This window comes from Mugil cephalus, chromosome 16, assembly GCF_022458985.1.
Source record: "Mugil cephalus isolate CIBA_MC_2020 chromosome 16, CIBA_Mcephalus_1.1, whole genome shotgun sequence".
Classification (NCBI taxonomy): Eukaryota; Metazoa; Chordata; class Actinopteri; order Mugiliformes; family Mugilidae; genus Mugil; species Mugil cephalus.
The window spans coordinates 6640779-6896381 of NC_061785.1; the positions used below are offsets into that span (position 1 = coordinate 6640779).

Genomic DNA, 255603 nt, shown 5'->3' on the forward strand with positions numbered 1-255603 from the left:
TACGTTATGTCATTGAATATGTATTGAAAAAAAGTGGGGAAAGGGCCACATCCAAAGCCCAAATGTATGAATCTTTATTCAAAGCGATGGAAAAACTCTGCAGGCTAATAAGTCATGTTGTCACGTCATGAGTTTACATTAGTCCACAAACACATGTTAGTAATAGCATGGCCATGCATCAAGGATGGCATTAGAAACCACACTGTAGATCACAAAAAAGCAACAACAACAGTTAAAATGGAAAACATTGGGGGAAAAAATAACATTTAAATCATACAAATGAAGGATAAAAAAGAAACTTGAGGACAAGGTAGTATTCTAAATAAGTGCGGCATACAATTTTGACTGCTTTAAAGGGAAAAATCTGAGGCTCTGGAGTTGGTTAAAATAAACTGAACGCCCTCCAAAGTATCAACGCCCCATCTTTAAGTTAATAACTGCAACCTGTATGTAATAAAGCGCATGTTCCACACTAAAAATGTGTTTATGTGCACATATTTGAATATAAATCCGAAAGGCATGTGCAAGGGCAACGAGAGCCCTTTAAAATGCAGAAAGCTCTCCCTGGCTATAAGAATTGATTTGACATTACTACATATGTTCCATATCTGAACCCAGTATCAACAAAGTACACATATCTGATGTAATGGCTTCATGCGGTCTGCGTCTAATGTTTCATAATATTGGCTAATCCTGCAGATGTCACTGTGAGCATAAGTTCCATTTCCAGAAAGGGAACAAATCCAGCGCGTTCATTAGAGGCTTAGCATGTGTGAAAAATGGTACAGTAGATTTCATCAGTGGAATGACAGCCTGTTAAAACTCAGGCAACCCAGACTTTTTTTTTTTTTTTTTTTTTTTTTTTTTTTGGCCAAGGCTCGACCTGCTGGAGTCCAGACTTAGTCAGACATGACCAGGCTGAGACTGAACCAACAACTCTGGAATCCTTCTCAAAGGAAGGGAAGGGGGTTGGGCAGAAATGAGTTTTCACTTTCAGGTACTTTTTAAAAAAAAAAAAAAAAAAAAAGTGTCTAGTCTGGACATTCTTTTCCCTCAGCAATTCCTCGACTGTGTCTGGGCCTAGGTGGTCTCGCACAAGTGGTTGGTTGCTCTCATTCTGTGGCTAATTAGCTCATTGCTCCCAGGATGGTCAACATGGAGCAGGTGTGGGTTTGGAGCAGTCTTCCCCCCCAGGGCAGCAATGAGAGGATTGGATGGTGATCCAGAGTTGTGCATTAATAAGCAATGGAAACTAACCGCAGCATTAAGAGATGGAAACCATTAACTGCCTTGTGCGGAGTTTTATGCAGTTTTTCCATCCATACTGTTTGGAGTTGTTGTTTTTTTTCTCATGTGTGTCCAAAAGCCAGGATGATATTCCACAATATACCATAGTATTCAATTAGAAGCCTTGTTTTTTCCCTTCTGAAATGAATAGCTCCACTCACAGTCTGTGGTTAAGTCCACACACCAGAACAATTTTCTACTACAGAACACTCTGTCCTTCAGGAGTGTAGGAGCAAAAATTGAGCACACTCTGAAAAATGCAAATGTCCTTGTTCCCTTTCATACCAAAAATGTTTTCTAAAAAGTTGAACCAGACACATTTAATCTGCTGTGAAGTGGCCGGGTTCAAGTTTGTGCAGGAGTTGCAAAGAATCAAAGTTCTTCCACTGTGTTTCCAGCCGTGGGGAGAGAGAGAGAGAGAGGTTACAGTACAGAGTCTGGAACTGTGAATGCCTCAGCGTGTGCTGTAATGTGGTCTAGCCATACCAGCGTGCTGAGAAAATATGTGACTTTTCATCTGTGAGATGCAGGGAGATGCAAAGCAGCTGCTGGTCTGCCCGGCAGCTTGAGGGAAGAGGAGCGTCTGCAGCGAGTGGACAGAGGGATCTGGGGCTGAGAGGCTGAGAGTGAGCACATAAAACAGATGAGGTTCCCTTGACTTTCCTTAAGATAATCCAATTAGTGTGGGAGACTTTACTCCAACAATGTGCCTAGGTGTGTCCTTGAATTTGTGTTGTCGAGTTTAACTGAGTTAAACTGAAGTCTGCTGAGAGTTACATCTCAAACCATACCACCAAACCATAACCACCAGAGTTGAAAAAACATGCAGCCGAAGTTTAGGTAACGACTTTGTTTAGTTTCATAGTGATGACAACACAACACTTGGTTAGGTTTAAAGAGCAACCATGGTTATTTGAACAAAAGAAACAATGTTTTTAACCATAGACTGTATATAAACATGCACGATGTGTCCACACTTCCTTGGATTGACCAAACTGATGCAATTTTCCCGGGGATATGGGCGACAGCATGTTAAGATTTTGGAGCCAGAGTCTCAGCAGCATAACTGAAAAATTAGACTTTGGTGTTTTAATATGACCCATGCACTGGAGGGGGTGGAGCTTATGACCTATACTGCAGCATCCATACACCAGGGGGAGCTCTACTTGCTTTGGCTTCACTTTTGAGCATGTTTTCCGCCTCCATCCTTGTACTGTCTGTGGTTTGAATGGGAAATAACGTTAAAGTTAAAGTCAGACGTTTTGTTGACCTATTCATTCGCCCCGACCTCTTCCCTGGTGTGACATTTCTGCTCCATAATGTCATTTTGTCATTGTCTGAACAACTTGCAAGAGGTCATTTGATTGTTATTTTTGCGGAGACAGTTGATTCTCCATTCTCCTGACGGTGTGTGCGGTACTGAGTTTGCCAGGCAACCTGCTGGAAAGTATCCACAGCTGATTGCTGTTCTCCCGCTCTTTATATTAAACTCAGACATGAGAGTGATACAGATCTTGTCTCGTGAAACTCCCAGCTGGGAAACACATTAGCTTATAGGACAAAATGTATTATTCCTGCAACTCCTGGATTTTCAACCTAACAGTGGAGCCCCGTCACACATGCTGCTTCTTTGAATGAGAGACAGTTTAAATCTCAATGCTGCTGATTGGCATAAATAAGAGACAACAAGTGACTAAAAATCAAGTCATAATGATTTCATTCTCTTCGTGTCAAGGTCTGTCGTGTTTTACCTGTCTTTGTATTCCTCTTAAGTTTAATTTAGACTCATTTTGACCAAATAAAACTATCGCCTGACTGAAGGGGTTAGTCCTGAACCCCTCTACATTAAAAAGGCTCATAGACAACAAACACACACCATGAAGACAACAACCAACAGCCTGCTAGCACATATGTTGTGGCAGTAGTCTATATTGCCTATTCAAAAATGCGTTTTGCATTTTTAAGCTCTTCACCTGCGAACTGTCTTCAAAATATTTGGATTCTTCTAGAGGAAAGTGATTTCCTGAAGGGCAGAACAGAGCATTATGTCATGCAATAAATGGTGCAATACTAATACTTTTTCACTGACTGTTGTTTTTGGTATAATAGTTGGTTAGTTAGTTTAAACCTGATACTATATGTAAATATTTTTTGTACATTTAACATATTTACTTTTAAATAGTTTCTCTTGCTCTTACTTTTTTTGCACTGTTGTTCCCTTCCTCTGTAACACATTAACTTCCCCATGGGTATTAATAAAGTCTTATCTTGTCTGAGCAATGTGTCGTGGCACTTTTGGACACATGATAGTCAGACAGTAAATTAAAGCATCTATCTGGAATGTTGGTCAACATAGAGTAGTTCAGTCAGGATCATCATTATTTATTTGCACAATTTATATATTTGCACATTTTATTTATTAATTGCCAGTATTGCTCTGTTCTCTTGATCTCCCACGTGCTTATGTGGAAAGCCAGGAAGAGCACACCTTCAGACCACCAGAGATTCAACTATATTTATACAGACCCAGTAATACATTTTTTTTTATTCAAAAACAGCCTGAAAACTCCAGAGCAAGCCTGCAGGTGACGGTGTTAAGGAAAAATTCCCTTTTAACAGGAAGAAACCTGGAGCAGAACCCGACTCATGTGCAGGAACCCAAAAGCCAGCCGGGTAGAACTGAGAACAGAGAGGAGAGAACAGCAGGAGAAACTAGATATGCATACGTATGTCTGACTAAAGCAAACACATGGAATCAAAAGTTAATGATAATACAATGGCGTGCTACTGGACAGATGTAGAACAACCAAGAGGCAACCTCCAGATCTGAGCGATGAAGCCCATGCATAAGTGCAAAAATTGCAGTTCATCGAGTGGCCACTTGAGGCTCCAAAAGGGAGCAAATCACCACTGACCCTCATGTTAAAAAGCCGAAATTCACAGCATTATGAAACATGTTTACAAAAAACTATTTTGGGGGATTTTTTTTCTAACTCATTTGTTTATTTATTCACCTCATCCAACGCATTGACCGCTGACTCCGCCCACTTCGGGCTTCATTTTCGAGGTTCAGAACCCAATGGGTGACGTCACAATGAGTTGGTCCATAGTATATACACAGTCAATGAGCGTAACGGAAGAGCTGGTGAGGAGGTGGGTTGCTGAAAGGCTAGCAGAGGAAGACGCCAAGGTGGGGCGTTTTTAAATAGGGCGTGCTGAAAGTAATTGTCCTGTAGGAGGCATTAGGAGGTCAGCTGAGTCATCAGCTGATTGAAGCAGCTTCTTGTTGTCAACCATTAATTTAGGCCTGATTACCTGACCTGCCAGAACTAGCCATGCTTAATTTTTTGAAAAACTAGTGCCAAGGTCCTAACCTCTTACACTAAAAAAAAATCCCTGTGATTGGACTGTGATTGTATGACAGCCTTGTATAAATCTGAATGTTTTAGGTATAGTCCATGTGGCATTTAACGCAACTCACACACAAATGAGCCCTCAGGTGCAGATCTGAGGTTCCTAGTAAAATCCTGTAATGCATGTGGGTCCTTGATGGAGCTGCTTTTATTTACTATATTACAACGGCAGCATTTAGTGAGTATCGTGTTTTGTAAGTGAAGATACGGCAAGACTAAAAAAACCTTCCATGCTTTCTACAAGGGCCCTTCAATAAGAAATCCTAAATCAATGGGATATATTCCAACAGATTGAATGAGGCTAGAAATGAGCGTTTAAAACCTCTCTATCAACTCAATCAGTACTTTTTTATCCTGCCAGCTGAGACTTTTCATTACCTTGCTCAGTGGGGTGTGTAATGCCCATCCTATCAGGGATTGTGTATTATTGCTCGCAGTAAATGAGGGTCTGGACCCGCACGTATAAGAGCATCCCTTCAAAGATCTTAACCGTCTTCTTACTATTGATCAAATCCCAGGGAGGGCCGAGAGCCCAGCTGAGTTTCTGAGATGTTTGTAACGCCGCCTTCCGCGCACACGCACAAGAGCAATCAAAGAAGAGGATGGCGACGCACCCGTGCACCCCTCGCACCGGCACCGCGCCTCCTTTCCTGAGCAGCTCTCTCATCTGCAGCGGGGAAGCTTTTCACATGAAGTTCATTACATCCCCTCTCGCTGCTCACCTCTCAATGCCGCTCTTTGTCCGCCGTAATCTCTCAATCCTCCAGAACCACTAGCTTGAGTTTCACATTGGGGAGTATCTCAATGAGTTTGGAAGGGATTTCAAAGGCGAGGGGGGCCGCTATATCATCCAAGCACGGTCCTCGTGTCCTGGGCTTATCTTGACCCGGAGTCAAGCTGGCCACATGCCGCAACCGAATAGGCCTTCTCCATATCCGCGTGTTGTTTTAACCGATTTGTCTCTTGTTTGTGAGGAAGAGATTCACGGCGCACGCTGTAAAAAGCGAACTCTGCCTGAGCCCTCCCCCCTCGCAAACCCTCTAACAACAAGGGGATAAATAAAGAGTTCATAAAGTCACAAAAGGGAAACCAAACTATGAAGGACGCGTTTCAATCTGGACCGCTCGGTTTCCATTTACAATAATCCGGGATAGGCTGTGGTGTGATAAAATCCCAACAACTTCCGTACTCCCACAGATAAGCCTGCTATGCACTTACAAGACGGGAAGCGATCTGGGATATCAGCCTTTCAAAGAAGGCCAGCGAAGCCAAGTGAGCTTCACTGATGTGCCGGCCGGCGGCTTTTAATCCTCACACAGTCCTCCATTCTTGAGAGAATGACCATATTTCTTTCTTCTTCTTCTTTTTTTTTTTTTTTTTTTAATTAAGACCTTACCTGTCCACATCAAAAGGCAACCCAGATTAGTCTTTTGATCTTCCTATAAGCTCTTTATTACCGTGTTTGGAATATGTTAAGATTTCAGCCCAACAATGAATCATCTGTTTTGTGTAAATGTATGCTGCTCGTTGCTCATAATAACCGGCTCTGCTCCCTGCGGCTGGCACCGACACAAGGCAAAGAGAAGAGAGGCCGCGCGGATATACGAGAGGGTTCTTAGCGGTGCGTATCTGGCGCAAAAGATGATGCTGTGATAAGGGGTGGTGGGACGGTGGGAGGGGGAGGAAGCCGAGGAGGGAAGAGACAATCGCTTGGCTCCATCGCAGAATCGGAAACTTCAATAAAACAAAGGAGAGCGGCGGTCAGAAAATGTCCCCCCCCCCACACCAAGTCCAAATCCAGATGGATCAGTTTTATTTTTCTCCTCGTGATAACAATAAAAAAATAAATAAAAATAATATCAAAAGCAGACGAGGTGGTTTATTTATTTGAATTATTTATTTCATCCTCCAAAACAAAACGATGGCACGTACAGTGAATAAAAGATAATACATGTCCTCTAAAAGGAGTGGCTGTTAAAAAAAAAACAACAAAAAACATTAAATTAAGAGCATAGCCAAGACATAAGGGTGTTATTAAAACCTGCACATGTACATGTACACATTTTTTGGAGCACAGAGACAAAGGAACAGATAGAAACGAAGGACGTCTGGAGGATTTGTTCATTTTTTAAAAAATTTTGTCTGGCTTATTTTACTGGTTTTAAGGCAGGATTTATCGTTAAAGAACACTTTTGAGTCGCAGCTAAACAAATATTAGCAAATGAGAGAGAAACTCCGAAACAATAATAATAATAAAAAAAAAGAAATACTATACAGCAAAAGTTATTCTGCAAAGTAACTTTCAGGCATTCAGCGGAAACAGTGAACTAACCATTGTCCCGTTTGGATGACGATAAAATTATCACTTATTGTTTTTATTGTTGTTTCTTCACGCTGATGCCACCAACTTTGTCAGGGTGTATTTAATCCTCCTCTTTGTCTTTACACCAAGTGTGTGCAGGCCTGACTGTTTCCAACCATAAATTTAACAGCCTGCAATTCTGCACTGATAATAAAAAAAAAGGGAAACCACCCCGATCCAACACATCAAGGTCTGTTTACTTGAGACGGACGACTTCCTCATATCTGCTTGAGGTCCGTAGCTCGAGGCTAAATCTGACACTTGTGGTGATACGCGCGTGTATTTCTGCAGAAGTGGAAGAGTTGCAAGACATTGCAGCTTCGCCACACGTTACCTTTTTCATGCAAAGACACAAACAGCTCCAAACTAAAGACTAACATACAAATTCCTGACATGTTAGTACCTGTATCATGACACATGTAATTAAATGTTAAAAAAAACAAACAAAAAAAAAACGAACAACAGGTACAACAGAGAGGACACGTTACTGGTGTTTTACTTTAAGCGAAAAAAAGAAACATCTCGTGCAAAACGCCCCTCTGGTGAGTTCAATTAAATAAAAACAGCTTTCGTATGTACAAAAAAAAAAAAAAAGAAAAGAAAACGTCCCAACGTATGAAGCAAATAAAAGGTCAGGACTGAAAGCAAAACATCAGGTCACAAACGGTCACAGCGCGCAGCCAAAACCTTTTAGCCGACCGCGGAGGTTAAAGTGGAGTCCGATTCTCTCCTCCACAACAATTATCTCGCATCTTCTTCCACGTTTTAAAAGGCAAGTGAGAAAATTAGAAAAAAGTCAGACGTAATGTGCACAAATGAGAAAATCCTATGTCCAACGTTAATGAAAAATGCAAATGCCTCATACGGGAGCAACATTTTGAGGAAACTAAATTTAAACAGCTACAAAATGTTAACAATGCCAGAAAAAAAACACAACAGACGAAGGAGAAGGTGATATACATGATACAGGGGTAAAATATAGAAGGCGTTACAAGGTGTTACTGTGGCTGTCTTTTATTGGGAAAAGCACAGTACTGTTGTGGTGCATTCACAGCGATCCTCTCTCAGATGAACTCCCCCCGGAAAGGAAGTGACTGAATGTTCTGCCGTTGCCAGCGGCAGCGCAGTCTGGCCAGTGGCGTGTCCCTCGGGTTCTCAAACTCGGAGAAGCCCAGCTGGTTGAGGATGTCATAAACTCCAGCTCTGGCAGCCACCTACCACAGAAACACACAAAATTGTTAATGAACAGGCAACGTAGCCAGACAGGCCACACAAACGCTCCGACGGGCACTTTTTGCAGAGCAGCGCCGAGCTATCGCACGGTTTCCCGACATGTGCAGCTGTCGGGAACAATAGTCATCTACTGCGGGTTTGGAAACAACAGGAAGTGGCAGAAGTAGAATTCGGATCCTTCACTTCAGTAAAAAGTGTCGACACCGCAATGTAAAAATGGCCCGTGAGTGAACCGTCACTGAAATAAAAAGTTCACTTACAAGCTGCAACTTTGCGGCGAGATGCAGTTTGCACCCATGTTTGGCCGAGCTCATATATGCAGTGGAGGCTTTGAAGAGTTCTGTGATAACAACGGTTCTGCAGGACATTATGTCACAGTGAAGTGGGCCCTTGAGCCTCCTCCATGTGAAAATTTAGAGTATGGATTCTTGACTTGTGGCCAGAAACAAGCTCCGTGAGGTCAGTGACCAAATTATAACCCGTTCACCATCGAGTCCAACTGAATGTTTGTGTTGCTGAATGTGAAGACATTTTCTCAAGACATTCCTCAGCAACACATCATCGGCACAGTTGTCGGCAGCTCAGAAGCATGAAAAGTGGTATTTAGTTTGTGCAAACAACTGAATCACATCCAAACTTTGGAGGCAGATGAACTGATGGTAACTGATTATGTTCTAGGGATGTCATCGGATCTTCTCGTCTTCAGAGCCGAGACTTTAGGTACATGACTTAGAGGTTTGCCTGAAGTTTGAAAGACAGGACCTTCATTGGGCAGCAAGGGTGTAATGAAAGCTGCTGTGAAAGGAGCTGCATTGTGGGAAATGTAGGAAGCAGCGCTCAGGATGCTGGACATGAAAGATAAGAGGAGGAATCAGGTTCCGATTTTCATTTACAATCCTTTAAATAATCAATGCGACTTTTTAAAAGTACAAAACTCAAGGTTTAGTGCACCTTTCAAAGAACAATATTATCATGATTATTAAAGGGGACACACCAATCAGGCATAACATTATGACCACCTTCCTAAGTTCATTGCTATGGGGTGGGGGGTGCCTGGTCTGGTCTAGGTCTAAGTTACATCCACACGAATGTCAGGTCCAAAATTTTTCCAGCAGAATATTGTATTGTCACAAGATGTTGAATATTATTTAAGGATTTTAACGTTGTGGCTGCAGACACTGAAATACATGAAAAGGCCATTCACTTATTTCTTTCCATAACCTCAACCTCAATCATGGGTGTTGGCAAGGACTTCACGATACAATACGTATCACGATACATTATTGCGATATTATGATATTGTAATATTCTACATAGTTCACTGAGAAATCTTAAATGCAACTTAAAATACATGTTGCAGATGACAGTGATAATACACTGGACAAATTGAGTCAAAACTACAATATTAATCCAAATGATTCAGTTCCAGTTTATTGCACTTAGCAGAAAACATGGTGGTGGAGGTGCAGAAGTCGTTCGCGGTCGGCGCAAAACATGATTTTTTCTTTTAAAATTGCTATTATATCAGAGGAAAAAATATACAGTAGCAATATATTTCCATATCGATATTTTTCCCACCCCTGAGTCAACCAATCAGGTGAATTCTGCTCATCTTCGACTAGCTTATATATAAACGGTTTAACTCCCGCCATTTGGTTACAAGCTGTATTTGTTCTCCTGTCTCATTTTTCTCAAATGTTTTCAACAGAAAAGGCATTGTCCTTGACTGGAAAGAAACTCGAGCAGCAGAAGAAGCTCGTTTGCATTCACAACTACAGGCGCCAAAACAGCCTGTTTAGCACAGGACTGTAACAAATGTTATAAAAGCCGTGGTAGAATGAACTATTCGTGGGGTATTTTGAGCTGGAATTTGATGAACATGTTAAAAAGGGGGTTCATATGGGACCTTTAAATTCTTGTATTATTAGTCCACACAAAATTGCAACGTGGTTCATCGTGATTCCTCAGATTAGAGGCATTTAAGAACTGCGTACTTGTTTAGGTAAAGCGAAGAGAAAAATATTTCCGAATGATGTAGAAAAGCTTATAGCACGTCTGCTTGTTAGCTTCCTGCCGCGGTAGTGAGTGATCCGGCGAATTAACACGTAGAAGAGCATTGGATCCGGGCAAGACATTAATGAATCATTGTTTAGTGGACTCCAAGTACCAACTAGCTCACAGTTATACTTAGGTACAGTGATGGAACAGCCTTGGAACAACACCATGGAAACAGTGTGTTCTTCTGTCTCTCGGCCTCTGAGTCATTACTCTACGGATGAGGACACAAAGGAAGATGGAGAGACTTCCCTCCGGAGGGTTTAGCGTAAAGCGGTGGGGTCACGCTGACTCACGGTCCACTGTGGCTGTCAAACAGCGGAGGATTGATGGGAAACACCACGGACAACCAGAAACATCTGGCCATAAAGGCAAACAACACAAACACGTACAAACAAACCTGGCGGACTTTAAGAAAAAAAAAAAAAACTTTTAAAGATTGAATACCCCATTAGAAGTGCCACAGCTTGCCAAGTTTACACTGCAGGAGAAGCTTCAACGCAATGTGTATCTTTTGAAAAGAACTTGCCAAACGACCCAAATCCCGTTAAAAAGATTGCATCAGATTTACTTATTACTATTGATCCATGATTTTTCCGTCAGCCCCTTTGGAAACAAGAGCCATTTCTTGCATTTTATATACCCTCAGCTTGGAATCGAGACAGGCCTGTAAGACCCTCAAAGACGTTCAGGGAATGAGTCAGTGGCGGTAATGTCTAAAACTGTTTGCCAATTCAAGCTTTCCCTCTTCTCCTCATGCGGTCAAGGAGCCTGTAAATTTTTGGAGAGAAGAGCGAAGAACAGCTTAAACATCGGGGGTAAATCAGGGCACGATTCGTGGGAGGATACTCTGAAGCCGAAGAACATGACTGTGGTTTTATTCTGAGGCAATCCTGTAAGTGGCGCTTGAGATACTTGCTGTCAGGTTAAATGCTGAGCAATACATACTGGAACAATGAGCAGGAATAATAGTATCGGGATTCACTCGCAATGATTATAGCCCTGCTGGCCAGCTTTGGGCAGAAGTAAACACAGGCGCCGCAGAGTGTGGTCTGGATTATCTACTCGCTGACCATGCAAAATCAAACCTTACAATGGGTTTCATGTAACGGTAAACTCTGGTTTTGTACAGTCGACGCAGGCTCAAACTTAAAAACCTTTTACTTGGTTCTAAAGCTTCTTTTGCTGCACGGAAGTCGTCTATTGTCATGTCTTTCAGTGCATCCTTTTTCATCTTTTATGTGTCTCTGTTAGTCTCCCTTGCTGTACAAGATTTGCGATGGGAACAAATGACTTGGTGCAGCGGAACCATTAGTCAGCGGATATGAGTCCCACAAGAAACTGGATATTTTCTTAAGCACATTAACCTGACTCATCCACTCCTCAGTGCCTCGGCTGTCTAATTAAAATACGTGTGAAAAATTAGGCACTCAGACAAGTCACGTCAAAGAGGCTCGAAAGAGGATGTTGAGCGACCAAGATGGAAAGTGGCTGCGTGCAACCACTGCAGAGTCAGAGCTAAGGCATCCTCTCCAAAAAATCTGCCCGGTGTCAGACTGGATTCACAGCTGTTACATCACAATGGATTTCGGAAACATGGTCAAATTTTTTTCCCACCACTAAAAAAAAAAGAAAAGAAAAAAAAAAAAGTCTCTTTTCCTTAGCCCATTTATATGTTTACTATATTCCAAACACAGTTGTTATTCCAGTGAGGTAAATACATTACATCCTACATATTTCCACAGTGATTATGGTGCAGAAAATGATTTTCGGATTCGTTCTGACAACTGATTTCCAGTTAGTTATCCATTTCAAGTGGAGCACTTTATCATACAGCAACCACTAAAAAAAAAAAAAAAACATACTTCGACAAAGATTACTTGAGCTGATAGGTTAGTAAAGTGTGGGAAAGTTAGCTTACCGTCTCACAAGACAAAAAAGGAACACAGCTGTTTTTGTTTCTTGCAACAATTAAGCTACTATGAACCAAGCAGGTTCCCTTGTGGATCATTAAAGTCTGTCTAAGTTTAAGTATAAGATCGGGATCACAAATTAGCACTCGCATTTGTTTACGACAAAATGGACTAGTTTCTTCACGGTAACACAAGAAGAGAAGAAGAGTTGGAGAATGAACCACCAGCAGTTACACTTGAGGAACAAATGGTGGCTTTGACGTCTAGTAACATTTAAAATAAGACAAAGATGATCATTTAATTTATCCCACATTTGGGACCATTTTGCAGTGTTAAAGCAGCACCCCTTTGTGTCATTTCTGCATAAAACGCATAAAAAAAGGCATAACCAAAGTAAATTTAAAGCTGTTCTTGAGGTTTTGGTCTCTTTTTAAAGTTTAACACTTTGAATTTTTCTCACCAACACTCAGAATCTGTTTAAGTGCTACTGGCACTGAATAATAAGAATAAAAAGAAGGATTTTATGTCCGCCTATTTTCTTTTTCCCCAATAATATTTGCCTTCAAAATGACTGTAGTTTTGTTGGCGGTGTGGATTGGAAAACACAATCGGACCACAGCAAAGTCTTACCTAGTCCAATTTTCAAATGTGGCATGTAATACTATAGACAATTAAAAAGGATAGCACCAGGTGCCATTTGGAGCCGCTTGGTAACCAATCAGCCATGATCCTGGGCTCCAATAAAAGGTTAAGCTTGCACGCCTAGTGTTTTCGTGGCATAAATATAAAACAATACAGACACACCGGCGCACAAGCATAAATGGATTTCGACGGATTTGTGACGTTAGTTGTGTTAAACGTGCCCAACGCATGCGTCTGGGGGGGGTGCAGCCGTGAGCATTAAGGTGACTGAGCACATGCTAACAGAACGAGGATGCTTGGTCGTCAATAAGATAAGCAACGGATTATTGAAGTTCAGGCAGCTCTAGGGATGACTGCACGTGTGATGGACTTAATTTGTCAAACTGGTTCAGACTGCATCACACACACACACTGGTGTGTCAATATTTCTACCAGGTCTGTTTAATATAACATCTTTTCCTCATCAATTCGATATTAAACTCTGTGCACCCGTGTATGCCTGGGAGCAACAAGCCATCAAGTCGACAGTCCTAAAGCTTCTCAGGCTGCTTCTGTGTTGAAATAATAGCTAAATACTGTACAAATGTACATGGAAATCAATGCAACTGCAGACCAAAGTCAAAAGCAATTTAAAACATATCTGTTTTAGGGGTAAATGCCCACATCGTGTTCTCTCCGTCGCATTCCGTTTATGAGGTATCCTTGAAGTCGTCGTCATGCCGCGACAAGCCCTGCGAGTGACAGAACTGCCGGGGAGATGTCTTTCATGCTGTATTGAAGAGATCAAAAACGCCAATACTCATTAGGTGGCTGAAGCAGCGGGGGCGTCAAGGGGGGGGGGGCAGGCAGCGAGGAGACGCAGGTTTTTCCCACAGTCGGCTATCTCAAAGGCTGCACATACCAGGCCGGTGCAGATGGTGGGGTGGGGGGGGACAGGCAGGCCTCTGTGCCACACATCAAAACAGCTGGAGTGACTGATAGGGTACCTCTCCTGCAGGCATCTGTGGTATGCACTGTACACAAGTCCCGCCATTGTGTAAAGGCCCGCGTTCTTGGATTAGCAAACACGGATTTCAGTTCCAATAACCCCTCTGATGTTTCTGCTCTGATCTCGAACACGGCCACCGCAGCCTAATGACACTAGGGACAATATTTTTCCAGCGTGCAACACGATGTGGCACCATTTAGTTGCAACCTTTTGAATATATGCGGCACCATGAAATATTTTAGTCACGTTAAGGCGTTTGATGAAGAATTTGATCTCTAAATTCATTCTGGAGCATGAAAACAATCTCACACGTAAAGCCTGCAACAGATAGGATGGCTCCCATAACACTCTGGGAGCAACATGACATGACTTTTGTAAGTTATTTGCACAAAACAACCTGCATTGAAAGCATGCACATGCTAAAAAGTGTGGTATTGATTCATGCGGTGTAGTATGGAATGCTTAATTCACAACAGAAGAATATGGAGCCAGGCACAGAGAAGCAGGGAGGTGAGGAGGTCAAGAAGTTCCTGCTCCATCGCAACAAACCATGCATGAAGAGGCAGGTGGACACACTAGCTCATCTTAAGGCTACACAGGCATGGGCCAGCTCATAACTGATGCCCCCTTAAGGGGAAAGGCAACTAAAGAAGACAGTAAACAAGGGAAAAAGATAGAAAACTGTCCAATAAATGTTAAAAAAAAAAATAAATAAATAAATAATAAGAGGCCTAAATTAAGCTGAGCTGAGGTCTTCTCTGATTGTGTTATCTTGTTTTACTCAACACAAAAACACATCTAGAAGTTAAACCACACACGCAGAATAAATGTGGCCAGTTCCAACCCTCTTGCTAAAGGCTATTCTCGCAGCTTGGTCTCGACATGTCAACCGGGCACAACTTTTTTCTTGTGTCGTGTCCAGCATAGACAGATATACGTAGATGCCGCACTGACTGTGCTTTTCTCACATTTTTAAGATTTAAGAAGTAAACCATGCAGGAGTGATCAGAACTGAACCAAGATGGCCGCCCTCTAGGCACATCGCTCCAATAGGTGGCAGCAGTCAACGCGTCCATGCATATATGAAGTGGGCGTGGCTAATGCGGAAAAGTGCAAATGCTAGCGGCCACACTGTGAGCTCCCAGATGCTAATATTCAGAGTTCTTACGGAGAATGCCTTTACCATCTGTGAAAATTTATGTCATTCATATTGATTATTTTTTAAAGCATCCTCACTTGACTTTTAAAGCCCCAAATCTGAGCTGCTGCATTGTTACCAATCCATCAGCATTTTTAAAGCCCACCGAGCAACAACGCAGAGCTCCTCTCTGCAGGCATTCAATTCAGTTTGAAGCAAAAAAGGGCCAAACACATCAGCCTGTCCAAGCTTCTGCCCTGCATGACTGGGAACACTGTGCTCCTGCTTTCTCGTGGCTGTAGACATCAAATTAGTCCACGCACACAAACATACGTAGAGCCAATGTAGGATGCAGGACAGACTGTACTCCGCTCCGCTGAGCTGACGGGTTGTGTAACCGCGGCTTCAAAAGCACGACAAGTGACGGCGGTGACCCCCCAACAGCCGCCTCGGGCGCTGCGGTTTGTCATTAACGATCGGGCCACGGTCACTGGTGATCGGCTGTTGATTGCGCCTCGGGGTTAGCGAGGTCACATTGGTTGGGCTACCGCCAGATTCAGCTGCAACTGGGCCAGTAAACAGATCGCGGTGGTGGCGATACTGTCACTTCTCCCCAAACGGTGTTTGTTCCAGTACGGTTTTCTAGAGACAGGATAAAACCAGATTCCAAGACGTCTGAATGTCCACGTGACTACTGGCTGTCATGAGTGCGGCTAACATCTCTCATGGGCTCAGAAATCCATCACAATGAGGATCTCTTTAAGACGACGCCTAATCCTGACCCCAACGCCGAGGGGAATGGTTGCCGCGGCAACCGCCTCCCCTCACGTAGCCGGACTCCTTCAAATAAATATGAAATCTTACGCACACTTGCAGCACGCCTGTAAGAAGCGATTTGATTTGCTGTAATGCCGACATCTTTGGACCTCCAAGGGATCGAGTGTCAATCACACAGGGTCGGATTCCAGACTAATAAACTTTTAATCTTTATATTAAACTTAAACAAATCCCACGTGCAGCTGGAAGCAGGTGAATTTTGCATGCATTTGACATCATAGCAGAGTGTAATGTTCTCAGCGTGTTTCTGCTTGAAGATTCATGCCATATACCCACATACTGTTCTCATCTCCCCTCATGTCAAATACATACGGCGAATTTATGAGGGGTGAAAATGTAAGTAGCAGAGAGAAAGGGGCCAAGGCTAAAGAAAGTAATTATTGATGAAGTGCTAGGACCTTCTGAGGTGTCATCAGTTACAGTATGGGGTCAAGAAATCACCTCAGTGCCAGCCAAACTCTGCAACCGTTCGCTCCTTCTCACAAAAATCCTCATGTGAAAACAGCAGGAATGATGTTCCACTGCCTTTTTTTATGAATGTTAAACTTCCACATGAATTTTCACATTAAAAGACCAGAAGTGATGTTTTTATGTGAAAAAAACCCGATGTTTTTGTAAAGAAAAGAGAAAACTGAGTGGTGCGCATAATATGGCTCTGTAGCGACAATGATGGAATTAGTGTAATACTACAATACTACACGATCAGCCGCAACATTAAGACCACTGACGGGAGAATAACGTTGATCATCTCGTGATAATTCAGTGTTCTGCTCGGAAACTTTTGGACCTGGCATTCATTCATGTGGATGTTACTTAGACATGTAGCACCCACCTAGACCAGACCAGACACCAACACCCAATAGCAATGATGCTCCTTGATGATAGAAGCCATCGCCGGCAGGATGCAGCCTGACATAGACACACACGAATGGTTTAGGAGCAACTCAAAAAAAAAAACACGAAGGACCGGACAAGGTGTTGACCTGGCCTCCTAATATATTCCACAGTATTGGTTAGTTTCAGTAAAGTTTTTATAACATCTATTAAGGCCCTGTAGTTAAATACAACTAACAAAAAGTTGAACAAACTGTGGCTACACAAACTGAACTACTTTTTCCAGATGTAAAACTCAGTGATAAGGCGGTGGGGATGTTCAGCTGCTACTCTAAATCAAAACACAGCAGAAGTGGCTGACTCATGATTTAAAGGGTAGAATAAGCACACGTCCAAGGAGTATACAAAACTGTTTACCTGTTAAAAAGCAGGTTTAATGGAAACAGTGACGCATGTACTTTGGATAAAAGGTAGAAATGGTTGAAGTGCAGAGGCACACGAGACGAATGAGTTATTCCACTGACCAAAGACGCAAATTAGCAACAAAAAACAACAAAAAAAAAAAAAAAAACAGATGTCCTACCACACACAACGACCTTAAGACAGCGAAGCATAGCATATAACATTATGTATAATATCCACCAAATTAATTATTCAGGTTTAACAGAATTAGTAGCGGACCCCTTTGGGTCCTACGGGTTTTCAGTTCCCACTCAGAACCATTGCAATTGTGTGCATCTAAACAATGCTCCTGTTCTTAGCGTGACAGTTTTTTTCATGTTTTTGCGTTGCACAACATGATGCCACATTCTGAGACCGTGGGGCGCTTTAACGGTTAAGAAATGTAGAAGAAAGGTAGGCAGATGGCCATCAGGAAGCAGTGTTTCCCATTGATTGCCTCAAATATGGCGGCGCGGCTTCACATGTCTCGTTTAAACAACCACCTTGCAGTGGTGCTATAATGGAAGTGAGACGTATTAAGTAGAAATGTTACCTTGATGCATTTTTAGTTGCGTCGGACGTGTTTGCACCAATGGGACAAATGGTCCTGACCTCTAACCACTAAAACCTAATCCTCTCTTATCTTTAACTCTAACCCCCTTCTGCCTTCAGAGCTGCCTTAATTCTTTGTGGTGAATCTCCCGTTCCATTGGATTGAGATCTGTTGACTGTGGAGGCCATTGGAGTACAGTGAACTCACTGTCATGTTCCAAGAAACCAGTTTGAGATGATATGAGCTTTGTGACTTGGTGCATTATCCTGCTGGAAGTAGCCGTCAGAAGATGGTCCACTGTGGTCATAAAGGGATGGACATGGTCAGCAACAATACTCAGGAAGGCTGTGGCATTTAAACCATGCTCAGTTTGTAGTAAGGAGCCCAAAGTGTGCCAAGAAAATATCCCCCACACCATAACACCACTTTTGGGACCATTCTCTGTAAACCCCAGAGATGGTTGTGCGTGAAAATCCCAGTAGATCAGCAGTTTCTGAAATACTCAGACCAACAACCATACCACGTTCAGAGTCACTTAAATTCCCTTTCTTCCCCATTCTTGAACTTCAGTCAGTTGTCTTGATCACCTGTACGTGCCTTGAATTGCAGCCACGTGATTGGCTGATCGGCTATTTGTGTTAACAAACAACTGAACAGGTGTACCTAATAAAGTGGCAAGTGACTTTAAGTTCCAATGCACAACATGAGAAGCTGACACCTTGAATCGCATGCAGTTCAGTATTCCCAGAAAAGCTGTTGCACAAATCTATACTATAATCTTTTTTTTCTCCACACTTTAAGAAAAACTTGCCAGACTCGGATTAAACCAGACAGCTGTGCTAAAATCATTGGTGCATTTGTTCACATGGAAGCAGTTCAGAGAATAGAAAGTAAGGAACAAAGCAAAAAAAATAAATAAATAAATAAAATGAAAGGAATCTGAGCAGAAGGTTACCATATGACCAAAAACATATGTAACGTTTTGTTGCCCGCCTTACAGAAGAACGTCGCTGTCCTTTTGTGTGCATGCCTGTATTTTCTCACGGCATAACTGGGCCATTAGAGTCACCCTGATGCACCACATATATTTGCTATTCATAACAGGAAGAATATGTCCCGATTGACCGCGCATATTTCTCTGACAATTGTTTTCACAGCAATTGTTCGAGTCTATTTTGGAATTCTGCGTTTCTGTTTTTTTTTCTTCTTTGAGTCTAATCCGCCATCTCAATAAGGACAAAGACGGAGGGAGATTTTCATTCTGCGATTTTAAAACATTCCAGGCCACTTGGGTGCGTTTCTCCAGACCGTCGGCTCGAGAGCAGGAAGAGGAAAAAAAAAAAAAGTCGCTGAAGTCCCAAATGTGACTAAAGCTCGTTAAATTGCCTTTATTTGAAGTTGAAAAGGCGAGAAAACAAAAATAAAAATTGAGCTACGTTGCAGACAGAGGAGAAACCGTCGTAATGTCGCTGAGAGATTTCGTGCAAGGATAATAAAAACAGGACAGCTAACGAGTTTAATTCAAACCAAATGCACAAAAATGTAACTGAAACACTGTTATTAATTACATTTAAACCCCCCCCTGAGGACTGCTGCATTAGATGATCAAAGTTTAATGTGTTTTTGTCAACGAGCCAAACTACTTACCTTTTTTCTTTTTACCGCTATGGGATTTTAACATATTGCAACATACATTTTAATTGCGGTGTGTGTGTGTGTGCGCGTGTGTGTGTGCATGTGTGTGTATTGGGTGCCACTTACAGACTACTCATTTGTTTGGAATGCACATAAATTCTCGGCTTTACTGTAGGGGCACAGCTGGCCAAACGATTAAGGTACCAACAAAAACACAGAGCCGAGACGATGTGAAGTTCAGTGTGTGAGACAGCCAGGCCTCAATAGAACCAGAACCGGCTTGTAAATTAAATTCCTGGAGGTAAACCCACATGAAACTCCAGTAACGAGCTCACGGTGTGCACAAACTGTCCTTCGGGCTTTTATGTACATAAATGTAAGGAAGTGGGATAGAACGAGAGTGCGAGCAGTGGAGGTCTCGTACCTGCTCCATCCAGAGAGTGAAGGAGCGCTGCCAGGAGTCCTTCTTCTCCAGATGCAGGTATGTGTTGAAGAGGATGAGGTAAATGTAGCGCTCCAGGTACTGCAGGCTCCTCAGAAGCAGCTGCTGACACTCCTTCTCCGTCTTACCGCTTTTGATCTGAGAAAAGAGGAGAAAACTGGGTAAACAGCGCTCCGTGGCGTGGGCATACAGACGCAAGACTTTCTTGTACTGGTGTTAATTTAGAGTGGACATATTTTAATTGCCTTAATAGAAACGCAGAGTCTGTTTACACACGTCTGTCAGTGATTTGAAGTTGAGAGCTATCAACTTCTTATTATAATCAACTTGATTATTATTAAATTATTATTTGTTACAGAAATATCACTTCATCTGGGTTTATATTTTGTAGGAGAGGGTTGAAACAGCACCACTTGGGTACACAAGGAGTTTCACGACTTTTTTTAAACTGTTTTGACTGTTATATGTGATGGAAGTCGAGTCGACGCTGAGTCTCTGACGACGTCTGATGCTTTGCAACAATGAAATCTGTATTCTTGACCTGAATACATATGCTGAGAATGGACAGCTCATGAGCTACATACTGTGAGATGCAGACATGTATAGACTGTATACGAACAGGCAGCAACTCAGCACCATCAGTAGAATTTTTTTAATAGAACAGAATTTCTCTGAAGTCTTCTCCGTGCACTGCAGCTAAAGGTCTAATAACTTTATCAAACAGTTGATGTGCAGCCTCCTTCTCTCTGTTACCACAGGATGTTTGGTAAACTTGTTAACTGACGGGGATTTGAACCATTCCTCTGCTAGCTTTAGTGTTAATGCCTGACATTAGGGCCGGGTGGTAATCATAGCAGTTTAAATATGTTGAATAGATGTGTGAATGTATGAATAGATAAGTCGTAATACAATGAAACGGTAATTGTCCCTGTTTCTTCATTTCATCTTGACAACATTTAATTTTTTATCTCTCTCCGAGTTGTAAATGTCCCCAGATTTCCACATCAACAGGCAGCACTGACACGTGACCATGCAAACCCGTTTTACTACTAGTGTGGGATTATTCTACAATATTTACTCATCATCAGAGTAAATTAGTCCATCTTTAGTCAATCTATTGCATTAATTCCCCTATCAACCAGTAGAAAATACCGTGATATACATTTTTGGTCATATTGCCCTAACTAGCAACATTAGCTCAAGCTTAAATTCTTTCCAGTCACTTGTGTCTCAACAACTTCATGCTGTGTGTGTGTGTCACACTGATAAATTGAAGAGTTCCCGGCATTTCACTTATCCAAGCTGTCACCAAACATACAATATCACCCACGACGCCACCTATGATTCACAGTAAGTGTTTGTTTAGCTTCACCAGACCCTTAAACTCCAGAGTTTTTCAAATGAACGCCGTAGTTATGTGGTTATTCTTGAGGTAATTGCTAACTAATTCTAATTTTCTCTGCAAAACCCTGTGGTCAGCAGCAGCAGAAGGGTGCAATTATCTTAAGTATGAGACGCTCCTGTAATTCTCTTGAGTGTTATTATTCATGAGACAAGATAATTCCACGGGACTAACTCAGTGTCTACGGGAGGGAGAGATGTTTTCAAGCCTTAAAGCATCAAACACAAGATTAAAAGATCAATCCACCTAAAAATGACATGCAGAACTTCGCTCACGTAACTACTGCATCTAATCCCTTTTAAATCCAGAAGCAATAGTCAGACAAATTAGCAGTGAAATAAACTAAACATCACGGTGGAGAGGCAGACGTGAAACAAAGTGAGGGCTCCACAGCAGACCTGAGCGGTGGAGCAGACAGCACCATTACATGCCACTTCTCTCAAAAAAGGCCAGTAATTGGGTTGCTCTTCAATTACAGGCTGCGAGCCGCATCGAGGTAAATGCAGACATGCTTTCATCAGTGCGTCGGGTCAGTGTCAAGATCTTTTTTTTTTTTTTTTTCCACCCTGATTGCTTATAGAGCCTCGAGCACTTCCAGCCAAGTGACAGGGTCTGGCATCCAGCTGTATGTCTGTACGGCGGACGACATGTCAGTCGGGTTAAGAGAAATTAACTGCGAGGATGAGGCGCAGCGCAGCTCAATGGCCTGTCAGCAGAGGACAGTTCTGCATCACGATGAGGATTTTTTTTTTTTTTACTGCGTGCGGTCTTTGTTTTTGATAAATGAGATGAAAAGACATTTAGTTAGGCATTTTGGGAGCCGCACCAAGAATAATGAAAAGTTTACAAAGTAGGTGGGCTAGAACTAATTTGAAATGTGCACAACACGCCATAATACAATCATTCCAGAGCTGAATGACGCTGCAGAGTGAGGAGGGGAGAGGTTGGGGGGGTTGGGGGTGACTGGGGTTTCCTGTCCATTCCCAAACAGCTGCGGTCGGATCTTAGTTTTCCAAGATCTGCAGCAGAGCAGAGGAGAAACTACACCTAGGCAAACAATGGATGTGCTGTCTGTTGTCCATCAACTCTCCCAGAGCGCAGAGCAAGACAGATAATATACACACACCTCACTTTTTTCTGATCTCACCACGTAAACACTGACTACAATGGTAGGGCTGATGAACCCGATTACCCTGTGCACCCTGCACCCCCGAGGGGGCCTTCTGATTTTTTACCTCTTAGCTTGAAAAACCCGCCGTGCCAAAGTCGGGCAGCTATCGCAAGCCACCAGGCTCGTGCACACACACACACACACACACACACACACACAGTAGCACACATGAGAGGGATCAGTTTTCAAAGATTACATAATCCACACCTCTACAATCTGTTGAGCTCTAATTCCACGGCTCTCATCCGTCTACACTGAGTGAGCCACATGTGCAGTTGAGGAGTCTCCTGTGCCCTCAGAAATTCCTTGTTGGGGAAGATGTGGTGAAGGAAGAGTACATTTCTTCCACTCGCTACAAGGCGGTAATCATTTGTTTCGTTTTTACTGAGATAGGCGTTAGGGTTCATCCAATTCGCCTGCTTAGACAAAGAAGAGAAAGTCGGTGAAAAAAAAGAAGAAAGGGGGGGGATAAAGCAAGAACTGCAGCATCCTCTCATTTCGCCTGGCCTTTAAGAACAAAGGAGGTGACTGGTCAGTCTTTGTTCGCCATCAAGGGTGAAAGCTATAATCCGACCAGCTGCTGAGGTGCCAAAATGAGCTCTCCTCAGTCCTGAGTGAGAAGGGAGGCTGCCCAAACACATACCATTGTTGAGAGAGTCCAGGAATGCTAGTTGGCCGGGCCGACCTCCGAGCGAGGACAATGTGAAAGTGAGGGAAGTAGTTAAGAAACGTTACTGCTGCACGGGCACTCTTAAGGAAAATGACAGCTTTCAGCAACAACAAAAAAACCCAACCTATCGACTCTTTCCCGACAGGAGCAGTGCCGATTAGAAACGTTTCACCAGTGTATGTGGAAGAACATGTACAAAACATTCTGTACGAGCACAGCAAATGAGAGTCATTAAAATCAACCCAGTGACCAAGGGAACTAAGTCATTACAGTAAGAGTCTCTTAAAGAACTGCACATAATGTATGTACTGGGACTGATGCTAGAAAACGAGCCTTCATCGACCTTTATGGTGCACAAAAAAGTGTCTAAAGAACATTTCTGCCAGAGCAGCGGAGATGCTGCATGAAATTTGAATGTAAAAGAAAAGAATACTTTGTTAAAAAAAGATTGTATTTGTCCCATGTGGAGCAGGAGCCGAGTACGTGATGGTTAGCAACACAGAAAATACAAAGCAACAGTGAGTCTAGATGTGTTAGGGAGATGGACGGCCACTTTTGCCGATGTTTGGCCCATTGGGAGAAGCGTCCATTGGCCTTGTGAGTGCCGTGCAAAGGGTACACAGACTGTAGAAGGCTCTATTGTCTAGAATGAATAAACTGTAGACCAACCGATCAGCATGATTTAGGAGAGGCCAGCTCTGTACGGCAGTTTCCTGGCTTCCTAGTAGTGATGTCCGATACCACCGATTTCGCCGATACCGCTCCGATAGCGATACTTTGACTAAATACACCCTAATGTGTCTGGTAAACCTAAAAAAAAGTAGTGTATTTCAAATTATAGCTTCATAAAGAACACATCAGAGTAATTTATTTATTTATTTCAAACTGAAGTATACTGAGGCAGCGGCCTCATTTACTTTATAGCTGAGGTAATACCATAAAAGAAAAAAACAATCTCACTGTGTTCCTACATTACCTCGACCGAGTGAAGTATCGAAAATTTTAATTTGAGAATCGATTTTAGAGCATAAAGACCTGGTATCGGACCACATACTTTACATCACATCTTTCTAGCCAATGTAAGCAAAAAGCAGCAACACTACTACGCAGAGCAGTGCTGCTGCGATATACTGGTACTGACAATAATCATGGTGTTAAAAAATGAAATTTCAATATTGTGGTAAAAATGCACATACGATAATATCCTGTAAATCCTCCCTGCCCAGTTATATTTGGCCCACGCCTTGCCCAATGTATGATTTTTTTCCCCACTGTCAGCAATAAATTGAACATTATTTATTGGTGCACTTCCACTCATGACCAGAGAATACCATTGTGATACATAGATAGGTAGGGTGGCGCTGTCGAGCTTCTGCCAGCTCAAATCCAGTGAGGTGAAGAATTTTATATTATTATTATTATTTTTATTATTAGACAATTGTCTTTTGGCAATTTTTTTTTCCATTTTCATTCTGCAACACAGTTGGAGTTACATTAATGTTACAATGCTGCTATGAAACACCAGTTCCATATCAATGTCACTTTAATTCACCACAGTTATTCATTTTTGCATTACTGTGTGTTTTTACTCATATATACACTATACATTTTCTTGTGTGTGTTGCTTCAACTTGTATATTTATTTCTGCTAAACTGTATTTTGACAATAAAATCTCTATACACTTCCTGCCGTCATCGTTTTTTCCATAAACTGTCGAGATCTCCTGTCGCCGGCACTCTGGAAGGCCTTCCTTGTTCCTGTCACTGATGCATAATTCACCTTACACGAGTTTTGTTTGCGACAAGAGGACGCTGCGCATTCACAGACAAGGATTCACTTTCAGCTGAAAACAAAACTTTTAAGTAACGTGAAAAGTGACGCATTGTTTTTCTGTGACCATGAATAAAAGAGAAAATGTGGAACCCATAAAGATGAGTAATATGGCACCAGAGTTAAATCCCTGGTAGGTGGCAGACAAGTGTTGAGGGCCTGACCTTTCTGTGGGCTCATGTGGGTGAGACGGGCCGAACTGAGAGGCGCACATTATGGAGAGGTGCGTCTGTTTGACATATGGTGCCAATTACCAGCTGATGCCGAGGTAAAAAGGCCAATCCATATTGGCCCTTCCCACACAGGTTTGCACAAACAGCCATTCATCAGATCCTACGAGAACACCTCCCACCCAAATCCTAAACCAAACTCCGACTTGTCTAGAGTGGACAGGCGGCCTACACATGGCTCCTAGACTCAATGTACAGACTTTTCATAGTCAAGTATACATGCTGATTTTTCAACTAGGTTCATTAAGTGGAGCCGAACCAGAGCTTGACGGCAATTTAACTAAACATCCAGGTTTTTGGTTGCCTGCGCTAAAAGATTCCAACTCAAAACTGGCGCAGTGCGCTGGATATTTAACCTAAACAGGAATAAAGAATCATGAGATGTCACATATTTTCACTGCTTTGCCGTTTATGGTGTCGTTTAATAACAGAAGTAGAAATGTGACAACAAAGAGGAGACATGAAAACACAAACTATGTTAAAAACAATCAGCAAAGCAAATAGCAACTTTAAATGATGCGTTATTGTAATATATCCACATTAACGTGTGCCCACAGAGTCCACATTAACAAAACGTCTTTTAGATGTAAGTGCTGAACATAAAAAAAAAAGAATAAGTATTTCTTCCACACTAATCTGAACCCATGCAATGGACTCGCATCTGGCTAATGACATTCATTAGGACCGACCTCTGTTACCAGCAGGCACTCTGCAAACAGCCCAAAAGACATCAAATAAGTTATCCTGAAACTTTTACAGCAAGTAATGGGAACAACTTCCTCATCCATCAGGTTGATTATTATTTGCTCTTTTAAAAAGGTGCTACTTTACTCTATATTAGTCATCACCTAACCGTGCCGTTATTTTGTGTGGTACAGGCTGATACAACCCAGAGAAAACTTCTGGCTTATAAATAATGGAGGATTATCTCCCAGAGACTCACTAAGAGCCTCCTCGCACATGAAGTGCATGTACAAAGTTGTCTTTGTTATCGCAGATGTTGCTCGTGTTTATATTTGAACAAATATAGATTTATGTATGGACGATCAGGCATGAGTGTCATTGCCGTGGTGCTGCATGTCTAACAGGAGGTTTAGGCTTCTGCATCCCAGGACCTACGCAGACACTAGCGCCTTAGTTGACGTGCACCTCATCAAATGAAAACTACGAGCTGCAGCGACGCAGACTGCAAGAGCTGCGATTGGTCCACTATCGTTTTGGATCAATAAAGAACATCGAGGAACGTTTACCTAAGTTAGAGGTTCAGAGATACAAACATTTGTTTGACTTCGGCAAAAGTGAAGCAGGAAGTAGAAACAAAACTTAACCAGAGGTTAGGACACATTCTCCTAGCTTCATAAATTTACTCTCAACAGAGCAACTTTGATGGAAAAAATACAGACTTAGATAAATCTAAAATTCTATATTCCAACTTTGAAATTTCAGACTTCCGATATCGTAGCCTTCACGTTAGAGGTTAACTTGGAGAAGAGTTTGGTATATTGTCACAGTTTGCTGTTAAAATATGTGCAGCAGCTATTTTTTATTTTGGAAGCACAAATTTCTGAGTTTGACAACTCAGAGCTAATTTTTCCCAAGTTGCACTGGATGCATCATCAGCTACAGATGGATCTCAACCAAAGTTTTCCAAGACCCACTCCCACCCTACTTCTGATTGGCTGCGTTACTCTTATTCTATTGGTAGATGGACTCAATTCACTGCTCGAACCTGACCCGGATCAACATATTTATTTATTTATTTATTTTAATCGCGATAAAACACCACACACTGGAGATCCAACATGGTGCTGGAATACTAAGCCCCGCATATTTTACATCTAGGGAGACAATACGCAATACTAGTTAAAGACAAGTTTTGGCACACACCCTATGACCTCTGGGGGCGTGGTTAGTTGGGAACTTAAATGAGCCTTAAGACACATCAACATGAATGCAAGCTTATTTACTTACTTCTCTAGTCAGTGGTTTTAATGTTGTGGCTGATCGGCGTATGTGTACGCATCGGAGAATGGATATTTTTTTCAAAACCAGCATCCTTATACTTATATATCCTATATACAGACCTTATTTTGTTTGTCTCTCTGATTTTCGCCCCGATCAATAAAGCTCATGTTGTTTCATCAGATATTATCTTATCGTGCTTTATTTTTATATTTTTCACAGGCGAAAGCAACCTCCAACACTCACTTGTTTTATTATTTTCTATAAAGCTAGATGCTATATTTCATTTTGAATAGAAATGGAAAACCCTTCACTTCGTGGTGTTGTTTATCTCTCTCACATGACGTAAGAATAACAACATATGTCTTACATATTCCTCCGGGTTGCATGAACCCAGCCAGCATACGTATGCCTGCAGTTTTCCTTATAACCCGACCATCCGCCCACCCTGTCTGCCGCCTGCCAGGTTGGCCGGCAGCAAAGCGATCAAAGTTATATATCATCTGGCTCAGAGTTGCAGGGTTGATCTTTATGGATCAAAATGGTGCCCAATTTTTTTTTTATTTTTTTTATTTTTTTCAAAGAAGCAGAGAAACCATGCAGCAGCCAGAGAGAATAGGAGCCGAAGATGCCTTTATGTTAATGGTTTCTACAGATTCCAATCCTCTGTCTTTTTCCAGTCGCTCAGCCACACGACACTGATTAAATCATGAAGTCGAGGTTGAGGTGGATTTTAGGGGCAAGCTGTGTTAATCCACATAGTGTATATACAGATCTGGGTATAATCTGCCCATTTAGCCAAAAGGCTTGAATATTACTCATATGTTATGGATTTAATCCTCCTCTTCCAATTCAAACTCATGTATATGTAACAGTTTAACATAAAAATATGCCTCAGAAATAATCAGCCGCCTCGAGGGAAAAGAAAATAATAATTAGCCGAGAGGAGTTTGATTAAAAGGGGACAAAAGACGAGGCAGAAAAAAATAGGGTACATGACATGTCTGGTGAGCAGAGATTTCAAAAGCCACAGGGGGAGACGGGGCTCATCAACTTAGCCTACACAGAGACTGGAATATCTGCCCACATTAACCACACGCATTATGGTACATTCTGTACGTGCACATGCCTGGCAACATAGCACGTGGAGGCTCCCACTGCTAATCAATCATTTACTGAACTATCAAAATATCTTGCGCATGCAGAACCCAACAGTGAGGCTTTAAAAAGGGTACGCCAGTGAGTTACAGCTAATCAGGCATTCGATACTTCAAAAACCCACTGCAGTTCTTCTAATCAAATTTGTACTCTTGGCCACAAATGGCTACATTCTAAACTCATCAGGCATAACATTATGACCGCCCTCCTAGTATTGCGTAGATCTCCAAAACAGTTGTGGCTCATCAGAGAATGGACAGAGAGAATGGGTGTCCTATGGTGTCTGGAAACAGGATATTGTTAATGGGGGGCCTTTGGGTCTGTGGATCATTCCACAGATACTTGATCAGTTTGGGATCTAGTAAATTTGGAGGCCAGGTCAACACCTTGTGCTGTTCTTCATGTTTTTTGAGTTGTTTCCAAAGCATTTTTGTGTTGTGTTGTGTCACCAAGGAGGGTCATTGCTATGAGGTGGGGGTGTCTGGTCTGGTCTAGGTGGGTGCTACATGTCTAAGTAACATCCACACAGATGAATACCAGGTCCAAACGTTTCCCAGCAGAACGTTGAATTGTCACAAGAGGGCCAACGCTATTTACTTCCTCTGCCAGTGGTTTTAATGATTTGGCTGATTGGTGTATATGTCCACCTCAACCATCTTTGTGACACTCATTTTTTCTGTTCTTCACACTAACTTAGGGATTTGCGACAGCTTCAACTCATACTGCAGTTGGATCAGAAATCCGTAACCAGGCTACTCTTGGTGTGTCTGGTTTGGGCACGGGAAGTTTCCGAATACCCCGAAGAAAATCTCAAGTTGGGCAGAAAATTTGGAAAGTCGCGTAAACCTCACCAGCCCTGATCTCAAAAACTCCCAGATACAGTAGATGCTCCATACATCATGAACTGATTGAGTCGGAGTAATGTGCTGTTTATTGGCACGTCTTTGTATCGCATAATGCCAAGGTCTAATTTTGTCCCCCCGACATTTAGAAATCATTATATTCTCATGGCGTGGCTATATACTTTCACTTTTTTTTTCTCTACATTCAGTCTGAATTCAGAAAAGGACAGTTTAACAGTGAGTCATAACGACTTCACCACTACAGAAGACTGTAAATCTATGGGAGGAGTTTATGCATTTTCATCAGAGCCGAAAAGCCATCATATAGAGAATGATAACTTCCAAGAAAGAAACAAAAAAAACAAAGGTCATGCTATGCTTAATTGTGAAGTATCCTCTGTGGGAAAGAATAATCAATTCAACCAAGGTTGGACTGAATGTTGCTTGCTTGCAGTGTGAGTTGTTGGCTCTATGGGAGCAGTTAAGGTGTCGTTAACGCGGGATTCATCTGTTGCGCGACTGTCCTCACCGCATGAAACACGGCTGGCTTCCCCGCCGGGGCATTGTGAAAGTGCAATTCCTGGAGCAACGCGGCCCAGTCACGACGTCTGCATACCCCACATGGTTGGCATTTAAGTTGCTCCAACACTGGGGTTGTGTTCCCGATTTGTTCAGTGCCAGTAGCTAGGCTAGCCTGAAAGCTTAGACAAAGAGGTGGACCTTTTCCTGGTGAAATGATTTGGGGCTTAGCAGGATCTGACAGATACCATGACCACAGCTACCGGGAGCATGCTTAAACACTCTTGCATGGCTTTGGAGGCAGTTATTCCTGGTCTGCTAGCCCGGGGGTATGACAGGTTTAGTGTGTGCAGGGGGAGGAAATGGAAACTCTTTTGTGGAGCGCCCAAGCCGGGTCTGTAGCCGTGTCCTGGGGCCGGTGGTTAAGAAGGGGGTGGAGGGCACGTCGCAGGGTCAGGGCAAAGGGCAGGCCAGGGCAGTTCAGTTATTCGGGGTAAAAAGGGATTGGAGGCGAAACACAATGATTACCAAAGTGGTGTGTAGTGTGGAGAGAGACTGATAGCTCGCAGAAAGAGAAGGAAATTAACAAACAGCATTATGGCAAATATGGCCATCGCTAGCCCAGACCGGGCAAACTCCAAGTTCACTAGATACTATATGCTGGCTTTGTATATGTGAAAACACTGAACAACAGAATGGTGAAGAGTTGCTATGCAAAAAAGCAACTTTAGTAGCAATGGTTGGAATAATGGGAAGTCTGAAAATGATTATGATTAGGGGGTTTTGGAACGTTGGCTGAGAATACTGACATTATTTGTGTATACCTTGCTCCCACGGTGCCGGGTACCAAGTGATTTCACTGATTAGTTGGTTGAAGATGTGCTAATCAGAGAAATCACTCCTTTGCACAGCACCTGACTCGAACAAACAAAACCAAAAAAAAAAAAAAAAAAACTGCACACGCTCCGCCTGACACCACGTACAGTGCATTGGTAGAAACGTGCTCGAGCCATTATTCCAGTTTAGCGCGATAGGCGCACTGAAAGAGAGAGGGGGGGAAAACCTGCGTCACGAGGATCGGGTTGCATGTAAGTTTTTCTTTCCTCTTTCCCGTCTGCTGCAAATGTGCGGCCCGGCCTGCTCTTTTACGGTTTATAAACATGGCACATAAATCACGAGTGACAGAAACGTATGAGGTTAGCGTCGATGCTGCAGGTAAACGCAGCTCTCTGGTAATGGATTGTGTCACATCAGACATTAGTGGACACGTTAAATGCTCGCTGGACGTAAAGCATCACTGGAAGTGCAGCTGTGGCAGCTCCCTTAAAATAAATGAGTTTCTGAATAGCAACAGACTCACAGCAGCTGCGAATAACCCTTCCCGAACTCACTAAACACCTCCAGAAGCTCCACAGAGAAGCTTTATTTACCTCCACATCTACCGCCACACACACACACACACACACATGCATATATACATACACGTATATACAGTTTATCACAACTCCCTGCTCTCTGGGCTAACAACCTGCACAGAGACATTTTGCACCCGGCCAGCTGGTTGCACCTGCTCAGACAGAAATGAGCTGTAGCAAATACTCCTATTGGCTGGAAATTATGAATCAAAACAACAACCTCCATCTCCCTCCGGTTTCCCCTCTCCCTCTGGGAACCGACTCTAAAATAAGACCCTCTTTTTTTAGGCAAAGAATTATAATAACCTGTCTGAGATAGGCTAATTTTCCTGCCAATGTTTCCGCAAACACTTATGTAAAGTGGTCTTTCCAACTGAGAAGGAAACTATTCACACAAAGAAACATGAGTCAAAAAACCGCTAGAGGTTGGTGAATATTTTTTTAGTTTGTTCACCTTACAGCAGGACTGGGGCTAAAGTACAGTTTATACCGCGTTGCTACAGCATCGCCCCGGACCCTTGGCAGACCCCTAACGCTGTAGCCTGATGTGCACCTCAACAAAAATGTAATTGCGGGTGTCGCTGACACAGAAGCTTGGTAGTAGGGAATTTCACCATTTGTGTTTCCAACTGCTTCTCCGTGTCTTCAAATGACTGTTTTTGGGTAGATAAAGATGAAACATCAAGGAAAGTTCCACTGAGGAGGTTCGGAGGAAATTTTTATGGCTCATCTTGACCACTGACTGTTCATACTATGGACAAACCGATCGTGACGTCACCGATTGGATTCTGAACCTTGAAAATGAAGCCCGAGGTGGGCAGAGGCTGCGGTCGCCATGTTGGATGAGCTTCACTCATCCCACACTCGGAAATTCCAAATATGGACATGGGGGCACGTGTGGGATGTTGAGACCTGCCCACCCAACTCACTGCTACCTGTTAGCTCAGGCTAACACCTGTCAATCAAAGCGAGAACGCCCTTAATTATGCAGAATTTTAAACCTTAATAAAAAGTATTAAGTGCTAATTTCATTAGTTAGAAAAAAAATTCACCTCCTGTTACAGTTGTCATGAATAGTGAAATAAACTATTGAGACCAAATACTTTTTTGTACCAGGCTCTAAACATGTTTTTACATGTTTTAATAAGTTGGTCTTTTTAACATGGATTTGCTCCCTTTGGAGCCTCAAGTGGCCACTCGATGAACTGCAGCTTTTTGCACTTCTGCATGGGCTTCATTGCTCAGACCTGGAGGTTGCCGCTTGGTCTTAAAGTTTCAATCACCATTGTTGAAATTAAAGCAGGAAGTAGAAACAAAAATGAATCCAACTGGCAAAAATGACACAGCGCCAACTAGTGTCTGGGTGGTGGTGTTGTTGAGAGCGACTGAATGGCTCGCACCGGGGTTGGATACACATGTACGATACAGCAACTATGTCCCGCAGAGGCATAAACCACGCTTAATGTTGTAACCTGACGTGCGGCGCTCTGGAAATGCAACCACATGCAACAGCGTTACGGACTGTAACGGCTGTGATTGGTCGGAAATGCATTTATTTGTTCATGTGACTCCTCCACCAGACAAGCACAGAAAGTTCTCCATTGTTCAGGCTCATACACACCATCAACTCAGAGGTCTTATGTTTATGTTTTGTCACATTTATTTACTTCAACACCATTGTGTGAAGCGCAGAGTGCAACTCTGCACACCAGGCGTGTTGCCACCTAGTGTTTCGGTGGCGTAACTACAGAACAATATGGACATGGATTCACGTTGAGCACCGTGGAACTTTAAATGACGCTTTAGTTTCCAACCTAATAACTCCCCTGTTCTTCTGTCCACTTTGGTCGTCTCCACAAACTCTGCAAATTTGGACGCCTTGGTTCCTCTCCCCCCTCCTACTTCTTCTTCTTCTTCTTTCCTATAGAAGTCCGCTACCTTTTCTCAAGAAAACCTGCTCACAGCATTCTCCCCACTCTGAAAATATTTTTCCACTGCCCCGTCCAAACCATGAGGTCCTTTCTTTGGACACACACATACACACACACACACACGATGATTTGCTGCTCATTCAGTGCTCAGTTTTCTCACCACCTGCGTGAAAGAGCTTGACATTTTTGATGAAAGGTGAAACAGCTAAAACACACCCAACATGGAGGGACAAGGGATTAGGAGTTGGGCTTCTGAGATTGCCTGATCTGACAGCCCCTGCTCTCTTTGCTTTTAATTCCCCTCTTGACGGACTCGGTGGAAACCAATGATCTTTAGTGAGGCCTGTGCAAGCAGCACGGACGTGACAAATCGGACATGGCCGTACTCATGTTGGTGGTCTGAAAGCTAATTCTAGGACTAACCAGTGCGCTGGAAAGACACAGAAACATAACCGTTTGTTGAAATGTAGCATCAAGATAAGAGAAGCAGAGAATGCAGGATGGTGACAGGAAAGGAAGATATGAGATTGAAATAAATAAACAAAGGCAGAGGGCAAAGAGATGAACAGATAATGAATCCCCATTTCTAATTGTGGTGCCAAATACAGGCGAACACGGCAAAGTGCCAAAAGAGAAAACGCAATATCGAAGTAAACGCTGAGGCACGCGTGTAGCTGGAGGCAAATTTTAACCTCAAATCAAGCCTGGTAATGGAAAGAAAGACGGCTGCAGCTGATTCTTGTGTAGGACGAGGTGAGATGAGAGCCTCTCTGCTACGTTAGCCCTCATGTCGGAGGATGTGGGGGTCACGCCTGGTCAGCTGCAGGGATTTACAGGCCCGGTCCATGCTACCCTAAAAAACCCACCCACCTTCCAACCCCCCCAACCTCTTCACAGGCCCCTCTGGGAGCTGGTGGACGGTTTGCGTCCAAGTGTAAATATATTATTTTCTCTATCAAAGAGACATTTTCCAACCACCGTCAAATGGGCGAAGAGGACGCAGGAAGAGAGAATGAGTGGGGGGAGAAACCCTCATCCACCCCCCCACACCCATCTCTAGTCTGCTGCTGCTGCCTGCCGGTTCCAGCAACATCTGGCACTGTTTATCACCTGGCCAGCTGGTTCAGACACGAGGGGAGGGGAGGGGTGGGGGTGGGAGGGTGGGAGGGGCTGGAACGGGAATAGAGTGCCAACCTGAAATTGCAGGTCTCAGATTATTCTGATCTATGGCAATTTGTGTCGCATCTCAGTTGGAAATCCATGCCTATTGATTATGATAAGACTGAATGGAGGCAGGAGAAAGCTTTAGCTCAACTAGCGGGTCAGCCACGTTTATCAGAGTTTTGAAAAAAGGTCGACACTGAACCAGACAAGCCAGTCTATAGTCATTAGTGGGTGATAACGGCAGAAGGTTTGGGACGTTGTGTTTGTTTTCACTCCCGAACAAGTTTGGCTAAAGTGGAAATTCTTGGACGGAGAATTGTCTTTTAAGCAGTTAAAGGTGGAGAGTCGTCTCATAAACCGGTGAGACTTTAATCCATGCCGTGTTTTTCACATGTGCGTCCTTGAGGTTTATCAAATATGCAGAAATGTTTTAAATTCTTCAGTGTTTACGTTCGCCTGCTATGAGTCTGCTCCTTCGCCAACTACTTTGTTTGTCAAGCCCACCAACAGAGCTTTAAAAGCTTAGCATGAAACTGATTACACATTAGGCCATATACACCGACCAGGCATAACATTATGACCACCTTCCTAATATTCTAATATTGTGTAAGTCTCCCTTGTGCCTCTTTCTGACTGATCAGAGAATTGACACTGGACTTCTGAGGGTGTCACTTGGTTGAATGAATGCACAATGAATACACAATACAATCCCAGAGACAGTAGATAAGCTGCTGTGCAGTCTTGGATATGGAACCGTTTGGGTCCTATGGGTTGAGGGGAGGATCATCCCACAGATATTTGATCAGTTTGGGATCTAGTGATTTTTTTCTGCTGCCAACAAGGAGTGTCTTTGCTATGGGGTGGGGTTGTCTGGTCTGGTCTAGGTGGATGCTGTCTAAGTAACACACAAATGAATTCCAGGTCCAAAAGTTTCCCAGCAGAACATTAAATCATCACAAGATGGTCAATGTTATTTACTCCTACAGGTGGTTTTAATGCTGTGGCTGATCGGTGTATTATCCAACCCAAAAAAGAAAACTTGCTCCACAGCGCCACTACTGGTCAAAAATTCAACAACGTGCCTTTAATAGGAACAATGTAGTTAAACCAGAGCCTGTGATTTTGAAACACAGGAAAAAAAAGCTTTCATACCTTAGATTTTCTTTAATTAAATCATCTTTTGTTAAGTTCATAATAGAATCATATAAATTACCAAACGGGCTAGAAAGTAAGTTGATATGGAACCTTTTTTTTTTTTTTCCACGGGCCTGACATTAGGAAAGTGACAGGCAGAGAGGGAGAGAGAGAGAGAGAGAGAGAGAATATAAGCAAAAGACAGAGTTCATGGGACAATGAGGCACATTGATACGGCGGAGACAGGACCGGGTACCTCCAGCTGGCTGAGAACGGCTGACGGTGCACAGAGGCACAGTGATTAGTCTGCATTACAAATGACTAAAACAGAGCTGTGGGCCTGCAGAGGCCACGCCATCAGGGGAGACCTTGAGACTTACACATTCAACTTTTGTTCTATTCATGCCTTGTTAACAAAGTCCAAATTGCTAGGAGGTACAACTGCTTTTCACCCATCGTGGATCAAAAAATACTTCTCTGGACTGTTTTTCCTCCTTGCGTTTTAGGCATATTTCTCAAAGGAAACAATAAATTCTTTACGTTAAACTACATGCACGTAGCCAAGAAAGTAGCTGACACTTGCACAAGCTCCAAGAGGCCCAGGCTCAAAGTCCCACAAGCAATCATTTCTTTTCCTCCACTTTTTCCCTGACCCCAGAAGGAATTCAGCCGAGTTCCACAGATAAGTTGAATTGCTCCACAATCTTTACTTCTGTTCTGCACTTACTGGCTACGGAGAAGTGAATCCCTATCATCTGTGTCTCTGGGACCTAAAACTGTGGCTATAAAAACTAGTTTGTGTCGCCATCTATGGGGCTTCATGTGTAATAGCACCTTAAACCATGTCTTGGCATGAAGAACTCAAATCATTGTTTTTTTGTTTTGTTTTTAACTTTTTAAGTAACTGATTTAATGCATTTGAATTTAAATTCCTGCAATAATCCAAAACTTATTGTACCTGATCTCATCTTTACTGTTGTTGAACTTTCACCCGTTCCAGATACATTTCCTGCAAAATGGACCGAAAGGGATACGTGGCGTACCTGTCTGTACGTGCAGATGATGATCTCCCTCAGATGGTAGTGCATGGGGGTCATGGTCTCGCTGACGGAGTCCAGGGCCATGTCCACCTCCCTCTTCATCCTGTGGCCGTCGGGGAGCAGACGGACCAGCTGCATCACGACCTGGACGGCGGAAACAACAGGAGCTCATTAAGCCACGGAAAAAGTTCTTGAACGTGACGAGACTTTGCAGAATTTGTACATGTGACACCCATATAAGATGGCTTTTTTGCTATTTGTTTGTCTTTTATTTTTGCAGGACACATTCTCCTTACTTCATAAATTTACTCTCCATCTTTCCGACAAATGACTTCAAAAAAATAAATAAATGTAAATCTCTGCAATTCTATATTCCAAGTGGGAAATTTCAAACTTCCGATATCATAGCGTTCACATCACATGTTAACACGGAGGAGAAAAAAAAAAGTTTGTTATATTTTCACCGTTTGCTGAACATTAAAATACGTTCATTACTGAGTTTGACAACTCAGAGCTCATTTTTTCCCAACATGTCTTGAACGTAGCATCAGATTATTTATTTCTCCCTTTCAATTTGGTTCAGTAGAAGTTTAAATATATTTTTTTTCCTGAGCTGTCAAGGACACCCTGACACATTTTTCTTCCATTCAGTTTTTTATCTTATTATGGTAAGTAGCGATTGGCTATTTGCTAAGAATAAACTTACTTACTTTTTTTTTTTTTAAAAAAAAAGGTTTCTTTGTTCTTACTCTTTGTGTGAGTTTTGTGTGTGGAACGTGATATGTAGATAAATCGTCCACTGGCTCGGAGCGACGGCAGCATCTGGCCTCATTACTTCACCGTGCCGAAATGCATGCTGTTGCACCATCGGAATCCAAACAAATACTCAGATAGCTGATTAAAACTGGCAAATATTTCTTTGTGCAACACTCGGCTTGGCTGCTAAGAGCGCTGCCTGTCGGTCCTGATATACTGTAACCGAAATATTGCTGCGAAAACATGTTCATCTGTTGACCAAGCAGAAATAAGGAATGTTTCCGTCAGCTAGTGTGCGTGATGTAAGACCGTGTAGCCGGCTTCCAGCTGCAAGGCAATTTACTAAACCTCGTTGGTGGCCCCCGTGGGGCCGGATTACTTCAGATACAAATGATAACACTTAGAAGAAGAAGAAGAAGGAAAGGGAGAAAGAAAAGAAGACAGAAAGGGGGGAAAGCCAAACAGCTGGATCAGGGATCACAACAAGCCTCCGGGCAGAACACGATTTTCTCATTCAGTGCGCGTCTGTACTTGAGACAGAAAAACATAAAACTTCTGCACGTCTCTTTTTCTAGATGTCTGTGTTGTCTGATGAGTGTTCTGCTAAAATTACATCATCCACAACATGACAGTGTTGCTTGGTGTCATCCTCAAACTAACCGACCTCAGAATTAAAGTTACCTTCCTGGATCCCCTGCATTTAGTGCATTTACGTTGCTAATATTAAAACAGACGAAGCAGAAGAAAGCCGAGATTTAAATAACGATTTTCCTCAGCCACTCTGTAAACACAAGCTCTGTTTATGCCTTCAAAGAACTATTAAACTGATTGACTAATTTTCTTGCCAACAGCCACAAACTCCCGAACATGTCACGTATTCTCGCTTTTTAAATCGAAACAGAGCATTTGCATTTAGACGTCCAAGAGTTACAAAACGTTTGGGACCAGTTCAGTCAAATGTTCATTCTCTTTCAGCTCTGGGAACATTGGGGCTGCAGCTCCTTTCACGACCACATAAATGAAGTTCTTCATGAATGTTAGCAAACAACAAATATATAAGAAGAAGAAGAAATGATGGCGACTGGGGCCTTTTTGTTCTGTGAAGAGTTTGCATGTTCTCACGGGTACTCTGGCTTCCTCCCACCATGCAAAGATAAAGACTTGTCTTGTTAATTGACAAGAGAACAAGCTGTTATAGAAACTGGAAGATGGATAATAATATTATTAAAGACAGTGATAATTATATAAAGTTTGCACACATGAGAAATAAATGTTTTCTGTTCATTATTTCTAGACACTGTAATGTACATGTAATGATCCCCACAAAGCTCTTCAACAGGGGGTGTGTGACCCCTAGAGGGCCCACGGAGGTACTGCAGAGGGGTCGAGGTTTGATTGATTAGACACTTTTTATATATTTTTTTTTAATTTTCCCCCATGATTTTAAATTTATTTAAATACAAATGAACTTCAATCCAACATATAAATTTAAAAAAAAAATTACGTATTATTTGAATAACTTGCAAAATAATAATAATACTGTATATTTAGCACTGGGCTGAGTTTAATATAGAACACATATAGTAGGTAGGTGGTCCCTACTTAATCTCCCCATCAGTTTGGGGGCCTGAAAAACGTGCTTCATATAGAATTACAGGTACTATTAGATAACATTATACCACATATATATATTTACATATAAAACAATCTAACGCTCATAAGCTTGTTCATCGAGTAATAACAGCTCACGGCCGTAGATAAGGGAATAACAACATCCTTCAGAGGATGAATTGGAGGCAGGCAGGGTTTCTGTGGCGACCACTCTGTGTTTCCCAGAGACACCAGCGGACGCTCGGGGTTTGATTGGCATGCGCCATTGTGCGCCTACCGAGCGGCGGCCTCTTTCTGTGCGCTCGTGTTTACAGTGCTGAGGACACAGCCAGCGGGTTCAGACCGAGAGACTCGCTGTCAGAGCTCCAAGTCACGAAAGGGGGTAGAAAAGCTCTGGCTTCTGGCTGCGTTTGGACGAAGCTTTCAGTCGCAGGTGGGGAGTTTGGAAAGATTAAAAGGGGACTTTTTAATTTACAATACCGCCGACTGAATAGGACTAGCTGGTGATGTGGTTCACTTAAGTAGCTGCGTAAATGTGTAGATGAAAAAGTTGTGGTTCAAAGCGCTCAGGATAAAATTAGAGGTTATTTTTTTTTTTTTTTTCAGCAGCAGCTTATGTATTAGAATAACAAGTGCTACCTACAGAGGCCAAGGCCTCATCAACAGAGAGCTGAAGTGTGCGAACGCTGCAGCGCTGGTGGTGCTCCTGATTGTGACGTCTACTGTGAAGTGGCACTGCATGCTCTCTGACTTACTGTTCACATACTGGAAATGACGGCAATTGGAGAAAATATGGTTGGCTTGATTGGTTTCCTCTCAAACGACGCGTCGTTAGCTCATTAGCGTCCGATCCATTTTTAGATTCCTCTCTATCAGAATCCTGCTTTTATCTGGAATGACTAAATTCAAACGATCACCCCCGTATATTTATAAAATGTCTACAGAACTGGAGCAGCCACCAATTGTGTCTCAGTACTGGAACTGATATGAAAATAGCTCCTATTTTCAAAAACACTGTATGCTATTTAGCAGAAATGTACAGGTTAAAACAAAGTCTACATTGATGAAAAATAGTTGTTCAGCTTCTTGTTAAACATGATCAGCCACAACATTAAAACCACTGACAGGAGAAGCAAATAACATCGACCATCTTTTGACAATCCAGTGTCCTGCTGGGAAACGTTTAAACCTGGTATTCATTCATGTGGATGCTACTTAGATGTGTAGCACCCACCTACACCTACGCCTAGACCAGATGATCCACAGAGGCCCCTCCCCTCAAACCACAGGGCCCAAAGGACACGCTCAGAAGGCCCATGTCCATTCTCTGATGAGTCACAACTATTTTGGAGGCTGATCTTTATCGGTACAGAGTTTACATGTGTACATACCTCGAATTCTCCTTTTGTGTACTTGGCATCAGGAACGCTCACAATCTCGTCATCGGCAAACTCTGGAAAGCCCTGAAAACACAATTCACGTTTGAAATGAAACGCCGTGGGCCACGTGCAACCTAGGTGCAACCTACAGAAAGCTCAAGGACGGCCTCTTACGTTAAAGTGCCACAGAGTCAGAACGGAGATGACCATGGCGGTTGTGGTCCTGCCTTTGCCGTTGGAGCAGTTGAACACAAAGGCCGAGTGGGAGTCCTCAGCCAGGGTGCCCTTCATGGCCTCCAGCAGCTTATCGAAGTCCTGATGAGAGTTTCAAAATGAATTAACAAATCCAATTTAACCACATGCTCATTGCTTTTGACTGACTTCAATATTTGTAGCTACACATAATTTAATATAAAATGAAAGAATAATAATGGTAATACAATATAAGCCTTTCTTATTGTTATATGGTAGCAATCTCCTTATTACAGTAACATTTGTAACCACTAGATGGAGCACGAGGCTGAATCATTCTCAGCTCTCTTCTCTGCAAACGAAGGAAACCAGCAGCTGTTTCTTCACCTCATGTCTGCATGTCTGTAAGGACCCGTGGGCTTCATGCAGCCCCTCGCATCCTTACCTCCTCCCTGGGCGCGCTGCAGTCGGGCACAGGGATGCGTTTGTACACGAGGCCCTGGTGGGAGCTTTTGTGCTGGTTGAACATCTCCTGAACCGTCTGGCAGCTTTTAAACATCTTCATCTGTTTCTCCTGCTCCAGCGTCACCTCCAGCCACTTCTGGGCTCGCAGGATCTCCTCCGTCAGAGACGTCTCCAGTCCCTACAGGCAAAGGGAGGTGGAAAGGGAAACACTCTGACCGTGTTAATTTCAAATCATATACTGTAACAACCCTGAGAAGAATCAAAAAGACCTGATATTTACTCCTACCTCTAGCAGCTGTGGGTCAGACGACGGGACAGGGATGTGCTGGTCCAGGCATGAAGGTTCCCTCTGTGTAAATATTTGCCCATTTCCTTCGAACACCAACTCCTCCTGCAGGTTGACCCACAGCACGTGGCTGTGCTTTCGCTTTTCGTCCGTCAGATGGGCCAAAACGGCTCCGGTGGCCTGCGCACAGAGCAAACTGACGATTAGGGCAAGGAGCTGGAAGTCCAGCTTGAGGAGCAGCCTGAGGTGGGCGTCTCCACAAAATAACCATGAGTCATTCCTCCGAGTCCGTTTGCGCTCATGAATATTCCCAACTGATGCATGAATGCATACTGATGAGACAAGACAGTCAGTTTAATGTGTAAATGAAATGCAAAGTGAGTGTTTTAGACACTAAACAGACGATCTAAAAAGTCAAATACAAGCCCTAATAAGCCCAATTACTGACTTGGCTTTGTTGAATTCCCTCTAGATGAAGAGTCAGTGGAAATCTTTAATCCTCTTTTCAATCCCTGAAGATTACGCTTTGCATATATGTGATTATGTATCTCGTTGGCAGATAAACAGGAGCGTGTGTGTTCATGCATTGAAAACGAGAAGCAAACCTCTGACGTCGGCTGAGCCATTCCGTAAACGGGCATCTTGGGCACTCGTCGGAAGTTGGCCGCCTTCATCTCCTTCACCGTGCTGAGAACGTCAGGAGCCAAGTACTCATCAGCAACCTGCACACACACACACACACAGTTATTTATTTCTCATAGCTTGCAGCATATAGGACGCATTTTAATACCAGAGATGCGTGCAGATGCTGAGAGAGGCGTGGGTGATGGTCGTACAGGACCTCGCAGTAGCGGGCTTGTGAGTGCATATCTGTGTGATGGAAATTGTTAAGAGGGTTGATAAGAGCACTACATGAATGCAAACCTGAATATGTGAGGAGATCATGATGCATGTGAGATAGGGCTGAGCGGAATACCGGTATCTTCTTCCGTTGTGATATGAACTTTTCTCAGGCCGGATCATTTTCAAAGTAGGGCTTCTAAACACGCACAGTTTGACCGCGTCGCTGTGAGGCGCGGTGAAGACGGAAAGGTCCGAAAAATGTGCCAAATAAAAATCCCCGTGTTGATTTTTTTTAAGGACCAGACGTCCTGAATTTCTGGGGACAGTCCGCTTTTTGGAAGACCTGTCCCCGAAAGAGTCCTCAGTTTTATTTTTTTATGAATGAGAAAAAAAATGTTGCGTGCAGACTACAGTTATTACAGCTGCAGGTTGCGCTGCTATTGAGACATAGCAGTTTAAATATGTTTAAATATGAATAAATGTGTCAAAATAAATGAAACCGTAACTGTCCCCTTCATTTCATCTTGATAGCATATAATTTTTTTTTGTATTTTATCCGAGCTGTAAATGTCCTCAGATTTCCACATCAGCAGTTAGTGCTAACACGGGGCCATGCAAAACTGTTTCACTACTAGTGTGGAACTATTCCACAGTATTTACTGATCATCACAGTTAAATAATCCATCCTTAGTCAAACTACTGCATTAATTCCTCTTGCAACCAGCAGCAACACGTGATTATGCATGAAAAAATAAATATACTGTGATACCATCAGAATTTTAAAAAATACTGTGATATGTACTTTTGGTCGCCCGGCCCTGATGTAAGATAAGAACAGATATGCATCAAATTGTTTGCATGCATGAAGATGCAACACGCTAATGATTTTTATTCTGCATTAAATCCAAATACATAGTTAAAATTCTAGCAATCATAGAAATAATAATAATAATAATAATAATAATAATAATACAGAGATGTGTGTGTGCGCTTAATTTCCTCACCAGGACGCGGGCTCCTCTGGTGACCAGCTCGGCCGGGGCTGACTGTTCTGATACGTCCATGCAGGCCAGTAACCTGTACAGCCAAGAGTGGCTGCACATCCACTGGCTGAAGTTCGAAACAAAGGCAAGCGGGTACTGCAAGACACAACACCGAGTCACGTCTTACATTACTTCCACAGCAACAGTGAAGACATTTACAAAGTAAAATAACAAAATAAAAACGGCTTTACCTGTTCGTGAAGGTATGCATTAAATACAATCAAGTAGAAGTAGCGCTCCAAGCTCAGCATAGTTCTGCTGAGAAAGTAGTCTTTGGTACTGCTTCCCTAAGACACAAACCAAACATTCATTATCCGTTCATAGCAGCGGCCTTCGGCAAGTGTTTATTTCTCACTTATGCACTTCAACCAGACCAGACTTTAACAAGACAAACTCACACAGACACACACATTGAAATCCACCAGTATTATCTAGTCCTCCATCAGCTTGAGTGCCCTCCATAATAAAGGCGTTTTACATCCTTTGATTGCGCTCTCGCTTGCACTTCACGCAGAACAAAAAATAGCTTTGAAAAAGGCGTCGGCTCAGAAAAGCGTCACAACTAACCTGAATTTGATAATCCTCCCCGATTCCTTCCAGCTTACTCTTGTTCTCGTATATTGCTTCTTTTATATTGTGCATCTCTGAACACAGGTTGATGGCCTGGTCGACCTGTCAGGTGGGGAACAAGAAATAAAGTGTTAAGACCGACCTGAACAAGATTTAAAAAGATAACAAGGTCAAAATGTGCTCAACAAAATAAAATAGTCGTTTTTCTTTTTTTATTTCATTTCAAATCAACATGATCTGCTTTACCTCCTCCATGACCTGCTGCCCGTTTGACAGCTTGTTGATCAGGGACTGAATGACCTGGAACAGTGGTCTGGGCTCTGAAGCAGCTGCCTCCTCGACACTGCAAAACAAATCATAGATCACATCTCACGTCCAAAAACAAGGTTTAACAAAGCTACACCGATCAGCCACAACATTATGACAGGAGAAGTGAATGCAGGCCTGACAGGTTCAGACTGTACAACGGCACTGTTTAAATGCTAAAATGCTCCCTTGTCAAACTGTAAATTGTACATAGTTTTACATGTTAATACATGTTAAAAGTCTTATAGATACATATTTCCAGTCTTTCCTTCTCCTGTTGCACTGTTGATTTTGTTGGTGTGTTATGTTGATGTCTGTGTGTGTTTGTGCACAAGAAACTGGACACTCACATTTCCCCCCAAGGAAAAAATAAAGTATTTTTCTATTCTATTCTATTCTATTCTATTCTATTCTATTCTATTCTAACCACTATTGTATGATAAAAAATACTATGTTACTGTACGTCATCATTTCAGTACTTTACCTCACTATTTCTATTTCTGTCGACTTCCACTTTTACTTAACCACATTTTCAAAAGACCATAGATACTTTTAGTCCGATACATTTCTCACAAGCATTTTCTTACTCGTTTTTTTGTTTTGTTTTGTTTTGTTTTGTTTCGGTTGCCAACAATAATGGATCACAGACAGCATTTGACTTTTTTAAAAAGTTAAAATTGACTGCTCTCTAACAGCAATTTCACACATACTTTTTACTTGTACTTAAGTACATTATACTTCATTGTACTTTTGATACTTAAGTACAGTAAATACCAGCTACTTTAAGACTTTTACTCCACTTTTTTCAGGACAAGGACTCCCCAGCTGATGGAGAGATAGAATAGGAACCCCCTACCTACTATATACTATATGAAACTTGGCATATTTATAAAAACATGTGATTATTATCATTTTGCATTCAGTATTAAGCTATCCCTTATCCGTTTACTGAAACATGTCGAATTCATGTTCGTTTTCTAGTAAGATATCTTTACTTTTACTTAAGTATGGCTTTTGAATACTTTATACAAAACTGTGAATAACATTGACCATCCAACATTGACAATACAATGTTCTGTTGAAAACTTCAAAACTTTTGCACCTGGCATTCGTGTGGTTGTTACTTAGACATGTAGCACCCACCTATACCAGACCAGACTCCCCCATCCCATAGCAATGACACTCATGGAAAACAACACAAGCACCTTCAACAACCCGGACTCCAAATTCACTAGATCCCAAACTGATCAAGTATCTGTGGGATGATCCACAGAGGCCCCTTCCCTCAACGAATAGGACCCAAAGGCCCCCCCACTAAAAACATTGTGTTCCCTCAGAAGGCCCATGTCCATTCTCTGATGAGTCACAGCTGTTTTGAAGGCACAAGGGAGACCTAAACAGTATTAGGAAGGTGGTCATAATCTTACGCCTGATCGGTGTCACGTGCACTTAAGATAAATAAACTGAAATTTCAGTTAATTTTAGAACAACATTGAATGCGGCATTCTTACTGTGGTTCCTGCTGTGAGTCACCGCTGAGCCGGTTCATGACCAGCGTGCCCAGGATCATAGCCAAGTTGGTGCGGCCAACGCCCACCTGGCAGCTGAAGAGCAGAGCGGGCAGCTGCTGCCGGGACGCACCGTGGCCCATAGACAAGCTGGGGCTCTCCTGGAAGGCGACGCACATAATAGAGTTTAAATTATGACAGGCTGTAAAACACCTAAAACCAAAATGCTATCCTATCACCGAGCCAAGAATGACATGACGCAACAGCGAGGACTGAAATAACCCCCAGTAATCATGGTTTTGGTGACATGCACATATTAAAAACGATGGGACAAATCAAGCATCATCTGCCTTTATGGTTGAAAACTGTCTAAATCAATGCGCTCAATTGCTGAGATTTACAAAAAGGCAAAAATAAAAAGTGAAAAGAATGAATATGGCAGTAAGATCCAACACTGATCCACAAAAAAAAAAGAAGCCACTTTCCAACCACAGGGAACTGGACCGCCTGCTGCAAGGCAGTCCAAAAAAGGGCAAAACGAGATGAAAAGAACATCCTGTGTGAGTGAAGGGCAGGACGCAAACCAGACAGAGCAGACGACCAAAGGGCGGATATAAAGTGGAAAAACTAAAAATCACACTTATTAGTGATTAATTGCGGATAAGACAGATTCATGTAGATATATGTAATAATAATAAAAAGAGAAGCTTGTGTAACCTTCACACTACCTTCGATGAGAAAGTCCAGATGCTGTCTAATATTCCAGCCATGAATAACTTTATTGGCACATCAAAATGACATCTCAAAAAAAAAAAAAAAAAAAGGGAGGGAGAGGGAGCTGTTTAATTGGTGACTTGTGTCGCGATTGACATTTTTATACAAGCTCACCCTGAGAATGTTAACAAATGCGTCGAAGTCTTCCTCCATCGGCGCTCCCTCCATCGGTAGTGGTAATCTGTAGTACCTGCAAAACAACGAGCCGTCACCTGGAGTTGAACCTGTGCCTACATATGTTGTGTCAATATCGCCTCTATGTAGGTCACAACAAGCTGCACATAAACAGCCGCGTTTATGTGTTCGCTAATCTCCTCAGGCGGAAACTCTCCGGCGGGACGACGGGAGAGGCCGTCCCTTAAGAGCAAACCACCTGCAGCTGGAAACTGTGAGACATCCTGCCGCTTTCACTTGGGATAAAACGCTCTCTTGCCCTTCAAGTGCTGTCATGACATCTCAATAAAGCAGCCTGCGCTGATCTGATTGCAGACAGGATGCTGCAATCACTTCTTCCAAAAAAAGCAGGGCAACCAGGCTTTGCACAAACAAGCGCCACTATTTATAACCTCCCAGCCTGTGGTGCAGCAGGCAGCCACAAGCTGTGTCGCCTGAGCTGCAGCCTGAGCCGAGGAGCTAAGGGCTAATAAAGGAACAATGTAAACAACCTGTACGCCGGCATCGTGAACATCGGCCTCTTGTAGACCTCCTCGGTCACGTGGATGTCCTCCTCGCACGTGATGGAGATCTTCTGCGGCTCGTCTTTAAAGTACTCGATGTCGTTGTAGATGTAGAAGACGTTTTCGTTGAGCTTGGCAAAGTCATGGAGCTGCGGAGGAGGGAGGGAAGAAAAAAGAGGGTTTTAATAATAATCACCTAAAAACTTGCTTTGTACCGTGCAGAGTAATTGTTCCCGTGTCACCTCCTTTCTGATGGTGAGCTCCAGGCCCTCAACCATCTCCTCCTTCTGCAGGCCGTGGAGGTTTTCGTGGAGGTTTTCCTTCCTCCTGGGAGTGTACGGCACAAAGTCGTCGTCCTTGTGCAGGAAAACCACCGGCTCCTCTCTTACACAGAAGAATATAACCTCCTGCTTGCAGGAGCAAATAATAGATTATTGAAAAGTAAACGGTTGTTGCCTTTTTATCAACTGCACCACTTCCAAGAGCAACTGGAAACAATCTGTCGTCATTTGACATGCAGCACATGAGTAAGGAGTTTTAAAGAGGCCCCACGTATAATTTTGTCAAATTCATTTCAATTACGGTCAGTTTCTAGCTGCTGTAAGCAGAGAGATTCATTTTCCACTGGTACACACAACCGCAACTTTCTGTTTGCTCAGTTCTACAATCCAGCCGCAGCCTCCGCCGAGCACTTGACTCCTCAAATATTTACTGACAACACCGGGAGAAGGAGGCCAGGAAGAGCTGCGCGGGCACCGACGCAGGAAAAATTAGACCAGGGAAGCATTTATGTCGGCTTAAGAGTGGCGGCGGCAGATTCTGCCGGGACGAAATGGGTATATTAATGTAAAACAGCGGTGACCTCGTGTCCTTGCGCCTGGAGCCTCTGGAGGACGTGTTTGAAGCCGTTCAGGCTCGGCTGGCCCATCCCGTATAGAGGGTAGGATCCTTTCACTTGGCGGAAGTTGGGCGCCCCGTAGCTCGCCGTGGTGTTGAGGACGTCCGCCTTGCTGTATACGTCCTGGACCATGAAGAACTCCCCCTGGAAACATTTACACAACATGAACCTCCTGGTGCATCTATTAGCGGCTGTAAATTCCATCAAGATTAAGGAGGTTTAATAAATCATCCCTATGATTTTTAACTGAGTCACTTTTAAGCAGATTTTTAGATCTCTTTCCATCCCCTTTCTGTTTGCAAACAGCAAAGTCTGGTTAAACTAATGTCTCAACCTGTTAAATCTCTACATCTTCAGCCTTTTACTTCCTATGGTGACACCGAGAGCTTAATGCTCTGTTACTGAAGGAAGCATAATGCAAAAGAAAATACAACCAGGGCCACCGCAGTTTACACTTTACACTGTCATTCGTACACATGCTGCAATTTATCAGTGAAATAACCATCGTCAAAGTTCTCTTTAATGTTACCACATAAAACCAACAGCTACGCATGGGTTTCTGGCAACACTTTTGATCTAGTTGGAAGCTGGTGAAGTACAGAGACCTGCGAAGCTTTGCAGCCTGTATACCCCCTTTTAATTTCTGGATCTCTTTTAGAAAATTCCTTTTTGTTTCTTACAGGAACCCTAAAAGACCAAAGCCTTTGCTTTAACCTCCTGAAAGCCTGTGTCCTCATATGAGGACATCAGGTTTTAGGTTTGTAGCAGCTTATTCTGCTTCATTTAGACCCGTATTTCAGTGGCTAATGAGCAAGTACCCGTTTGAGGACGTTGGGATTACACGTCCTGCTCAAAGATTAGTTTTTATAGGTTCTTTTTAGGTTCTTGGAGAAATTAACGACAAACAAAAGCTCGGGTCTCAGGAGATTAATCGTTTATCGACTCTATATGGTCGTGACCTGTCAGGTTCTGTGATCGGCAGCTTTGCAACAATCAATATCTTTACATGCAAAGAAATATTCTTCTATTATTCCAAATATAACCAAGGTCCCAAATTTGCATTTTCCAAACAAGACATCTGCACTATGACAATTATATGTATGCAGCAAATTCCTAATATACGTCTCAGTTGGGGGTTTTTACAGCCATTTTTCGTAACGTGTGGCCTCTTGCTTGTTTACTTTAAATTCCATATTGTACACAAATCTACCAAGTAAAACTTGGCTCAGATCAGACACTGTTTAAACTTGACTTTTTTTTTAAAACTTTGTGTTTAAGCCAAGCTTTTTCCAGAATGTAATGTGATTTATTAGCCATTAAAAACAATCTGGATTAAATGGATTAAATGCTTTATACAATCAAAAAGTAGTGACCAAATTAAATAGGATTCAGATTTAAACCTAAAGACAGGCTTGCTAACCTGAGGCACCTGCTTACAGAACGTCAAAACACAGCTGAAAAGAAGACTTCTGGCAGAACTACTGACCCGTGTATGTAAACACAGGCTGTGGGTTAACACTGGAACACGCTGCATGCCTGAACTACCACAGCGGAGGTGACAGAGCAGATCAAAGCCTCGATGGGAGGGTGACAACATTCCCGTTTCAATGGCAGCCTCTGATCATAAAACGGCGCATGACAATGTTCCTACGCCACGCTGCAATTTGGACACGTGAATGTGAAAAGAGCAGCCGCGGAGACAGGTGAGACCACTCTCGCCGCCCCTGCCTACCTGCACCAGGAAGTGCTCGGGCATCGCGTCCGATATCCGGCCGACTTTGTAGTTGGTCTTGAGGATGTCATCGTGAATCTGGAATTCCTGCCTGCAGTTGTATCTGCAACACAACACGAGCGGGTGGACGTTGAAGCGAGGGCATTTCAATTACCAGCCACTGTTTGCTCGGCCCGGGGTTGACAAAAGAGATGATAACGGGGGCAAACACTTGGGACTGAGGGTAAAGGGGAGGGGGGGAGGTTGAGGTGGTGAGTGGGGTGGGGGGGTTGTGGGGGTGATCAAAAAGGATTAACAGCCAATTGTGAGAACGCAGATTCGGGGACGGACTTACGTGATGACGACAGGTGCGACTTTGTTGGTGATAATGGACTTGGCCTTGTTGCTGTGGATGTTGACCGTCTGGAAGGGGCTCATGCTAAGAGACTGCCTGCTGTCGGCCATCCCGTTGCCATGGACACTCTCAAGCGGCGACGTAACAGAAACAGGCTGTGGTGCGGCGCTGGCAGTTGTACCCATGCTCCACAAGCTGCTGTGAAAGGCATCGCAGCAGAGAGAGAGTTCAGAAACAGGAAGCGAGCGGGCGCTCACACGCGAATACGGCAACCCACATACAGTAGCCCGTATCTGAGGGGATGACAACATCTACACACATATTTAAAAGGTGTGAAAAACTATTCAATAAGCTTCTCACACTTCAACAGCGATGCGACCGAAAATAATCAATGTGTTCGGCACTGATATTTACAAATCAGACATGGATACATTTTTGGAGAATACACAATTTAGATTAGATTAGATTAGATTTGATTAGATTAGATCAGATTCAACTTTATTGTCATTACACATGTACAGGTACAGAGCAACAAAATGCAGTTTAGCATCTAACAAGAAGTGTATGTAGCATAAATAGTCTATAAGTATATCAAAGGTACAGTACAGGTTGTTTATAGCATATGGACAAATTATACAGGTGAGTGAGCAACATATACCCAATGACTGACGTATGAAGATATTATACAGATGGATTAATGCGTTAAATGTAAGTAGGCCGTACACAGGAACTCTGACAACATTTACACGTTGGAGGAAATGAGCAGATAAAAAATAAGCTGATATAAAATACAGATAAGTGATAATTAAACAGTGCATAAACAATAAGCAGTAGCTACCTAATGATACTAAACTAGGGCCACATTGACTGACTTTTCTGTCTAGCGTGACCCTGCTAATTAATTAATTAATCAACTAGTTTAATTTTCCGAACAACTACCAGATGATTTGCTCGGGAATTTAATAAAGACATTCACCACGAGAGACATTACTGACCCTCAGATATTTGATAAAGGCACAAACTGTTCCCAGAGGATTAGCAGTAGCGCTCTGAACATTAAGCTAAACGCCAGCAGCTGTTGCACATACTTGGAAATAAAAATGATGATATAATGCCTTTTACTACAACTACAAAGATTAAATCAGATGCAACTCTATTGTCGTTGCACACAGTACAGCTACACACACAACAAAATGTAATTTGGCATTTAACAAGAATGGCAAAAAGTGCAAAATTTCCCCAATGTTAGGAAACAAGCTATGACAATTGTATAAAGTAAGTTAGTATTGTATATACCGCAGTGCTTGTCCAACTATTTGTACTCCAAGCGGTCTCACAGCTACAGCTACACATCCACACATTCGTTCACACAAACGCAAGTGACATTCACACACCAGTGCCAAGAGTAGGGGGCAAAACTTGAGGTTCAGCAGTCAGTGCGTTTACATGGACGTGAAAAAAACAAAACAAATTATTGTCTTAATCCGACTTTAACTGGACGACCGAGGCGCATGTAAACATGTTGCCCGGACTAAATTCAGAGTTCTCCTCATCCGAATTGAACTAGACAACTTGTGTGCACATGCTCCACAACCGCTGCGCTGGCGTGTGACCCCGGAACAAAAACATGTAAGAAATCCGGTCGCAGAAGAAGAAGAAGTGATAGCGTCATCTTATCTGCACCATAAGTAGCACGCACACGAACGTATGAGGTTAAAAAGCTGTACTATTACCCATCTCATTGTTGTTAAAAATGCTGGTGAACAACTTGTCAACCGGAAAGGGGGTCGTATCAACCCTCTGAAAAGACACATATCGCCACCTAGTGTGGAGGAGGAGGAGGACATGTTCCCGTCAGTTATTTGATTTTCTCTGTTGCATGTAAACTGGGTCAAAGGCCACATTCGGGAAGTCGAATTCTGAGCATATTCAAGGAACACTGTGCATGTAAACACAGTGTTGCTTAGGTTTAAAAAAACTGAAACCGTATAGAAGAACAGAAGCTTTTACTTTGAGCGGCCACTGAATCCAAAAGCTGTAAATTTATTCTCTCTAAACTAAACAAACTAATTCCCATATTATTTCCCTTTCATTACATAAAAAGACAAAAAGATCCCTCTGCACTTGATTAAGAGTCAGTTTAAGCCGCTCAAGTCATAAATACTAATAATGTATTATAATAAGTATTAACAGAAGCAATTTTGAGCACATTTTGAGAGAAATAAAGATTCATGCAACCCTCCTGCGATCGCAATCAACGTCTTTACATTTTCATCGCGGCGGGATTAGAGTCAAGTGTGACCAGATTTATATTTTAATCATCCACCTCACATCCCACCTACCGCTCCTCTCAGGAGGCAGCCACAGGTTTGCAGCAAAGCCTCCTCCCCTCTGAATAAACAGTGAGCCTTCCAGGGAGCTCTGCAGATAAACAAACGATCCTTCTGACAACCTAACACTCAGGAGCGACATCTTAAATATCACTTCCAACGCGGAGACGCGGAATAGCCGGGAGTCAACAACGGAAAGATGCGCGGAAATACCTACGAAAACGAATCTATCGCACAGGCACTATGTCACCAAACACAAACTCACAGATATGGACACAAAGTGTGAACCCGAGAGCACGGGATCCATCCAACTTGAGAAATCTACTTGCTGTCACACGGCTCGGGTGAACTGCGGGGTTGTCTTTTGCCGTCTGAGCTCAAAGCACCTCTGTGTGATCTCCAGCTCTGAATAGAGTGGACTCACATTGGAGGGAGAAGTGCCGGGTGAGTCACAGCCACTCTCCTCTTTGTTGCATCGGGAGGTGAGTGGGTAGGTCAACCTTGTACTCAGAGACCTTTTGAATGAGCAGAGGGAGCGAGAGTCGCTTCTTCTCTCCGAGCACAGCGGGGTAAGACAACACATTGATTTGTCATTTCGTCCGAAAAACGCAGACGTTTCTGCAGAGCGAATAAACCGACCGCTTTAAAATCAGGGGGAAGCCGACGAGAGGCTAGAAAAGAGGCAGAATCTCTACTCAAGTTCCATAAAAGGAATCATGAATACTGTGCTCCAGCTGCCCAGATCTATTTGAGTCCTCGCCACATACCAAAAGCATCCCTGCTGCCATATTTTTTGTGGCCACCACAAAAAAAAAACAAAAAAAAAACACACAACGAAAAAACCCTCCAAGGAGTAACAACACTCGGCGGCTAAAAAATCTGAAATCTTACGAGTGAGACGAGGAGCCAGACCCTTTTCTTTGCTGCTTCTTTTCCATCATGGTCCAAAGGAGTGTGAGAACTTGGCATCACATCCGAAAAAGAAATCTTCCTCTTTTGAATCCCGTCGCCCACCCCCGGCCGGTCGGTGGGAAACACCCCTCGCAGGAGCTCAAAGTGGAGCTTGGCATTCAGTAAAAAAAAGAAAAAAAAAAAGTTTCGTCTCGTCTGTGCCCCTATCTCCTGTCTAATGTTGGGAAGTGGAGTCAGGCGAGAGACTCGCGTCTCTACGGAGGGGAACAGAGGAAGTAGTGGTACATCTGGCTGCCAGATGGTTTAAGTTTAGCAGGCGTTCGCAGGGACACACAAAAAAAAACGACACACGACAGAACGACTCTGGTACTGTACAAAGGAACGAGCAGAAATGATGAGTTCATCCGCAGCGATTTATGAAAGTCAAATAACATTATGTCAATGCTCCTCCATCCATATTATTATACATTATTTATCTTTCTACATTATTTTTTATTTATTTATATTTTTTTATTTATTTATTTTTTATTCATTTTATTAATTCGTATTTCATTATGTATTTTAATTTCATTTTCATACTAAAATCTTTTTTAGAAGTTTATTATTATAATTTTTATAATTATTTTAAAAAAATTTTTTTTTTATGTGACCAATATATTATATTATATATTATTTTTTTTTATGTGACCAATCAACCTTCTAAGTCTTATTGACCAAGACCTGTATTATAGCATGCATTTTCAATACATTTCCCCCAAATATGCAGGCAGCAATGTAAGTTTCTGCCCTTAAAATAGTGTTTTAGAGAGCTTTATTATTTTCAGAATGTCTAATAATTACTTGTGGGAGCTGTAAAGCCATCTTAGGTTTATACATAGACTTACACTTAAGACTTTACTGTCCCGCAAGTGAAACTGCATGGTCACGGCAGCTTAGTTGCACATTAAAAAAACACTTGAAAAACGCTAGTAAAACAGAAAAATGGTTTAAGATAAAAAGCAAATAAATAAAATAAAATACGATAAACATAAATATATATGATTTGCACATAGAAATTGAAGTAAATAAAGAGGCATATCCAAGTATAATACAAGACAATCTCTCCTCAACTTCCTATTTAAAGCCGAAAACAGCCTCGTCTTGCACGTACCCTCACACACCCCTCGGGAGGCTGTTTTCGAACTCTGTCACTTTAAGGACATTTAATCAGTAGGTTTCTTTTACCCACTGCCACCACAGTCATGCATGATAATATGCATGCTCCTATGAAGGGCTCCGACAATAGATTCTGCCCGTTTCTCCCCGTCTGCACGCTGGGGTTTCCTACGTCTCATCCCGCGTGGCGCTGCTGTTATTTGTGTTAAAACGACGCAGCCGCCTGGTGCCTCAGAGGAAATGTGACATTGCTGATGCTGCAGCCCATGCAGTCTGACTGAAACCGTCGCGTCAGAAGCTCTCCTCCGTCTTACCTTACAGCCTCTGCTGCAAGACCACGGTGCACGGGCACTTTGGTGCAGAGGTTCCTGGCTTACGTAAAAGAGCAGAACTTAAGGATTTCAGCACACGCAGGCCTGGTGTTAGCGGGCCTGGTGTAGCGGGCGGGCAGCTGGGGCGGAGGCCTGAGTAGAAATAGCCCTCAGTCATAAACATCCTCCTGGAGAGCCAATCAAGGCAACTCATCAGAGAGGCTGTTTATCCCACATGTCAAGCTGAGTTGTGTCGCACTGCTCGCGAGGCCAATAAAATAACAACAGAAAATGTCTGACGGCGTAAAATAACACTGTAGAAATGATCCTGAATTCACCTTTTTTTTTTTAACGTTTGGGTACGATGCCGCCAGTCTGCCAGTCAGCCAGACAGGCAGGCAGTGAACAGCTGGTCAAAGTTTGCCAGTGGCACTAATATTTAACTTCACTGGTGGCCCGGTCAGAATAAGGCCCTGGAAACTGGAACCTCCTGCCAGCCTAGCAGCCACCGCTCCATTCAGACAGGGCCCATTTAAATTCAGACGGCGTCCCGACTTTGCTGTAGCAACGTCTTCAGACAAAAGGGCCCCGAGCGCCGGGCAGGAAGGAGCTCGCAGCTGCAGGATGCATCTGTCGGTGGCCCCCCGAGGAAGGATGCGGAGCACTCTTCATTCAGAAGAATCGCAGCGGGTTCAAGAGAGATGGGTATCGCCGCGGAGCACATAGTGGATCTTTCAACGCGACTTCCCATATTGGGCTTTAAAAGGGAGCCGGGCGGCCGCGGCGGCAACTGATAAAATGCGATTTGCTTATTCGGCAACATCGCTACATTTGAGGCAAGGACGTTTCTGGTCTGCGGGGAGATGTGGAAAATGTCAAGCCTTAAACAAGTCTGCACAAAACAAGATCATTTCCAACATGGCACCACAAATGTTACATCTCACCGAGCCGATATATATGTTCTTGTATGTGGTTATTCTGCTCTCTCTGTCCTATTTAATTTCTCTTTGGTCACTGGTCTTCTTGACTTATATGTGACTTATTATATGCTGTAGCATTTGAATTTTCCCACTGGGCATCACTGAAGTACCTTAATTTATATGAATTTATATCAATGGCAAAGAGTTTCTCACTCATCAGCGGATACGAGACCAACAAAGCCATTCAAAACAACGCAGTCACACCCCCGAGGCAGAGGAAGCGTAAGCACACCTTGACAGGAAATGGTTGGTTATACTCTCTGAAACTTCCTCCCTGCAGCTGTACGCATATTTCACCAATGAGGTTAAGGGTTACATGCAGGCGTGAGTCCACAGGACATTGCTAGTTCCTGAGCTAAATATCAGTTCTGCACGGAAATGAGCTCAACGCTTCCTCTATAGAAAATCCTCTTTTTTTTTTTTCGACTGCTCACATTGTGAATTTCTCTCGTGTTTGTTTTTCATCCAGAATAAATCGCCCAGCGATTTTGCGCTGACCGCGGCAAAAGGGAAACGGCGGGGCGCATTGTTGCAAGGATTTCCAAATCTGATCAAACCTTGTGCAATAGCTTTTGAACTGCAACACAGATACTGGGCGGAAAAGAAGCAACTGAAGTTGGTTTCTAGTAGAAGCCTTTCAAACCCACTGGGACTTCTCGAATGAGACACGAACTATTCTATGCAGCGACGTGACATAAATCAAACGAATAACCTTTAGCCGTGCGCATTCTTGCTTTCATCGTAGCTCGGCTGCTAAAAAGAGTGTGCAAGCCTATTTTTAAAAACAAACCCTGCCTGTAATTTATTTCAAGGCAGCAATTTTTCATCCCACTATGATTTAAAGGCTTGCAGTAATCCGGCTTTTATTTTTTTCTATTTATTTATTTATTTTTTTTATTTCGAAACCCCAGCGTCCGACCGCAATATTTTGTCAGCAATGCCGGGCTAACTGACAGCAGTTTTGTTTGTCACACCCTTCGAAAAATCTACCCGCCGCACACACACACTGATTTGTTAACATGCTTCCCTCTCGCACTGACACTCCGTAGCGTAAGTGTTAAGTTGTCCGAGTGCAAACAACTCCTGGCTCAGCAGCGGCGGCAGCAGTGTTTTCTGAGTTGGCGTGGGGAGCTAGAGTCCTGTCAAACATGCGCCGGTCCTCCGGTGAAGGAATGAAGAGCTGATAAACACTTCAGAGGGGAGCCAAGGCATCGCATGCCGCGAAGAATGCGAGCCATGTAAGCGGCGTGAACATCAGACGCGACGCTGCCTTATCAAAAAAGGACGCGTTAAGGGAACAGGAATTTCTCCCTGGAAAGTCTGAAGTCTGAAATCACGCCACGCATCTACAGCGATATTTACACAACAGCGTAAGGAGTCATTTCCCTTTCTGTCCTTCAGAGACATGTCTAGCAACAACAAGCACCACAACACAGAGACGCGCCTGTGACAACTGTACCTGAGGCTCGGCTGCTCGGTTCACCATCCGAGAGGTGGGCTGGTTTCGGTGGGAGATCACAAAACAAAACAAAAAAAGAAAAAGAAAAAGACAGTGAGGTAAAAATAAACCAAAATGACAGCTCTCCGGCAGGCGACCGGTCTCAGTCAAGACATCCACGCTGGCATCTCCCCCGTCTGATCTCGTGTGAGGCAATCTGTCTCTGCCCGCCGATCAAACTACAGCGGGGCGGCAGTTTCGCATCATTAACGTGTCCTTATAAAGCGAGTCAATGAACGTGTCCTTCAGCGAGGACGGACCCCGGACGGGAGGAGAGGCGAACGGAGGGGTTGCTGAGCTCCTCCGTCTGAGGCTCTTAGATAAGTGAAGGCACGCACCCGTGTTGGTTATCTGCTACTACTTTTTTTTGTATGCATCCCCTGTGCATGAGGTGCGAGGCAGCATGCCGAGATTTGTGTGTGTGTGTGTTTGTATGGAGGGGAGGGTGGGGGTAAAGAGGATGTGGAGGCGGACCCAGAGAGGCTTACTCATCATCCAGTTCAGTATCCAACCACTACCGGAGCGGCACAACACCTTTCACCACTTTCAGCAACTGCAAGCACACACAATTCATTTATTTTGTTTTTTAAACATGTCACAATCAGCTGCCGCAACATTGGCCCCCCAATGCCACGAGGCCGACGACGGCTAACAACAGATGACATCACGTAAGCCTAATTCACCGCACCGCTCTAATTACTCCATTCATTAGCGGTTAACACGAGCCATGTCGAAGGTAAACAGTCCTACAGCTGGGCAAATACCGAGGCTTAAGCCTGATGTAAACGCTCCTACGTCCCTGCGGCCGTAAACCCAGAGGTCAGACCAGAACGAGCCTGAACGCAGCCCCCTCCAAAATAATAATAATAAAAAAAAAATAGATAAATTCTCCCAAATACTTTTCGTACCTGACAGCGCAACAACCGCCCTGGCTCCGGATACCTCAACAAACCCTTATCTACCGCCTGTGAGAATATTTTCTTACAAAAGTATGTGCAGCCAACAGTCACAAGATAATAACCACATTAAGCTCATTTTTGCACAAGTGGCGAGGGATTTTCGAGATATGGATGTAAAATCTACTGCTGCCACACCTGTTCCTTCCTTCCTGCAGCAGCAGCAGCAGTGGTGGTGGCGGCAGCAGCAGCAGCAGCAGCAGCAGCAACAGGCCAAAAACTCTGAAGTTCTTGCAACACCGAAACGAAACCCCTCCCCGCGGCCTCGCAAAAACCTCAACATGAAGGAATCAATCCGGGGGAGCGAGAAGTCATAAATATTATTCGGCTCAGGGGACACTACCAAAATAGAAGAATAGATGTCACTGAAAATGCGGAATAAAGTGCCAAGGTTCAAGCACCACAGTTTGGAATAAGAGGATGTTCTCTGACGGATTAAGAGAAAACATCCTCTCGGCTAAATTGTCCGGAAAAAATGAGCACACGGCTAATATCACATGTCTGCTCTGGGTCCTCTTCTCGGAGGTCTGGTGTCTGTCTCATAACCCCCCCGCCCCGAAGGGCTAATTCGTTAAAAGCCCTGTCAAAGCCAAGAGGAAAGGAGATAATATTAGGAAAACATTTCACCTGAGCCAAAAAAAAGAAAAAAAACTGTGTAATAAGAAATACAGAATCCTATTTCTGTTTCTCTCACACTGTTAAAAATACAACTTGAGGTTCATGGGAAGATGAAATCATTGTGCAAGTAATCACAAACCAAAATTGACACATGTTTTGGGGGGGTATGCTCTTGAGTCCAGTGATCAAATATGACACCTTGTGGTAAAATGCATCTATTACACTTAGGCACATGGCCTCTGCTTTCTGGGACACATGTTTTAACCGTGTCAAGTTGACTGTTTTAGCCCGTAACTCCAACCTAGGCTGCAAATCTGGATCAGAACAGTCACTTTCAACAAACATCTCTCGCTTTCAAAGCTTCACACATGCCTCAAATATGAAATGAGCCACCGTTTTGTTTTAGTAACTCAGTCCCAATCAATATCTTTACTACGCGTCAATAGTTAAAGCCACAGAAAATATGCACCGGAGGAGGAGGAGGAGGAGGAGGAGGAGGAGGGAAGTTTCCGTGTCTCTTATCAAGATTAAAATCAATCATTTATGCTCCGGGCGTTCATTAGTCGAGGAGTTTCGTGCTCTTGATTAATTGTGATATTCACGGTTTGATCTGGGCTCTCGGCTGTCAAGAGCCGGTTTCTGTTTTCCCAAACCCCCTGCCCCCCCTTGCCCCCCCTTGCCCACCCTCCCCACCCAAAAGATGTAGGAGGTAAAGTGATATCCAGAGAGGAGGCCGGTCCCAGCTGGACGGGCCAAATTAAACAAAAGCCGGGGGACACAATACAATACATCAAAGGGCATCGTGTGCTTTGTCTCAACTTTTTATACTTTACCTTACACCTTATAAATCTGGGCATTTACGACCGCGATCAAACCCTTTTACGCTCACGCGGCACGTGTCTAGAGGCACACTTCAACGGTTCCAACAGCCAAAATACCGATGCGTTTTAGTTTTTTTTCTACCTATACGCAGATGATGACATAGTTAAAGATGCACTTTGAGGCAAAATATTCCTTCCTTTGCAACCTAGTATTTTGCGATACATCATAGATTCATTGTGGGGTACAATGAACAATGTGTCCTACAATGAACAATATCCTATTTTCTTCATAACAATGTGCAATACATTTTTTCATATCCCATATCTGTCCTAACAATGTGCAATATGAGCGACTCCGAGCTGTGAACTGACCCCAAGACCAAGTCTGATGCTGCTTTGGTACTTATATAAAGCACATTTTGTCTACTATATTCTGTGCCTACAAGTGCACTTTCTAACTTTAGTACTTTTTGTGTTTTTATCCTTTTAAATTTTAGTAAACCTGACTCAGGGAAACGCATAAGTACCTGTGCTGCAATGTACAAATGGCAAATAAACTCTATTCTATTGTATAAAAGCATATTAGGGGAACTGGGTCAGGTTTTGGATTTAAATTGGTATTTGTTTTGGGCCACATATGCTTCCCTTTTTGTCTCCTACTTATTCTGATTGCTCTTTGTAATACTGTTACACTTTGGGTTGGAGCTGTAACAAAAAGTAATTTCCCCCTGGGATCAATAAAGTAATTCTGATTCTGAAAAAAGATGACACTTATTTGTGCAATACTTGCAGAAAGGGTTTTGTTGATGTACTGACGTTTACAGGCAGTCAAGTATTTGTGGCATCCATTCACAACAGGCTGCACTTCACACTCAATGTTTTGGTTTATAAAAGTAAATTACGCATCCATCTGCTGGTTTTGCACCCTTATAACTTAGGGATCGGCCAGCTTCTGTTATTTTGCATCACTGCCTGACTGCGGCCAAGTCTCTATCGTGCACAAAGCAGTGCACAAACCAGTGCACAAAGCAATGCACAAGCATGGAGAGCGGGGGTGCCAAGCACATGTATGCCCCATCAACCACATAAGCTTTTCGCATCATGAAAAATCCCCGACTCTCTGCTAAAGTCTGCTTTAAGTGCACATCCGACGAGGGGATGTGGACGCTATCGATAATCTTGTGAAGCATTAGCATCCAAAAAAAAAACAATAAAAAAAAAACACGACATCAATCCCAACTTTTTTTTTCTTTCTTATGCTGCTCCTGCAGCGAGAGCCGTAAACTTTAAAGCCACTCACCATTTCAGCACACGGTTGTTGAAAAACGCGTCCGGCCTTTAAGGAAACATGTTTACGGAGTTCGGTTTGTGCGTAGTGGTAGTGGAGGCTGTGGCCGACGTGCGCCGCTTTCTGTTTGTATCAGTGACTCAAGAAAACACCCATTGATTTTTTTTTTTTTTTCCTTTCTCGGGAAATTTACGAGCGAAGGGATTTCGCTGTGTGGATAAAGAACGAAGCGCATGCGCAGTCTGAGGTCATCAACAAACGCTCTGCAAGTATTTTAACATTTGTGTAAAATAGGTGGTTTTATGTTGTTGTTTGTCGTAAATTAACAAAGCTCCCACTTACTTTTGTGTTATTATGTCGTCACTTAAATCGCACATGGAAACATTTTATGGCTATTATTAAAACCGAAAACACCAAAAAAGCACTGTTCATGTAAAAAAAAAAAAAAGAAAAAAGAAAAAGTAGTTTTATGATAAGTTAGCCATATGAAAGAGAGATAAGATGGCTGCATCCTGTTTATTTATAAGCCTGCTCGGCTGGAAGTCAATATTAAGTTGATTTTTATCTTATTTTCAGGAAGTTCTCTCTTACTTTTATCTTCTTATATTTGTCACAGAAGGAAAACAGCTGTGCAATTATGAACTACACGCACGTTATTTGTATAACAGACGTGTAAAGTCAAAAGATTAATCGCACCAGCGTTAAATAACAAAAAAAAAAAAAAGAAAAATGTTATTTAAAATGTATGTTAATTTTTTAATGGCTTTACATTCGCCCAGTTGTTCTCCTCATAGTCCAGTTTAGATGGCATTTAATAGACTGTATTACACTATGGGAAAGCCTAACAATTAGTGGAAGCCAAATAGCTGAAACAATTAGTCCGAGGATGGGGACTCGGGCCGGAGAAGCCCAAAGAAACACGGAGCAAACAAAACGCTGCGCTCCTTGTAAACACGCACCCGGGCGCCTCATTACCAACTGAATGGATGATGAGCTGTCAGGTAACAAGTCTTGAGGACGCATGTCAATTTCCTTTAATGTTCTCAGCTACTTGTTAAACATGAAAGGGGGTGGCTGAGGGTATATAAGACACCCCTAATCTCCCACTGGAGCAATTTGTCATTAAACATGCGTTCAGTTGGAGCTCTGGGCGTCGCGCTGCACGCATCTCTGCTGGTGCTGCTGGCTCAAGGGATTCATAAATCCAGGGATGGGTTTTACACGCGGCCGCTGCACCGTTTCTCCGTCACGGACCGATCCACGGGTTATCACCTGCCAACCTACATGATGCACCTCTACAGGAATTTCAAGGCGAACTTTTCCAGGCCTTTGGATGCTATGGAGCAAGACGCGGCGAGGCAAGCTGACACCGTGAAGAGTGTGATGGCTAAAAGTAAGACGGGGCTCATTGATGATTTACAGAAATACCCACATATGGGAGGGATCGGAGATGGTGGGGAATGTATAACCTACAGACTTTATTTATGCATTGGGGTTTTGTGGATCTACGCTCTCTTTGGTGCTTTTGGATCAAGTGTTGCCCTGTCAACGCTGCGCGCCAGACGACCTCAGAGGGCTTCAATCCACATCCAGCTCAGGGGGGTGAATAACCATGCAGGGATCAGCGTGTGAAAAGGCCGGTTTTCTGTCTAATTCTCAAAGCAAACCTCCTTTTTCTTAAATAGGTGATGTTGATTAGATACCTCGCCAGACAGCCCCCTATACAAATCCCTTGTCAGGTCAAATCAACAACTTCCCTTAGTTCTTTTTTCACACTTGTTCTGATTAGATTAGAGCTCGGGATTTAATGGTGGCACAAGCAGCCAACACCAGGCAAACCCTCCCCGCTGCTGCCGCTGCTGAAGCCAGTTCCACGTCGCTGCTAGGTGTCAGAGTTATTACCTATTTGTTTGACCGAGGATATGCAGAAGCCAGGGGCGAGCGGAGCGGAGTGTTAAACGATTGGTTTCGGCTCCGTGTTTGACTTTGAGTGGATTAATAGCGAGGACGGTTTGCACTTTTGATCAGGGGCCAAACTCGATGGGCCGACGCGCTGGACAATGCAGAAGTCAAATGTTTCAAAATGCTTTTAATCCTTTAGATTAATTCGAGGCCACACCTGTTCGTTGAATCACAATGAACTTGCACATTACGCATGCACGTCGCGCTAAACTGGAACAATGACTGGATTATAATTTGTGAAGCCTTTTTAGGCCTTGATTTGCTGAAGTGCCGGTCAATACACACATTGATCATTAGGAAAACTATCAAAGGAGATTTTATTTTGCGCACTTATTTACTCGGTTTGTTATGTTAAGGCATTAAGATATAAATGCATTTGAATGCAAAATATTTTTCTGTACCTTATACTATATATATGTGTTATCTATGTAAGAAAACACATGGTGTAGCAGCACTGTTTCATTTGGTTTAATTGAGAGTGTGAGATGCCATTTAGAAGAACGTCTTTTGGACAAATGTCCCATGTCTGGTTACTTTAGTTGATATGTGCCACAGGGGTGAGTGCAAAACGTTTGGGTACGTTTGGGTATATGTATTCTGGTAATGTGGAATAGGGCTGTGTGTAATAATAGGCTACGTACAGTCTGGATCTTGGGCTCCTTTCCTGTCTCGGTCACTAAGGAGTCGCTTTTTGCTCTCCTTGTTTGTCCCACTAAAATTGTTTGCGTATATGTATTTATTGCTAAATCCATTGCTCCCATGGCATTTTCTACATTTATCTTCTATGTATCATGTGTTTATGTCATGTTTTTATGAAATACAACCTGCCTCGGCTACAATCTGGCACATTTACGTTATTTATAGTGTTCATTAATATGCTCTACCACTAATTTAAATAAAGAAAAGCTAAACAAAAACATGTGAAACCCTTTGGTATTTACACTATCATGCAGGATATATGTCAACCTCTCAGTTTTTTTGCAGGATATGTATCAAGATAAATTTTGTTTAGCACAAATCTTGTGCTTATTATTCAGTTTTATGTTTTTTCACTGGAATTGTCTTGGCCTATATGTCTTTATTATGTCTGAACTCACGGTCATGCACGGTCGCCCTTGCTTTCCCTTTTCAGACACCTCAAAGTCTGCGGTGAAATGTGCAGTAATAATAAACTGTGTGTGATACAATAACACTAATTCTCCTGTTTTTTTTTTTTTGTTGTTTTTTGCTGCATCAGGTTTGACGTACAGACACAAGCGCTGGGTGGCCATCTTTGACCTCCACGCCCTGCTGGCCGACAAGCAGATCCAAGCAGCAGAACTGAGGATCAGGCTTCCTCGGACGCACGGTGCGGCCAACGCCACTGTGGAGGTGTACCACCAGCGCGGCCAGGTGCAGCAGCGGGTGGGGCTGCTCGCCGAAACCTCCCTGGTCACCTCGTCCCAGAGCTGGAAAGTGTTCAACGTGACCGCTCCTCTCCTGGGCTGGCTGAGGCGAAAATCCGCAGCGAGGATCCCAGAAAGAAGAGTGTCGAGGAGGAGGAAAGCGACGAAGGAAACGAGAGGCTCGTCTCTCCCCGATCAGCCCGTTTACGCGGCGGGCCCGAGGAAAGAGCAGGACATGAGCGACCGGGCCCTGTTGGTCGTCTTCTCTCACACGGGGTCCGACGAGGACTCAAAGGCTAAAGCGAGTTTGCTCCACACAGCTGAACAATCCAAGTTCTTGTCCCCCGCTGAAATCAAAAAGGCCCACTGGCAGAAGAGGCGCAGGAGCAAGCGGGGCCAAAGAGAACAAACAGCGAGAAGCCCACAGGTGTCCAAAAGAGGGAGTGAAAAATCCCTCTGCCGCAGAGTGGACCTGCATGTGGACTTCAATCAAATAGGCTGGGGATCCTGGATCATCTTTCCTAAAAGATACAACGCCTACCGCTGCGAAGGATCTTGTCCAGGTCCTCTGGGAGAAGACCTGAATCCAACCAATCATGCTTACATGCAGGTGAGTAGTGCATTAAGGAGGAAGGTTTCCGTCAGCTGTCAGGGACCTGTATTTAACTTGTTAAAACATGTACAGTTCAAAATGATCAATTCGGTGCACTCACATATCAGAGCCCTTCTTGTGTCAACACGGTTTCTGTTCCAGCAAGACACAAAATACGCAATAGTGTCTTTCACCTCCAGTGTTGGATAGATTAAAGTGAGCTGGTTTCCTTTTTTAGAGATTAGCCTTTAAAAAATCTGACAGGATCTGAATGCATCACATTATGCAATTTTTTATCTATTGCAATAGCAACGCAAAGAAAAAGATAATTTAATATTTTTGAAAAAACATGTCAAAGTTCAACTACTGCAATGTTTCACCTCTTGACGACAGTTTATGTAATAAACTATTAGTTTAATATTATTTGCCGGTCTCAAGAAACATCCACACACATAAACGTGATCTAACTGAACTGCTCCCTCGACCTCTAATAGCGTCATTCGCCTAAATCCTTCATTCTGTCTTGTCTCTCCAGAGTCTGCTGAAGCATTTCCACCCGGACAGAGTGGCGTCCCCCTGCTGCGCCCCGACCAAAATGAGCCCGCTGAGCATGCTGTACTACGAGAACGGGGAAATGCTCCTCCGACACCATGAAGACATGATTGTGGACGAGTGCGGCTGCCAGTGACGGCGGCTCCCGGCGTGAACTGCGTTGTAGCGCAGCTAAAAGAAAGAAAAAAAAAAAAGAAGAAGAACACTTAGCCAGATTTTTTTTCTTCTTTTTCAAAAAGCTCTTTGATATTTGTCACTCTGAACTGTAAGATTGTGTCTCTCGATCTGCGTGCAGAGACTTTTAATTCGTGACGCGGGCTCCGGTTTGTAAGGAGAACATTGTTATTTGAATCAAACTAGAAACTGTCACAATCTGATGTACAAGTTTATTCCCCATAAGTTATCAGCTACATCAGTATAAACTTGAAATGGCAATGTTGTTGAATATTCCAGCACTGTTTTTATCGTACAATACCATTTGTGTTATTGTAAACTAATGTATATTTATTGTAAATAATAAAAACATGTATTTATGTACATCTTATCAGAATATATGTCCTGATTTAAATAATTTAGGGCAAACACTGACCAGGCATAACATTATAACCACCTTCCTGATATTGTGTAGGTCTCTAAAACAGTTGTGACTCAACATAGTGGCGTTAGTGGGGGTCTTTGGGGCCTGTGGGTTGACAGGAGGGACCTCTGTGGATCATCCCACAAATATTTGACCTGTTTGGGATCTAGTGTATTTGCGGCTGATCAGTGTACACTACGTTTCTCTGAGCTGTCAGGTTCACTTTGTGTGAAACTACTGCGCCTATGCGCCACAAAACGTCTGACACACAAATAGACATTTCTAGTTTTGCAATGATTCAGTGAGTCATAGCTTCAAAATAAAGCATTGAATAGCAGAGGTACATCTAGCAAATACCGTAAACTGGCATTTAGTTGGAACAATGCTAAACCATTCTCCTGAAGCCAGAGGGCTCATTGTATTGAAACCTTTTGAAAATACACTGACTAACCAGGAATTTACCAGAACCCTGGCCATGGCATAACATGTCAGACTAGGAATAGCTGATCAGGACTTGGAGGTAAGACGACATTTAACTTCCTAATGTCAGTAGCTCAAAATATGGATAAAATGATTGTAGTTATAATTAAAACTGTATCAGACCTGCAACGATTAGTGCAAGAGATTTATCAGATCAATCATTTTATAAAGCAGAAAGGCCTGTTTCTATGGTTTATGTTTCTCATATGTGGCAGTTCACTGTTTTTACTTATAATCTCACAAAATATATTTTGACGAAACAAAACATAGCCTTGAAATTTGACAAATAATGACGGATTGCAGTGTTTTTGTGTTCATTAATAGTTTGTTTTCAGTTGTAAGATGTTAAAATACAAAACAGTCAAAACGCATCGCTACCCAATATAACTTATAGTTTATGTAGCACTTAATATGTGAAGTTACTTCCTTTACTGTGCTTTTTTTTTTTTTTTTAGTTTAATTAAGCAACGTTGTTTGCAACACCGAAGCGCAACAGTGAGGCTCTTGAATGTCTCTTAGCTACCGGGCTAACGTTAGCTCAGGCTAACTGTCGCTAAGCAACAACGTGTTTTTAATTCACCGAGTTTGTTTAAATATAGGCGAGTTGTTGCTCATACGTCCCGTTTTTTCCTAGCGAATGGCACAATAAGTATGTAAACCGAACTGGTCCCCGGCTAAAAATACACACTCACCAAATTTGACTGTGGGGCCGAGCTGTGCCGTAGCTAACGTTAGTTAACACACCGGCAGCTAGCCTGTGGTTTGGGTAAGTGGCCTCTTGCTTGGCTTCAATGAAAACACTGATCAGATAATGGCGACCTTTGTGTGGTATGTTGTAAGTACTGATTGTATATCAGTCGGGAAAGTGGAGGTTTCAGTAGGTCTGAAGCTTTTTCGGCTCGTTTAAATAACCAGCCACTGGTGCAGTAACCTAAAGTTTCACGTTGCTTTTAACCCTGTGCCGAACCAGAAGTAGAAATCAAGAGTTCGTGCGTATAGTAAAGTGCACTTTAGTACTGAAAGCATTAAAATCCCCCACACTTGAGGGTCTGTCTATACTATTACTTTACCACAGATACCAATTACTGCAACATTTGATATAATCATGTCCACTCTTAGGTAATTTGACTACAAAAATGACAATTATTTCCAGTGCACCACACCACAACACCGGAATTAACATGATTGTAGACATAATACCACACAGTCAATGCATAATACTCAGTAAATTTCACTTCAGTGTCCCCTCCCTTGCTTGTCAGTGGGATCATGGGATTGCTGGACACAAGTGTGAATAATGTTACCGAAAGGACACAGAACATGTTGGCTTAATATTGACTCAAACATTTAGTAATGCATCTAGCTTCATGCAGCCAACAACACTAGTGTAATAATATATATATATATATTACACACACTAATATAACAGTCCTGCATTGCTTCTTCACTTGATAAAGGTTAGGGTGTGGAAAGTGTGTTCAAATTTTGATTCGACTGTGTTTTGGAGGCCCTGATACACGTTTCATTTGTTTTACGACCCCATTTTTTACTCAGTGCATTAGGCTAAATAACAGAAACACTTTAACTGCACCACAATGACCATGCAGTTAGATAATCCTCCACCAATATATAATTCAAAATTGAGCGTGTCTTTGCTCAGATGAGGTTTTAAAGAGTGCTATTTTTTGCATTTGGCTGAAAACGTGCAGTGACTGTGTTATACAGACCTCATTAACCAGCACAGTGAAGAGCCTCCGGTTATCTACTATAATTATTATTCAACTGTCTTGCAGCTTCTGTGAAAAGTATGTCTGAGCGTAATGTTGCGTTACCTCTCTTAGGAACAATTACAGCAGAGAAATGGCGGAGGCGGTTGCAAATGTTGCCAGAAGGGTTAATGCCACTGTAGAGGACGGGAAAGATAGTTTGGGTAAGAGACACTTGTTATTCATATTTCTCTGTCTTGCCTCATTTGCCCCTTTTTTCTGAATGAACTCTGATTTGTTTGTAATCTCAGAGTTTACCAGCAGGGGGTGACAGAGGCTTAAATTTGATTGCTCCAGTGAACATAACCCCAGATTTGTCCACTATTGGTATTTTTCTGTTGTATTTTTCTTTGCAGACCTGTCAAACTGCAAGCTGATATCTTTCCCGGACGGTGTGTTCAAGGTCTTAAGGAGCGTCTCAGACAACATCCGCGTTATCACATTGGCCGACAATGAGATGAAGACCATCTCTAGCAAGCTCTTTACAACTTTCACTCAGCTCAGAGGTAGTGGATGTGAATGAACCAAAGGGCTTTTTCGCTTGTGAATTCAGTCTTCAGCGTGTTTGTCTTTAATTTTGATGAACCACCCCCCTAGATTTATTTGTGTCTTGAAATAACTTTCAGAGCTGGACCTGCGAGGAAATGTTCTCACTAAGCTGCCCGACACCGTGGGAGAAATGGAGCATTTGATCAGCATCAATCTGGCTAACAACAGCTTCTCCACCTTCCCTGATAAGCTCACAGAAATAGCCACCCTGGAGAGGATTGACCTGGAGGGGAACAGCATTACCGGTAATAATAATATTTTATTACCTCCAGTCTGTATGAGAAAATGGGTTGTACATGCTTACTTTCTTTCATTTCAAATTTTGCACCACAGAAATCCCGTTGGAGAAGCTGTCTGCCATGCCGGCGCTCAAGTGGTTAAATGTGAAGTCAAACCCTTTGGACTCAAACACCCAGTCTGCTTTACAGTCCCCACACCAGTTTGACGTTTTGTCAACAGCTGAGTCCTAAAATATGCCACAATGCAGTATCTAACTCATCATGCATGCTGTGTGCCTGAAGTTACACGCCTTCATGTGCCTGAGAAATGAGAAGAAGATACTTGAAGACACGTGAGGCTGTACAACAATCAAAAAGAAAAAAAATGGTTTACGCACTCTGTGGCCTCTATTTTATCTCTGATTGTGTATTATTGATGGCTTATTTATTACTATTGATAGTATAATAAATAAAAGCTTTGAAAATCATGCAATACTGTGTCAGTATTTTTCAGTAGTAGTGGCTGGGTCTACAGTAGATGAACATGTGCCAGATGGTGCCAGTCAAATATCAGATATACTTCAGTGCTCAGCATTGGATTGTTTTATGTTTTCAATTAAACACAAAAACTACTTTTTAATATTACGGAACTATTGTCTTCCCTGTTCTTTGATTTTTCTCTTGTCTAACTAGGATAGAGCATGTAGTGTACTGCAAAGACTGTAAATCCTGAGGCAAATATTGGATATTAAACAAAATTTGGCAATAAGATTTGACTCTAAAATATCTTAGAAGCAGAAGTGAGTTTTGATAATGTGATTATTAAATAGTTGCTGATTCATTTACTGATTTTTTTTCTGAACCACTTCAGCATTTTACAAAACTACCAAAAATTTGGAGGAATTTAACTCTTTAAATGCCAGTTTGAAAACAGAAAACATGAAAAATGATTTTAGTGTTGAACAATAAGGACAAATTTGACCATTTGTTTTTACAAATGAAATCATAATTTTGCAGAATGGATGATTTTATTGTGTCATGACTTACAGATTAAGAACTGCAGTTATAATGGAAGTCAATGGGACTTCTTTATGTGCTACGGTCATAAGAGGGTAGTACATTTTAAATCTGATGCTACATAAAAACTAATAATGCAATCAAGTCAATATTTTAGATAATGTTGGTCGACGCCCAAGACTTATTTCAAAAATGTCCCAGCCACCCAACATTAGTTTCATGAAAAAATAGCTTATTCTTCATGATTTTTTTGTTATTGTGGTTTTGTAAAGTGTTGTGGACATTTTTGTCCACTAAGGTTGCTAGAGGGATGTCTTTTTTTTTCACAGTGTTCTATCATTATTATTATTATTATTATTTAATTTCCAATTTTGTGTAGAGCTAGATTTTGTTACAAAACATTGTGCCTTATGCACAAACATAGCCAAAATGGCAGCCAACTCAAGAGGAAAAAAATGTGCCCAAATGGACAAAAATGTCCCTAGGGTTGCCTGAGGGTTAAAGGGGATTTAAAAGTTCTTTTTCGTGTGGGCTGTTTAAGTTGTCAGCCAACGTCCTCTGGCCAAGAGAAATATTTAGCAAAGCTCACAGCATCATGTGACTCCTCTGCTGCCCAGACAGTGACCTTGCTATGTGCATCATTGTTTAGCCTTCTGAAACACAGTGCTTTAATTATCCAGCTTTAAAACCTGCAGTCATTTTTTTTTAAATGCTAACACTAGTTTGCAGCAATACATTTAGCTCAGACAATTTAATCACATTTGCAGAAATGTGAGTTTTTATCTAAATTTCTTGCTGATGCCATCAATTAGCACAAGCTAATGAACATCTGTTCACCACGTCAAACCTAATTGCGCCATAAATGGTATTAACACATGTTTAATAATAATAATAATAATAATAATAATAATAATAATACATTTTATTTGAAGCTTTGATGCTTCTTATTTGTAGCATGCAAAAAGTCAAGGAAATAGTTGTTTTTTTGAACGTATTAAAGGTTACCAAAAAAATTGGCGCGGAAATGAAACGTGCCAGGCACACAGTTCCGACGATGCACAAATCTTTCAGTAAGCGCCATAAAACGTTGTCCAAGAAAACCAAACGCACGCTAAATACCGAGAATGCGTCTAAAAACAGGTGCATAAGAACATTATCAAACAGCTACTGTGAATCTTGAGAGGCAACAAGTCACAACGCGGGCACGCCACCTAATCCCCCGCTCCTTAATTGGTTTACAGCTAACACCAGCCAGCTCCATCTGTTTCGCTCTGAAATGAGCTCCCGAGGGCCTCGGCTTTACAAGGGAGGAAACAGAAAACAAATCACTTCACACGTAGACAAGGTGGGAAACTTCACATCCACGCCATCCGAACGCATGTGGCAGCCGTGGAGGAGTCGCACCGTGGAAGGATTAGCTGCCGATCACTGTTCTGAGCAACGCTGAGGTTTGTTTACCCTCGTTAGATACGGATGCCAAGATTGGATGTGAACCGGATGCAGCAACATCTCTCTTATCTCTTCGTTCGGCGCAACCTGTTGTCAGGTGCAGGTGCTTGCCAGCTCTCAAACCCTCGGCTTAGCTAGTACGCATGTCTGCTCCTCTGCTTCAGGGACTGTGTGCCAGCCTAGAGCTTCTTAGCTTTGGTGAATCAGTGCGCGGACCGCAGGGGGAGAAACCAACAACAGACATGAGCTTCAGCATCGAAGAGAGGGGGAGGCCCAACACCCTGGAGTACAGAGTGTTTTTCAGTAAGAGCAGCAAGTTTGTGTTTTGGTGCAAAGTAATACATTGATGGTAGCAGTAGTAGTAGTAGTAGAACTGGCAAGTAGACGTGGAGATTCATGAACAGACGTCACACTAAAAACTGCAAACTAAAATGCATCACTTTTATTTCTTGTAGAAAACTCTGAGGGAAAATACATCTCCCCCTTTCATGATATACCCATCTATGCAAACGAAGCAGAGGTGAGCATTCCAGGCTTTTGCTTTAAAAAACAAAATATTGGGTCATACGTATCTTGTAGCCTTCTTGTCAGATTTGTGAAATTGTGTTCAAGGGGTAGTGCTGGATTATGCATTTAGTTTGAAAATTAGATTCTATCTTTCTTTTCTGGTTTCATTTTCTGTTTATATAGACGAGCCAGTGTTTGTCGGTGGTGGTGCGTCGATTCATTTTTCTCTTTACCTTGTTTAACCTGTATGTCAGGCTACAACTTGTTAAGCCACTACATCAAGCTGGCGTTGGCGGAGGGGGAAGGTTAAAGCAAACCACTGTACACCTGTTATCCCTCTATTTTCAGAGCGCTATAATAAATTAATGCATTATTATTAATTATCTTTGGAACTCTTACTTGTGCAGCCTCTCTTTCCAAGTAGATGTCTGTTTTCTTAAGATGTGTAAAGTTTACAGTGCACACTTGCACGTTAAGGGTTTGTGGAGTACTAGTGCAAAGATTGTGCTTGTCTTTCACTTTATAGCAGAGGTCTTCAAAGTTTTTCAGGCCAAAGACTCCCAAACTGATGGAGAGATTAATTAGGGACCCTCTGCCTATTATACGTGTTCTACATTAAACTCAGCCTAGAGCTATTTATAAATATACTATAATAATTATTATTATTATCTCTTATCCCTTTACTAAAATATGTTGGATTCATGTTAATGTGTATTGAAAGAAATTTAAATTTGTGGGGGAAAATAAAAAAAAAAAAAAATATATATATATATATATATAAAAAATGTCTAATCAACCAAAGATTTTGCGCCCACCCCCCCCCCCCCCCCCCCCGCAGTACCTCCACGGATCCTCTAGGGGTCACGGACCCCCTGTTGAAGACCTATACTATAAAATAACTGTTAACAATGGTCAGATCTGATATAGAATTTATTAAAACAAAAACATACAGGAATAATCAGGGTAGTAAAAATGCATGTTATTATAAATCTGCAGAACATCTTTCACGCTGTTGTGGAAGTTCCAAGATGGACGAATGCAAAGATGGAGGTAAGTTTTTACTCATAAAACCATATGTTTTGTATTTTATTTAATTTTTTTAGTCCAGCATGAGTCAGTGCTTCCTTTTCTCTTTAACTTTGCGTTTGCGCTTCTCAGATTGCCACCACGGAGCCTCTCAATCCACTCAAACAAGACGTGAAGAAGGGGAATCTTCGTTATGTGGCGAATGTGTTTCCCCACAAAGGCTACATCTGGAATTATGGAGCTATTCCACAGGCAGGTCCTGCTCAGACTACCCTACTTCTACCCTAAAAATATCATGCATCTGTTGGATTAAACGTGCGTGCTGCCTTTTGACAGACATGGGAAGACCCCAACCATAAGGACAGCGACACGGGATGCTGTGGAGACAATGACCCGATTGATATATGTGACATAGGAAATAAGGTACAGACTCTTTTTCTTTAAGATGCTTCTTAAAAAAAAAACAAAAAACGGCAGCCTTTTCCAGGATTGTACGTTTAATTCTCAGGTGTGCTCCCGGGGAGAAATAATAAAAGTGAAGGTATTGGGAACTCTGGCTTTGATCGATGAGGGTGAAACAGACTGGAAGGTCATCGTGATCAATACTGAGGATCCAGAAGCTGCCGACTTTAACGGTAGGGAGCCTGGAAGGGGGTGGGGGGAAACCAGGAATAGAAGCTGGAAGACATGCCAAGGATACACAAGTTATTTTTGAACTTTTCCATGTTGTTTGCCGGTTGGTTGCAGATATTGAGGATGTGAGGCGACTTAAGCCCGGATATCTGGAGGCGACTGTCGACTGGTTCCGAAGATACAAAGTCCCAGATGGAAAGCCGGAAAACCAGTTTGCTTTCAATGGAGAGTTCAAGGACAGGGTGCTGGTTTTATTCTGAGATGTTTTCTCATGCAAATCTTATATACCTTGTGATATTAATATTTATATTTTATTACTGTAATAAAGCGTTGCCTCAAACTCCGCCTACACACATTTCTATTCTTTCCCTGTTATATTGACTCTTGCATGAAGAAGGGGAATGTGAAACGTGCTGTGTGTTTCAGGACTTTGCCGTGAAGACTGTGAAGAGCACTCATGAGTTTTGGAAGGCCCTGATATCTAAAAACACCAACGCCGGAGAGTTAAACTGGTTAGTAGGATTTAAATAATGCTCATTTAAGGACATAGAACATATTGTGTCTAAATCTAAAATGCATTTCCCGCTCTTTTTTTAAAAACATTTTTTTTTATCTCCAACCAGCATGAACACCAGTGTCTCGGACAGTCCTTTCTGCTGCTCTGCTGGGGATGCAGAGGCCGTGGTTGCGTCTGTAAGTCAGTTTTACCTTCACATTCATACGAGCAGCTTCACCCTCTGTGATTTAGTCCTCGCTTAATGACAGCAGAGACGATAACCTGGCAACACAAGAGCCTCGATACAAAAGGAGAGCCAGCCAAGTGGCTGGAGACGCAGAAATCCTAAAGGTGGTTTCTCTCATTTCCAGCTCCAGCGTGTTGGTTTTTAGATCAAACAGAAGGAAGCGAATCGAGAAAAGTATTTAAATAGTCAAGAAGCAATAGTGGCATGATTTAATCATTTCACTATCGCTTACAGGCATGTGAGTTTGGAGCTGAAGATCCCATTCCAAGTGCAGGTGGGTGTTTGTACATTCATTTCTATTATTGCAGTGGCTTTGCATGTTGTCACTCCTTGGAAATCACATATTCTTCTTTGCAGTTGACAAATGGTTCTACTATGAGAAGTAAGAAGATAAGGAAAAATGAAGACGTCCATTCCCCTTCTATCCTTGTTTCATCTGATTTCCGCTGCTTGTGAACAGATTGGGTGTATATTTTATACTTATATTCACACTTGCATGGTCGGTACTGTTGTTGTCAAAGTAACAGACCCTGAATCTGAAAGCTGTCTCACTCTGTTTTGTTATTTATCTTACTGGACAATAGACCTTAATCTCAAGCTTGACAGAACTCTAAATAAATCACATTGAATCCCAGTGTGTTGTCTATTGTACTTCACTGCCATTATTATAAGCATCACCAACAGAATATGCATCTGAAGTGGAGAATGACGTCCTCATTTCAGAAGTTCATATCATTCATTTGGGTACATAACAAATTGCATGATTGCCAGCAATTCCAGTAAATGATGTATTTTGTGTTCCTGGAATGCAATAGCTAGTGAACAGTACAAATGACTCATTCTCATTAAATTTTTTAGTACCACAGGAAGCTTCTGCAGACTGAACGGTCAGTACCAATAAAACCTGTAGAGCTTTCAGCATTGTCAGGAACTATAAAAACAACTGAAATGGTTTTTCTTATTCAGAAAATGGGATAATTGCTGAAAGTTCTCTGAAATGTAAGATTTTTACAATGAACTGAAGACCACAATTGATCAGAAAGGAGGTAAATAATGGTATGTAAAGTCATTGTTCCATAACTTCGATGTATGTGGACTGCTACATACACTTTGATGCAATCATTTCTTATTTGGAAATAAAAATAATAGTAATATTACCCTGACTGAATTACAAGGGCAACATTACTTTGGTTAAATTGGTGGGAGTTCCTACACTAAAACTTTATAAGTCAAGTAAAAGCACCAAATAACAATAATATTCATGCAGAGATTATCTTAAAAACAAGGATATCTAAAAGTGTTAATGCTCATTAGTTGCACTGCACCAGTGTCTTGTCGTTAACAGTTTTCGCAGTTTTCTCAACTTCCCACCATTCCAGTTGCCTTTTTTTTTTTTTACACTTTACCATCACCTGGATGTCTGAGAACTGAAAATTAAAAAAACAAGAAGCTACAATAAGTGTCGGAAAGGATTTATATGGTGGTAAAAATAAATAAATATATAAATAGATGAATAAAGTACAATACTTGTTAATTTATTTTTCTTTTATAAAACCTTTATTTGTCAATGGATAAATTGCAGCCACTCGTCTAGTATATGTATGAAATAGGACAACATGGAAATAAAAACGTTTAAAAATACGTTTTTACCACGCTAGTTGTGGTTTGTCACTGACCACCGGTGATCGAGAGGGGGCGATAAAGCGACACACTGCGCGGTTCTGAAGCAAGAAGAAGAAAGGGACTGTTTCCAAGGAGACCACTGATACTACCAAGACCTGGGCTGCGAGTCAATGCAGTAGGTAAGAGAGAGAAACCCGGAGGATAATTTCTACGCAGCAGTTAAATACACCGACATTTTCCGAAATTAACACGTATTAATAATAAGTTTCCTCATATTCAGTTGCTATTCTCTAGTATTGACACGAAATCCTGACTCTAAAACGAGCTAGACGGGTTGACGCTGCCTTCCATGTTAATGCTAGCTAGCCAGCCGGAGTAACGTTAATGTAGCTTCCGTTGTGTCGCTTTAAATTAGACCCACAACAGTACCCGTCGAAATAAGATAAATATCAGCAGATACCTGGTCACAAATGCTGCTGTCATCCCTGTGATGGCTTTTTTTTTTCTCCGCAGTAAACCAAATAGATGATATAGTAGCCGAAGGTTGCAGACACTTGCTACACATGTGAGTGGAAGTTAATAGTCTGAGATATCTACACTTATATGAGATCGTGCGATGTGCAGATGTGACCTCTTTTCACGGAAGACATTTTAAGTGTCACAACTGGTGCAGCAATAGACCTGTGCAATAAACCAAAGTCCTTCTAATGTCATCAATTACACCTGTGCTCTTTCTGCCATGATGAGCCAAAATGGCCTCTGTTAAGAAGACTACTAATCTACAAATAATATACACAGCAATAAATATGTAACGTTGGTTTAAAATAGCAACATACCTCTTGTGTTGTTCTGCATGCATCTATGGGTTTCTCTAAATATTTAGTATCTTACATGTAAATAGATGCGAAATAGTTGAAATAACTCACAATAAACTGGGGTCTAATGCTAAACTATATCCAAACTCTACAATGTAAAGGTATAGACGTGTCTCAGTTTCTGGTCACTCATTGCAGTATTATTAATATTATTGTAATTAAAACTCGTTTTAATTCGGGGGTCACACTCGGGCCAATTTGATCTCAAGGGGTCGAACCCGTAACATAACAGAATGATGATCTATGAGTAAGAACACCGTTTATTTTAGTGCAAAAACGAACAAGTAAATCAGGAGAAAATCCTTTCGTCTTTTTTTTTTTTTTTAAAGAAAAATAAGTGCAATTGAGGCACAATGCTGCCTGTTGTTTAGCCCTGGGTCTCATTTGCTGCGTTTACATTACCCCAAGAAATGTGCAAAACCAAAATGTTGCAATAAAAAATTGGCAACTGGTATGTAACTTTGCAAATTCATGCTGCAGGCCTGATTAAACCCTCTGGCGGGCTTTTGCTTTTGGCCCATAGGCTGTGTGTTTCACACGTGTGTTGTAACCAATCTTTTATCTTGTTTCAGACAGACACAGTCAACATGTCCTTTATATTCGACTGGATCTACAGGGGGTTTAGTAGTGTTTTACAATTCTTAGGTGAGTACTGCCTGCTGTTCTGCAAGGATTTAATCAGCGACACAAAAGTCCGGGTGCACGCTATTACATTTTTATATTTGTTAGTTGTATTCAAATGTTGTGGTCCATGCGTTGCAAGGTCAAAATAAAGTCATAGTTGGTGGCACCGTAAAAATATTCCTCAACTTGTGGAATAATAAACCCAACAGTCCTGCCGCTTGTGATTCCTTCCAGGTTTGTACAAAAAGTCTGGGAAGCTGGTTTTCCTTGGTCTGGACAATGCTGGGAAAACAACGCTCCTACACATGCTGAAAGATGACAGGCTCGGCCAACATGTGCCAACACTGCATCCAAGTAAGGAGAGATTCTGAGAAAGGTAGATAGGATTGTGTAGTTAATCTTACGTAGGATAATATTTATCTCTCTTTTGGAGATGTCATATAATCTATTAAGATTAAGATTTTTTCTTCCTGGGACTCAACCCCTTTGGATTTTAAGCTTTTCAACAGTTTGATAACAGAGTTTGAAACAGTGTTTGTGTTGGTTATCACATTTACTGAAGCTGCGTTATGCAGTATATAAGTAAAAGATGGCAAAGCTTTACTGAACAAATGTATTTTACTGAAATTTATAGATATATAATTATATCACAGGTCAGACTTAAGTGGTGGTTCCTTGTTCTCACTGTGCAGGTCAAACAATCACAGGTATAAAAGCAAGTTTGTTTTCTTTCACCCAAAGCTTCTGAGGAGCTGACAATCGGTGGAATGACATTTACTACATTTGATCTGGGAGGACACGTACAAGGTGAGATCCTTCTCCATTTCTTCTAGCAATAAAACACCAGAGAAGTAATACTGACTGGTTTGTTTTCTGCTGCCCCACTAAAAATAAATTTGCATTTATCAATTTAAAAAACAGAAATTCCTCTCAGAAGGTTATTCACCAGGATTCAAACTAATGTCTCCGAACTACCTTAACCTTAACATTATGTGAATGTTTCTTACGTCCTTCAAGGACAGTTGCTAGTCACAGTCTTGAAATTCTTGAAATAATTTTGTGCAATGTTTTGAGGGAGGAAAGGGATGCTAGTTTGTCAGAGGAAGAGATTAGATAATCAACTGACTGTAGGCTGTTTTATATTAAAATAAAATAAGTTGAAGATGGAAGAATATATATTATATACATTGGAATGATAATAAGGTGCAATACTGTGCATTAACATTAATAACATGGAGTTATCTGTTGCAGAAAGTTGAGTTAGCAACACAGCTAGTTAGAGTGGGGTATGACAGACGTCCTGTAGCTTAACTGTGGGAGATGAGCTGGATCAGACTGTTGGAGAATGAGCTCTGCTGTAGCTCTGTAGTCTGGTGTAGTGGATGAGATGGGTTGTTCACGATGTAGAGTATGTCACAAACATGTATGAGAAAACAGATGAGTTGAGAAATTACAATTCTCATGGCTTCCACATGGTGTCAGTGTAGGCCCCACTTTGCCATCCGTTATTGTTTTTATGTGTAATTTTTAATTTAAAAGGGAGCAAATCCTTTCAGATGGTTTCTCAGATTGAGTCTCGGAGACTCATGTGTTGTAGACGTTTGACCATGAGATGGAAGGGCAGCATGTGGGGCTAAAGAAAGAATTAATCCAATAAAATGTTGTTTTCAAAATCTCTTTGTGCAAACTCAAGTTAGTGCCACTATCTGCTAATTTTTCCAGAATAGAGGTTGAGATTACAGCACGAGTTTGATAACATCCCAGTGTTTCTCCAAACTAAATTAAACCTGATTAGAGGTCTAAGTGAAACACAGTTAATTAGTATCGTTGTGTATTAATTAAAACTCTGACTCAGAGTAAGACATGAGGACCCGTAAACCACAGATATTAAAGACTAATGATGACTGTACACACAGATGGTAAAGACACAATTAAAATCTTACCAGTCCACCGTTAAAGAGCTGCATTACAACCTGAAAGAGAATTTCAAATCACGTCGAACTGCTGCAGGGACTGTTTATTCACAAACTGCTTTTCCTTTGTTCACAGCTCGAAGAGTTTGGAAGAACTACCTGCCGGCTGTGAATGGAGTTGTCTTTCTCGTAGACTGCGCAGATCACGACAGACTCACAGAATCCAAGACTGAACTTGATGTGAGAGTTGTTTTGATTGCACTTGTCAACCACTGTCTTCTGTGCATTGACAATGATCCAGCGGTTCTTGTCATGTTTTTAGGCTCTTTTATCAGACGAGACCATAGTCAACATACCGGTGTTGGTGTTGGGTAATAAAATTGACCGTCCAGAGGCGATCAGCGAAGGAGGACTGAGAGGAGCTTTTGCTCTTGATGGTCAAGTTACGGGAAAGGTAGGCTCGTTATGAGAAATGCCTTTTAATGAAGTGAAGTCATATCCGCCTGCAAGTTTCTTGTCTTTCATCATTGTTATTGTCTCCAACAGGGAAACGTCTCTTTGAAGGAGCTGAACGTTCGCCCTCTGGAGATTTTCATGTGCAGCGTGTTGAAAAAGCAAGGGTACGGGGAAGGTTTCAGATGGTTATCGCAGTACATCGACTGACAAGAAACATGACAAAGAGTTTAACCACGTCAGTGTCAACCAGCCCGAATCACGTCCCGTTTAATTCTAACATTTTTCTATGCAAACTTTTAAAAGAGGTGACTAATGAAATGTCCTAAGTGTGTCATTAATCTAGGAGTCGGACAGCATGGCATGTTGTTTTTAGGCTACCCCATACCTGATGCGACACATGAGCAGCCATACTTTATATAATAACATAGACATGTGTGCTTCAGTGTTACGTTATTTATCATTTAACAGACCGTCTGCTTTGGAATGTATTAGTAAGTGAGTGATGAGGATTGTGTGTAGCTTAACGCTTGTCTCAAATTAAAACGGTACAGTTTAGATTTTAAAGCGATTAACAAGACGAATAACTAAGTAGAGAGGATTAATTTTAGTCGATCTGACGAGACGCAGCATCTGCCTTTTAAAACGTAAAGCCAAAAATGTATGCTAATGACTTCACGGGTTTAGCCTAGAGAGAGAATCTCCAACAAAAGACATCTTGTGTGTTGAGCACTGAGCCAAAATAACAAAAAAAAAGAAAAAGAAAAAGAGAGAAGTCAAACAGAAGCAAAGATGATGGATTGAATTGAGTCAAATTAAACAGCTCATTGATGAGTGTGCTGTGATTAATGCGCTGCTCACGTTCGCAATCTTGATGAAATTGGCTTGTTTATTTTCGGTTCAAGAATTACATCATAGCCCATCACAGCTGGCGTCGAAGGCAGCTACTTGGAAGTGTGTTAGTCGGACTGAAAGACGTCTTTATTATCTTCGACTTTGAGGATAAATACCATGAAGTGTTCACACAGAACTTTCTATGGCTTCCGTCGCTTTAGTGTTTCATGAAGGCAGTAAAGATGAATTGCCCTATGACTTCATCGCGTTTGAGTTAAAAGGAGTATATGTAGTTCTAAGTCTGTTTGCAGAGATCTATATTCCAGTGTCTCGTCTCTCTGTTCAGTATCGGTGAAACTGAAGTTCATTTTGAAGTGGCATTTTAAACACTAAAATAAAAGTTTCTTTTGAGTTATTTCTCAGTTTAGAACAGAATCTGAGCCATATATTGATATGATGTCAGCGTGTACACTTTATAGTCCTAGCAAGGTTTAAGTGCTGCAAGGGATGTACTTTTTGACTGTCTGAAAAGATAGGAGAGTGCACTTGCAAAGATTAATATGCCGAAATGAACATTTTATTCCGCTCCATGCATGCAAACATGCTTAGGTTTTTTAATTTGAAGATTTTTAAAGAAGCTCAAAAGCATGCGCTCATTCTACCTTGTTGACTGTTTCCTGTATCGTTTATTTACAGGGTAACGTTTGGGTTATTGCAGGGATGTCTGTGACCAAGATAAAAAGATGTATATGTGAAAACAGATTTTATACTGCAAGGCTAGAGTTTGTTTGAATATAGTTTGCATATAAACAAGCTGCTTTTCCTTTAAAATGTTCTGTACCAGTTTCCTGAACTCCTGTAAATTATGTATAATACAGATGTAAATGCTTGTACAGCAATTGCCCTGGAGTTGACACTAAAAAGGAGTTATTTATAACTGTGAATTACTTGAATTCATATTTTCAGCAATTATCCGTGCAACTTCTCTGACAACATCCAGAATCATAATAGAACCAGCCTTTCGTAGACGCAAATGGGCTATCTTTTTTTAGTCTTCTTATTATAGAGCATTCTAGTTTCAACTCCCCCCGTGGGTTTATAGAAACTGTGCTAAGGTGGTATATATTTATATTATGTATTATTTTTATATGCGATCACAGGTGGAAAGTGACCTGGTTTTAATTACTTCCTTCATTATTGTGGTAGGAGGAGAATTTCTGTTTAGCAACCGAATCTTTAGTGGTGTCCCTCAAGGCTCTGTTTTGGGTCTCTTATTAGTCTGTTTTAAACAATATTTATGCACAGAATTATGCAGTACATGCACAGTATTCATGACCAAGGCTATGAAGAATATTCATCCCTGTAGCCCTTTATCATTTTCCTTGTTTACTTATTGTAATACACTGAATCGCAGGGTATTCAATTTTACATTTTTAGTTTTTAGTGTAATTTAGTGCAATCAAAAACACAAGAAAATTAACAAGGATAAAACTAAAAATAACACAATTGAACTTGTAAACCAACTTGTTTTTAACATTAAAAGTAGAAATATCCAAATTACATCAAAATGATTAATGTTACACCTAATGAGCATATTCACTGTCCGTATCCTCTTTTTTTTTATGTGGAGTCCTACCAGGTTATCAACCAACGAGAAGCGAGAAGTATATTATAGTAATTTTGGATTCAGTTTGTTTGGCTGAATCTTTCATTTCATTTGACCACGAAAAGTAACTCTTGCTCCCGTTACCTGTTGCCTTTTCAGGGACATATTGAAATGTGTTTAACCTGTATTAGTTTAATCAAGAGTGTCATCTAGGACTATAACTTGTGCATAAATAGTAAATATATGAAAGAAAACACATATAAATCCATGCATTGCCGGTCATCTACATGACCTCTGACAGTGTTGTCTTTCAATTCATACAATGAGTGATATGCCATCTGGTAGCCAAATGTTGCAATTTGTTCTTCAAGCATGAGGTGGCAGCTGAGCACCAAAATACCCCCGCAAACATCCCCATCTGCCAGTGAGATGCAACTTGGAGGTGACTCTGCAGCTTTCAGACCTAATCATGATTTTGTTTTTGTTAAAAGATGTCTCCTCAAACTGTACTTGTGGTGACGTGTGCGGGTCTGCTATATACTGTACACAGATCAGGCGCAACAGGATATTTTTAGTGGCGGTTGTTTGGGTGCTATGGGTTGAGGTGAGAGTCATTGCTATGGACTGGGGGTGCCTGGTCTGGTCTAAGTGGGTGCTACATATCTAAGTAACATCCACACGAATGAATAATGATACAGTGGATGTTATCCCATATAAATAGTGCCAATACTCGGTGCCACAGTAGATTTAACATATTTGGAAAACAGTCAACACACGGCTTGGCTCCAGTGCCTTTATTAGTAAAGTGCTCAGCCTAGAAGTACATTCTTATTTACGAACATGCAATACTAAAAACAAAAGAAGAAACAAACGCCTGGCCTATCAATAGCATGAATGAAGATATGGCAACGATAGTCTCATAGAAAAAAATTACAATGGGGATTCAAGTATACACACAGAACTTCAAGTAATGCACATACTTTTTTTTTATAAACACAAAATACAGTATTTCAAGTTGCAAACTCAGGGAAAAAAAAAAAAAAAAAACGTATTTGTGGCACATTCTTGGACATGATTTCCGAGTTAGCGGAGGATAGCGACTAGTGGGTGCGCTCTGTGGCCGTTAAATTACATTCTACAGGTTGTCCATAAAAGTAAGTTCATTTAAACATGTACAATTTAAAAACTGCTAAGAGCTGTGGTGGACCTTTATCATAAATGTGGCTTTAAAACCATAGTAACCGGAAATCCTCTAAGTTTGCTCAGCAGGTCATTTACAGTGTATTTATATACATGATCACTTTTGAAATACATTTAACTAATCTGTTTTTAAAGGAGTAGCTCGACATTTTGGCAAATATGCTACATTTGCTTTAAGTTGGACATCATCACCATGAAAATACTTTTTTTTTATGGCTAGTTGCCACGGACACTAGGTGTGAGTGAACAACAGTTCCATTGTCATTCATATTTACGCTCTTTTAGCTAAGATTTGGTCTCCACCAACTCTACCACTAGCTAGATGCTAACAGTCTGTCTGCTGCTAGGTGCTACACTGAGGTAAAATCGGTATCAAGCAGCCGTAAAGCCCAAGGAAGTGATGTTATTAACAAAACGTCCCTGTTTAAGGACTGAAAGAAAGCGGACTGAGCTAGCTTAGACAATTGCAATGGTAACAAAATCCAGTTAACGTAAAATTTAAGTAATTATTTTTACAGGTGTTACATGGAGACTGTTGATTTCGCTCAGGACGTGATTTCCTCAATAGCCTGGAGGATGACTCTTTCCAAAAATGCAATGTGATATTTGCTTCAGACCCCGTGCAGGCAACAGGAATTATATTTTTGAGTTGTAGTATGGTTTTGAAGCTCAACCTGTCGCCATCTTGATTAAATTAACTCTTGAGACCAAGACATTTTTTCGTACTTTTGGATTCAGCCTCAAGTGGCTATTTGAGGATTTCTCCATCCCGTACGTATGCTACGCTATCTCAAGAACGCTACAATAGACTTTCTTCAGACTCACAGATGATGTGATAAGAATTTGGTGGTGTTTGTTGACAAACTATCTCAGGAACGCCTGAAGACATAGGTCTTCAACGGGAGGTCCGTGACCCCTATGGGGTCTGCGGAGGTACTGCAGCGGGGTCGCAAAATCTTTGGTTGATTAGACATTTTTAATATATTTTTTTTATTTCCCCCCACAAATTTAAATGTCTTTAAATAGACATTAACATGAATCCAACATATTTTAGTAAAAGGATAGGGGATAGCTTAATATTGAATGCAAAATGATAATAATAATAATGTAAATTTTATAAATAACACTGGGTCGAATTTAATATAGAACACATATAATACGTAGGGGGTCCCCACTTAGTCTCTCCATCAGTTTGGGGATCCTTGGCCTGACACCTGCCTTAAGGGACCTTGGCACAAGCTAGAATCTGGTGGGTCACACAACACGTCTGAACAGATAAAAATGAAAGTTGTCGCCTAGTTGTTGGAGGCATACGGTGAAAATTCAGGTTTTTTTTTGAAGATAGTGAGCGTTTGAGGTTTTGCGATGCAACTGTTTTCTAATTCTCAATGGAGCTAAGCTAACCATTCCCCGGCTTTCTCTGTAAGAAAGCAAATAAACCTATTTGCCAAAATGTCGGACATTTTGTTTAAACTCAGATTTCTTGTTATTTCCAGTGGGAGGGAAGCTCTAATACTCAAGCAACTGTTCACACAAATACAAAATTACTGGTAATCTCTATATGCATAGATGGCGGTCGTACAAGATAGGAACTCTGATGGACTTTAGCTACCTATGGCGCAGTAATCAGTGGGTCCCACTTTTCAGGACAGCAAATCAAAAAGCTCTGTTGCTCAAAAAACAGAGAGTAGAATGAAGCAATTACACATATCTAAGACAAAAATAAAAATAAACTGGTCATCACCTCAACACTGGACCTGCCCAGCACTACATATCCCACCAGGACAACTCCCATGCCTCCCCGGTCCGATCCCAAAATCCTTTGCCTTAAGAAGAGAGCCATCCCTGTAGATTAGCAGGTCAGCAGCTGTGCTCTCTGCGTGGGGTCAGACAGTTCTACCAGATGTATCCTCCATCGTCTGCCTCAGCCTCCTCCTCTTCCTCCTCTTCCGCCTCCTCCCCATTGTCCTCCGCCTCCTTCTCCTCCTCCTCGTCTTCCCACCCGACTCCGCTCCCAAAATCTCCAGAGTAGCCGGCAACTTCATCTGGAAATGGATAAAATTTATACAGAAAATTCGCAGGTTTCATCTTTTCAAAAACAGTTACTTTTCTTTGGGTTTTGACGTTTGATCAGACAAAATACTGAGCACGGATTCTAGTGAGGATGTTTCGCTGGGCAATTTCCACTCATTTCTGACATCTTATGGACATAATTTATAAAGAATTTCTATCAATAGACCCCTTCACAGTTTGTAAACAATGTGACGTTTTTTGAGGGGCGTGGCTTAGCTGGAGGCAAAACAACGGTTATACAACGGTTAGCATATTTCAACGGACTGTTTTGGCAAGAATGGACGAGGAAAACGCAGAGACCGTGAGTGTTATTTTAAAAAGTTGACTCTGACTAATGGGAATACATTCACGATGTGACCAAAGGAGGACATGGAGGGGACGAAGTCTGGTCTGTTTATCAAGTGAAGCCTCTCCAACAAAAACATTACAAAAAGTAAGTGGAACCACTGTGGAGGGTAACGTAGCAAATGCAACTTCTGCTTGGACACCCCTAAAACATGCTGTCATAGCTAGCGGTTAGTATTAGCATTAACATGTAACAAGAATTCCCCAAATGATGATTAACTTAACGTAATTTCAGTCACAATTTAGTCTAACACATAACGTTATCCAACGTTACACATTAATCTTATCTGATATGAAGTGCGCACATTGTTCTTGATTGTCTCACTCCAGTCCTTTCTTTTAATCACCAAAGCCAAAACAAAGTTGTCTGCGATTGGCAGTAGTTGGTATGCAAGACGACAATTTAACGATTGAAAGTGACAGTGTTCGCCTCCAGCTTCCCTCTGTTTTGCCTCCAGCTGACGTTGTGACATCACAGTGACGCAGGCCATGAAGGAGTCTATTTTTTTCTTTTTTTTTAAATATTAAAAGAAATTTGAAAATGTAGACAAAATACAACTGTCAAACTTTCCATAAAACCATAAAATACTTGAAACATTAGCAGATTTGATTAAAAAAATCTGTTGATACAATTCTAACAGATGATTGTAGAATTGAAAAAAAAAAAAAAAAACTCCAAGGATTGAACCACAGACAAAAAATAATACTTTCCAAGTGTCCTTTGGCATCCAGTGTGAGTAATATCCTTCTGCCCAGTGCTCTTACCGCAGTCCGGGTTGCCATGGATTCTGGTGCCCATCATCTCTCCACCATGCTGGTCGACGCACCAGCACTCTCCTCGGCTCTGGTCACACTGCACTTTCCTGTAGTAGCCGTCCTCATCGCAGCTGGGAATGTACATCCCTGCAAAAAAGTAGTGCACATGCCCATTTCCTGAACTGAACGTTCGTACCCACAGCACACGCAGCTTGTCTCATGCTCCAGATGAGCGGGGCTAATGAAAATGCCTGCAAACCTCAGCGACCATCAGTATTTATTTTTTTTTTTTTTTGGCAGAAAATGCCACAGAGACAGAAACATCTTCCCCTGTTTGTTTTACACGAGCGTGCATATGCTGGGGGGATGTGATTTTACACGGCGCGTTGGCACGGTGTGCTTCGTTGTGTCACGAGAGTGGCAAGTAAAAATGTAGTGACAGCCTCGGTGACAGAACTCCGCCGCTTCAGCCTCCCTCAGGACGCTCTTGTCAAACCCGAAAGCGAAGTTCTCTAACGAGCGCAAACCATCCCCACTCCACCCCACCCCCCCCGAGAAAACAACAGAAAACAACAAGAAAGGAGATGAGCGGAGTTTCAAGGAAGGAAGAACAGATCTCTGCGTTTGGAGCTGGAGACAGAAAAGCAGCTGTGCAGCAGTATGCCGAGCATGCTGGGTAGATGCTAAGCGTGCGGTTTCTCGGGGGGCCGAGCGTCTCCGTTAGCCTTGTTCTTTCCAAGAGCCAGCGCTGCCCCTTAATCCCCCACCAGCCTGATTAGGGCCTAATCCCGGCCTTGTGCTTGTGATCTCTTTAATGAGCCTCCTCCAGCTTCTCGCCTGCTGCTCCAGGCGCTTTGTTACATAAGTTCGCCCCGAGGCCCGCAAGCGAGAGCGAGGGCAAACGCCAGTTAGACGGATCGGCCCACGGGGCAATTGTTAAAGGCGTGGTGGTGTAGCTTTGAAAAGATCTGAGATGAGCGACTGGTTAGTTCTTGTCCAGAGGCTGCTAAATAAAGTATTAAAAAATCTTTAAATGCATGCGTGAACTTTGGTGCATTGTGATGAAAAATGCATTTACCGGGCTTCTTCTTGGCCGCCTCCTGCACTTGGATCCGTTCCAGCTCGGCGAGGCACGGCGGCTCTGCGAGGATCAAAGAAGAAAAGTGATGACAGGCCATACCTAAAACAGCCCTGCTCAAACTTTATCTCAATCAATGCTCTTTGTAATTACACTTTTTGTCCGTATCGACTTCTTTAAGGCGTCTTATATTTCATCCCCTGCAGCGTGATCGATTGCGAACAGCTTAGGTGAAAGAACATATGGATGTGTTCGGAGAGTGACAACAAAATGAGCTGAACCTCTAGAGTGGATAGAAACAGAAACAAAGAAGACACTTTGTATCAGCCCCCCCTCCCAGGGCAATAAACTTTCTCTTTGTGGATCTTTTCTGTGTGCTATTAAGATCTGACGATGAATTCAAGCCTTTTAAAATGAGAATTTATGATAAAATAACAGCTAAATGGATGTAAAACCATTATTAACTAATGGCTTAGTGTGTAGCAGTTCTCTAAATATTAATATCTAGAGATCAAAAATCAATTATGGAGCTTGTGTAATCTCTTGCATGCAGGTTTATTGCTCGATCAATGGGATAATCAGCGCGCAAATCAGGTTACTCCCAGAATGTCCTGCATTTATTTAACAAAGGTCAAATGGTGCAGATGTGGCACAGCTGAAATTTGAGATTAAGTACTCTCCACAGAGGAGCTGGATCGTTTTATATTTTACAACATGATAAATATTGAGGAAAATTACTCCACATATAAGCTCGCGGGGTATTTTTAGATTAAGTCCATGATCATTTTGGCTGGCGTCTCTCTCTCGTCAACGGTAATCAGCTTGCGACTACTGTTGCAGCTGGAAACTGAACGGAAAATCAAGCCAGAAATAATCACACTGCGGTGACGGCTGCAGCATTCGAGCCTTGTTCCTCGGAGAACGGGAGAAGATTTGCGAACTTGTCCTACATCCCAGTACAGACAAAGAATTGGTGTTGTTCAAAGCCTCCATTCTAAGAGAAAGCTGTTTACAGTGGTTCCTGTCGCAGTGGAAACTCAAGGAAATCTGTGGTGAAAGAAAGACGCTGTCAGGCTGAAAGCGGAGGCTTTTGGGTTGCATTTTCTGCAGCACGGTGGGAACAGAAAGCTCAGTAGCGAGCAGAGTTCAGGGAGGCCATTAAGACGGGACTGCCGATTGACCGGAGAGAGGGATTCTCAGATAACAGAGGCCAAGAACTGATTGAACAGAAGGATGACGGATAATCATGCTGGGAATACTGTCAGACCTGTATAAAATGATGAATGGGTGGTTGAACACCAAAAGTTTTAGGAAGAAAGGAGCATCTGAAGATATAGATTATAAACCCAAGTGTCAAACATACGGCCCGTGGCCCAAAAGCGGCCCACCAGAGGGACTAATCTGGCCCACGGCATGAATTTGCAAAGAAAAATTTGCAAAAATTACATATAAGACAAGTCCTCTGTTTTAGTCAGAGAAGTAGATAGAACACAACTAAACTAAAGAGTGGACAGCAACGAGTCCAAATATACTTATCATTCCTATTTTATTAAAGGTAATCATTCTCCTAATTTACCTGATATTCTTTGCACTAAAACAAATCTGTTACCTATTGACAATCTGCACGTGACGTCACGTTCCACTCGAGTGATATTGCATCATGTTACGGTAGCAGCGGCTAGCTAATACATAGCTGTAATGCTAACATAATTGGTATGTCTTACCTTTGTCATTATGATTATGATTAGGACATTTACAGGTCGGTTATCAAGATGAAATAAAGAAACAGTTATAATTAGTTCAATTTATTTTGACCCATTTATTCATATATTTAAACTGCTATGTCTCTAATGTCAATAGCAGCGCGTCAGGCTACCGTTACATTTTTTGTCTCATTCATAATAATAATGTTTTTGGGGACAGCTTTAGCCGGAGGACAGGTCATCCCCAGAAATCGTGGATGTCAGGTCACTCTACATTATGAGGTACATATCTCCCTGCTGTTAGATATCGGTAACCCAATCACCTGTACCTTACCTATTGGTAACCATCACTTAATTTCAGAAGAATAGCTACTCATCCGTTGCATCATTTCATTTGTTTTTGTTGTTGGGTTTAGAAGTTCCTAGTCTATCTATCACTTTCTGCCGTTCATCATGGCAACATCTCCCACGTCAAGTGATAACTGTGACGTGTCTGCGAAGAGTCAATAGTTTATTATTCTGTTATGTTACTGGTTGGGTCCGCTTGAGATAAAACTGGGCTGTATGTGGCTCCCGAAACTAAATTAAACTGTAAAAATGTGTTTTTTAGGAGGCATTCATTTTGACTTGCTATTAGAAGTGTATTTTCTTTTAACTTCAGTTAGGGTTAGCGAGTTGTTTCCACCTTTATCCCAAGCTAATTTCCTCTTGACTCTGGCTGCGCTCTGTGTTATTTACCTTCCTTTCCACCAAATCTGACTGTTAGTCATGTAAAACTGATCATTTCACCTTCTTCAGTTTTTACAAATGCTCATTTTATGCCATTTCTTAGCGATCACAACCCGTCTGTTCTGCCACTCTGCGCTGAAGGGAAGAGGAGGTGGAATCAACTGGTGTCAGTGCAAACCTGCGTTTCCCCTCTGATCAAACCTTGCCTTTCTTTCACCCATTTAGAGATTTGACTTAAAAATAGACTCGGCAGCTCCCTCCCTCCCTGCCTTCTCACTCACTTTCTCTCCAGAAGCAGAGGCACCACTCCGCCGTGGAGACCTTTCCATCCTTGTAGCTGTCGCAGGAGTTGAAGAAGGGTCGGATGCAGACCTCGTACTTGTCCAGGTTGATGGCAGCCAGCTCGGCCTGGTCCAAATACAGATCGTTGTTGGTGTCCAGCTTCGAGAACATCCACCCGATGGAGTCCTTGCAGCTAGCGACCAGGCTCTTGTCCAAAACTGTCAGTGATAACAGCATAGTCTGGTTTAAGTTATTGCATAAAGTGAGTGAGCTGTAAGGCTGCGGGGAATGAATCTGCTTTTGTGGAGTTTCTAACCCGAAGCGGTGCCAGCTCCAGGCTTGCCAGAGTTATTCTGCTTCGCGTTTCCATGAAGGAGTTGGAACCAGTCTCTCAGGCGGTCTCCCAGGTCTGCCAGGTCCTGGCCGGTGCAGCTCTCTAAAGGGGCAAAAAAAAAAATAGGGAATCCCACCATTCAAAGCTCTGGTAGATGCTCGACAGCAACCTGACATTTTACTTAAAGACCAGGCTCAGTGCTGCTTTACGCCGCTCTTCCTGACGTAAACGGAGCTCATGACATCCGGGCTGCTGCACACTCATGGTTTACTTAAGAGAATGATCTCCTAATCACAGAAAACATCATTTCACAATTAAGTCTGTGGCAGCAAATTGCAGCAATTCAACAGATATCGACTTTCGGCTCCAGGCTAAGCACTAATTCCAGGCCCCCGGATGAAAAACAGGAGTAACATTTCATCTGTTTGATCAATTGGCATTTTCACATGGCCGAGAGCCTGGACAATCAATACTGTTTGGCTGCAATGATAGATAGTGTACACTCTAAATAATTAATTACTACATGATTGAAAGAGCAGCTTGACCACATGGGGGATATTTGGCTAACAGTAATCTCTGAAATTGGCGAGTATTGATCCTGAAGCGAGCGCTGGTTTCGATTGGTTTCGCGAGGATATTAGAGCGTCCGTGCTGTGTGTGTGTGTGTGTTCGCCGGTGCGTCATAGCTTTCTGTTTTTGAAAGGTTGACTCATGAAAAGTGATGACAGGCAGGCAGATTTGAATCCTCCCAAAAAAAAAAAAAAAAACAAGCGAGACGCATAAACAGGAAGGAGGGCGAAAGAAAAACAGTCACTCGCCACGTTTCGTGTCGGTGTTCGTGACGCTGACGGAGGCTGTGGCGCAGGGGCAGAATCCAGAACACATGATGCTCAACTCTTTGCCCGTGAGGCAACCCTGCTGCTCCAGCTTACACTGTAAGAAGAGGGAGAGAGAAAGGAAAGGATGCAGTTAAAATATTTATGAGGGTGACCGCAGGAAAAAGAGATTGCTCATTCAGATGAGACACTGCACTTAGAGGAAGCCGGCGAGAGTGAGCTGTCATTTTCCCTCCGCCGTCTGAAGCAAGGTCAAAATTAAAAACCGTACATAAATCAATAAGGAGCCCTGGCAGCGGCCGGTCTACGGCGACGCCGCTCAAAACCACGTCAGTCGTTAATCACACGGCCACGTCGAGCCTTTTGCACTTGTCCTCCCGCGAGCTGTGATGAACTGCGGTGCCCTGCTGCGCCCACGTATATATCAGCGCGGCAGGAAACAGCACTTGACTGGACTCCTCTCATTATTTAACGTGGTGACACGGGCAGTCTCTGTTTCTTTTTCTTTATTTTTTTTTTTTTTTTGTTGTTGTCAGTAATACAGCAAAGTGAGCGATTTCAAAGAGAGATGCTGGTTCAGATTATTCTCTTTTTGTTACCTGGGAAGCGTAGTTGTGTCCATCGGAGCCGCACACAGGTGAGGAGGCGGCCACGGGACAAGGCTTGCAGGTGTTTTCGTGGGCGTCCGGCTGCCCCGACTGTTTGACTCTGAATGCGGGAGAAGAAATAAAGTTAATAATTATCACAGATTTTTATCAATGATTTCTGTCTCTGAGATGCTGCTCCAACGACAGTGGACGGGTTTCGTTTTGTGGTGTTTGCAGCACAGATAACACTTTTTTTAGTTTTAATGTTTGCAATGTTAGCAATGGAAAGTTGTCAACAGAAATGTCATTAGTTCTTAATCAGGCACCACTGAAGTGATTGCAGTTCATCCAGAGGGAAATATGAAGGTCTTTATAAATGTGGACGGTGGAACAGCTCCTCAAAAGGGAAGCAAAAGCAAGTAGAGCTCCCCCTGGTGACTGGCTGCGGTACAGGTCATACGCTCCACCCCCCTCCATGTTAGTGGATGGAAAATTACTTTTTTCTTTCAAGGATATTTCTGTCGTTTTAGGTAGTTAATATAACGCTGATTCATGTTCAAGTGTCAGTTTTTGCTGGATAAGTTTTAGTTAGTTATTTGACGCTATGGAAACAGGACGTGACATAATAGCGGACCACCAGTTGCCATGCCAACTGCTCCTTAAGGTGGACGAGAGCTGTAAAAAAAATAAATGAACCAATTCAATTTTAAAGAAGTGATAGATGACATGAGGACTAGATGGTGTGTGCACCACTTTTCATGCCAAAACCATACGAAATGTACATGTCCACTCTCGGTTGAACTCAACATGCTCTTAGGTATTTAGGTATTTACCTAAGAGAAATGGCACTTCCAGATTTTTTACACCACTACTACCCGGTTCCCGTCAAAGCTTGAAAGCACTTAATGTTAAGTTGCTTGGGACAAAGAGATCTAGTAAATAAGTGTAACAGAGCGGGACATTATTTGGGAAACATACGCACCTCTTGAATTTTTTAATCTGTAAAAGCTGCAAGCGACACAAACTAAATCCCATCCCACAGGCGTCGGAGGCGGATATCTAACACCCTGATAAATGAAAAACAATATGCTCTACACGGTTAGACTCCCTCATCTTTGGAGGGGGAAAATATGTTTGGGAATTTGTGTGGAACAACCCTTTAATATTCACCAGCTCTGAGACCAGACTTACAAAATCTCCTTCAACAGTCTGATTTCAAACCCAAACTGGACTTTTTAATGATAAATGTGAGGAAATCATAACCCTCACGAGTTGACTGACTTCATGTTCAGAGGAGCACGAGCATCAGGCTCTGCCACGCGACCACTTAGCGATGCTAGGACGGTTTAGCGTGCTGCCGTTTGTGCTTATTACCCATTATTCGACACCGCTACTCTCGTCTCCGTGGAGTGACTCTGTAAATGAAGCACTTTATTGAAAAAAAGATAAATGCCTGTCACCGCAGATAGACTTTGCAGGTAGTAATAATTCACTCCATTAATTCTTTTCAGCCCGGAGCCCCTGCTCATTTGTTTTTCAGTCGCAGTGGAATGAAAGGGTGAGGAGACAGATAAACGCCTTTTCGCCGAGATTTACCACGGGCTTCTGGAGCTATTCTCCGTCTGAAATAAAAATTCTGAGCATAAACGCAAGTGGCTCATGATTAACCGGCCCGAAATGTAAAAGATTTTTCTATACACTTTGCCATACAGTTGCCATGGTTTCCACTTCCACACTCGTTTATGTAGCGTGTTTTGTAAAACTGCTCATTTGCCAACATACGGCGTTGAGTAGATTACACAGTATGCCCTGCACTGTAGTGGTCTGAGATGTAAGAGCACTGTTGCTAAGTGATGAACAACAAAATGGATGTTTGTTTCCATTATTTAAGAGCACAGATTGCTTCCTCTGCACTTCAGAGTTGTAGGGGCATGAAAAGGGACTCAGCCTCTGAATAAGTGATGCGGATCGATACTGAGATATCAATACTTCCGATACCAGGTCTTTATGCTCTAAAATCGATTCTCAAATCAAAATATCGATACTTTTCGATACTTCAGTCATTGGAGGTGATGTAGGAACACAGTGGAAAGTAACTAAGCTATTGAGTAAACACCTCAGGTTAAACCACAACACAGAATATGAGGCATTTACGATGAGGAGGACAGAAGAGGAGAGAACAGAGTCACAAGTTTTCATTTTGTTTTAGTTCTTAATAGTTAAACAATAATTTATTTGAATGTTGTTATTATTTTGTTTTTTATTTTGTGTTTAAAACACCATTTTCACATATTTTGTATGCTTGCGTCTCTGTTTTTACTGTTGCTGTATTCTCGGCTATAAAGTAAATGAGGCCAATATCACAATATACTTCAGAGTTTAAGATAAACGATTAATTACTCTGATGTCTTGTATTCTTCTTTAGTATCAGATCAGAAAGTAAATCGGTGGTATCGAACATCACTACTCTTTTCTTATTCATTAACCCAATCTACTTACATACTACTACTTACAAGTCATTAAAAATGAAAGCGAATGTTTTGACACAATGCTCCAGTTGTACTTTAGCAAGCTGCTTGTGCACCATTGCTTTGTAACCCTCTTGTATACTCGCCAACCCAGATGCTTCCGAGTGGAACAAGCAGAACATAAAAGTAAAGCCAGCGACAGGACGAGAGATCACTCTTCTTGCTGGTATCTAAAAAGTCAACGACCGCCGCTCCAACTGGGTTCACCTCAAAGCCAGCCACCAGGATCATCAGGATGGTGAATTCAGTTTCAGGAAGCTGTGCACTGGGTTTTCTTGGGACAGACATCACAGAGACCTCAAAACTGAGATTAGCTGGCGTGCACACTTCTCATTTGGAAATGTTCATCCACATAACTCACTGAATTCCTTCAACACTGCATGGTCACTTGTTGCCTGTATGCACAGGTGGATTATTAGCATGGTTGCTGATGTAATGCTGAGATTCGTTGAGCGATTTCACCCAGAACTAAATTGTAATTTACTATATTTAATATACTTTGTCTCTCACCTCTGACTATCGCACCAATTTCTTCCAGAATGAGTGGCCCACCTCGTACATACGTAGCAACATTTAGTTTAGAGTTGACGAATATTCGTCGTCCTTTAATTTCTGCTTCCAGTCCACAGAATCCTTTTGGGAATATTAGCTGCTAAATGTTCCACTGTGTTCACCAGATGCCTGATATTTCTGTTTATTTATTTATTGCTGAAAACAGCTGCCCACATCTACACATTTACACCATATTATACCAAATCAGTGACAGTGAAGCTAAAAAGTAAACAAATTAAAGAGCTCAAAGACACTAACAGAGCTGAGGGTAGGTCATAATCTACATACTTGCACATAGAAATCATTTGATCTACTGGTTATTATACTACGGTTTATATATTTAGTCACTTGTTAAGATCCGTTTACATTATGACCACCTTCCTAACATTGAAGATCAACACTAAAACACACAGAAGGTCCCACCCAGAGATGAACCATTGACCTGGAATCATGGCCGGTGCTTACCAATTAACCGATGGGCCTCTGTGCTTCATCACACAGATATTTGATTAGTTTGGGATCTGGTGAATTTGGAGGCCAGGTCAACACCTTGTGCTGTACTGACGTTCGGTACCACTGATTTTCTTTCCGATCCGATATTGAGTAAAATTCAGGCAGAGAATACAGTAACACAAATAATTAAACACAAACGTCATGTCCAAAAGTTTCCCCAACTGTCAGTGGTTTTAATGTTGTGGCTGATCGGTGTACACTCTATACAATATGACATGGACACAGTGAAAGCCTCAATTTGTCCCAGAGCTTTGATGATGGTTGACCAAACTTTAAATGTGTGAACAGTGAAGTACATTTTTGTACATTCAATACGTCTGTTTTAACTTAAAAACACTGTACATGTACGAGTTCACACACTTGAGGATAAAAAAATACAACAACTAAGTAATAGTGGCCTCATCATTTATTGATACTGAGCCACAGGAGTTCGTTAATACATCATGCATTAGCTCATCGTGAGTCACGAATTAGCCGGGAATTTATTAATCATGAGGTACGCACCCCTGACATTAAGTGTTACCCATTAAAATAACGCCCCTAACATACGTCTGACACGAGCACAATCGTTCTAATAAGAACGAGTGAATCCTTCGAGCAACTGCGCACTAAATTCTGAATTAAGATCCCTCGACTTTATACGAGGGGAATATTTTAACAGGCTCTGAATTTATGCAACAATCAAAGAACTTAATAATTTAAAATCTTCTGCAGAGCAGAATTGTAATTTACACAGCTTAATGCCGTCTAAAAATTTAAGTCAAATAAAGTGCTTAGTGGTATTTTAACATTAAGTGGCTCTAAACGACTCCTCTAATTAATCTTTGCACCATTTCGGCTGCACTCACGGCTCCCTCCGGCCCCATCCCTGATCTTAATCAATAGCTCTCCGACAGCCCATCGCGGGGAATATTAACCACAAACTTGTCCATCCTTGTCTGCGTGCAAAAGAAAAAAACAGCAGGGCTGAAGCTCCTCCTACCTGTGCTCCAGTTTCTTGCGATTGACACACATGGCCCTCTGGTAGCCCTGAGCGACGCACACCTTATGGCGGCTGCACTTCACATTCTGGCACGGGTCCTTGGTGGTGTCGACTGCTGCAAAACAAAAACAGCAGAAAAAAAAAACGAGAACGCGGCGCCGTCAATCACACCTGAGGTATTTTCGGTCTCTGTTTTTTTGTACACGTCGCTGCACAAACAAGTCTGAATTATCTCCCATGCGCAAAAATAATCAATCTCTCACGCGGGCTTGAAAATCATGAAATGTGCACAAATGAGTGTATTGATTATAAAGTCAGCACTGCTGAAAACAAGGAGGCCTAACTGTCATCGTGGAGGCAGCCCATCGTCGATAGCGCTGCCCTGGAGTCTCCCAACGTCTGTCTCTGATTTCAAGAAATCCTGACAGCACTGATTGAGCATCTCTTTCTCCGGGCTTGTCACATCTCACTTCCCTCCCCACTCCCCACATCAACTTATCACCGTCTCCCCTCCCAGCTTTCCTTTTCTGTCTCTCACAGAAAAAAGAAAAAAAACACACTCCATCTTTGTGTCACATGCGCCCTTTCTTTCTAACCTCTCTTCCCAGCCGTCTCCCGCCCTCCCCCCCGTGTTGCCTCTCCATCTCCAGAGTTGAACGGTTCAATGCTAGCCTCTTTTCCCCCACTGATGGACTTGAGATGGAAATAGCACCGCGTCCTCCGCCTCCCCTCGGCCGATGGTCAATGCCATCCGGAAAGGGACGGTGTCACACCGTCCCAGTCCATTTACCACCTTGACGGGGGGACACCTCGGGGTAAAAACCCACGGGATGCGTTTAAAAAGTGAGCTGCGAGCGACAGTCGCTGAAAGAAGTCTTTTAAGCTGTGACATCCTGAGTCAGCTCTGAGCGGCTGCTCTGTAGTCAACGCGGTCAACAGACGAGGCGGCTGCCACCCGGATCCCCGCAAATCCGACGACTAGGTGATACTTTCCTGCTGCAGGGAGGAGGCATGGGGGGAGCAGTGGACCGTTAAGGAATCAGAAAAATGACAAAGCAACTCTGAGGGAGTTGAGAAATACTGTGAGCTTGTGGTGCCTTTGTACTAAAAGACCATATATCAGCCCAAGCTGGCGGCGACTGGAGGTCATAAAGAGCCAGAGTCTTCTACAGAGTACTGTTTACTACGCTGGATCTGCGGTTGGTTCTGCTGGCTCGTCTGTTTGCGCATCTGACGGGACAGCAGGGTATCTCTTGGACCCGTTTAAATGGAAAGTCTAATTTCCTGAGTTGGGGAAACAGTTTACTTCAGACTTTGGCGAGTTTATACAGAGACGACATGGAGGCTACAAGCAAGACGTGTTGCATGACAACGATGAGATCAAAGAAAACAGATCAGAGGAAGCCGTGACATATGATTAATTAACAGTTTTAGCGCGTGAGAAGTGCGCATGCAACTAGCAAACGAGAATCATGTTTGACGCTAATGGTATAACCCGAGGGTCTTCAATGCTTCTTAGATCAAGGAGCCCCAAACTGATGGAGCTCCAACCTACTATATGTGTTCTATATGAAACTCGGCCTAGTGCTATATATAAATATACATTATTGTTATAATTTTGCATTCAGTATTAAGCTATTCAAATAAAACACAGGTTCAAATATTCGTTTTGTATTTCAAACATGTGCAACAGTTGTGTGGCCGTGCAACTGTCGTAAACATACCTGACATAAACATATCTACCTGGTGTATGTATAACTAACAGACAATAGTCAAAGTAACTAATTGACAGATTCAAGTTTTAACTTTAAACTTAGCTAAATGTAGTCAGGACAGTGAATCGCTAAGACAAGAGTCAGTGTGTAATATGCGGCCTTGTGATTGGCTCAGCAGCGATAGGGGCGGGGCCTACTGTGTACAGGAGGCTTAGATTGACAGGTCTGGTGTGGCGCTCTATGTGAAACGGTCATGTATCACCGAATGAGTGAAGTGCTGACTGATAAATAACTTCTTCTGACTCCATTTATCCCTTTACTAAAATATGTTGGATTAATGTTAATGTGTATTTAAAGATATTTAAATGAGAGGGAGAAAACTAAAAAATATATATAAAAAATGTCGAATCAACCAACAATTATGCGACCCCCCCCCTGCAGTACCATCGCAGACCCTCTGTTGAAGACCTATGGTTTAACATACAAGGTCTCAAATGGGGCTGGGTTTCTTAACAAAAGTTATCTGAGTTTAGTTCAATATGACCAAAAGTTTAATCCAAGGAACTAGTGATTTGTTGTAAGAGCAGATCTTGTAGATTTTATAACAGTAAATCTACATGCTGGGATAGATTAAAGATTCAAGAAACATAAAGAACTTTTGCCCGGCTTAATGGCACACATGAATACGTGGACATTTAAACAAGACTGGGATGCAATAGAAAAAACACTCTTAAGTAAAAAAACAAAAAATATGTACAAGAAAATGTACACATTAGATAGATGAAAAAACAGTTGGGTTATGTCACAGAAGGTTTATCGAACTTTGTATAGAGTCAAAGGTTTACAGCTTTCAGCTCTTGATTACATTCAGTCATTTACAGTATCTTTTTTTTTGGATGAGCTACTACTCTTTGTTTATTCAATTTGTTATTAACCTTCTGAGGGTGTCCTGTGGTGTCTGGCAACAGGATGTTGATGTCCTTTGGGTCCTGTGAGTTGAGGGGAGGGGCCTCTGTGGATCATCCCACAGATACTTGATCAGTTTGGGATCTAGTGAATTAGGAGGCCAGGTCAACACCACCATCACCATCAAGGAGTGTCATTGCTATGGGGTGGGGGTGTCTGGTCTGACCTAGGTGAATGCTACATGTCTATTCCAGGTCCAAAAGTTTCCCAGCAGAACACTTAATTGTCACAAGATGGTGACATCTCCTGTCAGTGGTCATAATGTTGTGGCTGATAGGAGTACATGCAGATGTTATTTTTATAATCTGGATTCAGCTTTTGAGATCTTCGTGGCTTCATCAAGGGTTTGTTAGATGTTAGTTTGACTTAACATGCTTCAAAAAAAAAAAAAAATGCACAACGTGCAATTGCAAATTCAACAGTAGCAACAATGAGTCGACTGAAGCACAGATTAAATAAACTCTCTGGTTTATACAATGAGCTCGAGCAACAGTGGTTCATAAAACAGAAGCTAACTTCAAAGTAGAACATCTACGTTAGTTAAGTCACAAAGAAAAAGAGATTAGTATCGGTGACGTCTATGTTAATTCAATTACAAACCAGTCTATCACACATGTCCTCCTGACTCAACAAGTAGCTCAAAGGCGGACCGGCCTGGCTCTGACGGATCGTAAACTCTCCATATAAAAGATTTTGTGACTACTTGACTTTTAGGCATTTTGTCATGATTTAACTCCGGCGGCTGAAATATAGACTCAGATAGTGCATGTGTCTCCTACTTCTCTTTTGATTTAAAACATAAAACCTCAGAGAAAATCGTCCTTCCACATATCACTTTGACTATTTCTTGCCAGTAATGAAAGTGCAGTCGTCTAATATTTTCAGTGTGCCTCGACGTTTGCAGCCAGCTCTCTTTAGTGGAAATCATCCTTCAGGTTTTTCCTCTGGTTTATCTTTTCACAGACTGTATATTTCATTCTCGGTTCCAACCAGAATACGAGGTTTAACATTTCATTTTGTTAACACAGTCTCCAGTCGTGGATCATAAACCTTCATGGAGACCGGGGTTATTTCAGGGAGGTGATACACCCTAAACTATCTGCGCTATCTTGTGTAGCACTTGATTTATTAATTTATTTATTTCGGCCACAGAGTAGTCATACCTTCAGTCCGCTCACACACACAAACCACAGCTAGGGGCTTGTGCAGCGAGCCATGAACTGAACCAGCTGAATGTGCTGTACGAGGAGGCGTCAAATAAAACCAGAAAAGCACTCGGAGAGCGAGCCCTCACCTCACAAGTCTCTGTAATAAACCTCTTTATATTTTATTTTTCATAATAAAAGATTTCTAACCTGCACGTGAACCCCCGATCTGCAATAAAAACCACACGGCGACATCCAATCATTGCTAGACTGTTTTCACAGAACAGGTAATAATTTACATAAAGAGAAGAGAAAGACTCACGATCTCCAAATTATACTTTTTTTTTTTAATTTCCCATCTGGAATTAAAATTATTTGTAGCTAAATTTATTTGAATTTGAACCAATTAACAATATTTACAAAAATTAGCTTGTAGTGGATATTTTGGGCCTTCGGACCTTCGGACCTTTGGATGGAAATGGGACTTCTGGGGGTTTCTGTGTCCTGTGAATGTTTTGGGGTCTTTGGGTCCTATGGAAAGACTTTCACTTCCACGCTGCAAGAAGTAACGCTACCGCAGGTCCTTCATCTCAACTGCCATCTGTATAACACTAACAAGTTAACAATAACTGTGAGACAATGTGCACAATAATCTACTTTTTTTTGCATTGCACTGCCTTTTCTTGCAAAAACTATCTCACCGTCTACATTTTAAATATTCCAATATTTAGCATTTTTAATTCCCATTCCACATTGTATTCATTATCAACATGTTACAATCCCTTGTGCCAAGATCCCAGGCAAAACACATTTAGAAGCCCAGTCCAACTGAAACCCAACCAGCAGGCTAGCAGTCAGCTAGCAGCTAGCAACCAACAAGAAGACACCAGCTAACTAGCCTAGCCAACATGTCTAAGTTACCTCCACACTAATGAATGTCATGTCCTATAGAAGACTGTACTGTTAAGAGACGGTCAGTATCATTTACTTCTAAACTGTGGTATTATGAACTAGAGGTATGTGGGGATTGACTCTTTGAAGACAGCCTAAAGTGGCCATTTGAGGAACTGCAGTATTTGGCTTAGTTTTCCAGCCCTGGATGTTTCTGATTTCTGCTGTATATATGTACATTACCCACACATTTATGTTCATATTTCATATTTACTCTTCTTTAAGGTCTGTTTTGTTCTCCACCAACTTGTGAGGGATATATCTGACTTTTCATCTGGCTGCTATGACGTTAGTCAGCTCTTTGCTAACATCAACCTCCCATCGGTAAAGTAAAGAGGGATTATTAGAGCTTTCTATCAGGAAAACAATGCTAGTACGACTTTCACATTATAGCCTATATACAGTCATTAGGTTCATTGTTGCTATGAAACTGTCAATTTTCCAAAAACATAAATCACCAACCTTGAACAATTACATTAATTGACCCTTGGTCTGACCTTTTACTAAATATGAAGTCGTTGTGTTCCCATAGAAACACAGTTGCGTGTTTTCAGTACAGTTTCAGATGGGAACGAGAAACCTCGCTGCTTCCTTGTACGGTATTTATAAGCACCTTCAAGTCTTCCTCCAAGCAGCAGCAGCAGCTTAACATCAAACACGTCCCTCATACAGCATTCTTATACACCCACTACATGCTAAAAATGTAATCCAAACACAGGATTTAATTTGCATTAAAGATCAAGTGTGGGTTCCCCCCTCACCTGCTCCTCTGGTTGTGTTTACATTGTGCCGCGGTGCGAATTCAGTGCAGGGCTCATGTGTGTGGGTGGAAGAGCAATTATAGGTTTTAAATCATCCTGTAATCAAGACAATAAAAGTGATGCAACTGAACTAAGCCTGTGTTCAATCTCTACGATTCTTCTTCTTCTGATTATTATTATTATTATCATTACACAGTGATTAGAACGCAGCTGCCTTTTCATCCAGCCCTGGCCTGTCGAGTTTGGACCATAAACAGTGTAAAGATCATTGGAACTGCTCCTCAAAAGTGAAGCCAAAGCAAGTAGAGCTCCCCCTAGTGACTGGCTGCAGTATAGGTCATAAGCTCCACCTCCTCCACGTTAGTGGGTGGGAATTAAAACACTAAAATACATGTCAATTTTTTTTTCAAGGATAGTTTTTGTGATTTTAGGCAGTTAAGTGTCATTTTTTTGGATATGTTTTAGTTAGTTATATGGCGCTATAGAAACAGGATGTGACATAATGACAACTACCAGTTGCCATGCCAACTGCTTCATAAAACGGTCTGTGGGGCTGTGAGAGTTGGATTGTTTTTTTTTAAAACAAGTATAGAGTATAACCCAACATGTCCGTGAAACCGGTGGAGGTAGAGCAGAGCATAGTATTAATTAAGCGGCTGTGGTCGGCTCATCGATATCGTGTCTCCACTCTGCAACCTTACTGATCAGACTCTGACACAAAACTCCCAAGATGGAGACGCCCACATCCCTCGGATAATAGCATCAGTTTGGCCAATGCAAGGAAGTGGAGACTCATATTTTTATACAATCTATGGTTAGGACGGGATCATCAATTTAAAGTCACATTGAATACATTTTTTAAGTAAAAGGTGGTTCTGGGCAAAATAATAGAAGAAGAAGCCTTAACACCCACTGGGCATATATTAAAGCATGTGTTAGACAGAACCATTTTACAAAACTGACATTCGCTGTCAAGACCCTTTATGTGCTTAGATTTAATTGAGGGTTGTTGAATTAAAGCAGTCTGCAGCGGTTACTCAACTCCAGTGGGGCGCTAAGATTATTTACTTGTCTAGCAACACACAAGTTAACTTCACATTCTTTTTAAAATCCGTTATGATTTCATTTATGGAGATCAATCACTAAGTGTAATTTTCTCTAGTTTCAGATAAAGTTTGCACAGTGCTGTCAATATAACTGTATATTCAAGTCATATATCTATATTTTGTTCTTATTTGTACACATATTTATATTAAATTCCTTTCTCCTCTTTTATTTTTTTTAAACTACTGTTTATGCTGAGCGTCTTGCAGAGCTGAAAACAAAATCTTGTTGCACTCTACCACCTGTTTTTCTGCGACAACAATATAGGATATTCTATTATATATTCTACTCTACACTATAAAGGAAGTCAAGGTCAAATATGGCCGCTCTAGTGTGAAGTCAGAGCAGAGACTTTATTGTTTTTGCTCTGAGCGGAGTGTGTAAAGTCAGCTTGATGTCTCAATCTGCTCACTTAATAAGCCACCGGAGGGTCTGAAGTCTCCTGTTAGGTCTTTTGTTCTATCCGGGGCCTTTCAGAGCCAACTTGCTTCGAGTCTCTGCTGTCTTGTCGAATTGCCAATGAAGAGGGCTCTGATCAATTAGGTCTGCAGAGATACTCCCAGAGGGAGCCGTGATGGGGATGAAATCAATGGTATTCAAATGAACGTCGCCCACATTACAGCAAGCCAGGCATTTTCTTAAGATTACATTAGTTATTCCCCCTGTTGTAAGAACAGATGACTGGGATAACGTCTAAAGCTGCCTCTTCTCACATCTTCTTCCTTTGAGGCAGTGTGGGCGTGGCATTACACCCGACCTCCCACACATCCTGCAGCAGAAAACAGGGGAACACACGGGTCTGCTAATTGGCCACAACGTGTACGAATTGTACATGTATAGCCTAGTATGCAAATTGTTTCACGCTGTACTTCCTTGTCCTGACCTTTCAAGGGTTAGCTCACAGCTGCATGCTAAGATGAGGGGGATTTCGCGGTTGAAATAAGCTCAGGAACAACTTAATGGCAGCTAAACCAAATGCACACTGGGATGAAATTGACGAACACAGTGGTAACTGTTATATTCGTTCATGTTGAATTGAGAGGAGCAGGAAACTTAATAATGAACACTCTTGGACAAAAGGCACTGCAGGGAGGGCAGGGTAGTCAAAAACACAAATACAAAATAGAAAAAGAAGAAGTTAGGAGCTGAACCGAAATACAAGGAACCCCTCTGCAAAGCAAAGGATAGGACGGACTGTACGGTATATGGCTTTAGAGGGGGTGATGAAGGTGAATCTAATGAGGTCGGAGCACACAAGGAGAAAAAAATCAAACAATCAAAGGAGGTAAAACTAAGATAAGAAACACCAAGGAAGAAGTTTACAAGATAAACAAGAAACAAAGGGCAAAAAACTCAGTAAGGGTTTTACAGAAAAAGTCCACACCACGACAACAACATAATGGGGGTCAACTTTGATATTGAACTCGTTAAACAGTCTCTCGCTAAATGAAAAGTGGCTGTGATGTTCTTCCTCTTTAAGACGTTGAGCTAATGTCTTGGGAAATAATTAATAGAATTTTTAAGGAGCTTTACGATTAATTATTATTATAACTAATTATATTACTCTGTAAGTCAAATTGTCATTTGTCCAATAAAATTCAACAAGGAGACTGAAAATGATGTACTTATACCAGTTAGCCAACATTAAAACCATTAACCAGGTTCGAGAACAAGACCACGAACCTGGTTAATGGTCGCTCTATTGCTCTATTTCCCCTGAGATGTGTCTCCACTCTGAGTCTGACTCCCTGGGTCCCTCATACCATCAATTGTCGACAAATTCCACCTCCTTCGTGTCTTTCCCTCAGCCCTTCTTATCCCATCCCTCCACACATGTCATCCCATTCCTTGACCCTTTCCAACCCATTTCCTCAACCTTCTTGTCATGGAAATTTTCCTCTCTGCTGGTGAGTAAGGAAATAGAGACTTCTGCCGGCCAACAAGGGTTTTATTTCTTTAAAGAAAGGTCAGTCGACACATTCTCCATCCCATCTTCTCAACCTTTTCCATTCCATCTTCTCAACCTTTTCCATTCCATCTCCTTCAACCCTTTCCATCCAATCCACTTGACTCTTTCCATCCCATCCCCCTCAATCCCTTATCATTCATCCCCTTCAACCTATCTTATTCCATCCCCTCTTATCCCTCCATACATTTCCCTCCTGTCCTCTCTACCAACATCTTTGCATCAATTAAAATGTCTTGACAATGTTCTGCTGGGAAAAGTTGGGTCCTGTCATTGATGCTACTTTCACGCATACCCCACCTCAAAACTTTGAGACACATGGAACAGCTAAAGGAACATGACAAAGAACCCCAGGTGCTGACCCACCGTAAAACAACTCCCTGGATCCCAATCCGATCAGCCAAGGAGCCGGAACAAGTGATCCATGGAAGTCCCACGCTGAAACCCACTGCACCCAGAGGACTCGCTGCCAATGTCCTTAATCCAGACACCACAGGACCATCCCAGAGGTTCCAGGTCTACGCCTCAATGGGTCAGACAGGTTTAGCAATACAAGAAAGCTCTCAATGTTACTAGGTTTTTTAAAAAATGTGGCTTGCAGGTATTCTTATAGTTGCACTTCCTCCCATGGCCCATTAGTGACAAGAGACAGAACCAGGACATGTAACTTAAAACTAAGGTTGTGTATGAAATGTGTGCAGAGATATGCACTTTCTCTTTTTTTATTATTTACATTGAATACAAAAAGAGCGTTTGACTGAAATATTGAAGAAGTAAACATGGTGTTCACATAGTCTCGTCCCTCCTCCACAACAGTTTCTAAAAGAGAGGTTGTTTTTTTCTCAGCTAGGAACGGACCCCGTGGAGAAAAATGAAGCCTGGTGGGAGTTCTGTGCTGAGCCCTCAGCAACAAAAGCAATTACTGTAGACTTTTCCAACTAATGGATCCGACTGAAGACTCAGCCTCTCCTTTCCTGAGTCACAACCATGTTGTCACCCACCACGAGCAATGACACCCGCACCCGGCGCTCGCCACAAGCTGCATGACCTCAGACAATGGCTGCCGCTAAAAGAAGTCAGCATTGTGATAATGTGTGTCACGTCATTTCATTGTCTAGAGCTGATGTACAAGGGAGACCATATAGCTTTTAATTATTCTAATGTAAATGATTGAGCAATGGAAACCATGGCTGCCAACCATCGCTGATCAGCCACAACATTATGACCACTAACAGGAGACCTGAATAACACTGAGCATCTTGTGACAATTCAATGTTTTGCTGGGAAACTTTCTTTTTATTCATGTGGATGTTACTTAGACATGTAGCACCGACCCAGACCAGATCAGAACCGGCACCCCCACCCCATAGCAATGACACTCTTTGATGACCCCAGCAAGATGGAGCCTGACACAGACACATAAACAGTTTAGGAATAGAAAGTGTTGACCTGGCATCTAAAAAAGAGAGACTGTGTTACCAGACACCAACTCAGAAAGCCCATGTCCATTCTCTGATAAGTCACTATTTTGGGGGCTCAAGGGAGACCTGTATCAGGAAGGTGGTCATAATGTTATGACTGATCAGTTTAATTATACCAGAAATTTGGGATCTGACTTACTTTCATCAGACCCGGTGTTCTCCTCCGTGTTTTTGATGTAATCATCCTGGAAAGAAAACATATTTGCATTAATGGATTTAGCAATTCACATTATGCAACTCGTGCTTGATTAAAATGCAGAAGAGGGCAAATAATCAGGGAAGATAAGAGAAAAGCAAAATGAAAGGCATGAATGGCACTTCAAAAACTGAGTGTGAGTTTAGAAATTCTAATTTACACAGCTCTTACACTGAATAGATTGTCTCTCAAGCGACAGAAGCAAATTATCATAACACACCTTTAGGATTGTCCTCAGTTCAAGGTTTAATTAAAATGAAATGTTCTGTGATATATTCTGCATGTTAGACTGACTGAGGTATCTTTATTCATCACACTAGATGCCAGAAAAATGAAATGGAACCAAGTTCTTCCACAAAAATAACGTGGAATTGTGCAAATGATTAATTGCTACAGAATGTCACTTCTTTTGCTGATGACACTGCATGTTATAAATAAAATTATTATAAGGTAAACAGATAAAAAAGTCCAGGATACTCAGTGATTAGGATACTAATATAAAGTTTAATTTTGCTTTTCATTGTTAAACCAAACCAATGGATGGATTTCTTTTTTTGTGTTCCTTTTGTGTTAAACAATACTCTACTAAAAATGCCTTCATTTTTCGCACAGCAATTGAATATTTCTTTTGGTTTATTTTGTTTCAATGACAGTTAATCACTCTTCCTGATCCTAATAACACTCACATACCTAAACTGCTACACATTTAAGCGCACTGCTAGGTCTGATTTAGGCACTGAGGGTCCCCACACTTAATGGAAATCACGGTGGCTGGGTGCCTTCTCAAGCTGTTTAAAACAAAACTAGCTATATTTTACACCTATGTTGTTGTTCAAAGTTTGGATATTTGTCTATACACATTAGATCTGATATTACAATTCATTTCTGTGTCATACATGCTGTGTGGTGGGAGGAGGGGACAATTTAGTTGAGTAACCAGATGATAAGATACATCTAAATCACCATCTGTGCAAACTTTTGTACATAAAAAGGAAAAATTATAATTCAGATTCAGATAAGTAAAACAGATTCTCAAAACATAAAACCTATAGGTTTGTTCTTTGTTTATTGTATTTGGTCTGTAATCCTTCCTTTAAAAGCAGAATTCCCCGTTTTTATGTGAGCACCATCAAGATTTTCCTTGATACTATTTTGCTGCTTAATTGTTCTCATCACTGAAGAAACCCAAAATTTACAGGTCCTTGGTTATATTTGTAACTCCAATTTTTCTGTCATACTCCAACTTCATGTAGTATCTCCTTCACCTGTAGCAAACAATCATTTGCTAGTTTATCTGGATTAGCGTAATTAGCTCAATGTCCATTTGGCGAGGGCTTGAATGTAGAAAATTTTGAATTGGGGACAAAGTATTAGGAAAAATGTCAGTCCGCGTTGCTGTCCAGCGATTTAAAAATTAGTTTGGAAAACTGAGGGACTACTTCCAAGGACAATAAGTCATAAGGATGATAAAAAGTGTTCTGTTGGGATGCCATTATAAGAAGCTTTCACATATATCCCAAACTCTCCATGGACGGGCCGAATCATATGAATCATTGGCTGTTTTAGCTTCTAACACAAAGTAAACAGCACAAAGCAAAAGTCAGAGAGCTTAAATGTATCTCGTAAAAGGAAACTTAACTATCCGAGCTCCTGTACTGCTGCAGAGGGAATATTTGCGAGCTAACTCTGTTTTTTAGAGTGTGTCCCTTGCGGCATCCGCGCTGGAATGATAATAAAAATCCTGCGCCCCTCCACCCCCACTCCTCACCCCCCACCCTCCCCTCCTTTCCTTGCTGTATCCATTCTGACCCATTTCTCTCTATGTCAGGACAGAGAGGATCAACTATAAAGTGGTTACTACTCGGCACGAGGCCCAGAGAGGACCCCGAGGATCGGGTCTGTTCAGTTTAGCTCGGCCTTATTCTGCTCAGGGGACACAAAGACTGAGCTCTCAAGTCAAGCTGAACAAGTATAGCCGAAGGCAGCTTAAACACTGTGCACAGGCCGAGGAGTTAAAGGCATAGTTTTTATGTTTATTTTTTCCTGTACGGAAATACACAAGTTAAAAAGAAGAAAAAAGAAAAAGAAAGAAATTCTATTTATGCTGCGGATATTATTAGTGATACTAAAGATAATCTCATCCAAGGCAGCAGTTTGTATTTGTCAGGTGATTTTATGTTACGTTATTGTATTGTTTTTTTTTTTTTTCGTGCTCTAACCACAATGAGCTCTTAATCCTGGAGCAGGTGACACCAATGGCCTAAAAGAAACGTCATGGGCAAAAACAGACAGTGCATTGTGCAAATTCACAAAAGAGACACTAACCTCGACTTCCTGTTGCAATGACAAGCGGCAGCGAGGGAGAAAGAAAAGAGAGAGCCATTGTTAGAGATTAATAAAGGGAGGAAAAAAAACACTTTACAGTTTTCATTTGTGCCTTCATTCAGCCTTGCAAAGAGTGGGTTGGTTTATTACATTTACGGCAGCAGTTAAACTGTCAGCCCTTAATGCACGCTGATTGCAAATACATGCCTTAGTCTCGCTCCTCTCGGGGGACAACACAAGACATTCACAGAGGATTATGAGCGCCTATTAAGCGAGGATGATCAGCTGCCACTTCTGTGAGCTGGCAGGGGTCCCGATCACTAAGGGGCGCCCATTCTCTGGCTGTGTTTACAAGCCGGTGCCAAACGCCAGCTTCCTGCCAGCTCAGAAGTTGCGGATAAGCCATGACATACCGCATCAGCCTTGAAAAAATAAAAAATTAAAACACAGGCAAATTGTTGGGAATCGTCAAAGTCAACAGATGTGATTTAGATGTCGGGGGCTTTTTATAGCTGCGGCTCGCACATAGGCACACATTTACTAAGCGTGGCACTGACAACACAGACAGATATAGCGTCTGTAAAGTACAACCTTGAGTTAACAGGGGGGGTTGACTGCTTTCCTTTCATTCCATTTCACCGCCTTGGCTTTGGTCCAAGGGCATTACACATCAATACCCACCGCAACCTCTCCCTGTGTGCTTTATCATTCAGCCAGAGAAATATAGCACTGCATGGTTTATTTTGGCAACTCAACTCAGCAAATACACCTAATTCTCTCACGCGCACCTACACGCACCTGTATACTTAACGGCGCCGTGACAGAATCCTAATATATCACTACGGATGATTTACAGGCCTCACAGGGACAAGACGCAAAGCGAGAGAAAGGCTTTGAAAGGGCGAGAATTCATCACCGAGGCCGCAGCAGAACTTCACCTCGGAGACAGTTTCTTAGAGGTAAATATTTTTTTCACTTTCGGGTGCAGCATATATATATATATATATATATGTATATATATATATATATGGGAGGATTTCTGCAATGCGTCATACACGGAAAGACTTTTAACATATTAAAATGTCTCCTTTTTTTTTCGCATCTGTGTCTCCTCGTGGCATTTTAAAGGGTTATGGCTGAATCACAGAGAGAGACTTCAAGTTCAGCTTAAAGAGAGCAAAAATAATTGCTAAGCCTTTAAATCAAAGTGGAATGTCACAAACGCCCCTCCTCATCAAAGACTGTGAGAGCACGCCGTGCATCAGATGTACTGTAACGACCACTTATTTAATTATTTGCAGAGCTTCTGCAATTACCCAGCCTCACAGTGCAGCCAGGACCATGTCCTACAGGCTGGAGTGCTTATCTTCTCCTAGCAGCAGTGTGACAGCAAGGACACCAAGCTGAGGCTGCACTTAGTCCTTCACCAAGGTTGGGAGCTAATGCTGCCCCGCTGAATCCTGGCCAGACCGCTGCTACACTTCACAGCAAGCCCAGACACGGAGGAGGGAAGGAGGGAGGGAGATCGGGGAGCAGGGAGGGGTATGATATTCATGGTGGCGGCCCCCTGAGATATGTGATTCATATCACACACACCACCCCTGTGCCATTTGTCAACAAGGCCGTAATGCAGCCAGTGTAAAACAGAGCCAGGAGGCTAATGGAGCTTGACTATCCAGATGCAGCGACTGCTCCTCCCGGGCTGCTCGCTGGTATTAGGCTGACAGCGTTCGGCGGCAAGCCTGACTGCGCTTTTCTACAGTTAACGTCTACCTCACCTCACCTAAGCCCCGTGTGCTTAGGCAGGGGGGGGCGGCAGAAATACCAGAAAAAACCCTGAACTGCCCGATCCCAACGTCGCTTAATGTCCAGAGCACGAGGCGCTGATACAGGAAGCATCCCGAGCCTTTATGACAATGGCACGTACTAAGCTGAAATTTGGATTTTTACACCAATTAACTGCATGAGGAGGTGCATAATGCTCCAGCACTAAATTCGCTATTGACAAGCAGTGATTTATTTAGACTGTGCTATAATTTAACGCAGCCATTCTCAAATATGCTACAATTTCCTTGAAGGCTTATTAAAGTATTCTGATATTACGAGCAATGATGGGGCTTTAGAGTACGAGCCTGCAACAATATCGACAGTACGGATGATGTTAGAAAGACTATAAAAGTATGATTGGGTTGAAGTGAGCATCGATTACCTCCCTCGTTACACACAATACAAACGTAATGCAACAGCCCATCTCCTCCTACGTCAAGAGCGCACTACTTTCTGTATGAAAACTTAACTTTCTTTCTCTATTTATTGTTTATTAGGATTTCCATTAGCACCAAGTGGTCACTAGTCTTCCAGGGGTCCACACAACAAGTTCAGCAATGAAAACAAACAAAAGTTGAAATTATATTACATTACAAAAACTCAGAAAACTCATAACACATTCAACAAATAAGTAAAGTCACAGTATAATCAAACAACAATAACCAACATAGTCTTTGTCTTGGCACCACCACATTTTTTCTGTAATATGTTATGTGTATTTTTTAATTGTGCAAAAATAAAAACTAACTAACTAAGCCTGTGGTCACTTGTCGAGTGTTATGTCCATGGCAAAAACCTGAAAATCATCAAAAGACAATAATTTATCCTCTACATTTAGTCATGATAACTATGCACGTAGGAGCAATGGAGAACTATTCTGGCTGCTCTATTCTGTGCAATTTGAAGACTTTTAAGATGTTTCTGAGCTGCACTTGACCAAATAATTGGGCGACATAAGAGGGCAATAATCCAAATGTGACAAGTGATTGAATAATTGTTCATAGCGGAACCACTGAACTGTTGTCGAAACACATGATGAGAAAGGTCAAAATACGACTAAAAATGTCCATCATCACATTGACATTTTGAAGGCTAAAGAGCAAAAACAGCTTACATAAAACACGTGCGAGCTATAATTGCTGCAAGAAAAGTTTGAGCTGAAAGGTGTGAATATGGTGGAAACTCACAACAAAAGCAACAAAATAAACGCTAAACAGCTGTGAGAATCATAGGATCTTTTGCTAGAACATCAACATTTATCTGCCTTAAAACTGTACAAATGACGTCCTTTTTGCATTGAAAGTACTAGTTCAGAGTCGTGCTATGAGCCTTCACTTATAGGATTTGTATATTTTGGGACTTTCAGTGACCATCTTTGGCAAAGTATTAGTTTTAGTATTAGCAGATTGACCCTTTGCACGTGACGTTATGTTCCACCCCCAAAACAAGCAGGCGTACTATAGTTCAGGAGATTTTATGTGGGAGCAGACGTCTCCGATGCTTTACATGTACAGTGGCCTCACACAACGGTTACATTCTTCTTCAAAGAAACCCATGGTTTCACTTGGGTCTCAGACAGAGCCCAACTATGATGGACCTGAAATTACGGGTCGTACAGGCACTGTTTTACTCGATAGCTGTAGCACCACCAAATGCTAGGTAGATGGCAAGACTGTGTAGTCGATTTGAGTTTGATGGCATCCCAAGGAAACAGGTTAAAGCACATACAGCTAGCTAGCCCTTCACAGGACTGGTTATGCATAACACATTATGTTATGCCAGCAGCGGCTAGCTAATGCATAGCTATAATGCTGACATTATAGCTATGTCTTCACTTTGCCATTATGCTAAGGTGACTAGATTTCTGAAATTAAATCCAGGGATATTTACAACTCGATTATCAAGATGAAATGTCTGTAATGTCAACAGCAGCGCAACTGGCTACCGTAATGGTTCTAGTTTGTGCGCAACATTTATTTTCTCATTCATAAAACCCTAATATCGGGGACATTTTAGCTGGGGGACAGGTCAACCAAAATGGGAACTGTCCCCAGAAATTGTGGACATCTGGTCATTTTACATTATGAGGTATATCCCTCTGCTGTTAGCATTCGTTAACCCAACTAGCTAAAAAGAACTGATCAGTATCCAGACTTTTATATGGTATTAGACCAGCACCTGTATGGGGACAGTCTGCTTGTGGCATAGCAGTACAGATCATGAGAACTGAACTTCATTCGTTGGAAGAAGGTATGGGTCAGTAGCTAACCCTGCTATCGCTATCTTATGCTAATACTGCGGTTTGTGGCATCCTACCAGCTGACTCACTTCACACAACTCCACGATATTATTCTGACTATTGGTAGGCATTTTAAATTTAAAACAGAATAGCTACGCATCCATATCTCATCATCCAATACTCAGTGTTTGGTGACACTTGTCTTGAAAGGCGATTATGAGCCATTTGTAATGTTTACATGAGTGTATTCACTGCTCCTGTATTAGAGGTCAAGAGCTAGTTACAGGCGATGCCCTGCAGCACTGACACTTTTACACAAAATCCGTCTCCAAAGAGAAAATGAAACGAGAAACTCTGAGGCACTCGGAGCGCGACCTGACTACGGCTCGGCAGAGAAGCGCTCACAGAGTGAAAAGAAATGTCACAGTGGAAATTTGCATCTCCTCGCCCTGCTGCAGCGATCCATCACGTGCATGCCGCCTGCTTGCTCCGTCCCTGCAGCTCATCCGTCCCCGTAATGTGACACGGCTGGTACAGTTTAGTTGTACAAGATGAACTGAATCCTGACATTAGAACCACATGTTACACCTCCATCAAGAGAATTACATCTGGTGAACAGACATGAGAGCTGTATGCATTTTCTGTAATTGCAACAAAATGCCACACTGCTCCTTTAAATATACTTCTTAGCAAAATCTATTACCTCCTCTAAAGTCCACTAATTCAAACATCAGAAGGTGCCTTAAAATGCAGATTTTACTGAAATCTGGACAAATATCATGTTTGAGTGAAGACCAAAATCTGAAAGCTGCAGCATGTGTTCTCTGATGACAAATTTGTTTGTTGAAGCGCCCAAATATGGAGCTACAGGAGCGACTTTAAAAAATAAATAAAAAATTGCTTCAAAGTGCTTCAAATTTCTACTTTGTCTCCTGAAGACTTCAACCACTTCTTACTCAACTTGGACTGGCCAACTGAAACAGCAACGCCATCCAGACGTTTATGGCCTATTTGACAAAGTAACCTGGCAACCTGCGGCTAAATGCTGATGACAAGTGCCAGACCCAGTTCATCCCGAACGTTTTAATGGCATTTAGCTTTTATGTAGTGTAACATGATTAGCTCAAATATCCATAACCCAGTGATCATATTCAAAGGCATAAGAAGCTTAGATCAAATGTGTTCTCTAAAAGCCATGGCTGCAATCTACCAATTAGCGTGCTTGTCCACACCAATCAGGCGTAACATTATGACCACCTTCCTAATATTGTGTAGGTCTCCCTTGTGCCTCTAAAACAGTCAGTGTGTTTACATGCAGAGCTTAATCGAGCTATGCTCAAAATTCGACTTTCTCACTACAGCCCTTGTCCCAGTTTACATGCAGCGCAAGAAAATCGAATAACTGTTCTCCTCTTCCACACTAGGTGGCGATACGTGTATTGGCGCACACGCATTATCCGATGAAAACTCTGATTCATCGCATTATCTGGGTGTCTCAATCGGACAATGAGAATGAGAATGATTTTAATCGGAGTAACGTGTTTACACGCACTTAAGTTCTCCTGTTACAGTCCCATTAAGGCAATAATTCGTTTTTTTTCACGTGCATGTAAACGCACTGAGAGAACAGACATGGGTTTTCTGAGGGTGTCCTGTGGTGTCTGAGTAGGGGTCTTTGGGCCCTATGGGTGGAGGGGAAGGTACTTGATCAGTTTGGGATTTACTGAGTTTCGAGGCCAAGTCAACACCCTGTGCTGTTTTTCATGTTTTTTTTAGTTGTTACTACAAGGTTTTTGTGTCTGTGTCAGTGCATCCTGCTGGGGACTGGTGTTGCCATCAAGGAGTGTGATTGCTATGAGGTGGAGGGTGCCTGGTCTGGTCTAGGTGGGTGGTACATGCTTAAGTAACATCCACACGAATGAACGCCAGGTCCAAAAGTTTCCCAGCAGAACATCATCGTCATTTACTTCTCCTGTCAGTGGTCATATTGTTATGCCTGATCGGTGTATTTTGATTTTAAGAAATATTTCTAAAGTTTACCCATGTTGCTGAAGTCCAACTCACACGCCATCATCATTCACACACACGCATTAAGAAGTTCAGTTAAGGAACTCTACTCTTCAGATAAAATCTCAAACTCTCAGGGCAATAACTGCGTGCTTCATCCCCTGCAATATTCCTTATTGATATTCTGAAGACGGTATTTGCAGTGAAGACATCACTTAAGCGTCGGGATATGAGATAGAGGTTAAATGATGATCTGGACATTTTGCATTTCCCCCAGTTGTCATTTATCCAGCTTCACGGAGTCATTTACTCTGCCGCTGACTGGATAAACACAGGCTGATGGATGGACTGGTGGTCCGGGTCATGTCTGTAATGAAAGGAGACCATCAAAGAGGTTTTCCTCTGCTGATTGCTCCACTGCGAGCTGAGGCTGTGTCATCCTATCAGATCACTGAGGTGTGTCTGCCTGTCTGACTGGTGGGACATTGTCAGCTCATCATTCCTCCAGCCGTCATTTGCACAGTAATGTGCTTTTCCTGATTAATGCGGCCGAATTAGGTTCGTCTCCCTGCCTCCTTTGAATCCCTGCGAAAGGGCACACGGGCAGAGGCTGTCGTGAATCCGCATTCCACCCTCCGTCTCTCTGTAGTTACCGGGGAGCAGCGGGAGAGCATCTTGTCTTTGCCGTGTCATTATGGCGCCTCAATTCAGCACGCTGGGGCCTAAGTGGTGGAGGTAATGTCTCGTTCTGTTTGTACCCTGCCGTCTTTGAAAGCGACGGAGAATGGGAGAGACACTAATGGCGCAGACCCACCACAGATTGAAACACTTAGAAATGCATTAGAGTGTTCCAAAATGATGCCGTGTGTCTTTTGGCCTCGAACTCGCCGGCTCTGGAGTGGCAAAATATTGTATTGTCACTCCAACATGAGGCAGAAATCACGCAGTAACGGCTATTTCCACATCTCCTCTGACCCCGACTCATGTGGTTTCTACAGTGGCGTGGTAAAAATTACTCGGTTTACTCTTACCGAAGCGTGACAGGTCACACATTTCTAGACCACATTCACTCCGGCGGACGCTGATGTGATCTATGGCGGCATTACAGCCGGGGTCGTGATTACATAGCATGTATACGAAAGTGACGTGAGGTTTTTCATCACACTCCAAAGACAAAGTAAGAAATCCACAGAGAAAAATGGTGGGGGTGTCTGGATTGCAACAAAACACCACAGAGCATTATGGGATTAAGTCGCAGCCCCGCAGCAGAGAGCTGGATCAAATTGATCATCTGAGCTGGAGTGCTCGGGGGCCTGCAGGCGAAGGACGCATGTTGTTTCACAAGGTAAGACGCCTGCCTGCAATGCAGTACAGTATGGAGCAGCACAATCTGCAGCCATCCCTGCACACTCTCTTTTCCTGAGCCGCGAAGAAGCCGACTGCCAAGCGTGCATCCATCTGAAACATTTGCATCGTGCTGAAATGCAGGAGTAATCGGGCTGACTGAGGAGATCAGCCCTTGCAGACGAAGGCAGATCATTTGACAGACTGGTAATGTCTTTTTTTTTTTTTCATGGAGGCACAGACTCGTTTATTTGAAGTTAAGGCTTATTTCAACCTGAAACAGGAGTCTTAAATCATTAAGACCGTCTGACGAGATGTTTTTCCAGCTGCCGTCGGCTAATAACGCCAGATTTCAGGAAGTTTCATCACGGAAAATAAACCTTTTCTTCTCAGGAGCCCTTCAGCTGTGGTCTCCAATAACTGATTAAGTGACACATCAAACGGCAGCCGGGCTCACTTTGCTCTAGTCCACGGTCAAATCAAGGCATTGCATGCTCTGAGAGATGCAGTAATTGGAGAGGAGGCGAACGGTGCAGATGCAGAAAAATGGATTCCGTTGGACCCCACTGCTGAGCCAAGCAGAACCCTGGAACGACGGAGACTCCGCAGCATCTTATCGTCCCCCCTCCACCCCATTTGCAAAACAAAGAAGCCAAAGGAGAAGAGCCTTCAGGTTGAGCTCCACACAGATTCCCCCGAGAGCTTGGAGCTTATGCGGGGCCGTCTTTACTGTGCTGAGCTATGCTGCTTCTGCATACAATATTAGCAGAAAACCCTATAATAAGACAAGACGAAGCATGTGGCTTCACGGGAGCAAAAATATCCAAAGCCAGTGGGCTATTTTCACTTTGGAGTAGCTAGACTCATCACTATCGATCCGCAAACACAAAAAAAGTTATCAGCATACATAAATAGATGAATGAGCTTAAATCTTGTTTGCCGTTGGCACACTAACCTTGCCGAGGGAATTTAAATCAATATCCAATGTGGGAGAGGCTAAGAAAATAAATTCCACTCCAATAAACTCTGACAAATTGACTTTTGTTTTGCCAAGAAAAAAAAAACAGCCCCTGCAGGTTTTCCAATTAAAATGCAAGTTATCCACATGAATCCCGTTGTTACATCGCATATGTTAGAAAGTTTGCAGGTATAATGTGGACCTTTTGCGTCCCAACGCAATGTCAACTAAATGTTGAGGTGTCTAAGGCTGCTTTCTAATTTTTCTTCGTAAACAATATGTAAATGTTCTGCCTGACCCATAAAGCCCGAGGACCTTTTTCGGATTCTGTTATTCTAGGATGTTGCAGCCTGTTTTTATACAGGCTATACATATCTGCAGCTCATAGTATGCAGCACATGAGCTGTCTGTTCTGTGTGTTCAGGTCAAAAATATAGATTTGATTGTTGGAATTAGTGAAGCCATCAGAAACTAGTCAGAATCGACAAGATTTTCATCACGTTACAGCCAACTTTATGAAAGCTTCAAGTTGTGTAACCTCTAGTTCAAATATTAGTGATGTTGAGACAGATGAAGGAAAAAATAAGAAAAGCCGTCTTTTCCCCCTTTGGTGCCTTGTTAACTTCCATTTCTCTTCTTGTTCACTGGTTCCCTAAGATGAGCAGGTAATCCCTTGAGTGTCCAAACACTACAGACAGGGAAGTTGAAGAACTTGAATTTCTATAGTGCCTTTCAAGGTACCCAAGGTGCTTTACATAAGCGTAGGGAACGGATAGGGGAAGGAGGTGTGAAGACAAACAGACAGAGGGAAGGCCAACTAAGGCCACGTTCATATGTACCAAAACAATTTTTTTTTGCTCCAGTTTTCCTTGGCGTTGTTTTAAGAATTTCTCCGTAAGTGTCGATCCGATGCAAACCGCATCTAGTTGTAGAAAGGCCGTAGTACATATCCAAGGCCTATGCGAGGTGCTGCTACTGCTACAGAGGCAGAGCATGCTCATCAACCCTGCACGCCACATACAAACATATAGTCCGTAATCCCTTTTAAGTCGTTGTAGTGGTGAAGCAACAATATATATTGCCCTAGCCACCCAACAAGGGTCAAAACCTGATGCGACACTGTCACAAGCCTGTAGTACACCATTATTGTTGTTGTTATGGGACGTGGGGGTCTAGATTGGCAAGGGGTGAGGCGATATGTGTAAATGTGGCCTAAGAATAAAGGGGACAGGCCATGGTGAAAAGATTGGTCTTCAGAGATGATTTGAAGGTGTCCAGGGTCAGGGCATTGCGGATATCGGTCGGAACGTAGGGAGGGAAGGAGTTCCATGGGGTTGGTGTGGCCACACTGAAGGCTGTATCCCTGAAGCTCTTCAGCCTGGTGCGGGGGATGAATCAGGGGTTCGGTTAGTGGTAAAGATGCGTGACGCATCGCAAAAAACTTGGCCACAGATGCTCACCAACCGGCCGACGCAGGCAAACGTCTGACTGTCCGCTTGTTGCGCCAGATCCTTTACCAACAACCATCAGCGATCATAAAACTGGAGATATTTTAAATGAACTGGAAAAAGCTCCACTGGCATTGGGCCAGAGTACATCCTGGATAGGTCGCCAGACCCTCATCAACAGTCACATGCCTACAGCCAATGCAGAATCACCTAATTGGTCTTCGGACTGTGGGAGGAAGCTGCATCGCCTGGAGGAAACCCACACAAGGAAAACATGCCACCAAGCTTTTTCAGAGGTCTGAATAAGGTTAACATGCACCATCCTGCAGCTGTAAATTCTCACTAGCGTGCCAAATGTGTATTAATGTGCAGCTGAAAATAGTCCCCGACAAACACACCGTGAACTCCTGTCTGAGTTATGTTCATTATAAACTACAGTGCCCAGCTGTTTTTGGAGCACAACAGAGAGTTATTAAGAGAAGGAACTCATTATTTTTAATTTATAGCCTCCAGTAAGAACCTATTGATTTGGAGATGAAAACCACAGACGGGTTAAGTGTGAATCAGCTCCCTTTACATGTCATTATTAAATGACATAAATTCTTTAACCACCGTGCCTGCTGCTTAAATTAATTAGGATTCCAGTGACAAGTCCGGAGCTTGTTTTTTTTGTTTTTTTTTATTACAACTGTCAGACACATGAGTTGAGAAACCAGCGGCGTGCTTAGGAGAAGATAATGATGATAAGCGTCCCAGTTAAAATGCGGCATGAGACAGCTCACAGGGGTAGCTAAGTTAAATATGCTAGCTGGCTGATTACATTTAATTCCTCCCGTCTGCCGTGGCAATGAGAACAAATTGGGTTGTTGTGGCTGCTGATAATTCTAATCTCCTGCAGTGGCAGTGGGATATTACAGTAAAACTGGGAGGCACATTGAGATGTCACGTTATGGCTTTGGAGGGACTATATCACGCACAAATGAGATTCTGCTGGGTTCTTTCAACTGAGAAAAAAGCTATTAGTGCTTTAGCTCGCCGCCCTATCCCTGCTTTATGATTTGCTTGATTAAGGTCATTTCAATATGACTTTGTAGTGTGTATCCATTACCCTGCCAGCGCGGCAAATTAACAGTCCCCGACTCTGTCGCTCTCCCACACACACGCACACACACACAAACAAATATATCCACCACATGCCACACATACTAAATGCAGCTTGTTCACAGACAGGATCGCAGTCCTTTCAAAGCATGTCCTTGACACCTCCCTCGTGCTGTGTTAGTATAGAGAGAGGAGGCTCGGCTTTCCCTGCCTGCTCCTCCTCCGTACGAACCCCGGGGACTGTCGGGCCTGTCTCGTCCGACACGAAACTCAAACACGCAGAAGACAATAAAAGAAGCCCGATTCTCCCCAGGCAAGAGCATGTCCTCAAAGTTTCTGCAGCCGCCTGGCCTAATTGTACAGTACTTGCCCCGCTGTTTCAACAGTGAGTGATTCGTGGCCCGAAGCGAAGCATCTATCAATGCCAGGTTGAACCCGAGCACCCTGCATTATTACACCTATTGTTACAGAATATAAGAGACACGCCTGCTTTCGCTCGGTCCGTGCGTTTAGCAGAGCTCGGCCCCAGACGATTCCAAACAATAACGGCGGCCGCAAACGCGCATCTATCAAAAAATATCAAAAACACCTGAGTCACAAAATGTATTCGGCGCAGCTCCTTTCTGCAGCCTCGTAACATTTCCACCTGACTGGGACATGCACGGCTGTGTTTGCAGGCTTTTATTTTTTTTTTTTCCCCTCTCAGGTTTAATCATTCCTACTGAAATAACAGGTCCCCGTGGCTGCTGCTCCATAATCGCAGGTAAAGCATCTGCTAAAGTGTTTAATCCGTGAACAACAACAATAAAGGTCGATGCAGGGAAAACAGATAAACAGAATTTCCAGGAGACAATAAATACAGGTGGCGTTCTTATCGCCGCGCTCCTCGTGTCTGCAGTGACGTATATGTTTTATTTTATTTCGCCAACCTGCGAAATACACTTCAGCCACAGTGAGTGTTTCTTTGTTTTTTAACAGACCGCGTAACAGTTCTGAGTTATATCACATTTCTTATCATACTCGGGATATGACATTTAACAACATAAACAACAACATTTCACTTCCTTTGTGGGGTAAAAGCACAATTCTGGTTTCTGAAAACTGGAATAAGGGCTTAAATTTACATAAGCAAACATAAAACCGGCTTGTAACATCAATCCACGGGTTTTAATGAGCCTGGATCTCGCATAAATATTCAGGTCTGCCTGCGCAGATTTTTTTTTTTCAGACTGGCACCGGTTAAATGGTCCAAAGGACTTTAAACGGCTGTAAGCACACATTCCTTTTAATTAGGCTGCATTATTTGTCTGCTTTTTAGTCAGGCTACCAGCATGGCTGCAGGGATTTTAATGACTGAAATAGCTTGACATGTTGCATGAATTCTAATAAGTTTGTAAAGGTGAAGCTCCTTTAAAGATTCCTATACTTTTCTTTAAGTCACATGGTGAGATTGAATTTGTGATTTTGAATGAAGCGTCACGACAATTACTGAACTGATCGCAGGGACGGATTGTAAATAATAAAAACCCAACCATTAGCTGTATACCAATATAGACTCGCAGGAATCGATGATGTTGTCAAAAAACATCTGGATTGATGCCGGGTGTGCCTCCTTGCCTGCCGTGAGGGAAGACAGGCACACATTTATCGTGTGCAGCCTGCAGCAAGGCGTAGAGGAGCTTCACCGGCACAGAGACAACTCTCAGGCAGATGCCACTATAAATAATGCATGAACAACAGAGCCAGAGGAAGAACCTTGGAACAGCTAATTATTCAGGCCGACATTTCAGCAACTCACAGAGAAGTTAAAAAAGATTGAATTCGGGCCGTCACTGCTGCTCCCGGTGTGTGTGTTAACACGCTGATGTAGTAGGCGCAGCCAGACTCCATTATGAAACGCATTAATCTACATGCAGTGTCCTATCACAACAAGAGGCTTCCTTGTACTCGGCCACGACGGGAGGCAGGAAAGAGATTTTGTATTTTTTTGGGGGGCAATCTGTGGACTTATGAAAAAGATATTTTGAGCAGCTGTTGAGCTTCTCTCAGTGTTTATTTGATTTTTTAATTATTTTTTTCTCGCGCAAATTCCCCTGTCTGACGAGGAGAGTTCTTTCCACTCAATTAAGAGTCACCCACGCTTGTGTTCGGAAGCCAACAGTATCTCCTTTCTTCTCTTTTTCCAGGAGAATTATACACAACCCTTTCTAAAAAACACGTGCATGGCAATGACAAAACAAGAACTACTTCTTTCATTATGATCCTATTAGTGTGCGAAATCCCACCAATGGTTGATGCAATAGACTGATCTCCAGCTCATTTAACTGTTATGATTTCGACCGGCGCTCCGATCATTCCCTTTAAACTGGAAATAGGCCTCATTATCATATTTTCTACAACTGCATACCGTCTTCTTACTCTAATTTTTCATATCCGTAATTACACTGGCTGTTAGCGCCGGAGCATGAATCCTGTGGGAGGCTAATAAATGGCTGAGGTTGATGAGAGGAGCAGCGAAACCTCCACAGCTGGTGGCGCCGTGTCTTTGAGCTAAGTGAAGGAGCGTCGTGTTTGCTGTTCATCTGCAGGAAAAAAAAAATAAATAAAGCAAACATAAAAGAAACACAAGGTGAACCCAGGTCTTGCATCCATCATAGAGTCCTCACACAAGAGCAGGATCAGTTTACCGGGTCACTGTCATCGTCTCATTCAAAGCACCGTGCGATACCGAGTGACTCTAACTCATGGATGAAGGATCGGGTTGCTTGTCAGAGCTCAATAAGTGGTCAATTTGTGGCTTACGCGACACATTAGCAGGATACAGGGAGATGATTTAAATGTTAAAATGTTTATTTAAAAAAAAAGAATCTATTAGTGTGTCCTTTGGTCTAAACGTTGTGTGAGAATGGCTCATAAAGGTATATAGTTGTGGTAAGTAGCACTGCAGCAATTGAGATGAGATACTTAGAAATATAAGCTGTCAAAATCATTAAACTACTAATGATTAGTACTTTTTTAAATTACTATTGTGGGTCTATTGTGAGAAGAAGAATATATGCTAACAGTAAATGTCTTGGCAAAAAAATGCATGTGTCCGTATCAATAAAAGGAATACATTAGATTTAGTGTAAACTTCGCTTTAAGAAACTATATTTCTGTCATCTGATGTCACTTGCTTTGTAAAGGTGAATGGTTGTAAAGCAGCTTCAAACAAAACAGTGTAAATACAAATGTCATATGCTTTCCATATTTAAGGTTTGTTCTTAGTAGAGCTTAACACAGTCAAAGCTATTAATGCACACATAAAATACCGTATTAACAAAGGTAAGGTTATGATAAAAGGGGTCACTTAAACAAACTTTAGGTTATTAGTTTAAATAATAAACATTAGGAAAATCCTTTTTTTTTTGTCCATTAACAGTGGCCGAAATTATATGTAAAGTAATAAAATATATATCGTTAGTTACTAAACTATTCACTGAAGTAAAACAAATAGACATGTTGACTGTTTTTCTGTCTTGTAACTGAAATTTCTGGACAAAATATGCAATTTAAAGACAATTTCAATGTAAAGAGCTCAGTAAAGCAGTAGCTATACAGCGCTATCATCATGCTAACATGTCATAATCAATGTCTCAAAATCTACGGGTTTCATTATTTCACATTTATACACATTCAGCACATGTTAGAATGCTAACTAACTATAGAGACGTCGCTGCCACCGAGGGCAACAACATTTTACAATTTAGATGCTGTTAAAGCCTATTTTTCAAACTAATTCTGCTGATCTCCATGTTCACCTGTCACTTTCTTCCACCCAGTGGCCGTAACCACGGAGACTTTGCTGGCTGTGACTTCAAAGTGCATACACTGACATGGATAAACATATCTTACACTGTATCTTACACCATAGCATCATTATCGCTTTAAGGATATAAGCTGGAGACTCCGTCTAGCAGAACGAACCATCAGAAACCACCTCCCCAACTTGCGGGACGTTTATACAAAATGCTGCAGGTTAAGGGCCAAGAAGATCCTGACACAGACGAGCCTCCTCAGACACTGTCTCTGCTCCCTGCTGCCATCAGGTTGGCATCTCCTCTGTCGGAGGACAAAGACTGAGAGGCTGAAGAAGAGTTTCTATCCCAACGCCAACCGTCTGCTCAACTCTGAGCCTTAACTGGACTCAAACACCACTACAATACTACGTTTTATTAACACAGCTGCTTTAAAACATGATATGGTTATCTTGTGTGATGTATTTCTACTGTAGTAACATTACCTTTTTACTACTGGCTACAGGTACAAAAATACATTTCACTGTGGATTGTACTATGTATAACTGTGCACGTGACAAATATCAAATATCTAAGCGTCATAACGTTAGCCTTTAGCTCAAAGCTTGGTAGCATAGCAAACGCTTCAAAAATGTTGCTTCTCAGCTGTACTTTATATTATTTGGTGTAATTAGCAAATGTTAGCATGCTAGCACGCTAAACATGGGTTAGCATATTCACTGGCATGTTAGCACTGTAATTTTAAGATAGCTTAGAGTGAGATTTTTTAATAATAATAATAATAATAATAATAATAATAATAATAATAATAATAAAATAAGTGACGAAATGATTACCAGATCACGGACTTCCACTTCCAGTTCACCTTTGACGGTTAGGGCGCGCCTATTTCACCTGGCAACGACAAATACTGCTTTCTAATTGGCTGATTGGCCGCTGATATTTTCTGATTGGTCGCTGATTTAAGCAGAGCAGCCGGTCTTCATCTATTCATAGACCACTCTTTTAAAGTACATGTGCGGCGAGTTTTATAATTTTCCGGCGTGAGAAATGTCATGTGTGTCATGAGAACTTATTGAAATGCGTGTTAAGAGTCTTGTTAATGAGCTTAGCTTTTAGCTAAGCTCACTGCTTTGTAAAAAAGAATCCTCACAAAGCCATCAACCTAGCTGTTAACAAGCAATTTAAACAGGTATTGCATTTCCACTTAATTTGATTGTAGCTGCATCATAGTTCCTGAATTCACTGACTAATCGATTTATTTTTTGATTCTTATCATTCAAAATCACTAATCACAAAGCTAAAATGTCTTATTTTGTCGTTGTATGATATATGACAATGAAAAGTAGAAATTGCTCACAAATGAAAAGCAGGAAATAGGATTTAAGCAGTTTTTGTCACTATATTCTGCATTTTTTAAAAGTTATAAATAATAAATGGATTTTTTTTGTAGCCGTGCAGAGACTTTTAAACTTTTTTCTTGTGCTCCCTTTCTGCAGACAGAGCGCCATGAATATTGAGGCGGTAGATTTAAGCACGCTGAGAGGCTTGGGTGAAATTTAAGGAACCACTCATTGTTATCTAATTATTGCATTTATCACTGTCCTAAATCGAATTAATTTGTAGCCACCAGAAGGGCTTGATGATTACTCGTATTTTGCCTCACCGTGGTGATCTTAACAACCAAAAAGAAACCCGAGGAGCCATTTACTTGAAAAACACGTTGCAGTTTTCCCTCATTAAAACCGTAGCTGGCTCTGGAGCAGGTGCAATCCTTAAGCAGCCCTCTGTGGTTGGCTGAAAAGCTGCACGGCGCCTTAATGAGGTCCCTCTCTGCACTGCTCAGAGAGGTGGGGGAATCTGGCCGGGAATGAACAGCAGAGTATTGTTCACATGAACGGTGGCCTGAGCTCCCACTGAGCAGATTCACCCAAACGCAGCAGAATGTAAAGTGGCACTCGTGTTGTGACGAATAAACACATCAAGTGGTCAAAGACGTGTTTTTTTTTCTTTTTTTTCTAATAGATGCAATCAGCTAATTACAGCCATGCTTAGGTTGTGGGCCGTGCATTTATAACCCGCTTTGTGTGGGTGAATTCAGTGTAAAGGTAATCCTCACCGGCTGACTTGACGTCTTGATATGTGCAGCGTGACATTATTACAGCGTCAGCGCTGATGTCTGTCTTAATGGAGCTTGTGTAACGCGCTATATAACCTGCTGTGGATTATACTGACACCTCCTGCCTCTGCAGCTGTTGCGCTTATTGTGCTTCTTCTCAACGTTTCCTCATTATGCCTCCATGTCAGATAATCATATGTACACTGCTGTACACCGGCCCAATTTAAAGCCTCACTCGTATCAATCACACTCCCACCACTGTGTTTATAAAGCACACACGCTTTATTCATTTAGACGCTGTATCAATATTTGCTGTTTTCACACCTTCTATTCCGCCAAGACAGCTAGTAAACAAATACAACCCCTTCGCATTTCAGATGGTGTAGCTTGCTGCCCGGTACAGCGCAGAAATGAGCAGAACCAGTTCAGCTGTATCAGTATCACATCTCCTGGTGCTGTGGTTCAGCACATTTCCACCTGGACCAGGGATGTGCAATACCGCTTTTTTTCCTTTCGATCCGATACCAAGTAATACCAAGGCCTAATGTCCTGATACTGATACAGATATCGATACTTTTAGATGTCTACTTTTGTATATGAAAATGATGACTTTTACAATGAACATTTGTGAATGTAATTATGAAAAAATGTATTGTATATGTATAGAATTAAATAAGCTGCCACTTCTCTTTAGTAAGAACAATTAAAGACAATCTGAGCAAATCAACTAAAAACATACTCTGTCAAACAAAAAATTAAAATAAGTACAGTCTCTCGGACTTCGATATAGTTCTTTTTGGACCAGACAGAGCGGTCTTCAGGTTAGAATTTGACAGAACCTGAACTTTGACCAAAGGTCTCATTCTACGTTCTCTGTCACTTCCAATTTAAATGTTTTTGTTAAGAAACAACAGCGTGTTGACATGATCTATATGTACATGCCCGTGATGGTCACTGTGATGTACTTTCACTATATACCTGAATATTGCTTTAAGGGCGTCCACCACAGAGGTCTGTCTCTTAACGCTTTTTACTTTTTTAGAATTGATTACAGCTTCGGTGCATTTCTTGGTATCGATATTTTGATGCGAAGATCGATTCTAAAAATACGCACATCCCTATAGACTCATGAGAAGAGGCATGAATAAGCAGGGGTAGCTTTCTAATGCTGGTGCTCTTCCATTCAGAAGGAGATGGAACCGAATCAATACAGCCACATATGATCATGTCACTTCTTTCAGAGAAAAGTCTAACATAAAACAGATCTTTAATACTTGTTGGGAAGAGAAGATGACAGAATTGAAGCCGCTCTTATGTCTGTATGTTAAGTATTTAGCTTGCAGGAGAGGCCTCAACCGAACATGAACCTCCAGGGCTGAATAATAAAGTGGCAAAGACTGCAGTTCCTAAAACGGCCACTTGGGGCTAGCTCCAAAAGTGAGCATAGACAGCAGAAATAAACTGGTGCCAAAACTCAATTTTGGTCACTACTTTAAATGACAGGTGGTTTGCTAGCTCTCTGCTTCTGTATCACATGTCTGCTCCACCTGCTTTTCCATTTTCAAATAACACAACTGATGTTCAGGAATCTTAGGTGGCATGAAGGAGGGTTTGTCTATACTGTTCACTACACACAGACAACTTTCACATCCTTTATGGTTTTATCTCCTTAAGTCACAGCAGATCCATTAAACTTTAATAAGGTTGAGCAACAGATTCGTTTTGTAGTTTCATGTTTAAAAAACTCACTCTGAATTCAACTGCACAAAAGCCCAAATCAATCCAATGAGAGCTCACTACTTTGATAATGATTAGCTGATTAATAACACACTTTACAATCACAACATAGCTTACAATTTAACTGATTATTTAACCTCCTGAGACCCAAAGTTTTGTTTGCAATGCATTTTTCATTTCTCCAAGATATTTGGGATTAGTAGAACCTAAGAAGTATAAAAAACCTCTTAAAACATCCTCTTTGCACAGGAAGTAGTTTTGGGGGAAAACAAATGTTGTGCTGTGCAAAAACAGGATTACAAGCAATTATGTCCCAATGTCCTCAAATGAGTACTTGCTAATTAGAGATGTTGATGCTCGTTATTGATAGAATTTGTTAAATGTGCACGTCATATCAAACTACAAAAGTTAAAGAGCATAAATAAACAAGTTTTAACCGTACGCTTTGATGGAGTTTTGTACCTTCGACACTTTTGTCCCATGATCGGCTTCAGAATGAATTAATATATTGACCCTTTGCTACCACTAGAAAAAAGTGTCCACTTATGAGGACAACAAGTCTAAATGAAGCAGAACAAGTTGCCACAAACCTAAAACTTAATGTCCCCATATGAGGACACAGGGTTTCAGGAGGTTAACATTTGCAGGTTTTAGCTTCTCAAATTGGAGGGTGTGTTTCTTGTCATTGTAAATTCGATATCCTTTGGCTTCTTCACAATGTTCCACAACGTTAACCTAGTTATTACTTAGTAGCTCTTTTTTTTTGTTTGCAGCAGGCCCCTTCAATTACCACAGTTTGTCCCTCAAAATGTTTTGAATTCAGAATCCAGATGCAACTCTGATGGATTGAAGATGCATCTCTACCCAAATTTTTGAAGAAAAAAAAGAAAATCTGATTAAACTTCTGACATTGTGTGTGGAGATGCCAGTAAAGTCTCCAGAGAAAAAGCCCTGTCCCACTCTGTTTAACCCCTCTGTCGGTCAAACACTGATCCAGTCAGACAGGTGAGGCAAACCCCGCCAAACACCAGCAAAAAATGTTCCAATTTCCACAACAACACAAATTTCCAATTCAGTAACTAATTCCCCCGGGGGCTCCGGGACCACTGGACACATTCCTGCATGCCACCAAACACGGTCAAGAGCTTCTCTCTGGTTGGCACTGATAAGAGTATCTGTCTGAGGTGATAGTTGTCAGCAGTGAGATCAAACAACTGTCCGGTTGTCAAGGTAGAGGCTTGGATCTGAGTGTTGCTAACCAACTACTCCTCTGGGATCTCTTGCATCCTGATGCCATGTGTTCTGTCTTTTAGTAGCAGGGAGCTGTCAGTAGCAATGTGGCAAACCCAGCATCCTAGCCTTCTGACTCACTGACATGATCCTGGTTGGTTGTTTTACTATAAAATCACCCCAGTTACTGTAAATAAGAGGGTTGACTTAAGTTTTCAAACACCTCTCAGATTAACACAGTTCAGCAACAGCCCATAAAATGTCAACAGAGCTGACTTCAGCAACATAACTGGGGTAATATTTAAAGGACCCCTGTGTGCGAATGAGTGACATCTAGTGGTGACGCTGCAGAATGCATCCAACTTAATGTCCTTACCTCACCACACCCCTTTCAGACGTGATGATAAAGTCAGTATTTGGTTTGTCCGCCCTGGGCTACTCGCTTACGCTTGAGCTACTTACAAAACAGTTTGCAAAAGAAATCCAATGCAGTGAGATATATAGATTTTAAACTGGGAGGGCAGGGGCAGTATTGTCTTGTAGCCAGTTCAACACAAAAGACACAAGCTAACATAAAACAGCAAACATTAGCGACAGTGTGACGTAAACTGACTACCATCATCCAACCCAGTCTGCCATTTTTTAAAATTCATTTTTAAAAAGCTTTCAAATGTTTGATGACACAAATGAATCCTCACTGCTTTGGTACACAGTTTGAACCAAGGTGCTCCTCTAATCACAATGTTTGCATCAGTATCTTTGTGGGAAATGGTGCAAACGATAATGAGCAGGACCACTTGATGTAATTAGATTTAGAGGAATCTGCAACGCTATGATGAATAGCCTTGATTTAACATGTGCATGATTTGTTGGATTAAAAAACTCCCACGGGATTACTTGATTAATCTTTAAATGGTCTCACAACAGGACTTATTCAGCATCTCCTGCCACAGTATCAGATTTTAGTCAACCATCTGTCACCAGGATCATTAAACTTCATAAAACATTATTGGTTTTTGTAGCATTTCCTTCTTTAACTATATGTATAATTCATCACCTAAAGCAATCAGGCCTTGTCACTGGGATTTATTTGACTTTAAGTTCATAGCTAGTTATATTCTTGGTATTATTTTATATATCATTTACAATTTTATTTTACTGTTACCTGAAAATGTTATTGCCAAATCCCGTTTCTCCTCAAATAATTTCAGCTATAATAAATAAATTTAGGGATCCAGGTGAAGATTCCTACTATGAATTTTTGTCCATTTCCAGTGAATCCTCCCTTCCTTGCATGACTTAACAGAATAAACAGGGCTCAAATGAGAACAATAAAAGCCTATACTTGATCATTTATGTCTGTGATTTGGGGAAAGCACAACTGATGTCTTGCAGTGTCTCTTTTCCTTCAACGCCAAGAAACTCTACAAACCCTACATTTTATGTGCAATACAGGCAGATCAATAAGCACAGGGGAATAGGGGGTATCGGAATATACCCAGAAGGAGATTGGTAACAGCTTTTGAGACTTAAAATTTACTCTTCTTATGAAAGTGAATATAGAACAACTCAAATGAAATCTACAACATTAACCACGTGTATATATTTAAAATGAAAAGCTAATTTGGTATGTCCGACAATAATTCAAGGACAATCAATAAGCGAAACATCGCAAAGAAGAAGAAAAAAATGCCAAAAACGAAAGATGACGCACGGGTGCGCGCACACGCACCACCTGTAATCTTATAAATGTAAAAATCTTCCGTACTATTTCCGTCTTTTTAAGTATTTTCCTTTCTCTCAAACTGATGAAATCGCGCGTATATGTGCACACTTGAGGGGTGACAGTTAACTGTGCGCAAAAAAAAATAAATAAATTAAAAAAAAATCACCTGAGATGCACCAGCACTGATACAACACTGAATAACACCACTCACGTCTCTGAAGCGATTCCAGTGCTTGATCTTACGGCTGTACTGGGAGATGGTTGACAGCCATTGCTCGTCTTCCATGAAATTCCCAGCTTTCCCTGGCTCTTTCCCACTTTTCACGTCCACCTGGAGCGAGACGCCCGCCAGAAGACACAGGCAAGCCACGATTCTCACAGCGACCATGTTGGCTCGGGCAGCTTGGTCTGGGATGTATCCTCCTGTCCCTGTCCCTGTCCCTGTTCCTGCTGCTGCTGCTGCTGCTACTGTCCTCTAGCCAGTGATCCACAAACAAGACTGCTGCTACTGCTGCTGCTGCCTCAACAGACTGAATGGAAACCAGAGGGAAGGAGGAGGTGGGGGGAGTGAAGAGAGAGGGAGGGAGAAAGGGAGTTAAAGGAGAGATTAGATCATGCGCTAATAATTTATTTCTCCCAAATTGATTTAATTATTTCAGCGGTTTTTTGGTTTTTGTTTCTCTTTATTCTTCTTTTTTTTTTTTTTTTTTAGAAGCCCACATACACACTCAGAAATCCTGACGAATGAATCACACAAGTGGAACAGATGTTCATTGTTGTCCTGTTGATCAGTCACATTTAATTCATTCGAATGTGTTCTAATGTTTTTTTTTTGTTTTTTTTTTGTAGGGAGGGAAAGGGGAAAAAAGTGACGTTTCTTGTTTAATATTTTACGCCTTCGATGCTGAATTGAGCACTGCGGCTGAAGCCATCGCTTTAAGATGAAGTGTATCTGGAAAATGCTCTCGAGTCGAGGCTCAATGAGACTCGATTCAGCTGAAATTTAGTCAAATGTCTTTCGGCATTTGCTCATTAGAAGCAGAGAAAGAGAGAGTGACTCATCAGAGGTGTATTACGGTAAAATACGGCTCTTTCTCGGCCAAACGGGGACTTAGAAATAATCTCTGGAACTCATGACTTGTGCAGATTGCATCAAAGAACGAGTTTAATTCAGTAAATTTGGAAACATTCCTTCTAGATTCAACAAATAACTATTATTTCCTAAAGATGTTTTCAAGTCCAGGTTGTGGTTCAGTCCTGTATCCTCAATCCCCATCCCCTACCTGAACCAGGGTCTATATCCCTCTATTGAATAGCAGTAAAAAGGGCTAAAATAATCTCACAGTGGTTTAAAGTCACACGGTTGTGTGGTGGCAGCGTGGTTGGGGGGGTGACTCCAGGACGCTGGAACTCACTGTTAAGCCTTCTTGAGATGTCGTAGGCATACTGCCTACTGCTGTTGGCTAGGCTAGCTAGCTGGTGTCTTCTTGTTGGTTGCTACCAGGTAGCTGACTGCTAATCCTGCTAATGAATTTTCCCAAAGTATTACATTTTGGGAAACTCTTACTCCAAGTCTTACATGCTTACATGCTAAGACCCACTAAAAACAGCTAAGCTAATCTCTCGGTGGTTGGAAGTCACACGGTTGTGCGGTGGCAGCATGGCGGGGGCGGTGACTCAAGGAAATTAAGCCTTCTTGAGGTGACGTTGGCCTAATTTAACGAAACATTGGTGAAAGTAGGTGCCCACTTGAAAACCCCAATGATGTACGGCCCACTACCGCGGGCCAGGCTAGTTAGCTGGTGTCTTCTTGTTGGTTGGCAGCTGACTGCTAGCGTGCTGGTTGGGATTCAGTTGTGTTTTGCCTGAAATCTCAGCACAAGGGATTGTAATATATCATCCTGTGTATTAATGAGTGAAATATCTTGTACAAGGTGTTGGGTAAAGTTAGATTTATGGTTTTGAGTCGGGCATACATACGTCAGAGGTCATACCGTAGCATGACATGGACCTTCCATGATTCCATTAGAGCATAATGCCGACACACCAATGCATAAGTAGGTAGGAAAAGAAACTGGGCTGAGTTAGCAGCTAAGCTAACTCTTCCCTAAGCTAACCAGCTAATTTTTATAGTACTATCTCATAATATTATATTAAGATTCTGATGATAAGAGAGGGATGCATCATGGACAGTGTACAGATACATCAACACACCAACATTATGACCACCTTCCTAATATTGTGTAGGTCTCCAAAACAGTTGTGACTCATCAGAGAATGGACATTGGCCTTGTGAGGGTGTCCTGGCGTGTTGGGTAACAGGATATTGTTAGTGGGAGGCTGTGGGTCCTATGGGTTGAGGGGATGGGGCAGGTCAACATCTTGAGCTGTGCAAGGCATCTCATTATGGCTATGGGGTGGGGGTGTCTGGTCTGGTCTAGCTGAGTGCTACATGTTTGAGTAACATCCATACGAATGAATGTCAGGTCCAAAAGTTTCCCAGCGAAACATTAAATTGTCACAAGATGGTCGATGTTATTTACTTCCCTTATCAGTGGTCATAATGTTATGCCTGAGAAGAGGAGGCTGCCTTATCTTGATGAAATCTTTCATATTTTCATGGAAGATGTGAATTTTTTTTCTCTAACAGCATATAGGGCGTGGTATGTTTGGTAACCACACTTTCTTGCAGTTCTAAGTTTAAAATTAGTCAAATAAACGTCACTATTTTGGCTGCAAATGTGTCTCGGAAAGCTAATAATCCCCCCGATGTGAAGGTATAACTTGTGATTACTTTTAACTTGGCGTTAAATGAAAACTTCAGGTTTCATTCACGATTTGTGCAAATCCCCATGACATGAGCCGATTTGATAATGAAACCTTGAGACTACAAAGCAAAAGAGTCTGTCTTTGTTCTGAACAATGATTGTCTGCACAAAATAAGGTTGGAAAAAAATGTAGGGTTGGACAAAACGGATTTGAAAATGTGTTCCGTTCTCCCTGCAGTTTATTACCCAGAGCTCAGCTGTACCTGCACATCATTTTAGGTCTGCCCACGTTATTCCTGCTGCTTCTTAAACTCTCGGCACCCTCTCTTTTTCGCTCTCCCCTCCTCTGTATTTCATCCCCGTGAAGATAAACTTAATCCAGCCCCTCTGCTCAGATTCATTTAAGTTTAAGGTTACCAATATTCGGCTGAGGCTAAGTAGCCGGGGGCAGGATCACATTTCTGTGATGCTGCTTAACTCGCCAAACTAAATCTGACATTGCTTTAGTTGATGTGGCAATCGCAGGGCTCTGCAGAGCTCCCGAAATGTGAAGCAAGGGCAACGGGAGAAATGTCCCACAGCGACAGCCAGCTGTGCACGTCAGGAAAAACAAGGTGCAGGACAGGATGTGTTAATCAAGAGGTCCTCATTAGTCACGTCGTGATTCGGGATGAATGTGCGACAGATTAACGGTCGTTGCAGCTGGACCGGGTCACTTAGAAGCATTTAAAGGCCGTGTTCTGCTTTGCACCATTAGCTTTTAAAGATTTTCTTTTAGACAGACTTGAGCTGTTACTGGTGAAGCCGGTCTCTGCCGGACTGCAGAAGATAAAAAGTCTCCGGAGGGAATCATGCACGCGCAAGAACAGCAATAGCAAATAGAAAACATGTTGATGAGACTCTCTGATCTGTGTAACATGTTTCAGGGCCTCGGAGGACGGAGCGGAAGGCTGCTGAAGTGGCAGCAAAGTGACCAGGAGCGTTTTTTTACCCATTAATACTGAATTAAGGTCTTCTTACCAAATTAAAGATTTCAGCTGTAATAATGGTCCCTCCGAAGGCCTCTCAATCCTGATGATGAACAACCTCAGATTCTGTGAGGCACCTTTCAACACATATTAGAGCGCTAGTTAAACTCAGGTTTACTGACGGTGAGTAAACGTGCATTTGTTGAAATGATGAGATGCTCAAATTTTCCTGCCGACGGGGGCAATAAATACACATTCATCTTAGGATAGAAAGTGCCAAGTTTTAGCTTTTTATTTGCTCCCTGTGCAGAGCCTCTTGCCCCACTAGGACTGTAAAAGATTTAAATGTTTGTGTGGATAACGGCTGCATCACAGGGTAGTTCAAACAGCGCTTCCTGTTTGCTTATTTATTTAGGACATGCGGGTTGGAACGGTTTCACATTTACAGTACAAAGACACAAGATAAATTATCCAATCCCTGATCTAGAACGCATGTGCTGTAAAATGATCCCCTCCAGATTTGCTCCGCTGCAGGTCAACAACTTCAAACGGACATCTTCGGCAACGAGAAGAACAAGGAGATAATCTGACAAAGATTTCAACATGAAACATTAAACGCAGAGACAAATGCTCTTGAGAGTGTGTAAGAAGTGAGGCAAGAACTCAAAGACACATGAGCACATGTCAAGAACATGACTACCTTCCAAATATTGTGTAGGTCTCCTTTGTGCCTCCAAAACAGTTCTGATGCATCAGAGGAGGAACACGGACCTGTTTTTCTTCTTTTTAGTGGCTGCATCCTGCTGCCATCAAAGAGTACCATTGCTATCGGGTGGGGGTGCCTGGTCTGGTCTAGGTGGGTGGTACATGCTACGTTTCCCAGCAGAACACTGCATTGTCACAAGATGCTCAAGGTTATTCACTTCACCTGCCAGTGGTTTTAATGTTGTGGCTGATCGGTGTATGTGCTTTATCTTTGTGTGAACATTTTTCTAAAGCATCATCACCTAAAACTGTTTGAGAAGTGGATAACACTTCATACATGATTGTGAAAACTTTGCATCTGAATGAATTGCCCCAGGTTTGATCTACGTTAATCTATAAATCACGTTTCGCTTATTTCACTCCGACATTGTGATCGTTTCAGCTGATTTTTCATGCTGATCTGCAGCCGACGACCTCTGTTGCAGCTCATTCGTCCCCCTCTTCCTTCCCTCATTTCCCGTCCGTCTCGACACTTTCCAGACCAGCAGAGGCTGAGAAGTTATTCACGTAAGTGAACACCGGCTTGTGCAGCTGCATCAATCACGGCTACTCTTGTTTCCACCATTTTTCAAGGGTGTAGGAAGACTCTCGCCGACTGATCGACCACCTCTTCAACTTGTAGTAACAAACAATAGCGAGAACTACATGAGCTGAATCACTGAACGAGTCAGATCTCAGTAGCCTAGTTTGACCTGCCAGCTATTTTAATCATAAATCCTTAGTTTACAACCTCTGAGCAAACACAATTAAACTTCTGGGATATTGATTCAGTCAATTCAGTCAGTAAAGGGCGTTGATAATCAGATTCAGCTGCTTTGGTGTCAATGAAAGTAAACAACAGGTGCACTAGAACGGAAGCACAGAGCAACCCCCAAAACAGGAATGGTTTTTCACTAGTTTTCTGTTTGGCGAGGGTCAGTGTCACTACAGGTAGCATGAACCCTACAGACCCTATCACTACGTGACAAGGTTTGTTGCTTGTCGCTCAGCAAAAACCCAAGAGCATGGAGGATATTCCACAGGACGGGCAGTTACTCTGTTCTCAGACCATCAGCAGGACCACTATCTGCTCCTTTGTGCAAGGAGAGACAGGGTAAGGACCGCCAGAGCCCTGCAAAATGACCTCCTGCAGGCTACTGGTGGCAATGTCTTTGACCAAACAACCAGAAACGGACTTCATAAGGGTGGGGTGGTGTGCTCACCGTCCAGACCGTGGAGCTCGATAGACAACCGAACACCACGAACACCAGTTACCAGGTTGAGACCAAGTTCGCCTAGATCGCATGTGAACAACATGAAAGGGTCTGAAGAATCCTTGGACCCATTGTCAGACCCTACGCTGGTACAGGGTGATCAGGGTCCTGATGCTCAGGCCTCATGATGACGATGAAGGAACTGATACCAGGGCGTTTACATGCACAGCTTAATCGAGCTATGCTTCAAATTTGACAATGGACAAAATCTGACAGGAACATGTCCCCTTCTTCCACCAGGTGGCGATATGTGTCTTATCAGTGGGTTAATACCATGTTAATACGGCCCCCTTTCTGGTCTGGTCGACCTTTTACGTTATATAATAAAGAAGAGTCGTTCATGCAGCAGACCGGCATTTCAAACAACAACCAGATGGATAATAATTTTAATCTTGTACGTAACGTGTGCACTACTTACGATATGCACTATCCCTCAGGTGGTTCTTCTACCGGCTCTGTTTGCCTTCTTCTTCCGCAGCGGTTGTGGAACATGCGCACACGTTATCCAGTTAAAAGTCCAATTAAGGCGTATACATACCAGAGAAAATCAATTTCCAATTGCATTATCTGGGTGTCTTAATCAGATTTTAGTCGTGTTCACGTGCACTTAAATTATCCAGTTAAAGTTGGATTAAGGCAATAATTTGCTTTTTTCACGTGCATGTAAACGTACACTTTCAGTCCATTCAACGGCATCAGGTTGCACCTCAGACTTTTCCAGGAGCTACTATTCTGAGTTGTTATAATGAAATTCCAGCAAAATAAACCAGCCTGCAGCATCATTTTATCAGATTTTCAAGGTGTCCACAATGATTTTTCTCATGTTTTCTTTAAAGAGTCCCTTGAATTTTCACAATTTTTCAATAGCAAACTCTGGATGAATGAGCTCCTTTGGCCAAACCTTGACGCAGCCTCGCACATTTTAAACATGAGAGCAGCTCCCGCACTAACATCTACATATCAGAGTTATGTTCCGGAAGAGTGCCTTTAATTGTAAAGGGATTAACTGATGCCATCGGTTGCTCCTTTTCCTCAGTACACAGCTGTTGATAAAGCTTATCTATCCTTCAGTAAGCATAATCAGTTTACACAAAAGGAGCAGAGGAGGGGAAAGCTTCATTTGAATAACATCAGACAAGACGTGCAGCAAAAATTAAAAAGGCTTTCTTATCAGGAAACGTTGGCCGTGTACGCAAATGTAAACAACACATCCCTCTTTTTTCCCCCTGTTTTAGAAACTGCTCAGGATGCACAACACACGCCCCCCCTGCTTATCACAGCTGTACATATTGTCACATGATGCAACAAGTCTGTAAGGTGGCGCCGCAGGAATTCCTGGTACACAGCCATTAATTGCAAACGTCCGTGGGTGGATGCGTTACACGTCCCTTTATTCCAGACGAATTGAAGCTGAATGCTGAGGTGATGCATGTCAAAAAAGAAAAAAAAAAGACGCTTTCACTTCAAATCCATTCATGCTCAAATCTGTCAGTGGAGAGCTTCTTCGTCGGTGAACACCTTCCACCCCGCTGCCGTGTTCATCAAAGACCTGCAACACATAATCAGTGATCAATATTTTATGCTAATGCACCCCGGGGCTGCACCTAATTATCATTTTATTAATCTCCAATTAGCATGCTGATTACTCTTTGATTAACAATCCATAAAATGTCAGAGAAAGGTGAAAGATGTTGGAAAGGAGAGACTTTAACCGTTGGCACTGAACTGACTGAAACACGCGCATGTGCATTTATGTTAAGTTTTGAATCGATAAAAAAAAAAAAAGAGGGGCTTAAAGGACAAAAACAGGAAAATAATCACACGGTAAAACCAATTTCTTACAAACGCCACAACAGATGGTTATTTGCACAGCCGGTACGTCCTTTTAAAGGCTCCTAAAGGCTGTTATGAATGCATGAGGAGAACACAGCACAGCCTGAAAGCAAGATCCTGGATAGGACATCCCATCGAAAGAGGTTATTTTGCAGGTGGAGGAAAAAAGAAAAGAAAAAAAAACACACATGGGGAGGCATTTAAAAAGTAATCTCAAGCGACTTACAGCTGTAAGTGGAGCTGCTATAAATGTATATAGATTTAATTCAATAGGATTCAAACTGGGTCACACAGCTATTAAAAGTGCAAAGTTAGTTGAGAGCAGTGTGACGGCAGTTTGCCTTCGCTTGGCAAGTACTGAAGCTGATGTTTTGCACTGCAGGCGGCTGCAGCGGTAGCAGCAGGGGCGGAAGGAGAGCGCGGCGCCCTTTTTCAATTAAATGTACACAATACAGCGAATCCGGCTAATATTGGGAACTCTTGACACGCTCAGTCTCAGGAGATGAGTTATTTTTAGTCCACATTATGAGGCTCATACCAGCCACTACAGTATAAATGACTAATCCCATCAGTCTGGATTTCACACGTCAGGACAAATGCATTATAAATAATTTAAATGATACGAGAGGGTGAGGATTTTTAGAAGATGTATGGCTTCTGATCTGAGAGAGCGTGCAAATGAATCCTGACTGATGACAGGATGAGCATCTTGCATCTTTGGTTCTGAAGTTGACCAGGAGAGACGTGAGTTGTCTACTGATCATCATCAGCCTGGTATTACTTTACTTTAAACTACACCAGTTATACAGACGCATAACCTACGTACGTAGCCCACGCCTGGTCAGTCTGTGTAACAACGCCACAAAAACACTAGGCGGCGCTGTGTCTTTTTTCCCAGTCAGGTTCATTTTAGTTTCTTCACTTTCAATAATGCGATTGTTCTGCTTGGTAGCAGTGTTTCCCGTCCGTTTCTCCATCTCCGCAATTTTTGAATTTATTGTTTGAGATCAATAAAGATGGACATTGAGGAATGGTTAACTGAGGAGGTTCAGAGTTACAAACATTTGTGTGACTCGTCTTCAGCAAAATTTTCAGTCGCCATTGTTGAAAAATGAAGCAGGAAGTGGAAACAAATATTAACGTGACTGGTAAAAAAAAAAAAGACCCAGCGTCGACCAGCGTTTGGGTGCTGACAGTGATGTTTGATACCACTGATTCATTATTAATACCTGGGGTTTAACCTGAGGTGTTTCACAAAGTTTGTTGTGTTGCCACACAATAACTGGTTTAGTTACCTTCCACTGTGTTCCTGATAATGACACACAAATGACTGAAGTATCGAAAGAATCAATATTTTGATTTGAAAATCAGGTTGACCTGGTATCGGAAGTATCGCATCGGCATAGGCTACGTGCGTAGGTTATACCGTCTATGCCCCACAGTACTTTAAATGGGCCTGAAGTCTAAAAATAAAAATGAAAATTTGGCTTTTGGTTTGACAGCGTCCACAATACATTCCTCAACCTCCTCCTTAGGTTTTGTTTCAACTCCTGTGATGGATTTACACATTGCTAGTCGGCAAACTTCCCCTCTGAGCGCTGGCGTAGGCTACGTGCAAAAGTTACGCCGTCTGTCCTGCAGTACTTTAAATGAGCCTTAACAACTTCCACATTATTGCACCTATCTAAGTCTCTCTGAGGCGTTTGTCTTTACAGGTGTTCTGCTGCAGAAATTTGACTGAAGTCAAAACTGAATTAAATTAAAATATACTTCTAAACAGTTCACTGCTTTTCTGGTTTACGTCACAACCCCTTCGAGGACGTCTCCGAGAGTTTTGCAAAACGTTTTTCCTGCACATTTTCATATTTCACACAACGATCAATAAAGCGACCTGTCAATACGAATTCCTTGCTTCCTTCCTAACCTGACGCTCTTCTTGTTTAAAGTGTACATAAAGTAAACAGCAGCTCTGAATCACCTCTCGCTGTTCAAACACACTCGGTTTTTGTGCCTCCCCTCCCTGAGCGAACGCCTCCAGCAGTAAACAGACGTGGACAGCTGCAGGCGGCTTCCAGACTCGGCCCCGTGAATGACAAAGAGCTGCTGCTGCTGCTGCTGCTGCAGGAATCGCCTGCCTCCTCGTCCGTTAGTGACGGCGTGATTAGTGCAAGACTCAAATGGTGGTGACATTCAACTGGAGAGTCACAACCCAACTTACGGGAGCAATTTACAAAAGCCGGGTTGTCGTGTTTCTCCAGGTTTCTTTGTGTGTTTGTTTCACATCTATACAGTAGCACCATTAGCTCCTCCTGTTGACAAATGATCCGTCTTCCATCAATTAATTACACCTGCCTTTAAAACTGTATACAGTGCCGTGTTAAATGAGCCTCGTCCGCATGCGAGCTTTAAGGTACACTTGAGTAAAACCTACGTTGACCTTAAAAAGTAATTAGGCACTTAATCGGTTTCATGCATGTTATTACTTAGTCCGAGTATGCAAATCAAGCAGATCTGCTGTTTTAAAAAGGTCACGTCCGTCAGACACCATCTATTTTGCCATGTTTAATGCCATCCGCCCCGAAAGAAAGCTTAATTTGTAATTACACTCTGAAAAATAGCGTGGCGCCGTTCTGAATATCAAAACCCTCTAAAACCGGGGCCAAAAAGAGACCAACGTTGATCAAGCAAAGCCCATTTCAAACGGCATTTGCATGAAAAAAAAGAAGAAAAAAAAGGTCTACTTTGAAAAGTGAAATTAAATATGCAAATGGAGTGAAGGCCTAAACAATACGCGGCCGAGATAACGCAAGACTTACGTTCCCAAACATGATATGAATTCTCATTACCGAAAGGTTCGGTGCTCATCTGCTTTCACGTCTTGCGAAATAACTTTCCCTTTCTACACTTTTAACACAGGGGGAAAAGACTAAATGGATTGGAAAATAGGTCTTTTTTTTTTTCTTCTTCTTCATCTTTTTCTTCTTCATCAGTTGGATTTACTTTGCAAAGGCACGCTTTCAGTGGGCGTAGTCTAACACCCCTTCTAAGCCTATTGGACGCATCAGTGCATGTAAACAAGCGCACGCACGCACGCCTGCACAGGCAACTAAAGTGTCCTAACATTTTAATTAAAATCCAGCTCCTCCGTCTCGTAAGATCTTCAGAAACGGGGATCCAAAGAGGAAATAGATCGGCGACAACACAAACACGCACGGGGGCCCCTCATTTATCAGGCTCGGCAGGAAGCACAGAGATGACTAATTAGGGTGAGAGATGTGGCGGAGACGGGAAAAGATAAATAAATAAATAAATGAAGCCGGTGTGCCGAGCAGTACGAATGCAAGCTCGCCCACGCAGACACGCATAGCAACATGATTTTGTCATGAAATCCGTTTTTTTTTTTTTACCAAAGTCACGGACGAGTCAAAATATAATGACCGCTCACAGATGAAGCGAATAGAGCTGATTATCTCGTAGCATGTCAATGTCTGGCATGTGTGAGACGTTAAATGGTTTTTCTAGTCATTATTTTTTTTTTTTTTTTCACGTAGAGGGGGGAAGTGGAAGAGTATAGACCTGAGCAACTTTGACAGGAGCCAACTTGTTGTGGCCAAACTGAGTTGGAGCATTTCCAAAACAGCAGCAGGCTTGTGGGATGCTGCTCCCAGTCAGCAGTGATTACCTGCTGAGCTTTCAGCATAGTGTAAGAACAAGCCTCGGAGGCAGCTCCAACTCCGAGCTTGCAGGACTTAAAGGAGCTGCTGCTGATGTCTCGGCTCAGCTGCAGCGTATAAAAATTGGCAGTAAAATAAACGGGCGCCGGGGTTTTTAAACTTGTCAGAGTGTAGTAAGTAGTTGTGTCCAAGTGTAGAGAGGAAGCAATAAGCATTTGAGGCATTTATCTAGAGGAAAAGACAAGCTGCAGTTCCTTGAGTGGCCACTTGAGGCTGTCTCCAAAAGCGAATCAGTTTCCATTGACTTCCATGTAAAAAAACAAAAGAAAAGAAATCACTTTATAGCATGGTGCACAAACTGTAAGGAGGTGAAATCGTCTGCTGTCTTGTGGAGTGACGTCTCGTATGCGACAAGTCACTTAAAAACTTAAAAGCCTCTAATTTGACCTATTTGTTTCCAGTAACGAGTAACCGAACATCAACAACATTGAATATTTCCAAACCAGTAACAAGATTAGTTGCTTTTCCAAGTTGCTGTCTTGTGGAGTGACATCACGACAAGTCACTTAAAGTCTTTTGGAGCCAAAACAGTAAGTTGGGCAAAATTGAAGGCAGCTGTGGAATGTAACTAATAAAGTACCTTGTAATCTAACTCAGTTACTTTTAAAATCATGTAATCACTAACTAAGTTACTTTTTAAGGGAGTAATCAGATAACTTTTTCAAGGTAACTGTGGCAAAACTGCTTATAATGTATGGATACAAAAAGTATGGGATGTTTATCAAATGGAGCAAATTACATAAACGTTAAAGCTCCAAAAATCCTTTTTTAGTTAATGCAGTGAAGCTCGTTTGTTTGTTTTTCCTACCCCGTCTCTCTTTTGCTGCTATTTGCAGTCATTTCTTTGTTTTCTGATGACTCATCTTTGTGTTTGTCTGTTTGTCGTAGCGGTTTGTTTCCTCTCTGCTTGTGTGTCTTGGAGTGGGCACTTAATATTTTATTTTATTTTATTTTTTAATACAGCTGGAAAGGAAGATAATTGTATCTGTTGTTGAAAAAAAGAAATATAATTTGAGTTAAAAAAAGAAAAAGAAAAATACCGTACTGGTATAAACAGACCTGTTTTATTGATATAAGATGGAAAGTTCTCACAAAATGACTCACAAATGCTGAAAACTAACTGTGCGCAACAGCCCTGATCCAGTACGTCCCCGATAGATGCAGACATATGGCCACTTAAATAAACATATAGTCTCTTGACAAACTGAATCTGTCTTTAGCGTCCATGTCAGCGGATGACTTATGTTCCTTCATGTGTTCTCGGCGCGATCATTACCGAGGACACCTGCGCACCACATCCTTAATCATGTCCCTGCCAAACTAAACAACGACGGCACGGTCTCTATGAATTTAATTAAACCGCAAATAGTCTGCCTCTCTTAACGCGGTAAGCCGGGGCAATTCCCAGACCTCCTCGCTGCATCTATTACCTTGAGAGCGGCGCTACGCCGGATTTGTGATGCTGACCCACTAACAAGCGGGCCCGCTAACATTTCAAAGCGTGGACGTCTGTTTTCCAGGAACAGCATTTGCATGTCCCTGTCTAATGGCGCCTGTGGACAAAAGCTGGAGGATAACAGGGAGAGAGGAACATGAATAAAATGAGATGGAAAGGTTGGATGGCGCAAAAAAAAAAGCTCCCTCAGATTTCATCAGTGTAACTTTTTGGCCGTGTGGCTGCTGCATGCCGAGCAGAGGGAACAGTCAGCTCTGACGGCACCAAGAAGTGACCAGGCCGTGTGTCCGATGTCTGTATTCAGTGACGCACTCGACAGACGGGAGTAGGAACAAGGCTGTGGTCTCCCGTGGGAAGGGCACTAAATAAAAAAAAAAAAAAAAAAAAAAGATGGGAGGGGGGTTGAGAGAAAAAAAAAGAAAAAACTCCAGGCTGGTGTAATAAATCATGTCAGTGATGCATTAACGCATTCATGAGGCAGCGAGATGAAAGGAAATGGTGTAAGACTTGGCCCACGATGTCCAGCGGCGCGAGGATGAGGCCGGAGCAGCGTGAAGCGCAGCCAGAGTCCTCCGGCGGCTACCGGAGCTCAGAGGAAGATTTGTCAGGGCTGTGAACTTCGCGTTTGCTGAATCGTGTAACGTTTAAGTCGCGCAAACTCCGAGCAGAGGCCTCATTCGATGGAAAAACGGAGCGGCTCACCGTGGCTGGAGACACTTCACGTCCGGCCGACAGGTGAGGGGGCAGGAAAGGCTCCTTAAATTATTAAGCGCCCCCGAACATTTATGAGATGTGTCGCTCAGTTGGAGAAAGATGCTTTTTTAAAACACCCCAAAACACAGGATGCTCTACCTGAGTGAGAGACTCCCTTTTACACGCAAATGTCCTATTTCCAAAACCGTTAATTAAGATAATCACAGAAGCACGGCCCGCAAAATGTAAATGTCATGCAATTAAATGCAGTATATTTGAGCTAAATTAGCATTAATGAAGGTAATAAATCAAATTACATGGCGCTGAACACTATCTGAGTAAACGTATTAGACAAAATGTCATTTTTTATTTTTTTTTTTAGAACAGCATCAGTTTCCTCTGGTATAGTTGGTCAGAGCTTCATCCTACAGCAAGATAATGACCCAAAAACTTTAGTCTGAGCTCTAGCAGAACTACCTCAGGATAAAAAAAAAAAAAAACAAGATGGAAAGCTTGAAAACATGGAGCGGACTGTGGCCCAGTCTCTAGACTTTAACCTAATGGAGCTGGTTTGTGATGAACTGGACAGAAGAGTGAAAGCAAAGCTTCCTGCATATATTTGATTTCCATTTATGAAAGAAAGAAAGTCACAACCATGTCCGAAGTTTAGAATAATATATTGATAATTATTATTTTTTAACTTCAGCTGTACATTAGGCCTCAGCTTTGATTTCAGACATTTAAAACGTTAAACAGCATAGGTTTCAATAAAAAGAGAAAGAAATATTGGGGTGTTTTAACCGGTAGTGTTTATGTGATGCTGATTTTAACATGACGTAAAGTTAATTATGTCCGCCGCCTCCTCCTCCTCCTCCTCCTCCTCCTCCTCTAGGAGATCAGCTCCTCGCAAATGAATAGACTGTGATTCCCACCCAAAATAAAATCTTTCCGCTCTCAGCATCTAATCTCTGAGGTTTTTAGAGTAAACCGGTTCTATTTTCTAGATCAGGACAAAGGTATTTATGAGCACAGCAGCAGCCATCAAATCTTTCAATGTAAAAATCTTTTTTTTTTATTATTCTTTTGATTGCCTATCCCATTAAATGCATTTTGTAATTTACTTTGATGCTGTTTGACTCCCCGAAGGAAATTAAACTGTCAGAAGACTAAAAAAAAAAGAAATCTGACCGACCTAGAGCGTCACAGAAATAATTTTTGAAGGCATGTTTCATCTTTCCAGGAAACTTTCGACTGAAATTCAGCACTCTCACTTATTTCTGTTATTTTTTCATATTAAATGTTCCTAAGGGGTTTAGAAAGGCAGTGAATATAGGAGACATTTACATTTATTTTTTTTTAAACTATGCTGCCACCTACTGGACATACATTAATAAATAAATAAACGAAACGTATCCTACCTCAGAGTGAGCTGAGGCTCAGGAGAAGTTGATGCTCCCAGCAGAGGTGTAGTATCCAGTGCAATCTGCAGAATATCTCTGGGACAACAGGACCGTGTTCAGCTCAAACTCCCCAAAAGAATAGGCACCAAATTTCTGCAACAGAAATAAATACGATAAAGCAAAAAATGTCGATATCGCTTTAGGCCATTTGTCTTCAACGCACCTTCTAAACAACAATGTAAAAGTCGGCACGGTGCTAAAAAAACAAAAAACAAAAACAAAAAGTCGACCTTACTGGCTAACACAGTACAGAGAAAGGAAGCTGTCAGCCACGGACATGCCGTTACCATAGTAACGTGCCAAAGAGCATCTGCTAGGCACCTTCGTGTCATTTTCAAGAGGCCGACAACAACATTGTTATTCCGACAAAGAGCTTCTCTGCCACGGGAGGAGGAGATGAAGGTGAATTTCGGAGCCGTTTTATCTCAAGTGTCAATTTGGTCTGAAGTGGCAGTTCAGACGTCACTCAAAACAAAACCTAAAAGATCAACTTGAATACCTTTTTAAAAAAAAAAACAAAAAAAAACAGTCATTCAACTCTTCCCACTTTTAATTCAGATGTGTCCTTGTATTTCTGATTAAAGGATGAACTTAATGTGTGAATAATTATTATAATTTCTATGTGTTACTGTAAAAGGGGGGGTTGTTATCAATTAAGCACCTATAATGATCTACAGTTCTCTCAACAGTTGTACCCAGAACTTGACGTTGAAGAGCGGCTCATACATTACACCAATCAGGCATAACATTATGACCACCTTCCTCCCTTGTGCCTCTAAAGCAGTTGTGTCTTTGGGTCCTATGGGTTGAGGGGAGGGGCCTCTGTGGATCATCCCACGGATACTTGATCAGTTTGGGATCAGGTCAACACCTTGTGCTGTTTTTCATGTTTTTTTTTTTTTTGTGTGTGTCTGTGTCAGGCTGCATCCTGCTGTCATCAAGGAGTGTCATTGCTATGGGGTCTAGGTGGGTCTGGTCTAGGTGGGCGGACATCGACACAAATGCCAGGTCCAAAATCTTCCCAGCAGAACATTAAATTGTCACGAGATGGTTTAAATCTTATCTACTTCTCCTGTCAGTGGTTTTAATGTTATGGCTGATGGGTGTATATAGCTTTTCATATTGTAAAAAAAGTGCAAACAAAATTATTCATGAGTTAATTTGGCACTTTTTTAATTTTTTTGCTATTTTCACTTCTAGTTAGAAGCCAAAACTGCATTTAATTGAGTGTGTACCTCGGCTATAAGCAACGACAATGAAGTTTAATCTAATCCTTTTTTTTTTTTTTGATTAATCATTGCAACATTTACCATTTACCATGTAACACAATGTGACAAAACATGTATGTGTTGCTTCGGTGACAAGGTCCAGGTGTTGACCTACTGGGACACTTCAACAGAACTGGGGCAAATTGTTAAGGGCCCATTATAGTTAAACATTCACAGAACAGGTTCATTATCAACCAGAATGAATCCAAGTGTTTCCCTTCCTACTAGTTGCCCCGGCCTGGAGAAGATAAAAGTCATAAATAAACATGTTTGGGATTTAAAAACCCGAATTCCGTGACCTAAGGAGATCAAGAGGTTTATTCCCCGGCTAATCTGGGAGACGTAATCGTTTAGTCCAGGCCTGAAATCAAAACACCCATTGAAGCAGTTGATGGCTCCATAATTAGCCTGATTATGCTCTGTGCGTGCTTGTGTACCGTTTCACCCATGGACTGAAATCTCTCTATTTAAAGAGCCGTTCGTTGGCAAGCTCTCATCTGACTCAAAATATGGAAATGTGGAAATGTCATTCACAGCTGGAAACCGGAGTGAACGGAGCACGTAGGGCGTTGCATCAGTGGTATGGTGCAACACTGACTAATTAAGATTCTTTATATATTTCAGTTTTAAAATATCTCCACGTTTTAGGCTGCACGTGTAAGATTCAGGGTTTTTTGACAGTGCATAGAAAATGTGTGCTATGTTAGATATTATAAATATCATATATAACATTACTAAAATATAGAGAGTTAGATTCATGTTAATGTGTATTTAAAGAAAATATGTGGGGGGAAATTAAAATATATATATATGTGTCTGTTGAAGACTTATAGTGTTACAAGAGGTAGAAGGAGGACATATATATATATATATATATATATATATATAAGAGAAATGGGAGAAAGAGATGCAGCTTGAGACGTGGGAAAAAAATGATTTCACAACAATGGAAAAGTACAACATCTCTTTCTTGGAGTGGAAAACTACTACCAAAGATGACTGAAGCTCCTGTAGCAGTAACAGGGCGACTCATGTCCATTGTGTTCTGGCCTGAACTGCACAGTCATTACAAAATACTGGGAACAAACTAAGGTGAAAAAATATGTGGAAAAAACGTCACATGGGAACAGTGATCCCACACAAAGGTTGAGGCCTTATATCTGGGGTTAAGATCAGACAGTGTGAAAGAGAAGAAATATATGCACAACATTCTCCTTCTCTGGTGAGAAAGCGTTTACAAGGAGATGGTTTAAATAAAGATCCTCCTTCGTTTAAGGACTGGATCAAATTGTTCAACCCCCACATGTTTTGTACATATTATTTAATATTTTTAATGTTTTTTTATGCAACAAGGACCAAGGCAAATTCCTTGAAGTTACAAATATACTTGGCAATAAAGTATTTTCTGATTCTGAACTACATAACAACTTATTAGCAATATACTGTGTAAAAAGATTAAGACCATAAAGACGTCCTTGTTTTGACAAGGGCATTTAACACTTCCATAAAGATTTGCCGTCTAGATCAAGAATATTATACTTTTTTAGGTCATTAGAATAATGAAAGTGAAGAGGTCTCCAGTCTAATATTTTAGCTGCAGCATGTATATTCTAAAAGAAAAAATCTCATGTGAGCTACACATTCATCTGGAGTAAATTTCCTCTAACCTTCAGTATGTTTCTGGCATCAAAAGCCTCTCTTTCGCTTGTTTGTCTTCCTGCTCCGCCCCCGTCTTCACCTGCAAAAAGGCAGGAGTGTAAAAGACATGTAACATGGAAGAGAAAAATACAGATAAGTTATCTCGGAGATTGAAATCAACATGTTTACGAGCTACAGCTGTTGTGCGACAGAACCGAGGCCATATAGTTGGTAAATTGTTTTTTTGGAACGGGAGCCGAGTAGGAGGGAACACGCTGAATTATAAAAAGAGCTTGTCCGCACGGCGGTAAACACGGTGAGCGCGCGGTATGGCCCCTCGCTTGGTCAGGCCCGGTGCAAATTTGAGAACTGCTGCTGGACTTGATCCACGTCCAAAGTGAATGAAGCCTTTGTCAGCGTACTTGGAAAACACGCCTGCTTTGGTGCACGTAAACACGGCTGTGGCCAAACACAGAAATACCTCCCTGATTCCTCTCAGCACAAATTTGTTGTTGTAATTGTTCCAGACCAGGCTTTGTCGTCACTGCAGCTCCGGCCCAAGCCAGAAAGATAATGAGGGGACATTGGGAAATAGGTTGACGGCAGCAGCTGCTACCACTACGATACCAGCAGGTCAATAACTTCCTTGGTTTCGTGCCAGAATGTAACGTAATGTCTTTACCCGTGGAGTCCTTTCTGAAAAGAGTGTTCATCACGGTGCCGTGCAGCTTCACTCTGTCCCACTCTCTGACCATGAGCCCCGCGGAGACAAAATGCTCCACCAGCCGGTCCGCAATCACCTGCAACCTGACGTGTGGAAATAACTCATGAAATAGCCAGGGGTCGGATTTTCACAGTTTAAAACCCACATTTAATGAGTGGTGTATGCACACACTTGTCGGAGCGGTCTTTCGCGTTGACTTTGGCGTACAGCACGTCCACCATGGCCGGGTCATCGTTCATGTACTCTACGCCCGTCACCTCCAGGGGCAGAGGTTTTCCCTCAGTGATGTCCCTGATGAGAGGCGACACAAAAGCAGGTCACTGCAGCAGTGCAACACGAACACGGTGTATTAAGCAATAAGTGAGCAACATTTCGTCCTTGAAGGTGACGCGTTGAAAGTGGGGAAAAAATGGCCCGACTGGAAGGGTTTGTGCAACTTTAACAGGAATCAGTTTGCGATGGCTGGATGAGTGGGTCAAGGCATTTCCAAAACTGCAGCTCTGGTGGGGTGTTCCCAGGCTGTATTTGCTCAGTATGTGGTCACTCTTATCAAAAGTGGCCCAAGGAAAGAAAAAGCGATTAACTGGATCATGGGTTCACTGATTCATGCGTGGTGGTGACGTGCAGATCGATACTGAAATATCGATACTCTCGATACCAGATCTTTCACTCTGAATTACTCTGATGTCTTGTATTCTTTATGAAGCTATGATTTGAAACACACTATTTTTTTTAAGGTTTACCAGACACATTACGGTGTATTTACACAAAGTATCGGTATCGGATCAGTATCGCCAGTATCAGTCTGAATTTAACTCAATATCGGATCAGAAAGGAAATTGGTGGTATCGAATATCACTAATGTGTGGTACAAACTAACAGGTGAACAAGTGAAAAAGTTAAATTCGATTCTGACAGGAAGTTGTCAGAAGAACTGACTCCTGTGAGCATCACAACTGGACCACGGAGCAACAGACAAAGATTCTCATTATCTTTTATACCAGTGGTTCTCAACAGGTCCGGCTTCGGGACCCACCATCACACCTTAAGAACAAGCCGTGAAGAAAATTTTCAACTTCTTAAATTTATTGAATGAAATGATTGTGCAGGTTGAACCTGAGATGGTAGAATAAAATATCACAGTATGAAAACACATACAAACAAATGTAATAATAAAGCAAAACGTCAAGCAAGTGGCGATGCTAGAGCGGGAACTATTCCCTTTTATGCTCAATTAGCTGCATTTTAATTAATTAATTATTATTTTAACAGACTCTACAGTGCTTTTATGTACAAACATGAAATAAAGACTGAGAAGAAGTCAAAATATGTAGCTTTAGCTGAGTATCCACAACAGTGTCCTATTAAAACTATTCAGTCACTTATTCAAGCATTAACCTTAATCTGACGTGACAGTCAGAACATTTCACCAACAGCCTTTTTTAAACAGACTCAGTTGGTGTTTTCATGCAAAATAAATTAAATCCCTGTGTCATACCTGCATTTCGCTAAATTAGCATATGTAAATAAACTAAATATCCTCCTTGTTATCTGTGTCTTTTCTTTCTTGCAGTTGCTATGAGACAACTTGTATTTACTTGTATATTTTAACTGAAGCAATGTTTTTTGTCATGGCCTGCGTGGGTCATTGGTCTGAGTGTAGTTGCATTCCCATCATCTCTATTACCTACTGGTGGTGTCTAGGCTAATTAGCTGGTGTTTTTTTTTTTTTTTATTTCTGTGGCTAGGCTAATTGTATCTCGTTTCTGACATAGTTAGTAGCTGACCACTGGGCTGCTGGTTGGTTGTCCAGTTGGACCCGGCTTCTGAGGGAGTTTTGCCTTAGATCATGGCACAAGGGAGTGTAACATCTCGTCCTGTGTATTAATGAATTGGGACAAAATCGAGGGTACACAGTAGGGCTGTCATAATGTCACATTTTCACTTCTGACACAATAACGATATTATCATAGTATCAACAAAAATGTAAATAATAATCCCAATGTCCAGGAAATGCATCTTTAACTTATGTCGTTTTCTTTCTTACGGGAGATGAATGAACGGAACGAAAGCAGATGTAAAACACACACTGTATTACACAATGTCATCATCATATGTGCACACCGTCAATACCTGGTTTACCGCAACAGTCCTAGTACACAGCACAGATTCGTAGGTTATAGATCACTTTGTTGCTGCATTTCATAGGCTTTGTTAACGATAAGAAAAGCACAAATCTCACGTGTATCACCAAGTTTTGTTTTGTATTCATCTAAATTAAGTTAAAATCACGCTTGGCCCCTACCTGATGAAGTTCTGACACTCTTGGAGGTGTTCACATGCTTTTCTCACTTCCATGTCATTCAGTAGAGCCATGGTGCCGACGGTCAGGTGAAGCTTTGCAGGATTCTGAAAGATGCTTCCCTCTACTCCGTGATCCTACACGTGAGACAAGGACAAATTGTGAGTACAGAATTCATTTACGATGCAACGCAACACCACAAACCCCTCGCTGTACCTGCGCACACTGCTGCAACACCTCATCTTTAAATTTGAGGAATCCTTCTTGGATTTTCGAATCGTTCAGGGGGAACGACAGGAAGTGCGTGAAGGGCTGCTTCTTCCGGAAACTCTCGACAAGGACTTCGACTCGCGTGAGTGCAGATGAAACTGCCGCTTTGCTGGAACCTGTGATGACTGTAAAACACAAAAGAGGAAAGTGAAGGGACAAACTTCTGCACCCTCGTCAGCTTTATTGTGGCGATATTTGAACCTCAGCACCCACCAATCTGTCCTTCCACCCCTTGCTTTGGGATGTTAATCGATGTCTTCGTATCAAACTCCAGGCGCTTACGTGTTTCTCCTTTTTTGCCTATGATATATCTGCAGGACAGACAAAAAAAAAACAAGAAAAACAGACACACTTTAATTATGCTGCTGGGAAACTGAACCCAATTTAAAACCAAATGTGCAGATGACCCACTTGTAAAGAACACTTGGCACATCAATTGCACAGCGGTATCCTTTATCAGTTTGTTCAATGAACTGCGTGTCACAGGTTTCCTCATCTGCAAGCTCATCACTCTCTAGAAGCAAACAAATGTATTTTATTAGCCAACATTGCTACAGCCTGACAACTGTGTCAGTGGCTCAATGCAGATGTATATTCCAGCTATTATTATTATTATTGTGACAGTTCTTGACTCACCTGTTGTTCCCATGTAAGAGAACTCTTCTTCTTCCTCATAATGTTCTTCTTTAATTATATTTCTACGGTATATTCTCCCATTTATGTTTAGAAGGGGTGGCCGTAAAACATCCATACTGTGGGCTAGCAAACGTTGGTTAAAAGTATACAAAATTAGCGGTGTAAATTCAATAACGGATGAAACTTTAGCAAATTATCACCACAGAAGAATGTCTGAATTCGAGTATTAAAACTTATTCAGCTAGATTGTAGCTACAACACGACTGCTTAGTTGACGACGGTTTCGTCGCTTTACGGCATCTACGTCTACCAGTAGTAGTGTGCGATACCGCTAGATTTGGTATCGATCCGATAAAAGGAAACTATCGGTCCAGTATCGCCGATACTGAATGAATTTTCATGAATTTAAATAGTTTTTGTGACTTGCCTTTGGATTATTAATCAGATGAAATCTAAAACAGAATCTGGGAAACTTTCTAAATAAATACAAAATGCTTTATTATCACAATAAAAGTTTTTGTCCAGAAACAACACTAAATTATTCCCCGAGAACAAATGAAAATAAATTATTTTTCAGTGTTCAGAAAATAGAATACAAATATAAAGCTAAACCTCTCCTTTCATTGAACTTCTTTCTGTTCTGTTTTGTTCTTTTAAATAAACAAAGTATACAAAATTATCTCTTCAGTACAGTCGGACAAGAGGGAAACTGAAACATGAGCATCGATCTCATTATATTGTATCGATCAACAGAGTTTGTATCGACACTTCAGTTCAAAAAGCTCATAACACGGAGTAAGTACGGCGAGTCACGAAGTCCAAAATTGTCGCGAGAGAAATGCAATTCAGTTATTGTGGATTGGGAAAATGAAATTATATCAATAACATCTACTTTGTTGCACAGCCAGCGACTAAAATAATCAATTTCACAAGCAAATGAGCAAATCATTTCGTTTCCTTCCCGATAAGGAAACAGAATCCGACACAAAACCTAACGTAAACGGATGTTTTTTTTTTATGTCGTAAACCAGCGGTTGAACGTCTAAACAAACGAGGGGATTTTTAAAGACGTTGTGTATTCACTTAGGTTTTGACGGTAAGTTGTACCTTTAAGAAACATGTTGTCATGTTACGTGTAGTTACATTGATAATCTCTGTCGTTTTTTTGTTTGTTTGTTTTTGTTTTTTTTACATCGAGTTAGCTTTCCTGTTAGCCACCCAGTATTAGCTCACTTGCTTGGAGACTAACGTAAAACCAAAATAGCCTTCGTTAAACTCGTTTAATGCAGGTTACGAATGCCATAACACAACTAAACAAATCACCGAGGAGGCTGTAATGTGTTACTTGGGTATGTGTGGTGTCGTATATGGTGGTGGAATGTTATGGGAGGGTACATGGCATGTTGCATGTTTTTGTTTTTGTGAAAAATGTGCTGTATTCTCGTGACTGTGGAGACATTGTGTGCAAAGGACAAATAAAACATCTATCTATCTATCTTGATTGCTCTTTTGACTAACGTTAACTATCTTACTATTAAACGTAAACCATCAGTCGTGTTCAGGTGCTCTTCATAAATACAAGTGAATAAGCAGATCGTTGTTTTTTTTTTCGTGTGTGTTTGTTTAAAAGTTTCCTGAGGCCATGGCGGCTTCTTCTTCGTCCTCTTCTGCGGGCGGCGTGAGTGGCAGCTCTGTAACTGGATCTGGTTTCAGCGCCTCAGAGCTCATCCCCCCGAGGAAGGTCCTGTACACATATCCGAAGGGAGCAGGGGAGATGATGGAAGGTGAGCTAAGAGTTAACAAAAACACAGCTGAAGATATCCGTCTTTGGAGCTATCAGAGTACATCCCCACTTGGGACAAGAAGAGGGTACATGGGCATCACACAATGAGGATATTATCAGTAAGCAGTGATCCAGATACACTACTCTCTTTTGCACACCAGAATCAGGTTTATTGCCACGTATGCTCACAGGTACAAGGATTTTGTCTTTGGTGCAGTAATAAGAAACAATACAAAATATACAATCTCAATCTATACAATGTTTCCTGAACGTTTCTTGAGCCGTGGCACATATTTTACATTGGAAAAATGCCATGGCACACCACCTAACGCACAATTCTCACATATATATATATAATGAAATGGTGAACATCTACTCATCATCTACAAGTGTTTTGTTTGGAGATGGCGTATAAGTTTTCTTGGAACCATGGCTCTGTTAGACAGCACCAAGCAGAATGGAGTCGGTAAAAGTAAATCCAAAGATCATTGTATTGTCTTGAGCTCAGGTTTCTTTGCTTTGTTCTGACCACTACTCGTACTAGGGTCTTCATCTGGGTCAGAACTTTCCTCCTGGACTCAGTTAGGATTGAGTACTTTTTCTTTTCCGGTATTTATCCATCGCTTTCACTGTACTGTACATAGTTGGCATAGTGAGTTAAGTGAAACTGGATAATTTCCCGCAGCACACGTGATGATCTCTCACAGGCACAGTAGTTGGGAATCACTGAAATGCACAGTCTCTTTCCAGTTCATTATGTTATATAGGCAATATAACAGCCCTGCCAAATAACAGAAACACTTCAGATTCAACTTTATTGTCATTAGCAACGAAATGCAGTTTAGCATCTAACCAGAAGTGCAATAGGCACTAAGTAGCATGTAGCCTAAATAGTGTGATATATATAAGTAGTATGGTACAGGTTTTTTTTTTATAGCGCATGGACAATAATTACAGATGGAAACCTACGTACATGTGAGTGAGCAAGATCTACACAATGATTAATTGTGGACCTATGAACATATTATACAGATGGATTTGTGCATTAAATGTAAGTAGACTATAACTATAACATAATTTACAATAAAGGAAATGGGCAGATGATAAATTAGGTGGTGCAAATACAGATTTACTCCGATACAGGGCTACAGCCTCCTTGCCAGAGGGTACTGACTCCAGAAATGAGTGTTCAGGATGAGAAGGGTCAGCTGCTATCTTTCCTGAGGATGTTTACTGGTTCTTGAGAGATGGCAGATAGCAGCCAGTCACCTTCTCTGCAGAGTGAACGACGCGCTGCTGGGCTAAATTAAAAACCCCGTCGGGTGTATTTCCTAGCAGCCAGATGCGTCCTCTTTTTCTGTATTTGGTGCACTTTTATTTGAATTGACACATAGCCCTGAATTTGAAAAGCTTCATTATATTTTGCAGCACACGCAGCTTTTTTTTTGTTTTGTTTTTTTGTTTTTTTTTTCTTAGAGGAAGTTAGCAGTGTGTTCAGAACTGTTGCGTGTACTCTGAAAAGAGACACCGCATTTATTTTAAGGTTTGGCTTGTGGTTTAGAAAGACAGATGTTCTTTTTTTTTTTTTTTTTTTTTTTTCCATCAGGGTGCACAAGTCTTGCAAAAAAGAAATGATAACCAAGTGAGCAATCTGGATTAATGCAAGCATCTTCTTCATGCAAATAATTAAATTAAACTTGAATTTTGTTTGCCAGCAGCCTACAGTTTGTTTATTGCTCTTTACCCTTTTTCCATTGCCTGCATAGTTAGGACCACAGTAATTAATGTGGCTGCTTTGGTGTGGTTATAAAAACATGTGCTCGAGTTCATGACAAACTGATAGGAGTTGGATGATGTCGATGGTCTGGAGCTGTTCCCTTTTTTACTGCCTTGTTTATGTGTTTACGTCTTTCTCTCTGCTTGTTTTCAGACGGCTCAGACAGGTTTTTGTGCGAGTCCGTGTTCAGCTACCAAGTTGCCTCGACGCTGAAACAGGTTAAACACGGTACGTCTGTGAATGCAAAAAAAGAAAAACAACACAAAATGTGTCATGCATCCCATAAGAGCTGATGTCGTAACTACCGTGCAACCTTTCAGATCAACAAGTGTCTCGGATGGAGAAACTCGCCAGCTTGGTGGAGGAGCTGGAGGCGGACGAGTGGCGCTACAAACCCATAGAACAGCTACTGGGATTCACGCCTTCCTAGATACAGAGATTCACATGCCTTTGGTAAATAAATCAGCCGAACGGAACGACGACAGAAGGTCTATATCAGTCCATCGCGGATATTCCTTCGTTGGAGTTTTATTCTATATCGCAAAAACTGAATGTTACATGTGTTATTTAATCACTTTTACTATTGTATGTTGTCTGTTTTTTAAATAACCGTTTAGAATATTAAACAAACAAAACTTACTCTGTATCCGTTTATTTATTTAAATGCTGCCAAAACTGTCAAGGTGTCAAAACACAGATCAGCCACCACAATAAAACCACCAAAATGTTTTCACACGCCTCGATATCAGACCCAGGATCAAGTCTTTCAGCAGCCTCCAGCTCAGCGTGTTGGCTCGGATCAAACGTGCTGGCCTTCATTCGCCGTCTGCATCTGTGAGCCTGACGCTGCTTTTCCTTCCTTGGACCACTCTTGATGTATTCAATACACCGATCAGCCACAACATTAAAACCACTAAATAAGACGGTGAGACAGTTAATAACATTGACCGCCCAGCAGACCACAATTCAGTGGTGGACCACTGTTCAGTGGTCTGCGGGGAAACTTTTGGAGCTGGCATTCATTGGTGTGGATGTTACTTAGACATGTAGCGCCCACCTAGACCAGACCAGGTCCCCCTCTCCACCCCGTAGCAATGACACTCCTTGAAGGCAGCAGCCAGACCCGTATATGAGCTAACCCACATGTTAGATGCCTCTAGCCAATATTCACCCATAGAGAAGTGATGTTTGATAAGATTTTATGTAGGAAAAATAAAGTCATACCATCATTAATGTGTATCTAAAGTTAACCGAGCCGTATGCTAGCCTTATGCTAGCTAGTTATCTAGGCTAAAGGCATAGAAAAATAGCAGCTACCGTCATATATACTGTGAAACCCATGTGTGCATGTAATTTATGTCTTTGTATATAGACAAATTTAACTGATGCATAACTTTGCCTTGGTTACTACTAAGTTATTACAGCTAGTGTGCTAATGCTATAATGATAATACCAGAGTTTTTATAGTTTTTCTGAGTAGTTTCAAACTTTTAACGATAATGGATGAACACGGAGACTGAGGAGAAGGTAAACACAGCTCCATGACTGATGATTGGGCTGCAAAGTATTTTACAGGCTCATTTAAGATATTCAAAGTAAGTAGACGCTGGGATATTTAAGTGAGGGCCTTTTGCATAACAGGTGAAAATAAGACATTTATTTCAACATAGCACATCTGCACCACAGAGGCCCCGCCCCTCAACCCATAGCACCCATAGGACCAACACTAACAACACTGTGTTACCGGACACCCTCAGAAGGGCCTTGTCCGTTCTCTGATTAAGTCAATGTTGTTTTGGAGGCACAAGGGAGACCTACACAATATTAAAAAAAAAAAAAAAAAGTGGGCATAATACTACGGCTAATCGGTTTAGCATTGTTGTTGGGACAAATAATAACTTTGGTGATAAATCCCTTGAAGTGCAGCATTGTGTTTCCACACGAGTTCTCCCTAAGTAAATGTTAAAGCCCTGCTCCGTCTCTCCTCTGTGCCTTGGCCTTCGCTGCTGCACCCAGAGCAAAACAAAGAGAGCCTGTAAATAAAGTCCGACTTGGACATTCTTCGCATTAGCTGCTGTTTGTTTTTCTACGCGAGCTCTAGTTTGTCCTAATCCACTTCTCCCAATCCAATTCTGAACACGGGCGACAGAATGTGAACGGAATGTTGTGTACATGTTTTTTTGTTTTTTGTTGTTGTTTTTTTTTTCTGTTCCTTGAACGAGGCTGATGGGACCGCTTCACTTATTTTTTTTCTTCCTCCTCTTCTTCTTCTTCTTCTTCCTCTGCGTCGACCACAGGGATACGTGGATGTGCGTCGAATGTTTTGCTCAGCCGACTTGGTTGTTTTCAAACAGTCCGAGGGAAGGAACATACAGAATGTACTGTTCCGACTGACTGTCTGAGGACGGCCCTGAACACCGCAGGACACGCCTCCAGCTGGAGCTTAAATTTCCTTTTCTGAGGGGTCAACAGTTTACTTTATGACACTTTCTAGGAATGCATTTTACAAGTTGTTCCACACTGTTCCACATATGCTGTTTTCTGCCGCTGCCCAAGGGTTTGCTGAAGCATTTGAGCTTCAGTCCGACATTCTTTGGGTGCGAAAAAGTCACTTTTGACATCAGAACCCGCAGAACGTACTGTACCTACACGTGTTTATGTCTTTCACTTCCTCTTCAACAAAAAGTACAGTCCGTCCCACGCCTGCTCACGTGCAGAAGCACAGCGTACATCTGGCTGCCTTCCAGACAGCTTCTCTGAGCAAACTGTGTCGTTCGTGCTGTATGGCCACAAGAGGAACGTATGCTTTTATTTTCTAGACAAAAGAAAGATTTAATTACCCTGCCGTTCTGGGCCCTGAATGAAATTTTTGGCAGCACTCATAATAGCTGCTATAAAACCGCACAAGTTAGATTAGATAGATTCAACTTTATGGTCATTACACATGTAGCATCTAACCTGAAGTGCAATCAGCACTAGTGCATGTAGCAGAAATGATGTGGAATATGTACACAAACGTTTGTTTTTGTGTCCCTCTTTGTGCAATCCTGCATGTTTTCATCATTGCACCGTTCTGGGGCAAATGCAGGAAAACATTAACGCACATTTAGGGACATTTTTATTAACATTTGACCGTGTTACAGTATGCAGCTGTGTTGTTTGCATCCCCCGTGTGCCAGGATAAAAAATTCTGATGTAATGCTTGAGCAAAAAAACAGGTGACGTAATGTGCGCTCACTGCAACACTGCAACCAGCTCAGCCCAGCCGGAGCGGGGGCCTGCACGGACTTTCATCACCACACAGTTAAAGCTGCAGATGCACATACAAGCGAGGCATGTTATTTATTGCTTATGTTGACATTAAACAAAGACACACAATGGCGTCCCTGCAAGCCCAGGCAAGTCCCTGTACATTTCCACAACACTGGGGTCTGCTATTCATCAGCACCAACCCCCTCCTCCTCTTCACCCCCCTCCCTTCCTCCTCCTCCTCCTCCTGTTTGTCTTTCTTCTCTGCTGGCATGTTACCAGGCAAGATACGGGCTCAGATGGCGTGCCTCCGTTTTTGATTGGCCGAGCCGGCGGAGGGGGGCGTGGCCTGCGCGCTCGTATATAAACATTGTTGCGAGGCTCAGAGTCACTGCAGCTGCTGAGAAGGAAGAGAGGAGCCGGAGAGGAGACAAGTTTCCAGACAATAGCAGTCGGAGACAATACAACAGTCCAAAAAAACAAGCGACAACGAACTCCAACGACGCATTTTCACCGCTGAACTGTAAGTACTGTGTTACAATTTAGCAATTTGATTGTCTTTAAAGTGACAATCGAGTTGTTAAACTAATGACAAATAAAAATGTTGCTGCTGCAAATTTGTGTGCCTCAGTTAGTCCTAAATATATACTTAAGCTGTTACTAGAGATTGCTGCCAAACATTTCTGTGTAACTTCTATGCAATGACAATTAAAACTCTTCAATATTCAGGACTAACAGCTACGCAAATTTGCAGCAACAGCGTTTTTATTTGGGATTTAACTGTTTAACAATTAGAATCTGTCTTAACAACTTGAAAAAAAACCTGAGTGCTTATCTGTTGCCTTTGTCTCCTCACCAACAGCTGACCGCACAAGCATCTGACACTGTTGAAATACTGCAGAGGACAATCATGCCTGATGTCTTTACACCCGCTGATACTGGCAGCTCACCCCCGTCTCCAGTGGACAGCAGTCCCAGGAGGCTGTCCTGGGGCAAGCTGGTCCAAAGACTGGCAGACTTCAGCACCAACACCGGCAGCATTGAGTCGGTGTCCAACAATGGCAGCAGGAGTGATCTCTCAGACTCCGGTAAGCTCCCCAGCCCATCGCATCTGATCCCTTTTCATCAGCCGTCTCGTCCCCCACGGTTCCGAGATCTAACCCCCTTTTTTCGCTTCTCCTCTGCAGGATCGGACGTGTCCGGCGACCTGTCCCCGTCTGTCGACGACCTGTTCTACGACCCGATGGAGGAGACGATCCTGAAAGAAGTGGTGGACATCATCGCGGGGAGTTTGAGGGAGGCGAAGGACTCGGACTGCGCCTTGAGGTGCTCCAAGCTCCTCATCCCCGAGAAACTCCTGGAGCACATCGGGCAGGAGCTCCTCCACCTGGCAGCTAGCGAGCCCTGCGGCCTCAGAGGGGCCCTCATCGACCTCTGCGTGGACCACGGGGACGTCTGCGAGAGCATAGGACAGCTTTCCGTGGACCCGTACCTCGTCCCCACCTTTCAGCTGACTCTGGTGTTGAGGCTGGAGTCTGGAGGCCTGTGGCCCAAGATCCAAGGACTGTTCACCACGAAATCTCCTTCCACTCCAGTAGTGAGGCAAGCTATCAAACTTAGCACCGGCTTCCGTGTGATCAAGAAGAAACTGTACAGCTCCGAGGATCTGCTCATTGAAGAATGTTGAGAAATGCAAGGGATTGTGCGCTATTTTGTCCGTGAAGCGACAAGTAAAAGCTCACTGAAGGGCCTTATTTTGACATGTATGTGATGCCTTCTGCAGGGTTCAGGATGTAGCCCGGTGTTCCCGGTGTAAAGGAGCTCGTGAAGTTAAATGGTACCCGGAGCAGGAGTTCATTCAGCACTTGCTCGCTGACGTCATGATTTTCTAAGTGTAGCCTTTCACGCTGTACCCGGTAAAAGAGGCATTTTACGAGTGCGTACCTCAGTTTCTATTGAAACCGTAACTACGGCAGCTAGCTCTATCATTATAGTCCATTGTGTTGTCTTTTTTTTTTTGTTTGATTTTTATATATATACACACATGATCAGAGTCAAACTGATGTATGAACTGTACGACAAAGTCCTGCCTGCCGAGGGGCAGTTTGTGCGAGACTTAAAAAGACTGCAAATGTAACGTGTTCGTGTAGACCTGTCCTGCTTTCAACTTTATTTGATATTCAAAGACTCATAACATTGCACTGTTTTTGTACTTTCATGACCGCAAATAAATTATTATTTTTTAACAAGCTCACTTCTCCTGTCTTGTTTGAGGGAAATGTGTTACGACCCGTACGTTTAGTGCCAGATTCAGGTGTTTGAAAACGAGAGAAAGGTCTAAAAAAAGAAAAAAAAATGCACCTGGGAGTAAAAACTAATGTCATGTGTTCTGCTGAAAATTTAAAGCTCAGCTCCCTTGCACAGGAGACAGTCAGACAGGAAGGAAGGAAAGTTTCGAAACTTCTGAAAAAAAGTGCGTGATTACACTAAAGCACACAGAGCGAGTGCGTCAGTGGGCAGGGCTGCAGCGTCGGCCGAAAAAACAGCTGAGTGTATTTGCGGTGAGAGAATGTGACGCAGCTCTTCCTGCTCTACACATGCTGCACGTCTCCTGCAATGTGAACGTGCGCCCGGCCATGTTTCCACTTCCCACCCTGTGCCAGAGCGCGTTCGCTGACTGAGCCTTTTGTCTCCCCCTCTGCTTCTCTCTGGACGCTCTGAGCAATGAGTCACAATCGAAACACGTTTGAGCATCCACATTTATTCTCATCTGTGAGTAAAAACATGGTGGAAAAAAGTGAGCTAGGCCCCCGCGCCGATTCCTCGGCCCCGGGGCGTTCTGTTTGTTAAATACAAAGAATAAATAGATGAACTTAAAAAGTGGAACAAGAAATGGCTTTTGTCCGTCAGCTGAGATTCAATGGAGACCCTACTGGACCACTTTGTGGGTTAGGCACGTCTCCTTCTCCTTCTTGGCATTTGTTGTGGAGTCACGCTACATTTATGTCTGAACACAATTTAAAGGTAAAGCAGCAACGGGGACGTCTTCAAAACACACTCATCACACGCAATCGGGAGAGGACAAATCTCAGGTTTTCAAGTGTCTCGCAAGCTCTAGACAGGGGGTGAGGTTACACAATATGCCTGCATAGTTTGACCATGTGCATCTGATGTCAAATTTCGCTCGAAAAACCCTTTCGCCGCTGAGCCGGCTGCATTAAAAGCTAAAGAGGAAGCATTCAGTGTGGTAACCGCTACATCGTTTAAAATCCGTACGACTATATTTATCCGACTAAGTTCTCGTTTCTTACTGCGTTCTTGCACAGAAAAAGAAAAAGAACAAAAAAAAAAAAAGGAAAAGTGCCAGGTTCGTGGCTCCCAGTGGAAAGTGCAGCTCGGAGGGAGGTCATCCAATCCCGCGTCTCGTCACGCATGACGAGACGTGTTCGAGATAAAATTAGCCTTTAATACTATAATTCAGTTATTTAGTTTGTTCGGTTTGTTGGAGTCCGGTGCTGGTTCTGCTTGTGTTGCTCGTTGAGTCATCGTCAGCCTCCAGATTGTTAAAGCTTATCTATTTACAGCCTGTTTTTTTTTTTTTTTTTTATGTTTTATTTTTTTGCGGGTGACTCTGGGAACCTGCAGACAAAAGGAAAGATTTTTTTATTTTTTTTTTATTAATTTCGTCTCTACATATAAAGTCTTCTCAGAAATGAGAAAATCATGCATCTCAGAACTCGCCTTCGATCTCGTCCTCAACCGTGTAATGAAGCGGTGATCTCGGACAGCTTGGCGCAGCTCGGCGTTCGAGCCCTCTGCGCTCTCTGGTACAGATCAGTGTCTCCGAAATAGCGAGCTCTGTATAGCATTCCTTCCTCTGCAAGAGAGCAGCACACAAACAGGTCATGAAATATTGTTGAGGGGCAATAAAAATATAAATCTGTGTGTTTTTTTTTTCAATTTTTTTCATTCATACTTTGCTGTTTTTCCTTCCAGCAATTGTTGCGAAGGTTGGAAATGTAATCATCCTCCACTGACCGCTCCAGGTTTTTCAGATTCACGCCGCTGAAGTCTTTGGAGAAGTGCTCCCCGACATAATATGGCACCTTTAGGTTCTCGGTCAGCCTCTTCTGCGAGTAACCCGCCGACCTGCGCCGAGATAAGGAATGAGGGCCGGAGAGATATCGCATGACAGAACGAAACGCGAGGATGACTGATCTGGCACCGCCGGTCTCTGTTTACATGACTCAGAGCTGATAATGGCTCGAATACTGGGTCAGAAATTGCAGGAGTGTATCTGACACGCGAAGGCAGACAGCTGGGAGAGTGGACAGACGCACGGAGCCAGGAGAGAGGTTGTTTGGGCCTATCTGAGACGCCATCGGGATGTTCTTTATAAATCAAGCAGGAAATTGTAGAAATCAATAGAATATAACTGGAAGCGACGTCAAAACAAATCTATTAGTGTGATGGTTAATCTATAAAGGAGACGTTTGCGTAAAACTGAATGGGAATAAAGGCATAACATGTACCAGTCAGTTTATCCTCCATTTATATCCTTTGTATATTATTTTATTGTCTAATTTTGCAGGGCCGTGTGCATGTTTACTGTACTAACCACCACAAGAACAAGAGCCTCATATGTGTCAGTAAACAGGATTCAGATCATGAACAGGGATCACACTCACGGCCTGAAGCTGAGGCTGTAGGAGGGGCTGTTGACCATTATCTGACTGAGAGCTGAAACAATAACCAGGATGAGGATGGGCATGACTTGCACAAAGAGAGCAAGACCTCCCTGCAAAACAACACAAACACATGCACGCATAAGATCCTTGGAACAAATGAACTGGTTAAAAAAAGAAGAAGACAAAACAGATAACTAAACGTCTCCCCCTGCTGGTCAACATAGCAAATTAAACATTAGGTAATGTGTGCTGGGACGGCCAGAGCATCACACTCACATCCCGCTGTCGCTCTCTCCTCTCCCGCCTTGGATAACGCATCCGACCATTAGCGTACACGTGAGCGTTACCTAGAATAATGCAGCACATTTAGCACTTAACATATTCAGTAACATTAGCAAATGCTCATACACATGATATCGAAAACAGTGGCGCTTACTTGAAGGGTAACCTCCTCCAAAGAACATATTGAAGAGGTCCTCAGGTGAAATATCTGGTTCGAAGTTTCCATCGTCTGCGCCGTGCCCCGAAGGATGCCTTCTCTCTTCTCCGCACTGATCGTACTGTCTCCTTTTGTTGACATTGCTCAGAACGGCATAGGCATTACCGATAGCTGTTGGAAACAGACAGCTCTTTAAATCGAATCATCACATCGTCGCTGAGGCCAGCGTTGGTGATCAAGTTACCTTTAAACGCCTCCGTCGCCCCTGGAGCGCGATTCTTGTCCGGGTGGAATTTAAGAGCGAGTTTTCTGTACGATCTTTTGAGTTCGTCCTCCGAGGCATCTTTCTGGACCCCGAGGATTTCATAGAAGTCTTTACATTGTTTTACCCTGCGTGGAGAAGAAAATATATCAGCATCCGCTCCGACAAACACATTGGGAAACTAAACAATAACAACTCTGAGGGACGGCCAGCTCGACATGCCTTCTCACGGCTTCTAGCTGATCTGCTGTGTAGGACTTGGGGGCGTCTGAAGGCTTTTCCTCAGGTCTGGTATCGCCTCCGGTGCTTTGCCGATGCCGAGGCCCCGACTCCCCGCCGAAGTCTGAGCGGCCACCTCGCCTGGGTGTAAATCCATTCTTCGCAATCAGGTCCAGCAAAACTAGAACATAAAACACCAGTGTTCTGTGAAGGAGGACTTTCATGCATGAAGAGGCTTAAAGACGATCCCCAGTCACAGACAGATTATTACAACAGGCTTCGAAAGTGTCTCGGTGCAATGTCATCACAAAGGAAACCGTTCTTTTGTCATTTTTTATTTTATTTTTTTAAATTTGTAAATTTTCGGTCTTTACATTTGGACTTGACATCTGAAATCAAGTTCTGTGTTAAACCTGAATCTCAACGAACCACGTTTACGACAGAATTTAATCAATTGTTTGAGAAACACTAAAATAGTCTTACATGCACACATTTGATTTTTATCATGACATGACTCTTGCACGAGGTTTAAAGTAATACTGTACTCAATCACTGCAAGTATAAAACACCTATAATACTGAATATGACAACGTGTCATGGGTGACATACCACAGCATAGCACAGGAAACTGAGACAGAAACAAGTAAGAGTAAATCCTTTTTTATGCTAATATAGACCGTCAGACTAAAAAAAAAGCCAAAATAAAAGTCAAAATACAACTAAATGTTTGACATCACAGTATCAATATTAAACCAGTCACATTTCTCTTTCCTATCAAGTGTGCATGTGAAAAAAATTAAAAAAAAAAAAAAAAAACACTGTACAGTGATCCATGTTGTTCGTTGTGTATAATCTAGGATGCACATTAGAGCTTCTTTAATTCTATCTGATCTGTTGCAATCTGTAATGACTGTTTGGGTCCATATGATGTGACAATACAAACACTAATGTATGGTTCATTATGATTCTCTTTTTAATGTGTACAAGCCTTTTCTAGATTTGCATTTACACTGTGTTGCATTTAATGTTCTGTCTGTCGGTCCAGAACAATGAGGTGTGGGGATATTATGTGTATGAAAGGGAAACTGACATTCAGAGATCCTGGTCCTCTCTTTATGTCCCTTGCTTTCCCCATAGTTGACTGGATTTCTAGCCTTAGCTTTCGATTAGAAAACAAATTACATTAAGCATTATGAACGAAATGACGACACCGGGTCTATTTTGAACAAATGCACATAGTAATTTCTTAACGGTGCAGTTTAACGCAGACTAACTGACTGTTCAAGCTGGTATGCTATCTATCTAAGGCCTGCATCCGGGATGCAGGTGATGCTGCAGGTGAAGATGCTAAAGCGCCCTCCTCCTTTTTTTTTTTTTTTTAATCGGCCATTTTAACTTACCCTTGGCTTTTTCTGTCGGGAAGAGCCTCTGCGCCTTTTCCAGGAACCGCTGCGCCTTCTCCAGCTCGTGGGTTTTAAACGCCGCAGTCGCAATGTCGATGCAGCGCTCCGCCTCGTCCCTGTTTACTTCCATTGCAGCAGCAGCAGCAGCGACAACTGGACCGGAGGTAAATAAGCGGCGCCTGCTTATGACGTCACTCGGATGCTGCGGGTGGACCGGTGCCGGTCCGTTTCCCTAAAGGTAGAAACTGTATCGCTCCAAGGTTGATTCCTGATAACATGTATAATATATTGGTAATGTGTGCTCTTTACTAAGTGATAAATCCACTAATTGCTGTATTAGACGTATTTTTCATATACAAATGCAGTTTTTAAATGAAGACTTTTATTATTAAGGGAAAAAAATCCAAAACTGCATTGCCATGTGTTAAAAAGTCTTTGCCCCTACTGTTAAAACATGACTTAACTGTGGTTTATCACACCTGAGTTCAATTTCTCTGGCCACACCCAGGCCTGATTACTGCAACACCTGTTCTCAGTCAAAAAACAAACACTTAAATAGGACCTGCCTAACAAAGGGAAGTAGACCAAAGATCCTCAAAAGCTAGACATCATGCCCAGATCCAAAGAAATAGAAATAGAACAGTGGCAGTGGTGAACCCAGGAGTGGTCGGCTAACCAAAATTACCCCAAGAGCTCAGCAACAACTCATCCAAGAGGTCACAAAAGACCCCACAACAACAGCCAAAGAACGGCAGCCCTCACTTGTCTCAGGTAAGGTTAAGATACCTCAGAAAAAGAACATCGTCCCAGTCAAATCTGGTGGTATTGTGATGGTTTGAGAGTATTTTGCTGCTTCAGGACCTGGAAGACTTTCTGTGATAAATGGAACCATGAATTCTGCTGAACGTGGCCCAACCAGTTATTACGTTCATGGGAAAATCACTTTTTCCACACAGAGCCATGAAAATTTGAATTTCATTTTCATTTAATACCGGTAAGATCACTTAACTATTTGTGATTGTGCTATAATTATAGGTTATTATTAGTATATTATTATTATAATTGTATTGCCTTAATTACAGGTTATTATTTACATTGCCTCTAAAGTTTGGGTTCAGTGTTACCTGACTATAAAAAGATATCTCTGGCTACTTTTCAATTCTGTTGGTACAGTCAATTGCACAACAGCTCTTTCCCATTTTTTTTTAATTTAGTTTCATAATTTAGAGAGTATCAAAGCCCATGATTCAAACTAATGCAGCTAATCTCCATGCTCATCTGTCACTTTTTGGCTGTAACCATGGAGACTTGTGCATGCTCTGACGTCATGTGCATAGCCTCTATTGATAACCTGCATAAATGCATGAAAATAGCTTCAGTATAATATTAAGAACTCAGAACATAATAATAAAAAATATATGTAAACATAAAGTTTTGTGTTTTTTTTTTTTTTTATTTGTTCTGCTTTTGACAAAAACATTCATTCAGTCATTCATTCATTGTCTGTAGGTGTCTAGAGGTGTACTCTGTTGATGTCTGCAGCTTCTTCCAGCAGGCAATGGACAAAGGTTGTTTGACCAATACCGTAAGGACAGGCTGCTAGTCCATCACAGGGCCACTTATAGAGATACTGGATAAAAAGATATTTTACCCGCTCAGGACAGACAATCATGCACACTCACATTCACACTCAGAAACACAAGACAAACACAAAATGACCAAAACAAGAAATGGGGGCTTGGGGCAAAGGGTGTTTAGAGTGACATGTATGGCCTTCGACGCAATGTCAGTCACTATACCGCCATGCTGCCCTTTAAACGAAACAAGACAAACACAAAACAAGACAAGACAAAAACGAAAAACAAGGAGGGACTGGAGGAGGAGGGTAGGATTAGACTGTAGGGGTGGCAGAGGTCAAAGGTCAGGTCCTTGAAGTTCTTTTGAAGAGGTTGAGGAATCGCTTCTTCAGAGATTTCTTTTTTCTGTTTTTCGGTGCCTCCTCCACCTGCTGCTCTAGCTCTGCCAGTCTGTCAGTTAACGCATTTCTGGAATTTTCCTCCTCCTCCACCTTCTTCTTGAGGGCCTCCTTCGTAGACTGCAAACGCTGCTGGAGGTCGGCCTTTTCCTGGTTCCACTGTTTTCGTTGGTTTTCCAGGTCCTCCTGCACCTTGATTGTGGCAGTCTTCATAGAGGATGTTGTCTCTAGGTTCTTGGCCACGTAACTGAGCCTTTCTTCCTCCCACTGGCGTTGTTGATCTTCCATCTGTTTCTGCAGGATGGCCAATGATGCTTTAGCTATGGTGGTTTCCTCCACCTCTTGTTGCAGACAGCTCTCGGCTGCCTTCCTTTTTTCTTTCTCTATCTTGACAGCTTCTTCGAACTGTTGAACCTGCAGGGAAGCATTTCCATGCATTGTGTCCTTTTTGCAGAGCTTCTGATGAAGGACAGCCATGTCTTCTTGAGCCTTGTTTGCTCGAGTTGCAAGGAGTTGTTTCATCTGCTCTACCTCTTCTAGTAGAGCAGCAGTGTCTTGGTCCAGTGAAGAAATCTTCTTTGCTTTGTTGTCCAGAATTGTGTGAAACTCCAGCTCAGAGATCTGAAATAGACCGCCATTCTGGTTCCCGGCAGTGGCACATTCAAGCTGGACCGTGGCCTGTGGTTTCTTGGCTGTGTTGGCACGCAGCATCTGAAGAATTGGATGTACTTCATCCTCTGGAGGCTGCTGTGTGGCCAAAGTACACGCTGGGGAAGATGGTCTGGCAGCTGTCACAGGTACCTCCGGAGCTTCCCTTTGGGGGACAGTAGATGGCTCCACTTTCAAAGTTATCCCCTCTTGGCATGTGGATGGTTGCGGTTGAGGTCTCATGTTCACCACATGTGGTTGCATGAAACACTGCGGTTGAGGTCTCATGTTCACCACATGTGGCTGCATGAAATGTTGCGGTTGAGGTCTCATGTTCACCACATGCGGCTGCATGAAATGTTGTGGTTGATGTCTCATGTCCACCAGATGTGGCTGCATGAAACGTTGTGGCTGAGGTCTCATGTTCACCACATGCGGCTGCATGAAACATTGCGGCTGAGGTCTCATGTCCACCAGATGTGGCTGCATGAAACATTGCGGCTGAGGTCTCATGTTCACCACATGTGGCTGCATGAAACATTGCGGCTGAGGTCTCTCAGATGAGGCAGGTACCCCTGGAGATGAGGTAGGTACCTCTGGAGATACGGCAGGTACCTCTGGAGATGAGGTAGGTACCTCTGGAGATACGGCAGGTACCTCTGGAGATGAGGCAGGTACCTCTGGAGATGAGGCAGGTACCTCTGGAGATGAGGCAGGTGCCTCTGGAGATACGGCAGGTACCTCTGGAGATGAGGCAGGTGCCTCTGGAGATACGGCAGGTACCTCTGGAGATGAGGCAGGTGCCTCTGGAGATGCGACAGGCTCTTCTATAGCTGACTCGCATACTTTAGGAGCTGCCCCAGGAACGTCTGGAGCTGCACCAGAAAGTTTGGGAGTTTCAGCAGGTACTTCAGGGTCTGTAGCAGGTAATTCGCCAGGCATCTCAGAAGCAGTGGGGGACAGTTCTGGTTTGGGAGCCAGTGTGTTTGGCTGAATTAAACCAAAGCTGATCCTTCCCATTCCCCTCATGTGTTGCTTGAATGCCCTCTTCGGGCCACGCTTGTTCTTCTGCTCCTGTTGCATGAGGGGTTGAGTCTGCTCTGTCTGGAGCGCTGGAAACTCGGAATCGTCAAGCTGCATGCTGGAGTTTTGCTCAACAACCTCTTGGACTTTGGATGTGATTTTCCAGGGGTTTGCTGGCTGAGATATCTCCAGTGGTTGCTCCTTCGTAGCAGACTTCTCTGGAAGGGAGATGTTGTGCCGAAAGTCACGCAGAGTGGCCTTTGGTTTTCCTCCGCGAACCTTGTTACGGTATGTTGCACTTGTCTCCATTGGGAATCGATGTGTGTTGACTATTCGATTCAATGTGTTGCTCTGATGAACGTGTAATAATGCTTGCTATCGCTCGCTGTGTGTCTTCAGGTAATGCACCGATCAAAAACTCACTAGTGGATTTCAGGAATTGGGTCCTATTTATACTCTGGGAAGATTGACAACATCAAAGTATCAAAGCCACTCTTCGATGACGTTTTAGTGACGTCATCCCTCCTGAAGATATACGTGCCACCTGATGACGTCAGATTCTGTGTGCACGGAGAGCACCTTTGTAAAATTTAATGGCGGGCGTCATTATATTAATAAATTAATAATTACACCAATCAATAAATCTATCATTGGTCAGTTAATTAATAACTGACTGGTAGGAAGTTTCCTTCTTTGCGCCACGCTACTAAAGATCTCTGTTGTTTCGTCAGTTTCCATTGAAAATCTGTGTTGATGTGGCATTTCAAATGTAGCCACTGCCATCTGTTGGCACTTGTTGTTACTACATCTATAATTGGCTGACACTACTAGCGCATCCGGACTTATTTGAGGCTGGCCTTTATTTGCTCGTGTAAATCACGTCCCCGGCCATTATTAAGTGAGTACTGGCCACTATTAGAGGAAACGCGGTAATGAAAACCTTCATTTAAAAACTGCATTTTGTGTTTACTTGTGTTATCTTTGACTAATATTTAAATTTGTTTGATGATCTGAAACATTTACGTGTGAAACAAAGTACGAAATCAGGAAGGGGCTGCGTTTCACTCCACCGTAAAATTATATATATTGGAAAAGCACATGGGTCGTGTTTTCAAGAAAATTTGTTATTACAAATAAGAGAAGAGAGGTTAGTTTTATACTTTATACTTTTGCTCTTTTTATGGCATTATAGATGAAACAATATCTCACTTATATTGAGAATGTATTTAAAGTCATACTTTTTGCATAGACCTTAATATTCTTTTGTAATTCCAAAGTTGATTCCTCATTTAATTAAATTTTTAGCATATAGGTCTACTGTTTAGTTTATCGGAAAATAAAAAGAAATGAAAGTGAGCCTAGATAAAATGTTAAGTAATTCTTTCTCATAGCCAAATTTCATATTCACTGTTCGCTTTTTAAAGCCATATTGATGTCCTATTAAGAAAACATAAAAAAAAAAAAAAGTTAAAACCACAAAGCGACCAAAACGAACTTTTTTCAACCTCAAGCTCTTTTATTTTGTTTTTGGTAATTGGTTGTATTTTTGTTTTATTCTTATTATTTTTTGTAACTGCATTTAATCCTCGCCATGTTTGCATTGCTGTACTTTTTCTGTATATATTTTGTCAATAATAATAATAATAATAATGATAAAAACAAAACTTGTGGCGTCCCAGCGCTGCTCCTTTTCTCCACACGATGGCGACAAGTTATGTGTTTTCAATATGTAGGTCATGACGGTGAAGGTGTGGAAAAACCCACGGAAGCCTTAAATACTAGGTACAGTTGTGAATGTCTCTTTAGTGGCTCTGCAGCGCTTAACCTCACACCTAATACATATGGCCTACATAAATTAGATGGAGATAAATATGTCTCTGTTGTCTTTGTTGTTCTTATAAATAAGTTAAATGTTTATTGTTTTAGTCTGTGACTGTCTCCATCGCTTGAATGCGTGCATTATGTCATAATCTGATCACTCGAGGAATCGAGTCGTGTGCCACCCGGATTAACTAAATTTACTTTCCTTTTTTACTTCAACATCTCCATCAACTCTGATTCCTACGAGAGATTATCGTGAAACCGAAATATTTGTGGTTAATTCAATACATGTCTAGACAGTAGCAAAGGCAGCTGCTGTTCGCCAGAGGAGGTAAATATACATCCGGTAGTGATGTGTCATGCGGAAAAGAGCCGATCAGAAGAGCCGATTCCCATCGAGTGAGAGTCGGTTCCCTACTATTTTCTTTTCCTTTTGCTCGATCATCTCTGCTCCTGAAGACAGTAGACGGCAAACCTGCAAAACGACATTTACCATTTAATCACTGACTTTTCTTTTCTTTCGTTTTTTGCTTGTGTGGATTTGATTGCAGTGTTTTGTTAATTTGTTTGCATACGTCTTATTGTAATATTAAACAAAAGTAAGAATGCCTTTGTAACAGAATAACTGAACAAAATGAAAGTTATTAGGCTTCTCATAAAAACCTTGAATACAAAAGTGCTTATCAACACACAAACCATCTGTTGAAGCATCTAAGAAGGCACCTGAGGTACTCAATAGGACTTGCGCAACATGTTTCAGCCAAGATAGTCTCGGTTACAAAAAGCATTTAATTCTGCACCTGTGGGCCAGTTGTTTAACACATTACAATAAGAAGCAGCAGAAAAGGTAGCTCCAAAATTTTGGCTGCTTTTAAATCGAAAAACAAAAATGAAGATGAAAGTGATACTTCAGGGAGGGTCACAAAATCTTTGGTTGATTAGACATTTTTTTTAATAAAGATAATAATAATAATATATATTTATAAATGGCGCTAGGCTGAGTTTAATATAGAACACATATAGGAAATAGGGGGTCCCTACTTAATCCCTCTTTAGGAGCCGAAAGCTTCGGCTCTTCTCTGAGAGCCGTGGCAAAAGAGTCGACTCTCAGAATAGAGCTGAACTGCCCATCACCAACATCTGGCAGCAGCGAATGAATAAAAGGTGAACAGCAGATAAACAAACAGCCAATCAGAGCGCGAGCGTTAGGCGGCATCCGGACTCTGATTGGCTGAGCCCCAGCTCCCATTGATGCGTCCGCTGCGGAGCTTGGAGCTGACTATCGCTCCTATTTTCTGGGTTACTGTAGTTTTTAACAGCGCAGCAGCAGCAGCGGCAGCAGCAGCGGCCCCGTGTGCACTAAAACATCCCGAATCTACCCGTCAAGCTCGTCTTTGGTGAGTTGTTTTGTCCCCATCTCTGCACATTTTATTTCTCTCCTACAGGTGTAACGTCAGTGTTATGCAACGCGGCGTTTGTAAGTCACCATCATGATCCTCCAACACCATCGCCAACCGGAGGGGATCTAGCTGTTGAGGCTAGGCTAGCAATAAATTAATTAATTAATTTAAAAAAAAAATAAATATATACGTATATCAGACCAGGGTGACCGATTTCTGTCCTCCCTGCCTCCCAGAGCATCACCGAGCCGCAGCCAGGATGACGGAGGCGGACGCGTTGGAGAAGAAGCAGCAGCAGCACAAGTCCAGCAACGGGGATGTTCATCCAGAGGCCAAGACAGAAGACGCGTTTGATCCCACGTACAAAGAGAAGGAGGGCCCCAAGCCCAGCAGAGTCGTCGTATGGAGAAACGTTATCCTCATGACCCTGTTGCATATAGCAGCCGCGTACGGCGTTTTCCTGATCCCTTCAGCATCTCCTCTGACCTTGCTTTGGTGTAAGTAATGACCAATCTCCGAGAGCACTCTTGCACAAAATGCAATTTGTTTTTGTTTTTTTTTGTTTTTTAATTTATTTATTTTGTTGTTGTTGTTTCCCCCCTGGAAATCGCAAATTAAAAGGTGTTAGATTAACCGCGTAATCACCTCTGGTGAATTGGTAAAAAGGTGGCTGCAGAGATCTGTGCATCATCCTCCGTGCATGTGTTGGGGATTATGCACTCACTTTCCAGTTCATTAGGCACACTACTGAGAACTAATGCATTAAAGTCTTTGCTTCGAAATGAGCTGTTGATTCAGCCGTGGTTTCACTTTGGAGGCTCTTACTGTTGATTTGTGTTGTGTCCCTGTTGTTTTAGGCTAAGTAACGGAAACGCTTATTCTCTTTAATTCAATATAGTTAAACGGCACCAAAAACGACATCCTCTGAAATTATGAAGTGAGAGTAGATCACCTGGGTTTTAGTCAATCGCGTGTTTTAGTCAAGTAATGGTACAAAGGGAAAGCAAATATATGAAGAGGAGCTAGTTTGTCAGAGCTGCACTCGTGGAATGGTTTTAATCCTGTGGTCATCATCGGATATGAAAGCTTTCCTTTTTCCATAACTACTTCACATCATGGGAGTCGAGCAGGCTTACAAATAAATTCACCCCAGGGCAAATTTTGATTGTTTCCAGCTTGAATGTGTTGAGAAAATGTTGCACGGTTTGATTATTCAGTCATTTTAGATTCAGTGAGTAGAAACGGAGATTAAAAACCTAACCTTTTACAGCGAGGAGTCGAACTGACGCTGTAGCACATTTTCCCAGAAGATGCTTTGACTTGTACCGGTGACTAATGGCTGTGTTCCATTTAGGGAAGATCTTGTTTCATCATTATTCACTGGGACACTTAAAGATCTTGTGCTTTCCCCGCAGTGAAATAGGCTAATAATATTTGGAGGATGATGGCTTGGAAGCCATCCCGAACTTGAGTCTTGCTCTGTTGGGAACCGGCAAATATCAGACCAGGTCAAATTGCTGGGGCGGGCTTTATCCAGTGGTTACCAGACATGAATTCTGATCTAAGATGAGTGTTGTTTCATTATTAATGATCCTGATTGTGCTTCTTCGCAGACAATATACATGGGTCCAAAACAAAGCTAATGCAAATGTTTAGTATTTTTTTTACGTTACTTTTTATTTTGGCAAAGTCCTTGTTAGTCCTACACACAAAATATTCAAAATTAGCACCAACTGCAACAGTAAAATCCTGCTTTTATATTCATGCAATAAGTAAATTGTGCACGTGAAAGAATATACTGAATTTGTGCTACAAATGTGGATTTAGTTTACTTTAATCGTGCACAGACAATTATACCAGCCACTGAAATGCTCTGGCCATGAAATGTTCCTCCACATTGTATTGTATGAAACCCTTTAACAAGGCTACGGGCGCTGATGGATATTTAATGGTCTTGTCATTCTGCCGTTTTCTACTTGGCCGTTTGCATACGAGCACTGCAGATCTGACCTCTCGTTGACATTATCTAGAGGAACCGTCTGGGATAATGCAAATATCCAGACATTAAACTGACTCAAGCCGGCTCCAGTCATTTGTTAATACAAATTACTCAATGATTTCTCACGGGTTCCAGTTGATCCGGTATGTCACTTGTTGCAGACTTTCCCTCCCAGAAACGCGCATGATTAAACTCATGTTCAGGCTAATTTCTTCATGTGCTTCCCTCCACAGCTGCACTTTGTTTTTTGATAAGTGCTTTAGGAATTACTGCAGGAGCTCATCGCCTGTGGAGTCACAGATCCTACAAGGCCACATTACCTCTAAAGATCTTCCTCGCCGTAGCTCAGTCCATGGCATTTCAGGTACGTAACCCTAACGGTCGCACCGCAGTTCTGCCGTCCGTCCCGTGTAACTGTACAGCGTCGTAAGCGATCTCTCTTTGACACCACAGAACGATATCTTCGAATGGGCTCGAGACCACAGGGTTCACCACAAATACTCGGAGACGGACGCCGACCCTCACAACGCCAAGCGGGGCTTCTTCTTCGCCCACATCGGCTGGCTGCTGGTGCGCAAGCACCCCGACGTCATCGACAAAGGAAACAAGCTGGAGCTCAGCGATCTGCTGGCCGACAAAGTTGTAGTGTTTCAAAGGAAGTGAGTGGCATTGTTTTCGGCGATCAGATTTCCTGGTGCATTCAGAAAAGGGGACTGATATGTTTAGAATTATAAAGGTTTGGATCCATTTTCTAAGTAGGTGCATCACAGTTAAAGGAGTAAACTTGTGGAACAGCCTCACTTTTGTTTCTAAATTTATAAATATGTTTAAACACAATGCAATTAATAAATATCAATCTCTTTTATAGATAATAATTGTCGAAAAGCACAGTATGTCATCTTGGGATCCCTCTTTATGTAAAAGCTAAATAATAGACATTATTTAATCTTCTCTAAATATAGGTCAAAGAGAAAAGTGCCGCTGTTAACCCTGTTAACCCGCCACTGCTGCAGAGATTTCCTTTGTGCCAGTTCTTGTAGTCATTCTGGTTCCACAAGATGATAAGCACGTCGTTTGAATATGTCACGGTAGGCCTCGATGAAAACTCTTGTGTCCTCGACAGGTATTACAAGCTCTCCGTGGTGCTCATGTGCTTCTTCATCCCCATGTTCGTGCCTTGGTACCTGTGGGGGGAGTCCCTGTGGGTGGCGTACTTCGTCCCGGCCTTGCTGAGGTACACCCTGGTGCTGAACGCCACTTGGCTGGTCAACAGCGCCGCTCACATGTGGGGAAACAGGCCCTACGACAAGAACATCAACCCCAGGGAGAACAAGTTCGTCACCTTCAGCGCCATAGGTATGACAAACACATGGACAGAAAGACAAAGGCGTAGTGTAAACAGTGACCTATAGCACGGCCCAGTGAATATGTTAGGAGTGAAGGCTTTACAGTAGGGGATTACCTAGAGTCAATATGGGGGTGCTTAAAAACTCCCTACTTGTGTTACTGAACAGACTCCTGAGTTTTAATGGTCGAATTCATGTGTTAAATAGTTAAATAGGTTTAAAGGGATTAAAATTATAATAGTTTTTTTGGTTTGTTCTTATAAATTAAGAAGAAAAGGAAACAAATGCATAAGAACGTAAATCTTTTTTTATAATATTCCAGGCTACACTTACACTAACACAAATGGAAGAAATCTGGAGTTGTTATTGCTTGTAGGGCATTATGTTATTATTTTACTGGTCTGGCCTGTACGATCAAATTGGGCTGAATGTGGCACTCGAACTAAAATGAGTTTAACACCTCTGGTCTATCACCACACAGCGCCCTACAAAACGATTTCATTTGGTTTCGCTGTAATATAAATTTGGAACACAAATCAAAACTGAAAGTCGCCTGCTAATATTTTGTGGACTAGCTTAAATAAGATGTATGTATGACTTTAAAATATTTATAATTACATAGCATAACATTATCAGTAGAACAGGAAGAAGTCATGGTTTTGACATTATGTGAAAGTCATAGTAAGTACCTAAGTTTAGATAGCTACTCTAGATAGCATGCTAATCGGGTAGCCTTAACTAATTCTGTCTTGTAAAACTACTTTCCACCACTAGAGGCAACCTTGAGTAATTTTTTTCAGAGCCGTATATTAGAGAGAGTCTGACCAACTCAAATCATGGGTGCCATGTTTGCTACATCGGAGGAAAGATTCTACAGTGTGACCCTATGGGCCACTTAAATATCGCAGCGTCTACTTACTTTAAATATCTTAAATGAGCCTGTAAATTGCTTTGTAGCCCAAATCCGTGTTCACTCATCGCCGTTAAAAGTTTGACATTACTCATAAATTGTAAATACTCAGAAATAGTGAACATTTAACTAGTCTTACTGTGATTTAGTATTATCATTAGCATTATCATTATAACATTAGCATGCTAGCCATAATGACATAGTAACTGACGGTAGCTGCTATTCTTCTACACTTTTAGTCTAGATGACTAGTTAGCATAAGGCTAACTTCAAACTTCAGTCGGGATAGCTCAGACTGGCTAACCAGATCCCCTAGTTAGCCAGACTCTCTTTTTCTCTCTTCTTTTTTTAATCCCTGCTACATAATATTCGTTCTTTTGAATTGCTCACCCCTCCTTTCTTAATCTTCCAGGTGAGGGATTTCACAACTACCACCACACGTTCCCCTACGACTACGCGACCAGCGAGTTTGGCTGCAAGTTGAACCTCACCACTTGCTTCATCGACTGCATGTGCTTCTTGGGGCTGGCCAAGGACCGCAAGACAGTGTCCCGCCAACTGGTCATGGCCCGAATACAACGCACTGGAGACGGCAGCTACCACAGTGGCTAGGCCCGCCGAACTGTTTGTCAGCTTTAAGGCAGAAGAAGAAGAAGAAGAAGCTTCACAGTCCTTTGACAGCTCTACATTTCTCATCCTCTGAGGATTCAAGTCAGCTTCACGAGGGCCTCGACCACATTTTGCTTGTTTTTGTGGTTTCTGTAGCTGTAAACAAAACAAATTGTTCAAGATAGTAAAAAAAATAATCAAAAACAAAAAAAACAAACCAACATGTTTTTCCAAGCTCTTCCCTTTTGATTTGAATCATTCAGTCAGGCCAAGGGCTTGGAAAGACGTTTCCGATTTGAAGTAGATGCATTTTTAAAGGTTCAACTTCATCCTCCTCATCCGCCGTTTTGACACTTTGGTGTGCGTTCTTCATGCAAAGGTCAAGTCATGTAGCCGATCATTTTTATGTAAGTATTACTCAATTATTAATCAGAAACGCCTGGAAAGGGGACTGAAACACAGAGCGACAATGTTGCAACTGACGAGAAAACTGAATGCCTTCATTGCAGTTCGTGGCAAGTTTTTAACGGTTATGTAAATGAGGTTTGCTTAAGTTTTGAGAAACAAAAAAAAAAAACGGATGAGAGTTAGATTTTTTTTTTATTATTTTTATTTTTTTAAATGTGTGCGTTAAAAGAAAGGAATCGTGCGGGCTTTAATGAAATGTTGCACATGACGAAACAAAGAAGGAACCCAGACCTTCTTCTTATAAAATCCGACCGTACTGACTGGGTTGCATCTGCAGGTGGCCATGGCATTTATGTAGAGAAGAACATAGATAAGGATTAATGTGTACAATATCTAGCCTGTGTAATAATAATTGGATGGTGTTTTCTCTTATTATTATTACTATTATTATAAAAGATATATTTAGATTAAAACTGCCATTTAATGTTAATGACAAATGCCAATTTACCTAAGAGACATGCAACATTTAACTGAGTTTGTTGTGTTTTTAATCAGTGCCAAAAGCCTGCCAGTTGTCAACATATTTACAACCACCTCTATGGTCCTTTAGAGCACACTAAATTGACATTGCTGTCTAACATTAAGTGATTGTGGAGTTTTTTTTTTTTTGTTTTTTTGTTTTTTTAATTTCTTTTAAATGTTGTGGCATATTTTTCCTGGGATCTCATTGGTCGGCAGCCGGTCATGTGACAGTTCTGGCGTTACAAAAACAACATGCCACCCATGCATGGCGATACGTAGGTGTTGTAGTGAGCTGTTGTGCCAGTGGCTGTAATGGCAGTCTGTTTTTTTTTTTTGGTTTGTTTTTTTTAGTTTTTTTGTTGTTTTTGTTGTATTTTTTCTTTTTTTTTTTTGTACTGTGGAGCTTCATCGCTTTTGGATCATCAGAACTGTTGCCGTGGTGATTTCTAGACGGGGTCTGATTTCCCTTTGCTGTCCTACAAAGATTGATTGTTATTACCAAAAAAAAAAAAAAAAAAAAAAAAAGAAGAAAAATTAGGTGCATCAATGTTCATGTTTATCATCAATTCAAGTGTGTGGAATGCTTATATTATTTATGTATTTATTTCGTTTTTTTAAAAAAATATATATTATTTTCATTGGCTTATAAAAAAAATCTAACCTGATATTTCTGCATTCCAAGATTTGCCAGACGTAAAAAAAAAAAAAATTATATATATATATATGCATATATATGTGAAAATGTGTCAAATTGGAGCACCCGTTTATTTCTTCCCGAGAGTCAGGATACAACCTAATGCCTTATGACTTGCATCCATTCCTTCACATCCTGCCAGTGAAGACAAAACGGTTCCAAGTATCACAATATAAAATCGGAGTTCCACGTTTACAGGGCGATTGCAACCAAGTGGGATATTATTTTTATTCTGGAAACACACGTTTCATTTCGGCAGACGGTAGCATGGGAGCAAACCGCGAACGTGGGTTCACTTTAAAACGAATCCGACGCGAACTTCACACAGACGTGTGTAAAGATTTTCAATCGTGGTTCCCGCTAGTCTCAACTCGAGAACTCAAAACTCAATCTAGTGTGCCGTCATGAGGAATGTTAGAGCATCATCAGAGCACTTAACAAATCCGACAGTATCACGAGCCATGTAAACCACTCCCGCTGTCAGCAGCGCCAAAAAAAAAAGAAAAAAATAATCAGCCTTTTTCCTAACGGCGAGGAGGATCGTAAGGTTTTCAGAGTGAACATGTCATCTCAACTGTATTCTATTCTGAAATAAAATTCACAATATTTTCAATACACTCGTAATTCTGTTAACAATTGTGCTTTTTTTCGTGGTTTAATACTCTTGTCTTTGCCTTATACGGTTATAAAAAATCTGCACTGCATGACTTGACTGTGTTTATTCATGTTCTTAGCATTTCCGTGTGAAGCTCAATTAGCTAGCCTCCTTGTAGAGATAATTGTCACCTAAGCTGGCGAAGCGTTACTCGTTTCGACATGTTTACGTGTTTGGAGCGTAGACTGTATAAATACAGGACTCAAAAGTGAAGCCAAAGCAAGTAGAGCTCCCCCTGGTGACTGGCTGCAGTATAGGTCATAAGCCCCGCCCCCTCTATGTTAGCAGATGGGACCTGGGCCAAACTAAAATGCTAAAATACACGCCATAGAATTTTTTTCAAAGATGGTTCCAGTGATTTCAGGTAGTTAATATGATGTTCATGAAGGTTCAAGTGCCAATTCTTTAGATTTTTAGTTTCATAGAAACAGTACTACCACGTCCCGTGGGGGCTGTAAGTACAGTCTATAATCGAACATTTCCTTGTAACTGGTGGAGATAGAGCAGATTATAGTATTAATTAAAGGAAAACTGGAGCAAGTGTGGGCAGGTATCGATATTAAAGTCAACTGTCGTCATTTCCTTTTCGTTAGCTGAATCTCTAATTAAAATAAAATAAAATATAAAACATTTTGCCAAAAGTAAAAGCAAGTTTATTAGGAAACAACATTTTCCTTCTGTCTTAGGATAATTATAAATATTTCCCCAGTGCAAAACAAAAATCTTTATAGAGATGATCAGTGATAAATCTGCTGAAGTTTCCCGAATCCCAGAATCTTTTGGCCAAAATATGTGCCAATCATAAAAAGAGCAGTTTGTGTTGGCATCTTTTTAAAATGTATTTAACCAGTCTACCTACCCTCTTCCCCGAAAAGCCTGGTCTGCTCTGATTGGTCAGCTCCAGTGGCCTGACACTGAAGGAGTGACACATGGAGGGGGAGTGGCATGAGAATTAAAGAAATGATTTCATTGGGCGCAAAATACGTACCCACCCCCTAGTCCAGAATGAGTCATTAACATTTATGAATAGTTTTCCAGGAATTGACAAACTTTAAAATAAGGAAATACCACTAGTAATATCTGATATTTTTATGATTGTTGTGATAGATGTGAAATAATTTATAAATGAATAAAAACACTTAAACATAGAATTACATTTATACGCTGACATGATAGTTGGATTGTGGATTTGTGTTATTTAGTTACTATCAGGTCAACCCAACAACTACTATTTAAAAAACACTCCATTAATAACATAATAATAGAAACACAGACTAGATTCAGCTTGTATTTGTACTTTTAATTTATCCCATATAAAGTCAAATCTCATATTTTACATTAAAAGCATAACCTGGAAAGTACCTATTACTAACTCATAGTCATAACTGTTAAGAAAATATAGATTAAAACAGCAAATATCCAAACACGTGGAACAATTGCTCTCAAAACAGTAAAGTACTTTTACTTTTGTATGACGCCTACCATACCTGTGTATTTTTTTTTTACACATTTTGATAAAAACAATATTTGTACATTATGTCTTTGCTAAATTGGCTCCAGTAACTGAGCCGAACACTTGTCCCGACACAGTCTGTGGTTTTCTAGTACAATCCTCCTGGACCTGTTTTTGAATGATTTTCTGTTTCCCTTTTCCTTGCCAGCTTTTTATTTTATTTTATTTCATTTTATTTTATTTTAGCTTATTTTATTTTGTTTCTGTGGTAAAAGAAAGAAAAATAATAAAGTCACTCATCCCGTCTGCTATTGACATAAGTGTGCTAGTCAAATATATCCTTTCTATTCAATGCCGCAGTTATTAACTCCGGGCTCGTTTACACGGGGAGGAGAGGAATGTAAGAACTGTGTGCCAACTACAGACCAGTTTATATTACATCAGATCATCCGATCATCCCGTCTCAGGTTGAAGAGTGTGTGCTTTGTGAAAGTCTAATAATTAATTCCACAATGTAATTACATATTTTATAGGCAATTACCCTTTTGGCAGAGTATTTAGGTCAGTTTTTCTGAACTGAAAAATGCTGAACACTCACCGGTTTCAGGCCGGTGGCGACATACACAGATCAGGCATTACATTATGACCACCTTCCTAATATTGTCTGGGTCTCCCTTGTGCCTCCAAAGAGAATGGACATGGACCTTCTGACGGTGGATGTGGTGTCCTCAGTGGGGGCCTTTGGGTCCTGTGGGTTGAGGGGAGGGTTCTCTGTCTATCATCCCACAGATGCTCGACTTAACATCCACATGAATGGATGCCAGGTCCAAAAAGTTTCCCAGCAGAACACTGAACTGTCACAAGATGGTTCAGTGTGGTCATTTCATTTACTTCTTGATGAGCTTAACTATGGACCTATCTATTTCGCATTATACGCTTTGAATAAACTGGCATTTGTAGGTCGCACCGCCAACAGGATGGTTTAATTAATAAAGCGTGGGGGAGCAGAAGCCAACTCCTTGAGTCCATAAACGCAGCAGAGTACAGCATGTGCAGCATGACTCAGGCTACTGTGGTGTGATGTGTGGTGAGGCAGCATTATCACCCCAGACTGTCATGGGCCGAGGTTACTGCAGTTCAAGCAGCACCCCCACTCAAAAAAATAAAAAAATAAAAAAAAAATAAAAAAATAAGCATTCACGCCACGCAGCTCGCAGCGTCTGACCCAAATCGACCAATCAGAGGCGAGGTCCTGACTTCTGATCCTCCGGAGCCAATGGACGGAGGGCGTGTTGTTAACCACCTGTGTCAGCTTGTTGTAAACTTCATGACATTTCCCAGCTCTGAGTTTCCAGTGATGTGAATGAATTATGAAACCTCAGCGAAGTGTGCAATTGCTGCTGCGTTCACATGCTCCGTTTGACGATAGGAAAATGGAGGAGCTCGGTGCATTGATGCGTGCGCTGCTGTTGCACAAAGCGCTGTGATGAGAGCTCGCGATGGTTTGTTACGTCAGACACAGAGGACTCTACTAGTAAAAAAGGAAAATTTATATGTAAGAAAATGAACAATACGACAATGTGAGAATATTTGTTAAAATAAATAAAAAGAATATCTATCAAACCTGTTTCACTATTGGCATGGGGTTATTCTACGATATTTACTCATCATCACAGTAAAATACTCCATCCTTAAGTCAATCTACTATATTAATTCCTCACTGAATCAGTAGAAAATGTTCTGAACACGTGATTATGCATGAAAAACTAAATATACCGTGATATACTGCGTCACAATTTTGAAAAATACCATACACTTTTTGTATTATGGTTAAACAGCTAAAGCTCCCAGTGATAAGATACCCTCTGTAACCCCTTGATGGCCTACGTCACTGTGACGTCACGATGCTAGCTGGAGGCAAAACAGAGAGAAGCTTGAGGCGAAAATGTCATCTTGCTGTATTTTTGGGTGCCAAAACCAAAAAATCAAAAAGTTTTATCACACGTAAGCCACTGCCAGTCGTAGATAACTTTGGTTTGGCTTTGGTGATTAAAAGAAAGGATTGGACTGAGACAAACAACAGGCACACTTCTTATCATCTGAGATTAATATGTAATAATACAGCACCAGTTTTAGCCTGGATAACATTATGTGTTAGACTAAATTTCATGACTGAAATTATGTTAAGGCTTATTTTTGGCTTGTTACATGTTAATGCTAATTGCTAGGTAACGCTAGCAGCGTTTCAGGGGTGTCCAAGCTGAAGTTGCATTTACCCTCCACACTTACTTCTTATACTATCTTTGTAGGAGAGGCTTCACTTGATGAAGACAGACCAGACTTCGTCCCCTCTGTGTCCTCCTTTAGTGAAATCGTCCATCCAGTGAGAATATAGGGGTCAGTGAAGAGTCAACTTTTTTAAAATAACCACCACGGTCACAGAGAGTGAGTGTATTAGTATATTCTCTAAAATATGCATTTGAAATATGCTAACCGCTGTTTACAGGGTTTAGTGTTTGAGATGTGTTGCATCCAGTTAAGCCCCGCCCCTCAAATAACTCGCATTGTTTACAAACCCTGAAGGGGTCTATTAGAATCCTTTACTGAAATACCAACAAACAATTAAAGGAGTCAGCTGACACTTTAGAAGACTTTAAAGTGAAACTTTATTTGAAAAAGATATCGAAATGAGTAAAGTAAGTAAGCAACATGGATTGTATAAATATCTGTGCAACCAAAATGGGCACACTGAGGCACTTTACTGCCTTCTGCTGCCACAACACACCAAACGATCCAGCTTTATGTTCAGCTACAAAACTCTTTGATTTCTTTTCTTTTTTTTTTTTTTGCTCCTTGTATACATCAGTTCATTTAAGTTGTTCTATTGTACGATCTAATCTAAAACAGCTATGATTTAGAAACTAATTTGAGGTTACAAAAAGGATAAGATGAGTAGAAAGAGGGGTCCTTTCTTTTTAAACATAAAAGGATGCAGCAGGGTTGTTAATTTCATTTGCAGTTCAACATAAATTAATGTAATTATTGAGTTACAGGCGGCTGGTTAACGCGGGGAAAACATGCACGCGGAGGTAAAGAAGTAAAGTCTGGATCCAAATGAAAACAAAAGCTAGAGTCATTCACGTATATGTGCCAATAGAGCCACACACAATCAGAGAAAAAACAGCAACTCGACAATCCCCGAATGACATTCTTCTGCAGCGCTTTGGCCCAAAAAGGAAAATAAAAAAAACCCTCATGGCACTATTTTCTGGATGCAGTCTATTACAGCAGGTGAAGGGTGTTTTTTAAAACAATGCTTGTTGTTGAATCTTACAGTGTTAGCTTCTCCACTCATACAGAGTACATTATTGAGGGAGGACAGGAAGTGCAAACCAGATATTGTTTTTACTTAAATATACACCGATATACGGTGTACGACCGCCGCCTTGATTCAGTTTTCTTCTATATTACATCAACAGTTTAATTTACACCAAGTCACAACTTTCAGAATACATTCATCGCTTTTTTTTTTGTTTGTTTGTTTTTTTTTTTTTGCACAGCAACATTGACACATCTCAAAAAAAAAAAAAAAAATCCTACCTCGCTGCCCAAAAAACTTCTCCTCCCCCCCCGCACGATCTGTAATATAGTCTGCCGTTATGCTCATTATCAACGCACGGGTCCAGAAGAAATAAATACATATATAACAATATGATAACACTGAAGTCTGGTTGGTGGTGTCCTCAAGGGGGGCGCAGGGGGGTGGTGGTGGAGGGTTTTAGACGCCAAGCTTGTTTGCAATGGTGATGACCACTTTGAGGATGGGCATGAAGGCGGAGATCTCGCTGAAGTTGCTGCTGCTGACGACCTGAGTGTGGACCTCCAGGCCTCGCTGGTAGTTCTGGCTCGCCACGCAGCGGCTGATCTCGTGGAGCCCGTTCAGGATGTTGTGGGAGAGCTGAGAGAAGAGCGAGACGGCAGATATGTCACCTGACGTTTAATTACTGCGGCATGTGTATTTTCTGTCAACTGATATAAAGAAAGACGTACAAATCTGGCGTAACATTATGACATATCTTAAATTTTGCGTATGCTTTCTTTGTGCCGCCAAAATAGCTGTGACTCATCAGAGAATGGACATGGACCTTCTGAGGGTGTCCTGTGGTGTCTGGTAACAGGACGTTGTTAATGGAATGCCGCATCAACCCACTAATTTATGCGATGGTGTTGATGTAGCTGCCCGTGTCACCGGACGGCCCGTCAGACTGTGTCATTGTAGAAGCTCCAGGGCTGCGAGCAGCTCGAAAAACTAGAGCAAAGTTTTGGTCTACTCCCGTAAAAGACCAATCAAGACCAAATCAACCGATTTTTTGTCCATTTTCTCAGTCAAACAAATCAAATGTGTTGTTACACGATCGTTGATGGAAGCACATAAGTGAATTAGTCCTATGTTATGTTCGGGAAATCGTATTCTGCTGGGGATTGGTGCTGCCGTCAAGGAGTGTCATTAATGTGGAGTGTTCCCAACAGAACATTAGATGGTCGATATTATTCACTTCTCCTGTCAGTGGTTTCCTATGTATATTTTTATGGCAGCATCTGAAAGCACAGGCGTACATAATTAACTGCACTAATACTTAACTACGGGGTCTGGATGGTTCGCTCTTGAAGTGATGCCATAAAGCTGCAACGTGTCAGTTATTCTCCATCTTTCTATCCTGAACGTGGATCTGGTGATATGTCATTATGAGGCATGTTTCAACCAGTTTCAATGAAGTTCCTCTACACTGTGTTTGATCGTCGTACAGCCATTTGGGGAAATTTTGTCACAAATAAATTCAACTCTTCGCCAAATCCAGATAATTACTTGTCCGTCCAGCTCCTGATAAAGAACTGATTGGCCTGGCACATGTTCGCCAGAGCATTTTATCTGATCAGTTACCAACAGAAATAACCCAGAACAATATGCTTTGTAAGTATTGTAATCTTTTCTGTACAATGTGTTCTTGGCCGTGACACAGCTTTTCAAGTTGCAACAAGTTACATTAGATTCCTATGTTCATTTTACAGTGAAGCCTAAAGGTTGTTTTTTTTTAATCACATGCTCCGGTTGGAGATAGGAAAATGGAGAAGCTCCATGGATGGATGGATGTGCGAGCTGCTGTTGCGCGAAGTGCTATGATGAGAGCTCATGATGGTAATGGTAATAACAGTAGGACAATGTGATGCATTTTGTTAAATATAAAGAAGAAAATCCACTAAAAATAAAGGTTTTCCTTATTATATCTCTTTCAGAGTGTGATAACGTATAATATCTTACTGTATTGGATCATAAATGTTGTCAGTTCATGTTTTTTTAACATATTGTCATATGCTTTTGAATGGTTTAACCCATAGATCTTCAACAGGGCAGGTACTGCAGGGGGTCGCAAAATCTTTGGTTGACATTTTATATACACGCACAAATTTAAAATTCGTTAAATACAAATTAACATGAATCTGACATATTTTCGTAAAGGGATAAATGGAGGCAGAAAATGTTGTCTGTATGTTTATCTTAATGCAAAATGATAATAATAATGTATATTTATAAGGCTGAGTTTAATATTGAACACATATCAGTTTGAGGGTCCTTGGCCTGAAAAATTGCTCATGATATGTTGTGTATGGATATTTCAAATGTTCAGTTGCAGGTCACGTGTTCAAAACCAAATATGATCCTTATTTTCTTTATATTAAACATCAAAAACTAAGTGTAAATGCCTGGAAACTGTAAGCACTTTAAAATCATTACTGACTCAGCTGTAAATGACCATGTTTAACTTAAAAGCACTTTGGTGGAACACCAGCTGTGCTTCATAAAAAGGGCCCAAAAAAAAACTTTAAATTGACATTGAAAACAGACACAGACACACGAATGTCTGCTTTATGTCTAAAAAAAACATCACGCAAAAACTAAAATTAAACTATGGCACCGGTTTCTGTGGCGTGTCCTCTTTTATGGGGTCAACTGATGTTTTAATCCCACACTGACACCTATCTGTCTGTCCTGAACATAGCTGCTGAGTGTGATGTGAAACCAAATAGACGGTTGCACACATGAATGAAATTTCATAAATGGCTCATTTACTCATTTGTTCATCTCCAAATAAAGACCGATTGTCCTGGTACATGTTTGCCATGTTTGTCATGTTTATCTGATCAGTTACCAACAGAAATAACTCCACAAACAATATGCTTCGTAAGTTGTGTAGAATGTGTTTTTGGCTGACACAGCTTTTCAAGTTACGACAAGTTACGTTCGATCCCTATGTTCATCTTACAGTGTAGCCTAGATTTTTTTTTTTTTTTTTTAACGACACAGACTCAAGATATTTGTCCGTTGGTACATGACGTTGTGCCAGTTTCTACTTCAGATATATATAAGGACGTATTCTAACTGACAAATTGCTGTGGAAACAGTGAAATGTGTGATTTAGTGAATTCATAAAGCATTTCCTAAGGCAGAAGGACACCTGGAGAACAACCTGCACTTTATCTTTTGTATTTCTATTTATGCATCCCAACCCTATTTATGTATTGTTTCGTAATCTGTTTTTGTAAACTGTGCTGTTGCACAACCTGATCTCTTGAAGTAGGCTTGCACCGTGCATTGAATTGTTGTTTGTTTTTTTGTGTATTTGTGCCTTTTTGTGTGGTCTTGTATGGTGTAGATGAGGGTGGAAAAGTAGAGTGTTTTACAATACTGTATGTTTCTACAGGTTGTGCAATCTTTTCACTGACTTTCTGTCTTTTAATAAATATGTTTTTAATATACTGATTTACTAAGTGTTCTACTTTTGATGTATGTAGCCTACAATGTATCCCATTTAAACTGAAATGGCTGGATGTAAGTCATTTTTCTCTTCAATTTTTCTTCTTTTTTTCCTGTTTGTGTAAATATATTACGTAAGCTTTGTGTTTTATAAACGTAAACTGATGAAACTGTATGTTTTGACATGTAATGTGGTGTAATGTATTGTAGCTGATAGTAAGACTAGCTAATTACCATAGCATTCAGCTAAGTGGGATCCTTAAAATAAATGAATGAATAAAAAAAAAAAAAATTACACAATGATTTTTCCCTCCAAAACTTTTGTTCTCGGTTTTGTCAGGTAGATAGTTTAGTTTTGAGCTTTCCAGATTTTGATCTGTGAGATGGACCGTGACAAGTCTCAGTAAATTAAACCTGTTAGGGTACTTATTTTTACTTGTATGAACTCATCCTTTTAACTGTAGACACTAACGATTTTATTTGCAGTCTCCCTTCATCTATTTTTTTTATTTTTTATTTTTTTTCCTTGTCTTACCGACTGCTCCCTCAGTTTGTCGTACAGGTGTCCCAAACGTTTGGCTGCGTCATCTAGTTTCCTCTTTGTTTGCTGAAAAAGAAACAATTTGTCTTTACACTTTTATGCTGAATTTGCAAATTCGGTAAGAAGTGGGTGCTCCTGCAGGCTGAGAGACTTACTGGGTCTCCTGCAGCGAGCTGGCAGCGCTGCACCAGGCTGTCAAAGGTGGATTTCAGGACCATGTGCTCCGCTGGGATTTCCTTCTGCTCCACCCTCTCCGCCGGCAGCTGCTGGAGGAGCTGAGCGACGCGAGTGTAAGGTGTTATTTACCGTGTGCGTTACTGTTGAGGTTTCAGACAGGAGTTGTTAAGACACCGACCTGTACGCTGGGCTCCTGGGGCGCTCCGGGGGGGACTTGGGCGTGGTCGTGGGGCTGAGGGGCCTCCACTGGGAATCCCATGACGGGGGCTGTGATGGGGGCTGGAGGAGTGTAGTTATCAGGGACCTGCGAACACAATAACAGCAATAATATATATTTACATAGGTTGTAAAAAGACTCTTATTAAGAATGAATAAACTGTAAGTGGAGTTTAAGGTGAGACACTACAGGTGAATAGGGTAACATTTTTAAGTAACAGATATCACCATGAAACTTCTTCAGTTGATTACTTACATGAATACAATCATTTTTTGTATTACAAGTTTTCTGTGAATTTATAGTTTAATATGCAAAAGAGGAGTTATCTACTTAAATATGCACTAATTTGCATTTGCAGAACAGAAATCTGAATAAAGGATAAAGTGAGGTTCAATATTCTTGTTTCATTTTGTTAACATGTTAGATTTCCAGGTATTTACAGTGGGAATTTTTTAATCACTCCATACATCACAAAATATTGTCAACAGTACAAAAAAATCAATTTTCACCATGTTTTTAGCAGTAAAATGTTACATAAATCAGGCTCTGAATGATATATGAAAAATTCCCTTTGTAAATACCTGAAGAATGTAGGTAGGAATAAATGTGTAAAGTTTGGTGTGTGTAGGTGCTACTGAAGTGGAGATTTTCTGACTCAGAGTAGCAGAAAAACTCATTTTGACAAAACGGCCTTAAAAGTTTTACATTGTAAAATCATGAATATTTTAATTGGAAACCTCTAGACACCAAAACCACATCCTTCAAAACATAACATATAATCTAAGCAACATATATAATATCAATAATATGATGACAATATTGTCTCCACCTTCGTCTCCTTTTACAAAAGACAATTTAGGGCCAGATGAACTCAGATGAGTGTTAACCCCTCTCCTCTCCTTCATGTGTCTTTTCTTGCTAATTTTCACGAGCCGCTTTTGAACCAATCACGTTGTCAGAAATCAACACCAGCCAATAAGAGATCGAATTTAGCTTCAGATCGGTTGCCAATAGAAAAGATACGACCATATTTGAACCTGACAGACTTTTGCAGGAGAAAAAGAGCTTCTCAACGGTACCTCATATGTCGGCTTAGAAAGCTGACTTTTAGTGAAATGAACACCTAAATGTGCATTTTGAATGAATGAATTTCTTTGAGTTTTTCCAATATATACACTACTAGTGGTGTAAATATCTAAAATTGAATAATGGATTCCTATAATAAAAGCTTTAATTTGACTATAATAGACGCAGCGTGTACCTTCTTCTTCCTGGGTCCACCTCGTACTGCTGGGGGATCGTTCCATCCTTCCTGAGGTCCTAAACAAGAAGATGTCAACACAGGGAAGTGAGAATTACAAGAAACTAGCAGCCTTTTTTTTTTCATTTTTAGATGCACACAAGCTGCCAAAGAAAGATTGCCTGTACAAAAGACAATCAACTTTGAGGTTAGTGATGCACGCTGTTAAGTGAAAACCATCGAGACTGTAGCAGTTAATGCACGAACAAAACAGCCAACGTGGCAAAAAGATTCAGGAAGCACTCGAAAGCAATAACATAATATATCTTCTGAGCTCAAACAGCTGCAAGTATTTAAAAAAAAAAAAAAAGATCGCATTATTTATATTTATTATGCCATTAAGAGCCTGAGAGTGGAAAAAAATAAAAATAAACAAGCTCTTACGTCTAAATTTCACTCAACAACCACCAAGAAACACAGAAATCCTGCAGCCCTGCTGTGAAAAATCTAATTCAGAGCATTATTTTGAGGATATTCTGTATTTTTTGTCATATACAGTACTCCACATCCAGCCCTAACCCTGTCACCTTCATTTTCACATAGGGAATTCAGCCAGGGAAAGTATCCTGCAGGTCAAAGAAACAAGAAGGAGCGACAGGAGAATAAGACTCTAAAATGCTAAAAATGTGAAATCGATAATCAGTTCCTGAGTTTGGATGTATAAATGGTTATTACGAACTATAATGGAGAAGTAGAACCGGTATTTACCTGTAGGAGGAGGAGCAACGACAGGGGCCTGGAAGGGTTTTACAGCAGGAGCCCCAGGGCCTCCCGGTGGATACCCAGACCCTATAGGAGCATAGGGACCTGCTGGCATGGGTGGTGCAGGCCCCTGATTGTGGGGACCCCCCGGGTACATGGGTACCGGGCCTCCAGGTTGGGAGCTGGGTGGCATGAACCCTGAGGGCAAAGAGGTAGATGGCATGAAGGTCGTCGGTGGCACGCCGGGGCTGGGCATGGGGGGCAGCCCCACAGGGCTCGATGACGAAGGCGGCAGCTGAGGTCCTGATAAGTTGGCGGCCGGCATGGAAGGACCCGGAGGAGGGAAGGATAAGGGTCCGGCACTGGACATAGGCTGCGGCTGGAATGGCTGGTGAGGAAGAAAACCTGAAGAAGAGATGCAAATAAATAAATACGTCAAATAATATCAACGATTGGTGAAATGAGGTGCACGGTGCGAGCGGTCAAACCTGGAGCCGGAGCGGGATGTTGGGGGTAAGAAGGTCTCACGGCGGGGCGGGTTGAACTCGGCGGCAGGACATGAGAAGAAGGCGGGAGACCGGGTCCGGGGTTGGTTGGAGCAGCTTGAGGGGTAAAAACTGACGGCATGGGAGGCTGCTGTTGTGGAGCCACCTGGGGAGGAGTGGAGGGCTGGTACTGAGTCTAAGGTTGGGGAAAAGGAACAAAATTCGTAACTGCATCTACGAGATACCTTTTGTTAATAATTAACTGTCCTGCGAATAAATTCATACCATGGTTTGTGCTTTTAGAGTCTGAGCAGAAGGAGCAGGCTTCGCCGTGGACGCGCCGACTCTGCTGAAGGAGTTTGGAGGCTGCCGTCCACCAGCTGCCTCTCCCTGAGCATGAAACAGCCTGTCCTTCAGCATCATGATGCCACGCTGTAGAGAAAGAAAGATAGATAAATAAATAAATACAACACCCACATGTGCCTTTTCACAAACTAAAAATATAATTTGGGGAAATGTAGGTCACAGCTACGCCTCTTACTTGGTCTGAGTTCTCCGGCAGGTAGGTCATGGCCGTAGCCAAGCTGCCCTCTGCAGCCAGGATGCCCGCGTAGCAGGTCAGCTTCTCGGCCAGGATGGGGCTCTGGACGGCCACCTCGCTGTTGCGGAGGCGCTCGATCGACTTTCGGAGCATCATTACTTTCTCAACCAGATCCTGAAAAGCAGAGACACACCTGTTCTTTTTACATTTTTCCTCCCCCTTCAGATTCGATCACGTTAAAGACGCCGAATTATCGAGATTGTACCTCTAGGCCGAGAGGGGACGTGCAGTCTCTGTGCATGGCCCAGCACTCCACCAGCTTTTCAATGTTCCCAGAGCAGATGTAACACAGGCAGGCCTGCAGGCAGCGCTTCTCCGTACCCTCATGCTCCAACCGGCCTCCCAGGGTATCTATTAAGGGGACAAATTATAGAAACAAACCTGTGCAACTCTTCTGGAGGGAAGCATCACTGCTGTGTCACTACACTTACCGCACAGATGAGCAAAATCCTCTGGGTGAGCATACGTCAGCAGGGCAGCGAGAGCCTCCTTCCAGTTGTCCAGCTCGCAGCTCTGCACTATGTCTCTCCAGTTCTGCGTCACCACTGATGATATAAGCTGCAGATGGGGACAAATACATAAAATTAACATATATTTCCTCTTTTGGCTGAATCACCAAAACCACAACGGATGATACTCTCACCATAGAAATGCTGTTTTTATGCTTGCTTAGGTATTTTTGCTGAGTTTTCTTGAGCAGCTCCTCTCCTCCGCTGATAGCCAGCAGGATGGCTTCGGCGTAGCGGCCGTCGTTCAGACACAGATCCACGGCTCCGTCGAAGTTCCCAACCAGCAGCGCCTGGCTTATCAAACCATCGGTATCTGCAAATGAAACATACTTGAGCTTGACCTGATATATTTAATTAGTGCATGATAAAGCGTTTTTCAAGATGAGGGCTTTTACCACATGATACAGGAATCTGGAAGTTGGAGTTTTCCTTTGGGGTCTGACTGAAGAAGTCTGCCGGTGAAACAGAACCTGAGGTTCTAGCATCAGCTGCAGCCGCTGCTTCATCCGACCTCTGAAAATACACAAAGAAAGTTTTACAGTTAATAAGAACTACAGCGTCTGATTATCAACACTGGGTGTGTGTGTGTGTGTGTGTGTGTGTGTGCAGACTCGCTGACCTCTGTGGAGAGCCGCTGCATCTTTTCTGCCAAGTCTTTGGCATCTACTCCATGTCCATTGGGTTGGAAATTCTTCCCCAGGCATTTAGAAATCTTAGCAAACACAACATTTTTACAGTTAAGACACGTTGCATGACTCAGAGGTACAACACAGTGATTCAAATTTTAACATGACGTACCTTTCTCTCCAGTTCATCTTTGCTGAAACCCAAAAGTCTAAGGAATTTAATCCGGGCTTCATCTTCAAAATTAACCTACAAACAGAGAAAACAGCTTAAAATATAACAACACGATCACCACCACAGTGACTGATATACTTTGTGTTATGTCTTAACATCAGGAGGGGCCCACCAGGAGGAACTTCCAGATGTCCTGCTCTGCGTCTGACTTGGCGCTCTGAATCTTGGCCTGGCAGTAGTTGCCGAACGAACCCGACTGCAGCGCCGCCTGCAGCTCCCTGGAGCGCTGGAGGAACTCGGTTTCCGTGGTAACCTGGCTCACAAACACTTGTCTGGGGACAGGCTGCGGGCTCTGCACCGGAGGCTGCTTGGGATTCTCGAAGGTGATCAGCTTTCCTCCGAACTGAGAACAACAAACAAAAACAGATCAGTTATAAAAGACATTAAAAAAAAAAAAAAAAAAACGTGCGCATGAAATAATGTACGGCTGCACTCACAGCAAAGGAAGCTCCCACAGGCCTGCGCACCCACTTTGGTGGCTTCTTCAGGGGGGGAACTATGGTGTCCTGCACTGCAGGCTGAGGGACTTGCAGGGGAGGCAGCACCTGCCCTGTACCGAAGGGGTCCATTGTGTCAAATGAGGAGGATATCTGTTGAATACGATAAGATGTTAGAAACTTTAGAGTCTAGATTCTCAAATATGAGTATACGCTCTCATTTTTAAACTTTTAAACCTTTAAACCATTAGAAATAATTCTGCACCAACCAGGCGCTTCTCACACAGATTTAGTGTCATAATCTGCATGCATGCTCTATGTCAATTCCTTCACACCAGCGCCCCCTTGTGGACAAACGGTGCAGTTGCTAAATACATAAGAAAGAAAAGCCATTACTTTATCAGCTGTGCTTTGCTGCTGAGTCTTCAAACTCCCTCCCATCACAGAGTAAACCGTGATTCTCCCATCAAATGATGCAGTTGAGAGCAGGGCCGGATTCCTAGGACACCACTGGACATCAAAGCACCACTGGTTTGTTGTTGGAAGCTCGTAAATGACCTGAAATGAAAAAGGAAAAGCGATGAAGCCATCACAAGGAACAGCCACGATGAGAGGTAATTCAGAGGATGACATAGTAGCAGCAGCTAGTTTCACACACCTCTCCAGTGTTTGGATTCCAGCAGAGGATCCTGTTATCTTTAGCACTACTCAACAAGAGCTCAGAGTCATACTGGCTCCAGGATATGGACAGAATTCCCCTGTAAGAAAACACCAACAGAGAGGGTATACACATGTCACTCTGCATTGCAAAATAAAAACTGAACTGAGCGTAACACACAAACTATTAAAACCTCACCTCGTGTGGTTCTCAAGGACTTTAAGAGGTGATGTGGCAAAGCGAAGGTCCCACATCTGGATGACGGGCAGTCGGTCATCTTCAGAGGCCAACACCAACTGAGTGGCCACGTCGGGGTGCCAGAGCATTCCTGAACAATGCATCTGAAGACACAAAACAGATGAGACTTAAAATAATGAAAAATTAATTTTTACTGAACCTAAATAGGCTCGAAAAGATTCTGCAGTTTGTTATTTACCCTAAAGCAACTAAAGACAACAAAGCAGACTTGAACTTGAAAAATAGAGTTGATTACATTTTCTGATTCAAAAAAATATTCATTTTCAATGGTATCAATAGCTGCGAATATTTTTCCATTACAGTTTTTCACAAAATAAAAGCGAGATTTCCAAAATTTCAATTCGTGTTTCCATTTGAGAGGTGTTTTTTGCGTATGAGCTGTGACTCTCGTAACGTCTCGCAATATCACATAATTCTCTTAAATTCTCGTCACGTGAGACTTCATTTCTGAGATGATGGACTTCAGATTAACTGGTCACATGACCCACTGTGTCATCTCTGGCGAAGTGGAATTGCGAAAAAAGTGTTTCATTTGCACTTTAGAGAAACACTTTTATATTGATACATCTGAAAAACCACCTCATGAGAGCTTTAGCGATGCTTCAGTGTTTCTATTACCATTTTTTTTATTGAGATATTTAGGTTTTGCACATTTCTAGGGGTAAATGAAACGCAGCTAATGGCCACTAACCCGGTTGCTGTGGTCACTGATCTTGATGATGGGCTCGTTCTTTCTCAGGTCCCACACGACGGCTTTCCCACTGGGGTTGGCGGAGGCCAGGATGTGCTGGACCTGTCTGTTCCAGGAAACCACGCTGATGTCCTCAGCAGGCTGAAAAACAGAGGCAGGAGCTTGTTAGTGTCAACAACGACTTTGAGAATGAGGAAAACAGATCTCCCTGATAAACAAACACTATGCAAAATCCTGTTGGTACATGTTTAAATAAGCCACTGGATCAGGACATTCAGTCAATAAAGTGTCAATAACAACATGACTTATGTGAGGCTGCAGCTAGGATAAAAAAAAACAATGTGAGCCACAAATAAACGTGTTTTGTGGTTTAATTCTAAACTCAGACATAAAACTAAAAAGGTTAAAGGAGAAACTAAAAAGCCGTCCTTTGGTGGTTGTGGGTTCAATCTTGTGTTTGGACTCCACAACACATCTGTGCAGATCAAATTAAGATGTAAACGCTACTCCAGAGATCTGTGAACTTTATAAGTGGCTTCTCAGCACCCACCTGTGTCTTTGCTCCCGGTGTCATTGGACTGGTGAAGTTGTTTAGATCCCAGATATAAATCTCGGAATCGTTTGCTCCTGATGCAAGAAGATTACTCTGAGAGAAAAAACAATCGAGAAATGAAATTAATAACTCATCGAGATACGCATCTACCCATACGTACAATTATCAACATATATTTTACCTGAAAAGGGTTGAAATCGAGTGCTCGGACGGGTCCTGTGTGTTTGTCACATTGTCCCACTATCGCATCGGCCCCAGAATTCATTATGACCTCTGGGTTATAGACAGTCAATGTGCCATTTTCGCTCCCACCAACCAGCCTTCCTCCAAATCCATCTGCTCCCATTCCAAAATTTACCCAAACAATACTGTGCAACCTACAGAACACAAAAGCCACAATGAATTATCTGCTTCCAGTGACAAATTCGCAAAACATTTTAAGTTCAGCACTGCATACGGCCACAAAAGAAAGAAGTAGAACTTGGACATGAGTCAAGACAAGCAATGTCACAATGAAAATTCATAATTTATGTACAAAAATTAGATCAAACATGACTAAATATTGATAACACGTAAAAGAGGAGCCTTTCATTACAACCCAACTCAAAAAATACCATAAAGTGGAATAAAAATCGCCTCCACGAACATAAGCCACATATATTTTAACAAATGCTACAAATACAGTGGCAACTTTCTGCTGACTAACAACTCGAATTAGGCTGTTGGTGCAAACCCTAGGAAATACCGAGAGGATGAGGAAATACACTGGCTACAATCCAAGATACTGAATTTTCCAGTCCTCTGTGGCACTCAGTTCCTGTGGCTTGTGATAAAATGGATTAAAAATCAGATAGCAAATAAATACATAAAAGCACCACTCCATTGTTGCTTATATGGACTGTGGGTATAAAATACCACTAAATCCAATCAGAGAAGATCAAATATGGTCTGTTATAATTGTGTTATTAGGTACCAATGTGAATGTTGTCTAATGTGAATGTTGATAAGTGCCTGAATCAGCACGTATGATCTTTACATTTGTTCACCACTTAAAGGCAAAGGACCACATATGGTAAATTAATTTATCTCGATTTCCTCCGTGTATTTTCCACAAGCATTTCAATGAGCGCCCTATAAAGGGCTAATATATGTATATATGTACCTGTTTGCGGTGGGTAAAGACCCTTTGAGCTGCATGTCCAGAGAGGGGTCAGAAAAGTCCGTCTCAAATATCTCTATGGCAGCTGTGGTGTTGAAGGAGGCGTCGAGCTGCTGCGCCGATGTCCCCAAGGCCAGGTGGATAGGGTGGTGGCCGGCAGGACTCCACGCTTGGTGGGCAGTCCTCTGGATCTCCTTCAGCCTCATCTTCCTCTACAGGTATTCGACTTTCAAATCCTAGGGGGATTGTAGTGTTATGGCAGCAGCACTTCACAATATCACGGTAAAAAATAAATAATAATAAAAAAAGCATTCCATGCAGCATATCACACATAAGAATAAATAAATAGACATGTAAATACAGTATTAGAGATAAAACACAATTACACACCTGAGATAAATACTATAGCTCGTTAAAAGCCTTTATGGCTGCAGACCTACTGTAAATCTCTGTCTCATTTATTTACATAACTACTACGAGTTAACAACAATATCCTCGATCTACTTCCTTAATGTAAATTAAAGACAATTTGGGATGCAAAACTCTTGCATTCTCGTTTCTTATATGGCTGCGTCTTTCCAACTCTTCAATCAGGGAGCAGCCCTTTCTGGCAGGTTGCCTCCGACTATTACCTGCAATTGCAACAACTTATAAACCTATTAGAGCCTACAGGTGGCTTCCACACGCGTAACAATGTCTTCATTACACAAATATTCAAATTAAACTGCATTATGGTGTAATTAATTCAGACATTGGCGATATATATTTAAATAACTGTCAAGCGGCTTAGGAATGATTTTTCTTCCTTTTTTTTTTGCTTTAGCTAACCTGTGGCTAGCTTCAGTTAGCATTAAGCTATCATGTTTTACACGCCTTAACGCTTGTCACTTCTCAATATTGTACACACGTAAACTTACTACGTCTATTACCTAACTCCTACCCACTTTTCTTCAGCTTGAATCAATCTCTCATGCGTGCCTGAGCACAATTAACAACATAACACGGGCTAGCCGGTTCGTTCCAGTGCATAGCCATAGCCCATGTCAGTGCGATCACGTTTCAACAGGAGCGGAAAGCACTTGTCTGCCCAGCGCGTTTCAACGCAACAAAAGAATAAACCTTAGTTTGAAAACAACTTACTGTCTGTATCACAGCTTGACTGTTCGCATCCGCGGCTAACTCGAAAGCTACTTTATCTTTGGCTTCCGACCAAAGAGCTCTGCCCTGTTGTCACTACGCTACGGAAGCCCGCACGGACACTTTTCTCGTTTGCGTAGTGGCCTGAGGTAACCCCAAATATTTCTGCTGACTAAACAAAATAACACTACAAGTAATTTATTATATACATGCACTGCATGACCAAAAAAAGAAAGCAACCAAAAATATTTCCTTGGACCGCCTCTGCAGTGTCACCAAATTTATTTCCATTCAGAGTTGCATTCATTTTTCACTTGTATTGACGATGGGAGAGTCTGGCCACTGCGCAAAGCCTCCTCCAGCACATCCCAAGGATTTTCAATGAGGTTAAGGTCTGGACTCTGTGGTGGGCAATTCATGTGTGAAAATGATGTCTCATGCTCCCTGAACCAATCTTTCACAATTTGAAGCCCATGAATCCTGCATTATCATCTTGGAATATGTCTGTGACATCAGGGAAGAAAACATCCATTGATGGAATAACCTGGTTGTTGGGTGTAAAGTTGCTCAGCAACTGCAGCAACCCCAGATCGTAGCACTGCCCCCACAGGCTTGTACAGTAGGAATGATGGGCATCGCTTCATCTGCCTCTCTTCTTACCCTGATGCACCATCACGATGGTTCCCCACAGTTCTTAATAATGCATTGGACGGTTCTTAACCCCATTTTTAGCAGTTTTTTCTTCAGTCTCCTTCGATGTTTCCTCTGCTTAATGTGTGCCAATGAATTGACCCTTCGCAAACAGACTAACAGATTTTCCACAACCGCAGGATGTGTCTTTCAACATGGGTGTTTAAGAAATGAGAAGTTACGCGTTGCATTCGCTGGGGTTAAATAAATATCGCTTTTTTTTCTGTCTGAGTATATATTTACAGTAAATACATCATGTGTTCATAACTATGGATGCAATACATGTCTAACTTGTTCCCTGTTAACGGAGACTTGAAAACCATCAACATCATTTATCTTTTTTGAAAAAAAAAAAAGAAAAAAGAAACCTGTTTGTCACATTAACATTTTTTTACAGAACAAAGGAAACAAACACAGCAGTGTTTTAAGTGTTAACATTAGGGCTTTATTTTTGAAATATATACACGCACAATCACATTTTAGTCTTCAGATTTCATAATTTTTAACTTCCTCCGGCTGTTTTTCGGGATCTCCTCCTTTCTCCAGGTACAGGTTGTTGTAGGGATATTGCTTCGGTCCCTGGAAGAGATACAAACAAACACTTTTGATGAAAATATGAAAAATAACTAACACTCCTGACAAATACAAATGTAACTTCTCAGAAAGTTTTGTTGGCATTGTGAAGGATCAACATAAAGGGAAAAAGCAAAGCTAACCAACACATAAGACAGTAGTGAGACAATATTACATGATGTGTATGCAAGCTCGTGTAATTAAAGATATAGTACAAAGAATCAGCTACGAGGACGACTTGTGTGATTTCTGCCTCTGACAGATAGTCTGATAGTCTGATAGTCAAAGGATAAGTCTTTTATTATCTGCATTCAGACTCAAAACCAGAGCAAAGTTAAGGTAAAGCCTTCCAACATGTATATTCTGGAAATACTTAAAAAATGTGGAATTATAGTTCCAGCTTGGTGAAAAATCTGTACTTTCCACACCAAGTCCAAGCAGTCAACCCAAAATAAGACTTAACTGAATATATTTCTCTAGTAGAACCACAACATTAACAACACTGCATGAATCGAATTTATAAAATATTTCCACGTGAATTGATTTGAGGTCAAACTTGACCGAGTTGAGTTACATACGAGTGGAAACTCAGCAATGAGGCTTAACTACATTTTTGTGTGTTACAAGAATTCCCAATTTGCCGCTGAGATGTAACCAAGACAGAAATCATCCAGACTTAGAAAATCAAAAGTGTTAAGACGAGATACTGAATCTAGCCCTGTACTTGTGGTATTAACTGATTTTTACATTAAAATTATTACATAAATAAATAAATTATACACAACATAAAGATGCTATAACACAGGCCAGTGTTACACTGAGTTGGAATTTAATAATTTAAAAAAACCCTTTGGCACCTTTGGTGTATACTTACAACAGGCTGGTAAGATTTGAATTGCTCCCCAAGGTAGAACATGAACAACATTAACCCGATGAAACCAAACAGATGTTTGCACATTGTGGACCATGGCACAGGGCTGGGCGACGTATCTACACGGTTCCTGATGTACATGTCAAAATCCCAGTGCATCTGAAATTGAGAAAATAATCAGTGAATAAGAGGTACCCGGTAACCTCATGCAAACAGAACTACAGCGACTGCATGGAAACAGAAAAGCTTCTGTGCAACTGAGCACATCTAAATATCCAAAAGAAAAATTGTGTGTACACAGGACTGTTAAAATTCACTTCAGACATGTAGTTTTATATCTATCATAATCTTGATCAGTGACATAAACATCTAAAGAACAACAGTGCACCCAGATGGACTAGACACTATTGTGATATATAATAATCAGCTAAAAGATTATGCAGTGTATTGTACATGTCTTTTCATGTGTGGGAATCTACACATCCAATAGTAAGGTAAATCATAAATTGATAAATATATGACCTTCTGATGAATTTTTACATTATTTCCAACTACTGTTAAAATAATTGCAGTGATATTTATACACTGTAGTTGTTGGGTTGCCAAATTGAAAGATGAATGTAGAAGATTGAGTAAAAAAAATATGTGTTTGACTATTATATGTTGTTTAATGATTTCAGAGATTATGTATTTGAGGTAAATGATTCATAATGTCTAGTAGAAGATATTTCTGATCATTTGTGGTCACATGATAATTTAATGAGAATTTACTGAACGAGTTTTTTTAATCGACAACCCATAAAATGGCACCACTGTTCTAAAACCACCTTAAATCAAATGAATATTTTTTGAATTATCTACGATATAATATACACAACAATAATGGCAGATAAGTATCTTACCGGCTCTCCCCAGTTCCTCCTCAGGTCAGGGTGGTCCCAAGAGTACCAGGGGTCTCTCTCATGCTGAGACCTGTCTGGTAGCTTTGGATAATCACCAAAGCTACATAAACACAATGATTGCACATGGTTATCAATGCATTAACTTTAGTTTGTTTGTTGATGACAATTAACAGTCATATCAGAAAACTTTATTTGTCCCCAGAGGGCAATGTAAGGCACAGTTGAGCAGCATTACGTGCAAAACATTTAACAAAAAAAATATAACTATACAAAGTATAAACTGATGACTATGCAAAAAAACCAAAAATGTCCATAGAGGATGCAAACATGACTGTATGAGTAAAGTGACTAAAGTGCAAGTGTAAACAGTAATTCCAGGGATTATATGTTTACATGTTGCATTGCATGTAACACTGCAGAGGAGAAGTTAATGCAGAGATGTTATAGATGAGTAAATAACGAAATATATTTTGACCACTACGGAGGAAACAAGTCAACTACTATAAGTTGCAGACTTTATCAAAACACAGTTTACCCTTCGCCGTTGTCGGGATATGGTTCATAGTCCTCGACTCTCATGTTGTACTTCTTAGCAGCAGCCGCTCTCTCCTCGGGGGTCTTCGGGTATGGACCAGGCAGACTATCCTTTGAAATACCCGAGGCTGAAAACAAATTAAATGCACATGTCGGAGTTATAAAGCTCGCAGGTTCAAACCAATAAAGAAACAACAATGTTATTCTGTCTGCTTTCGCACTCATTCAAAATAGCGGCGGACGCTAAGCTAACATTAGCACGTCAAGGTTATGTCCATTACATGGTGTAAACTTCAAACCCTGACGCTTATCGTTACAGTAAATCACCACATAGTTTGAAGGAGAACTAAAACACACAATTTACCTGCCCTAGATCCAGACAACAGGGCTGTAATGCCTGACCCCTTTCCTTTAGAAAGGGCTTGGGCCCAGCGTCGGAAACCAACCCCAGCCATTTTTACTGGCTCCTGCTCTGACAGGCTGAGAAGTACGCATGTGCAAAACTCGAAGTATGGGTCGCCATAGGAGCCAATTCCGCACTGAACGTACGCGCTTTCCCATCCAAATAACACAATGCAGATGCTTCAATCACTTCCATAATCACAAATAGGATGTCGCATGTGCAGCAAGTCCAGAAACCATGTTTTTCCTACCCATTAGTCTTGAGAGTTCACATTACAAATGTTTATGTATGAGCTTCTCAAGCCATTACAGTTACAGTAATAAAATAAAACAAAAATCCTCTCTTATGAATCATCTAAGCATCCCTCATTTATTTTGTGACTCTATGTGGCACGTTTAGGGACTCAACAGCTAAAGTAAATGAAATCAGGTTTATCTCAGTCAGAAAAAAATGAAATGCTGCAACATAATACTGATATAGAAACGTCAATGACAACAAAACCAATCATACTGCTGTGAGTATTGTTTTATTCATATTTATTTTTGAGTCATAGATGCCATCACACTAGAGAGAAATGTGACATGAAAACTCCTCCAGTGGCCGAAGAGAACTTGCTCTTAGAGTGAATGCACTGAAGCTCCAAGGCCTGTTTCTCTTCCCATCAGATCCAGCTCAGGTGCACGTGTGCATTTACTGGGGGATCGTCACTCTACCACCGGTGACAATTTGAAGAAAACCCATCAGAGAAGTGTGGCTATGTCCTTCTCCAATTTTTTAATGGGGCAGTGAAGTTCATACCTGCGGCAGAGAGGGGGTATTGGATTAACATGAGCAATTACACACATAAAGGTTCACATTATTACATCGTTTATGACTTTACCTTTTGAAGGGCATGCCATCTGCAGTAATAAGAAACTTCTCAAAATTCCACCGAATGTCATTGACGGTGATTGGGGACCAGAAGAATTTCTTGATATCTCCAATTACAGGATTCACAAACGGCAAAGATTCCTGTGGTTAACAAGACATGGTATCTCATTTTCTAGGGGTAAAGCAGCTGACGATAAAAATATATAACATGCGTCTAATATTTCCATGCATTAATAACCATGTCCTACCTTTAGGTAGGTGAATAGGGGCTCTTCATTTTTTCCATTCACCTCAACCTTGCCAAAGACGGGAAACTTTGGTACGAACCCCCCACCAGGTCTAACATACTTCAGAACACTGAGAGTCTCGTGATTCACCTCTGCAAAAAGAATTATTAGAGTTATACCCGATGCTTCAAGCACGTGCCTCATAGAAATGTGTACATTGACAATTGTGTCCTCACAATAATTTTACAGTGCATTAAATAAAATGTGGTGCAGCAAACTGTGCCCTTCAATTAATTAAAAGTACCAATAACATGCAGAAAAGTAAAAGTAGTGGTTGTGCAGAATAAAAGGCCCCTTCGGTCTCATTTCCTATTTTTATTTGATCATAACACTCATTGCAGAAGCTGATTAGACCTAGTGTTTGTTCAGTGGTTTCCACCGAAAGGACCATAAGAGTCATCTGGAGATCTTGGGCCTACAACACATTTAAATGAAAGTTGATCGGAGAAGTCTAAGAGACATCTGAAATGTGACCAGGAAAAGCAGACAAATGCAACCTCAGCACATCTTGGGCGTGTTCAGACTTGTATGTAAAACTGGTCAAGCATGTTAAGATGCATGACGAGTCCGACATGATTCAGAATCACCCATTTAATATTGTAACTGTGCACTGGATTGTAAATCTTCATCATGAAAAAACACAAAATCTAGAGAGTAGTTTATTTGTCAAGTACTTCACAATTATTACCCAGTTTCAACAGGTGCCAGCGTGTACCTACCAGGTGACTGAAGGCCAAACTGGTTGCAGGAGAATCCTAAGACGGTGAAGTTGAGGTCGCCAAACATTTCCATCAGTGCATTCAGTCGGTGGTACTGAGAGACCGGGACACAAAATCAAAGCCCTCAATAAATTCGCTGGAAGGGTTATGAGTTACGAGTTAATGTGGTCCTACTGTAATCGATTGCAGAACATCACCTCCTCTATTGTTGACCCTCAGAAGGTGGCGACGTTGACGACAAGCAGCACTTTACCCCGGTAGTTGCTGAGCGGAACCGGCCGTCCGTCCAGGGTCTCGGCACAGAAATCATACACTGATTTATTCGCCATGCTTGTCCTGTAGCTTGTATATGGGACTGTAGTCAGTCAAGAGTGAGTATTCACTCAGCTATCCAGTTGGCCTGTCTCATTCACTGAAACATAACTCATGGGTCAGCAATTGTTCAGCATGACTGACTTCATTGTTCTCCTGGGCAGAGGTGAGGCGACAGGATGGCCAATTGTTCAACACGTGTTACATCGGGAAGAGCAGCCGTTAAAATAGTGGGGGCTAATTGGAAATGGGAAATTAATTGCTTAAAATGAACATGTATGGGTCGCCAAGAGAGTCAACTCAAGCCTCATGACAAGAGTGACAGCAATAATGAAGTTGTTTATTTTTTTCTAAATCTCACGTGTCATAGCTGATGCACAGTAGTCAGCAAAGTACTTTGTTCTGTAACACATACGGTTTATTTTTGTTTTGCTCATCAGATATCTGAACTATTGAGAAAAGTATTTTGTTAAAGAGTCGTTTAAATATTTTTGCCAAATCAGATAATGGTAAATCATTCATTATTAGTATACAGCAGGTCTCTTTGAGTTACTTCATCCACTTAATTTGTAAAATTAAGCATATCTGCGTACAAATTGCATGAGCGTGATTATTGACGTAAACCCGGAAAATTGAAAAGGCTGCGTTTAGTTGCTCCTTGTAAACGAGAACGCCTTTATTGCGGTTGACTCAAATGGCCGCAAATACCACGAGTTATTTTAATTTCACGGCATTTGAGGGGAAATTAATCACAAATATACTCTATATGCGTGGCAGTTTTATTTTAGTTAACAAGGCAAAGGGATCAGATTATTTGCACTATATTTTTAGCCACCATTTGAACCAAAGGCAGATAGATTTCTTTAATGAGTTACATTTATTTATTTTTTTATTATATATGAGTGTGTGCTCATAATTTTTTTGCCATCAATTAATATCAACATCGTGTGTGTATTAACACCGCTGTGTGGGATACTTGCTTCAAATCGCATCTTGACGTATTCTTAACTTACGGTCCTGAATGCACCATTTGGTTTGGGTTACACCTCTAACGCTTTGCAAGATGCTAAAGGAAAATATGTTGTTTTGGCAACCAGGTGACGAACACCACGTCCTGAAAAACGTCGCATAACACAGACGGTTCGGGATGGACGAAGAAGATAAATTGCGAACGTGAGTGCCCTTTAAAATTGAGTTTTGTGTCTAAAAAAGCAGCTGTATTGGTGGCCCCGGCATGCTAGCTTCTCTGCTAACAGCGATAGTAAAAACACCGAGTCAGTGAAATGTATCCGGCCCCGTTAATTTATTTAGGGCAGCTAACTTTGATTTAAACATATATGAAATTGACAGAGAGGTGGCTGCTATGACACCCTCTCTGCTGCTAGTGTGAATTGCTGACATTATTTTCTAACCTTTAACTGATTGCTTCCGTTAAACCGCGTCTGCAGAGGTTTTTGTGCGGTATCAAAGTTCAGCTGTAACGCGCTTTGCACTTCAGCAGATGTCATCTCTTGGACCTGCCCTGGGAGGATGTGCTCGTTCCACATATTTTGTGCTACTTGCCACTTCAACACCTTGTCAGCCTGCAGAGGGTGAGCAGGCAGTTCCACAGCCTCATCCAGGTGTACCTAGCCAACTGCAGGACTTTTAATCTCTCCCCTGTAAGTACTCGTGAGTGATTTAGTGGATGGTATTTTTACCGTATGCTTCCAGCTGCATTGCAAAAGGTCTGCTCTGTTATTTACAGATAGGGCCGTGCATTCCCAAAGAAGCATTCTGCTCCATGCTAAAGGACAACAAAGTTCTGCAGAAGCTGTCGCTTCAGAACTGCTCGGAGTGGGTGACGGACAAGGAGCTGCTCCCGGTCATCGGACAGAACCAGCATCTGCAGAAAGTGGACATGAGCGGCTGCGTCTGGCTCACCCGCCACTCCCTGGTGGCCGTGTCCTTGAGCTGCACGCACCTCCAGCACCTCGGCCTGGCCCACTGCGAGTGGGTGGACAGCCTGTCCCTGCGCAGCCTGGCTGATCACTGCGGGGGGCTGCAGTCAATCGACCTCACCGCCTGCCGCCAGCTGAAGGACGACGCCATCTGCTACCTGGCCAAGAAGTGCTCGCAGTTGAGGTCCCTGTCGCTGGCGGTCAACGCCAACATTACCGACGAGTCGGTGGAGGAGGTGGCCAAGAACTGCAGGGCCCTGGAGCAGCTGGATCTCACGGGTTGCCTGCGGGTCAGGAACCACTCCATCAGGTACATCGTATCTTATTTTCGAGCGTGTTCCAGCTGACTTTGTGCCACGTCCGCGCGCTGCTTTCGACACACACTGCCTCGTTTGTTTACCCACCCGTAAGATCTTCTGCATGCTGTGCTCACAGGACTCTCGCGGAGTATTGCCCGAAGCTGCAGTCCCTTAAGGTGAATCACTGTCACAACGTGACAGAGTCGAGCCTCGATCCTTTACGGAAGCGCAACGTAGTGATTGATGTCGAGCCTCCTTTACAGAGGGCACTGGTTCTTCTTCAGGATGTACTGGGGTTTGCTCCCTTTATCAATCTCCAGATTTAGCCTGGGGACACTCGGCCTATCCAACAAGTGAACACAGGTAAGTCACATCAACTCTTATTTGTATATAATTCTGTCAAAAGTAGAGCCTCACACTGAATTCATTACTAGTTTATTTCTATGAAATCAACAGACTAACATTTTGCTTTCAACATGTGACGTGTTACAGGTGCCACTTTCCGCTGCGCCACATGGACATGTCCTTCTTAAAAACTTTTTAAGAAGACCTGGATGTTCGTGTGATAAAACAATGTGCACAAAAAAAACTTCACTGGACTGTGATCTATGATGCACGTTTGAGGATAACAAAGAAAGCCATGTACTTTTTACGAACTGCTTCATCATGTCCAAGAGACGTCACTGCACAATTCCTTAATCATCACGGTGTTGTAATAACGTGGCTTTATAGAAAGGTGATTCCAACCAAAGTACGGTGTGTTGTTTTTAAGCAAAGCGGTTACGTTTCATTTAGGAACATTAAAAAAAAATTAAAAAAGTGTTTGAGTTTAATTGAACATTCAATTTTTGCACGTATATGCCAGCTTTAAAGGGTCAACTCGTCCAAAACACATAAAAACATTCTCTCGCCTACTACTTCTTTTGTGTAAATACGTGTTTTAGTATCTAAAGAAGATGAATGCCGTTTTATTTCTAGCTCAGACAATATCTTGTCTTCCACAAACAAGACAAATCCATAGATTTTAACCCGTATTGTAGATAAATAAATAGCCCTAGTACTTGTTTGAAATAAGTATAAGAATTTATTACGACTGTTTCCCACTGTGTGTCTAAAGTATTTTTTTTTTTTTGTAAATCATACCTGTTGAAATGTTGTTGCCCTGTGATAAACAAGTATAAGAAATATTAAATTGAAAATACCACATGAAATGACTGCTGTCAGTTTTCTACTTTAGGATCGAGACTGGTCTAACTTGCATTCTCTATTACCTCTGAAGTATATGTGATACCAGTGCTCTCTTTTAAAAATAAAACATGCACACCTCACTATGTACGAATTACTGGAATAGATTTTAAAGAGCGACATCTGGGGAAAAGTTTCTGAGGCGCTATAAATGTTAAAATGAGTCACCATCCTGGGAAGAATTAAGAATTGTACATGGGAGATGTTATGTGGGTTGGCTTTGTCTGGCTTTTATAAAAATGTCACATCATCATCAAGTGTTTTATTCAAGTAGATAGTTTTTTAAATTTATTTACAGGTTTAAAATGATTAAAACTGACCCAGAACGTCACTTTAATATTTTTAAAACGAACTTGAGCTTTGCCTGTTCAGTGGACTTTTGGTGCCACGACCTAAACTGTCACAAGGTGGCAGCAATGAGTCAGAATAATTAATTCTGTTTTGGAGTGCATGAGTTATAAACTACAGAAGATGAAAGTGATAATCTACGCTTTATAATTATGCACTGATATGATATCAGTATAAAAAACATTCACTATTTTTTTAAAAAAAGATTTAGAGTCTGACTGTTTAGGTGGATTGTGGAGAAAAAATCTTCAGGATCTTGTTCTGCAACATTGGATGCGGTGAATGCACAGTAAGAATTAATGCTTCCCCCCGATGCTGAGCTACTTGTTAAAAATCCCTCTTACCGTTTCCTCTGGTGGTCCAATTGGCAGACTATGTTGTCTGTGTGACAACACAACAGGTCTATTTTCCACTTGATGGCATGGTTTACCCCATCTGCTGTGTGCCGTCCGCAAGCTTGAATTTGCACGGAGAGAGTTGAGTTTGGAGGGGCTTCGGGGATCGACCAGCATCCTTCTGTTGGCTGTGCCGATCGTCGTCTTGTACCGCTGTTCCTCACAGGGGGCTTTGCGGTGTCATTAGTCATAAGGTAAATCTTGAAATTTCAATCTGTGCTGCATATGGCGCTGTAGGTGCCCACATTCAACCCAACTAAGTGATGTTTTCCTCACATTTTATGCAAGAATGAAAGATTTAGGCATAAGTTTATTCCTCAAAATGACCAATAATGATAAAATGATGAGTCCCTGCTTCATAATGTATAGAAAGGACATTAGAAACACTTAACATGAGCACTGAATACTCAGTTTCACCTTCAGCTGTAGTAAGTATAAAAAACAAAACATAAAAAAAACACCCGTTGCGTTGCTCGACCTTGTTGCTGCTCAGCAGTCAGTGGGTTAAAAGCATTTCAGGCTACATTCATCATGTTGGACCTCAATTAGCATTGATCTGCAGGGGGGGGAGAAAGAAACATTGGTACAATATTATATACCATGGAGCAATTTCTGTTCCAGTGATTGAGTGTACGAGGGGATTTCTCAAACACAGCCGGCCTAACATATTTTGTCTTCCTGTCAATAATCGGGCACTTGTCTAAATTATTGATCAATAGCAACTGATCATTTTATACCAAGGCACAACAATGAAGTTGGTTCATTCTGTTCACCGTGCAGCTTTAGCTCCCGTCACTGCGTAATATATCGCAGATATTAAAACGAGGGATCAATCTGAGTTTAATCCCCGGCTGCTTTCGAAGTCCTCGTTGACAGAGTAATGTACGGATGCTGCCGTTCGGAAGCTCGTGGGTTTCATTTATGTGCCCGCGGCCCAGCTGGTTCACATAACAAGGACTAGAAAGAGGCCCCGCTCAGATTATACAGATAAGGGCTTAGCATTTTTAAAATAGGAAAGCCCTCCAGAAGATTTTTATTGTACTTGACCCATTCCCATAAATACCATTTAGTCCTACAGAGCTAATCAACGTTTTTATTTAGGCTAGCAGCTAAAGATTGCACGGCGCAGTTTCAGAATGAGTAACATACAGTAAATTTAGTTGGTTTAGTCCAAATAATAAATTAATTAAATTAGCAGAGATTGCATTTAAACACAAATTTCCTCGGATTCCTTGGATTAACAGGTTTTGTTTTGAAAGTAAACAATAGTTCTTACAGACCCCGTCATGGCCTACGTCACTGTGATGTCACAATGTTAACTGGAGGCAAAACACTGTCACTTTCAACCATGAAAATGTCGTCTTGCTGTATTTTTTAGAGCCAAAACTGAAAAATCAAAAGCACCAACTTGAAATTTTATCACCTGGCAGCCACTGCCGGTCATAGACGACTTTGGTTTTTCTTTGGCGATTAAAAGAAAGGACTGGATTGAGACAATCTACAATGGGCAGACTTCTTATCAGATAAGATTAATGTGAAATGCATCATCAGTTTCAGCCTTGATAACGTTATGGGTTAGAATAAATTGACTGACACTACGTTAAGTTAATGCTTATTTAGTCGAATTGTTGTTACATGTTAACTAACGCAACATTAGATGCGTGTTTCAGGGTTGCCCAAGCAGAATGTACATTTACCCTCCACAGCGGTTCTGGTAATATCTTTGTTGGACAGACTTCAATTGATAAGATCAGTGCTTACATGGCACAGACTGTTTCTTGGAGGTATCACTCAAAAACAAAAACATGATACCCTTACATTAAGTCACTTCCCTGCTCGAATTTTCAGTTACTGTAGTAACATGACTCGAATTTAGACTTTATTGATCCACAAGGGAAACTGCTTGTTCCCATATTTGCACGATAAAAAAGTAACATGTAATGGAAATCCACCAAGTCGTTGACCAAACCCAAGAAATTAAGTGCATAAAGATACTCTCTCATTGAGAGATTGGTGTCAGTGCTACAGTTTCTAACATTTTTACTGGCTGCCTGTTCAAGAAACTGCATAAATCATGAGTAATTTAATATAAATATACATTACATTATCACCATTTAAAGCTTATTAATCATAGCTATGAACAAACTAATGAAACCTTTACATTCCTTGTGCTTATAAAACATATATTCTGTGCTATAAGTTCCATAGTGATTTTCCCTTCTCTTAAGTACCTGCTGACCTTATATGTGCAGGTTAACAGCCATTTGTCCTCTGTCACAAAGCATCCAGTCAAACAGGAGGCTTGAATGTCAGGTTATGCTTCAGCCACGCTGTAAATAAAAAGCATATTTAGTTTGGAAAACCAAGAGAAAAAACACACATACTTGGAGGCAATTTCCACGCAACGTTAGTCAACTGAATAATAAAGCGAGAATTATCAAAAAATATATTTTTCTTTGTTGTTTATATGAATGCAAAATAGTAATTCCATCTTCAGCTGTGTGGCAACAAGATCCTGCTCAAGTAAAAAAAAAAAAAAAAAAAAAAAATACTAATAATAATAATCAGAAATGGGTTCAGGATACGTTTCAGCCGCGTGTTAATTAAACCGGGTTCGTTTAAGGTGAAAAGAGAATTACTGTAGCCGTTCAGATGGGCTCAAAGCTGTATCAGAGATTTTGTTCATTTTCATATTTTTAATTAACGGCTCCTTTCCCCCTCGTCTTCCATCACTGAATGAGTCGTTCTTTCATTTATTTGGTGTAGTTTATCTCCTCAGCCATTCACATACAACCTTATTGGATCCCGGGACTCTGGCCGGCAGAGAAGCAGAACTAATGACAACATTACAGAGCCTTTGTGAGCGTGGCCGTCAAAAAAGTGTCGATCAACCAAGCAAGAAATAATGTTGGATTTCAAAGCCAGCGTGAATGAACGTGTTTGTTTGGAATGTGTGCGTCTTGATTCAGAAATACCGAGAAGGAGTTGACATGAAGACGCTCGTATAGGAAACAGACCATAAATGTGGAAAATCAGAATCAAAACAGGCTCTGACGAGACGCCTTCAGTCTAAAGTGAAGCGACATTTGAAGCTTTCCTAAGATTTAGATCCGGTTATATCGTTAGCATCTTCCTAATTCCTGAGCTGCTACACAAACCAGACACTGAGCGTATGGTCGGATAGTTGGAACTCAGTTTTTATCGCTTCATCACGACATTTTTTTGGCATTTTCTTTGAATCAGAATCAGATTTACTTTATTAATCGCAAGGGGAAATTACTAAATGAATAAACTTAATGAATAGAGAAACGCAGCCAGTGACTTGTGGCTAGTTATTGTTTAGGAAAAGAAAGAATTAACAGTGTTAGTGGATTGTGGTAAAAGTTGTAATTTGGGACATTTGGTTAAACTCTTTGACCAAAAGCATGTAAAAAAAAAGATGCTTTTGTGGCTATTTAATGCTGAAATAACTAATCTATAAATTAATCGGCAACAGTTTTGTCATTTTGTTTGTAATGATCCTGAGGCATCCAGGTCAAAACAAATGCTCCTGGATTTGAGTTTTGCCTCGTGTGAGTTTCAGGAGGAAGCCAACGGCAGATGTACCCTTAAAAACCTAACTCAGCACCAGTCATTGAGTACTGACAAAACCCCTTGACATTTCTTCTTAGTACGATTTAAATTATTATTTTTTTTTATAGTAGCTAAGTTTTAGTTTTAACAGCTGATTAATGAAATGTGTCAAAAATGTGGTTCTGATATCCGGAAGAAAAGCAGCTGTACGGTACTGAGGTAAAATCCAAAAACAACTGAAGACCGAAACTAAGTCAAGAACTAAGACAGAGGATCTTATACAAAGCTAAAGACATAATTCAGTGATATATGAGAGGATGAGTGGAGTGGAATCATAGACACGAAAACCGATTACAAGATAAAGCAGGAAACACAAGAAAAAAACAAATATGCTCATAGAAAACATTCCAAACCCCAAACCATAATGTTGTTTGCATGTGTGGCAGCGTGCTTTGTTATGTGAAAATAAACTGAATTGTTTCGTATTTTTGGTCTTAAGACGTCACAAACTGATCTCAGTTGCTGGTGACATGTGAATAAATATATAAAACACACATAAACACTAAGACACAAGCAGCAAACATGACCAGACGACGAAAACAAAAAACAAATTGGAACTTGCTACTTAGCGCTGAAATGATTAGCTGTTAATTAATCAGGAGAAAATAAAATATTTTTAGAATTTAGTTTTTGAGCATATTTATTACAAGATTCATTATATTTGTTATGATTTGCGGCTTTTCAAATGTGCGAGTTTGGCTTTTTTTTTGGAAAAGTTGGCAGAATATTTTGTGTTTTCTTAGTCTGCTTTATCTGATTAAACAGTTCAGGAAATTGGCAGGTAATGAGCATGAGCGTTAGCCTCACATGTGACCTTAAATTTATTCAGAAGTGTTGCAAAATGTTTGTTTGCGCAGATGACAGAAACCGATCTGAGCGTGCACCTGCAGCTCGTACATTATGTCGACACCAGGATTAGTGATGCGCGGATCGATACTTCCGATACCAGGTCTTTATGCTCTAAAATCGATTCTCAAATCAAAATATCGATACTTTAGTCATTGGAGGTAATGTAGGAACACAGTGGAAAGTAACTTAACTATTGAGTTGTGGCAACACAACAAACCTTATGAAACACAAACACAGGTTAAACCACAACACAGAATAGGAGACATTTATGAGGAGGAGGACAGAAGAGGAGAGAACAGAGTCAGAATTGAGATACAAGTTTTCATTTTATAGTAGTTTTATATGGTTAAACAATAATTTATATTAATGGTCTCATTATTTTACTTATTCTTTTTGATTTTTCTGTTGTTGCATTAGCTCGGCTATATAGTAAATGAGGCCTCTACCTCAGTATACGAGGTTAAAATACTAGACACATAGATCCTGGCTGTTGTCTGCATTCATTCAAGTTCAGAGTAACTTTACTTACTTAAAAGCGCAGAGGACTGACTTGAATGCTATTTCATATAATTAAAATCCGCTCTGCCTTCTTTGCTGAATTGGTGCCGACTTAACTATATGTAATATGCAACTCAACACATGTCATGACGTACAAAGGGTTGTGCTAAAGAAAATAGTTTGTAATTGATTTATCAGCATGCTGGCAGAAAAAACATCTGTTTCTGTTGAGGCTTTCAAGAAGCACAATAAGACCCGGCATTTGATTTGTTTTGTTGATCTGCATTTTACATGTTTTATATGACATGTTGAGTGTGAAGCACTTTGATCCAGACGCTCTTTGATTCTAAGGTGCTAGATGAATCAAATAAACTAAACTTAAGTGACTCTTCCATCTTCCGTGGACTTTCCGTGTCCTTGTTGGTTCATTCCACCACTTTCTGCCCCTAGCTGGCCTCCGCCAGACCCGGCCCTCCTTCTCCGACCTCAAGCTTTCCGTCACCCACACTCTTGAGCGCAGCCCAATTGCGTGCACCCAGGGGCAAAGATCTGTAGCCACGCTCCATTTGGCTGCAACATAAACACACCGATGCACCTAACGGAGGACGCATACATACAGTAAGTGAGCATGATGAGGATTCATCCTGGCAGCAGCGTTTTTTTTTAATCCAGACTGCTAAACTGTAAGCAAGCGTGTTGAACTTGTGTCCTCCGGGCGACGGAGATCAGAGATCAGGCGTAATCACGGATCACATCTTGTTATGTTTGGTGGACGCCAGGAAGATGCTGGAGGCTTGTCTCGTTTTCAGATCCGAGACGAGGAACTTCCTCACGTGCACGATATGCAAATGATAAAACCACCGTGGGCCATGTAATGGAATGAAATGAATATGATAATTCGTAGTCTGATACAATCAATATGCCGGAAGCTATAATTGATGCACCTTGTAGTAAAACAAATAAGCCCAAAACAAAACATCACAGTGTCTCATTTCTTCTGTCCTGCCTCGTTCTCCGACGCGAAAAGGAAGCTCCGAGTAGCATCTGACGAATAAACCACAAACAGCAAAATATGTGTTTAGCACATGTCTCGGCCCGCAGATTAATGACATTAACGAAGTTTCCATTAGCAGAGCGATCAGGGGAGACAGAGGCGTCCATGCGTAAATCCACATGACTGAATCACTGATAAGAGAAAATGAAACACATCTCCATGGGCCAAGAGGGGCCAAGAAACGCCACTCCAAATTAGTCCGCGGCCCAATTTGTTGTTACTTCATTAGCAGGCCGGCATCTGTAGAGCAAAGGGAGGGAAGCTGTGACCCATCTTTCCGCCTAAAAATTCCTTTCTCCGCTTTTGCTTTTTGAGAGAGGAACGATGTTCCCCGTGTGGGGGTGGGGGAGGATCGGAAAAGAGAGACGCGGAGGAGTTTCTTCCGGTGGTGAATCATCGTGGAAGCGTGCTATTAAAGTTTTCGAGTGGTCGGATGTTTTTGGGATGAGTTTAGAACTTGAAACCACCATGAAACCTTTGAGAATATTTATATGTGTTGAAGCAACTGTCTTTGCAGACGCTGGAATATGTCGAGTTGTAGTTTGAGAAGCTGTCGAGCTAAAAAAAAAATGATAAAATAATTACACCTGTTATTTATTTAAAATTTCAAAACAGAAAAGTAAGGAAAATGGAGTTGGAGTTACTTAAAATTTAGTTTTTGCTGACTTTTAACATTTGTGTAGTTGATGCAGGAGATATTTTGACTGGTATTTGTGAGCACAATTGTACACAACATGCTGCTTTGTGTATTTCTTCTCTTAAATTTCATTTCCCTCCTTATTTTTCTTTCTTTCTCTGGGATAAATAAAGTTTTTCTGATTCTGATTCTGGAAAGTACATATTCATACAATTCATTCACAAACGAAGCAATAAATCACTTTCAGTGTATAATTAATACTTTTACATCTCTCACAAGTGTAAACAGTTTCTTTCTTTTTCTTTTTTTTCATTCTTTTTTTTCTCCAACATTTGTACAATTCACTAAATGCATCTTTTCCATCTTCTCCATCTTAAAAATGTCAAATGATATCAGTCCACTCATGTGTTGTGGGTCTTTATTAGCGATATGCTAAGTAGGGATTTGGTTTCTTTTATGATCAGTTAATGAGTTTAATAAAAAATGTTTGGATGTTTATTCATTTTTTAACCCTTAGACTGGCATTGTAACTACACGGTTGATCATTTTTGCATGCAGTAGTAGTAGTAGTAGTAGACAATAAAATGCTTAATTTCTCATTTTGTACCCATTGCTAGTCATTCAGTTTGTAAGACACACAAATTTGCTGTTGTTTTCTACCTTTTGAGCTATAGCGCTTTTGAACAGACGACCATAGCTCGTAAATATACATCATACAGCATTCAGTGTTTATATTGTATCAATTTGTACAATCGTGTGAACATTTTAATAATGATATGTCACTATGCTCAGTCTGCAGTGCATGCTATTAATCTACTCTAGATTAAAAATGAATGGTAATTCATTTTATTTCTTAGTGTGGAAGTCAAAGGGTTAAATTAAATGATGTGATGCTGCTTCAGAGACAAAATCTCTAATATTTTAAACTATCGCCTGTGAACTACAAATAAAAGTAATGATGCTAATATAAATACTATTGAATAGCAGTTGAGTGTAATAAGTTGTGTCATAAGATTAAAGAAGAACAGGCCTGAAGTGGATCGGTGGAGGTTGAGGTGGAACTTTTATTCTGCCCGTGGAAGTGGTTGTCTGGGACGGGTAGTTTCTTATCTTCCATGGCCGCACTAAAATCCACGGGGGACCAACGCTGTTTGGCACCCTGAAATCTTCTTTTTTTTTTACTCCCCTGCACCGGATTGGAAATCAGGATCATGGGGTCTTGAGACATGGATGCCATATGTTCCCCCTTTTCGCCCTCTGAGGAGTTGGGGCCTGCGGGATGCCCAGCCCCTGTCTAAACGTACACGAGGGACTTTTGACGGCCGCTTTAAGTTGTTGTTCGTCATCGCCGGCACATTTCTGTGATTCATTTTCAGCATTGAAGAGGTGAAAAGGTAACCGTACTGTTTCTGCTCACGTAATGGAGACTCTTATTAGGATTTGAGAGGACGTTAGACTTTCCAGCATACAGTGAGTCTGTGTGACACTTTACTCACGCAGCTTAAAGATGAATTATTAGAGAACATACATGTGGGATATTCAAGCCTGTGATCTATACTGTATTTATAAGATTTAAGTTTGACAAATGCGGAGTTTGATCACTTATTTAACCGGGAATGCAGCAATAAGAGTTTAATTTAATTATAGACTTGTAGTTCATTTGTTTTGGTTCCAATAATTTCCAAAGTTTCTCATTAGGAATATGACTCAAAAAAAAAAAAAAAAAAGATTAAATGTCTAAACACAGGTGAACTACAGCTCTATCTTTTTAGGTTTGATTGACAAGTCTGGTTTAAGAAAAAAAAAAAAGAGGACACACTGGTTGCACTACTGCCTCTGGCCAGCTGAGGACATGCTTTCCTCAGATTGGGAACATAAGGCTTCCCGTGGCCTCACCTACCCACTGTGATCCACTACTACTATTATTATTATTATTATTATTAGTATTAAACTAGATGAAGATCTAAGTTATGATTCAACAAAATGCAGTTTAACATTAAATCCATCGAGTCAGACTACGGCAAAAACAAATAAAAACACAGTTGACGAGTCATTTCAATCGTTAATTTAGCTATAATATGTGCACCATATATAAAAACACTAATAAGATGAGTCTGGTTATGTAACAAAATTTAATAATAATAATAATTTAAGAATAAGAGTGAGCACATTCTGCAACTTGATAATTAAACCGCTTTTTAAAAAATGTCTGCATTTTGTGAAATTTTGCCACCAGTGCTCATTAGTGTTTGAGTTCACGGTGGGCTCTGGAAAGTTGACCCCCCCTCTGAAGTAGCCAACTTTTCCCACGCAGGTGTAATCCCGCAGCGAGGCGAACCTACCACAGCACATGACGCAGGACTCGGAGACCTCCGTCGGACTTTCTTTATGAAGTAGATTGAGGACAATTTTCCTGCTGAAAGGTGGTCTACCTGGAAGGCCGGGGCCGCCTGCCAGCTGCATGTCATTTCTATCAAATGTGGCCGGGGTCTGTCAATTAAGAAAACACAGGGCAATCTGTGGCTGCTGAAAGAGATCCCCTTGGCCTGCTCCCAGCCTCAGAGACGGCCTTTTGTTCCCAGGCATGTCTCACATACTTTCAGAGCCCAGATAAGCTCGGGCTTCATGAAGCCCTGCTTTATATTTGCCCACTGTAATGTCTCTGTGGGGTCAGTGAATATGGGGAAGCACTGTCTAAGAAAAAGGTAATATCCCCCGCCTCCTACACACATTATAGGGTCAGGAATAGAAGCCACAGGTTTGGTGGTCCTGAGGCCAGGCCAGGGGACTTTTTTTTTTTTTTTTTTTTTTTTTTTGTGCTGAATGATCCTCTCGGCCCATGCGCCCACCCTTGAACCCTTTAAAAACTTTAAAACAAGCAGGCGGCTTTGGCTGTTTCCTGAAATCGGATAAACAGGTACTCTGTGCCTGGGCCCGCCAGCGTAAGAGGGGGTTTGTGTGTGTGTGAGTACGAGTCGGACCACCCAGGTAAACAGGTACATCAAGGTGGGTTGAAATATGAGTAGAGGCCAGTGGGAGGTTTGAGGCCAGTGGGTAAAGGGGGGGGCAAGAGGGGACGGGGTCTTCTCGATGACTTGGCGTCATTGTGGTTTATCGTGAAGTTTGTCCTGTAATAGAAACAAGAAAAATATCTTTTTTTTTTATTTTCATACCTGAATCTGGTTTCACTTCTAACTTACATGGCGCAAATTTACAGAACATGCATTTTTAATTTCTTTTTATTTTATTTTACTTGATGCAGAAGTGAGTCCCAGATACTTTTGGCACTTAGTTTCGTGGTGGTTTTGGATCAAGTCCCTTTTTTTAAGTTAAAATAATTCAAATTCTACAATAGCTGAACTCAACATTTTTAAAAGCAAAAGTAAAATCAGACCTGATGAATAAACACATCAACAGCTTTTAATGTATCTGATCGAAACACTCAAGTTAACAAGCTGAACGTCAAAAGAAGACGGACGACTCGTCACAGGATTTGGTTTTGGTCTCAGTCTTTCATATCTTTTTCTGTGCAGTTACGCTATTGGACACTGAAATTCCCATGGGATAAATAAAGTATGTATCTATCTATTTATCAGTTTCACTAATAGAGTATTTGCTGCTTGACTCTGACCGACACTCCGTTGGCTGCCGTCTGACATGCCTCACATTTTAACGGGTGGCGACAGGACCTGGAAAGTCACACAGCAAGTCCAGACTTCTCAAAGATACTTCCCATCCTGACTGATCCATCAAATTTGTATGAATACAGTCAGCTTGATGACTTCATGTCAACTAAAACTGTGAACTAATGCAGTAATTTCTGGCACCTCACGTGAAACTTTGTGAACTTTATCTTGTGAGTCTGAATGCTCACAGTCTGTTTAAAGAGAATCATCTTTGTGGTATGTGATGTTGGATAAAAGATGGTTTTGGTCTGTTTTTGATGCCACACAAGCACTCTTAAAAGCCTTGATGTGGAAGTGTGTAAATGGCATGCACCAAAATCTTGGCGTCTACATCAGAGGTGTCAAACATATGGAGCGCAGGATAAATGTGCAAAGCGTGAAAATTATATGAAGTCATTAGCTGCAATTCTTTCAATAAAACTGCAAACTGCTACTCCTGATTTCTCCACTAGGGGTCACTTTTTTTAGTAAGAGTCAGAGAGAGTACTTACTTTAAATATCTAAAATGATATTGCTCCGTTTTTATTCACTTGGGAAACGGTGGAGTTTCCTCCGTGTTTTCCTGATCCTGCACTGCAGCCGTAGACTGTGCGCTGTGGCATATCTTAACTTTTAATCCAACTTTATTCTCTGTTATTGCCACTTCTCTACGGATAAATATCGGTTAGATGCATCCAACATGGCGCCCATGAAACACGTGACCAGCTCAGAACCAATCAGCATAGAGGGATCGATCAGACGGTCCATTCCCTAGTTGGCCAGACTTTCTAATATATGGCTCTGGTAAGAGTTACGACATAACGCAACACTGAGACTAAGAACTAAACAACAGATGGCAAAGCCCGAAATTGCAGTTATTTTTTAGTTAAGTTTAGTTGTTCATAAAATGTTTTGTAAAAAAAATTAGTTCATTAAATGTAAACATTTTCATAATGTTCTTCTTTGCAGTAAAACAGAGGGAAACATTTGGAGTTGTCACTATTTACAGGTTATGTTACTGGTCCAGCCCTGTTAAGATAAAACTGGGCCGCCTGTATGAGGCCCCTGAGCTAAAATGAGTTTGACACCCCTGGTTTACACCACCCACTCAGGCTTCACCATCGGTCTATCAGCACCAGCTAAGCCTTCAAAGAAGAGTGGACGATGTTGAATTGAAACACTGTTTGAGAATGAGCTGCTTACAAATCGTATACGAGAGTGACGCTGTGGTGCCCTCGTACTTTTAGCCACATAGGGTGTGTTAAGTGGGTTTATAGGGGCATAAAAAAGTTGAATTCTGGACCTCGAATGATGACAGCTCTTCAAAATATACACCGTTATTGTCTTTATTACGTCTTCCTCCTAAATGTTAACAGTCTGTGCGGTAATTCCTTTCCTCGTTTTCAGCAAATTGCCCATGCAGGAGTGAGGTATTTAACGTCCGCTATGGGTGTGGCTCCATTAGGTAGCTTTAAAACCATGCTGAGTGCTCTTGAAAATTAGTTTTTTGGCAACTTCCTGCGACGCGCGCTCTCCCCAGCAAGCCGCCGAGGCTTTGCGGAGACTGTGCTGGTTTTAAAGCTTGCAGCTTTTCAAGCCTCCCATTATGCCTGACTCAGTCGGGCAGAAAGCAAAAGAGCCTTTTCTGCAGTCATGTGGGCATACTGGCATTATACACAGTTCAGTATTAGATATTTGTGAGTCATATAAACAGAAGGGAGGGCACTGAGGCTTCTTGAAGAAAAAGGGGAAAAAAAAAAAAAACTTTATAATTGGGGAGTTATATAAGTGTCTAAATCCTACTCTGGGGATTTAATTTTTTTCCCCCCTCTATTGTGTGTTTTTCCAAAGCAGGAAGACCTCACAGCAGCGGTGACAAATCCTCTGACACAGGAGTCACTGTGGTACAGTTTAAGGACTGTAAATGAAGTCTCTGAGTGCTCAGGTGATGAACTGCTTCCTTTGCAGCGATTCTTTATTTAACAATTGGCGGGATTTACATATAACCCACCAATTACTGTTCTTTTAAATATATGAGGGAGAGGAGCATTTACTTCCTGACAAAAGTTAAATTACAACTGATTAGTCACATTTATTAGACTGACTATTTAGACATATTTATATATAATTTCTTTTTAGCTGTTTGCACCTCTTCTCCTCAAATCGTCCCACTTTTTGAGTCCCGTTTTAGACATTCAGGTCTATTTAGCCTCGTGCACCCTAGTGTAGATTTGTTATGGTTCTCTTCTTCCTTCTGCAGCCTCCCCCAATTATAAACTGTATAGATTTCCCAATGGTGAGTCCCTGTCCTCTCTTCACATCTACAGTGTGCATGTGAGTGTATCTGTGAGCCAGTTGTGTGTGTGTGTGTGTGTGTGTGGCTCCCTGTTGGCCCAGATGCTGGGGTGTGTACAGTGTATAAATCTGGTGCTAGTCGGGTCGCTCAGGCGTGACCTGGACTATGTGTCGAGCCTTGTCTTCTGAGCGCCTCCAGCAGTGCTCCCCTCCTCGGTTCTGACCAGCCAGCCTCACAAACAAGGATTTAGGTCATCTCAAACCCCCCCACCCCACCCCAAACCCCCGCATCACCCCGAGAGTTTGGCTAACGTGGCTGGGAGCCGCTGCCTCCGATGATGATCTGTGGATGTGGAAGTTTAAGATACAAAAAGTGTTTCCACAAAACATATTTTAGCCTTGCGTCTTTTGTGCGCCGGAGCCTGTAAATGCAGCGCTTATAGGATTACTTGACAGTAACGGATTTTGTTTATCTCCAGTTTGTTTTTCTTTTGTTTTACTGTTTTGGGATATATTCCAAAAATTTTCATTCATTTCATTTATGGCACCAGCAGTTCACAGCCTGACGATGTGGTGGTCTTTAAAACGTAGGTTTATATACAGATGGATGAACCCTCTGTGAAGTCACCCATGAGACTCAAAAGGCAGGTTTAGAAGCTTAGTGTAGGTGCACTGGCCATTGCTCTTGCGTAATTTTTGTCTGCAGCAACCGTTGACTGTTTATACTATGGACAAACCCATCATGACGTCATCCATTGGATACGGAACCTCAAAAATAAAGCCCAAAGTGGGCGGAGCCCGCGCTCGCTAGGTTGGATAATCTTTACTCCACCCACACTCATAAACTCCAAATATGGGCATGGGGGTCATATTTGGGGCGGAGCTAAAGCAGCCTGGGCGTTGAGACCCGCCCACCTAGCTCTTCCCTACCTGTTAGCTCAGGCCACCACCTGCCACTCAAAGTGGGAACATCCTTAATTATGCAGTATTTAAAACCTTAAAAAAAAATAAACAAATGAGTTTGAAAAACTTTTCACTCCCCGTAAAGTTGTCACGAATTGTGAAATAAACTACTGAGACCATTGGTTGTTTGTACCAGGTTGTAATAATGCTGTAAAGTTGGGCCCATTTCTTAACATTGGGGTCTATGGGGATTTGTTCCTTGTAACCAAATATATTCCAAGTTTTTGCAGAATTATCTCATGTTAAACTTGCTGACGTTTCCTCTTTGTAGTCTGAACGATGGACAGATTTGATCTAGTGTAGTTGAGGTCATGGTCATGCTCATAAAAGCCAGATGAGTCACTTCTTCTTTTTCCAGAAACTGTAGAAAGGAAATGTAGAATTCTGCTTGGTGATAAAAAAAATATAATCGTTTGGGGGTTACAGTTACGTAATCAGTTAATCCTAACAACATGTTTGTTTTTTGCCTGTGAGTATTGTTGCCTTTATTATGCCCCCCCTCCATCCACTCCTTCATTCACTTCTACAAATACCAACACGCCGCTGCACTTAAGGGAGTGCAAAGGCCTGTCCTGGAACAGGCGTATCGCTGCAGCATTTACATGGTGCCTCTGAAATCAGATTATGTATGGGTTCAATTGACTTAATGGATTTGAAGAGACTAGATCCTATTAATGAATAGGCTGCCCTACGGCACTGCCCCCGACCAATAGCAAGCTAATCTGGCATGCAAATTAAATCCTGCCTCAATATGCCCGCCTGTTTAATGCGATCCATTACACAGTTTCACTTATTTATATATACTATTATAAAAGAACGGGCTTATAAACAAACCGAGGGAGGGGTTTGTTCTATAAATGGTGCGGTGCCGTTCCCCCCCCTCGTGCGGAGCCCCTGAGGCTGGTGGAGGGAGCAGTGATACCCACTGCTGTCCATTGGTGGCGGAAACTGCCGGTGTTATGCAGTTACACTTAAAGCTACGTTAAGCTGTGACTGATTGTTCCACCTTTAAAACATTTTATTACAGAATTTATGCTGCATATGCAGCAAAAAAAATTTTGTGTGTGAAATCAAATAAAGCCTCCCAAGAAAATGATCAGGATGAGATTTGAAGTGTGCTCTTTTTTTTGTCATTTTAAACTTTCAGTTAACCATGATGCATGATGATTTATAGGCTGCGGCATATATTCAAAGTCATACTCCGGCTGAGTGGGATGTATGCTGAGGAACTTTGAACCTTTTTGTTTCTGCAAGGCTTTCATACCTTTACCTTAAAGGTGGTTTAGACCTCCCCAGAAATCTAACAGCGCTGTGAAGAGCTTGGTAGTAGTGTTTAGTATTTCCTGCTGCTTCACCATCTCCGCAATTTATCGAATTGGATCAATGATGATGGAACACACCGAGGAAAGGCAAGGAGATGCAAACATTTGTACAACTCGCGTTTGGCAAAATTTCAGCAAAAGTTTCAGTCGCCATTTTTGAAAGTGAAGCAGGAAGTGCATAACAAACATGAACCCGACTGGCACAAAAAGACACAGCGTCAACTAGCGTCTGGTAGGGATGGGCACCTGATGCTTGGTACCATAATCGCACCAGTGATGATGCTAACGGTATCGGTGACCACACCGAAAAGCAACTCAGATTTCGGGATCCGGGATAAGACAACAGAGACAAAAGAGCCATACTCGGCATCAGCAACCTGCAACAAGTGCTCGAAGGTGATACTGTGTAACAGAGGTAACCCCTTGAATCTGATGCCGCATTGCATTTTTTAAAAAGTCGAGCAATGTGCCATCTTTGATAACGCCACTGTTTATTTTAATTAAGGACAGTCTGTTGGAAATTTTATTTTATATTGGTTAATTTATTTCTTAGTCTGAGATGTATATCTGTTATTTAAATTAATATTCTCTTCAGCTTGCACAAATGCCTTAAAAATAAAAAAGGCACCGTTTTCAGACAAAGTTTGTGTCAGGGATGGTGGAGGTGTGGACCCAAATACAGGACAAAGAGGGATGAGGCTGGGGTTCAAACCAAAAAGGTTTAATGAACACAAAACTCAACTAAAAGCATTGCAGAGACAGCAGGATAATCAAAACATGGCAAGGTGATGGCGACAAGGCAAGGAGGAAGGGACAAAATCATGGACGCGAACATGAACGAACAGCAGGGCTATATATACACACATGGGCAGTGGGATATTACGAGACACAGGTGAAACTAATGAGGGCGGAGTGCACAAGGAGAAACCAATGAGCAATCAAGGAAAACAGGTAGCAACACAAATCAGGAAACCAAGAAACTTCCATTTTTTTAAGCACAAAAGTACCGGTTTCAGATAAAACCTAAACGATACCCATCCCTAGCATCTGGGTGTTGCTCTTACAAAGCAAGCCAGACTAATGAGCGCAGGCTATGTGCATAGGTTATGGCATAAATGCGCCTTTAGAGGCAGTTTTGTTAATGGGAGGCCAGATTTTATACCTTACCTACTGGCCCCTACTGAAATATCACGGCCAGGTTTGCTGCTTGCCTCTCCAGCCAGGTATTGTCATTCCACTGATGAGGTTAAATCATTGCTCTAGTTGTATAACTTTGTTCAGTCGCCGGCATTGTATTGCCTAAACATGTTCCCCTGCAGCCTCCAGTCCCCCATAGCACTGGCCTTATTGAGGATCAAAGTCTGATTTAATCTGGTTCAACCGCTTTCTGAGCATACTTCAGCACAACTGGCCTTTTTTTGAGCAAAATTGAATAAGACGTGAATTGAATATTTGCTGTTTATCTGACACGTGTTCCCTCACGAATATAAATAAATAAAGCCTTCCCAATGCAGGTATGCTTGAGTGTGTGCACCTCATTTCAAGCACAATTAACTTGAAATGGAGTGCTGCAGGATCAATAGTCCCCATTTGATCCATGGAGGGGGGGTGCGGGGGGGTCTGTCACTCCATGGAAATGGCACACATATGGTAATACAGCCAGCTTAACAACAACTTGGAGGATTTACTGTTGCCGTTTTCAGGCCAACATGAATAACAAACAGTGGGCCACTCTTGGGAGCCATCTTCTTTTATCCCAGCTTCAATTAATCTTAAAGAGAGATACCATTTAAAGCTAATGAACATGGGGTAAGACTAATGCACATTGATACCAAGAGGTGAAAGCATAACATTATGTGTAATATTCAGAAACATACAGAGCAGAATTCAGCCTGGCTACGGCAGCTCGCCTCAGAACACAACATAAAAAGACAAATGAACACCGAATGACCCTGATGTAGCCCTGTTCCTTCATCATATAAATAACAAAAAGCAGAGCGAATAAAGCAGACTGTGCCGAGGCCAATTCCCCAACGGGTGCTTATATGAAATGCAACTTTCAGGCGTTCTCCCTGCTCAGAATGTGGCATTTATTTGCAGGACTCTGTTTCAATTTAAAGGGAATGGCAGCTGAAGGAGGCACAGGGGACAGTGTCTCATCACCGCCACTTACCACTCTCACAGGCCTGCAGCCACGGAGGAAAACCTCAGCAGGCAGCTCCACTTAAACAGTGAAGACCTCCACCAGTCAATGTAATGTGCAAAGCTGTGATAGCCTCATAGTCTCGATCCTGTCTGAGTGTGTGGGTGTTTGTGCAAACGCACTTGTATGTTTGTTGCTAAGAGCTCGCTGGAAGGTCCGCGGTGTTTCTGAGGAGCTCTTCTTTCATTGTGTTTGAAGTCTGCTTCGTCTTTAAATACAAGATTTAATTTTCATTTCCATGAAAAGATTTAAAATCACTTTGTTGATCCCCACCAGGAAAAGCTGATTAGCATTTGTATTTTGTTGTTTCCTTTTAAACAGATCCAGGCCTGCTAATCTCACTAGCTTCATATTTAGTCTACTGAAGCCAATGAATATGAAAGTGGAATCAATCTTATTATGTAACGCTATCTTTTTTTTCTTCATTATTACACAGGATAAGATGTTAAAATCCCTTGTGCCAAGATCCCAGGCAAAACACGTTTAGAAAACCAGTTGAACTGAAACCAGGCTAGCAGTCAGCTACAAGCTAGCAACCAACAAGAAGACACCAGCTAAGTAGCCTAGCCAACAGCAGTAACTAGTAGGCCGCACATCATTGGGGTTTTCAAGTGGGCACCTCCCTTCGCCAATGTTTCGTTAAGTTAGGAGTCACCCCATCCATGCTGCCACCACACAACCACGTAACTTTCAAGCACGGAGAGATTAGCTTAGCCCTTTTTACTGAGTCTTGATGTAGCGCTAAGATAGTATTGGAGTAAGAGTTTCCCAAAATGTAAGACTTTAGGAAAATTAATTAACCAGCCTACCATAGAAGAAATAAAAATGGAAGTAATGCAAGAATGAAATGAAACAGGACACTAAAACTATTGTCCTTTGAATGGTTGGCATGTTGCTAATTGCTACAACTTCACGGCAGAAAACAAAAAACAGAAATGTGAGTGTGCAGTGTTTTGTGGTTGATCATCACGTCACAACTCATTATTAGGGAATTACTGAGTTCTCAGCTGGTGTTTGTGGTTTTGACTAAAGCCCACAAATACAGCAATTTGCTTGTCGTCAATCACTCTGTGGGTGATAGTTGGTCAATGTCAATTTTCATTATAAAGCACAGTTAAAAAAAAATAAAAATAAAAATAAAAAATACAAAAACTGCAAACGTCGAACAAAGGGCTGGACCAACTTCGCCGCTGGTGGATGTTGCAGCCTCAGGTTGCCCCGGTAACCCGGTGGTAAATTTTCAGAGGAAAATGCATAAACCAAACTGACACTATGTGCATTTTATTACCAAGAAAGAGCTCTTCCCACTGTCAAATTCAAATCTCAGCCAGTCAAGTGCTCCCAGTGGACTTCTCCTCAATTGCATCACCTTAAAGTTGAGATTAGTTCTTCTTCTTTTTTATCATCTTATGTTTTTTTTTTTTGTTTTGTTTTATTTTAGCCTATTATTGCTACAACTATAATTCCTCACTTGTCGTCACTTTACAGCTGTATGCACCCCATGAAACAGTATGGATGGTAAGCTCCAGCAACACCTCCATAAAAATAACCACATGGCATAAATACATTATTATACAGCTGTGATGGGAGGCTAGGATGACCTTAAAATGCCATCAGATAGAGTAGGAAGGTGATTTTTAGCACGGAGCTCGACATAAGTGCCCTCCTATACAGTAGATTGCGTGTTCTAATACTGAAAACCAAATTAATTATCTTGCATTTTTCACCCTAGGAGTCACAGAGAAACCGGAGCACCTAAAACAGTGGGACTTCCTGCCCAAGGACGTTTCCGTGGACCGTTCTTGAAAAGGCGGCATACGGACGTTCCTCGCCTAAAGGGTTAATGTTGATGAAAACCAAACAAACATGTCCATAAATAGGTGCTTTCCCTGGAAGAGAGGCTTTATGTGCTACGAGCTCATTTGAAATTCAGCTGAATGTCTCGCACAATGGTCGAACATACAGGGCTGACGATGGGGGGTAAATTAGAGCTCGGAGATGAATTATCAAACAATTAAAAAAAAAAAGAAAAAAAAAAAGAAGTGAGTCGGAGCCAAAGGGAAACAGAGCACAGATGATGCTGGCAGTGGTTCTTCGGAGATGCTCTTGTATCTTAATTTCGTGTAATTTTGGTCTCTACAAAATAAAAGCTCTGTTTATTCCACAATGTATTTATCTGCACTTTGATATATCAAGCAGGAATTCATGCAAGATGATGGTTAGACCAGCGAAAAAATTAAATAAATAAATAAATAAAGAATGCAAAGAATGTGTCCGTACCCACCCAACCCCCCCTCGTCCTCGCTCCACCCTGCCCTCTGCGTTCCGGCGATATTCATTTTGATTTCAATTAAAGATCCTGAGTGTGACTCTCCGAGAGAAATTGCCTGCCTTTAATTAGGTAGTCTAAGTTCATGGAAGCAATTGTTGTTTCCCCAGCACTTTCAATTTGATGAGCCAAGGACTCCCATTTTATAGCTATGCATGAATATAGTTTCATACCCCTCAGGTTTCCTTGTCCTGCTAACTGTCTTGCAGCCAAACAGGGAATATTACTTGCGTGTTTGTCATTAGTCGCTGGGGGTATGCTGCTGTGGGAGTATGTGTGTGTGTGTTGCTGTGGTCTGCAGGTGGGCTGCTGCATCTGTGATGAAGAGGTCAGTAGATGGCTAGGACCACATGGTGCCGTGCGGGCCACTGCCCGCTGGTCAATAATCTATTACAGGACCTCCCTCCTCCTCCATGTGACTAATGCACTTCACAGAGATGGCCTTCCAGAGGTTAATGCTGCTCGGCTGACCCCGGTCCCCTCTGACAAACACTGTCAATGCTCGATTCAGAAAAGCTCTTCCTTAGCAGAACGTCGGGTACGTGCGTCCTGAAGGTAGAGCATCTGTTTAAGCAAATTTATGTTCCAGTTTGATAAGGTATCAATGATCCAGTACATCTAATCTTGACACTTTTTTCCCACTTGATGTCTGTTAGCATTGTGAGCTAACCTGACGAAGCATATATTATAAATATTACCTCAGAGAGATGAGGTGTACAAAGACATTAGCAGACGAGACACATTTGAAGTAAAACCATGATTTTTTCAATATCAATCTTATATTTGTAGTAAAAAATTATGTTTTGCTGAGATATAAGAACACAACAGCACCAATGAGTGACTAAAACACTTTCAGAGAACTGAAGGGCGCTTTCACACCTATGATTCAGGGAGCAATATGAACAATATACATTAACGTGTGGTATAATATTGAATTTAACCTTGATACGGGTCATGTTCACACAACAATCGAGACAAAAGTCTGACCCTACAAACTGCTCTGTGATCGGAAAATGCGGATTTAAGGATATCAGGGAATAATCAAATTGAAAAAAAAAGGTGCATCAGCAGAGAGTGTGGGTACAGGCATTTATTATTCTTCTGTGGTTCATGTACCATTGTTCTGTAGATGAACTACATGTTCAGTGTGACTGAGCTCGTAGGCTACACGAGGTAAAAATGTATGAATGTACAGTAAATGTTGAGAAGGTGCGCCGCTCCGAAGGAGAAGACATGTTTACACCGTTTCGCTTCCAAAGATGCATCAGGTAAATTGCTCGGTTGTATAATTACGAGGGTAGATGTATTAGTCCACGGGTACAAGTGTTCACGCTGCAATTGAAACGCTTCGGGGAGCAGTTGCAAGAGGGCTCAGACCACCCTCTGTAACAGGTCTGGGCACCGACAACAATTGATGCTGGTTCAATTCGTCGATATGCAGTGATGCCAGTAATGCGCCACATTTTTCCAGTAACAAATAATCTAACACGTTACTATTTTCAAACCAGTAATCAGATTAAAGTTACTTAATAAAGTAACTGTGCGTTTTCCCATTTTATATGTTTGATTTCTTCTCACTTCTTGGATACTGATGCGACAACTCACATGTAATACCATGCAGGGACACAAACGTAAACAACAACGGAGGGAGAGAGAGAGGTGAGCGTTCTTCGAGCTGGAAATACCTCTTAAAAACTCTGTAAGTTAAGACTTTGGAGCAAAAACAGTAAGTTATAATCTAACTTAGTTACTTTTAAAATCAAGTAATCAGTAAGGTAACTGAGTTACTTATTAAAGGAGTAAACAGTATCACTAACTGGACTAATTCGATAAAGAATCGGATTGAAAAGCAGAATCGATAATGGCATCGGTATCAATAAAATATTATCAATGCCCATCCCTAAACTGGTCGATAGATAGATAGATAGATAGATAGATAGATAGATAGATAGATAGATAGATAGATAGAATACAAAAATATATGCAAATCAAAAAGTAAAAAACAATCAAATTATAGATATATACAGGTGAAAAATACAGGATAAGATTATGTACCTTCACATATATATATATATATATATATATATATATATATATATATATATATAGTCAGAAGTATGTGAATAAATAAATAGACAGTACGTTGTACAAGTTGTGCACCATGATAATATTAATTGTTCATCTGTCACAGGAAGGATTTCCTGAACCGTTCTTTACGACATCGAAGTTGAATGAGTCTATTTAAATGATGACTGGCAGACAACTCATTAAAGGATCCGAAGTGCAGCAGGTTGATTTTACTGGTGATTTTAATGATGCTTGACCACACAGTAACCCGGTAAGTTTAATGGGCAGTAAGAAAGAGAAGAGAGAACAAGTTATCATATTTAATATTTGGTGTCCGCAAATGTCCAGCCCACGAACATAAGCAGATGATTCAGTGAGAGTGAGGAACTTCCCTTCAGCTCACGAGTGAAACATTGGATTGACTGTAAATAAAATAAAAAAATAAAAAAAACTCGGCTACACGTGACGTATGAGTAAACAGCCTTAAATGGTTGCTAAAAGCTACCTCGCAGTCAGCGTTTCATTTCAGATCCACCGCGCCGGAGCAACACAAGGACAATCATATCACCGTCCTGACGGCACTGTAACTGTCAGGTATTACGTTACTTCACTCGGCTGTGACTGTGTTTGTGGGGTGGGTGGGGGGGGGGTTGTGAGGTTGAAGGTGCCTCACAGGGAGATGTGATAAACAGATCCCTTTATAGGACCCTGATTGGTAGAACATCATGTTATTGTGACAACCCTCGGTTCCAATCAATTTATGCCACAAATTCTAACTCGCATTCACTCAAGCATCGCCGGTGGCCTTGTTCCTACATTTCTTTTTCCCCCCTCTTGTCAGCCCCTTCAGCCTCTTTCTCCGGCAATTCAATAAGCAGCAGTGGAGCCACATCAAATGTTTACCGCCGTAGCTGCATCCCCCACAAAATTCCACCCAAATCTGCCCCTTCTTTTATATAAAAAACAAACAAAAAATGTTGATTTTTCCATCTAATTTGCATAGAGTGGTATTTGAGCTGCGCTCGCGAGCCTCATAAATGAATGGGATCACGGATTGCCAACGCAGCACAGTGTTCATTGTGAATATTATCCACAACATTAAGGCGACGTCTCTTTGTTTCACCGCTCCGTTTTAATAAATCAACCTGCTGCCTCCGCGAGAAGCTGTCATTTGAAATTCTAGCAGCGGGTCTCGTCTGAGCGCGATGAGGACCACGGGCGGACCTCATGTCTGCGCGCGGAGCAGAAGGAAATTAGCCGCACCTGAATGACAAGGCAAAGGCTCCCACCCCCAGAGGGACTGTGATCTACACACAAACTCCCTTTTAATAGACTTACACCTCATTTGGCCTCTAAAGCTTGTTGAAGGGTCCCAGAGGACGGGGAGGGGGGGGGGCGTAAGGGGAGGCGGGCCCCTCAGAGGTCAGCCCGCTGCTCGCTGTAAACCAGCTGCAGTGAAAGGGAGAGCTTGATTAGATGGCCATTCACACCCAGAAGGGGACCGCCACGGAGGGACAATGCCACGTTTTTCCCTTGCAAAACAACAGGGACATTTTGTCTGGCCTGTCGCAGGCAATATCTGTTACGTCGCGGAAAGGCTGTTTGAAAAGCTTAGAGGAGGCCGAGGGATCCTGTGTGGAGAGGCCATCGCCTGTTCAAACTGCAGTCGCTTCTATTTAAAGAAAAATCCATTGTCCCGCTGGCTTTGGATGAGGCTAATTTTTACTTATTTCCCAGTTGGCTTAATGAAGTTAACACTTCGATATCGGTATGGATTGGTGAGAAATACAGTAGCCTACGCCGTACAACTGAAACATAACGTCTAAATGAGAAAAGGTTTTAGGCTTTATCTACCTAACCTTAGGCTACATAAAGTTAATTGAAATCCCATCCCATATAATACTGAATATTATTTTGGGGAAAGAAAAATGCTTATTTGTTATCTTGCAGCGTTAATCTCGCATGACGTTAACAGCTAGCTTAGCTTAGAACAACAACTGGAAACAGTCTAAACCATGTTGATTAACACATATACATAAAGTTTTTCTTCACCGTGGTTTATGTGAATATGTACTGTATTTCATGGCCAGGTTTGTTGCTCGGTAAACCCTGGTAGTTACAGGTTTCTGCTGAAAAATAGTTTGACTTACAGCAGCTGTCCATAAAAAATATTAATAAACTGTTGTTTGACTTTTTTTATTTTTGTAGAGAGAGAACAAATGCCAGATTTTTAGACTTTAGTATTTTCCTTCAACAGGACATATCAAAACTAGCAATCTACAGAATCTCTTATGCTAAGCTAAGTTAGCCGACGGCTGTGTATAGACTCTAAAACCCTTCAGTGAATTTCTAACTTAAACATCCCCGTATGCAGCTCTTAAAGCTGAGTAAATCAGATTTAAAGCATTCTACAAAAAAAAGAAAAAATATATATATATAAGGGCATGAGAGGTGGTTCACCCACTTTAAACACTGTAATAGCACCATGTTCTCTGTCTAAGCTAAGGCTTGTAGCTTCAGACATGACATAATTAAATTTTTGGCTCATTTGAGCATCAAGGGCTCTCAGCTGCTCGTAATTGGAGAGATAAGTCCTGCGACACGGACAACGCCATGGATAAGAAGTGAGGTGAGTATCATTTAAAAGGAAAAAAAAAGAACTGTGTAATAAAAGTAGTTTGCCATGCTTTTATTTTGATATTCCAGCTCAATAAGCTAGTGCTGTCCCGCTGCTGCGTCACATTACACAGTGTTCACATGAAACCTGTCATAAAAGCCTTAAATTAGTATTCATGAGTGTGGTATAAAGTGAAATTAATCAACTTTGTCTATCGAATTTATCTTGGGAGATAAAGAAATATACCTTTGACGGTGTCCCACAACTGTGGAATATTCTCAGGTTGTTGCTTTTGACAGTACATCTACTGAACAATAGACCTCAGCTCTTTTTATAATCGACCAGATGACACACGAGAATAAACTGAGATTTCATTGTGTTTGTGTGCCTGGCTGGATGCTCTCACTGTCTGTTTTTTTTTTTTTTTTTTCCCTCTTCTTCTTTGCACTTCATTCAATGACATCCAAAAACATTGATGGTTAATTATTTCTGAGGAGGCTTTCTGCATAACTCCCGTATCCCCGGGTTAATTCAGAAGCATTCCCTTATCTTCCCAGGGGTATAGAGTTTGCATTTTAAGTGAGGCACGGCACAGACACTCAGCAGCATTTTAACTTCCTAAGTTGAAGTGTGGCCGGGGTTAAGTGGTCCCTGTGCTCACAGCACCTATCTCAACCCAAACATGACAGCTGGGGACTTGACTGTTGCTATGGAAATCACCCCCCCCACCCCCTCCTCCAATGCCCGTTCCACCCCTCCGTGCGCATGAAAATGCCCCAGACTGCTCATTTGAGACCATACAAGTCCTCCCCTTTCTCTGTGTGTTAACAAGTCAACTTTTCTGTTGTTCTGCCCTGTTTCAAACGGGCTTTATTGCAAATGGAAAATGGCTCCGGGTGCACTCGGGTGCTTAACGGTGCTCAGCTCGGCTCTGCAGCTGGAAAATTTCCTAGAATGGGCTCCGATGAGCTTGCTAGAGATGGAGACTGATAAATCGTTTGCGTCAGAGTCTCATTTTTAAATTAATAGATAACAATATATGGGAAACATTACACAATTAATCCTAAATACCAAGTACCAAAGCATTTATTTTTTAGAATTTATCTTAATTTCAGCATTGCTGACTGTCTTCTTTAGTTTTTAGCCAAACAACTGCATGTGTTGTCAAATATATTTATTTTGAAATCTAGAATATATAGAGTACCTATAAGCTGGGAGCACCATTTTTTATATATTATTTATATATTTACTGTATGGACATATACATATTCTGTATATACTCATACAGTATGAACTATTTTAAAAACAAATGGAAGGTTCCAGGGCGTTCGTGTTCTCACATATTCCTGTTTTGTTTAATTAATGACAATTACATTGACTTCTAACTGGTTTACACTTTTTGTGTGATTTTCTGAAGTGTTGGTTGAATCATTTATTTAAATTAATTTATTTAAATAAATATTCATTTATAACAAATATTTCTTTAAATATTTTTCTAGAATGACAAATGTGGCAAGGTGATGCTGGTGACATATGCCGCTTTGATGTCACAACGTTAGCCGGAGGCAAAACATAGGGAATCTTGAGTCGATGTTATTGTCACTGTCAACTGGGAAAATGTCGTCATGTTGTATCGAAACCTAAAAAAGCACAAACACTGACTTTCTGACTTAAAAAACGTTAAATTAATCATTATTTGGCGGATTCTTGATACATGCTAATGCTAACTGTTAGCTAACACAACATTAATTGTGTTTCATGGGCGTCCAAGCAGAAATTGGATTTGCTACGTTACCCTCCACAGTGGTTTCACTTATTTCTTATAATATATTTGTTGGAGAGACTTCACTTGATAAAGACAAACCAGATTTTTTTCCCTCTGTGTCCTCCTTTGGTCAAATCATCCCATATAGTCCAATCAGTCAGAGTCAACGTTTTTAAAACACTCATGGTCTCGGAGAGTGAGTGTAATAGATATGAGTTTAAATACACATCCGTCCGTTAAAATATAGTAATTGTCATTTGCAGGCTATGGTGTTGTGAGATGTTTTGCCTCCAGCTAAGCTAAGCTAACATTGTTCACAAGCCGTGAAGGGGTCTACAGAAAAAGAAATTTATTCTCGTTAATTGTTAAAATGGATGCATTACAAAAAGTCCCCGCGTTTAAGCCATTTCAAAGACTTTTATGTTAGTTTTTCCAAGTGTTGTAAAGTCATGACGAGCCCTTAATGAGTAAGCCTTCAAACTCACGTCACCGCAAAGTGCTGGGACTCCATTTTTTTAAGCTGTCATTTAAAACTTTTAAAACTCGTGGCATAAACACTGTTTATTCCCCGGCAAGCTGCCTCCAGAAGAACTGCCAGGAGGAGCTTCGTAGCGTCTCCCACCATAAATAATTATCTGCTATACATTTCATCACTCCCACTCCTTTCCTGTCTCGATCAATCCTGAGCCGAGGAGCCTTGCATGCTGCTGTAAAATGACTGGAAGCTGATGGATACAGTCCCCAGCAGAGCACGTGACCCGTCTCCACCAGCGCCTATGGCACCACATTTAATCTAAATGTAGTCCTTGACAACGGGAGGATCCTCGCTCGCCTGTGCGGGATCTTTTCAGTTGGAAATGGATTTTATACGTAGCAGATTCTCTTTTTCATCTTGATTTAATGTGGAAAAACTGTGAATTACTGCCCTCGGAAGTTGCGAAAGTTGAATCCGCGTTGACTGTCAGGATGCAGGTGGGGATGGGGCCGACCTCTTGCCAGCCCTTCTACCACTCGGCTCCTTTCTCCAGGGCAAATACGCCGGCCTGCTGAGAGCACACATGAGCGGTCCGCGGAAAAGGCCGAGATCCCGACAGCTCATCTCCTCCGCCCGTGCAGCGTGTTGGCACTGTGAAGGGTAAACCGGGCTGATCCGCGGGACAGGCGGGGAGGGGGAGGGCACAGGAGAGCAGCCTTCCCACCGGAGCCGAGGACCAGCACGCTCAGATTAGAGGAAATTTGTTCCACAATATTGTGGCCTCCTGCTTTCCGAGGCTGGGCCCGCACAGAAGGCAGAGGCAGAGATTTGGGCGGTGGCCAAGCCTTTTTTTTTTTTTTTTTTTCCTTTTTTCATCGGGCTCCTCGTTCGCGCCACATGTGCTGAGCTCGACTCCCCACTGATCCCTCTAGCTTTATAGCCTCCCCGCCTGATGGAACAAATGCTACATCGCAGAAAATAAACTTATCTCATTTGGATGACAACACGTTCCCCCAGGTTATAATGTTGCACCATTTTGAAGAGGCAGACAGGGTCAATTGTACATTTCCAGCTCAACCAGGGAGTCTTTCGCTGTGACAATGCCTGTCTCACCACATGCCCGACAGTGAATTTGGAACAATTTGCCTTATTGACTCCCTTGGTGTTTTGTGTAAAGTATTCTCCATAGTATGGCACTAAACACATGCATTTCCTTACAGATATTTAGAGGATTAAGGAAGTTGCTTGATAATAATAGGTATGTTTCAATCCATTACATCAGCCAGTGCTTTTTCTTCAGCGGAGGCTCCGTCTCATGATTGATGACCTTTGCAGATTATCCCCAATACAAAAGCCATCATTGAACAGCAGGGCTGCCATTGTGTGTGGAATGTCTCCCATTGATTTAAGTAGTATATTTTCATGATCTATAAAAGAGACCAGCTGGAGAGAAAATTGTTTGCTCTCAAACATTTAGTGTCTATAAGCCATCACACTCGTGATTAGAAAATGATTATGACTCTTCGAACTCCTTTACATTTTTTCTGGGAACAATAATCCAGTTACAGCCTTGAAGCAGAGTGAATGGGTTACAATCAAGAAAAAAAAAAAAAAAAAAAAGAGTCAGTCAACACAATTTACAATAAATAAATAAATAAAAACACATTTTCTTATTTCTCTCTGCTATATCCAGCCACGGTTTTGTGGAGTTGAGTAGCGATGTTCGATACCACCGATACTGAGTAACAACCAGGCTGGTATCGGTGATACCGACCTGATACTGATACTTTGTGCAAAAACACCCAATGCATAGGTGCATGCATATATCTATCTATACATATATAGATAGATATATAAAGATATATAGATATATATTGAATGCATAATGATAATAATACTATATTTAGAAATAGCACTAGGCTAAATTTAATATAGAACCCATATAATAGGTAAGGGGGTCCCTGCTTAATCTCTCCATCAGTTTGAGTGTCCTTGGCCTGAAAAATGTTGAAGACCCCTGACCTAATGTGGCTGGTTGATGTAAAATTAGTAGTGTATTTGAAATCATAGCTCCATAAAGAATAAAAGACATCAGACGTACTTATTTATTTTAAACTCGGAAGTATATTAGCAACCTCATTTACAATAAGATGTAAATAAAACGTATTTATTTGAGATCCATCTTTTCTAGTATATATTTTCTAAATTGTCTGAAGTCTCGATGTTTGATTTGAAAATCGATTTCTCAGCATAAAGATCTGGTATCAGATGTATCGATATTTCAGTATCGATCCACTAGCTTTGAGTTATGATTCTTAGATGATTTCAAGTTAAATAGAGATGAATGCATTTGATTTGCGGCACTTTGAGCCTGTCTGCTTCAGATATACTCATGTAGCACTAACCTTCTCAAAAGAGGGAATAAAAAAGAACATATACAATAATATATTTCCTAAAAGGAATGAACCGCAGTGTTTTGTTCTGCCCAGACAGTGTGACATCCTTAATATACTTGACACACTCCGATGGAACAACAAAAACCCTACACGGATTGCACTGCCTTTACAAAACGGCGATTATTTTACGTCATTCCTAATCTTGGGCGAATACAGGAAGCTGTGTTCAAACTTTTCAAGTTATGGGCAGTTAACATTTGTCACTTTAAGCAGCAACTGGGTGTTTACATGAATCTGAACAGACAATTTCTAACCGGATTGAGAAGGCTGGTGTAAATCCCTGGTCCACAGGAAAATATTAGCAGCTAATAAGAAGACAAGAATAGCACAGAGAACCATAAACTAAACTAGATTAAAACAATATGAACAGAGTAGACTAGAGCAGACTAGTCCGCATATCTAAGGGGTAGTTCCTCTTCTACGCTCATGCAAAACCAACACGTTGACTGAGTTTCGTTCCTGTATTTGCATAAATAGGCGTCCTCATGCACATCTGCGTCGTCACTTACTCACATGTTTACATATCCATATACACACACGTGTACACCAACATACACCCGCATTTATCCGTGTACATACATGCTTTTATACAAAGAACCCTGCCTTCTCATACACTTAGTAAATGCATATATGTTACCGTATCGTTTTATTTAGCGTAGAATCTCAAATCAGAATATTTGTCCATGTAAACGCAGCCGTTATGTGAAGAATGAATTGCATACGATTCATTCATACTCACGTTTTCCATTCATCACACTTACACACTATAAAAAAAAACACTTTTGATCATGCAAAACCACATTTAGCTTTTACCACAACAAACTGAATTCCTCCCAAAACTGAACTGATCCTTTAAGACACACGATATGTTAACTTCAAAATTAACCACCAAACGCAGCATCTACAAACAAAGTGGATGTGAATAAAATAACCCAGCTGAAGTTAATCAAAGGGCCCGTCAGCTTGTCTCCCAGTTCTCAGTGTCTACATCTTTTTTTTCTCCAGTTCTCTTCAGCCAGTCCTCCCATTCACTCCTCTAATGGACCTCTTCTGTCCACAGAGGGCCTATTAACCACAGATTTGTTTTCATCTCCCTGACGCGCCAAGAGAGGAGTGGACTCTCCACACAAAGGGAGCCCGAAAGAGCCATGAAACAAAATGTGAATAAAAAGACCAGAGGATATCATTATATACAAATTAATTCTCTCCTGAGCCGTCGCTGCCCCGTCTTTTGGCTAAGAATTGGAGTGTCTTAATTGCTTTCACTTAGCCCCGCGCTTCCCAGCGATCGAGTTGCCTCCATTTAATTCAAGTGCCACAAGATGGGGAGAGAGTAGCCTCTCCCCCGGCCCTGGAGCATAATAGAGAGTGGAGAGTGAGGATACACCCTCCAAATTGGAAAACACTGGGCTATAGATTAACAGAAATGAACAACATTAGCCTGGCAATGAGGAAATCATTTTCCCCCCTCAGGTGTTTTTGAAAGGCAGAGACGTTCCGTGAACGCGGCGGCAACTCCCGTTGATCAAATTCAGTTTCCAGCTGACCCCAGTGAATATTCAAGAGCCGAGGGATTTGAGGCAATGTTTAGAATCAATTTACAGTTTTAATAAATGTCAGACAAGGAGATTTGTCAAATCAAAGCCCTGAGTGAATGAAAATATTAATTACAGGGAGGTAATGACGTATCTCGTCACAGGATGTGTTTTTCATGCCGGTCTGCTGGGAAATACACAAGGTCGCAAGGTTTTATCACAAAGAAATCACTTTTTAATTATCAGACCAGTACTTACGTAGAGTTTTATACTGATTTATACCTAAGCAGAAACTTTAAATTAAATTTTTTATTCAACATTTAATAAGAAATTTGAAGATATTTTAATGTTTTTACTTAAATGTGGGTACAGGGAGACTTTGTTGCTATTAATGTGAACAAACTAAATGCACAAGTGTGTTAAAACGGGCACTTTCGGTTCAATGAATTCTGACATCAGCAGATTGGTAAGACATTACCACCTTCACAAAATAATTAGCAATTAACCTTAAACGGTAAAAGAAGCAAGAACACACTCAACAATGATAAAACAACAGGTAAGTTGTCCTTTGATTCCTGGTGACACTGAGATGTTCCAAAAAACACTAAAGCAAAGGACAAAATGTGGAGATCACGCATGAGTCTTCTAAATAATTTATGGCACTGTCTTAAATATGTCCCGTCTGAAGTGTATGTGGGTAGAATAGAAGAACACAGGAAAAACCAAAGATCAAGCAAAATACATCACAACTCCACCAAACTAAACCAAAACACATCAAAGAAGCAACAGAGACAGAGTGCAGGTGTCAGACGTCACTTCTATTGAACCGCTAACCTCACACCAGTAAATGAGGCCTGGTAGTCGTCACATACTTGTACCGGTGGTAAGTAGCTTGATGTCATAATCAAGTTAGCTCATAACAACAAACAATATCAACAAAATACTCAACAGCATTCACAAAACTACTCTTTTACCAGGAAAAACATATTTGTAACTACATTTTGATGTAATGGAAATAATAATAACAATAATAATAATAATAATAATAATAATAATGGCATCTAGACACAATAGCCATACGGCGGCTAATGTTAGCAGCTAACTTAATTAGCTTCTATTTTTCATGCAGCAGGCCGGTTAGCCTTGCTTTTCGTGTTCCACTTATTAAAAATGAGAAAAAAGTTATAAGCTTAACACATTCGTACTTTCATGCCCCCCGCCCCCCAAGTCAAACCAAAGCTTTGAGACAAGCTAGTGACGTCATGTTCGCAGAAATATAGCGTGACAAAAACTTGCAACCTGTATGTCCATTTATTCCAACTGCCTAATACCTTTGAGAAATTTTTTTTTTTTCTTTTTAAATGCGAATGTTGGAAATGAATTATACAAAATGCCATGACTATGTGTGCACATACAAGTAATTTGACTCAAGAGCTCAGTGGTACAAGAAAAGCACTTAAATGAGCATAAAAATAAAAGAAAATAGAAGAACTGTACAACATGAATTAGACTTTCAGAATTCAATAAGAATAGAAGCAGATACGTACAATGAGCTTGGACAGTAGTATATACATACTGCTGTAGTGCCTATTCTGTTTCCACATTTAGGCATTTAGAAAATAAACCTCCCTCGTTGCTTCTCGCATAGAAGAAACATAGTTTACGCTTCAAATATAACTTTGTCTGAGTCAAACCTCTACGCGACGCACGTCTCCAGGCAGCAGTTTGATGTGCGTTTTCAAAATGGTAACACAACCGACATCTGCAGACATGAGACTGTTCACTGATCTTGATCAGCGAGGGCTGTTCTCTTCTCACTTCTGCGGCTTACATGATGGAAGTGAATGACAGGTGCATGAAATAAAACCCATCATTAGGGAGAGCTTGCTATTTTTTTTTTTTTTTTTTTTACTTAGATGTAGTAAGTGATGTTATGTGCTTAGGAGTTTCTTTGTGCAAAGGCTTGTCTATAGACTTCAGAGAAGTTGACATGATTCGCGATGAGTGGAATTCACGTGTCTTTTCAGCCTGTCCAAGTCCAACAAACTCTTCTTCCTCCTCACTTCAGGTTAATCAGGTGTAATTTAAAATCCAAAATTCCTGACAGTACATTTTCTGATGGTATTGCCTGTATGTTCTGCATGGCTGTTTGGATCAAAGACTGGTTATCTCTTCTATTGAGCTGTTCTAACCTCTGTCCACTCTCATTACAGGAAGGCAGTGGTGAATTTCCTAAGCAATCAGGACTAACATTCCTTGGCAGGTATAGACTACGACACTTTAACGAGTAAAAATGCAAAGCCAAGTAGAATATTAAATCAGACTGAATGAGAGAACCGCCACCCAGGGCCACCACGAAGCTTCAAGTAGAGACAGGAGACGGTGACGTGTTCGTACATAAATGGAACCAGAGAAATCGTGAAAGTTGTGAAAATAAGTCAAGATGATGTTGATTTGGTTAGTAGTTTCTTTTGTTAGTTTAACTTTGATTATCTTCTGTGCACTGTGTTCTGTAGCAGTCCTAATTACACTGCTTGAAATGTACCTGCAAACAAAACGAATCCCAGAAAGTTCTTTTAGTTGTATCACCACACTCATTGTTAAGGTGCAAGAAACCTGGAAGTTTGTGGCTTCACCTTGAATATCGATTTCAATGGTGATTGCAAAATGTGTAATTTAGAACAAAAAACCCTGGTTGTTCTTAACCTTAAACCTAGAAGTAGTTCACACAAATCAGCACTGACCAACTACCTATAATCATGCAGGTACCTTTTTTCTGCATAAAATCAGCTGCATCAGTTCTTTGAACAAAAGCAAAAAGCAAAGAAGCAAGTCATCTATCATCTATCTGTCATTGTTACAGTGTCACCAGGTCCTATTTTAAAGTTTAAAAGCATGTACCTGCACCAACTGTTACTTACTGGAAACACAGAGCAGTGAAGGTCCCTCTAAGCTAAAGCTCTTTTATATATTATCATAGTACTACGGGACATAGATGCTGTAACCTCCGTGTCTTTTTTGCCAGTTGGGTTAATTTCTGCTTTTACTTCCTGCTTCATTTTAAACAACAGCGACTAAAACGTTCGCCACAATTTCATCAAACACGAGTCATACCAATGTTTGTATCTCCAAATCTCCTCAGTTAACCTATGCTTGATGTTTTCCATTTGTATTGATACAAAACAATCAATCCAGTAATGGCAGAGATGGGGAAACAGCAGGAGATATGCTACTACCAAGTAGACCAATCACAGCTGTCGCAGAACGGGAAGTTTCATTTCTGGGGAGGCATCAGGAAGGCCTACGTAGGGTTTTGTCTAAACTACCCCTAAATACCCTGGTACAGGGTTTTTACTTATACCTGACCATGATATTTCCCAGATTTTATTCGTAAATCTAACCACAACCAAAGCATTGTCACATCATTATGTTAGATGGCATCCTGGCTATGATGGTAACAGAGATCTGTGCCAAAGGTTTTAATTTGGGGCTACTTGAAAAATATTAAAATGAGAACGCTTACAAATGATGAAATCGTTGACCGGTCTTATTTAAAATAATATTTTTGTCATACCTGGTATATCTGGTTAGAAACTGACAGGAGATATTCGTGGGAGTGTTTCTGTCCTGGGATGGACTGGCAACCAGAGTCTACCAGACCTCTCAGCGAGTCGGCATAGGCCTCAGCAACCCTGCAAGACAATATGTTGTATTAGTCATGGACTTAAGTCCGTGTATGTTTTGGTCAGTGAATTTTCCGTTCAGAAAAGAAAAAAAATTTGTGGTTATTTGATTTTCATTTTAAAATTCAAAAATTAAAATTGAATGAATGAATTAATTAATTAAAGCCAATAACCATGTCAGGGTGAGATTCCAAAGACATTTTAGCCTGACATGTGTATTTGGGCGCTCTTGCCATAAACACAGTACCGTCCTCATACGTGCTCTTACTTTGAAAGCTACAACTTATGGTTGCAAAATATGTAAAAACGTGCGCTTTTTTGTTTCTGTCTTCTAATGTTTTGGTTTGATTTTATTAGGAAATGAGATTAGTTTTGTTTTGTTTATCCATGCTCGACTCTGATAAAGAAAAATGCCTTGAATTTCAATTTTAAGTTTTGAATTTCAAAATGAAAATCAAATAACCTCTCTCTTTTTTTTGTTTGTATGACCAAAACGTACACAGACCGTTGTTACTGTTGCTTTTTAATATGCCATAACGGTCTATAAGCTTTTTTTTTTTGTGGCATTTTAGGCCCGACATGTCCAAAACTCCTGAGCGAAACACTGAGTGCTTGTAATTAGTTGGCATGAACCCTTGACTTCCCTGCAGGCCTCATGAAAGAATCAGCTAGCATCATGAATTCGGGTTATGCATGGTATTCTGTGTAAGTTTTTTTTTGTCTTTTCTTTTTTCTTTTTTTTTTTTTTCGGTGGGGTGAGACTCGAGGTGACGGTAGATCTGAAGGTTTTCGACGTTGAGACGCACCAGCTGTGTTTATAGATTCCCACTGCACCTGCTGGGGTTACAGAGCAAGTGCACTGAGGGATTAAGCACCGGGGCACTGGGAGAAGTAGAACAAGGAACAACAGATTCATGTTAAGGAAGCATGTCAACACCTCCCTGGTGGCTGTCTGTACTTAAGCTATTCATTGTTGTCGGTTGCTACGTAGGCTTCAAACTAATCTGTGCCTCTTTTTTTTCCTCCTTAGCTGTTAATCAAATATGCTCAGCTGAAGAGGAAGTGTGACAGTTTTCTAACAAAAGAAACTGCAGGAATGAAAAAAAAAAAAAACAGTGGATCAAGTTAGATAGAAAGGTGCTGGGCATTTAAATTTAGCATCTACAGATATTTACATTTTGCTGGAGTGTGCTGGTTCTTGATTACAATGTTGACATTTTACTTGGAATTAACCTGATTAATGTCATTGAGCATAAAAGCCCATAGCTCAGCATTTCTCATGATCACGGGAGATGGATTAAGAAAGAAGGCTTTCAAATTGAATATACCTCTCCCTGCTCAGCCTGCTAATTGTGCCATTTACCACTACCTGAGTCACTGACCGACGCTCTTTAGTCAAACTAATGATGATGCACAGTCCAAGCCATCCCTGGATAATTAAACGAAAGCTCCATCTCTGTTTCTGTATTAACTTTTTTTTTTTTTTTTTTTTTTTTTTATCCGCGTGTGTGTGTGTGTGTGAATTAACAAGTCCACACAAAAAAACATATCGAGCCGGGGTCACTTTGTTCCTTTAAATCACTTGTGGCATTGTTAGCTGGGAAATGACTTTTTTCTGCCTGAATCCATTCTGTGTCACTTGTTATTGATCGGGCAAAGTAAGAACCGTTAACGTTCTCGTTTTGAACATTCGGCCAGGTGAGCCTGTTTATTGATCAGGTGGCGTCAAAAAAAAATCTACCCACCGACGCTTTCATTTTTTTTTTTTTTTGGAAATGCTGGAAATCTGTGTGAATGTTCATGACCTCATTACTTGCTCATTCTGCTTCAGGTGTGCCGGGACTGGGCTGCTATTTCACCTGTGTTTCATCATCCAATCAAGCTGGACGCTACTTAACCTTCCTATTGTCAAATCTGACCAATTTACAAGTTTTGCAGTTAATTTCATCTGTTTGTAATAATGACCGATCATTAGAAATGAATGGGTAAGACTACAGCTAGCGTATAATATAGAGTTCAAACACAAACACACTGCCACAACCCAACAATTCTGGTATATGCAGGTTTTTGTGGGCTCATGACTAATATACTGTTCAAATGTGATGGGGACAGTTTTTGATTATAAATCCACCATATTATATTTACATTATCAGACCACAGACAAACAGACTGACCACCCTGAGCTCTCACATGCAACAATCAGCATAATATACAATAAGACTTCTAACTACACTGATTAAAAAATCAATATATACAATACAATACAATACAATAGGTCCAATTTATGTTATTTATGTATTTAGTCATGTTAGTTACAATGCAGTCTGTGAGGAAAAGTTGTATGACCTCAGGTAAATTGGGTCTACAATGACATACATGGCAAATAGAAGTTCAACATTTGTAGGCAAAAAAAACACAATAGAAGGGTTAAAGACTTTCTACTCTCCCACTCATTGCCAATTCTTCAGCAGCAAGCTGCAAACAAGCTGTTGATGCTATTATTTAATAATTTATTCAGATTTTCTCTGTTTTATTTAGTCTGATAATTATTGGCCAGGACCTACGCAGCCCTTTTCTGGTTTGACCTCCTGAGACCTGAGCTTGGTTTGGTATGCATTTTCAATTTCTCTATGATAACTATAAAAACTAAGCATCGTCTTTGAACCGGAAGTGGTTTTTGGGAAAGAATTATGTCCTCATTTGTGGATTATTTAGATTTATATTTAACAAAACATAAAAGTTTTAATTTTCATCTCTAAACATTGCTGTGCAAAAGCAGAATTGCAAATAATGAAGTCCCAATGTCCTTAATTGAGTACTTGCATATTAGAAAGAAAGATATAACTTCTTATTACTGATAGAAATTGTGTGTCATATTAAACTTTCAGCTGTGAAACTGGATGAGGTTTTGAACCTTGTTGATACCTAGTTACCTTGTAACCTACCTAGTTATGAGGATAAATCTTTAAATGAAGCAGAATAAGCTGCCACAAACTTAAAACTTAAGGTCTTCACATGAGGACACAAGGCCTCGGGAGGTGCATGACTTATGGCTTTATTTTACATATAGACCCCTTCACGGTTTGTAAACAATGTGACGTATTTTGAGGGGCGGGGCTTAACTGGAAGCAAAACATATACGTATATTTTAGAGAATATATGAATATACTCACTCCCCGAGACCACGAGTTTAAAAAGATGACTCTGACTGATGGGACTACATTCACCGACGCCCTGACTCACTGAAAGGACGGTTTGACCAAAGGAGGACACAGAGGGGCCAAGTCTGTCTTTATAACGTGAAGCATCTCCAACAAAGATACAGCAGGTAAGTGGAAAGACTGTGGAGGGTAACGTAGTAAATGCAACTTTTGCTAGGACACCGCTGAAACACGCAAGTAACGTTGCGTTAGCTCGCGGTTAGCATTAGCATTACCGTGTAACAACAATCCCCCAAATAAGGATTAATTTACCGTAATTTCAGTCACGATTTAGTCTGAGCCATAACATTTTCCAGCCTGAAACTGATGATGCATTATATATTAATCTGACCTGATATGAAGCATGCATTCGTTGATTGTCTACGACTGGCAGTGGCTGGTGTGTGATTTTCGGTTTTAGCAGCCAAAAATACAGCAAGAGGACATTTTCATGGTTGAAAGTGACAGATTGAAACTTGCCTCTGTTTTGCCTCCAGCTAACACTGTGACGTCACAGTGACGTAGCCATGAGGGGGTCTATACTGTACATGGTTCCCTAGTTCCTTTTAATCGTGACCTTAACCAGTATAGGTTGGTCATACTATACACACACAAAACTAAAGCAAATATTTCTCTCATCCTATAAATTGCATTATTTTATTCCATCTTTTAAAAAAACAACAACAACGTACGTATGACTCTAGTTTCAGACTACAGTCTTAAAACATTATCCACATGAATTTTTATTGTTTCTGTTCAGTTTCATGCAGTGAGTTTTGCACATGGCGCACCTGCCGCTGTCCACGCTTGAAGATTTTATTTACACAAGCTGGAAGAAGAAATTCCAGCTGTACTATGAAACTCTGCCTCTCCCGGCCTGGTCGACTTTGATGTTATTATTTAATAACTCACTCAGATTTTGTTCTGCCTGTTTTATTTAGTCTGTAAATTATTAGCCAGGACCTGTGCAGACCCTTTTTTTTCTGGTTCAATAAATATACATTGTTCTCAATTTCCTTTTAATCATGACCATAACGTTTCTCTGGCCTTAACCAAGTTCCAGTTGGTTATACTACACACATCAAACTAAAGCAAATCTTTTTTTCTTTTACTCCATCTTTAAACAGCCTACATTTAACGCCGCATGTTTCAAAATACAGTATTTAAACATTATTTGTCATTTCTGTTGAATTTACCTACCCCCGTCCACACTTGCAGATTTTATTTACACGGGCTCTATCACAGGCCGGGAGAAGAAATTCCAGCTGCACTATAATGCTCTCCCTCTCCTGGCCTGATTGACTCTGATATCGCCGGCGCCTCCAAAATGAAAATGCCCATGTGTCCCTGTAAACACACAGCATTTGTTCTGAGGCAGAGTGGCAGTGCAGAGCTCCTCTCCGGCACCACTGAGCCCGGCCCAGCCGGGGGAATAAGTAAATGAATAAATAGGCTGATGTTGAATTTTCCCCTCACTTGCCTCCACTGACACAAATAGGATCTACAGTAATTTATAATGCTGTTAGAGGGGCGGCTCTATCTCTAACCGAGGTGTCTGTCACCTCGTGTGCAGGAGGCCTCTCGGTGCCAGAGTGGAGGACCTGCAGCACCCTGACATCCTGCTTTGCTATTCCACACACACACGGCCCAAAGGCTAAGTGACATCAAGCCTCATTATTGTCATCACATGCCACATTTGTAACTGGTTAGCGAGCAAATTGTGATAAAATAGGCTGATGCCCCTTCTGAGCGTCTCTGAATGAACACGCTGGACTTTCCATAATGTTAGGAGCCGCACCGGTGGAACAGAGAATGAGAATAAGGGATGCATTTTGTTGCAAAAAAAAAAAAAAATACAGGCTATGCTATGTGCTATTTATAAGCCAGAATGCTTGATATTAGTAACGGTGGTGTTATGTGATCTGTTATTACTACTGGAACCAGAAGTAATGAGGTGGAATTGAAATGATCATCTAAAAATGACCAGAATTTGCATGGAGTCCTGTGGTATCGGCGTTTCTGTATCATCAGCTGAATGCTCACTACAGTTTTCTAAGTGTGTGACATCTCTGTGGCGTTTCTGAGGAGCCGCTGCTCGCGTAGTCGTCCCTCACAACTGTTTTATTTGTTTATTTATTTATTTTTGTTCACTTTTAATCCACATGCAGGAATAATGAGGAGGAAAATATCTTGCTTGCATCAACCTCAAATTGGTGAAATGAAAATCTGTCTTAAACAAAGGCAGAGACCCCCATGGTGTCTGGGTCTACAATTTCTGTCACATATATTCCTTGGAGGTTTCATGTGACAAAACACAGAAAGTTGCTTTGTCCCTCCTCTTGTCACGTTACACCCCTTACCCATAGGTTTTTTTTTTTCTTCTCCCCCCTTCCTGTTGTCTGGCTGTCTATGCTGTCAGCCCATAGCCTGGCACCTGCTCTCATGTTCCTAATTAGTCTCATTTAATTAATTATATACTGCAGCACATCTCCTTATTTCTGGCTTCCTTCAGATTTCAACGCCTTTGTTTCAAACTGATCGGTTCTCAGTTAGGTGCTGCTGCTCGGTTACTGTTGTCACTTTCACGCCTCTGTGTGGATTAATCACATGTTTGTTTGTTTTTTTGGATGCGTAACTCACGGCAGTCACGTCTTCATGTGTTTCTAATTTAACGTTTTCCCTTCATGAAGTTTCCAGATATGCCCAGTTTTATATATATACATATAAAAAAGTGCTTTGTAATGCTGCTGGGCTGCTCGTCGAAGTTGTTGTTTGATCTCAGTGAGGAATAAGCTACCTGATAGCATAAGCAGCTTCCCAGCTGCTACCTCATCCTCCTGTTACACCGGGATGAATAATGCGTTAAAGAAAAGGTTCCATCAAATATTTACCACCCGATCAACCCAGCACAATGGGGAAAGATCAAACCTTTGACTGAATAGGTCAACCACAGACTCATTGGGTTTCCAGCAGAGAAAAAACAGAACCCCATCAGCTGTAGGAACACGACAGTCTTCCTTCTTTGCAGGTCGTCGGGATGTGATATTATTGTGTTCTTTCAGAAAAGTTTTGATGAAGTTTTGAAACTTCCTTGTGGACGTCCCAGTTTTCCTGTTTGGTGTAAAAAGACAGATTAGATCATGCAAAAAAAAAAAAGAAGCAAAACAGAGAAGTTCTTAAATGATGTGCAAGGTATGGAGGAAGTTTAAACAGGATGTTCTGATCACGAAAATACTAATAGATATTCGTAGGTAGGGTGTCCAAATGTTGGTTCTTTTACCATCTTAAGCTTAAGTGCATGAAATTTCCTATCAAACTCATCCTCATATTTAATTTTTTATTCTTTTATTAAGTACAAACATTGCGCACAAACACACAAACACTGTCACATCGCCTCTGTCTTCTATGTATCTATGAGTAATATAACTCCTCAACGTAGATCTTAGTGGATTGCTCGAGATGAATTTAGTAGTAAATCCCATCAGAAACTCTAAACGCGTTAATTTCAAATGTAAACCAGTGTATTGGATCTGTGGTCTGGACTCCCAGTACTTGGACAGAAAATAAAATGTTTGTGAATTGAAGTTTTAATCTCTTGAAACGTGAAATCTTTTTTGTGGTGAATGTTTCTGTGAGAGAATGTACGGAGCCCCCCAAGGGCCATAGGTGGAAAAATGATGGGTAAAATAAAAAAAAATAAAAAATGAAAAAAAATGGCAATGTTCTTCCGGGTTCATTCATGCGAGTAGGAGAAGTTTACAGTTTTATTTTGACCTGGGCCAAAAATACAAAGATATAAAAACAGTGCTTGAGAGTAGGCACGGGTTCGATTTTATTAGTGACAGACATCAAAAAATATTTTTAAGCAAGAGAGGACTTTCTCGTTGGCGTATGACTCTCTTGATACAAACACCAACACAAGTTAACAACACTGGTCCAACTACACATAGCAAAATTTTGTCGTACTTAATTTTTTTTTGTGTTCTGAGCGCGAATGACCCAGAATAACTTTGCTATTAGTGTGAACAGTTCCTTAGGGGGCTCCGTAATTTTTTGGGTTTCCTGCAGTAAAACAGTTTCAAGAGATGTCACAAATACTTTATCTATTTTCTTTTTGTTCCAATCCCATTTTGCAAGCTCTCGCAAAAGTTTGTCTTTTTATTTATTTTTTTCTACCGATCATTTTTTCCCCCACGTCCCATAGAGGGCTCCGTACTTTTTAGACTCTCCTGCAGTTAAACTCTCCAAAAAAGAGAAGTTTCAAGAGATGTCACAAATACTTTCATCTTATTTTTTTAATCCCATTTTGCAAGATCTCGCAAAAGTTGATCTTTTTTTTTTTTAATCAATCAATTTTTTTGGGAGCTTTTCCTTTGTGTTTAAGGTAAAGAATCAGCTGATTTATTTCCAAGTTGTGTTGTTTTTGTGTCGAGCTGACGAGCCTTGTGTCCTCCACCTCTAGTCCAGTGTTTAAATTTCAAAAGTGTCACAACTGAATGTTTTTTTTTTTTTTTTGTCAATGTAACATCTGTTGTTAGAAAAACATTTATCTGCTCTGTGAATAATTACATTTGCTCCCGCTTCGATCGGGGTTTGGTTGCTAAAAGACCTGTTTGTGGAGAGGAAATGACAAGAAGTCGAGTTGACAGGCCTGGAGTGAGACAGTTAAATGCCCCTTGCTGCTCTGGATAATTAATAAATAAAGTACCAGGGGAGTCCTGTCATGGCTTCCTCTATGACAGGGGCTGTCTCCAGTGCGCTAAAGCATTAAATGACCAATTCCTGTCAGGCTAACTTCCACTGCACTCCCTTGGCACCCTCTCCCTCATTCTCCCCTTTTTCTCTCCCCTTTTCTCTCCCTTTCTCTTTGCCTCACACACACACACTGCCTCTCTTTCTTTCTTTCTTTCTACCAAAGAGAGCTACTTTGCTCTCTTTGCTCCGAGTTTTTCAGCGACTGATGGCTCTAGTTCATTTCTGCTGAATTAATTGGTCCCTGAATGAATTCTGTTGACAGGGCAATTCATCATGTGTTTGGCCTGACAGTGACTGGGGTGTTGGGAGTGCGGCGGTGGTGGAGGAGGAGGAGGAGGAGGAGGAGGAAGGGAGCTGCAGGAGAAGCTGGGGTTACAGGAGGGGAAAGGATGGGGGTTGATGATTCTGCCCTCTCTTCCATTATTCCCTCCTCTGCTAACAGGAATAGCCTGCATCAAATTCTGCCTCCCCTCCTTATTCTCCTCTCCTCCTCCTGAATATTTCCCAGCAGCTCCCAGTGGCCGCAAACAAACGCGCCCGGCTGACAGATCCAGCTGATTAGGGAGCTCTTCTGTCTGAGTATATATACTCCCCGCCCCCTCCTCCCTGTAACCCCCCCCCTCCTCCATTACTGGTCAGTCAGGTAGCTAGCGCCGTTAGCCCAGGCGCCTGTTACGTGGGACCTGACACGTTCACTAAGTGAGGTGCATTGCATTAGGCTTTAATTGCATCATGTATCACACAATAGCCATTAGGGTAATTATTTACTGGTGAAGGGTAAATGAGGTTTGGCGCTAACCTGAGCCAGCCCGGTTTTTGGCAGAGGCGGCGGCGCTCACCTATACATCTTAATAGGCGGTCATTTGCCTCGTTTTGGAAATACGCTCCAGTCCAAACCCATCCGTCCCCCCCATCTCCTACGTCCTACCTCCTACCTCCCGGCTTCCCTCCGCTTTTTCTCACACTCGCTCTCAGTCAAGCAGTTCACTTATTATGTCCAATCAATCAATGCTCACTCATTAGGAACCTCCCCTCAAGTATCCTCTGGATGGCCTCGCGCTGCAAGAGTCAAAAAAAAAAAAAAAAATTACCTCATAATTGCTGCTCAGGCATCATAACAAGCTAGGCTGCCCCACTGACACGGCCATACAAACAGGTCTAACACAGGAATTGATGGATACTGGAGAGCCGTATTATATATTGCCACATCCAATTAGACACAGCACATAAAGCAGCGGATCCATTCCCTCTTTTCATAAACTTGCATATGAAGACGTGAAATGCATTTCCAGATTTTCTCCACCCCCCTCCTCTCCTCCCCATCTTCTTCTTCTTCTTTTTTTTTTTTTTTTCCCGTGTCACCGCAAATGATAACATCCTGAGGATTTATTGTACATCTGACACACCAGTAACCAAATTATAATTCACTCGCCGCGGCAGCAGAGCCACTGTACGAACACGCACGGTGAGAGCGTTCAGTCAGCACGTATTAGAGGCGGCCCGCTCCAAAGGTCAACAGCCAGATGTGCAAGTTTGAAGTCGTGCACTACGAGGTTTCGGTGTAACCACCACCTGGAAGTACAAGGCTCCCTTATCACTGTCAGAGCCATATATATATATATAGCAATGGTGCGGCTCTACCACGTGCAGAACTGTGGCCTAAATCCAAACATTTCTGTAATGATTCAACCCCCTCGTCTGTAAAAGGAGCTCCGTATATTAAGGTAATTACTGCTTATCGACGAGGAGCAATAACATTAATGCGACAGTTGGATGCAGAGCACAAAGACGAGTAAAAGAAGTTTTTCTTTTCAAGTAAATTAATGTTTGTGGTATAAAATGTGCAGTAAATCAAGATTTCAGCGCTCGTGCATTAGGATGATTACTGGAGTATTTTTGTTTTATTTTTAATCTGAATAAAACCCTCCTCATAACCAAACTTCTTCTGACTAGAACTTTAACTTTTTTTTTTTATATATATAATTGTTTTGTTAAACTTTGATACGAGTGCATCAGCCGTTCTCATGCAACTATTAGCCTAATGTTTGTTTGATGAGCAAGAACAGTGACAGCCAATCAGATCACCCCTCCCCTATATATATTTTATATATATATATATATATATATATATATATATATATATATATATATATATATATTATTTATATATATATATTAATAATGTTATATTTATATTGTGGAGGGTGCTGTTGTCATCTGGCATGCTGCAGACAGTTTGATTGACAGCTACATCCAGGTTCACAGTTTATTGGTTTCAGAAGAGAGAGCCAGATATGCCAATTTAGGCAGGGAAGTGAAAAAAAAAATAATAAAAAAAAAAGTTTCCATCTTAAATAGAATCACACCGCTTCTGGGAATTCTCAGCTGAGAAGAGGAAAGAGGAGTCAAGCCCCCCCGTCACTCCCCTTTTCCTTTTTCCTCCCTCCTCCTCCTTTAACAAGGGCTGTGAATGACAAACATATATGACAGTTAGGGGCTGACAGAACATCAGCTTTTGATGCTTCACAGGGGAGCTATGAAATAAACAACAGGCAGAGAAATTGAATTACAAAGCAAAAAAAAAAAAAAAAAGAAGAAGAAGAAAGGAAGAAAGAAAGAAAAAGTCTCTGCCTGCTTCAGGACCCAGAGGTATCAGGGTGCACCACAAAAAACAAAACAAAAAAACAGCTCTGCTCAGTTATTTTCTATTTTTACAACGTTAGAAACTGCAGAAAAGCGCGTTACGTGTTCTACAGGGTAGAAATGGAAAGTTACTAATATAATAATATAACTCGCAGGCACAGATGGGTAGACTCACTTTTGTGCTGTTGAAACAAGTTTGAAAATGGTATTCAGAAAGAAAATGGGGATGTCTGAATTACCGTATTATACAGTCCCATTCTGGCTGACACCACTTCAAATGTATTCTGCTTTATCGCGCGCTCTCGCAGCCCCCAAATCCTCTGCAAATCGCACAGCGCTAATCGGGACAGTGTCCACTTCTTGTAAATCAATAATGATATAACTAAATCATACAAGGCGGCGGCGGTGGTGGCGGCGGCGGCGGCGGCGGAGGGATTACTGAGCGGAGAAAGAGTGAAAATAAGCTCTAAGAGGGATTTCATGCATAAATCTCTCGCTGCAACTTAGCACAAATTGAATTCAGGCACACTGCTAGAAAAATTAATTCAGCTTTACAAAGCGAGGAGAGGTTAAACACTTTATGTGCTGCTCAGTGATCCAAATCCTGGGGAAAACATTCAGAGGCATTCTCACTGTAGTCTCTGCGCTCCGTGTGATCTTTACACCTGAAAAGTAAATACATTTATCTCAGAACAGTCTCATTAAAGGCCCGAATTAATCAATGCGGTTTAATCGTCAACACTCGGAAAAAAAAAAAAAAAGAATTATTTGCTGTCTGAAGGAATTTATAGAGATCAGATGTTTAGTCACCATGGTGTTTAACCCCTTGTTTGCCATCTGTGAGCTGTAAATAAAGGCTTTTACTCGCCGTGATGTAGATGAAAGAAATAAAGGGAGGAGTTTAAGGTGGAATTTGTGAAAATCTTCCTTTGTTTACGGGGATCAAACCATTTTGGGGTCAAAGTTTTATTTAGGAACATATCTGACAATTATGAGACAGATTTCTGATTATTTAAAGATTATTTTTGGGGGGATGATTAGCCTGCAGATTCATTTTGAGGCAATTAACAGTCAAGATCCCGCACGTCTAATAGATTTACAGATAAAACAGAAGATGGGACAAATTATTGACCTATATATCGAAGAAGTGTGTCATTATTTAACTTATTTCTGTTCCCTACATGAAAATTCACTATATTGTAATGTAATGTCTGTGCCTGTATCCGTGAAATGAGGATTTGTCTTTCCTATAGTTAAACCCTCCGCTAGCAGAAACATTGAAATGATTTATAATATATGTAATTATATGTACAAGAATAATAGTTTACAGTCTTGTGAGGGGCACAAACAAACACCATGACCTGCAGGATAAGACCTCCATCTAAAAGAGTTAAATAAAAAACTTCTGAAGTCAATTATGACTTCTTTTAAGGAAGTGTGTGATCTCAGGTTTGATACATATCATTGATTGCATTATTGTACTGTTATGTAGTAGGGGTGGAAAAAAATCATGCACCTCCACCAATAAAATGGAAATGGCTCATTTGGATTAACATTGATTATCACTGATGTCATGTACATATATACAACGTGTATTTTAAGCCTACACTTAAAATTTCTCAGCGAATTATGTAGAGTGCTGCAACATCATAACATCGCAATAATGTATCGTATCATGACTCAAGTATCACGATATGTATCGTATCGTGAAGTCCTTTCCAGTAGCCACCCCTGTTATATAAACTAATTACATGGACTTAAATGTCCTTAATGCTTAAAAAACTGGTTACAATGCAGGACATAGTGGTGGAGGAGGTATCCTGACCCTTCACATAAGTATAAAATACTACCACTACTACTACTACTACTACTACTACAAATACACTGAAAATATTAAGTAAGCAGATCAGGAA

The 255603-nt window shown here is 41.5% G+C and overlaps 15 protein-coding genes across 29 annotated transcripts; 8 read left to right on the plus strand and 7 right to left on the minus strand.

Moving 5' to 3' along the window:
- Positions 1 to 6575: 6575 nt before the first annotated feature.
- On the minus strand, positions 6576 to 60733 carry pald1a (phosphatase domain containing paladin 1a). 5 transcript variants are annotated; one of them, XM_047609151.1, is made up of 20 exons: positions 60498 to 60733; positions 49617 to 49811; positions 49283 to 49385; positions 47515 to 47694; positions 46895 to 47059; positions 46641 to 46801; positions 46090 to 46165; positions 45205 to 45362; positions 43634 to 43730; positions 43385 to 43489; positions 43009 to 43104; positions 42779 to 42913; positions 41537 to 41653; positions 40932 to 41111; positions 40626 to 40823; positions 40163 to 40303; positions 40001 to 40072; positions 36246 to 36386; positions 19756 to 19911; positions 6576 to 8276 (listed from the first exon to the last, which is right to left on the minus strand). In XM_047609151.1, exons 2-20 carry the CDS (start codon positions 49799 to 49801, stop codon positions 8127 to 8129), a joined length of 2616 nt encoding a protein of 871 aa, XP_047465107.1. In that variant the 5' UTR covers positions 49802 to 49811; positions 60498 to 60733; the 3' UTR covers positions 6576 to 8126. The 5 variants fall into 5 exon arrangements, with proteins under 5 accessions (XP_047465107.1, XP_047465105.1, XP_047465106.1 ...); XM_047609149.1 differs by having other exon boundaries at positions 49617 to 49814; XM_047609150.1 differs by lacking the exon at positions 60498 to 60733 and adding an exon at positions 56764 to 57205.
- A 718-nt stretch (positions 60734 to 61451) lies between these two features.
- Positions 61452 to 65513, plus strand: ndr2 (nodal-related 2). The gene is made up of 3 exons (XM_047609443.1): positions 61452 to 61878; positions 63685 to 64442; positions 64960 to 65513. The coding sequence occupies exons 1-3, from the start codon at positions 61614 to 61616 to the stop codon at positions 65110 to 65112; spliced, it is 1176 nt and encodes a 391-aa protein (XP_047465399.1). The 5' UTR covers positions 61452 to 61613; the 3' UTR covers positions 65113 to 65513.
- Positions 65514 to 66020: 507 nt separating this feature from the next.
- lrrc20 (leucine rich repeat containing 20) lies at positions 66021 to 69059 on the plus strand. Of its 4 annotated transcripts, none has more exons than XM_047609195.1 (5): positions 66021 to 66073; positions 67875 to 67963; positions 68156 to 68305; positions 68426 to 68593; positions 68682 to 69059. In XM_047609195.1, exons 2-5 carry the CDS (start codon positions 67894 to 67896, stop codon positions 68816 to 68818), a joined length of 525 nt encoding a protein of 174 aa, XP_047465151.1. In that variant the 5' UTR covers positions 66021 to 66073; positions 67875 to 67893; the 3' UTR covers positions 68819 to 69059. The 4 variants fall into 4 exon arrangements, with proteins under 4 accessions (XP_047465151.1, XP_047465150.1, XP_047465147.1 ...); XM_047609194.1 differs by lacking the exon at positions 66021 to 66073 and adding an exon at positions 66540 to 66799; XM_047609191.1 differs by lacking the exon at positions 66021 to 66073 and adding an exon at positions 66810 to 66861.
- Positions 69060 to 70750: 1691 nt separating this feature from the next.
- ppa1a (inorganic pyrophosphatase 1a) lies at positions 70751 to 74575 on the plus strand. Of its 2 annotated transcripts, XM_047609198.1 has the most exons (12): positions 70839 to 71031; positions 71197 to 71335; positions 71488 to 71552; positions 72536 to 72589; positions 72698 to 72817; positions 72902 to 72988; positions 73074 to 73200; positions 73313 to 73440; positions 73625 to 73710; positions 73822 to 73891; positions 74176 to 74215; positions 74299 to 74575. In XM_047609198.1, exons 2-12 carry the CDS (start codon positions 71275 to 71277, stop codon positions 74325 to 74327), a joined length of 867 nt encoding a protein of 288 aa, XP_047465154.1. In that variant the 5' UTR covers positions 70839 to 71031; positions 71197 to 71274; the 3' UTR covers positions 74328 to 74575. The 2 variants fall into 2 exon arrangements, with proteins under 2 accessions (XP_047465153.1, XP_047465154.1); XM_047609197.1 differs by having other exon boundaries at positions 70751 to 71335.
- Positions 74576 to 75665: 1090 nt separating this feature from the next.
- sar1aa (secretion associated, Ras related GTPase 1Aa) lies at positions 75666 to 81200 on the plus strand. Its single transcript, XM_047609132.1, has 7 exons — positions 75666 to 75743; positions 77012 to 77084; positions 77298 to 77417; positions 77805 to 77870; positions 79113 to 79216; positions 79299 to 79430; positions 79523 to 81200. The coding sequence occupies exons 2-7, from the start codon at positions 77027 to 77029 to the stop codon at positions 79637 to 79639; spliced, it is 597 nt and encodes a 198-aa protein (XP_047465088.1). The 5' UTR covers positions 75666 to 75743; positions 77012 to 77026; the 3' UTR covers positions 79640 to 81200.
- A 2943-nt stretch (positions 81201 to 84143) lies between these two features.
- On the minus strand, positions 84144 to 131314 carry LOC125021993 (testican-2-like). Of its 3 annotated transcripts, none has more exons than XM_047608229.1 (11): positions 130722 to 131215; positions 108978 to 108986; positions 106596 to 106641; positions 96368 to 96482; positions 91805 to 91913; positions 91191 to 91302; positions 90352 to 90471; positions 90035 to 90253; positions 87322 to 87384; positions 86253 to 86390; positions 84144 to 85114 (listed from the first exon to the last, which is right to left on the minus strand). In XM_047608229.1, the coding sequence occupies exons 1-11, from the start codon at positions 130896 to 130898 to the stop codon at positions 84966 to 84968; spliced, it is 1257 nt and encodes a 418-aa protein (XP_047464185.1). In that variant the 5' UTR covers positions 130899 to 131215; the 3' UTR covers positions 84144 to 84965. The 3 variants fall into 3 exon arrangements, with proteins under 3 accessions (XP_047464185.1, XP_047464183.1, XP_047464186.1); XM_047608227.1 differs by having other exon boundaries at positions 91188 to 91302; positions 130722 to 131184; XM_047608230.1 differs by lacking the exon at positions 108978 to 108986 and having other exon boundaries at positions 91188 to 91302; positions 130722 to 131314.
- Positions 131315 to 136616: 5302 nt separating this feature from the next.
- On the minus strand, positions 136617 to 152580 carry ascc1 (activating signal cointegrator 1 complex subunit 1). 2 transcript variants are annotated; one of them, XM_047609382.1, is made up of 10 exons: positions 152279 to 152579; positions 152054 to 152156; positions 151856 to 151953; positions 151589 to 151767; positions 151376 to 151509; positions 149242 to 149361; positions 149029 to 149153; positions 148376 to 148446; positions 145399 to 145533; positions 136617 to 137813 (listed from the first exon to the last, which is right to left on the minus strand). In XM_047609382.1, exons 1-9 carry the CDS (start codon positions 152391 to 152393, stop codon positions 145417 to 145419), a joined length of 1062 nt encoding a protein of 353 aa, XP_047465338.1. In that variant the 5' UTR covers positions 152394 to 152579; the 3' UTR covers positions 136617 to 137813; positions 145399 to 145416. The 2 variants fall into 2 exon arrangements, with proteins under 2 accessions (XP_047465338.1, XP_047465339.1); XM_047609383.1 differs by lacking the exon at positions 136617 to 137813 and adding an exon at positions 142056 to 142075 and having other exon boundaries at positions 152279 to 152580.
- Positions 152581 to 153065: 485 nt separating this feature from the next.
- On the plus strand, positions 153066 to 156477 carry anapc16 (anaphase promoting complex subunit 16). 2 transcript variants are annotated; one of them, XM_047609384.1, is made up of 4 exons: positions 153066 to 153374; positions 153909 to 154062; positions 155992 to 156066; positions 156159 to 156477. In XM_047609384.1, the coding sequence occupies exons 2-4, from the start codon at positions 153921 to 153923 to the stop codon at positions 156266 to 156268; spliced, it is 327 nt and encodes a 108-aa protein (XP_047465340.1). In that variant the 5' UTR covers positions 153066 to 153374; positions 153909 to 153920; the 3' UTR covers positions 156269 to 156477. The 2 variants fall into 2 exon arrangements, with proteins under 2 accessions (XP_047465340.1, XP_047465341.1); XM_047609385.1 differs by lacking the exon at positions 153066 to 153374 and adding an exon at positions 153468 to 153627.
- A 2967-nt stretch (positions 156478 to 159444) lies between these two features.
- On the plus strand, positions 159445 to 161337 carry ddit4 (DNA-damage-inducible transcript 4). Its single transcript, XM_047609123.1, has 3 exons — positions 159445 to 159610; positions 159950 to 160175; positions 160275 to 161337. The coding sequence occupies exons 2-3, from the start codon at positions 159998 to 160000 to the stop codon at positions 160772 to 160774; spliced, it is 678 nt and encodes a 225-aa protein (XP_047465079.1). The 5' UTR covers positions 159445 to 159610; positions 159950 to 159997; the 3' UTR covers positions 160775 to 161337.
- A 1338-nt stretch (positions 161338 to 162675) lies between these two features.
- dnajb12b (DnaJ heat shock protein family (Hsp40) member B12b) lies at positions 162676 to 166507 on the minus strand. Its single transcript, XM_047609122.1, has 9 exons — positions 166096 to 166507; positions 164699 to 164876; positions 164459 to 164604; positions 164212 to 164385; positions 164052 to 164122; positions 163776 to 163885; positions 163064 to 163236; positions 162829 to 162964; positions 162676 to 162726 (listed from the first exon to the last, which is right to left on the minus strand). The coding sequence occupies exons 1-8, from the start codon at positions 166226 to 166228 to the stop codon at positions 162843 to 162845; spliced, it is 1107 nt and encodes a 368-aa protein (XP_047465078.1). The 5' UTR covers positions 166229 to 166507; the 3' UTR covers positions 162676 to 162726; positions 162829 to 162842.
- Positions 166508 to 172757: 6250 nt separating this feature from the next.
- On the plus strand, positions 172758 to 180157 carry scd (stearoyl-CoA desaturase (delta-9-desaturase)). Its single transcript, XM_047609651.1, has 6 exons — positions 172758 to 172962; positions 173202 to 173462; positions 175198 to 175328; positions 175418 to 175623; positions 176088 to 176320; positions 177633 to 180157. The coding sequence occupies exons 2-6, from the start codon at positions 173225 to 173227 to the stop codon at positions 177830 to 177832; spliced, it is 1008 nt and encodes a 335-aa protein (XP_047465607.1). The 5' UTR covers positions 172758 to 172962; positions 173202 to 173224; the 3' UTR covers positions 177833 to 180157.
- A 4051-nt stretch (positions 180158 to 184208) lies between these two features.
- sec31b (SEC31 homolog B, COPII coat complex component) lies at positions 184209 to 198779 on the minus strand. Of its 2 annotated transcripts, XM_047609462.1 has the most exons (26): positions 198662 to 198779; positions 197525 to 197757; positions 196544 to 196739; positions 196360 to 196455; positions 195810 to 195950; positions 195059 to 195201; positions 194861 to 194960; positions 194599 to 194760; positions 194203 to 194355; positions 193878 to 194108; positions 193706 to 193780; positions 193527 to 193619; positions 193303 to 193420; positions 193042 to 193220; positions 192830 to 192956; positions 192604 to 192749; positions 192339 to 192512; positions 192083 to 192229; positions 191801 to 191993; positions 191319 to 191717; positions 191138 to 191176; positions 190572 to 190630; positions 189272 to 189397; positions 189072 to 189191; positions 188911 to 188982; positions 184209 to 185519 (listed from the first exon to the last, which is right to left on the minus strand). In XM_047609462.1, the coding sequence occupies exons 2-26, from the start codon at positions 197725 to 197727 to the stop codon at positions 185340 to 185342; spliced, it is 3672 nt and encodes a 1223-aa protein (XP_047465418.1). In that variant the 5' UTR covers positions 197728 to 197757; positions 198662 to 198779; the 3' UTR covers positions 184209 to 185339. The 2 variants fall into 2 exon arrangements, with proteins under 2 accessions (XP_047465418.1, XP_047465419.1); XM_047609463.1 differs by lacking the exon at positions 191138 to 191176.
- A 991-nt stretch (positions 198780 to 199770) lies between these two features.
- Positions 199771 to 202752, minus strand: ndufb8 (NADH:ubiquinone oxidoreductase subunit B8). Its single transcript, XM_047609189.1, has 5 exons — positions 202593 to 202752; positions 202230 to 202356; positions 201695 to 201794; positions 200796 to 200951; positions 199771 to 199927 (listed from the first exon to the last, which is right to left on the minus strand). Exons 1-5 carry the CDS (start codon positions 202681 to 202683, stop codon positions 199835 to 199837), a joined length of 567 nt encoding a protein of 188 aa, XP_047465145.1. The 5' UTR covers positions 202684 to 202752; the 3' UTR covers positions 199771 to 199834.
- A 389-nt stretch (positions 202753 to 203141) lies between these two features.
- gpx9 (glutathione peroxidase 9) lies at positions 203142 to 204897 on the minus strand. Its single transcript, XM_047609301.1, has 5 exons — positions 204705 to 204897; positions 204508 to 204601; positions 203750 to 203880; positions 203512 to 203642; positions 203142 to 203429 (listed from the first exon to the last, which is right to left on the minus strand). Exons 1-5 carry the CDS (start codon positions 204834 to 204836, stop codon positions 203372 to 203374), a joined length of 546 nt encoding a protein of 181 aa, XP_047465257.1. The 5' UTR covers positions 204837 to 204897; the 3' UTR covers positions 203142 to 203371.
- Positions 204898 to 205824: 927 nt separating this feature from the next.
- On the plus strand, positions 205825 to 208269 carry fbxl15 (F-box and leucine-rich repeat protein 15). Of its 2 annotated transcripts, none has more exons than XM_047609134.1 (5): positions 205825 to 205992; positions 206321 to 206480; positions 206567 to 207069; positions 207195 to 207421; positions 207551 to 208269. In XM_047609134.1, exons 1-4 carry the CDS (start codon positions 205967 to 205969, stop codon positions 207382 to 207384), a joined length of 879 nt encoding a protein of 292 aa, XP_047465090.1. In that variant the 5' UTR covers positions 205825 to 205966; the 3' UTR covers positions 207385 to 207421; positions 207551 to 208269. The 2 variants fall into 2 exon arrangements, with proteins under 2 accessions (XP_047465090.1, XP_047465089.1); XM_047609133.1 differs by having other exon boundaries at positions 205832 to 205992; positions 206318 to 206480.
- Positions 208270 to 255603: the final 47334 nt, after the last annotated feature.

Coding starts and splice junctions, on each gene's coding strand:
- pald1a (XM_047609147.1), bottom strand. CDS start 52,887: ATGATGGAAAAGAAGCAGCAAAGAAAAGGGTCTGGCTCCTCGTCTCAC. Junction 49,815..52,837: donor TCTGGCTCCTCGTCTCACTC/GTAAGATTTCAG, acceptor TGCCTTTCACAG/CAGCTTGTGGAGCATGGGTA. Junction 47,695..49,282: donor CCGAGCACTTCCTGGTGCAG/GTAGGCAGGGGC, acceptor AAATGTTTCCAG/GGGGAGTTCTTCATGGTCCA.
- ndr2 (XM_047609443.1), top strand. CDS start 61,614: ATGCGTTCAGTTGGAGCTCTGGGCGTCGCGCTGCACGCATCTCTGCTG. Junction 61,879..63,684: donor GAAGAGTGTGATGGCTAAAA/GTAAGACGGGGC, acceptor TTGCTGCATCAG/GTTTGACGTACAGACACAAG. Junction 64,443..64,959: donor CCAATCATGCTTACATGCAG/GTGAGTAGTGCA, acceptor TTGTCTCTCCAG/AGTCTGCTGAAGCATTTCCA.
- lrrc20 (XM_047609191.1), top strand. Junction 68,306..68,425: donor AACTTTCACTCAGCTCAGAG/GTAGTGGATGTG, acceptor AATAACTTTCAG/AGCTGGACCTGCGAGGAAAT. Junction 68,594..68,681: donor GGAGGGGAACAGCATTACCG/GTAATAATAATA, acceptor TTTGCACCACAG/AAATCCCGTTGGAGAAGCTG.
- ppa1a (XM_047609197.1), top strand. CDS start 71,176: ATGTCTGCTCCTCTGCTTCAGGGACTGTGTGCCAGCCTAGAGCTTCTT. Junction 73,441..73,624: donor ATGGAGAGTTCAAGGACAGG/GTGCTGGTTTTA, acceptor TGTGTGTTTCAG/GACTTTGCCGTGAAGACTGT. Junction 73,711..73,821: donor AACGCCGGAGAGTTAAACTG/GTTAGTAGGATT, acceptor ATCTCCAACCAG/CATGAACACCAGTGTCTCGG.
- sar1aa (XM_047609132.1), top strand. CDS start 77,027: ATGTCCTTTATATTCGACTGGATCTACAGGGGGTTTAGTAGTGTTTTA. Junction 77,085..77,297: donor TAGTGTTTTACAATTCTTAG/GTGAGTACTGCC, acceptor GATTCCTTCCAG/GTTTGTACAAAAAGTCTGGG. Junction 79,431..79,522: donor ATGGTCAAGTTACGGGAAAG/GTAGGCTCGTTA, acceptor TGTCTCCAACAG/GGAAACGTCTCTTTGAAGGA.
- LOC125021993 (XM_047608227.1), bottom strand. CDS start 130,898: ATGGTCGCTGTGAGAATCGTGGCTTGCCTGTGTCTTCTGGCGGGCGTC. Junction 90,472..91,187: donor GAACACCGACACGAAACGTG/GCGAGTGACTGT, acceptor TTGCCCCTTTAG/AGAGCTGCACCGGCCAGGAC. Junction 87,385..90,034: donor CCTCTGCTTCTGGAGAGAAA/GTGAGTGAGAAG, acceptor TGATCCTCGCAG/AGCCGCCGTGCCTCGCCGAG.
- ascc1 (XM_047609382.1), bottom strand. CDS start 152,393: ATGGATGTTTTACGGCCACCCCTTCTAAACATAAATGGGAGAATATAC. Junction 151,768..151,855: donor AGGGGTGGAAGGACAGATTG/GTGGGTGCTGAG, acceptor TGTGTTTTACAG/TCATCACAGGTTCCAGCAAA. Junction 149,154..149,241: donor GCGAAAGACCGCTCCGACAA/GTGTGTGCATAC, acceptor TCCACACGTCAG/GTTGCAGGTGATTGCGGACC.
- anapc16 (XM_047609384.1), top strand. CDS start 153,921: ATGGCGGCTTCTTCTTCGTCCTCTTCTGCGGGCGGCGTGAGTGGCAGC. Junction 154,063..155,991: donor AGCAGGGGAGATGATGGAAG/GTGAGCTAAGAG, acceptor GCTTGTTTTCAG/ACGGCTCAGACAGGTTTTTG. Junction 156,067..156,158: donor GCTGAAACAGGTTAAACACG/GTACGTCTGTGA, acceptor GCAACCTTTCAG/ATCAACAAGTGTCTCGGATG.
- ddit4 (XM_047609123.1), top strand. CDS start 159,998: ATGCCTGATGTCTTTACACCCGCTGATACTGGCAGCTCACCCCCGTCT. Junction 160,176..160,274: donor GAGTGATCTCTCAGACTCCG/GTAAGCTCCCCA, acceptor TCTCCTCTGCAG/GATCGGACGTGTCCGGCGAC.
- dnajb12b (XM_047609122.1), bottom strand. CDS start 166,228: ATGGAAGTAAACAGGGACGAGGCGGAGCGCTGCATCGACATTGCGACT. Junction 164,877..166,095: donor CCCGACAGAAAAAGCCAAGG/GTAAGTTAAAAT, acceptor TTTATGTTCTAG/TTTTGCTGGACCTGATTGCG. Junction 164,386..164,458: donor GGCGACGGAGGCGTTTAAAG/GTAACTTGATCA, acceptor TGTTTCCAACAG/CTATCGGTAATGCCTATGCC.
- scd (XM_047609651.1), top strand. CDS start 173,225: ATGACGGAGGCGGACGCGTTGGAGAAGAAGCAGCAGCAGCACAAGTCC. Junction 173,463..175,197: donor TCCTCTGACCTTGCTTTGGT/GTAAGTAATGAC, acceptor TTCCCTCCACAG/CTGCACTTTGTTTTTTGATA. Junction 175,624..176,087: donor GTTGTAGTGTTTCAAAGGAA/GTGAGTGGCATT, acceptor TGTCCTCGACAG/GTATTACAAGCTCTCCGTGG.
- sec31b (XM_047609462.1), bottom strand. CDS start 197,727: ATGAGGCTGAAGGAGATCCAGAGGACTGCCCACCAAGCGTGGAGTCCT. Junction 195,951..196,359: donor CACCGGGAGCAAAGACACAG/GTGGGTGCTGAG, acceptor TCTGTTTTTCAG/CCTGCTGAGGACATCAGCGT. Junction 191,718..191,800: donor ACATCCCGCTCCGGCTCCAG/GTTTGACCGCTC, acceptor TCTCTTCTTCAG/GTTTTCTTCCTCACCAGCCA.
- ndufb8 (XM_047609189.1), bottom strand. CDS start 202,683: ATGGCTGGGGTTGGTTTCCGACGCTGGGCCCAAGCCCTTTCTAAAGGA. Junction 202,357..202,592: donor GTTGTCTGGATCTAGGGCAG/GTAAATTGTGTG, acceptor ATTTGTTTTCAG/CCTCGGGTATTTCAAAGGAT. Junction 201,795..202,229: donor TATCCCGACAACGGCGAAGG/GTAAACTGTGTT, acceptor GTGTTTATGTAG/CTTTGGTGATTATCCAAAGC.
- fbxl15 (XM_047609133.1), top strand. CDS start 205,967: ATGGACGAAGAAGATAAATTGCGAAC. Junction 205,993..206,317: donor GAAGAAGATAAATTGCGAAC/GTGAGTGCCCTT, acceptor TTTGCACTTCAG/CAGATGTCATCTCTTGGACC. Junction 206,481..206,566: donor GGACTTTTAATCTCTCCCCT/GTAAGTACTCGT, acceptor TGTTATTTACAG/ATAGGGCCGTGCATTCCCAA.